General features: G+C 41.3%; 2 protein-coding genes and 1 long non-coding RNA gene across 5 annotated transcripts; 2 read left to right on the top strand and 1 right to left on the bottom strand.

Annotated features, from left to right (window-relative positions):
- The first annotated feature begins 74557 nt into the window (after positions 1 to 74557).
- LOC149310453 (DNA mismatch repair protein Msh6-like) lies at positions 74558 to 103184 on the top strand. 2 transcript variants are annotated; one of them, XM_089528974.1, is made up of 10 exons: positions 74558 to 75083; positions 85089 to 85291; positions 88585 to 88760; positions 90123 to 92661; positions 94205 to 94476; positions 96019 to 96136; positions 97913 to 98002; positions 101054 to 101208; positions 102595 to 102794; positions 103025 to 103184. In XM_089528974.1, the coding sequence occupies exons 1-10, from the start codon at positions 74911 to 74913 to the stop codon at positions 103095 to 103097; spliced, it is 3999 nt and encodes a 1332-aa protein (XP_089385100.1). In that variant the 5' UTR covers positions 74558 to 74910; the 3' UTR covers positions 103098 to 103184. The 2 variants fall into 2 exon arrangements, with proteins under 2 accessions (XP_089385100.1, XP_089385099.1); XM_089528973.1 differs by having other exon boundaries at positions 74560 to 75083; positions 90120 to 92661.
- Positions 103178 to 225136, bottom strand: LOC149310452 (F-box only protein 11-like). Of its 2 annotated transcripts, none has more exons than XM_089528975.1 (23): positions 224597 to 225136; positions 159481 to 159608; positions 159219 to 159300; positions 145932 to 146076; positions 139503 to 139632; positions 135298 to 135381; positions 135081 to 135213; positions 128430 to 128536; positions 128224 to 128335; positions 127194 to 127300; positions 126948 to 127085; positions 120682 to 120899; positions 120178 to 120263; positions 119997 to 120091; positions 112024 to 112146; positions 111861 to 111946; positions 110566 to 110642; positions 110330 to 110473; positions 109704 to 109814; positions 107668 to 107775; positions 104732 to 104840; positions 104537 to 104635; positions 103178 to 104453 (listed from the first exon to the last, which is right to left on the bottom strand). In XM_089528975.1, the coding sequence occupies exons 1-23, from the start codon at positions 224868 to 224870 to the stop codon at positions 104324 to 104326; spliced, it is 2826 nt and encodes a 941-aa protein (XP_089385101.1). In that variant the 5' UTR covers positions 224871 to 225136; the 3' UTR covers positions 103178 to 104323. The 2 variants fall into 2 exon arrangements, with proteins under 2 accessions (XP_089385101.1, XP_089385102.1); XM_089528976.1 differs by having other exon boundaries at positions 145932 to 146073.
- Positions 225137 to 228453: 3317 nt separating this feature from the next.
- LOC149310451 (uncharacterized) lies at positions 228454 to 248507 on the top strand. Its single transcript, XR_016281578.1, has 5 exons — positions 228454 to 229160; positions 229613 to 229686; positions 234869 to 234918; positions 236903 to 237018; positions 248037 to 248507. It is a non-coding gene; the product is annotated as an uncharacterized LOC149310451 (long non-coding RNA).
- The last annotated feature ends 39851 nt before the right edge of the window (positions 248508 to 288358 follow it).

Here is a 288358-nt window from a genome sequence, read left to right as displayed (position 1 = left end):
TTTATTTGCTGTGGCCCATCTGTACAACTCCAACTGATGTTCAGAATAGTTCAGAGCCTCTTAGCACCAAATGTGAAGGAAATCCTGCTCTGGATAAGCTTTATGAATATAATTTTCAACCATGCAATACTTGTGAGCAGTTGAATTCAGGCATAATAACCCCTGTATGTCATCTAGAGCTTCATGCCATCTGCTTGCCTTAATATTACTCTTTTCTTGCTGCATTGTCAGACTAACCCATATAGGAAATGAACAGGTAATTACAAGTGAAATCAATTCTCTCTCTTGAGTTACAAGCCATCAAGAATTAGAAATGGAGGTTTATACTATATTGAACTGAAATCATTAACATTGTATTAATCTCAAACTAGTGAACCATTATCATTGTCATTATCCCAGAGCCCAGCTGCGATTTGAAGATTGACACAGAAGTTAAGGAACAAGTAGCACCAATGGAGGAGATGTCTCCCCTGAGCAATATTGCTGAACCGGAAACCCCATGCACTGGAGGCCATTGCTGAACCTAAGATGAACCAGAGATCTGCAGGTATCAGATCTTTGGGCATGAGCAAACAACTTCTAAATGCTGAGCTCCACCAATGAATCAGCACACCCATCTCCATGGCAATGGCAATGGCAAACCCTCTGAACAAGTCTTGTCAAGAAACCCTCATGATTGGTTTGCCATAGGGTCACCATAAGTCAAAGACAACTTCAAGGCACACATGACAGTAATAACTGTATATCAGTACAGAAATCATATCTGGTATGAGCCCTTGGAGAAATGGCAGAGTGCTGAGTTCCAGGTCAGAGTATGTTCTTCCATTTTGCAAGAAAAAATAAAAGTGCTCTCTCATCTTGTTGGAGCAAGTTACTCACTTGGAGTTGTCATTGATCCTTTGTGCCACTCTTGGTGCCTCAAGCCTTTTGGGCCTCACCTTAAGTCCAGGACATGTTATTCATTTGCAGAACTTGGAAAAGTTATTTTCTTTTACTTTATTTTAGAATGTAATGTTCAAAAAGGCAGAACTAATGGTTTTTTTTAATTCTTTACTGAAATTTTTTTAAAAAAATAAACAAGACAAATTGAAGTATACACTTAATACATCATAAAACCATCAATACTCTTAAAATTGTTCTCAGTTCTTTGTCATATTACTTCCATAAGCATGAGTTCTTACATTAACTATTTCTTTACTGAACTCTAAACATCTATTTCAACTATACCCTTAACTTCCTACAACCTGTGTCAACAATATATTAACCTTAAACATAAAGTTAATCTTCTATCGGAAAATAAATACTCCACCACTTTTCCTCATACCATACAAACATTATATTAACCAAATTGTCTTTAACTATATACTCGTTTTACTTATTTACTAACACATTTATTATCTGGGCCAACTAAAACAAAGGAGAAAGAAAAAAAACCAATCAAAAGCTTATCACTTATTCTTTCTCCAGAGCTAAATGTATTCCTCCTCCTCTCTCTTTTTTAATGTATTCTTTCCACGGATCCCAATTATCATAAAAATTGTCCATAGATCTTCCTCTAACTAGATGTGTTAATTTTTCCATTTCATAATAATCCATCATTTTCATTTGCCATTCTACTACTGTAGGATAATCTTCTTTCTTCCAGTACTTGGCAAATACCGTCCTTGCTGCAACTAGTGTATAACTTATTATTTTTTCATTCTTCCTTTCCATTTTTGTGTCATCTGTCATATTCAGGAGATACATCTTTGGCTGTGGTCTTTCTTCAATTCTCAAAACTTTTTTTAATTCCATATGAATATTTTTCCAGAATTTTTTAGCTTTTTCACAGTTCCACCACATATGTAAATAGGTCCCTGCTTCTTTTTTGCATTTCCAACAAGTATTTTTATTTTTGTTAAACATCTTAGCTATTTTATATGGCGTCATATACCACCTATACATGGATTTGTATATGTTTTCTTTAATTTCTGTACTACTAATTTGTCTGATTTTTCTCTTCCATAGTTTCTCCCATTCCTCTAATTGTATGTTTTCTTTTAGATCTTTTGCCCATTTGATCATAAAGTCTTTAACTACCTCCTCTTCTAATTCATATTTAATTATTGGTTTATATAAATTTGAAATTTGCTTCTTACGTTGGTTTATAACTTTTTCTATTTCAGATCCCCCTTTTTCAATTCCACTTTCTTTCATATCCATCCTAAATCTCTCTCTTATCTGTCTGTATGCAAACCAATTGCAGGCATAACCTTCCAAAATTAGTTCTTCCTGAGTTTTCATCCTTCTTTTCCCTTTATCCATCTTCGTAATGTCATTATATGTCACATATCTGCCCTTATAAAATCCCTCCCTTCTGTATAGTGCTTCATTCGTAGAGGCCCATAACGGAATACTGCCAAACCATTTCCTTTTGTATTTTAACCAAATTCTCATCAGGGACTTTCTAATCATGTGATTATTGAAGTTGGAGTCACTTTTAATCTTATCATAAAACATGTATCCATGCAGGCCAAATTTTAAGTCTACTCTTTCTAAGTTTAGAATTCTTTCGTTTTCTAATCTCATCCAATCTAACATCCAGTCCAATCCACAAGCATAATATGAACTAATGGTTTTAAGTTACAGAAGAGTAGATTTTGACTGAACATTAGAAGGAACTTCTTGACAGTATGAGCAATGGTTCAGCTATGGAATCACTTGCCTAGAGAAGCAGCGGAATCTTCTCCTCTGGATGTCTTCAGAAAGAGACTGGACAATTACCTGCTGGAGATACTTTATTTGGACATCCTCCATTTAGTAGTGGGCTGAACTCAACATCCCATGAGGCTCCTTCCAGGTCTATGGTTCTATAATTCTATGAATGCATGTTGGCCTCCACAGAATATGATTATGTTTGAGATGATATGAGGAAACAGGAAAGCTCTAGGCAAGTTTTGTTTTTAACTTGCATTGGCAGATTCATATATGCAAACCATTGCTAAATTGTGTTTTTGTTGAATGGTAAACAGGCATGTGTATGTTCATACTCATTGAGGCTTCATGACCCATTGCTTCAACCAAGATGGAGTATATTGGTACATGGTATAGCCCAGAAAAGAAACTGAACAGTAAGTTCATAGGAGAAGACTACTGTCTGAGACCTATGATGCTTAAAAAAAACTGGGACTCAAGGTAGCTAACAGTTTGACTGAAAATCAAATACAGTTACAGTGAAGGCTAATTGAAAAGTTAAAAACAGTTAACAAACACATTCAAAACACTAATTAAAACAGTTTTAAAAAAGCAATTGAAGTATACAAATAATGATAAAAATACAAATTACAAATCCAACACAACACAGATTAAAAGATCTTCTGCACAAGTTATCTATATATGACAATGTATATACATCTATGAAATATGTGTCTGATACAAAACATTTGTGAGCTATTTTTACTAGGAATACAACTTACATTCCTCTTTGCTGTGGTCCAAGTGGTCTTTAATCTTTCAGGCAGCTCCAAAAATCTACAGCAAATACTTTCCAATTTTTCAGCTTCCTTCCCTTATTATATAAGTTGTCTTCTCTGAGGCAACTTGCATGACCATTTCTTTGATCTACCTCTCAAAGTTTGCTGTGGATGTCTGTTTCCATTGCTTGGGGACGATATGTTTAACTACTGAGCTTGATTTCACTAGCCATTGTCCTAGACTATGGACTATCACATGAGGCTAGAAAACAGGTTAAAAACAGGTTAAAAGTGTCTTTGGCTGGTACTTATCACATGATGTTATGTCCTTTAAAAAAAAGTCCCAAACTGGAGTTCAAGCTTTGTTTTGATTTGATGATAATAGAGAATTCATCTGTTTTTTCTGGTTTTGCTATTTTCTATTGTTTGCAATAGTTTTATTAAACTGATTATTGATTATGTTAGTTTAAAAATATCTTCGTAAATCATCATGGAGAACTGGAGTAAGAAGATCAATAAATGATTGTCTTGATAACTGATCTAGGACCTGATTAAAACAGAGCTGGGTGATCCTATCTATTGATAGTCTGACTTACCTTTGAGGTGCTACATGATCAAAATGCCAGCCATGGGCCTCTTTTTGTTGTTTCTTTGTTAAAATTGGCATTATGTTTGTGTCATATACCCTTCATAAATCCTCGACAGGAGACAGCATATGGCAACGCTGTTCTGCTTGCCTCTTATAAAATGTCAGGATGTATTTTCTCGTCTTGCTTTTCAAATTAATTAGCAGATAGTGTTTTCAGAGGTGTGTAGGGTTTTTTTTTTCTCTTTTTATAAAGCACTACCTTGTACTCTCCTTGATGGGACAGCTTTTTCTGAAGATTAAGCCAAGTTTGGCAGAAATCTGGCTGCTTTCAAGAGCTGTCTAGAGCCAGAGGATTTGTGCAGAGGACTGCAAACTGTAAAATGCTTTCAACAAAACCTTCTAGAATACTATAGCATAGTCTATGGGGCTGGTTTCCATGACCAAAAGCTACCATTTTGGTAGCTCTTGAAAGTATTCAAGTCTCACCCTTTTTATGTGCTCACAATTAGGTCCCTACCAGCTTCTGGATTGTAAAATAAAAGAGTTAGAAGGACTCCAAGTGATACCCTCTAACTGTCCCAATTTGGCATGGCTAGTCCTGATTAATCCTCAGCCATTCCACTTTTTTGGTTGCTTTTAAAATGTACTGGTTTCTCTCTCCTTCTCCCACCTTCCCCCATCATCTTCAGTTTACTTCAATTGCTGAGCAGACAGACAAGATATCAAAGGCCAAGCCAATGATATCTTGACTCAAATGAGTCCCTGGGCTGGTGCAACAACATGGCCACCTGCTACTGCACCATGGAGCTTCAGCCATTATGCACCACTTACCTGTCACCATAATCATCATGTCTTCTCATGAACCCCCATCCAATGTTATAGGCTGCAATGGGGGGCCTACAAAGAAGATGTGGCACCGGCTGCAGGTCAGGGGCACACAGGGCTTTGTGGTGTGCCAGCTGTTGCTGCAGATTTTCCATGAAACTCCATGGTAAATAGCCATCCTTTTTGCCCTTCATGAAGTCCCCTTTGGCCCAGGATCAGTCCAGGTTCACCAGATCGGCATCCAGACTGGCCAATCCCAACCCAGGGCTATTGGCCTGCATCGTCCATATAGGACAATGTAAAAAGTAACTCCTTTAGGTTCTATCAAGTAAACAAGGCAGTATCCTTTCCCGTATAGCTTACAATGTAGTTTACACTGGGCCAGCCTCCAACAAAGTCATTAAAGTTCCATGACCAAACACAACATCCATTGCTTTTCTGCTCTTCCTCATCATTATCTGACAGAGACGTCCTCAGATGACCTCTTCTTAGCTAAATTGCAATTTTACTGCCCACTAAATGCTGTGGGGATTTGTTTTTATTGCCTCCATTTCACATTTAGGGGGAACCATTTCCTACTCCTGTTCAATTCACCAGGAAATTGAGGTTGGTTTTAGTTCTTCCTGTGGCCAGATGTCCATCTCCTTCAGACTCCATGCAGCAGACAGGTGTTTCAAAAGCAGACCTGTGAAGGTACTCTATGCTTTATATGTGAATGTTCACACCAGACAATAAATAAATAAATAAATAAAGATGTCAACACCACCTTTCCTGGATGATGATACAAACAAGGGAGCTCCCCTTCTGTGTTGGGAATGATCAACCTGGCCCAAGTGACCACCTACCAACCTAGCGCTGCCTCCAGCCACCTCACAACCCAATTCCACCCTAATCCAGATTTGGGAACAAGCCATATATTTCCAAAAAGTGGTTCTCTCCAAATACAGTGGAGTCAAAAGGGTGTTGTTGTGTTTTTTTAATGCATTAAAGCCCTCAAGCATCTAAAAGAAGTATTTTCACTTCAAAACCAGAGGAACATGGAGTGCTCCAAGAGGATCAGGACTGAGGTAAGGTCACATTACTTTGCCTGTGTACATTCAGCCTAAGATGGGGCAAGACTAGAAAGAATTCCCTTTCACAGTGGTGGTCAGTGGTTTCCATGTCGCTGGAGTGGTGAATCTATTCTGGATCAGTATGAACTTCAAGGGAGCTATCCAAGGTGCTGTACCTTTTTTAGGTACAGGGTATAGCCACTTGGGTAGCTCCTTGAAGTCCAAACTGGAGTAGATTCATCACCCCAGTGAACATGGAAGCCACTAAACATCACTCCTCTTCCATGGTGATTCCACCTAAACATTAGGAAGAAATTCCTGAGGGTAAGAGCTTTCTGACAGTGCAACATGCTGCCTTGGAGAGTGCTGGAGTCTCTTCTTTGGTTTGTTGTTTTTTTAAGAAGAGGCCGGATGGCCATTGCTTGGGAGTGCTTTGATTGTATCTTCCTGCATGGCAGGCCCCTGGGCTCTCTTCTGACTCTATGATTTTATGATTCTATGAAATGTTGGTAAAGGAGAAGAAGACGGTTTACTAAGTGAAGACCATCTTTATTTGGGCAGCTCTGAATCTACTGCTAATCAGACTTCTCATATTATGGGAGAAAGAAAATTGCAAAGCTGCAGTAGGAAATATTGCAGAAAAAAGCACAACAGTCTTTCCTGATTAGTCACTATTCTGTCTGGGTCTGCACCTACATTTGTAGAATTAATGCAGTTTGATACCTCTTTAACTGCCATGATTCAGTGCTATGGAATTCTGGGATTTGTATTTTTGTGAGATATTTAAATTTCTCTTTCAATGAGTTCTGGTGCCACAACTCACTACAAATCCCAGGATTTCATAGGATGGAGCCATGACAGTCAAACTGCATTAATTCTACAGATGTAGGTGCAGACCCAGCTAGGGTTGCTTTCTTAGAACATCCTCAGAAGTTTGAATTTCAAGCCAGTAATAGCCAAAGTGTGCTACTGGAATGATTTGCTATGATTCAATAAACTCTTGGAGTCATTTTGAGAGATAGGTAAGCACCATCCGCTGTCATTTAATGTTCTCTCTTGTCACTTCTCTTTCCAAATGCTGCTACATTTTCCTCCTGAGGTTTATTTTCCCCCAAGAAATCTGACTAGTATGCTTCATAAAGGCAACTCATTTTGTTTCAATAGCGGGTGTCTGGTGGTGATAAAAAGCTGCGCTGCTCGCTGTGGTTGGATGAAGGGCTTTTTCATACTACACAACTATAGCACTATGATTCACTTGCTAGACTGAACACTGGAGACTGTTCCTGTACTTGTATTGTATTGTGCTGTATTTATACAATTTATATACCCTGCCTTTCTCCCAGAGTGGGATATTTTAGTGGTTATGTAGAAGATTAAGAATGGGGAGGGTGGCTATGAAAGAACTAGAAAAGATTCTAGAATGCAAAGATATACAACTGAGCACAAAAGTTAGAATCATACAAGCCATTGTATTCCCTATTACCATGTATGGGTGTGACAGCTGGACAGTTAAGAAAGAAGATAGGAAGAAAATCCATTCATTTGAGATGTGGTGCTGGAGAAGAGTGCTGAGGATCCCATAGACAGCCAAAAGGACAAACGAATGGGTCCTAGAGCAGATCAAGCCGGAAACCTCTCTCAAGGCCAAGATGACCAAACTGAGGCTGTCATACTTCAGACACATCATGAGAAGGAAGGATTCAATGGAAAAAACAATAATACTGGGAAAGGTGGAGGGAAGTAGGAAGGCCAGATGCCTGGTGGATGGACTCTATTAAGAGGCCATGGGTTTTATGAAGTTGCAGGAATTAAGCAGAGCAGTGAAGGACAGAGGTCTTGGAGATGTCTCATCCATAGGTTGAGATTGACTCCAGAGCAGTTAACAACAACAACAACAACAACATAGAAGAGGCAATTTTAACAAGTGATGCTTGTTACCTGGTTGCATGTCAAACAACACATGTTGTAATTTCGCTTCTGATCAACCATTAACAGTACAGCAGCAATCTCCAGTTTTCAGTCTAACAACCCTAAGCTATGGTTACATCTTGTAGAATCCTAGGGTTTGCAGTAGTGGTTTGAACATTGGACTATGACTCTGGAGACCAGGATTCGAATCCCCTCTCAGCCGTGGAAATCCACTGGGTGACTTTGGGCAAGTTATACTCTCTCAGCCTCAGAGAGAGGCAGAGGCAACCCCCCCCCCAATGAACAAATATTGCTGTGAAAATTCTGTGATAGGGTTGCCTTGCCTTAGGGTCACCATAACTCAAAAACAACTTGAAGGCACACAACACCAACAACAATTTCTCAATAACCCTCCCTAAACTGCAACTCCCAGGATTCCATTGGATGTTGCCATGACAGTTAGAGTGGAATCATAAGTCTATAATTGTATTTCCAGTGTGCAAATCTAACATTTTTCTTCTCCTGCAAAGACTCTAAACATTAAACTCTCTGCGCTGTTCGTCCTAAGACAGCAAGCCAAAATTATCTTGTAGCAAATACCAGAGAATCTTGATGAAAGATTGAGGATGACAACATTTTACCAAAAAAACCTGAGTCCTATTGCTCTATGGCATCAGCATTCTGCACCAGATATCAAATTCAGGATTCATCACATACAAGATCATAGGATGTAATATACTCTGGCGTTTGAGGTCTTGGAGGGAGTGGGAGTCATGCTGAATAAAGAAAGTCCAAAGCAGCCAGGGTTTTCTCTGTTTGGAAAGAGACAATTTCTTAGGCTAGAGAACTCTGTAAAGTCACGAACAGTTTGGGGGCAATGAATGGACTAAATTCCACTGGCCTTTCTCCCTCTATGTGATATTAAAATTCAGAGTATTGCACAGAAATCGATTGACAGTGGATCCAGGACTGAATAAACAAGCAAACAGGAAAGTACTACCACACAAAAGCCATGCAGCCAGTCAGTTAGATTTATTGTGTTGTGGAGTTTTTTGTTTGTTTGTTTATGTTTTGCCAAAGGCCAGCACAAACCATTGAAGATTTATTTTTTAAGAGATAAAGTATAGGGAACTGCTTTCCCATGCAAGTTCTTTGGAGATATGTGCACATAGCATAATTATAGTAGTTTGGTTCCACTTTAACTGCCATGGCTCCATCCAATACTATCCCAGGATCTGTAGTTTAGTGAAAGGCTTAGAATATTCTAGAATTCAAAGTTATACCCATGTTAGTTTGTAAAATCAGTACGTAGAGAGATCTTGTAGCACCTTTGAGACTAAATGAAAGTAACTGGCAGTATGAACTTTCGTAGACTAAAGTCTGCTTCCCAAATGCATCTGAGGAAGTAGACTTAAGTCTACAAAAGCTCATGGTACCAGTTTCTTTCTTTCAGTTAGTCTCAAAGGTGCTACAAATCTCTCTGCACACTCTAGATGTAATATTCTAGTTTGCTGCCATGAACTACAGTGTTAGAGCTCTCTAGCAGAGAATTTCTCTTTTAAAAATAAAAGAGTAGGAGCAAGTATTTTCTCCTTGAGCTCTGCACAAAATTGTCTGTTCTTATATACTTTTCTTCTCTTGCTGCTTCTTGAGTGGCGGCGGGGAATTTTTTCAACACAATAGCAACAAATAAAAGACACGCAGACATGTGCAGACACAATATTTACTGATGAATAGTGGGATCACAGTTGTTGTGAGAACAAAAAAATGAAAGGATGAACAAAGCAATCTTGTGTATCAGTGGGAAAATAACTACCTGGCATTTTGCTGCATTTGTCTTCACAACCTGCTTGGCCTATGCTTTTTAAGAAGAAAATCATAATTGTCTTCCTCAATTCTTCTAACTGTTCACTGCCAATTATTAAAGGCTGCAAGCTAATTATGCTAATCAGGTGGTACCAAGGGGCATACCAAATAGTCAGCCATCCGTTTGGTTGGACAATGGAGGCCTTATCTCCTATGGATCTCTGATCAGTTTCAGGAAAGTAATCACATTTGCCATAAAACACAGGTCAGCAACTAAGAGGCAACCTGACATTTCCAGTTCCCTGCATTCTCTTTTTCCCTTACTGCTGTTCTAAGATCCTTTCACACCACACAGTCCTTTCACACTAAGCAATTATAGCAGTATGGTTTCACTTTAATTGCTGTGGAAGCTTGGAATTTACATTTTAGGGCAGAGTACTTAGAGTTCTATGCCAGAGAGGTTTAGTACCTCACCAAACTACAGACACCAGGATTCCATATTATGCAACAAAATAGAATCATGGTACTATAATTGTATAATGTAAAACAGCCTGTAGTCACTGTGGGAATGCTGAACTAGAGAGGCCATCAGACTGATCCAGCAAAGCTCTTATGTTCTTAGGCAACTCAAAGAAAATTTGAAACAGGGACATGCACAGCACTCAGCTCTGCCTTTCAGGGTTTCCCTTTTTTCCACATCCAGATCACGCCTGTTTCAGTCATTAAAAAAATAATTAGCTAAAAACCATTATTTGACAGGGAGGATTTTTCTTAATGTGTGCATTCTTATGGTACACGTTACTTGCACAGATTTTGCCACACTGTCTCAAGTGTGCTTACATCATTTCTTTTTGCAAACATTTGAAATGTGTGATTTTATCAAATTTATCAAATTGGTTATACCGCCAATCATACATTCATACATGAACTCCAGAATGCAAAGTGCCTGTTCCATATCCAATCTGCATACTATAAATCAGAGCTGTACCCACTCTTTAATGCCTCTTTAGTGGCTACAACTGTGTTGTGAAATTCTCAGACATGTCATTTCATGAGATACTTAAAATTATCTGCCAGAGAACTCTAGTGCTTTACTTCAAAAGCGTGCACCAGAAAAGCCTATGTATCTCATGAAAATACAAATATCAAAACTCAGTAGGATGACACTATGGCTGTTAAAGCAGTATCAAACTGCTATAATTGTGCAGTGTGAATACAATAGGAAAAACCCACAAATAAAAAATTCACTGGAGCAGACTCCTTGCAAATCCTTAATTTTGAATTTTGTATTTTTAATTCAGTATGTTACCCAATGTGTTGCACCTCTTTTGACACATCTGTCAGGAGAATCAGAAACCCAGTAATATATACACAGGGTTTCATGTTCATCTATCTGTATTACAGCTAGAGATTGCCTCCAAATAAGAAAAAAAGGTTTTATTTCTGTGCAAGTGAATTTTATTTTGGAGAGCCACATGGTTTCCTCATCCTGTAGTATTTCTGGGAGTTCTCAGCATTACCAAGGACTTTTCATTCCCACTCCACTGATCAATTTAAATTAATCCAGTACTTCCTAAAATAAAATGTATCTGTACTTTCCTGAGTGTGTTGACTGAGAAGCAGTAAAGAGGGCAGCTATCAGGCAACACAGCTATTCTGTTTCCAAAACAGAGATTCAACAAAAATCAAGCAAAAGAAAGTGGAATGTTAGCACTGTAATAATAATAATAATAATAATAATAATAATAATAAATTTTATTTGTATACCGCTTTTCCATAGATCAAAGTGGTTTACAGACCATATAAAAACCATTAAAAACATCTCATAAAATAGATAAAATCCACTAATACAAATTATACAAAATCTGAACACAATCATTCAACAGAGTAAGGCAGAGAATTGATGGGAACGGGAATACACAGCTTCATTTTACAGGGGGGAAGGCTGTAAACAAAATGATCCTAATACTTAACTAGTGTAATATTGCTAAAGCACTTTAGTTCTTTGATTATGGTTGCATCGTCAACGCAGGAAAAAATCCAGTTTGACACTACGTTAACTGTCATGACTCAGTGCTATGGAATTCTAGGAGTTGTAGTTTGTTGTGGTGCCAGAACAGAGCAGGAGGGAGGGAAAACCAGCATATCTCAAGAAAGAAATGGGATGCAAATTTGTGAATACAATACAGGAACAATCAAAACAAAAAGAGCTGAAAATTCTTGATACTTCAAGAGAACTTTTCCCCATCTAGAGGTGCCCCCCCAAAAGCTATAAAAGTGCAAGGTAAAGAATACTATTCTTTAAAAGAATGGTGATGACAAACATATGTTAAATAACTGAAATGAACAAGGAGCATATAAGAGGACATGGTTGAAAAGGACAGCAAAGAGGGAGCCAAGCATGATGCTGCATCCCACTGTCATGCCAGCTGCCACAAATCAATACTGACAAAAGAATAAATCTCTGCAGTGTGCAGAGAGCTTGTGGTAAATGTGAGCATCATGGGAGGCTTTTCATGGAATAGTGTATTTAAGCACAACAAGGATTTAAGTACCACATCAGCTGTTTATAGCTTCTCTGCATTCACTATAGTGAGCAACAGTCCTGTCGCTGACATTTGGAAAAAGTGGTGGAGTCTACAAACATGCTGTAAGTCTGGCTTTGATGCTGTCCACTGGGTGGGTAGAGCTAGATTAGTAAAAATATCACAAGCTCAAGAAGGTAACAGAGATCCCTGGGTCCCATATGCAAGAAGGTCTGTGTCCATGTGCCAGAAGGTTTCTTGGTAGGTGTCCTCTCAAAGGAGCAACACAGATGCTATGTTTAGAACATTATGCAGTCATGGTGCCACATCCAAACCTCAAAGCTAATAGGGGCCTTTTTACCTGTTCCACGTTCCGCTGAGGTTATTGCATCTGCACTGCAGAAATAATCCAGGTTGACACCATTTTAACTGCTGTAGCTCAGTACCATGGAATTCTGGAACTGTAGTTTGTTGTGGCACCAGAGTTCTCTGACACAGAAGGCTAAATGTCTCACAAAACTACAGTTCCCAGAATTCCATAGCATTGAGCCACGGCAGTTAAAGTGGTGTTTATCTACATTATTTCTGCAGTGTGGATGCAGCCAGACTATCTGTTTTAGGGGCAGTGGATTCCCATATCTAGAAATCCACAGGAATGGTAATTCATCTTCTAAATAAGTCACAGGGGACACTTGCATTGGTTAATATCATATCTTCCAACTGTCCTATTTGACAGGTATCCAAATAAATCCTTTGTTGTTGTTATCTGCTCTCAGGTCAACTTCGATTCATGGCCATCCTGTGGACAAGTAACCTCCAAAAACCCCTATCTTCAACTTCTCTACTAAGTTTCTGAAAGCCCATGCCCATGCCCCCCACCACCACCACCACCACCACTACCACTACCACTACCACTGAGTCCATCCATCTGGCCTCTCTTTCTTCTCTCCTGTCTCTGCGTATGGTTGGATTCTGTGTTGCAGTATTTTGAGTATAATTTTGCATGCATGTGAGATGCAATGCTATAGTCCTACAACTGATGCATTCTTTTGTTTCTTGTATATTGGAATATATATTGATTATTTCCAGTCTGCTGGCCACCTCTTTGTTTTCCATATTTGTTAGCATATTTTAGTTAACGCTAGAGTTGTTTCTGTCTGTAAGCACTGTAGCAGCTCAATGGGGATTTCATCCATCCCTGGGGATTTTTTTTTTCTTTTTCCTCTTATTGCATTTTCCATTTCACTTTTTAGAATTTGGCCACATCACACTGCCGCATCTGATTAATACTCTGCCATACCACTTTTTCAGCTGCTTTTAAAATGTCCCAGTTTCTCTCTCCTCTTCTTGTACTCCCCCTTTTTACTTCAGCTTGCTTCAGTTGCTACAAATTGAGTTCAAAGTGCAAAGTAGTTTGCATCATATCAACCTTGCAAGAGAGGTTGAATCTTGTCCTTCCAATAGACTGAGGCAAAACCAAACTGCTACAGCCTTTCCTTGTTCATGTGTTCTTCCTCATAAATAATTTTTGCCATCTTGCCCTAGTTTTCATCTGTGAAGTGTTGGAGAGTATGTAGTATTTAATAAAAGCCCCCCAACCTCCTGTTTTTCAAAACCAGAAGTGAATTTCTGTCCCCTTCTTGGTTTTTGTGGCATTTTTGGCAGGCCATACAACCCCAACAGAAAATTATGCACAAACACCACCCTAGCACTGCCACAGTTGCTCACTCCTGGTTTGGAGCTTAGGGAATGTACTTTGTGGGACCACAGCTCCTTTGTGTTGTGTGTCTTCTCCTTCCTCTTCTTATGCCATGCTAATAAAGTGATAACAGTAAAGGGTAACTGGCCATGATCCAATAGCGCCACTACACTCGTTCAACCCCCAGCTGTGGAAGTAAGTGCAGCCTTTAAAACTTGCACAAAGAGGCATCCAGTAGTTCTTTGGACAAACATTCTCCATTCACTGTTCCAGGAGATCACATATCACAAATGATGATTGATTGGTACAGGGGAGGGGGGCATCATAAGTTCCCAGGTGGCTCTATTGGTGTCCAAACTGGCTGTCTTTGTTCCAGCCATTTCTGCCTGCTTCTGTCCTCCCTCCCCTGTGAGCCCAAGATCCAGCATGAGTGAACTGGTGGGGATTTTTGATCCATCAGTATTTAGGTCATACACCTTGCAGCAGTAGGGTGCAGGTGCACAACAGTTAATAACCATATGATGAACAACCAGTACTACTACCAGGAGCAGAGAATCCTAATTTCTTCCCCACCAGACTACAGACCCCAGGATTCTATAGAAAAAGTCAGATCAAACTGATATAGCCATGTGGATAAGAAATGTACTAGGTGTTAAGAGAAGAGGTAAGATAGAAGAGAGTCAGCATGGTGTAGGGGTTTGGATATTGAACTATGATTCTGGGAGAGCAAGGTTTGAATGCCTGTTCAGCCATGGAAACCCACTGGGTGACCATGGCCAAGCCACACCCTCTCAGTTTAAAGTGAAGGCAAAAGCCAGATTTTTCTGAATCTGCCATATGTCAGTGTCAATTTGAAGTCAGCCTCCTGCTACTCCCAGCCATACAGGTGCTGAAGAGGAGATCACTGTAAATGTAAGCACTGCATCTTTCTCCCTTCCAGCCACATGTTCAGATGAAGCATGGGGGCAAAGACTACTTCAGATGAAAACTACATTTCAAATACTAGAATGGGGTGAGCAACTGCACAGCAGGAGTTTTTCCACCAGGCGCTAGCCCAATCGATCACACTGGCACATTTCAGTGCACCCAATGTGACTCAGTGTCACTTCCTGGCCTATTTTCATCAATTCTTTAGATATATTTTGTGTTTGGTAGAGGTTAGGGAGCTTTGGGCGGTCAGGGGAAGGAAACTGGTGTGGACACATTTTGTGCCATTTGAGGGCACCCCCTGAATTTTATTTTTAATCTGGAAGGGGTTAGGGGGGGTTCTTTGGCCACACTCAGGGGTCTCCAAGGGTTGCATGCAACCCTGAGGACGCATTTTGCCCATCCCTATGCCAAAGAGTAAGAAATAGGTTTGTTGTTGTTGTGTGTCTTCAAGTCATTTCTGACATGGGATTTCTTGGCAAGTTTCTTCAGAGGGTTTGCCATTGACATCTTCTGAGGCTGAGAGAGCCCAAGGTCACCCAGTCGGTTTCCTTGACCAAGCTGGGATTCGAACCCGCATCTCCAGAGTCAAATTCCAATGCTCAAAAGGATATTGTCTCCTGATTAAATCTTACAGAGGAAACACAGAGTAACAAGCCATTAAGCTAAGCTATCACAGATTCCCAGCATGTGTAACAATATATTTACTTGTACAATTCCCCTTTGAAGGCATTTTCCTGCAAAGAACTGAAATTTATTGGGAACTAGGAGATTAAGGAATAAGATGCTCTTAAAAATGTGGAAGGTATTCTGTCCAAAAAGGAACCATTCTTTGTACTTGACCTTTAATTACAGAAGCAAAAAGAAAAGGAAGAAAAAAAGAGAGAGTTCAATCTCTTTTTGTTTTAAATACCATCTTTACACTTTAGTTTTTCTATATTTACTATTAAAACAGTCCTAGCTACTTCCTTCTCCTGGCAAGGTCTAAGAACAAATTCACATTTGCAGCTTTTAAAATACCCTCCACAAGCAGCAAAATCAAACCAAGGTCTGCTCTCTTGTTAAAATGGTATTCAGCTTTATTTCTATGTAATCTCTGATATTTCTCAAATGCTACTTGGACATCTGAACTTTGGGAGGTAATAAAAGAAAACCATCAGCTGGTGGGGGGAATCAGGAAGGGGCGCCGACATTTCAGCAAAAGGTAGCAGGAACATCACGTTGCAGGCAGTGTGGAAAAATAATGAAGAGATGGTTGAAAAATTATAGTTGTACGTTGCACCTGCACGTACAATTTTTCACCGTGGCACACAGTTAAATTAGTAGGATGCCATTGGAGAGGCTGATTAATGGACAGCAAGTTTAGAAATATATATATTTAATGATATTGTACAACTTTTCCAGCTTTGCAGAGAAAGCGGAAGAGGAAAAGGCAAAACATAAGATAACAGGGGAATCTGTACTATCATGCAGATAGAATCATAGACTCATAGGCACAAAACAACAACTGCAATTTTGTGAGACATTTAGCCTTCTGTCAGAGAGCTCTGGTGCCACAATAAACTACAATTCCCAGGATTCCCAAGTACTGAACCATGATAGTTAAAGTGGTCTCAAACTGGATTATTTCTGTGGCATGTTTTGTTTATTGTGGCACCAGAGCTGTCACAGAGAAGACTAAATATCCCACAAAACTACAAACCTCAGAACTCCTTAGCATTGAACCATGGCAGTTAAAGCAGTGTCGAACTGCATTATTTCTGCAGTGAAGAGGCAGCCATGGGTCCATCCTACAGACTTATGGGGTTTGTAGTAGTTGTTGTTGTTTTAAATGTATTTTCACAAATAAAATGAATAAAACATTTCTTTGGGTCTTCTTAAACATCTCTCTGTCACACATTTTAAGTGTTATTCACACTCTAACTTCCTTTTCTCTCTCCTTTCATGGGGAAATTTTTATTCTATATGCCTTTTCCTCAGACTTTAGCAATTACACTTCTAATCCCAAAATTATTGACTTGGAAACTCATTCCTCTGCTTATTTCTTTCCTCATTACATTTTTTATACTGTACATCAAATGAAAAGTGTATTTGGCTTTGTGATCTTTAATTGTTATCTCTCTCTTTCTCTCTCTCCTGTTATTCCTTTAATCTATTAGCCTCTTTCACAGTAGCTGTTTGCAAACTCTCCATTTGCTGCTTGATCATACCCAATATTAGACATTCCATAGGCTAGTTATTGCATTTCTAATATTCTAGTTTAGGCTCGTTCCGCACGGGGGTAAAGAACGTCCCCAGGACGTACTAGGGTTAGGAAAGGGTGTGCTTTATGCACTCCCCTAACCCTAGTACGTCCTGGGCATGTACAAAATGGCGGCGCCCGTCCTACACGGGCGCCACCATCTTGACGCAGCGGACGCTTAGCATCTGCACGTCGCGTAGTGCTAATGATGTCACGAGTGCACCATTGGTGCCTTGCAGCATCATTAGTGCATTGCAACAAGAAGCGCCATTTTGGCACTTCTTTTTTGTGGCACCGGGGAGCCTCGCAGTTTGGCCGCTGGGGCTCCTCGATGCTGCTAATGGCAGCGGCAGCAGACCGCCGCTTTCAGGTGGTCTGTAACGCACTTTAGTTTCTACTGTGTCTTCTAATTTGGTCATACTTTAACAGTTCATTTTTATTCCTTATTCAATCTTCAAATACTTTATTATCGGTTGCCACTCTTCTTCTACAAGTTTTATGATTTCGTTCATCCTTTATCATATGTGTCTGTCTGCTTCTTTCACTTCTTGTATTTTGCAAATCCATTCTTCAATGTTAGCATTTCTTCCTGTTTCCATTTCCTTGCCAAAATTATTCTAGCAGCTATCACCAAATATATTATTATCCTCCAAGACTTTTTTTCCTCTTGCCTCTGCAGACTTGATGTTATATTTAATAGATTTATAGTTTTCTCTGGCAGGAAAGGCTAAAGACCTTGTAAAACTGCAAAACTACAGCTATCCATAGGATAGAGCTACAGCACTTAATGGTATCGAACTGCATTATTTCTACAGTGTAAATGCACTCATGTTTTTTATTAAAAGGTGCTTTGGCTCCTATAAGCTGAAAAGCATTATGCAGAGATAGGGATGCAGAAAGGATTTCTTGAAAGCAAAAAGTATGGTTCATTTTTACTTTACCATTCCATTTCACTGTGCAATCGAATTGAAGCCTTAAATTTCATGTCCTCTTATGCCAAGGTTAAAATATTATTGGGAAAAAGAAGATGCACACAAAGAATGATCAAAGTTGCACAGCACCATGACTGAAACTGCTGCAATGCGGCCCCTGCGTGTGACAGGTCTGTTTTGATCCATTGCGGAAATTCTCTCCAAGTCCTCTGTATCTATTTGGCTCTTGGTGCGATCTGACCATTTGCTGGGTTATATATTAATTCTCAAGTGTTCCCAGAACTTCAAAATCCACTTGAACTGAAATATCTTTCCACAGTGCCTCAGGGCTAAGTAGCGATGGGCTCAGATAAAACATTTTAGATTCAGATGGGATTAATCTTGAAGGCTGAATTCCAAAGAGGAAAGAGGAGTTTCTTTTCACTGGCAAGTCCTCTGTAGTCCCAAGACCCAAATGACATCTGACAATGCCTGGCACATGTCTTTCAGTATGGCTTTGCTGCATTCAAGCCTTAAGCAAGGTGAAGGGTATCATCTAAAACATCAAAAAGAGGAAGAGAAGGAGCATGCCAAATCCCCCCCTCTAGTTGCTACATATCCGTCTCTCCAAACACACACACACACAACCTTTATCCTGTTAGGAAGAACGTCTGAATGACAGAATCCAAACTACTTCCACACTACACAATTATAGCACTTTGATACCACTTTAACTACCATGAGTTCATCCTAGGGACTCCTGGGATGTGTAGTCTTGTGAGGTATTTAGAATTCTCTGCCAAAGAGCTGTGTTGCTGTTGCTGCTGTGTGCCTTCAAGTAATTTCCAACTTGTGGCAACCCTAAGGCAAACCTATCATGGAGTGTGAAGTCGAAGGCTTTCACGGTTTGTGTCCATAATTTTCTGTGGGTTTTCTGGGGAATGTAATTGTGTTCTGGAAGAGTTTATTCCTGGTGTTTTGCCTCTGAAGATGCCAGCCACAGATGCAGGCGAAACATCAAGAATAAACTCTTCCATAATGTGGCCACATAGCTCAGAAAACCCACAGAAAACTATAATGGGGTTTTCTTGGCAAATTTGTTCAGAGGGGGTTTGCCATTGCCATCCTCCGAGAATGAGGGAGTGTGCCATGCCCGACATCGCCCAGTGGGTTTATATGGCTCAGGTGGGATTCGAACTATGCCCAGGGGAATAGTTCAGTGCTCAAAATACTACACCATACTGGCTCCCAGAGCACTCTAGTGGCTCATAAACTCATAGATTTGTAAAAGACCATAAGGACCATCTAGTTCAGTGGTTCCAAAATTTTGGTTTTCCAGATGTTTTTCAGATCGCAGAATATCTGACTGTTAGTATAACTGGCTGGGGTTTCTGGGAGTTGAAGTCCAAAACACTTGGCAGACCAAAATTTCAGAATCACTGATTCTAGTCCAACCCCATGCCATGTGGGAATACACAACTAAAGCATTCCCGAAGGAAGGTCATCCAACTTCTTCTGCAGAGAAGGAGAGTCTACTACCATCTGTTGCAGTCTATTACAGTGCTGAACAGCTCTTACAGTCAAAAAGTTCTTCCTAATGTTTAGCTGGAATCTTGTTTCTCATAACTTGAATCCCCTGGTTTGTGTCAAGGGGTCTTACATGTCACATTTATGTGCTATGGTCCCACTTTAACTGCTATGTTTCCATCCTATAGAATCCTAGAAGCGGCAATTTAGAGAATTCTCAGTCAGAGAGCTCTAACGCTTCCCAAACTACAAACCACTACACCGCACTGGCTCTCCCTCAGCTTTATAGAAAGGCAATGCCAAACCATCTCTGATTAAATCCTGCCAAGAAAACTCCAGAATATGGCCATCCATAAGTCAGAGTCAGCTTGAAGGCACATAACAAAAATAACCACCGCCACCCTGATTTTTTTTTTAAATATTGAGCAGGCTATAAATATATTAATAAGACAAACAAATAAATAAGATGGTAAGCCTTCTCCTCACTTATTTGTATGGAAGCCAAAAGGGCTGGCAGTTAACTCTGAATGACTTGGGGCGCAACTACATGGTAGAAATAATATGTGGTTTGATACCACTTTAACTGGCATGGCTACATTCTACAGAAGTGTGAGATTTGTAGTTTTCTGAGGCACCAGCATGCTTTGGTAGAGATGACTAAAGACCTTATAAACTACAAATCCTAGGATTCCATAGGTTGAACCTACAGCACTTAAAGTGATACCAACCTGCATTATTTCTACAGTGTAGATGCACCCAAATCATTCAGTGGTAGTCAATCAGTTAAGCATCCTCCATTGTAAGTAAGAGCAACAGACCCTCTCAGACCCCTTGTAAATTCTGTGCTTGAAGCCAGGATATTGAACTATAAAAGCATTACCTATGTTTCAATACGCTGCATACCTCACATTATTTTGGGATACAAATATTTTGTTATAATAACAGTTCCACAGAGGCCAAAAAGTTTGAACCTTTAAGGTCCCAAATGATACTGCAGAAATAATGCAGTCTGAGACTGTTGTAACTGCCCTGGCTCAGTGCTAGGGAATCCTGGAAACTGTTGCCCATTGTGATCCTTTAATTTGTTATCCGCTACCACCTTTTATATCTTAGTTTGTATGTATATGTGTGTTGATTCTCCTTTTATAAACAAACTAAACTAATTTGGAACCTCCCTCTGTAGTTCTTCGGGTTCGGAACTGATGAACATAGGCTAGCGTCCTGGCTAAGTCACCTCGCTCTCTTGCTGCTCCCTATTGAGCTATATTAATTTCCTCATTGAATAAAATGTGTGGGTCCTAGGAGACTTTTGGTTTTTGGGTAACACCTGACAAAAACACCAGGACTCAGTGAAATGAAATATGAGAAATAAAGGCTATGAGGTCTTCAAGTGCCTGGTATGCATTGTTTATATTTACAACAACCATATTTGTTGAGGAGGTTTCTCTTGGAAACTCTGGCAGAGAGACTTCTTTTTCCCTAAGGAGGTTACTGAAAGGTCACTAAGAAAACATCCCCTTCATCGTTTTTCCCTTGCTACATGTAGTCTCACATTTGGGGCTTTTTTTTTTTTTTTTTGGCCTCTTATCACCTTTTGCAAACTGAATAGAGAGCGAGAGATTGAAACTATTTTTAGCAAAGCCTCTGTTCCACTAAGAAGCTGGTTTTAATATTGAATAAAGCAGGTTTCTTCCCAAATACAGGCTATGGGTGAGGTGCTCAGTATTTTTACAATCCACGCAGTTGCACTGAATAAGCAAAACTGACACCGGACAAAGATGTTCAAAGGAATATTTTGCCCCTGGCCTTGCTTCTGATCGGCTTTTTCACACCAGGACAAGACCCACTGCTGCTTATAGTTCCACTGAGACCAGTTTTTTTTTTAAAGTAAATCTAACAACTATAACTCTAACCCACTCATAACTGTCTTCTTAAACAAAGTAAGAACATTGCCTTTTTAAAAATTAATGCACTGGGACTTGGATTACTCTCTGTTGGATACACTCATTCTCTCTCTCTTTCTCTCTCTCTCTTATACACAGAAAAAGAGAAAAAGAGAAAGTCTTTCTAAGCCCACATGAAGCATCAGAGCCGGATTGATATACAAGCTAAGGACTTTATCACACACAGTTTTTATACCATCATAAAAGTTGGAAAACAGCACCTTCGGCCATACCTATCGCACAATGCCATCTCCCCCTGCTGTAGATTTCTTTCAATATTAAGAAATCTTGCTTTTTATTCTCACCAACAACTGACAAATTGACAAGTCAGGAGGCCCCAGAGAAGTGAAATTCAACATATATTTATTAGCCGGCTTTGCTTCAGGGGAATCAATTCTCAAAGCCTGAAGATCCCTTCAACATGTGCACCACCTTTTTATGTGGATTCAAACAAAGAGATTCCTTTCTACCTCATACATTGGTTACAAAAGGTTAAATATGTATATGATTCTTACATTAATTGGATAACATATGCACACATTAAAATCCATGTGGGACCCTTGTGGCCACATTCCTATCAGTTTCATTTTAAACTCTCTGTACCATGATGTTCTAAGTGCATTCCACACTTATTTTATGTTCTGTTCAATGCCAATCTTCAGGCGCCTGAAATGTTATCCTGACCCCAGTTATCTAAATATTTCTCAGCCTGGACTTTGTCTCTGAATCTCTCTCTCATTTTAACTTTTTGCAACAAATGCATTGATTAATATTGAATATTTTGAATATAGCTATCATACCCCTAGTGTAAACAGCCTGAGTGCAGATAACAAAATGGTGCTGTACTGTATAAGTGAAAAGCACTGTAATAAGAAAGCATCTTAAACTGAGGTACACTTGTACTAAGAACACCTTCCCTTTTGGGGCTTTTGCACCCACTGGACAATCCAACAATTCACGGGGTTACACGTTGACACCATGGTGAGTGATATGGCTCCATCCTATGGAATCCTTGGATTTATAGTTTTGTCCAGTGTTTAGGATTATCTGCCAGATCACTCTAGTCTAGTGCCTCGCTAAACTACACATTCCAAGTTTCTGCTGGACACAGCCATGGCAGTTGACATGCTATCAAACTTCTATAATTGTGGAGAGTGAAATAAACTGCAAAGTTAACTTCCTGTTTCCAGATTTCTGCTTCTGTTTCATGTCTTGGGGAAGTATATCTCACTCAGTCTAAACTTAGCATGGTAACTGTGAATTTTGGACTTTTTTGGTATTGGGGGTAGTGGGGCCAAGAGCTGCACAGCCTGCAAGTGGCCCCATTTCTACATGCAGTTGATGTTATCAGAATATGTTCAGCCTCTAAGGTTAAAATTTATTAGAATAATACATGCTTTGGCAGACTGCTATTGAAAGAAGTAATATTTGGATTAGTAGCACACATTTATGTATGGTTAGTAAAATATATATAGAAGGTTAGTTAGTAGAAGTAGAAAGATTTGCGGTTCGATATGAACCTCAGGGATAGAAAGCTGGGCACATTTTTACTCCACACAAAGAGAATTGCTCATTAAGATGTGGAATAGAGAAAACGGAAGTACTGGTGATAGATCCCCTAGGCCTTAGAAAGGAAATTTATCCACCTGTCCTGAACGGGGTCACACTTCCTCTGAAGGATGAAGTTCGCAGTTTAGGAGTACTTCTGGACTCGTCTCTGCAGTTGACATCTCAAGTAGATGCGACGGTCAGAAGTGCTTGCTATCAACTTCGGTTGATATGCCAACTGCGGCCCTTTCTGTGCCAAAGGGACCTTGAAACTGTGGTACATGCTCTGGTAACCTCTTGATTAGATTTCTGTAATGCGCTCTACATGGGGCTACCCTTGTATCAAGTCCGGAAGCTTCAATTAGTACAAAATATGGCAGCCAGATTGGTCACTGGTGCGTCCAGGTTTGACCATATAACACCTATCTTGAAAGATCTTCACTGGCTGCCCATTCGCTTCTGAGTGCAATACAAGGTGTTGGTCACTACCTATAAAGCCCTACATGGCTTGGGCCCGAGTTACTTGAGGGACCACATCTCCCCATATGATCCGCCCCGCACACTCAGAACATCTGGGAAGAACTTACTGGTAATTCCACCTTCCAAATATGTTGCCACATCCCAGATGGCCTTTTCAGTGGTGGCCCCACGGATGTGGAATGATCTACCTGAGGAGCTCCGTCTGACAACCCCCCTAGAAACATTCAAAAAGAGGCTTAAAACTTTTCTTTTTTGTCAAGCCTTCCCCCTGAAGAATGAAGTTATCTACCCTGTTGCCATCAATTCCCTGCTTACCCTTGAAGGCAAATGATTGTGCTTAGAGTTCTGTAATGGTATGGTTTTAATTGTCTGTACACCGTTTTGATCTGTGGAATAGCGGTATATAAATAAAAATTATTATTATTATTATTATTATTATTATTATTATTATATCCTGATCTTGCTCTCTCAAACATTAAAATTACCAACATCAGCCCAAGATATTTTGGGGTCTGAGATGGAACAACAGATACCAGCCCACATCACCTAAGTCACAGTGTGTAATATCCAAAGCCAGCCAAGGTACTATGGCACATATGGCAGAAAATCCCAATGTCATTTGCAATGACAAATGGCAAATTAAATAAAAATACAGCAAGGACACATAAAATACAGCAATGACAAAATAAAACAACAACAACAATGCTGTATAAAAATACAATGCTGTATACAAATACAGCAATGGCAAATTAAATGCCTAAAATGTGCCCTTTCATGGCCCCAAATCTGCTTCTTGAGGCAGAAGCTTTATTCTGTTTAATAGCAGAGTGAGCCGTATGAATCATACCTTCCATTGTCCCAAATATAACTTTTCCAAACTTCTGGCAAAGCTAGGACACCCCTGTCTACTCTCCTTCAGCATTTCATAAATTTTGAATAGGTATATAGTCTCCTTTGCACTAAGTTTTAGTAGCGTCAGCTTCTTTTGTTGTTTCCAATAAATCAATGACAATAGCAGAGGCTGCTGAGCTTCTGCTGGAATTAAAAGTAATGTGTTATTTTTAGATCTAAAAGGGGGCAAACATACTCTGGTTTCTTCCCTGGTCTAATCAATGATAAAAACATGAGGGACAGAATTAATTCTTCAATGTTTGGAAATTAATTTAAATTTGCAGGATTAAGCTCATATTGAGCCTGCTGTTGTGGTGTGCCTTCAGTTTCTGACTTATGGCAACCCTAAGGCAAACCTATCATGGGGTTTTCTTGGCAAGGTTTGTTCAAAAGAGGTTTCCTTTTGCCTTCCTCTGAAGCTTAGAGAATGTGACTTGCCCACAGTCACCTAGTGGGCAAGTTCCATAGCTGAGTTGGGATTTGAACCCTGGTTTCTAGAGTCTTCACCCATCACTTAAACCACTACACTATTCTGGCTCTCAGTTCCTCAAGTCTATTACATCCTTGAAAGAAAAGCTATCTCTCATCTCAGGCTAAGTCTGCACTGAAAAAATAATGCAGTCTGAAACCATTTTAACTGCCTTGGCTCAGTGCTATGAAATTCTGGAATTTGTAGCTTTGTGAGATATTTAGCCTTTTCTGTCAAAGGTTTGGTGCCAGGATTCCATGTCATTGAACCATGGCAGTTAAAGTGGTGTCAAACTGCATTACTTCTGCAGTGAAGATGCAGCCTGAGACCCATAATCCCCCAACCAGCATGGTCAACTCCTGCCTAAAAAGCAACGGTTCCATACTCTAGCAGGGAGAGAGGGTCTTCTTAGTGGCTGCTTCCAGTCTCTGAAACTGCTTACCAAGGGCAGCCTACCTAGTCTTGTCTTTGGAGACCTTTCACCTCATCTGAGGTGATGAAGCTTCCTTCTCCTCAAGCTGTACAATCTTGAGTCCCCAGTTTCTTGAGTTGGGAGGGCTTGAGTCAAATGGAAGAAACTCCTGGTCATTTATCTTGGGGGTTATTCAGACAGTGAAAATAATCCTGATAGAATGTGGATTGAATCTTGGTTATTCACTTGCATTTCGAATGCACCAGAGTTAGTTTTAGGGGAGGGGGCTGGCAAAAATCCCACTTAACCCAGGATAATTGATCTTCGGTTTCCTCCCCAACGTTTCCTAAAAGATTAGTATTGTCAACTGTGTGAATAACTGAGGTGAATAGACCCAGGGTAAGACGGAATAAAACTCTTCATACCTTGAACATGTTTCAAATACACCAGCATCATTGACTCCATCTTTTTTCAGTTGGTGGCTCAGAGATGTGCAGATATGCAGTGCCAATAAATAAAACTGTGTGAACAACAAAACTGGAATGTGTGAGTGAGATTATTCAAAAGGTTGCACTTAAAAACAACAACATCTGAATAACCCCCTAGTCCAAAGGTTATATTTGTTCTTTTACGTTAATTTCTTATTGGCATTGTCTTAAATGAATCATTAGAAAAGACAACAATGCTAGGAAAGGTGGAATGCAGTAGAAAGAGAGGAAGACCACATGCCAGATGGATAGACACGATCAGGGAAGACATAGGCCTGGGCTCTGTTCTCCTTCCTGTATTCCCGGCGCCATTTTCACCTGTTCACGTAGCCTTTCCTCCAGTGAAGCGGGAAGTAAGGGCAAGGCGCTCGCATGTGTAAACATTTAAAAAAAAAATTACTGTAAGCTTTCGATCGCCCAGGCGCTATGTTGGGTGCAAATTGCTCCACTGGCCTCCAAATGCGGTAAGCGCATGATGCCCCCCTGCCAATCCCCCCCCCAATCCACATAGATCAATGTGTGAGGAGACCCATTGAACACCCTTTTTATAACTATTAATTCTTCTTTTCGCTTTTTCTGTTTTTGCTGAGCGCCTAAGTGCCTCTGTGCTCCACCATCTGGGCGGCAATCACAATGATGCTTAGCCGCCCAAGTGCTCAGGAGCTTCAGCAATCCATTGACCACAACCCTACCCCCCCCCCCCCCCAGAAAAACAGGTTTGAAAGATGCAAATGGGAACAGGGAACAAAAATAGCTCACGTCAAAATGCATCGAAGCAACTGACGTCACTGTGATGCCTAAGCACTTAAAAAAGGAAAATCCAGTTCCAGACAGGCAATGGGAACAGGGAACAAAAAAGTCCACATCAAAATACAACAGAGAAATATCAATGGGAATGAGAACATGGGTCAAGAAAAACTGAGTCCATTTGCTTCTTTTGTAATGGGAATGATGGACGTGATTTGAATACGACTCGGGAACTCACTCTGAGTCTTACTCACAGCAAGATTCGTCGCTTTATCCACCAGTGGGAATGGGACCTTAGTTAGGGTTGCCATAATTGTCCACTAAAACCCAGGACAAAATGTGGAACAAAATCTAGACCAAACTGTAGGACAACTGCAGGACAAAACTCAGCCCAAAATGTAGGACATTTAAGAAAAATGGAGGACCTTAAATTCCTACATTTTAGGCTGAGTTTTGAGCTGTGCCACTGCAATGCAAAATAAGAAGATTCTCTTGAAGCAGAAAGCATCCTCCACCTTTTACAACAGCTGAGCACATTTTACTTAATATAAATGACCTTATCTTGAAATGGAAGAGTTCATAGTGTCGCTGATAATATAAGCAGTTCCTGAGCAACTTTTGCTGAACACGTCATTAAATTGCCCAGGACCTGCATTTGACAAGTTGAATGCACTTGCTTCTATGAAGGAAATAAATGGGAAGTGAAGTCATCCATCCTTCAGACAAACTTAGTATGACAGGAGACACATGTTTAGCTGATAGTGCAAAGGGGCAAATATTGCAAGAAACGAACCAACTTGGCATATTGCATTAACTGAGAGCCACAAACCACATTGGTCATTAAGATAAATAAGAGTTGGCACAAATGGAAGTTTCATAGCAATAGAGCACTGAAAATTTTAAGTAGCATTTCTTGTTGGAACAAAGAAGCTATGCTAGAAAATGTGCAATTCACTTCCATACTTTGAAGCCATAAAAAATGAATAAATGAATGGAAACAGGAACATACCTGAAGATATGTTGTGAAGTGATCTACATGTCACTTCAAAACTCCAAAAAGTGCAGTGAACACATTGATCTCATCATAGTAAGAATCAGTGTGGTGCTCTGGATCTGCTGCCAAACTGCAGAATTAATGCACTTTGACACCTCTGTAACTCCATCTTTGGAGGTTTTTAAATAGAGGTTGGATGATCATCTGTCAGGAGTACTTTGTGTATTCCTGCATGGCAGGGGGTTGGATTTGATGGTCCTTGTGGTCTCTTCCACCTTTATGATTCCATAATTCCATGGTTCAATGCTATGGAATACTGGGATTTGCAATTTGTTGTGGCACCAGAGCTCTCTGTCAGATAAGGCGAAATTGCTCACAAAACTACAAATCTCAGAATTCCATAGCAATGAGCCATGGCAGTTAAAGCAATGTCAAACTGCATTGATTCTGCAATGTAGACGCAGCTGGGACTCAGGAAATCCAGGTTCAAGTCCCCTCTGAGCCCTGAAAATCCCTGGATGACTTTGGGCTCACTCTCTTTTTGCCTGACCTAGCTAACAAGTGTATTGTGAAGTCAGGAGAGCTAAATGCACAATTTTGAGCCCATTGGAGGAAAATCAGGATATAAAAGTAACCAATAAATAGAACAAACAAATGATGAAACTATGCAAAAACAAAAGAACAGTTGGCCTCACTATGGGGAATAATTTCTATTCTTGTCCCTAAAATCCAGGTTACTCCATGGATTGTGGCCATCACAGTGATTTTTTGCTGTGCGTTTGTAGGGCATTTACTGATCATAGTGAAATAGAGAATGATGCCAATAAGCCATACAGTTATTAGGCATAGATTAGCAGGACATTTTATGTATGTCCTGCTTTAAGGATTTATGTGACTCCAGACAAAATTAACTTGAATGAGCAGCAGAAAAAAAGCTTGTTCCATCCTCAATATGACATTCTTTCAAATATTTAAACATGACTATCATGTCACCTCTTAACCTTCACTTCTCCAGGCTAAATATACCCAGTTTCCTCATAGGGAATGATTTCCAGACCTTTCATCATTTTGGTCACCCTCTTCTGAACATGCTGCAGCTTGTCAACATCCTATAATCCTAGAATCATAGGATCATAGAGTTCGACAAGACCTCAAGCGCCACCCAGTCCAACCCCCTGCTATATAAGAATACACAGTCAAAGCACTCCCAACAGATGGCCGTCCAGCCTCTACTTAAAAACCTCCAAAGGAGAGTTCACCATTCTCCAAGAGAGTGTGTTCCACTGTTGAACAGCTCTTACTGTCAGGAAATTCTTTCTAATGTTTTGGTGGAAAGTCTTTTCCTGTAATTTGCATCCATTGCTCCATGTCCTAGTCTCTGGAACAGCAGAAAATAAACTTGCTTCCTCATCATCAACATGACATCCTTTCAAATATTTAAACAGATGATGTATGATTAAGGAGCTTATCACATTAACAAATAAGCCATCTTATATCTTCCAACTTGAATTCAGGATCCAGGATGCCCCCAGATGTTATCATACCTAAATCACCACCAATCTAGCTGGGATGCTGCCATCTGGAAGCATCCCCGGTCAAAGTCTCGTTCAGCTGTCCAATTTTTGAAGTCAAAAGCTCCCTGACTTCAAAAAAAAGTGCTGCTAAGGAAGGCTTCAACCCGGGATGCATCAGGGCAGTGGCATCCTGGCTAGATCAGTGGTGATTTAGGTATGATAACATCTGGGGGCATACCAGATCCTGAATTCAAGCCGGAAGAGGTAAGCTGGCTTATTTGTTAATGTGATAAGATCCTAAGGAAGAATAGAGTGGTACTTTTATTTCCTTTGATCTATAATATATAAAATAATTAATTTCCTATACTCCTATTGATACAGCTTAGAATTGCTTTGGCTTTTTTAGCTGCTGCATCACACTGTTGACTCATGTTCTGCTTGTGGCCTACTAGGACTCCTAGATCCCTTTCACATGCACTGCTGCCCAGCCAGATGTCACCCATGCTATATCTGTGCATTTCATTTTTACTGCCAAAGTATAATACCTTACATTTCTCCCTGTTGCAATTCATTTAGGGGCAAAACAGACCGGCAGACAGTGCTGAATTGGAGGGGCGGTATCTGAGCCCGATGTTTAGATGCTGCATGTTCTGACGGTGCCTACATGCTGCCGGAGGCCACCAGGCTGACAGCATGTGCTGCGGCTTCACAGCATTTCAGCAGCCTGGCTTTTACACGCACCACACCACCAAAACGCTGAAAAGGGGAGAAAAAGAAATACTGACACTGCATGACTTCCAATTTTACAACTGCCCCAGTGGTGACATTTCGAATCTGGGGACAAGTGCAATTGTGAGCTCATTGACAGGCCTCTGTCAATGGTGGGTATTTTTTTTAACCTTCTTCGGTATTTTTATTTCATTTTCAAATTTCCATAACAGCTTTACTGTAGCAGCTTTTGGGGTTACGTGGAGGCTGTGGAATAAAAGAGATTACTCTCCTCACCTTTGGACTCCCAATCCTAGGTGGAATCCTACGCTTATATCTTGATTTCAGTAAGGCCTTTGACAAGGTTTCTCATGACATTCTTGCAAACAAGCTTGTAAAATGTGGGGTAGACAAAGTAACTGTTACATGGATTTGTAATTGGTTGACCAGACGAACCCAAAGGGTGCTCAACAATGGCACTTTTTCATCCTGGAGAGAAGTGACCAGTGGGGTCCCACAGGGCTCTGTCCTGGGCCCAGTACTGTTCAACATCTTTATCAATGACTTGGAGGAAAAAATTGGGGGAATACTTATCAAATTTGCAGATGACACCAAATTAGGAGGAATAGCTAATACTCCAGAGGACAGGATCAAAATTCAAAATGACCTTAATAGACTAGAAAGCTGGGCCACAGCTAACAAAATGAAATTCAACAGTACTGCACTTAGGGCGGAAAAATGAAATGCTCAGATATAGGATGGGGGACACCTGGCTTAAGGAGACAACATGTGAAAGGGATCTAGGAGTCCAAGTAGACCACAAGTTGAACATGAGTCAACAGTGCGATGCGGCAGCTAACAAGGCCAATGCGATTTTAGGCTGCATCAATAAAAGTATAGTGTCTAGATCAAGGGAAGTAATAGTGCCACTGTATTCTGCTCTGGTCAGGCCCCACCTGGAATATTGTGTCCAGTTCTGGGCGCCACAATTCAAAAAGGACATTGAGAAACTGGAGCGTGTCCAAAGGAGGGCGACTAAAATGTTGATGGGTCTGGAAACCATGCCCTATGAGGAACGCCTTAGGGAGCTGGGTATGTTTAGCCTGGAGAAAAGAAGGTTAAGAGGTGATATGATAGCCCTGTTTAAATATTGGAAGGGATGTCACATTGAGGAGGAAGCAAGCTTGTTTTCTGCTGCTCTAGAGAACAGGACCCGGAGCAATGGATGCAAGCTGAAGGAAAAGAGATTCCACCTCAACATTAGGAGGAACTTCCTGACAGTAAGGGCTGTTCGACAGTGGAACACACACTTTCAGAGTGTAGTGGAGTCTCCCTCCTTAGAGGTCTTCAAACGGAGGCTGGATGGCCATCTGTCGGGGATGCTTTGATTTGGATTTCCTGCATGGCAGGGGGTTGGACTGGATGGCCTTGCGGTCTTTTCCAACTCTATGATTCTATGATTCTATGATTCTTAAGAAAGTTTTTGGTAAAAGGTTCAGGGATGGTACAGCACTTTACTGGGTGCCAAGATGACCCTTCCTTTTAAGTAAAAGCAATACCTTAGCATTTCCCTAATGTGGAAGCAACTTACATTTCAATGGATGCTGTTACCCTATAAATGTGTTACTATGCCTTGTACAAGCAGCTATAAATTGTTACTTCATTTATTTAAATATATTCCTCTTGTGATTATTAGCAGGTTGTCTATGACAAATTAATCTTGGCCTCAGAGGGAGCCATCAGGCAGACCCAGCAACATCAGGGACTGCCTGAAGGAAGAGGCCCCTCCCTCCTCAACTGTCATCTTGGCCTCAGAGGGAGCCATCAGGCAGACCCAGCAACATCAGGGACTGCCTGAAGGAAGAGGCCCCTCCCTCCTCAACTGTCATCTCGGCCTCAGAGGGAGTCATCAGGCAGACCCAGCAACATCAGGGACTGCCTGAAGGAAGAGGCCCCTCCCTCCTCAACTGTCATCTTGGCCTCAGAGGGAGCCATCAGGCAGACCCAGCAACATCAGGGACTGCCTGAAGGAAGAGGCCCCTCCCTCCTCAACTGTCATCTTGGCCTCAGAGGGAGCCATCAGGCAGACCCAGCAACATCAGGGACTGCCTGAAGGAAGAGGCCCCTCCCTCCTCAACTGTCATCTCGGCCTCAGAGGGAGTCATCAGGCAGACCCAGCAACATCTTGGACTGCCTGAAGGATGAGACTTCTCCCTCCTTTAACTGTATTTTTATTGTATTAACGATTTTACTGTACACTATGATCATCGCGGAATAGCGGTCTATAAATAAAACATATTATTATTATTATTAACAGTGCTTCATTTTGGTTATACTGTGTACTAAATAAGGCATGTTTGCACAAAAGTGTTTTCAGCTACAGGCATCCAGAGGAACAAGAATCAATTTATTTTAAGAATCAACCAGGCTTGCCTGATGAAATATGAAACACATGTTCAGGTAAATACCTTGGGGAATATATGTCTGTATACAGACATGCACACAAAACAACAAATCGGTACTATTTTCAAGGAGAACCTGGATCCTAGAAGAATACTACAGAATTCAAATAGATTTAAATTGGAAACAGATATTTATATCATCAGACTTTTCAGCTTTCCTTTCTCTTGGTGATGTCCATTGGAGTGGGTGTATGCTTATATTTCTTACAACCCTATTGCTATTTTTCATTTTTACTGCCAAAGTATAATACCTTACATTTTACCTTACAAAGTATAATACCTATACATTTATTTTATTTTTATTTTATTTTTGCTAAATGAAATTTTCAGGTTTTTTAATAGTATGGGTTATCTGATTACCAATTCAGTAGCATCCTGTTCTCTGAGATTCTGGGGACAAAAGGTGAGCCAGGCAGTGGGCTTTTGTGTTGTCACAGTGGTAAGGCAGGGCAAGGAACTGCTTTAGGGCTAACTGTTAATATGTTACCAAGGAGAATCTAGCTAAATTGGTCCAAAGTCTGGTAAAAATTGTCTAACCAAGTAATACCGCAACCCAGGCTGCTGCCACACTGCAGAATTAAGAGCTCCAATGGAATCCTGGGATTTGTAGTTTGTTGTCCTATCAGAGCACTCTGATAGAGAAGGCTAAATATCTCACAAAACTACAAATCCCAGGATTCCAGATCATTGAGCCATGACAGTTAATGCAGTGTCGAACTGCATCAAAAATCTGCAGATGCAGCTTTAGAGCAGGGATTGGGGTGTTATGGGTGGAGATCTGGGAAGCAAAAGGCACCCAGCAGCTGGTGCACTTGCTTTATTTGTGCTAGGACTCACATCCCATATAGGTTTACTCCACAGCATGCATGACACAAGGAGAATTTTTGCAGCACTTATACTGTTTCTAGGGCTTTGGGACAGATCAGCACCAGCCCAATGTTTAGCCAGCCACTGCATCGCTGTTGCCATTGTGCTGTAAGAAGGGCCACAAATCATGATACTGGCCCTCCACGGTTTGTCTTGGTGGACTCACAAACAGTAGCAGGGTAGACCCAAAAACATGCACTCACCATCCCCCTCCCTTGCTCTCTCCCTTGCTGTTTGGTGCACTGATGTTGCACAAACACAGTATATGTACAAAAACACCTCCATGATGAGCCAGGGAGTCCTGGCACAAATTGTGGTGATGAATGCCTAGGTTTTAAAACCACTGTGTGTGTTGTTTGCCTTCATTCCATTTTCAAGTTAGGTAACCCTAAGGCCATCCTATCACAGGGTGTTCTTGGCAGGTTTCTTCAGAGGGGGTTTCCCATTACTATCCTCTGAGACTGAGAGAATGTGATTTGCTCAAGGTCACCCAGTGGGTTTTCATGGCCACTTGGGAATTTGAACCCTGCTCTCCAGAGTCACAGTCCAATGTTCGGAGCATCACAGACCACTGCAGGGATCAAAATCAAGCTTTCTCCTCTTCCTGTACAACCTGCACTGAGATTAGTGACCTGGAGAAACACAGCAAATCCCTGAGACTATAGTTGATGGTACAGAGTCTTTCCAATTTTTTTTAACAACAGCACTACTCAAGATTACCAGTAAATGTGAGCCTTAAGCTGCCTCATACAGCCACTGAGTATTGGAAGATGTATACATCCTGATCCAACTTGGCACTAAGGTGGGATTTCATGTTCCTGTGAGTCAAGAACCTATATACTAATATAGCATTGCTACTGATGGGGTCTCCCAAGTCACGATGATGTTTGCTGAGAAGCCATTTTATTGAGGAGTCATTTAAAATGACTAAATTGATATGTACTTTGAATATATCATGGGAAAACATGACTCATTTAGACAGTAGGAAATGAAGACCACATTACAGATGGAATGGCCTAACTGAAGGAAGCCATAGGTCTAAGGTTGCACCATCTAAACATTGATCTACATATGCACAACCTGAGCAGACCTGTTGATGACTAACAGTTTTTACACACTGCAGAAATAAAGCAGTTTGACATCACTTTTACCTATTATGGTTCCATCCTGATGAATGATGGGATTTTGTAGTTTGGAGAAGTATTCAGCTTGGTCCGTCAGAAAGGTCTGGTGCCTCATCAAACTATAAATCCCACGATTACACAGAACAGAATCATGGCAGTACAAGTGGTGTCAAACTGCTTTTTTTCTGCAGTGTGGATGCACCCCAGGGCCCATGGAGATCTCTTATTCATGGGGTTGCCATAAGCCTAAGCCAACTTGACCGCAAATAACAACACATCCTGAGGAGTCCACAAACTGAAAAAAACATTTCAGTGACAACATTAAGGAGCGTATCTCTCTCTTGACAGTTAGTAGAATGCTTTTATTTACCATTTCTTCTTCCTCACTTTACGGAAATATCTGTGACAACAGGGAAAAGGGGTTTCTGCAGTGATACTTGCATTTGGTGCCTTTTTCCTCAGGGGATCCATCAGGCTACTCCATTGCTCTGCTATCATCAGACAAAAATGTTTTTTAGGAAGGTGTTTCTCGAGGTTACTGAGGGTTTTCATTTAATTCCCCTGCTGATGCTTATTTATATAGATTTGTTTTTGTGTTCCGTGTGGCTTCTGTTGGCAAATTGGATTTAATATCTATTGATTTGAACTGGACTGGGCTGTTGCTATTACCTTGGTTTTTTGCTTGTTATTTAATTGCCTTTTTAAAAAATTTAAGTTGTTTGCTGTACACTTCACTGTGCATTACATCAAGTGCTCCTTTAGCAGATAAAACAAGCTTTTAAAAATGAATAAATTAATTAAGGAGGAAACAATGCTACTTAATATTTTACTTCTTTATGTAAGCTGTAGTCCAGCCATGCTGAAAAATGAAGGAAGCCACCCAACATTAGCTTTGCTATCCACTTGTGTTGTTGTTTTATTCCTTCAACTCAGCTCCAACTTACAGTGACCCTAAGGGAAACTTATCATGCAGTTTTCCTGGCAAGTTTTATATTGTCTTCCTCTGAAGCTGTGAGACAGTGACTTCCTCAAGGTCCCAGTAGGTTTCCATGACAAAGCAGGACTTTGAACCTCTTAAACTCTTAGAGTCTCTTAGAGTCCTAATCCAACACTCCAACTTCCCATCCCTTTTGTTGTTAAATGCCGTGAAGTCAGCTTCAACTCATGGTGAACTTACAAATGAGAGACCTCTAAGTCACCCTATCATCAACAACCCTGCTCCAGGTCTTGCAGACTCAGGGATGTTGCTTCCTTGATTGATGGCTGTTTTCTGCTGCTTTCTGCCTTATCAAGCATTGTCATCTTTTCTTCTCATGATATGTCCAAAGTACAACAGTTTCAGTTTAGTCATCTTGGCTTCAAGGGAGAATTCAGGCTTGATTTGCTGTGCAACTCGTTTATTTGCCTCTTTAGCAGCCTGCAGTATTAGCAGAACTCTTCTCCAGCACGACATTTCAAATTAGTTGATTTTCTTCCTATCCACTTTTCTCACTGTCCAGCTTTCACAACCATACATAGAAATTGAAAATATGATAGCATGGACAATCCTAACTTTAGTATTCAGTGATATATCTTGACACTTCAGGATCTTGTTTAGTTCCTTTATAGCTGCCCTTCCAAATCCCAGTCTTCTTCATTCAGTACCTTTTGTACCGAATTGTAATTTGGATTAAAAATTGGAAGTTCCCATTGGTACTGGTTTAAACACATCAGAATTAGGGTTTTGCACACCCGATCCGGGGCAATTCCCCCTTAGAGCAGTTTTTCTGAAAGTGGATTATTTCCCGTGTCTTTTAGGAAAACCCGTTTCTTCCCTGCTGCCGGCAAATTCCCCTGCTGGCCCCGGTCATGATTGGGTCAAGTTCAGGGGAGGGATTTAGGTCAGAGGGAGGGCAGACGGTAGAACATGCCTCCCCTCTCGTGGGCAGCGCTCTCTCGCTCTCTCTTGGTAATTTTATTTTGACAGATTATGCGAATGCTTTGGGCTGGAAGGGAAGGGAAGAGGCTGGCGTCCGGGGGGGAGGCAAGGGCTTCAGAGGTGGCATTGGGCTGGAAGCGAAGGGAAGGAAAGAGGTTACAAAGAGGAGAAAATACTGGGCTGGAAGTGAAGGGGAAGCTGGAGGATGGCATTCAGAGGGAAGACTGTGGAAATGCATGACTTTGGGAGAGTCACACTCTCTCAGCCTCAGGGGAAAGGCAATGGCAAATCTCCTCGGAACCAATCTTGCTAAGAAAACCCCAAATACACACAACACACACACACACACACACACACACACCTCTGGAGGTTTTTAAATTTGACAAGTTGACAGAATATGCGCACACTGCCACCAGTTTTTTTTTAAAAAGGAGGGGGGAAAGCACCCACTGAGTTGGCCAATGGCTGTAGGATATGTCACCTTTGATGAAAGCAGAAGTGAATTTGATTGACAACAAAGGAGGCTCCATTTTAAAGCAGTACTGCAAATGTGAACTTCAGAGGGGCAAATTGCCCCAATCAAGGTGAAGGTAGTGGGCACTTGTAACTGGGTTGATTCGGTATGAGGGCAGCCGGATCTACCCAGTTCTATCCAGAGCAAATGGGCAAGTGAAAATGGGGCCATCCAGAGCTTCTCCATCTTCTGCTTCCAATTATGTAGTCTATTTGATTTATGTAATTCCCATCAGATGACGTCCATATATGCAATCACCTCTTTGGTTGCTTGAAGAATGTGCAATGAACAAACTGTTGGCCTTGCAAAATTCAATCAGTTTCTCTCCTGCTTCATGTCTTGATCCTAAGCCAAATTTCACTACATTCTTTGATTCTGCTCTGTTTCATAGAATCATAGAACAGAATCATAGAATCATAGAGAGAATCAAGAGACCACAAGGGCCATCCAGTCCAACCCCCTGTCATGCAGGAAATCTCAAAGTTTCCTACTTTTGCATTCCAGTCACCTACTTGTAGTTGTCCTCTGCTGTGCCCCAGAAATTTGTTGAGTGCCATCTGAACTGGGAGTCACATCTTCTTGTTTCATTTTGGATTCTCTCATCAAAGGTTTTCATGTTTAAAAAAAAAATTCAAAATTCAACCATGTCTCCTTCTGTGCAGTAGTGTTAGCTATGGTGCCACTGCCATTGTCTCTGAGAGATCCCCCATCAGTGTTGCCCCACCACCACTGCTGCTGCCCAGTAGCTGTTTGGCACATTTAGCAAAAGCCTGCCATCAGCATAGACTATTGCCTTACAGGAGCATGCAGGCGGGTTACACACCGCCATGAAAATACGTGCGGAGCGCGTACTAGGGTTAGGGAGGTGCGGTGCTTCCGCACCTCCCTAACCCTAATACGCGCTCTGTGCGTAAAAAATGACGGCGGCCGTTCCAGACGGCCGCCACCATGAGGACGTCACGGCCACGCCGCCTCTATATGGGGCGGCGCGGACGTGACGTCCTCGCTCCGCGCCAGGGCGCCTACGGCGCCCTTAGCGCAAACCAGGAAGGAACTCCGTTTTGGAGCTCCTTCCTGGTTTGCGGCGCCGCTTTTCTTCGCTGGGCGCAGCCTTCAAACAGCTGTGCCCAGCGAAGCAAGGGAGAAAGGGGCCAAGCGGCCCCTTTCTTCCCCTCCCCACCGCCGCGGGGTGTCCTTGGGGCTTGAAGCCCCAAGGACACCCCTTTTCAGGCTGCGGGGAAGCGGCGTTTTGCCGCTTCCCCGCAGCCTGGAAAGCGGTGGATCGGGGCCTCAGCGGCTGCCGTTCTAGCCACTGAAGCCCCGATACACTGGGGAAAGGGGCGGGTACAGCCTGCCCCAAATAGGCGGTCTGTAACCCGCTGCAGTCTCACCACTGCAGAAAGGTAGTGCCATTAGTGTGATCATCCACTTGAAAGTTATGTGAATCATCTGGTCTTTATTTTTGTTTTTATAATGCTCCACTATAAACTTGCCTTTGCACTTTCTTCTTTGCCTTTCTACAGTAATTGTTCTAAGTCTTTGCTATTTTCTGCTAATACAGGTTGAGTCTCCCATATCTGGAATTTTGAAATCCAAATTACTCCAAAAACCCAAAACTTCTTTCATGGGTGGCTGAGATAGTGACATTTTTGCTTTCTGATGGTACAATGCACACAAACTTTATTTCATGCAGAACATTAGTAAAAATATTGTATGAACTTACCTTCAGGCTATGTGTATAAGGTGTATATGAAACATAAATGAATTTTGTGTTTAGACTTGGGCCTCATCTCCAAGATATCTCATTATGTTGTTGTTGTTTTGTGTCTTCAAGTCATTTCTGACTTGGGGTTTTCTTGACAAGTTTCTTAAGAGGGGGTTTATCATTGCCATCCTCTAAGGCTGAATGTAATTTCCCAAGGTCAACCAGTAAGGTACTGTGGCCAAGCCAGGATTTGAATCCTGGTCTCCAGAGTCCACATTCAACTCTTAAACCACTACCCCATCCTTGTTCTCTGTATGTATGTGCAAATACAATTATTCTAAAATCCACTTCTGGATGAGGAAGACTCAACCAGTAATATGGTGTCATCTGCATATCTCAAATTGCTGGTATTCCTTCTTCCAATTTTCATGCCTCCTGTCTCTAAGACTAATCCTGCTTTACATATAACATGTTCAGCATACATCCCTCCATCATCTTAAAAAGCTGCTTAAAAACTAGCTATAAGAGAGGAAGGGAAATCTAAAGGAAAGAAGTACACTTGAGTTCTGTCATTTTCAGCTTTACTATATATAATTGAACCAGGTTGCTAGCTGTTTTTTCATCAAGGATATTCCCCCCCCCCCTTGCCATTCATGCTGCTCAGTGCTCTGAATCAGATAAAGCAATGGATGGGTCTTTTAGAATGTAATACTAAAGTTGATGTCACCAATTGCAGGGCTGAGCAACTGCGTGGGGTTTGGGGGGGCAGGGAGATGAACCCTCCATGGGGGTTACATAAATCTGCACACCAAACCTCTGGAAAAATTTTAAACCCCCCTTTAAAAAAATTGTGGCAATGCCATACACACACCCATACACATTCATTTGATTTCTTGCTTCAAAAAAGGACTCTCTTGGTCCCACACAAACAAACACAAAACCCTGGGAAAAGTACCCCTATGCCCTCTAGAATATGTTAGGGCCATTGGGGGAAATTTTTTAAAAAATGTTTTTGAGGTACTGGGAGGCATCAGGGACCTTGAAAATGGGCTTACTGTGTCACATGCAACCCATGGGCTGCACTTTTTTCACCCCTGTCCTAGTGTTTAATAAATAATGCAAATCCGTCAGATACCATCTCAGCAGTGACTAGATGGGTAAAGGGCCAAATGGTTACTGTAAGAAGATGAAGAAGATCGTAAATGTAATTGTTATTAGTGAGTTTGAACACGGATGGAATATATGTATGTATAAACAAAGATGTCCTGACAAATATGTGTTATACTGATATATATTTTTATATTGGATTGTGTCATATGTGTAGCGTATATGTGTTTTATATTTAATAAAATTATTTTAAAAAATAAAAAGATCTCATCAGAAATTCCAGCCATGAGATGTCACTTCCTGCTCTTGATAAGGCTTTTATTTCAAAAATTAAAGTAAATAAAATAAACTTACGGTAAATCCCATGGAGTAGAGCTTACTCCCAGGACAATGGATCTAGAAAAGGAAGCCTTAGTGAGCACAGTGAGATTTACTTCTGAACAAACATGCAGAGGAATGCCCTGAGAAAACTAAAATTATTCTTTTTTTATGTCTCTCCTGTTGGTTTGTATTGCTGTTTTCCATGGGTAGGCAGCTGGGTAAGTGGGGCAACAGTAGGAGAGGGGGGTAGGGCAAGGTAGACCACTGCCATCACCATCCTGGCAGATACCTTTCCAGGTACCTGTACCAGGTGACACCCATCCTAGTCATGTCACTGGTTCCCACTGAGCCAAGAAGCGTCTATGGATAACCTAGAGGCAATCACTCTCAGCCTGATCTCATACTATCCAACTGTCCTAATTTGGCAGGTACAGAGTCAATTAATCCTTGGTCATCTTGCTTTTGCAGCTGTTATTAAAATATCTCAGATCTCTCTCCTTCTCCTACTTTCCCCCTCTGTCCTTAGCTTACTTGAATTTCTGCTGCAAACTGAATACAAAAGTAATTTGCACTGAATTAACTCAATGGTATGAAGTGGAGTTGTGGTTTGAGTGTTGGACTGCAACTTTGGAGATGAGGGTTCGATTCCCTGCTTGGCCATGAAACCCACTTGGGTAAGTCACATGCTCTCAGCCTCAGGGAAAGGCAATGGCAAACTTCCTCTGAACAAGTCTTTCCAAGATAATCCCATGATAGGTTCACCTTGGGATCATCATAAGTTGGAAATGACTTGAAAGCACACAACAACAACAGAAGGAGGGGAGAGGAACCTTATTCTTCCCAGTAGGCTCAGGCAAAAACAATTCTGCAACCTCTCCGAGCTCATCACTTCTTCCTCTTCAATAACGTTGGATGCTTTGACCACACTCTGAGATTGTTTGGCCACATGCCTTGGTTTTCATCTGTGAAATGTTGAAAGTTACATGATCTATCTCACAGACTTGTTATAATAGTAAAGAAGGAGGGATGGGTATGGTGGCTTGAGCTTACTGGCACTCACTGGAGGAAAAGGGGGACATAGAATAGATGTTATAAAAGATGTGTGCATATGTAACTAAATGAGATAGCTGTGGATATGAGAGCAAACGTATCTAGAGGGGAAATAGCAAAGGAGGTAGCAAATTAGATGTAATTTACCTATGGTAACTTTTCCTCCACCCCATTAGCCACCACTATGCATCAAGGCTCATAGCTATCTTCATTGAAATCTCACTTGCCTGAACCAAATGCACAAACTGCTGTTGAATCTCTAGAATGTTATTATTTGTAGCAGTAGGATACCAGTCTGCCTTTGAAATACTATTAGCTGTCTGGTGTTTATCCACGTGTGATAATTTATATCATGTTACATTGTTCTTGAGTCCCATTGAGTTCTTTCTCCAGGCTGTAAATTGATAGACGAATGGGCGCTCAGCATCCTTCAAACAGTAGTTTGGATTTTGAACTTATCTTAAAGCACTGTGAGTGCAATGAATTAACAATGGGAAAGAAGGAATACGTTGCAAGAAATGTTAAAAATGTACAAAAATAAAACTGGATCTTTTTACATGTATGAGCTCTCTTAAATTACTCTAAGTACCCAAAGAGATGCCAAGCTTACAGTTGCATCATTATTTTTCTTTCATCACATTTGAACTTAATATGTTAATTTATCATAAATGCTGTATCCCAGACTTGAGACAATCACTTGAACAGGGCTGTAGCTCACTGGGAGACGACATGCTCTGGATGTTAAAAGTTACTAGGTTCAGTTCTTAGCATCTTCACATAAGGCTGGAAAGATTCCTGCCTCAAACCTAGAGAGGGGCTGACAGCCAGTGGGAGTAACCTTTCATATCCCTCCAAATGTGCTGGACTACAACTTCCAGCAATCACAGATAGCATGACTGTTGTTGTTCAATGATTCTGAAGGACATTAATTTGAAATAGAATGCTGTAGGTCAGGGCTGAACAAGCTCTGGTAATCATGGGATCAAGAACAGGAGAAGTCCCAGCAGACTGGAGGAGGGCAAACGTTGTCCCCATCTACAAAAAGGGGAAGAAAGAGGATCCCAACAATTATCGTCCAGTTAGTCTGACATCAATACCAAGAAAGATTCTAGAGCAGATCATTAAACAGAGAATCTGTGAACATCTAGAAGGCAATGCCATAATCACAAAAAGTCAACATGGGTTTCAGAGAAAGAAGTCATGCCAGACAAATCTAATCTCTTTCTTTGATAAAATTACCAGCTTGGTAGATGAAGGGAATGCTGTGAATATAGTATATCTTGATTTCAGTAAGGCCTTTGACAAAGTTCCCCATGACATTTTTGCAAACAAGCTTGTAAAATGTGGGCTAGACAAGGCAACTGTTAAGTGGATTTGTAACTGGTTGACCGGCCGAACCCAAAGGGTGCTCAACAATGGCTCCTTTTCATCCTGGAGAGAAGTGACCAGTGGAGTCCCACAGGGCTCTGTCATGGGCCCAGTACTGTTCAACATCATTATCAATGACTTGGAGGACAAAATTGGGGGAATACTTATCAAATTTGCAGATGACACCAAATTAGGAGGAATAGCTAATACTCCAGAGGACAGGATCAAAATTCAAAATGACCTGAATAGACTAGAAAGCTGGGCCACAGCTAACAGAATGAACTTCAACAGGGAGAAATGTAAGGTACTGCATTTAGGGCGAAAAAATGAAATGCTCAGATATAGGATGGGGGACACCTGGCTTAAGGAGACAACATGTGAAAGGGATCTAGGAGTCCAAGTAGACCACAAGTTGAACATGAGTCAACAGTGCGATGCGGCAGCTAACAAGGCCAATGTGATTTTAGGCTGCATCAATAGAAGTATAATGTCTAGATCAAGGGAAGTAATAGTGCCACTATATTCTGCTCTGGTCAGGCCCCACCTGGAATACTGTGTCCAGTTCTGGGCGCCACAATTCAAAAAGGACATTGAGAAACTGGAGCGTGTCCAAAGGAGGGCGACTAAAATGGTGATGGGTCTGGAAATTTTAGAAAGCGCAGAGATCAGACATGTGCTGGGATCTGAACAGAAGTCAAGCATTCACAATATTTCGTGGTTGAGCCTTGAAATTAAACCATAGTCTCCCGTGTAGTAGTCCACCATTCAAACCACTACACCACACTGGCTCTTGCCAAAACATCTGCCTTTTTAATGTGTAGCAAATGAATTGTGTTTATACTGCAAGTTACGTGCATTCAAAAAGGTAGGGGAAGGAATGAGAGGAACACTAGAGTGAAAATAAATTGGTAAGAGAGAGAAAACATGCCTATGGGACGAAGGGTTGAATAGAAATTGGAACTAGACAGATGTGCCACCTACAGAAAGCAAATAGAGTGTTCTGTTTTTATCATGGGAGATGAATGGGACACACTACTTTAATTAAAACAAATTAAAAACCCAGTAACTGGAAACACTGTTTATTCAAAGCTGCAGAGCACAACCCTGGAAATTTTAGAAAGCGCAGAGATCAGACATGTGCTGGGATCTGAACAGAAGTCAAGCATTCACATGCAAACTTTTATCATAAGAATATATTTAACACCCTGAGTGAACATCTGGAAACACAGATGAAGAAGAACATTTGGTCTGCAAGCTTAGAAGCATAGACGTCATAGAGTTGGAAGGAACCACAAGGGCTGTCCACTCCATCCAGTCCCCTGCTCCATGCAGGAATACCCAACTAAAACACCAATGAAGTCTTCTGTTTAAAGACCTCCAAAATGGAGAGTCCAGCACCTTCCAAGGCAATCTATTCTACTGTCAAACATTTTGACAGTGTTTATGCACTTAGGAACATGAGATGTGCTGGATAAGACTAAGGATCTTTCTAATCAGTTTTCTTTTTTCACAACAGCTTACCAGATTTCTATGAGTAAACCAGAGGATAAAGCAGGACATAAATTCAATAGCACCCATCACTCATCTCATCTCCCAATTGGTATTCAGAGGCATGTTAACTCTGATACAGAGATTAGCAGCCATTGATAGACTTTTTATCCAACATGAATCTCATTATGATATTCCCATTCCATCACTAAGCCCATTACAGAGGTTGGAAATATTACATTTTGGACTATGACTCCCAGAAAACCTCACCTGGGAGAATCTAGCAGCTCTGGCCCAAATGTTTCCAGCCACTTATTTAATGTCAGCACTCTGTAGGGAACAATAGTCTCAGGCTGTTCTTGGTGGCAGACAGTTTGCATGGAAGGATGTTGAATAGCTCCTTTAAAGTTCAGACTCGACCTCAGGGTGAATTCACTGCCCCACTGACATAGAAGCCACCAGCTGCCACTGAACCTTACCCATCCTCTTGTTGCTCTGTGGCATAATTGAAGATGTAGGAGTCTTAGTGGGCCACAGATTGAACATGGCTCAGCATCTAGAAAAGCCAATGTATTTCTAGGTTGCATTAATAGGAGTATAGTGTCTAGAGAGAGGGAACTAATAGTGGCGGGATACAAACCACCAAAATTTAGCGTGGCGATTCTAGGGTTAGGGAGCGCGCATCATTCAGACGCTCGCCAACCCTAGTATGTCCTCCATACGTCAAAATGGCAGCGCCCTGTCTGCATGGGCAGTGCCATTTTGACGTGATGGCCACACCGCATCCAAATGGCATGGCGTGACCGTGACGTGCTGGTGCTGCTACAGGGCACTTGTGTCACCCTTTTGGCGTGCGTATCGCTGGCATGACCGTTACACAGCCGCGTGACCTTTACACAGCCGCATGACCTTTATACAGCCGCCCTTTCCCTTTCCAGGCTGTGGGGAAACGGCGTTTTGCCACTTCCCTGAGGCCTGGAAAAGTGGCAGATTGGGGCCTATACGGAGCAATAGATTCAAACTACGAGGGGGGGGATTCCACTTACTTATTAGGAAGAACTTCCTGACGATGAGAGCTGTTTAATAGTAGAACACGCTGCCTCTGAGTGTGGTGGAGTCTCCTTCATTGGAAGTATTTAAACAGAGGCTGGATGTCTATCTGTTTGGAGCACTTTGACTGTGGAGTTTATCACATGGGAGGAATTTCTCTTAATTTCGAATGAAAAGAAAGTGGGGCCAGAACACATTCACGTGAATTCACTAGTTCAGCAAATTTACCTGAATTCAAATTGCATTTGAACTGATTTCCCATTGTCTGAAAATAGCTTGCCATTGCCTGAAATTGTGTGTGGTAGTCTATCACACAATAACGTGGAACCCCATGATTGCGTTCAGATTGCCACTGGATTATACTTCCAATTTCCGTTGTCTGATAGACTCCAGTGTGTTCCTTCATGGGTTGGATGGCCTTTGAAGTTTCTTCCAACTCTATAAATCAATGTGAACAAGGACAACAGTGGTGGGATGGGGAAACAAGAGAGATTTCAGTGGAGAAATCTTAAAGTGGAGTTTGAAAAGTTACTTTTTGAACTAGTTTTGATAATCTCTCAGTCCTCATGAGAGGTTGTAGTCCAAACTTTCTGAACATCCTTGAGTACACAGCCTGGCAACTCTAGTACTTTACCATATGCTTTCATCTATGGCTACCAGAAAACAAATCAAATGGACTGGAAGTAAAGATATCAGCTGAATGCAGGGCATCACTTTAGTGTCTTTTGAGACATCTCAGCTGCTCTCCATTCTTAACTACTGTCAAAGTAATAAGATGTTCCTATTGTGCTATCACTCAGTCATGCTGAAATCACCAGTAATAAACCAATTTATTGAGGATAAGGCTATCACAAGATACGAGTGATGTGATTGTGGAAACAATGTGTCTCTCAGTGCCAATTGCTTGGCTCGCAAATACAATATGGAGGGTACTGTTACAGCTATATCCTGCTCTTGGGCATGTGGATGATAATTGTGGGCACAGAATACAGGATTAGAGAAGCCTTATGTCTGATCTAGCACAGTCCTTCTTTTGCCCTTAAATGAATGGTCTGCCAGAACTTTCAGCAACTTCCAACTCCCCTCTCATCTATGACTGTAATTCACCTAGTGCATGCTGGGATGCCTTTCAGGACCAGGTTTGGCAACTTGGCAGATGGGAGGAAGAGCTCAGCATGACCTGTAAAACTTTCCATGATCAGCCTTGGAAGATGACCTTCTTGTTCTTGCTTCCAGTGTAACTGCACCTCATTCCAGTTATTTGCAACTACATTTGAAGAAGCTTTCTGAGCCATCATCTGAGCACTTTCCAGAATTTATACTGCAATTGGCTGCCACTCTGGGTTGGAAGGCATTCAGATAACAGAGCATCTTCTGAAATGTCTTCATTTTTACTGCCAAAGAAAATACTGATGGAAAGTGCAACATCTAGAAACATGTTAAAAAGATGGGCTCTGTGCTAAACTGTTAGAATGGCTTCAGAATGTGTCCTTTGCAAATTCAATTGAAAACGTACATGAAAGAGAAAAATATTCCCTTTTAATAAACAAAATAATAACTGCTACTGAAAGATTAATGGCTTGGGGCCAGGGTACCTAAAAGATCATCTTCTTGCATAAGAGCTTACCTGAAATTTGAGATTCTCAATAGATGGTGTGTCCAATCATCATTTAAAAATGCTTTATTAACAAATAATTTTAATAATATTAAGAGTATATCACATGGAGCTTTTTGGGTGGTTTTCTGGGTCAGTTCAGGGTCACTTCCGAAGTGACTGCACTTCCAACTATGCAGTTTCAGGTCGTAAAATGACTGTGTTATCAGACACCATTGGTTTCTATGGGAGCTCATTGCGAGGTGCTTCAGCAGTGATTCCAAAGTGACCCCTGATTTTGGTAAAACCAGTAAAAAAGTGACTTCACAGAATTTGCTTCCAGGCTCCCTTCGATTGCACTGTGGATTGGTCTGGTCTGGAATGCAGCTTTGCTACTGCTCTGGTACTCCACTGCAAGCGCCCTGGGAGGGGGAGGAGGAGGAGGAGGAGGAGGCAGCCCCCTTCCCTTCCTTCCCGTGGGTGCCTGGCACCCATGGGAAGGGAGGGACGAGGAGGAGGCAGCCCCCCAGTCCCTTCCTTCCTGGGGATGATGCCCATCATCCCTGTGAAGGGAGGGAGCTGGAGGAGGAGGCAGCCCCCCAGGCCCTTCCTTCCCAGGGGTCCGTGTCACTCGCGGGAAAGGAGGGAGGAGGAGGGAGCCCCGCCCCCAACCCCTTCTCCTCATGGGGGCGATTCGAATCGTTGAACCCTCTGGTGTGGTAATACAATGTGCTCTCACTCCCCTTTGCTTGAATCCGCATCATGTGACTTGCTTGGAATCGAACTGACTTCACTTGCCTCTCACTTCGGAAGGACAACAGAAAGGCAGCTATGTATGGCAAAACATCACGTTTTTACCTCAATTCGCATTGCTAGATAGGAGTGACTCTGGATCTGGTGTGAAAAAATATCACAGTTTGCATTACTACAACAGGAGTGACTGTGGATCTCAGCTGAAAACCCCACCACGTGTGATAAAGTCCTTTAAAACATACAAGCCTAAACTAGAAACAGCAAACAGACCTACAATACATATTAACGCTAACTGACAAACTACATCAAATAACAGACTAAAAAAGACAAAGCCAAAGGGAATCTATTTGACTTCCATCTTGTCAGTTAATGGTTATAGTTATCTAATAATTCAACTTCTTGTAGTTCAAGTAAAGTATACTTTAACTTGTTAATAGAATACATGCAACTAAAATATACTTCCACTTATTCTTCTATTCTACTGTTCATCAAATTCTGAATCTTTTAATTTCCCTACTCTTGTATATGTAATAAATGAATCCCATTCTTCTTTTAAAATATCTACTATCTTTCCCCGGATAACAGAGCATATTCTTTATCAGTTTTAACAGAATCCTATAATTATAATGTATCTTCCTATAAAAACACAGCCATAACACATTTGTCTTGCCATTATTCTTCCCTTTTTACGTTCCATCAGCATCACATCATCCAACTGCATAAAATCTGTAGATAGCTGGGCCAATGGTTCTCTTGCATCTTTCAATTCCCAATCCTTTTTTCAACACTTCTACCAAATCTTCCTTCACAGCTTATATCAAAACTCAGCTGGTTCATTTCTTCTCTTAGCTGTTCTCTCATGTGTTTTATTTCTTCCAGAATCAACTGATTTGAGTCTGTCATCTTAACTGGATAATCCACTGGAACCCTTTTTGTAGAACTCTTGCCTAAGTGATTTTATTTATTTATTCATTCATTCATTCATTCATTCATTCATTCATTTATTTTTATCCCGCCTTTCTCCTAAAGTGGGATCCAAGGCGGCTAACAATGTATATGAAACACATTAAAACAACAATTAAAATCATACAATTAAAATTGAGCAAATATTTAAAAATTACAAATATAAAATTTAAAACTTACAAAGTTAAAAATAATAATCTAAAACCAACCTCCTCATCCCCCAATAAAACCAACCCTGCAAGATCTTAAAAGGTCTGTTTAAATAAAAATGTCTTCATCAAGCTAACCTCATCCATGATGTCCACAAAAACTGGATTAATCCATATGACCTTGGTTTTTAAAATTGGCTCTCAGATTTTAAAATTGGCTTTTGTTGTTTTGTGCCTTCAAGTCATTTCTGACTTACGGAAACCCCAAAGGGAACCTATTGCTTTCCTCTGAAACTGAAAGAGTATGACTTGCCCAAGATCATCTATAGATTTCCATGGCTGAGTGTGGATTCAAACCCTGGTCTCAGGACTCAAACCACTGCACCATGTTGGCTCTCAGTTCCTTGAGCCTACTACATCCTTGAAAGAAAAGCCATCTCATCTCCTACTGAGTCACCCCAAGAGAGTTGGAAAGCAGAGTGTGGAAAGGTTACTTTTTTGGATTATAGCTCTCAGAATCCCCTAACCACTATGGCCTGCTTTTATCTGAAAAGTATCTGTTCCACACTCTGGCAGGACCTTCTTAGCAGCTGCTTCCAGTTTCTGGAACTGCTTGCCAAAAGAAGCCTGCTTAGTCCTGCCTAGATCTGCTTCTGGAGACCTTTCACCTCACATGTGGATTTACTTATCTCAGTTTACAGGGAACATATATAGTTGGCCCTCTGTTTCCACAGATTATTTTATCCATGGATTCAACTTTCTATGGCTTGAAATATATCAAAAAATAACACAGATTCCAAAAAGAAACCATGATTTTGCCATGTTATATAATGCCACTGTATTTCATTATGCCACTGTATTTAATGGGACTTGAGCATCCACAAATTTTGGTATCTATAGGGGATCCTGGAACCCAGCCAATACCAAGAGCCCACTGTAATTCCACCCAGATATACTATGGACCCAAGTGTTTTATCTCTCAAGAGGGTTCCATATGGTAGGAGTCACTAAAGAAGGGGTCCTGTCTTTAGTGCTTGCCAATGTTATTGATTTTGGTAGCAAGCTATTAAACAGTGCCTCTGAAGATGATCTTAAGACCATTCATATTAAGACCGTGATACATTAATAGTTTTCAGCAAAATTTACAAATAATCTCTCTCTCTCTCTCTCTCTCTCTCTCTCTCTCTCTCTCTCTCTCTCTCTCTGTGGCTAAATGACTTCATTGCCAGAGGCCCCACTTGTTCTATGTGCACATTGCTAATGAATGATTATGATTTCTGTATTCTGTATTCTGCTCTGGTCAGGCCCCACCTGGAATATTGTGTCCAGTCCTGGGCACCACAATTCAAAAAGGACATTGAGAAACTGGAGCGTGTCCAGAGGAGGGCGACTAAAATGGTGAAAGGTCTGAAAACCTTGCCCTATGAGGAATGACTCAGGGAGCTGGGGATGTTTAGCCTGGAGAAGAGAAGGTTAAGAGGTGATATGATAGCCCTGTTTAAATATTTGAAAGGATGTCACATTGAGGAGGGAGCAAGCTTGTTTTCTGCTGCTCCAGAGAACAGGACCCGGAACAATGGATGCAAGCTACAGGAAAAGAGATTCCATCTCAACATTAGGAAGAACTTCCTGACAGTAAGGGCTGTTCGACAGTGGAACAAACTCCCTCGGAGTGTAGTGGAGTCTCCCTCCTTGGAGGTCTTTAAGCAGAGGCTGGATGGCCATCTGTCGGGGATGCTTTGATTTGGATTTCCTGCATGGCAGGGGGTTGGACTGGATGGCCCTTGTGATCTCTTCCAACTCTATGATTCTATGATTCTATGATTCTATGATTTCTTATCATGTCCCCAAATGAATATGACTGAATCCAAGATCATGGATTAAGCCTTGTCCCAACATGTTAACAATGAAGATATTTCACAAAAAATTGAAAACTATACAGATGGAATTTTAATACATTTTCAGCGTGTACAGTGTAGTTGGCAAATACACTTTTAAGTGTCAGCAACGAAGATAAATTACACAAGGAACATGACCTCTCCCTAGACTGAAAATGTCTCTCAGTATCTGCCATTTTTAAGAGTAGAAGCTGTTCATATAATTAGGCTTCCAAACCTATTAGCAGACTATTCCATGAAATCCCTTTCATCAGTTTTGGATATGTCATTCATTTTTTCTTGCAAATCCACAGGATGCTTCTCTTAAATTATTGAGGTCTTTTTTTTTCTCAGATGACATCCTAGTGTTGCAACTTTTTGAGCACAAATACAGAAGAATCATCTGAATTTCAAACTGCTACAATTGAGATTATCACTTGGGATATGGAGGAATTGCTCCCCTCCTTTCCCCATCCTGAAATCGTTCTTATCATTTCCACACTTATCCCATCCTTCTCCCATCAGTGGCACTTGTCATTGTATAAATGGGAGTTTCCATTAATACAAAGTGATGGGGCCATGCCACTTCAGTGATGGAAGAAGGATGAGATAAGTGCGACATTGTCTGAAAATCTTATTGTGATCACACGAGAAGGATGACTTCAGGATGGGATAATCACAGACATCAACTGTAAATCTTAGTGCGATCGCACCATAAAGATAGGGTAAGGAAGGGAGCGTTCTGTCTTTTACCCCGTGTGATAATCTCAAATGCTATTTTTTCATCTGGTTTCAAGATGTGATTTGTTATATGGTTATAACCCAACCTCTCACCATTATTTGCCCAAGATTATTCTATCAATTGTTCTCCAATATAGTCTTTCATTCAGTACCTGGAGCTAGAACTATAGGGCACAGATGAGTAATGTACGGCTCATCAATTTTTGCCTTTGCAACTCCCATCATCCATAATCAGGATTATGGATCTGTGGTCCATCTAATTAGAAACAGAAGTGGAGAACATAAGAAAAGGCCTACCTAGTTCTGTGTTATGGTCTCACAGAGGCCAACCAGATGACTATAGAAACCCATAAGCAAGACATGAAGGCAATAGCATCCTGCCAGTCATTGCCCAAGAACTTGTTCGGAGACATATTGCCTCTGAAACTGGGGGCAACATAAAGTCATGGTAACTAGTTATCTTCCATGAACTGGCCCAATTCCATTTCAGATCCATTCAAACAGTGACTGCCACAATACTTTGTAGCAGCAGAATTCATAGATTATTACATGCATTGTATGAGAGCCCAGCATGGTGTGGTGGTTTGAGTGTTGGACCAAGACTTTGATAGACCAGGGTCCAAATCCCTGCTCAGAATCTGAGCAAGGTTCAAATCCCTGGTCATGGAAACCTCTGGGCAACTATGGGCAAGTCACACACTCTCAGCCTGAGAGGAAAGCAATGTCAAAGCTCCTCTGAATAAATCTTGCCAAGAAAATCCCATGATAAGGTCACCATAACAACACAACAACAAGTAATGTAGAAATATCTTCTTTTGTTCTAGTTCTTCCATAATATATCTTTATTGTGTGATACTGGGTTCTAGGAATACAAGATAGAGAGATTTTTATCTGCTTTCTCTGCACTGTGTGTAAATTTATAAACCTGAATCATTCCCCTCACTTACTATTTCTGCAAACTGAAAAGCCCCAAATATTGTAACTTTCCTGATTCACATGTTGTTCCAGCCCACTTACTTAATTCATATCCTGCCTTTTCCCCAGTATGGGCCTGAGGCCATCCCCTTCTATTCTTTCTTCTTCTTCTTCTTCTATTCTTTATTCATTTCTTTGGTCACTCAACACTACCTTAGACCCCACACATGTCAGTGTGTATGTGGGAGCAATTTTTGTCCCAGTGTGCACCACTTCACATTTATACTTTTGTAATCCAAGACTGACACCTAGACAGGAGGGATTCTAGGGGGTTGCAAACTGCAGTAGGTAACACCTCAGAGGTGGGTGTTACTTGGTGCACTGGAAGGAAGAGTTTGCTTTCTGGTGTGTACGTACTGTCATGCCTCTTCATGAGTGGACTGGACCTCCCGGAGACTAAAGGTCCTGGGAAGGAACCAGCCCATCCACCTGGAGGTGGCAAAGAAACTAGCCAAGATGCTGTTAATATGCCACAGTGAACTCCTAGACGCCACTCCCATCACTGTATGCTGACTGGATCCCTTCAGGAGTTGTGAACATGGTGGGCAGACCAAAATGGGCCTGGGACACAGATGTGCTGGCCCACCTTCCAATTGACCGCAAGGTGGTCAACCTCTCTTCCTCAGCAACCTTATGTAATCATAACTGATTATTGGCATGGCAGTGCAAGGGATCCAAATGCCCAAGGGATCTAAGCTGCGCAATTTTCAAAATGTCCAAGCTTTCCCCAGCGAGGGTGCCAAGAGGCCGCCCAAGAATTCCATATTGCCTCTCTGCTGCTGTGCAGCTGGACTGGCCTTCCACTCACATTGTTCAGTTGCCTATCAGCATTTTAAACCCCAGCGGGGGCACCCAAAGAGTATGCATGCCTGTGCATGCTCATGGGATGTATTTCAGGCAGCCTTCTCTCTGGCAGCCTTGAACACACATACTCCTAAAGGCCTCTCCCTTCATTTCAATGACACTTCAACCCTCTTTGAGAAGCTGATAGGTAGGCCAAGGGCCCCAGGGTGTGGACACTCATTCGTGTACCCCAGTTCATCAGCCATTGGTGGGAAGGAAGCTGGCTCCCCCCCCCACACACACACACACACACAGCAGCCCAATCTATTCCAGCAACTCTGCAACTCTCAGTCTCTCCCAGTAGCATACTGGTTGTCGGATTTTGGGAGTTGCCATTCAAAAAGTAACTTTGATAAGCCCTGAAACAGACAGCAAGAGTTCTATCAGTATATCAATAGTTAAGATTACATTTACTGTATTGATCTTGGTCCCCACACAGATGTAACCAATCTGCATATTTAGCAAGTTGTTGAATTTATGATGAGGGGAAATGGATGGATGGATGGATGTATGGATGGATGGATGGATGGATGAGAGGGAGGGAGGGAGGTGGACAAACAGACAGAAAAACAACCCAGCTTTGTGGGAAATTGAGAAAATAAGTCTCTGCAAATGAGTGCTAAACTGTAGGTTATCTCCCTTATATCATGAAGGGATGCAGAAATTAAAAACCTAAACAAGAATGTGTTAGCTGCAATTCCATCCCAGGCTGGTGTCTAAAGTATCCCCACTGGGGTCTAAAACAGTGGTAGCATTTTACCCTTTGGGTCCCAGGAGTTTGGAAGAGGCTGTTCTGGTACATGTTGTCATTCAGAAATTTAATGACAAAATATTCACTATGTCCCAGACATATGCTTTCAGAGGCAAATAAAAATTGCAGTACCATCATGATAGATTAATGAGACAGCTTGATCTTAAATGCTATTACACTGAAAAAGGGGTGGAGAGGATGAAATAATAGGTTTTGGTACCCACAAAAAGACTCAAGGGTTGCTTGCCAGTGTTATGATGAGACCAATTCAGTCAATTCTGGCCCTACACTGACCCCCATAAATGTACAAATGAAGCCACTGCTTTCTGCAACTGTGGTGCTTCAGGAGACTTGTATGAAAAATAATTAGGACAAAATTGCCTCTCTGAAATGGCATTAGATAAGCAAAATGGGACAGAGGCTGAAAACAACAACACCAGCAAACTCTGAAGAGATTGTCATTTTCCAGTAGCACATCCCACTGGGGAGAAAACAACAGTCTTGCTTATAATTTTGCATTAAATCTATTAGCCACCATCAAGAACAGAGCAAGTCATGCAAAACTAACACAAGTCAGTGTTTGAGCTGCAATGTGAATACAACCTTGTTGGCGTAGAGTGCATGGAAATGGTTCATACATTCATATCTCTTACTGATTAGCACTCAGAGGAGTAGACCTGTACCTGTCTTGGGGTGCTTCTACACTGTAGGAATAACCAAGTTTGACACCATTTGATGTTCTGTAGCTCCATGTTATGGAATCCTGCAATTTGTAGTTTTACAAGGTCTTTAGCCTTCTCCACCAAAGAGTACTGGTGCCTCACAAAACTACAAATCCCAGGATTTTGTAGGCTGGAGCTATAACAGTTAAAGTGGTGTCAAACTGCATTATTTCTACAATGCACATGCATCTTCAGGTTTCTGGCTGAAAAGAAGATATTGCTAGCATGGTGAGCAAGACCACAGAGCTCTACAAGCTGTTCATCAGTACTCCAGTCACTGCTCCATGGACCTTTGGTGGAAGAGGGAAAGAACTAAGTCCTAGGAGAGCAAGGACAGATAAAAGGAAATGTTATCTTCACACAGCACAAAAGTTAAGACTATGGAATTTGCAAGAATAACCATAAAAGTTTTTGTTGCTGTGTGCCTTCAAGTCGTTTCAGACTTATGGTGACTCTAAAGCAAACCTATCATGGGATTTTCTTGGCAAATTTCTTCAGAGGGGGTTTGCCATTGTCAACCTCTGAGGCTGAGAGTGTGTGACTTGACCGGCAACAACCCCTCTGAACAAATCTTGCCAAGAAAAATCTGTGATAGGCATACCTTAGGGAACCATAGGTTGGAAATTACTTGAAGGCACAAAACAACAAACCATAATTTTATGTTTAGAATCAAGCAAAATACGACATGATTGTGAGCAGGTTTTTGAGATCTCCAGAGCTCTTCTGAAGGTTGGATATTAAAACAAACAGAGGCCTGTTACAGACAGCCAAAATAAAGCTGCTTCGAGTCACAGTGGAGGTATGGTGCTTCAATGATGCATGCATCCTAAGAGTCCAGACGCCACACCAAAGCCATGCTCCAGTCCTTAGGGCTGGAGCGTGGCTTTGGTGCGACTTCTGGACTCTTGAGGCGCATGCATCATTGAAACACCATACCTCCACTGTGACTTGAAGCAGCTTTATTTTGGCTGTCTGTAACAGGCCACAGGTTGGGCAGAAGATGTGATATTAAAGCCACAAAATCTTCAGGATGTAATAGTTTCAAAACTGAGTCCGGGGGAATCATGCAGATCTAGTTTAGTCTTTGCTAAAACAATGTTCAGGTTGCACAACAAAAAAGAAGTAATATCAGGAGAAAGAAGCAATAATGACTACCAGTATTCTTTTTGCAGCTATAAGGTCTAGCTATTATTCTCAAGAACTCAATATCCAGTCTGCAGGAGGAAGGCACTGTTTTCAGGTGAAAATATCCAGTTGTTTCAACTGAAAGTCTTCTATCTCCCTCTACTGGAATAAAATCAAATTACCTCCAGCTCACAATCTATTCAAGCCGCAGTGCTCAAAGCTAAAAAAATTGGGCACCTGTTGTGTGCACTGCAGTTGCATGGAAGTTTACATGCACACAGCTGAATATTCATGTTAAATATCACAATGGTTTTCCTCTATCATTTTGAAAGTGTTATATGTGATTTAGTATATTTTCTTAATACATTAGGAAAAACAGCTTGGAAGAACTAGTAGTTTTGGATGAAAAGTCAATATCAACAGAATAAGACAATTTAAAACAATAAAAAGGGTTTAAACAGAGTAAAACATACTCAAAATGCAGCAGCCAGATTGGTCACCAGAACATCTAGGTTTGATCATATAACACCAATACTGAAATCTCTTCACTGGCTGCCAATTAGCTTCCGGGTGCAATACAAGGTGTTGGTTATTACCTTTAAAGCTCTATATGGCTCGGGCCTGAGTTACTTGCGGGAGTGCTTCTCCCTACATAATCCACCCTGCACTCTCAGAACATCTGAGAAGTTCTTACTAGAATATTATAATACCAGGCTAATGACAACTTCACATAAGGCATTCACTGCCGCGGCCCCAAGATTATGGCATGACCTACCGGAAGAGATCCGTCTCATTATTACCTTAGAGGCCTTTAAGAAGGCATTCAAAACGGATCTCTTCTGGTGGGCTTATCCACTGAATTCCATATAAAAAGGTTATGACGACTGCTCTTCCTTGACTCTGATTGTTGGCTAATGGACGAATTGTAATTTTTAGAGAACTAATAGGAATTCTTGGTAAATTCAGTGTTAGTATCTTATTGTTGTATTGAGTGTAAATTGTACTAAGTGTCTTTTAAGGTTGTAATCCTGCCTTGATCCGTGGGAGAGGCGGGAGGTATAAATAAACTATATTATTATTATTATTATTATTATTATTATTATTATTAGACAAGCTGACAAGTTAAAAGCAGTTTAAGAAAGTTAAACCAATTTTAAAACCATGTCAACAAATAATTTGGAGTCATAATAATAATAATTACAACAACAGCAACAGGAGCAGCACAACAACAACATTTATTTCTTAACCAACTTCCCTATGGATTGAGATCAATATATAACACATAACATCTGTCAAAAACATTACATTGGTTAAAAACACATAAACAAGTTAAATCACATAACATCTGTTTAAAAGAAAAAATAAGACCAGCACATATCAAAATTATTAATCCACAGTTTCAAATTCACAATTTTAAATCCACATTTTAAAAATCATCTGGATAGGCCTGCCAGAAGAAACTGGTCTTTAATGCTGTTTTATATTCAAACAGTGTGTAGAGAAATCTTGTAGCATCTTTGAGACTAACTGAAGAAAAGAAGTTGGCAGCATGAGCGTTCACAGACTTCAGTCAACTTTCTCAGATGCATTTAACTGTCTAATATCTTCTGGTAGGTTGTTCCACAGTCTAGGAGTGTCAAAAGAAAATGTCATCTGGGTGACAGGTGCCAATCTAGTCTTGGGTGACTGGAGCAAATGTTTCCTACAGGATATGAGTGTATGAGGCAGGTTATATGGGAGGAGGCAATCCCATAGGTAACCTGGACCCAAACCATGTAGGGCTTTAAAAGTAATAACCTAGCAACCAAGATTTTATACCTTGCTCAGAAACTAACTGGCAGCCATTGGAGTGATTGTAATATTGGTGTAATGTGATCACTCTTAGACGTACCAGTAGTCAGTCTGGCTGTCATGTTTTGAACTAATGGAAGTTTTTAAACTTGATACAGAAGTAACCCAATGTATGGCACATTGCAGAAATCGAGCCTTGAGATTACCAGCATGTGCACTACTACTTTTAAATCCTACAGGTGTAGGAAGGAGCACAGCTGGTGTAACAGCCAAAGCTGATAATAGGCACTACTGGCCCTCACATCTATCTGAGTTGTCATTTGGAGTAATGGATCCAGAAGCACTACTCCCAGGCTAGGAATGTAATCTTTCAGGGGGAGTGTAATCCCATCCAGGACTGGTTGACATATCTCCAAACCCAGATTAGATTTAGGACCTTTAACTGTAAGCATCTCCTGGATTCAGCTTGGATTTTCTCATCCAGCCTATTACCTTCTCCAGGCATTCATTCAGATAAGACACACTGTCTTTAGCTGAGGCTGTTTTTTTTTAATGCTTGGAGAAATATTTATTTATTTATTTATTTATTTATTTATTTGCGGTATTTATACCCCGCCCTTCAGCCCTAAAGGCTCTCGGGGTGGCTTACAATTATTATTATTTTTAATTAGACGGTTCCCTGCCCTCAGGGGAAAATATATTTGGGTGTCATCAGAATACCAATAGCATCCTGCCCCATGCTTTCAAATGATCCCTCCCAGCAGTTTCACGTAGATGAAAGTCAACATGGGTTTCTCAAGAAAAAAAGTCATAACAGACTAATGTTATCTCTTTTTCTGACACTGTTACAAGCTTGGTAGATGAAGGGAATGCTGCAGATCTAACATATCTTGATTTCAGTATGGACTTTGACAAGGTCCCCCATGATATTCTTGCAACAACAGCAAAAGCAAGTAAAATGTAGACTAGACAATTCTACTGTTGTGTGAATCTGTAGATGGTTGGTTGACAGACCAAATTCAGAGGGTGCTCTCCAATGGCTCATTTTTATCCTGGACAGAAGTGACTAGCAGGGTGCCGCAGGGTTATATCCTGATCCCAGTACTATTCAACATCCTTATTAATTACATGGATGATGGAACAGAGGGCATGCTCATCAAATTTGCAGATAATACTAAATTAGGAGGGGTAGTCAATACCTCAGAGGAGAGGATGAGAATTCAAAATGACCTTAACAGATTAGAAACATGAATTTCAAGAGGGAGAAATGTAAGGTATGTAGGCAGGAAAAAAATTGAAAGGCTGTGACATAACATGGGTGGCACCTGGTTTGACTACAGTATATGCGAAAGGGATCTAGGAATCTTAGTAGGCTACAAGCTGAATATGAGTAGGGATGCCATATCCCGCCTGTAGGCGGGGCAATCCCGCTTTGGGTGGTGCCGTCCCGGTCCCGGTCTGGTTGGCGCCAAGACCGGGATGGCACCACCTGCGGCCACCTCCGCCCCCTGTGCACCGCGGGGTCCTCCAAGGCCTCGCTGAGGCCTGGGAGTGCTCTCCGCGGTCAGAGCTCCGGCCGCGGAGACGCTCCCTCCCAGACCACAGCAAGGCCTTGGAGGCGGCTTCGCAATCGCAGGGTCCTCCAAGGCCTCCGCGAGGCCGGGGAGGAGGAGGAGGCCGCTTGGCACCGCGGCGATCGCCACGATGCCAAGCAGCCCCCGCGCCCCTTCCTGGCCTGGGAGCAGGCCTAGGCTTCCTCCCAAGCCGGGAGGAGGAGAAGGCCGCTTGGCACCGCGGCGATCGCCGCAATGCCAAGCGGCCCCCGCGCCCCTTCTCGGCCTGGGAGCAGGCCTAGGCTTCCTCCCAAGCCAGGAGGAGGAGAAGGAGGACAAGGTTTTAAAATGTAGGACCTTTTTTAAAAAAATTTCCTGGCCAGGAAATTAAAAAAAAAGTCCTACATTTTCAAACCTTGTCCTACATTTGTCCCGGTTTGGAGGTCCTCAGGTACGGCAACCCTAAATATGAGTCATCAGTGTGATGCAGCAGCTTAAAAAGCCACTATGATAGTAGGTTGCATCAATAGGAGTGTAGTGTCTAGATCAAGGGAAGTAATAGTGCTACTCTATTCTACTTTGGTTGGGCCTCACCTGGAACACTATGTACAGTTCTGGGCATCACAATTGAAGAGGGATATTTACAAGCTAGAACATGTTCAGAGAAGATAAATCAAAATGGTAAAGGGTCTGGAAACCATACTGTATGAGGAATAGTTTAGGGAGCTGGACATGTTTAGCCTGGAGAAGAGATTAAGATTAAGAATTTACATGATAGCCCTGCTGAAATATTTGAAAGGGTGCCATACAGAAGAAGGAACAAGCTTCTTTTCTGCTGCTCCAGAGACTAGTTTATCCCATGGGGAAATAAACTGGCTTACCCCTTCTGGCTTCATTTCTGGATCTGGGATGCCCCTGGATGTTCTCATACTGAAATCGTCACAGAGCTAGCCACGGCACCACCACCCAGATGCATCCCAGATCGAAGCCTCACTCAGCCCTCACTTTTTCAAAACTGAGGAACTTCCGACACCAAAAAAAGGCCAGCTGAGTGAGGCTTTGACCAAGGATGCATCCGGGTGGTGGAGGCGTGGCTAGGTCGGTGGTGATTTAGGTATGATAACATCTGGGGGCATCCTGGATATACAACTGAAACCAGAAGAGGTAAGCTGGTTTATTTCTCCATGGGATAAGCTCCTAGGACCACAGAGCAATGGATTCAAAATACAGGAAAAGAGATTCCACCTAGGCTTGCCATTAGTCCCAGAAAACTGGAAAAATCACAAATTAACATGACTAAAAAATATCCCAGCCAGCCAATCCCAGATTCCTCCTTCAGTGCAGAGTATTGCTGGGAGGGAAGCCAAGCTCACTCACAAGCTGTCACTTAAGTAGTTGGAGGAGGTAAAAGTACAGGAAAAATCCCACCTCTTCATTTTTGTTTGGGTTTGCCTATCTGCCAGTTGTTAAAAGTTCTGTGTGAGGGAAAGGGATGAAAAGGTTGGCGATGTCAAAACTGTCATTAATTAGAAAATCAATGTCTTGATTCAGAATAATTTCTGGTTTCTTTCTATGTGCTGATTTGAGTTAGAATCCTGCTTCTAAAAGATGAAGAAAATATCCCCCATGTAACATTGCCAGTTGAGTGGAAGTGTAAATAAATATCATGCGACTTTAACAGCTGTATGGATCAATAGAAAGACTGGGAACATGCAGCTGTTAAGAGCAGAGGACCTCTGTAAGAAATAAAAAGTGTGGTGATGGTACTATTCATCTGGCAGATGTTGGTCATGGACTTGCATCAAAAGACTTAGAGGCCCGTTCCGCACGGGTGTAAAGTACATCCTCAGGACATACTAGGGTTAGGAAAGGAAGTGCTTTACACATGCCCCTAACCCTACTATGTCCTGAGGACTTACAAAATGTTCTACACGGGCGCCACCATCTTGACATCGCAGACGCCTAGCGTCCGCACATCGTGCAGTGCTAATGATGTTGTGAGTGTGCCATTGGCACCTTGCGGCGTCATTAGCATGCCGCAATAAGAAGCGCCATTTTGTGGCTTCTTTTTTGCGGTGCGGAGGAGCCACGCTGTTTGGCCACTGGGGCTCCTCCGCGTCTCAAATGACGGCGCCGGCAAACCATCGATTTCAGGTGGTCTGTAACGCGTCAGAGATTCCTAGAAAGATCTTCTCTCAAGTTAAAAAAAGTGATTGTTATTTGTGGTTTTCCCCACTTTCACAAGTCTCCTGTGCCCCTAAGTTTAGTGAATATGGTGGCCAACTGTACTGGCCAGCTTAAAATATACTGTCAGGATCATAGGTCATGCCATGTGTGCTAGCCATGTTTAGTACAGTATATGCTTTGTAATACTGGATTATATTTATGCTGCACTAGTGGTGATGCTGCGTGAAAAGACTGTATTTGGCTAATGAAAGAAGGGAAAATGTGCCTTGAACTGTCAAGTTCGATAAAGTGGTAACACTTGGTAGGGGAAAGATAGCAGTGGCAATCCTGGGAACAGGAATGATTTGGTTAGAAGACAAAATGTGGGGAACCAGCACAAGAAAACTTTTGAATTGCTATGTGCTTTTAATATAATCTGTAACCAAAGCTGCTGTAGTCCGGAAAATATCATTTATGCTGTGAGCATCTTTAGTTTCTGGAATAAAGCTTTAAAAATTTGCTGCAGCTGTGTTTCTGAACTGAAGTTCGCCAGTACATGTTACATACCCCTGTGTAATCTTCCTGAGGAGGAAGGTGCTGCTCACATATCCTCCCTTCTAAGCAGGTGAATTGGGAACATGACAGAATTGTTCTTCATTGGCTGGGGGTGCAAGTGTTGCATCCACTACATCTTCCTTGTTTGGGGGCAGTTGGACGGGGGACCCAGGTGGACAATAACAGGTGCCTAGGTGGATCATGTAATTCAACATTTGGCTCTGTCACATCCTCCTCTTCCTATAGCTGAGTGTATTTGCTGCTTTCAATATGTTATTTACCTTCACAAATAAGACAGATTATACACCAAAGAGGGGAGAATACATAGTTTTATTCGCTGCTACAAATAGGTGCCAGTGGTCTTGCTGTTGTTGCTGTTTGATGGCCCTAAGGCGGACCTATCATGGGGTTTTCTTGGCAACATTTGTTCAGAGGAGGTTTACCATTCCTTTCTCCTAAGGCTGAGAGCAAGCGCTTTGCCCAAGGCCACCCAGTGAGTTTCATGGCTGAGCTGGGAATTGAACCCTGGTCTCCAGAGTCATAGTCCAACACTCAAACCACTACCCCACACTGGCACTTAGTGACCAAAAAAGAGTGACACAAAGGAAAACAACAGACATCCAAGCATATATACATGCATGTGCAGTATTGTTTGGTGAAAACGGTGTTATAAACATTATTATTATTATTATTATTATTATTATTACAATTACAGTTGGCCCTCTATATTTGTGGCTTTGACTTTTGTGGCTTTGATTATTTGCGGTTGTGATGATTGATCCCTGCAGACCAAACAGCCCAAACGGTGGCCCTGTCTTGGTACTTAGTCCCAGCAGATCCTTTATTTTCCCCCTGAATCTCCTATTCTCGGTTCACACTCCCTGCGAAGTTGAATGAGACTCTTGGAGAACTTCGAATCACGCTACCACCACCCAGTAAATTTATAATAACCTTTCCTTAACACACATTGGGACTTGTTAAGGGTTTATAGTTCCCTTCCCTTTCTAAACTAAGCAAGTGATAACTGAACTAAGGCACATGTAAAGAAGTGTATGAATAGTAGATACTTTTTAAAGAAAATATTTATTCTATTAACAAAAATAATATAAATCATACAAGGTCTTTTTACCTTGCAGGTACAATATATTTAGTTATCAGATGTTCATTTAAAGCAAGCCAACAGGAAAAAAAATTAATAAGGCCTAATTGTTGTGTTACCCAGGCTGTTTTATATAAATTTTGGAATCAACGATAACCCTTGGATGACCCCTGACCAGACTCCAAGCCTGTCCGCCATTACTGGCAAAGCGAGAGGACATGTACACCTCCCCTAAGGGAGTTCCCATATTAACATCTCAGAAGGTCTGGGAAGTCGCATGAAGGGATTATCTTAAGCAAGGAAGAGTAAAAAGGTTGGCCTTCCCTGAAGCTATCACCCCTTCCTCAAGTCTGTTGTCCGAACAACTTAAGTCATTGATACTATCAGATCCAGACATCCAGGTGAAAAGAAAATCTTTAGAACACCTTTGTTTTGGCCAAGCCAGCCTCTTTGCCTCAGGCCAGATTTGGCCTATAAAAAGTCCCCACTTTGGCTGCTCAGCGCGCCATTTACAAGGTCTACTTACTCCACGTCAGTTGGACCTCTGTTTTGGTAGCCGGCATTTCTGCTCAAACCCAGGTTGCGGAGCAGGCTTGTCTCACTGTCCATCACCCCATTCGCTTCCCGGAGGGAATCTACATTCTGGTAAGCATCTCCATTAGTAACGCCTGAAATCTGTTCCCATTTTCCAACCCTAATTTTCCTGAGTCCTGAGTGTGTGTGTGAGAGTATGCGCAACGCATGTGTTTTTCCCCTATTTCAATAAATTAGACATCTAGTTATTAATATCCGTCTCAGCTTTATTTATTGGGATCCCCTGGTCTACTCCGTATACATATCGGGAGGGTGATTTCGGTGGATTCTTGTAGCCAGCCCCTCTTGCAATATTTGAGCTAATAACAACATAATAAAATTCCCCTACGGACCCTTGGCTACAGTTGTAGCTGACACATTCCTAAGTAACTGATATGGAGATGGAATCTTCCAGCCTAGATGGGTTTGAGATGTACTTGCTGGCCTTAGCCTACCACAAATTACCTTCCTGAAGTATGCTTTCTTGACAAAGGCTCAACACTGCAGTTTTTCCCAACCAGAAAGACCCACATTTAGCAATCCCGGAAATGACACGGAAAAACTTTAAAAATCCCAATTTCCAGGGGAAAATCCCGAAATTGGCAACACTGTTGCAGAAGCTCCTCCCAGAGGCCTTTTATATCCCTCTTTTGGAAGCTTCCAGAAGAAACTCTTGCTCTTGCTCATTGATTGGCCAAAGTGGGCCTTCCATCAGCTGTGATGTAATTACTTATTTGCATGTACCTCCCTCCCAGCTTAACTCTTTATTGCCTAACAGAAGTCTTCAAATGACTGGAGGCCTCATCATTACAGAAGTTTTGGTTAATATGTTCTCTCTAGGAATCTCTAGGTACTCCTGCGCAATTCTGCCAGAAGTTACCTATAGAGCTGTGCTGAAGAACCTAGAAGTTTCTAGAGAAAACACTTCTCTAGGCATTTGTAGGTCCTCCCGCATGATTCCATTATCAACTTCTGGCCAGGGTTGCCATAACTGTCTACCTCCAAACCGGGACAAATGTAAAAAAATGTAGGACAAAATTTGTAAGTGGAGGACACGAACAAATAAAAAACAAAAAATTAATAAATTCAAAAAGCATTAATATAAATGCATGCTTCTTAGGCATGCTCAAAATGGAGGACATTTTGACATTCTTCCTGGTCTTGGATAGAAGTTTGGGATGTAGCTTTGTATGGAGGACTAAGACTCTGGAGATCAGGGTTCATTTCCCTGCCTATTGGGTGACCTCAAGCTCAAGCAAGTCACACTCTCTCAGCCTCTCAGGGGTAGGGTTGCCATTCATCAGGACCTCCAAACCAGGACAAATGTAGGACAAAATTTTCAAATGTAGGACACATTTTTTTGTGTCCTACATTTGAATAGGAGCCTCGGAGGCTTTCCCTCTCAGCCTGGGCCCCGCCCTCGACAGGGGCGGAGCCCAAGCGGGGGGGACTCCTCCCCTTCAGGGAGGCTTTCCCTCTCGGTCTGGGCCCCGCCCTTGGCGGGGGCGGAGCCCAAACAGGGAGGGACTCCTCCCCTTCAGGGAGGCTTTCCCTGCAGGCCTTGGCCCAAGCTGTGAGGGAAAGCCTCCCTTAGCTTGCCATATCTCACCCGGGGGCGGGGGCAATCCCGGGGGCGGCGCCAAATCGGGGCGGGACCGTGCGGACCCGCCCCAAACCGGGAAAGTCCCGCCCCCAGGCGGGAAATGGCAAGCCTACTCAGGGGAAGGTAAAGACAATCCCCCCCTGAAGAAACTTGCCAAGGAAACTGCTTAGGGTCGCCATAAGTTGGAAAGGAGGTGAAGGCAGACAGCAACAACAATAGCAGAGGAGGAAGAAGGGGGGAGAAGAAAAATGAAGGAGAAGGAGAAAGAAGGAGGAGAAAGGAGAAGGATAGGAAAAAGAAGATAAAAATAAGAGGAGAAGGAAGAGGAGGAAGAGGAAGAAGAGGAGGAGGAAGAAGAAGAGGAGAAGGAAGAGAAGGAGGAGGAAGAAGACGAGGAGGAAAAAGACGAGGAGAAGGAAGAAGAGGAAGAGAAGAGGAAGAGGAGGAGGAGGAGGAAGAAGAGGAGAAGGAAGAGGAAGAAGAGGAGGAGGAGGAAAAAGCGGAGAAGGAAGAAGAGGAGAAGGAAGAAGAAGAAGAGGAGGAAGAGGGGAAGAAGAGGAGGAGGAGGTGAAGGAAAGCCCCCAACCCCCACCCCCTGCCATCCTTGCTCCATGGCTCCAAATTTGGGCCCACGCGAGGGACAAATGAGGAGAAGCTCCTCCTCTTGAGGCGGGCTGGCCAATAGGGGAGAGTGGAGCTCGAACATCCCTGCCCCCTGCTAGCAGTCACAGGCTCCTGCAGCAGGGGGCCTGGGCGGGCTGTCCAGCCATTGGCCAGGCAGCCTGAAGAGGAAGAGCTCCTGCTCAGCCCTGCACGTGGCCGGGCAAGAGCGCGCAGGGCAGCCCCTTGAAGAGGGCACAATGGGGAAGCGCCGGTGGGGCTGGGCAGCACGCACCAGGAGGAGGAGGTAGGTGGGCCGCGTGGCCACACAGAGGAGGAGGTGGAGGAGGTGGGTGGCCGCCAGAGCATGCAAAGGGGAAGTGCACGGAGGCGGAAGTGGAGGAGGAGGTGGCCGGCGATGGCCACAAAACCGTGACTTGGCTTGAATTGGCGGTAACTGGGCTGGGACCAGGCCGAGACCACCAAAACGTGACTGTCCCGCCTGCAGGTGGGATATGGCATCCCTACTTCTGGCAGATGTTGACCACAGAGTTGCACTGGAGGACCTGGAGATTCCTAAAGAGGTGTCCTCTCAGGTTAAAAAATAGTGAGTTCTTTTTTAAATCTCTGATTTTTCCACATTCATGGGGGTCCTTTACTTCTAACCCCAGTAAATGTGGAGGGATCACTGTATTATCATCATAAATCACTACATTTCCGTATGATAAGAAAACACTCTCTATCTGTGCATAGATACTTTACCCACTTGATAAAGGAGGGGTTGATAAAGGAAATTGGAAGCCTATACTGCTTAGTTTTTCTGAAGTGAACATTAAGAAATATATTCAGGGGAAGAGGGAAAATAGGAGAGAGCAGCTTCTTTGGGTGGGAAGGTATAAAAAGCTTAATCTCTTGTAACTGTTTGCGCAGTTTCCTGGAATGATTCGGGAGCTGCGTCTTGCATGCAATAAATCCTTGTTTCCTGAAAATAACCTGCTTCTGAATGTTTCCTGGCTTTAAATTTTCCTGTTTCACACTGGTATCACTGGGGAGGTGGGGAGGGGTCCAGACTGCATCAGGTGATACTCAGAAGAGGGATAGCACCCGGTTGTGCCCTCCTCCACCTTTGCTGCAGGAGGGGTGCATATGTGCTGCTCTGGCCCTCCCTCCCAGGTAGAAAGCCCAGGGCTGGAGGAGTAAGAGAGGTGCATGCTGCAGTGAAGCATACTAGACAGGTCATGTACTGCTATCTCATAATGACCTCATTCCCATGGTAACACTAAAAGAGAGCATTGGCAAAGAGGTTTTGGTCCTGTGATGTCAACAGGGTACCAAAGGTTTAGAAACTTTCTAAGACCTTGTGGCAGTAGCATCACTGGAGAGGGCAGGGTGTGCACCAGGTGACACCTTTTGGCAGAAACAGGCTATGGCATTCATCTGCTTCCCTTTAAAATACTTTAGGAGATGGTGGGAGTTGAGAGAAGCTGAGTGGGAGGAGAAAGGAGAGACCCTAGGATTTTTTAAAATTAAAATTTCAAAATTTTAAATTTATTTTTAATTGAAATTTTTAAATTCTTTATAAATTTTCTTTAAAAGCATCACATTTTAACCACATCTTCACTATGTATATGTAAATAAATTTAGATTGTGCATATGATATTGTAATTTGAAGGTATAATTTTAATTTTGCTAGTTGTTTATTTCACAAGTACTAGCGATACAGTGATATATGGAATTACGATTTACGAGTAACATTCGTGCAAAAAACATTACTAAGGATTCTGGATGGTGTGAAATGGGAGGGCTGACACCATGAGTTCCCGCACCAGGTGACACCAACCCTAGGGATGCCACTGCCTTGTTGGGCTATCAAATGGTGCTAAGCATCTCTTATGTCCTGGCATTGGTTGTCCATTCCCCTTCCATTAGGCCTTGCAGTTTGCCATTCTCAGCCACATTCACCATTCCATTCCCTGCCTCTCTGTCAGGCTGACACTATCCAGGGTCACTAACCACATTCTTTCAGAAACACAAACTATAGGAAGAAGGGAATACATATACATTTTTCTATTCATGTAGTAGTTTTTCATTTTCTCCCAGTTTGCCTTGTCAGTGTGATGAGGGGTGATATTTTGATGTGTGCATCAGGAGAGCTTGTGCCACCCTGTATCTGCAAGTCTGGAACATGAGTGATTGTTGTGGGAGTTTTCTCTCCTGGTGTGACAGAAAGCAAACTTTAAGAGCAAGGAAGTTTATTTAAAACAACAGCTGTTGGGTACACCAAAAACAAAAAGAGGGTAAACCCTGGGTAACAAACAAACAAAGCTTTTATGTATTTAGGAACTTTATCCTGTCCACAATTGACTGGCTTAATGATACATAGGCCGAATAAGAAAACAGTGAAGCATCTGCCTCATTTTCTCACCACCCCTAAGCTAGTCTTCTGCTGAATAAGTTCTCACAGAAAGCTTCAGAATATAACTTCTTATCTCTGTAAGCACATTCCAAAACACTCCATGGCAGAGTTCCCAGAATAGACAATACAGAGCATTCAGGCATCCAAGAAACTAAAGCATAGCTTCCACTGATTTTGCCCCTGGGGAACTATATTTGACAGTGCCCACTGAAAATGCCCATGACTCAAAGCCCCATAGAACTGGAGGTTTTGCCACAAAATCCTGAGATGCCATTCTGTGTCTCAGAATGCTTTGGAAAGAGAGAGGCTTTATGACATCCAGTGGTTCAAAGACTGTCAGTGAACCACAGATTTTTGGCACTTAACAGATGATAGTATGCTCCTGACTTACATTCAGCTGTTGAAAGAATTCAGAATTCAGAAATACAGACGTGTTAGTTTGTAAAATCAGTATGGAAAGAGATATTGTAGCACCTTTGAGATTAACTAAGCTGGTGAAAAAGTATGTCAAGCAGGGTCAGGAAAAAAACAGTTTTAAAAAGAAAACAACCCCAAAAACTCAGTTTTTTTTAAAAAAAATTAAACTTGGGGTTTTGGGGGGAGTTAAACCAGTTTTTTTGCATTCATATTTTAATGAAAAATGAATCCTGTTTATGATAGTAATACTATGAAACATGATTTTAAGTATTAGAAAGTTTGATCAAACTTGTTTTAATGCTTTCTAACATTAACAATCCAAAGTTATTAGGCTTTGATATGATTTACACCTTTCAATAAAACGCCGTTTTTACTGCTTCTTATTCCTACTAAATGTGAATACAGTGGGCCCTTGGTATCCACTGGTGTTTGGTTCAGGGCTTCACATGGATACCAAAATTTATGGATGTTCAAGTCCTATTATATTAATAGCATCGAAAATGGTGTCCCATATATAAAATGGCAAAGTCAAGTTTTGCGTTTTGGATTGTGTGCGTGTGTGTGTGTGTGTGTGTGAATATTTTCACGTTGTGGATGGTTGAATCCATAGGTGCAGAATCCATAGGTACAGAGTACCAACTGTATATGTAGACCAGTGGTTCCCAAACTTTCATCTTCCAAATGTTTTGAAGTTCAGCTCTCAGAATTCCTGACTGTTGGCCAAGCTGGCTAAGGTTTCTGGGAATTGAAGTCCAAAACTCCTGGAGGATCAAAGTTTAGGAATTGCTGATGTATACTATACATAATAAAACATATACAAAATTCTCAGAGATACATGAAAATAAGAATAAGTGAAACACTGGTTCTACTTATTATTTATAATAATTATAAGACTACACCAATATAGGACTAAATCAGAAAATTAAGTAGCAAAATGCAGTTCAGACATTATTGGCACTAACTAAAATAATAATTGTTCTTCAAAAGTGCCCTTTTAAAGCAAGTTGTTTTGGTTGAATGTATGTTAATGGAAGGATTTGTTTCCAAATGGCATTTCTTGCACTATAAGCAACTGACACTGGAAACTGGTCAACTGGCAATAAATTGTATGCAAAAGGATCTTGCAGCACCTTTGAGGCTAACTGAAAGAAAGAAGTTAGTAGCATGAGCTTTTGTAGACTTAAGTCTATTTCCTCAGATGCATTTGGTCAGGAAGCAGGTTCAAGTCTTTGAAAGCTCCTATTAATCAGCTTTTTTCTTTCAGTTAGTCTCAAATATGCTACAAGATCTCTTGTATGCATTTAGCTCGACTTCTGTCCCTTCCCAATCTGATTTGAAAGCCTGTTCTTCCCATCAAAGAAACACCTCATTTAGCTCCATTTCTGTCCCTTCCCAGGTCTCATTCCCACTTATAGTAAATTCAGTTGCTGATCTGAATCGGTGAATCAGTTCAGCAGCAGAGCATGGTTCACACTACATTTGCGCCAACTGAAGCAGCTCCTTTACCCCCAGTCAAACGCTGACTCTCCCACTTCAGGGCAAGGGGCCAGAGAAGGAGCAAAAGGCTGCAGCGGTGGAGGTTCCCTCCCCACCCCTGATCCTCCATGACGTGGGTGAGACATGCGGCTGCGGAAGGCGGCCATGCAGTGGCCCAGCAAAGGGGGACCACAGGCCTTCTCCAGGAGAAGATTCTATGTGTCTTACAGTTCTATGTCATAGATTCTATGTGTCTTCCATTTCTCTGTCATATTATTATTATTATTATTATTATTATTATTAACCTTTATTTATAAAGCGCTGTAAATTTACACAGCGCTCTACATACAATCTTTTTAATTAGACGGTTCCCTGCCCTCGGGCTTACAATCTAAAAAGACATGACATAAACGGAGAAGGGAAAGGTGGTGGGGCTAGTAGGCTAATACATATAAAGTACAATCGGCCCTTCTTATACACGGATTTTTTATACACGGATTCAAGCATACACGGTTTGAAAATGTTCCAAAAAAGTATAAATTTACCTTGATTTTCCATTTTTTATAAGGGACACCATTTTGCTATGTCATTATATTTAATGGGACTTGAGCATACACGGATTTTGTTATACACGGGGGATCTTGGAACCAAACCCCAGCATATAACAAGGGTCCACTGTACATAGCAATACAGGAAATGGTTCGATAAAACAGGCTTCAAAAGAACATCAAATAGCAAGCGACAATTATGTGATGCCTGGGAACGCTTCTCTGAACAGGATGGTCTTCAACTCTGTTTTGAAGCTGGTTAAAGAAGTGATGGCCCTTGCTCGCGGGGGAAGAAGGTTCCAGGAGTGAGGGGCAGCAAGTGAAAAGGGGCGAATCCGAGATGGGGCAGAGGAAATCCTGGGCTGGGACAGCCGACTTTGACTACCAGAACGGAGGGCCCTAGTGGGAAGGTGAGGAGAAAGAAGGTCTGATAAGTAAGGAGGGGCCAGCCCATGGAGGGCTTTAAACGTCGACAGCAGGAGCTTGTACTGAATACGGAAAGGGCGGGGGAGCCAGTGAAGAGATGCCAGCAAAGGAGAGATGTGGTCAGAGCGGTGGGCGGATGTGATAATGCGTGCAGCTGAATACTGGACAGAGATTAAAGGACGGAGGTGAGAAACAGGAAGCCCAGCCAGGAGGACGTTACAGTAATCAAGTCGTGAGATCACTAGGACATGGACCAGGATCTTGGCAGTAGAGGCGGAGAGATATGGTCGGATTTTAGCAATACTGTACAAAAAGAATCGACAAGCCTTGGCTGTGGTCTGGATCTGAGGGATACATGACAGAGAAGAATCAAAGATGAAACCAAGACTGCGGGCTTGCTGGACTGGTTGAATAGAAATGTTGTCCACAGAGACAGAAAAGGAGTGTTGAAAGGCGGACTTAGGAAGAAAGACAAGAAGCTCTGTCTTGGACATGTTGAGCTTCAAACGCCAATGGCGCATCCACTGCGAGACAGCTGTGAGACATGATGAAACTTGCTGTTCAAGCCTTGGAGAAGGGTCAGGGGTGGAAAGATACAACTGGGTGTCATCGGCATACAGATGGTAGGAAAAACCAAAAGAGCTAATGAGTTTACCTAAGGACAGTGTGTAGAGAGAAAACAGAAGGGGACCCAGAACAGAGCCCTGGGGAACTCCAACAGATAAGGGAACAGGAGAAGAAGTCTGACCACCTGCAACTACTGCAAAAGATCTGCCAGACAAGTAAGATCTAAACCAGTCGAGAACAGAGTCTGAGAACCCAAGGTCAGAGAGTATGTCAACTAGGAGACAGTGATCAACAGTGTCAAAGGCTGCAGACAGATCAAGAAGGATGACAACAGAGTAAAGGTCATTTGCCTTGGCCAGTAAAAGATCGTTTGAGATCTTGGTGAGGGCTGTCTCTGTAGAATGCCGTGGGCGGAAGCCAGACTGAAAGGGATCGAGAATGGAGTTGGCTTCAAGAAACTCAAGACAGCAAGAATAAACAACCCGTTCCAAAACCTTAGAAAGAAAGGGAAGAAGAGAAATCGGACGATAGCTAGACAAAGAGGAGGGGTCAAGAGAAGGTTTTTGCATAGAGAGAGAGATTGAAGATATGGAGAAGCGAGGGCAGAAAAGAAGGAGCTATAGAGATTAGAAGACGAGTAGGAATTGGGTCAAGAGAACAAGCTGCAGGTTTGCAAGAGTTAAGAAGTGTAGAGAGTTCATCCAAAGAAGCAGGAGGAAACGCAGAAAATTTGTTAGATTCTGTGTGTCTTCCAGTTCTATGTCATAGATTCTATGTGTCTTCCCGTTCTATGTCATAGATTCTATGTGTCTTCCATTTCTCTGTCATAGATTCTATGTGTCTTCCATTTCTCTGTCATAGATTCTATGTGTCTTCCATTTCTCTGTCATAGATTCTATGTGTCTTCCATTTCTGTCATAGATTCTATGTGTCTTCCATTTCTGTCATAGATTCTATGTCTTCCATTTCTCTGTCATAGATTCTATGTGTCTTCCATTTCTCTGTCATAGATTCTATGTCTCTTCCATTTCTCTGTCATAGATTCTATGTGTCTTCCATTTCTCTCATAGATTCTATGTGTCTTCCATTTCTCTGTCATAGATTCTATGTGTCTTCCATTTCTCTCATAGATTCTATGTGTCTTCCAGTTCTATGTCATAAATTCTATGTGTCTTCCATTTCTGTCATAGATTCTATGTCTTCCATTTCTCTGTCATAGATTCTATGTGTGTTCCATTTCTCTGTCATAGATTCTTTGTGTCTTCCATTTCTATGTCATAGATTCTATGTGTCTTCCATTTCTCTGTCATAGATTCTATGTGTCTTCCATTTCTATGTCATTGATTCTATGTGTCTTCCAGTTCTCTGTCACAGATTCTATGGCCTGTTACAGACAGGCCAAAATAAAGCTGCTTCGAGTCACTTTGGAGGTATGGTATTTCAATGATACATGTGTCCTACGAGTCTGGAAGCTGCACCAAAGATGCACTCCAGTCCTTAGGACTGGAGTGTGGCTTTGGTGTGGCTTTTGGACTCTTAGGACGCATGCATCATTGAAATACCATACCTCCAGTGACTCGAAGCAGCTTTATTTTGGCCTGTCTGTAACAGGCCTATGTGTCTTCCAGTTCTCTGTCATATATTCTATGTGTCTTCCATTTCTATGTCATAGATTCTATGTTTCCTCCATTTCTATGTCATAGATCAGGGGTAGGCAACATTTTTGAGCCGGGGGCCGGGTTGCTGTCCCTCAAACAACTGGAGGGCCGAAGCCAAAAAATAAATAATTAAATAATTTTTTTAAAAAATTAATTAAATAAATAAACCGGGACAAATGTAGAACAAAATTTTCAAATGGAGGACACACAAAAAAATTGCTGCTTTTTAAAAAAATGTTAATATAAATGCATGTTTCTGAGGCTTCTATAGACAGTCGCCCCCCTTGCCTGCTGCTTGCCCCCCTTGTCCGCCTCCTCCTGATAGGCCAAAGGCTCCATGCCCTCACGCAAGAGGCCAAAGACTCTGGCGGCAATCGGCGGCAGGACCGGGCTGGGGCCAGTCCCAAGGCCTTGCCGGGCTGCATCCGGCCTGCAGGCCGCAGGTTGCCTACCCCTGTCATAGATTCTATGTACTCCATTTCTAGGAGGTTCCATGTCCTCCATTTCAGCCTTCTGTCCTAGATGAATTCCAAAATGCCTTCCATTTAGAGCAGGACTATGAAGAATGAATTTACACTTCTAGGAGTGTTTTTGAGCTTTTATTTTAGCTGTGTCCACCATTTCTAGGACTCGGAGACTCTATGTCATACATCCGATGTCCTCCATTTCAGCCTTCAGTCGAAGAGGAATTTCCAAAACGTCCTCCATTTTGAGGAGGACTATGAAGCATGAATTTACATTTCTAGGAATGTTCCTGAGCTTTTGCTTTGGCCACGTCCTCCATTTCTAATCATAGATTCAATTGGTAAGGGAAAACAGGACATCTAGGACACCTACATATATTGCCTAGTTAAGTTAGCTGAATTAGAAGCCATGATTTTGGGTTGATATAAAGTAATGAACCTGTAGCGGGGACTCTAACCCCATGAGACCGGGAGGGGTCCTTGAGCTATCCGGCACAAAGAAGAAGTCAGGAGTCCGAGATGGTCCAGGTTAAAAACGCTTTATTACTGCGCAGGGCGACAGCACGCCTGAATGGCGATACCAAGACTGCCGCAACCCCCCTTGTTTGAGTTACATACTTATACATTTTCTCTGTCTATCTGTGCCTTAGCATAAGCCAATTACAGAAGCAGAATAGCCAATTCCTAATTTGGGTTATACTTCCTACCTAGTCATGGGGTGATCAAGAATTGTTAAAAAAAGATTCAAAGGTTCATGAGCAGGTTTCAAAATTTGCTAGCGAGATAACCAGGTGTCTCTGCAGAAACTGCTAACTGTCAAAAATAGCTTTGTGGTTAAGCTACATGAAACTGATAGGGGAGGGGGAAAGCAAAGAGCAGAATTGCCAATGGTCTTGCTGTTCAAGTGAAACATTGCTGTTTAAGCAGAGCTTGTCTACGTGGCATTTCTAGCCTCTGTTCCTATTTCTTAGCATGAGTGTAGCCATTTTATATTTATAAACTTCAAACCTCTCAAACCGATTTCTACAGAAGGTGAGACGAAAGGACAGACATGAGTTTCTGCAGAAGTTTTGCAGGCTTGCAGAAACCCCTGAGGCGGAAGGGCTGCTCTTTTCTCTTGTCTGGGACATTTCCTGATGATAGGCATCTTTGTCTGAGTTGGACATTAGATTCTGAGGATGGGGCTCATGGGAGGCTCATGGGAGGAGGGAACTCTCTTCTCTTTGTGTAATGGAGATAGAAAAAGCTTGTTCCCTGTAACTCTTTGCACAGATCTCTGAAAGCATCCTGGAGCTGTGACTTGCACATGCAATAAAACCCGTGTGTCCTGAGACTCTTGACAAGTGTTTCCTGGCCTTTAAATGGTCCTGTTTCACCATGTCCTCCATTTCAACCTTCCTACCCGGATGAATTCCCAAAACGTCCTTAATTTTGAGTAGGACTAAGAAGCATGGATTTGCATTTCTAGGCGTGTTTTTGAACTTTTGTTTTGGCCACGTCCTCCATTTCTAGGGGATTCTGTGTCATAGATTGTATGCGTCCTCCATTTCTCTGCCATAGAGCTTCTGTGTCCTCCATTTCCAGGGGCTTCCCTGCCTTCTCTCCTGGGTGAACTCCTCCTCCTCCTCCTCCAGGAGGGGCTTGGGCCTTGGCGTCTGGGTCTGGAGGAGGAGGAGGAGGAGGAGGCGGCCTGCCTGCCTTCCTGCCTTCCTTGCCCTCCATCCCTCCCCTTCCCCGGGGCCCGCCTCCCTCTCCCTCTCCCTCCGCCTCCGCCATCTCTGGGCGGGAACGGCCTCATTTCTCCCGCCACCAGCCTGAGGAGGGGAGGGCAGCCAGGGCCAGGCCTCTCCTCCTTCCCCCTTGAAGCCGCCGCCATGTCGCGCCAGAGCAGCCTCCTCAACTTCTTCCCTCCTTCGCGGGGCAGGAAGAGAGGCGGCAGCGACGCCGAGGAGGAGGAGGACATGGAGGACTTGGAGGACGCCCGCCGCCGCTCCGGAAAGGCCCCCCGCAGCAAGCGGGGCAGCAACAGGGCCCCGCCGGCCGACTGGTAAGGAAGGCCCAAGCCGGGGCCTCGAGTGAGGCAGGGCGCCGGGGGAGGGCTTCCGCGTGGCGCCTCAGACCAGGAGGCCTTCCTTCCTTCCTTCGGAGGCCGAGGGGCTTCGCGGGGGGCTTAGGCCTCGCGCGGCTTCCGCGGGAACAGGCCCCTCGGGAGGCGGGGGAAGGGAAACATTAATGCCTCCTTATCATTGTTATTGTTATTGTTGTGACATGGTGGCCGCCTGGAGCCTTGAGGAGCAGAGAGGCGGCCAAGAAATGACTCTTTCCCTCAGGGTTTTAACAGGATTCCTTCCTTGCTTTCCCTCAAGGTTTGAACACGCCGCTGTCGCCCGCCTCGAGCCCTCAGCAGAGGCGGGAAAGGGCTGCGGTTACTTATGAGACTGCTGCTATTTACTGTGGTTATTGCTGGATTTTAGCATGGTGGCCCGCCTCGAGCCTTGAGGAGAGGCGGAAAGGCTAGCATTACTGTTACTGTTCTTGTGATTAGGACTTAATTTTTAACATGGTGGCTTGACTTGAACCTTCTTCTTCTTTATTATTATTATTATTATTTGTTGTTATTATTATGTTTATTAATGCCCCAGCTTCCTCCCAGTACAGGGATTCAAGCCTTGAGGAGAGGCAGGCAAAAGATGATGATGATGATGATGATGATGACGACAGTAATATTTTCCCCCTTCCTTCAGGGTTTTAACATGATTTCTTCCTTCCCTCAAGGTTTATTTCCCAATTCCCTGTTTCTCTTCAACGTGGGCTACATGTTAAAATCTTAAATTATTATTATTATTATTATTATTATTATTTCATTCTCGCCTCTCACAGCTTGAGGCAGGCCACAACATGTTAAAACCATGATGATGATGTGGGGCAGAGGGGAGGTAAGGCGAGCCAGCATGTTCTTGGACTACTACTCCAGAGACCAGAGTTCGAATCCCAGCTCAACCATGATGAAACCCACTTCAGCTAGTCACACTCTCTCAGCCTCAGAGGATGGCAAGGGCAAGCCCCCTCTGAACAAATCTTGCCAAGGAAGCCCCCAAGATAGTTTTGCCTTAGAGTTGCCATAAGTCAGAAACAACTTGAAGGCACACAACAACAACAACAACATATCTGTATATATATTGTACACATATATGCAAAACTGCAATTCCCAGTATTCCACAGCATTGAGCCATGGCAGTTAAGGTGGTGTCAACCTGGATTATTTCTGCAGTGTGGCTGCAGCCTCCAAATACACACACATGTGTGTGTGTATATATATATGTGTGTGTGTGTTTATAGATACACACATATACACACACAATTGCCCCTTCATTTTTGCAGACTTGGAGTCTGCGTCCCTCGCCTGGTAAACAGGGAGACAAAATGCTGTGGGTGCCCCTGTGGGTGTCCCTGGGTGCGCGCTGCCATTCAAGACAATGGGGCTTGAATATTGGCAGTTTTTCGGAGGGAGTCCAGAACGGATCCCCTGTGAAAACGGAGGGGCAACTATATTAAAAATACAATGTATGTGAGCCAGTATGGTGTGGTTTGACTGTTGTTGGACTATGACTGTACAGTCACCACTCCAAGTCCATGGACTTGAAATGTGCAGACTTGAAAATCTGAAGAGGGATGACCGCTATTAATCTGAATGGGGCACACGCCCATGGCGCACACCCCATATGCACATGCCCCATTCAAGCCTATGGGGCTTGAATATGCACAAGATTTTGAACTTGTCTGGAACAGATCCTCCGCAAGTTCAAAAGGGGTGACTGGATATACATATACAGTTGGCCTTTCTTATACACTGATTTTTTATACACGGATTCAAGCATCCGCAGTTTGAAAACTTTGATTTTCCATTTTTTAATAAGGGACACCATTTTGCTATGTCATTATATTTAATGGGACTTGAGCATCCACGGATTTTGTTATCCACTTGGGATCTTGGAACCAAACCCCAGTGTATAACAAGGGTCCATTGTACACATACTGATTTTACATGTATATACACACATATCATCCCTTCCAATTTGCGGGGGATCCATTCTGGACCCACCCCCCGCGAATTGGGACAATCACCAATATTGATTGGAGCCCCGTTGATTACACTGGAGGGTGCTTCCACACTGCAGAAATAATCCAGGTTGATACCACTTTAACTGCCACAGCTCAATGCTGTGGAATTCTGGGAATTGTAGTTTTGTGTGCCTTCTTTCTCTGTCAGAATGGTCTGGTGCCACAACAATCTACAGTTTCCAGAATTCCATAGCATGGAGCCATAATGTTAAAGTGGTGTGAACCTGGCTTATTTCTGCAATGTGGACACAGCTGTAGTTTTACAAGCTCTCTAGCCTTCTCTGCTAAAGATTGCTGGTACATCACAAAACTATAAATCCCAGGATTCTGTAGGATGGAGCGGTGGCAGTTAAAGTGGTGTCTAACTGAATTATTCCTACAGTGCAGAGGGACCTAAAACTGCAGTGAATGAAGTGAGTTTTGAAGATAACGGAAACAGTTTCTGAACTAACCTTTTGAGGAATCAGTTTTCAAGTTAGCAGGTGTTTGGCTTCATTTTAAACCACTGAAACCTCATAGCAGTGATTCCTAAAGAGATGTAAGGAGGAGTACTGGCACTGCACAGTTTGAAAAAAGAAATACATCTTATATTATTTTATAATAACTGTTAAACCCTACTTTTCACATATTTCAGATATCACTTTTGCATAGAAAAATGCTTGCAAGAACCATTACATATAAATCTTGTAGGCACTATTTTTTGCTGCAGTTAGATGCAAAAATTTATAGAACAGAAATTGGGATATAAATAGAATGAAGAAATAAGTCATAAGGCGGTGGTGGGGAAACCTGTGTGCATATATTACATTAATGATTTCATAATACTCTTTTTTCCCTTAGTAACTTTTATTCTTTCCTTTACACTTCCCTTGTAATCTAGTATGCAAAATAAAACATTTCTAACTTTCTGTTTATGACTTCAAACTCCCTATACCCAAAGATTTCTCCCTTTTTTTGCCTCTCAGATTATAATTTATACATTTCTGGATTTTGACCACACACACATATATATATAACCATTCTTTTTTAAAAAAAAGACCTCCATGGCCATTTCCTTTTGCATTGATTCTCACTGAATTTCCCTTTTAGGTCTGTTTAACCAGTTAATGTGTCTAATTCTCGCATGTCCATCAATTTCATGGAAATGATTTCATGATATTCATGGATCACAGGGCAGCTGGTGGTTGAGGATGTGATTTCACTCCAGACTTTTGGGAGACAAACAACTTTCCTACCTTTTGTCATTTTATTTCAGGCACTCAAGCAACAATATATAGAAAATTTGAAAGCTTTTCTGGCAGTAAGGTTTTCAGAAACAAGCTCTTCCAAGATTTTTCTGGAAGAAGCTGTAAACAAATAATTTTGTCCCTTATGGGTGGGTGAAACTTTCGTCTGATTGGAGGAAAATGGTCAGTTTGAGGTTGGGTGACGTGAATCTCAGAAAATAAACATAAATGTGGACTGACAAGTTAATGGACCTGAACAGACAGGCCAAAATAGCCTTGGCTGAAGAGCGGGGTATTAATAATAATAATAATAATAATAATTATTATTATTATTATTATTAAGCTGCTTCGGGTCACTTTGGAGGTATGCTGTTTAAATGATGCATGTGTCCTAAGAGATTGGAAGCCGTGTCAAAGGCAGTTTCTGGACTCTTAAGATGTTTTCATCATTTAAACAGCATACCTCCAAAGTGACCCGAAGCAGCTTTATTTTGGCCTGTCTGTTCGGGCCCAGTAAGAGTTATTTTCAACTTTTCTTATGTGAACTGGTCTGGCCTGGGGGGAAAAATGTTACTTCACACTTCAATTTCATTTCTGTTTCTGATCTGTTGCTAGTGGGACCTGTGGTAGCTCATATTAGACTTTCCCCAAAGAGCCACAAAACATAAGGACACCAGAAAATCTTTTCTACACCACATCCAAAATTGCCTTAAGCATGGACCCTGGTTTCTTTTAGCACGTCTTATTTTTCTTTCTCATTGAATTTCTCAATTGTGCTTTTGTTATCTCATTTCAAAGGTCCAAAACACAATGTAGAAATAATCCAGTTTGACACCACTTTAACTGCCCTGGCTCAGTGCTAGGGAATCCTGGGAATTGTAGTTTGTTGTGGCACTAGAACTCTGTGGTAGAGAGGACTAAATGTCTAACAAAACTATAGTTTACAGGATTCCCTAGCACTGAGCCAGGGCAGTTAAAACAGTGTGAAACCGGATTATTTCTGCAGTGTGTTTTGAACCAAAGAAATTCTAATCTATTATGAACTGCCTTTCTTGAAGTATTTGTTACTTTGAGATATCACTCATTAGTTCCTTAATTTTATTGATAAGGGCTTTCTTAAAGTCAAAAGTGCATGTAAAACTGTGGCTTGCTTTCCGTTTCCTTTGTAAAATGAATCCAAGGAAAGAAATGTAAAAAGACTAAAAATATATTGAATCATTGATCAAGTTTTAAAAAACAGAAAACTTACAACAGGTTAAAACTATTTCAAATAGTGTGACAGTAGCATATGTGTAACCTGGATAAAATCAGTTAGGCCTGAAACTTGGTACTGAAATAATACCAACATTAGCATCTGTTGGGAATAGAAAGCTGAGGTATTATTCTTCCACAAATGAACATGGCCACTTCCACCTGAGCTTCCCACTGTTTCCACATTGTTGACCAGTTCTCCCCTCTTGAGGAGGACTGGGTCCAATATATAAAATTGGTGCCCTTGTTGCTTCTTGTAAGTATGGTTGTCTCTCCATATTCGCAGGGGCTAGGGGCAAAGGACTCCCACGGATATGAAAAAATCACGAATAGCCTCTCCCCATGAGGGGCCCCGTATGGGTCTCCTCCAAGCCCCTGCCATCCCTGGATCAGGTGATCCAAGTATGGCAGGGGTCCGGAGAGGACCTGCAGGGCTCTTTCTCCACCCCTGCAATGCCTGGATCACCTGATCCGGGCATTGGAGGGGAAGCAGAAGGAGCTGTGCAAGTCTCTCCTGACCCTCTGATGCCCGGATCAACTGTTCCAGGCATGGCAGGGGTCAGGAGAGACCTCACGAATAACCAAATTCGTGAATTCCAAGTTTGTGAATTGGGGGGGGGGGGGCAAGTGTGCTTAAAAGGAGTGCCAGGGATAGTTTCTGACATTAGGTGGTCTATTGGAGTCACATCTGGAAGCATATATGATATTCCAAATCCCAGAGACATATTTTATAAATGAAATTAATCCAGTGGCTTCAGATCAGTTTTTTTAAAGGACCCTTGTTTCAATCTCCAGCAGCCTTAATTCATGTTAATCATGCTAAAATCTAAATAATGCTGGAATCTAAATGATCAATTCATGAAGGTAAGACTTCAAGATGGACCATACATCCCCTCTCTGGTTGGTCATTACAAGGTTTACAATATTTTTGCAAAGTTGTGGTTATTACTTTTGAAGAGATAGTGGTTTCGTGTTGACACCACAATTTAGGCTCCCAGACATCTTTCTGTTTTCTAGTCCTGGCTAACATGAATTTTGGCATGATTTTTCTGTTATAAACAAATAAAAAATAGAGAATTCGTAGACTTTGTAAATCATCATGTCAGGAGGTGAGACTTTTGTCCTATGTAGACTGTATGTGTTTACAGAACAGAAGTTGATTAGGATTTACATGCAACCAGGGGTACTAATTGGAAAGGGAATACAACAATATTTACCTCTAAAAATTCTGAAAATATATAATACAAACCTGGGAACAGTTTGGCTACTTCTCAGGTGAAGCCTTAATAGTGATGAGTACCAATGCTGATCACAGATTTCCTTATATATTTTTTCTCCTTTATTATATAAAGTGAGTGATTCCTCCCTCCCCTCAAAAGTTTAGCTAAGCAGAACTTGGAATGCTTAAGATAAAATAGTAATCATGACTTTGTTCTTAGTGTGAAGTTTTCTTTGCCAGACATCAAGCATTTTCTTCTTGCTTGCGTAGTATGCTTTTCTTGCTTGCATAGTATGGCTATCCTTTGACCTAATTCTTTACTGCAGCCATACTTCATATTTGGAGATAACATCTATGTTTGAGAATACTTGCAGATGCCATTGTGTATAAATCTTGCAGGTGCTTAATTTTTATACAGTTAATTGCAGAATTTGTAACAGTCAACATTCCTTAAAGAAAAGATTATTCAGAATCCTGCATGCAAACTACCATAATTATTTGTATAAAAGTAATCCTTTTGTATATATAAGTTGACAGCAGGTTTTGGAGTCAGAATTAGGATATTGATATGACCCGTCGATAAGTTGAGGGTAAAATTTAAGTGCATGTAACAAAGGATGTAAATGACAAAGCAAAAGAAAACAATCCCAAAGAACTTACAAAATTCCGCCAAGCATAACTGTTTGTGCTCACCTCAACAATTGGATGGATGGAAGGGAACTATGGTAAATGGTGGCTGTTCAGTGTGTAGAGGAGGTGATCAGGCTGACAGTGGGGAGCTAAGAAAATGTGCATCTGTCATTCAGGCCAGGAGGGAGGGCTCATCACTGGTTTCCTCAGATCCATTCCATGGAGAGGTGAAAACCCCAGCGCTGGCTCAGGACCAGCCATCCCTGGCCATCACCACCATTTTCCTGCTCAGGTATTCAAAAGGCCTTTTGCTACTCTACTCAGAAGAGGAGATGGTCCTTTTATTGATAAATGATAAGTAGTAACTTATCAAAAAAAGAACCATCCTCTCCTCTGAGTAGAATGTCGAAAGATGAGAACTCAGTTTGTTCTGAGAGAACCTAAAAGAAGCAGAGACCCCCATCTACACTCTCACTACTGCTTTGAATGGAAATGCCAGAGACCTACTGCTACTACAATTTTCCTGCTCAGGCATTCAAAAAGGCCAGAAGTGGCACTGCTGTAGAGAGAGTAGAGGGAGTTGGTGCTTTTTCTTAGTTTCTCCCAGGATATACTAAGCTCTTACCTTTTGCAACTCAAAAAAGGGCTTGGTTCCTTTTTTGATAAGAGTTAAGATACATCATAGTCCACAAAAAAGGAGACACAAAAGGTGGCAGCAACTGTAGGACTATAACATTAATGTGCCATGCAAGCACACTTATTCTCAATAATAATAATTAAAAATTATGCAGTAGACATTCCAATAATATATGGAGAGAGAAATCTCAGAGGTGCAAGCAAGGTTCAGGAAAGGAAGAGACAGTAGGGATCACATTGTAAACATACGATGACTAGTGGAGCGTGCCAAGGAATTTGAGAAGAAAATCAGCTTTATAGACTATAGCAAAACCTCTGCCTGCGTCGATCACAAAAACCATAAACACTCTTAAAGACATGGAAGTACATTTGATAGTCCTGATGAGAAATCTGTATTTTTCATCAGGACTATCAAATGGCTGTTATGGACAAGAGGCTGTTATAGAGGAACAGATGGTTTCCAGTTGGCAAGGGGGTCGGACAAGGATGCATTCTGTAACCCTACTTGATCAACGTGTGCAGAAAATATCATATGAAGAGCAGACGTAGACTTGGAAGGAGGAGGAGTGAAGATAGGAGGAAGGAACATAAACAATGTGGATGACACCATACTATGAGCGGAAAACATTACAGACTTACAAGAATTACTAAGCAAGGTAAAAGAAGAGAGTGCAAAGGTAGGCTTAATGCTGAACACAAAACAAAAATAATGACCACAGAGGGTCTACATAAGTTCAATCTAAATAATAAGGAAATTTAAATAGTTGAAGAGTTACTTTACCTTGAATTAAACATTGATGTGAGTGATGACTACTGCAATCAAGAAATAAGAAGACTAGGAATGGGGGGATCATCTGTGATGAAAGTAGCCAAGATGCTAAAGTGTAAAGATAAAGAACACTAAAGTTAGAATCGTCCAAGCCATGGTATTCCCCATCTCCATGTACAGAAGTGAGAGCTGGACAGTGCAAAAAGCAGATAAGAAGAAAATCAGCTCATTTAAGATGTGGAGCTGGAGAAGAGTGCTGAGGATAATGTGGACAACCAAAAAGACAAATAAATGGGTCCTAGAGCAGATCAAACATGAAATCTCTCTGGAAGCTAAGATAATTAAACTGAGGCTGTTGTACTTTGGCCACATCACGGAAGGCATGACTCATTAGAAAAGGCATTAATGCTAGGAAAGGGGGAGAGAAGTAGAAAGATGAAGACCGCATGCTAGATGGACTCAAGGAGGCCACAGGTATGAATTTACAGCAGAGCAGTGGGGGGGCTTAGAGATATCTCATTCATAGGGTCGCCCTGAATTGAGATTGACTCAAAGGTGGTTAACAGCAACAGCAAATATGCTTATGAAGTAGGGAAGCCATTCCCTTAATCATCATATTTGACATCGATACATTCAAACTGGGTGAGTGACTGTGGAGACCCGTGGTGCCTGACCAGGGTGACTAGATGTCATAACTGCAAAGGGGGATAAGGCACCACAAAATGTAGGACATTCAAGAAGAATATAGAACATTACAAAAGAAAAGCTAAAATCACTAATATAAATATAAATTCTTGCTTCTTAGTGATGCTCAAAATTTAGGACAATAATTGTAACTATGGTGCGTTACAGACGGCCCGTTTGGGGCGGTCTGTATCCGGCCCTTTCCCTGCCGTATCAGGGCCTCAGCTGCCACAGCGGCAGCCTCTGAGGCCCCGATCCGCCGCTTTCCAGGCTGCGGGGGAGCGGCAAAAGGCTGCTTCCCCACGGCCTGGAAAGGGGTTCCTTAGGGCTTCATGCCCCAAGGACACCCGACAGCGGCAGGGAGGAGGAGAAAGGGGCCGCTTGGCCCCTTTCTGCCTTGCATCGCTGGCGCAGCCATATAAAAGCTGCGCCAGCAATGCAAATCCTAGAAGGAGCTCCGATTTGGAGCTCCTTCCAGGACTGCAAAAAAGGTGTCCCAGCCACTCTCACGTGGCGCGAGGATGTCACGTCTGCGCTGCCCTGTTTGGAGGCGGCGCATTCGTGACGTCCTAATGGCAGCACCCATCTAGAATGGGCGCTGCCATTTTGTACGTACTGTGTATGTACTAGGGTAGGGACGCCCCCGGGCAACCCTAGTACGTACATGGTATGTATTTTAGGCGAGTGTGTAACGCCTTAGATAATTTCAAATCTTTTATTTTTAATATGAAAATGCATGGGAACATCACTATTAAATTGGTCCCTAATTGTCCAAAAAATAGATTTCCTGAGAGCCCTAGCTTGTATATGTGTAAAATTATGTGGGAATAGGGAATGGGTAGGGTATGGTTGTATAAAAGATGGTTTGCTTATCAAGTACTTTGCCCATTGTTGCCAAACAGCTATACTTTATTTTAGGAGGGGATTCCATATTCTGCTCAGGTGTGTCTTATTTGGCTTTTGGAAGAAAATAATGATGTTCAAGCATCTTGAATTTTAGTTTTTTTAACCATTAACTGATAATTTGACTGGCTCTACCAAGGTTGTTCTCCCTAGAGGAAATTCCTCAAAGGTCTGTACCTTTCCTGCCTATGGGCGGAGAGGAAGAAGTAACCTATCCCAACATGTTCATGTTTCACTGCTGGAAATGAACATACCACAGATAAAATCAGTTTCCTTTTCTCCCTCTCTAGTAGATAGAGGGGATGCTGTACTGCTGATTCATTTCTACACTGTATTTTTTTCTGAGTAATGTATTGAAACACCTGAAAGAGTTTGACGCTATAGAACAAGAATTTAATTATAACCTGGGATGGCTTTCCTTGTTTGCAGTTATGCAAACAGTGTTAAGTAGGTAGGATGAAAAAAGATGATTTTCTTTATCAGTACAGTTCTTTCTTTATTTTTGTTTTTTTAGGGTCATTTAGGAGAAAATTAAATTACCTGTTTCACTCTATTACAGGCATGTGGTTCAGCAGTTAAGACGCTGACTCTAATTTTTTTCTCCTCTTACAGTGACTTCTGTGAATTTACACCTGGTGATTTAGTTTGGGCCAAGCTTGAAGGATATCCATGGTGGCCATCTCTTGTGTACAAGCATCCAACAGAAGGAATACTTTTCCGGGGCAGAGGAAGAGCATCTCGCATCCATGTACAATTTTTTGATGATGACCCATCGAGGGGCTGGGTTAGCATTAGATACATAAGACCCTATGCAGGTAAGAAGTATGATTGTACATATGACAGGGGGGTGTTCCTGCATCAAATTGTACTACTGTCATTCTGCGAGCTGATGCCATTTTTCACTTCTCTAGACTTCTGGAGGCTTTACTGTTAGAACAAAACAAAACTGGGAAAGACAGATCAACTCAAGGGTGATTAACAACAAAGTCCTTAACAGTTATACAATTTATTTCCTCCATGAAGCATGGGATCCCTGAATCTTTAGTGAAACACGTAATGGTTTTAGTTCCAGTCTTCCTGCTGGTGTGGGGAACTCTTAGGGCACTGAAAGAGACACTATTTAAATGCAGCAGAGCCTCCCAAAAGATTGGAGGTCTGTACTGATAATGCAGTGAGTGCAGGAGGGGAAGAAAACATCTGGTCTCAGAGGTAGTGTGAGTGTATTGGGAGCAGGTTGCAAAGAAACACCTTGTTTGGCAGGAAGATCTTAAAGGCCAGGACCAGAGCACATATTCTGTGGGAGAATGGGGAATCCATTCGCAGCCACAGAGAAGGAACCATCCAAGAAAGGGATGATTAATTAAAGTCAAGAGAAAGCTGAGCAACCTGGGAGGACCTGGGAATCCAATAAGAAATATTTAAAAATAAATTTAAACAAATTCTTTCTTCAATGGCTTCTTCTTGACTAGAATGGACCTTCACAGTAATCTCTCCAGTGTGCCATTTGAGACTAGACTCACTAACTTCAGGTTAAAAATGCAGAGGAAATTATCACTTTGCACCTTCTCAAGATGTTTGATGCCAATGGCTTCATGATTGAATCTAGGCTAATCAAACATGACAAAAGCTTTCTCAGAAGATGCCAGCCATAGCTGCTGGTGAAACCTCAGGAATAAACTCTTCTAGAGCATGGCCTCATAACCCCAAAAAACCCACTAAAAACTATGACAAAAACTATCGGTTCAGTGGAACAATAGAGAGCAGGGTTGGGGAGCTTAAAATGTCAATGAATTTTTGTTCCCGTTATCATTCATCACTAGGTAATCTGCCTGGGGCTGATGGGAATTACAATAAATGTCTGGAAGGCCACAAGTTCCTGAGCCCTGAGGTAGAGCTTCCCGGAACAAAGACAAGAAGGGATATGTGGTGAAGCTTTGACCTGTTGCTCTGTCTAGAAGTGAGAGCTCTTTGGTATTGGACCGTGTTCCCCATTATGGCTTTAGATCAGGAATCTTGCCACTCATACCTCAGAGAGCCCTTTCCTGTTTCTCCACCCTTTTTTGAACCTCACAAATATTAGCTATAGTGCCACAGTATTCTACTTTTCCCCCATCTTTATCACTGCCTCAGGAATTTTAACAGCAGTCTCTCAGAGGTTCTTTTTTCTGTTTTTGTTTTCTCACCCTTGCTTTTGCTTGTATTAAGCTCCTGTTTAGAATTTTGACTTGTTATTCATACTCAGCACTAAAGCATGTATAACGATAAATACTTGAACTGTGAGATTAAGGTTACAGACATTCTTATTATAGAGAACAGCAGCTGTATTATTTCTGTATTATAACTGAAGTATGTATCAGTTAATAAAGTAGATGTGCTCCTGGAGGTATTACTTCTTTAACAGAAAATTTGGTACCTGAGGTAGAAATAACGTGGAAAGAATAGGGATGGGTTCCTGCACCACAAGAAAAAAGAGGATTTCAACAGTTTTTTTTAAAATTTAGAACCGACAGTATGCCTGTGTGAGATGAAACAACCAGGTGAGTTAAGTCTTGCATAATTAAGACATATTGGCACTTTACAGACAGCCCAAAAGTGTGGTCTGCAAAGTGCCCTCATTTGTTGCACGGAGGAGCCTCTGTGGCCAAACCGCGCGACTCCTTCGCGCAGCAAAAAGAAGCCACAAAAAGCGGCTTCTTTTTGCAGCACGGTAATGACGCAGCAAGGCGCCAATGGCGTACTTGCAGCGTCATTGCTGCAACGTGCAGACGCTAAGCATCCGCTACGTCAAAATGGCAGCACCCATGTAGAATGGGCACCGCCATTTTGTACGCGCTTGGCGTGTACTAGGGTTAGGGGCGTCCATACTAGGGTGCCCGTGCGGAATGGGCCTTTGATTCTTTTTTAGAGACCAGGCTTATCGTATATACTCAACTGTAAATCGAAAAATATATGCCCAAAAATTAATCTTAAAATCTGGGGTCGATTTACATACAGGTCAAAAGTCTTTTAAAAAGCTGCCCCGATGTCCCACTCTCCCCGTCTGGCTGTGATTTCTGAAAGCGCTTCCCAGGCTGGAGTGTGTGAAAGGTGATTTCCTTCTCAATCTGATATGAAAACCTAATCTCCCCATCCTCCTTTTTTTCTAGGATTTCCTCTGACCATCAGATACCCCATTTCCCTCCACTTCCCAATCCAATGTTAAAACCTTCTTTCCCCACCCTTCTCCTCATTTGGATTTCCCCTGACCACCAAACAGCCCATTTCCCTCCACTTCCCAATCCGCTTAGAGTCATCTCATTTACAGGGTCGCCATGAGTCAAGGTAGACTCAAAGGCAGCTAGCCACAACAGTGTGGCATAGTGGTTTGAGTGTCCAACGATGACTCAGGAGGCTAGGGTTTGAATCCCCACTCAGCCATAGAAACCCACTGGGCAAGTCAGTCTCAGAAGAATATATAAGCAAACCCATTGTGATCAAATCTTACCAATAAAACCCTGTGATACGGTTGCCATAAGTCAGAACTGACTTGAAGGTACACAGTACTACCAGCATCAGCAATTATGGTTACTGTATATATTCATATATAAGTCTAGAAATTTAGGTCAAAAATTGACTCAAAAAATCTGAGTTGACTTATCCACAGGTCAGTGTACTGTATCTTAACTCTTGTTTAAAATAAGGAACCACCCCCTGGTGAAAAGCAGGAGTATAATCTTTCTTTGAAGCACCGAGTACTCTCTCATCTATCTAGCCTTAGGACTGATCACAAAAAGCTATGTCTGGTGGAATTTTGCAAGTTCTTTGACATTGCTTTGCTTTGCTTCATCCTTTAAATACTTTGCTATATGCCCCTAAGTTTTACCCTTGACTTATCCATGGGTCATATTAAAATCCATAATTTCAGCCCCAAAACTTGCCCTCGACTTATGCATGAGGTCGACTTGTAATTGAGTGTATACATTTACTAATCTTAGAAGATGGTGGAATAAATGTATTTATTTGGTTTGAATTGCAAAGTTTCTTGGATGTTAGATCATTAAGAACAGAAACTTTTACCAAAGTTGGTCTTGTTTTGATTTCTTGATTAGTTTTTTCCTTTGTCTTGCAGGTTCTACAGGCAGAGATACCCAGAGGGGAGGTGTGTTTTACAGTTCAAAGCCTGAGATTAGAAGAGCAATGGAACTGGCGGATGCAGCTATGAAAAAAGATAAAAGTGAGCGACTTGATCTGGCAGTGTGTGACAAACCTTCAGAAAGTGAGGAGGAAGAAGAGGAAGATATGGAGGTAACTTTTAAAACTATTTCCTGAAATAAAGAATAGAAGAAAGAGCTAATCTTGTTATGGCACTACGTTTCATAGGTATCTCAAAAGAAAGTGCTTCAGAAACTGCTGAAAGATAAGCCTAGTTAGAAACCATATTTCTCATCACAGAATGTGAGACTTGGTAAGGAGAGCTTTTGAGAAAAAAATCATGGTGGGTAGATGTAGAATGGATTAGAGTACTGTAACACTATGAGGAGCATTCAGAAGCTGTAGCTAATAATGCCTTAAATAAATAAAACTGTGTGGCATGTTCTCCAAAAGGCAAAGCTGTACTGTTTCTGCTGGTAAAGCATTTGGCTGACCAGTAGATGAAAAATTAGTTGCTACTTTTCCCCAGAGAAACTGTTGGATTGCACTATTCAGAACAAGGGTAGATGTCCTAGGGACCTCCAGATGCTTTGTACCACAAGTCGTGTAACCTTCAATCATAACATATTGACTGTGTCTGATGGAAAGCATGGTCTGAAACATCTGGAAGTTACTTGGTTGGTTGAGATGACCAAGCTGCTTGCAAAGGCAGCTAACTTGTCTGTTTAAACTTGATGTAGTCATTTATCTGCCTGAATTTCCCTCACTGTTTTTGCTAAAAGCATTACAGTACATGTTTTCTTTCATAACATCAACTAACTCTCTTGTTAATAATAATAATAATAATAATAATAATAATAATATGTTTTATTTATAGACCGCTATTCCGCGATGATCATAGCGGTGTACAGTAAAATCGTAATACAATACAAAATACAGTTAAAGGAGGGAGAAGTCTCGTCCTTCAGGCAGTCCAAGATGTTGCTGGGTCTGCCTGATGGCTCCCTCTGAGGCCGAGATGACAATTGAGGAGGGAGGGGCCTCTTCCTTCAGGCAGTCCAAGATGTTGCTGGGTCTGCCTGATGGCTCCCTCTGAGGCCGAGATGACAGTTGAGGAGGGAGGGGCCTCTTCCTTCAGGCAGTCCCTGATGTTGCTGGGTCTGCCTGATGGCTCCCTCTGAGGCCGAGATGACAGTTGAGGAGGGACAGTTAAGACTTTGGGAGGTACATCTTGCTGGCAGATGTGCAACAGTACTGGAACAAAATAGAATATCAGAGACAATATAATCTACTGTTTGCCATGGTTGAATCTAGCTTCAGCTGTGCCATAAAGTCCTGAATATGGATGTTGAAGGCTAATAAGACCAGAACTTGATTTTTTATTAATGTGTCATTTATATGGGCAGCTAGGGACAATTTTTGCCCATGTGTGATGCACAGCATGAGTCTGTTCAGTTACAGTGAGTTTTTCAATCATCCAATTTTTATGCTTCTCCCCTCCCCCTTTCTTAGCAGGTGAGCGATGAGGGTGATGAATTTTCTGCAACAAAGGAAGTGAAACATAAAAATAAAAGGACAGCTGGACGACAGCGACATCATGGAAAAACCAAGAAGAGAAAGATTATGGATTCAGACAGTGATAATGAAGGTTCAGACATGGAGTTTAAGCCTGATGAAGCCAGCAGTGATGAAAATAGTGTTGGAATAGGTGACAGTGAAACTTCTGAATCTGAGATAAACTCAGAAAAGAAAGTAAAACGTCCCATTAAAGTCCCACCTAAACAAACCATTAAACCAACACAGGAAAAGGAATACAGACTTCCCCAGAAGGAATATCTTAAAAATGATGTTCCTGAAACTCCCATCAGAGAAATTAATCTTTCCTCTGAGATTCTGTATAAGTTAGCATCTTATGCAGCTCCTGAATGCTATGATTATCGAGCAAACATTAATGGAGGAGGAGATACTCCAGCTGTGTGGGAACATGATAAAATTGAGTGGCTCCAAGATGGTAAGCGGAAAGATGGTCGTAGGAGACGGCAGAATGATCCAGAATATGACCCATGTACTCTTTTTGTGCCAGAGGACTACCTTAGAAACTGTACGCCAGGAATGCGGAAGTGGTGGGAGCTGAAGAGCCAGAACTTTGACTGTGTTATCTTCTATAAGGTTGGAAAATTCTACGAGTTGTACCACATGGATGCTGTTGTTGGGGTTAACAAGCTTGGATTGGTGTTCATGAAAGGCACTTGGGCTCACTCAGGTTTCCCAGAAATCGCCTTTGACAGGTTCTCAAATATCCTAGTCCAGAAAGGTCACAAAGTTGTCCGTGTTGAGCAGATGGAGACTCCAGAGATGATGGAGGCACGCTGTAAATCCATGTCTCACCCAACAAAATTTGATAGAGTTGTGCACCGAGAAGTATGCAGGATAATTTCCAAAGGGACACAAACCTACAGTATTCTGGATGGTGACTTTTCCGAAACTCATAACAAGTACCTTCTTTGTGTGAAAGAAAAATGTGATGATTCTGCTGGCACCCATCGTACCTATGGGGTGTGCTTTGTCGATACAACGGTTGGAAAGTTCTACTTAGGGCAGTTCCTGGATGACCGCCATAGTTCAAGGTTTAGAACTCTTTTGGCTCATAATACTCCTGTTCAGATTCTCTTTGAGCGGGGGAACCCCTCTGCAGAAACACAGAAGATAATGAAAAGCTTACTTCCTTCTACTGTGCAAGAAGGTTTGACTGCTGGCTCTCAGTTCTGGAATGCATCCAAAACGCTAAAAACTCTCATCGAGGAAGGCTACTTCCAGGACAAGGAAAATTCAAATAGTGGAGCAGTTCTTCCTCCAGTAATCCGATCCATGACTGCAGAAAGTGACTCATTAGGACTTACTCCTGGGGAAAACAGTGAGCTTGCTCTATCAGCTCTTGGTTGTTGTGTTTTCTACCTTAAAAAATGCATTATTGACAAGGAAATTTTATCAATGGCAAAATTTGAAGAATATGTTCCTGTGGACATTGATATTGGAAAAGGAACAAAATCAAGTAGTATCTTTGCTAAAACAAATCAGAGGATGGTGCTGGATGGCGTGACTCTAGCAAACCTGGAAATACTGGAGAATGCCACTGGTTCAGCAGAAGGCACATTACTAGAAAGGATTGACACATGTTGTACACCTTTTGGGAGGAGACTTCTGAAACAGTGGATCTGTGCACCATTGTGTAATCCTTGTGCTATCAGTGACCGCCTCGATGCAATCGAAGACCTCGTGGCAGAAGCTGCCAAAATGTCTGAAATCCGGGACCTTCTTAAAAAACTCCCGGACCTTGAGAGGCTTCTGAGCAAAATTCACAGTATTGGATCTTCACTTAAGGACCAGAACCATCCAGACAACAGGGCTGTTATGTATGAGGAAGCCAGGTACAGCAAGAAGAAGATAGTAGACTTCTTGTCTGCATTAGAAGGATTTAAAGTGGTTGTTGAAGTTATCTCAATTTTGGAGGATATTGTTGGTGGTTTTGCATCCAAAACATTACGACAGACAGTGACAGTCAAATCTAAAAACCCAGAAGGCTTTTTCCCAGACTTAAAAGCAGAACTTGCAAAGTGGGATGCTGCCTTTGATCATACTACTGCACGTAAAACTGGTGTGGTTAATCCACAACCTGGATTTGACTCTGACTATGATAAAGCTTTAGAGGATATAAGTGATGTTGAGGAACGCCTTCGCCAGTATTTGGAAGAGCAGCGCAAACGACTTGGGATCAGAGCCATGATGTATTGGGGAGCAGGCAAGAATCGTTATCAAATGGAAATTGCAGAAACTGCAGTGCCTCGAGACTTACCAGATGAATATGTGTTGAAGTCTAGCAGAAAAGGCTATAAGCGTTACTGGACCAAAGATATAGAGCAGATGCTGACTGATATTGTCAATGCAGAAGATCGAAGAGATGCTGCACAGAAAGCTTGTATGAAAAGGTTGTTCTATGACTTTGATAAAAACAGCAGAGACTGGCAAACGGCAGTAGAATGCATTGCAGTTCTAGGTATGCATTCTTCCATTGTAGCACATCATAAGTTCACTCTTCACTGTTGATTCGTTTTAGTGTCTTGTTTATATGTTTAAAAGCTTTATAGTAAGAGTGGTCAACTGATGACCAGTAGATTAAATCATTTAGAGTTGGAAGGGACTACAAGGGCCATGTAGACTAACCCCTGGCATGCTGGAAATGTGACCCCCAGAACCAGTTTTATCCAACTCAAATTTTAATCAGTCAAGTGCTGTTTAAAAATGTCTGCAACAATATTTGTAAGGGAAATTACTCATATTTTGTATTGCATCTCCTTGTGGTTTTGTGTAACGTATATGTGTACTGTAACTGAGAAATCTTTACCAGTAGTTCTATGTACTGTTAGAAAGCCTGACCACTTATAAAGAAGTTAGACTATGCAATTTTAGCATTTTGCATCCTAAAGCTCCTGCCTGAAATACAAATTGCCACCTTAGGAAAAAAAGATTTGTCCAAAATCTCTGAGATGGTATATGCCCATCTATAGCTGTTGCATGCACAACCCAACTGTATGTATTGTGAATGTAGGAAGATTTGGAGAGGGGTCTGTATGTTGGACAGAGAGGGATTTTCCAAGAGTGACACTTTACAAAGACAATAAATAGATCTTGGTTGTGCTGCAGTCAACATGATGATATGGAATATTGCATCAGATATATGGTCATATAAAAGCAGTGCTTTGTATACAGGCTCTGAACTCTGTAGTTGAGACTAGAAGCAAGATGAGATTCTTCTCCCTTCAAACACAAGTGTAGTAATTCAGCATGTTCACATAGACTGCCACCTGTCTTTACACACACACACACACACACACAGAACCGTAGCCATATGCATGTGTCATGGCTAAAGTGATGAATGTTCAAAGTGACAAAAGACATGTACACGTATACATACATAAAAACACATACATACTCACACACATAGGTAAATGTATATATAGTTGTGTGTGTGTGTAAAAGAGAGAAAAAAATACATATTCTTATGCACCTACTTCTTTCTCATGGATTGCTTAATTTTAGGGCAGCTATTTTTCTACTTTGTATTTATAAGTAGGGTATCATCCTCATGATATGCCCTATTTAAGCACTAACATGAAAACCCAATCTGCATGTAGGCCCTAAGATAATCGTTCTGATTTCTGAAGATACTTATAGCCCGTATAGCACTACTAAGTTTTAGTTTTCTTCAGAATTGTTAGAATTCTTTTATTTTGAGGATAATGGGACTTTAAGTTTCAACTCTCCATTTCAATTTAATTAAACAAGAATATTGGGAATTACATGAAATTAAATATATTTCTGGCTTTAATCTCACTTGTGATTTATTAATACTGCTACTGAACAAGTAGAGTTAGGTGGAGCAGTATTCAGTGCCGTAAAATCTTTGAATTCCTCTTGCTGCTTGGAGGGCAGAACAACAGTAAATATCTTGAGTTTTATGTGCTTGATGTATTTGGCTTTATGGCCACCTCCACACAATCAGAAAAGTTAGCTTACTGATTTTTATTTTGCTTTCATAGATGTCCTATTGTGCCTCGCTCATCACAGTCAGGGATGTGATGGACCACTGTCTCGACCTGTAATACTGCTGCCAGAAGACAACACCCCACCATTTTTGGAGCTCAAACATTCACGCCACCCTTGCATCACGAAAACATTCTTTGGAGATGACTTCATTCCTAATGATATCTTGATAGGTGTAGAGGATGAAAAGGGAAACTCTGAAAACAAGGCCCCCTGCGTTCTAGTGACTGGGCCGAACATGGGAGGAAAGTCTACACTCATGAGACAGGTGATTATAGAATAAGTCAATATAGACAACATGTTTTACATTCTTAACAAATTTTATTCCTTGAACTATATGAACTGCTAAGTTTGGGTTGGTTAAGATTTTCCTCTCCAAGTTCGTATATTGTAGTGGCTTTGGGACATGTATATATCACTTACTCTATTATCCTGATGACAGCTGCCATCAGCGGAGAAGAGAGACAAACAAGGATACACCTTGCCAAGGATGCTTTGGAAACCACTTGAGTTTCTGAAATCTGGATTGCCCAAGTAAATCAGTTAGGTTTCCCACAGAAGTAGTATTTCTCTTCCTAGCATTCTGAGAGTTCAGATGTACCTCTTTGAGAAGAATGAGGATGATCACATAGAGCACTGTATGTTGTATGATTGCTAAGATCAGTTCTATATGAAACAGCAAAATGCTTCAAATATTTTAGCTTTCTGTCCTGGAATCATGAGGACTAGTTTTGCATGCATTTCTCTTTAACTTAGTCTTCTAAAAGTTAGTTGATCTCCATTTCTGCAGCATTGTTTTGGCAGGAGTATTAACATAAGAAACATCAGGATCTGCCATAATCAGGCCATTGGTTGCTTAGCATTTTAGTACAGGCAGGCAGCAGCTCTCCATGGGATGAGACCAAAGAGATTTTTCAGCCATACCATAAGATGTTAGGAATTATACTTGGGACCCTCTGCACGCAAGCCACATGTACTACATTTGTGTTGTTTTTGTACAACTTGTTAGAGCCCCTAAACTAAGATGGAATAATTTAATATAGAATGTAAGGGTTTTACATTTAGAATGCTCCTAATCATGCTGCTCATCATTCATGCCTGAATTGATAGAGATTACATTGGGTTTGTTGCAGAGGACTGCCAAGATGATTGTTCAAGGGAAGCTGAGCTAGGTTCATTGGCTCTGGGGTGTCTTAGGACTGGATGCATACCACAACAGCAATGGGATTTTTTCCAATATGTATCTCATGAGACACTCTGATGTATTTTTTTTTTATTTAGGCACGATAACTCAAGAAAATTCTGGGGTATTTTCCTGTTACTATGGGCATGGAGGCTGCAAAAAAGGACTTAAGAGCCATACACATCCCATGAGTTGTACTTTCCCCTCGCTTTTAAGACTCTTTTGTTTAGCTGCTGGTTTTACTTTGCTTTTTATGTGTTTCAGTTTTTCTCTTCTTTCTGGCAGGTTTTATTGTGCGTTGTTTTTAATTCATTTTTAAAATATATTTTATATTTTTAATCAGTTGCACTAAATTAAATAAGAATGAGAGTTGGAATGGAGAGTGCTGATATTCACACTTTTTTTTGGTGAAGAACTTTTGGGAAGTTTTCACTCCCGATAGTAACAAAAAAGCAAGGGCATCTCTGAAAGGTCCAGTTATGACTGCTAGTCCAAGCAGAAACAACTTGCTTTTGATAGAAGTGCAGCTGGAGGAGGAAGCAAAGTGTTTCTTCCTTGTATTTGTTAGTTCCAGAACAATCAAGTGAAGAGAACTCTCTAATGGCTGTTGGGTTTGTTGCTTTGCAGGCTGGCCTGTTGGTAATAATGGCCCAGTTGGGATGTTTTGTACCTGCTGAGTCTTGCAGGCTCACTCCTGTCGACAGAGTGTTCACCAGATTAGGAGCTTCAGACAGAATTATGTCAGGTGAGTTTGGGGTATTTTTTTAAATTAATGTTAAAGTAGAGCTGGTTGTAAAAGCACTCTCTACCAGTACAATATATATATAGCTTGATACTTGAATTTCATTATCCTTTGCTTCCAGACTGGATCAACTTTAAAAATACTCATTCTGAACCTAGAGCGAGCTAATCATTTTTAATTATTGTTAGAGAATAGTGAGAATTATCTTTATAGCTGTCTAGCAGTTTAAAATACTGTATTTTCTGGTGTATAAGGCGGGTTACAGACCGCCAAAAATACGTAGTGACTACGTATTAGGGTTAGGAAGGTGCGGTGCTTCCGCACCCCCCTAACCCTAATACGTAGTCACTACGTATTTTTTGGTGACGGCCGTTCCAGACGGCCACCACCATGTTTACGTCTTGGACGCATAGCGTCCAGATGTGTCGCGGCGCCTATGATGTTGCGAGTGCGCCAGCGGCGCCTCACGGCGTCATAGCTGCGCCGCGAAAAGAAGCTCCATTTTGGAGCTTCTTTTTTGCTCCGTAAGGGAGCCGCGCGGTTTGGCTGCAGCAGCTCCCTCACGGAGCAAACAGCGGTGGCAGCGGACGGCAGTTTATAACCCGCCTAAGACTACTTTTTAACCCAGGAAAATCTTCTCAAAAGTTGGGGGTCATCTTACAGGACAGGTGCTGAAATTTCTGAGCTGGACTGGAGAATCTGCAGTCACTGCATATGGTGGGGGAGCTCAAAAACGGCTGCAGCCGAATCCCCGCCGTATGCGGCGACCATGTGAAAGCAGCAAGGGCAGCGCTATACAAGTATGGTAGAAGAAAATCCACTCACCAGGATTCATGGAAAGAAGTGACTTAACGCGGTCCTGATGATGAGGTGAAGGGGCACCTCACCGGGAAGGTGTAAGTGAAGGGCAGAACAAGCTGCAGGCGTCTGGAACACCCGGGGAATGGAAAAAAGAGTTGTGTTTGTGCTGCCGCTCTGATAGTCTTGGAGACAGGGAGGGCTGAGCAGGCAGGGAAAGCTGATCAATCCAATGCAGGCTTTGTATACAAGTTTTCCTGCTACGTACCTGCATTTCATGAGCATTTGAATTAAAATTACCATATTGAAATAAAATCTGATGTATTTAATTTTTATTTGGTGTGCGTTGGAAGAAGGGTAGTCTTATACGGCGAGTATATCCCAAACTATATTTTAACTGGAAAAGTTGGGGGTCATCTTATGCACCGGAAAATACGGTACATTGTTCCATGGTACTAGTGGCTGGAGGGCTAGGTAAAATACCACAGTTGTAACTATAACAAGAGCACACTAAATTTAAAGGACTGAGCACTGCCTGAAAACAGATCTGAATTGAATTCATTTTGTACCTAGATTCAGCTCCCCACATGACTGAAGAGTTCACTAAGCCATCTTGGGCCTTCCACTGCTACTTCATCGTAGCCTGAAATGGCCTTTTCAATGCCAAAATTTTAGAAGTAGATGTAGCACAAAATGAAGTCAGCTTCTGTTTAGGAGTATCAATGACTGGAACTATCCTGTTGGCAATCCCAACTACAGTAGACCTGTTGAATGGCAAGTCAATGTGTAGGTACTTCCAACTGGGCTCTGCTCTAGTTGGAACTAAAACAGGATTTAGGCCAGTATGTCATGAGGTTGGTATAAAAATAAACATAATTTCAATTTAATCTCTCATTGGTTGGTATTCCTGCAAAACCTTAAGTGTCTTTGGAAGGATTGTGTTCATTACCCAATGTTGACAGCATGTGTTTCATTCACTAGGGGAAAGTACATTCTTTGTGGAGCTGAGTGAGACTTCCAGTCTGCTACAGCATGCAACAGAACATTCCTTTGTTCTCATGGATGAACTTGGTATGTAGGCTAATGATACAGAAATAATTTTATGATCTGGCTGTAACATTGACAAGCTCTGCATTCACTCCCTCCTGACATCACTTTTTGTCTGCTTATATTATACTTAATGATGGGGCATTATATGTGCCATATCTCATTTAAATTACCTGGTACATGTGCATTGATGATACTGGGACAGCACCAGTGTGGCCTATGCAGCATGCAGAACAATTGGGAAAGTTTAAAACTACAGTGGGCCCTTCACATTTGCTGGGATTAAGGGTATAGTGCCCCCACGGAAGTGGGAAAGTCGCAAATAAAAACTAGTTTTTTTCACCTGAGAGAACACCTCTAGGAATCTACATCCTCCAGCACAACTCTGTGGTCCACACCTGTCAGATGCTGTACGTAGATTTAGTCGGGACAATCTACAAATGCCTAGAGATGTGTTCTCTTTTAAGAATCTCTCCTCCAGCAAGACTTTTGGTGGGCATCGACCATAGAGTTGCATTAGAGGGCCTAAAGATTCCTAGAAAGACAATACTAATTGGTGAATAATCAACTCCACAAAGGCAAAGCTGCAAATGTGGAGGGCTGACTATATGCTGCCATGGTGATTGGACACGGCAGGACAGCTTAATTAGTTGTAATTCAGCTGTGTCAGAGCCAAGTGCATAAAATGGCCATCCTGTTTTGCTGTTAGCATCTTGAATGCAGAGAAGGTTCCATTTAGTATCACAGGTGATGTACTAATATACCATTAGTTAGCATGCCTTCATCAAACCAGTCTATAGAGCTATAGGAAAAAGTTCCCTGGTGCAATTATTATTCAGTAACTTACTAAGGAGAGTCTCTGCACTTGTGCAATAACCCAATTGTGTGAGGCTATGAGTATGTAGAACCCAGGCTGCTAGTATGCCATAAGTATAAGTATAAAACAAGAGTGTGGAGTTAATAACTAAGTATGTTGTCTCACTTCCAGAATTTTGTGTTGACTCAAAGAACAGAGCATGCACATCTGTAACATTTTATCAGGGAATGAAATATTTGCAGTATGGATTTTTTTTTCTAGCAGAGAGGAAAGAAATGGTGCATTTTACACATGAATGCACTTGTGGGGTTAAGGTGAATTCCAAGGATAGTGAGTAAATCACCAATGGAACTAAATCAAAACATTCTAGTGTTGTAGCAAGCTTCAGCTTCTCCAATATGCACTTGATCAGAAGGATGTAAACAGAGGCAGGATTGGTGGATTTGCTCACACGTTTCATTTTAGACTAAATGGTTTGACTTCTTGTGTATTGATTGTGCTTCCTTCTCCCTGTGCTATCTCTCTAGTAAGGATGTATCCAGGACTGATTCAAAATACAAAAAGGTTATTACTTGTGTGTAATAGGACTCAAACAAAAATGTTAATGCATGTGCCATTTTCAAATGGAAGCAAGCATGCTGGGGATTAAAGGTTCAATCTTTAGAAATCTCTTTACATGGAGAATCCAAAAGAGTAATTGGCTTCTCTGAGTCTTTTTCCTCCCTATTTAGGATTTGCACCTCCAGTTGCTTCTCTAACATTCCTATTACAGAATACAGTAGCCCTTCCCAATTCACGGAGAATCCGTTCCAGACCCCTTCATGAAAATGGTGACTCGCACATATTCAAATCCCATAGAAAATAATGGGGTGTTCACTTGTGGGAATGCGTCGTTATTTTAATGGGCTTTTGTCCCTCCCGCGAAGAGCAAAACTGTAGATTCAAAGTCTGCGAAAAGGGAGGGACAACTGTAGTGATAAGAAATACAGTGGGACCTCCGCATTCACTGGGGCTAAGGACACAGGACCCCAGTGAAAGTGGAAAAATTACAAATAAAATACCTTTTTTTTTAACCTGAGAACATCTCTCTAGGAATATCTAGGTCCTTCCCAGCAACTCTGTGGTTAACATCTGCTGGAAGCTGGCCACAAAATTGTATCAGAGAGCCTTCAAATGCCTAGAGAAGTTTCCTATCTAGGAATGTCTAGGTCCTCCTGCATGACCTCTGGTGGAAGTTGGCCATAGAGTCATGCTGAAGAACCCAGCAGTTCCTAGAGAGAACATATTAGTGAAATCCGCAAAAGTCAAAGCCATAAATGTAGGGGGCCAGCTGTACAAATTGTGATATTCAAGTTAGTTATGTCCCTTCCAACCTCTAGAACAGCAGTGCTCAACCTGTAGGTCGTGACCCCTTTGGGGGTTGAAGGACCTTTTCACAGGGGTTACCCAAGACCATCGGAAATCATATTTCCAATGGTCTTAGGAACCGATCTTATGGTTGAGGGTCACCACAACGTGAGGAACTGTATTAAAGGGTCACGGCATTAGGGAGGTTGAGAACCACTCACTGCTCTAGAAAGTTATTCTTAACAATACAGAATTTAATGTTGTAATGTATTTGGAAGAAACTCAGATGAGATCCCAAGCTGATAATTAGGTAAACCAGTTACCCCCTGGTTTACCTACAAAGCTCCTTGTATTCTAAAGTGGAGGAAGAAATCATTTGGTCTCCCTATGTCCTGGCAGCACAGCCATTGGTGAGGAATGCTGGGAGTTGCACTCCAGCATTCCCAGCCCTGCTGTTCTCTCCATCTTTTCATTTCATATTCCAGGTTGTTTTTGTGTATGTTTATTAGGATCATCCTGGGACATATCAATGGAAATTACGCTTTCTTGCACATATGAGAACCTTTTATTCTGCTTTGTTAGTAAAAGTGAGCTTTTAAATATTAAACCATAAATATTAAACCATAATGGGAACATGGAATGTTTAGAAGTGGTTTGAAATACCTCCATTGTAATTGTTCATACTACCTATAACACTAAAGGATTTGCTTGAACTATACTGTAGGCAATGTAGAGGTTTTTTCTAAAACTGCCTTTTAAATCTTTAGTAATATTGATTTACAAACTTCGCTGTTTAGGTGACTTTAGGGAAGATAATCAGAGGTTTTTAAAGGTCAAGTTACAGCAAGTGTTGAATTATCACTTGCAGTTCTGATCTTTTTGAATTGACCCAGTTCTCTCTTAATTTTCAGGCAGAGGTACAGCAACATTTGATGGAACTGCCATCGCAAGTGCAGTTGTCAAAGAACTTTCAGAGAGTATTAAATGCCGCACAATGTTTTCAACACACTACCATTCTTTAGTAGAGGATTATTCTCTCAGTCCCTCTGTGCAATTGGGACACATGGTACATACTGTCTTTTTCTTGCTCTGTGGTGTTGCTTACTGGTTATAACTTTCATGTGTTCTGTAAAACCAGCAAAGCTTTAGGAACTAGCGTCTCTTTACCTTCTAAGTGCCAAGTCCCCTTTCCCCAGAGTATATTGATTTAATTTCTGAGCACATTGTGCAAATGTACAAGGAAAGTTAATTGAATATTCTTTTAAACCAGATCATGCATCTGTCATACTGTAGATACTTTATGATCATCTCTCCCATTGACATCAAAGGGACTCCCACTGGAGGCTTTTCTCTCATTTTTGTTCAGGCATTTTTGCAGTCGTCAGTCTAATCAATTGCTTCCTAAAATGGTGAAATAATTTTGTTGCATGTTTTAACAAACTAATTGGTGAATTCTAGAATAAAAGCAGTACAGAACTGTCCTAATAATGAATATCCACATTTATTATTACTTTTAATAAAAATGCTGGCCAAGAGCTTACATCACTTAGTCATGAAAGTGTAACTAATACATCCCGTCCCGACTATCTTAATAGCTAGCACTGAACAATGGAAGTCTGTTTTGCTGGTGATCACAGCGCAGTAGGATGACATTTCCAGGCCCTTTCTGCTCTGAGAAGAATTGTGTTAGATCTTCCTCCTGACTGTCACAGCATTGCTCCCTGGCATGAGAGATCTGGAAAGTGCCACTACTGCACTCTGATCACCAGCAGAATGTCATCCATAGCTTGCAGTGACTTTGTAGAATTTGGAGAGGTGGCAGTTATAATTATGTCTGACTGACTGGAGAGCCAGCATGCTATAGCAGTTTGAGCATTGGACTACAACTCTGGAGACCAGGGTTTGAATCTCAGTTTGTTCATGTAAACCCACTGGGTAACCTTGGGCAAGTCACACTCTCCCAGCCTCAGAGGATGGCAATGTCTATTCCTCTCTGAAGAAACTTGGCAAGAAAACCCTGCGATAGGTTCACCTTAGGGTTGCCATAAGTCAGAAACAACTTGAAGACACACAACAATAACTGGCTACAGAAGAGTTACGAATGTGCAATTACAATACAGTTGGCCCTTAGTATCTGCAGGAGTTCTGTTCTGGACTCATTTGCCCTCCCCCAATTCCAAAAACCATTGGTCCTAAATTCTCATGGTTTTTAATGGTGCCACGTGTGCACTGCCATTAGGGTGGGAAGTCCACAGTTGGGCAGGGAGGCTGTACAGGATGTACAGTTGCTATTTATAATTAAGCTGATGGTAATCAAAATCCAATTTAAATTCTTTAAATTGCTTTTTTCTCATCATAGTTCTATTACTTTGTAGCCAGTCTAAAGATTTATAGTTCTTGTGCAGGATCCAAGGAAGGAAGCCCTCTGAACTAATAGATGTCTTTTTTTTAGGCATGTATGGTGGAAAATGAGAGCGAAGATCCTAGTCAAGAAACAATCACTTTCCTCTATAAGTTTGTTAAAGGAGCTTGCCCTAAAAGCTATGGTTTTAATGCTGCAAAGCTTGCTGACATTCCAGAAGAAGTTATTCAGAAGGGTCACAAAAAAGCAAAGGAATTTGAGAGAAGTACTGTCTCGCTGAAACTGTTTAGGTAAGATCTTTTTTAAAAATGTATGCCATTGTTGACCTTTTCCTTGTTAGAGAGGATCTTGGTTTTCTTCAAACCACTTTAATTCATTAGATAAAAGGGCTGCATGGATGGTGGATAACACATTTTAAGCTGCTGTTGTGCTTTAATGTTAAAAAGATGCTGATATAAATGATACCTTTACCCATGGTTCTTCATGTGTTTCTTGAACAAGTGTATGGTTCTTTTCCCAGGGACCTTTGCCAGATGGCTGATACCACACCACCATCCCGAGATGGTCTTAAGAAAATTCTGCTTCAGGTTTGAGAAACCCTGTATAGTTTCTACAGCAGTTTTGAAAGGCAGTATGCTTGACAACACAATGATCTAATAAACTTTATTTTTTAAAAATGACCATTTTCCATTGTCTTTCCTAGGAAATTAAACCCTTTTAATTCTTAGCTACCCTCTACATAATGGTTATTGAATACTCCACAATATATTAAGTCTAGATGTTATGGTACATGCATACACTTTCAGGCTGTTGATTACCCACTGTCACCAATACACATAAATGGAAAAAAGCTATGAAACTGTATAGGGCCATCTATATACTTTCTCATCTTCATTAGAGCAGGAAATTGCAATTTTCAGCAGTTCATAAGAGTAATGTTGAAACTGTTCAATAAAACTGTGAACAGAGTAAAATACAAGATTGTTTGGGGAGACTCTTTCAGTGTACTTTAAAACATAGTAAAACTTCCATTTGCAAACTGCTGCCTGTGTACTTTGTTTTATAGTGCATTATCTCCCAAGAAGTCTCATTAAAACATTGTTGGTTTTTAAAGATGATGTAAAGATCATGAGGGAAGGGAGGGGCAGGGGAAGTCCTAACTGCAAAAGGATACCAGAAAAATTGCTGGATATAATTTAAGATTAGTGTTCTCTTTCATAGAAAGAACGTACATACTGGGACATGAGTACAGTTACAGCAAGTCTAGGTGTGCTAACAAAACAGGACACATTCAAGTACAATAAGATTTGCTTGAAATTAAAAACTACATGAGATTAAAGCATTAAAATCATCTCAATCTGAATAAATGTTAAAAAAAAATCAAAATAAATGCAGAAGTGCTAGCTCACATTTTTACCATATTACAAAAAGCAATTGGTACCCATGTCCATAAAGGCAGCAACAAAGACTGCTGCTCGTCTACAGAATAGTACTACTGCAAATGGGACTGAGTTTCAATGCTACTTGTAGAAACACCAGCCTTTGGGAAGATGGTATCTGTACAAAGATGCAGCTCATTTTCTTCACATCTGTCCCTTAGTCTTTGTTTACACAGTAATGCTGAAACGCCCAGTTCTGTTATCCTGAGTCAACATATTGCCACTTTCTTTTTGGTAGGTTGAGCTCCATAGTGTCACCACTTTACACATCCATTTTTTAAAGTCTCTCTCTGCAGAAATGGGCAAGTATAACTTCCTCAAAAAACAAAATTAACAGTTAATGATAGAATGGCAGGACTTCTTTTTCTTCCCAAAGTAATTCAGTTGTGCTGCAGTGTATTAGATTCTATAGGAGGAGCAGAGTCATATAGTGTATCTGTATCGTGTGTTGGTTCTCCAGCTAGTGTACAAGGATTGGACAGTGTTCCAGCACCACAGTCGCAGAAAAACCTGGAAGAGAGACATCTTTGAAATTCATACTTACAAAACCATCACACTCAAGCTTTCCACCAAATGCACTTGTTCCAACATACCTATCATGTCTAATAAATTCCACATCATGTCCTTGATGGCACTTCTTAATACAGTTTACGCATATAGCATTGCGGTCTGTGGTATTACAAGTGTGACATCTAGAATACAATGTTAATTTGTTAAGACCAAATCATTTCTTCAGCATTTGAAAAGTCATAATGTAAAAAACAAAATCCTATGCTCAAGTTACTTACCTATAGAAATCATGCATGGGGTAGCTGGTATAACTTGATATTTTATATAAACACTGGCCTCTACTAACAGCTTTCTCTATGGCATCTTGATTGTTCATTATTTTGTTATCTGTAAAAAGATGGAAGATTTCACAGTTTCACTTTATTCTTCCATGCTGAAACATAGCATAATAGAAAAGCCAACACCTGAATCTGTAAACCTTGATATTCCAGCAGGTACTCTGATGTAAAGGTTATACGACATCTCTTTTAAGAGATCTGGGTCTACGGTTGAGAAAAATGTTGAAGTAAAACATCAGCATATGCACTTTTGTGCAGCATGGCTCCCCAAACTGAAGTGGTAATAGAGACCAATGCTGTAATCTTGCTGAAGCTAAACATAATTAAGCCTGACTGAAAGGATGGGAGTCTATGGCCCAGTACATACCTTGGATTCTGTCTAGGCTGGTGGCGGCCCTTTTTTCCGCCGGAGGGAAGCCGCAGCTGCCAAACCGTGCGGCTTCCCAGCAGTGGAAAAAGAACCCACAAAAAGCGGGTTCTTCTAACGCCGCAGCGGTGGCATAACAAGTGTGCCATTGGCACACATTATGTAAGCACTGCATGGATGCCGCACAGCACTTACATAACAATGGCAGCACCGTGTATACAGGGTGCCACCATTGTTATGCCCTCGTCACGTACTAGGGTTGCGGCACATGTGGGCACTCTGCCCCGAGGCAACCCTAGCATGTGATGAGGGCATCACTGAGGGCCCATGTGAACCAGGCCTACATTTAATGAACACAGAAAAATCTGGAAAATTTAGAATCTGAAAGGCATTTTCCAACGCACAAAGTATCTGAGCTAGAATTAATAAAACAAAATAAAACATGTCTACTTTGAGGTATGTTTCTGTGGGGTGTATTCCCCATTTAGGATTGCAGTCTTACTATGTTTTAATATTATACTCAAATGGGAGTTTTTACTTGGATGGCTCAATAGCACACACTGTCCTCAGTGCTTATACAAGGGGCACCAAGCAATCAGTATGTGTGCGACATTTCAATGAGTAAAAGTTACTCTCCAAAAGTCTAACTTGGAAGCTGCCTCATTTGACTAGGATTCTATCTACTCATCAGTTTCATCAAAATGCATTTTTAGAGAGAGATTGGCATGGTCTGCAAGTAAATTATAAGTTAAGGTGACCTACATCTGAGTAAACATGCATAGGATTTTGCCCTTCCTAAGCTGGAACAACTAGCAGGCATCCTTCTTTCACTTGCCTCTGAACAGCCACAAAAGCTAATGTTTCTTCCCAGGTGTCGTTTCTGCTCTGTTCTGAAAGGTATAATAGCATGGCCAAGGGAAAATGACCAGCACTACAGATGAGCCAAGTAGTAATAGCCAGGGTGGGTTTGCTTTTATGAGGAAACAAACGCCAACAGGCTTTTCCTCTTAGTTCTTTGCCTTCATGATCCTTCTCACCATTTTCCAGTACCCCTAATATAGCTAACTATATAGCACATTGCTGTTTTTGTTACCACTTTGGATCATGCTCAGTATCCTGAAGTCCTCAGTCCTTTAGAGGACTCCCTTTAACAAAGATTTCATTGTTGCTGTAGTACAGGGGTAGGCAACCTTTTTGAGCCGGGGGCTGGGTTGCTGTCCCTCAGACAACTGGGGGGCTGAAGCCAAAAAATAAATAATTAAATAATATAGGACAACATTTTCAAATGTAGGACACATTTTTTAAAATGGAGGACATGCGAAAAAAATGATGATTTGTTTAAAAATGTTAATATAAATGCATGTTTCTTAGGCATAATCAAAATGGAGGACATTTGGGTCTCAGAAGCTGGATGATATCAATATCACCATCATCATCACCACTATCATTGTTAAAGCAGACCTTTTAGCATTAAAAGCACCGAAAATACACAGAAATGCACTTTGGAAAGTCACACTGTCTCACCTTCAGAAAGAGAGTGCATGTCTCAACTGACTGATATCATCATCATCATCATCACCACTATCATTGTTAAAACAAAGCAGACCTATACAAATGGAATGGAAATCCTCCTCCTCTTCCTCCTCCTCCTGCTCCTTCCTTCCTCCCTCCTCCCCCTCTTCCTCCTCCTACCTTCCTTCCCTCCTCCTTCCTTCCTCCCTCCCTCCTCCTCCTCTTCCCCCGCCTCCTTCCTGCCCTGCCCCACGGGCCTGGTGTCAGCGGTTGCCGGCCCCTGCTGTAGTAGATGCAATTAAGATCCTGAGTTTATTTTAAACTGGAGAGTTATTTTGGATACAACTAAAAAACGTACCTTGTCAAGGCAAAAGTCACATTTCATTAAGCTTTCTACAATACATAATATATTAAAAGTATTTAAGTAATACATAGCTTTACAGTGGAAGTTCTTGCTAATACTTTCTTCAAAAGCAACAATAATGCTTCAACTGTTATTTGGGTAAAAGAAATATTCATCCATAAAAAATGCAAGTGTACAATTCCTGGCAGTCCAACAGTGATGAGAATTTTAATTTTGTATTGAAGATGTTTGTTTAGACTGATATAACAATGGTTGCAATAGTAGAAATACCAATGCAAGTCAGTAAATATGAGGTTGCTGTTTTAGGTGGAGTGCTTTTTATGGACAAAACGTCTTTGCCAAAGATAGCTTACTTAGGTTCCCAGAGTCATATGTGCAGCTGTGCAAAAGTAATAAATACCAACAGCTTTACTAAGGCTGCATCTGCATTGGAGAAATAATGCAGTTTGACACCACTTCTAATTGCCTGGGATTTGTAGCTTTGTGAGATATAGTGTGAGCTCTGATTCCACTACAAACTACAAATCCCATGATTCCACAACATTGAGTCATGACAGTTAAAGCAGTGTCAAAGTGCATTATTCCTCCCATGCAAATGCAGCCTGAGTTTCAAGTAAGCATAATTAAACATACCTTTCATTGTCACATTGACACCAGAGGCTAGAAATAAACCTCCAAACCGGTTATTGAAAATCTGATTGCCTTCTAAAGTTGCAGTTGCATGATTTGTTATTTCAATACCTTAAAAAGAGAAGAAAATTAGTCCAGCAAAATGAATACAGTAGATAAATTTAGCTTTTTAACAACTAGAATCATTTAGCTGCTCAAACAAGAAAAAAAAAATGCTAACCTGCACTCATAGTAAATCCACACTCTTACAAAAGCTGACTGCAGACATAAAAAGGCTATCTTCCTCAGCAGCATGATAATATTTCATAAGGTTTATTATTAAGTGATAGCACATCAGAGCATTGCCTTTTCAGGGAAAGTGGCAAAAATATAAACCAGGGTGGTGCTAAGAGAAATATACTAAATGTACTCCATATATGAAGTTAAAATGCCATGGCTAAACTGAAACACCTGTGATTCTTAAATGCCAATGGCTATCGCATCCTATAATACAGTGAGCCCGCACCATACCCAGGCTCCTTATAGGCAGCTTTCAGCATACACTGAAGCCGCCTGGGAAATGCACACATGCCCCACATGCATGCAATGCCACGCAGCAAGCATGAGACCCATTATATCCAATGGGGTTTGCGAATTGCACACGTGCCGATGGGGCGCACATGCGGCCACATAGCAAGCATAAGTCCTATTGGTTATAATGGGGCTCAAGCTTACATGTTATTTGCTTTACGGGGGTGGGGGTGGTCCAGAACGGATCCCCTGTGTAAAGCAAGGGCTCACTGTATGAATTTCCATAAGTTAATTATGCATTGTGTGAAGCACTGCAAAGTAATGCAGCCCGATTCTTGCGTGACTGCTTCCAGGATTTGGAAATGCCAGGGTAGAAATCATGTAATCTTTCACATGTTGTTGGCCTGCAGTTCCTATCACCCATAGCCCATACAGGGATTACTGAGGAATGCTGGGAGCTGGACTCCAACAACATCCGGCTGACTTTTTAGAGGGGCTTTGGCTTTTGAGCTGATTTGTCTGCTAAGTAAGGTTTTAACTGGTGAGTGCTGTTCTTAATATATTTCAATTTAGTTTTTATTTGATTTGCATTATCACTATCATTCTAATTCTCTATTCTAGCTGCCCTGAATATTACTTTGCTGAAATGCAGCACATACATTTAATTAATATACCATGTATGGTATCGGACCCATCCACTCCCAGAGCAACATGGTATTTTCACCCTGGGTAATATATATCCAGTAGAAGCAGAAAGTTGTTTCAAATGTTGACATGGCTGGAGGAAAGCTTTACTATCATCTGTCCAACTTCCAAGGGCCAGGGCTCATTCCTGAACAATCACCAAAGCATACACTATGAAGGGCTGTGCAATATGACTGTGGTTGATGACCCAATGTTACTGATGGAAAGTGGAGAACAAAAATCTCAGCCTGGTCCAGTAACACTGGACAGATACTATAATTCTATGAAAAATTACACACCACCGTAATCTGATGACTAAACTATTTCTTGTAAGTCTTTTTTCCCTATGAGGCTAGATTCTTGCTTATAAGTACAAATTTTGAAATACATGTTTATTTTTATCTTTGTAAGCCGCCCCGATTGCATCTTGTAGAGGGGCAGGATATAAATAAATTTTATTATTTTTAATATTATTAAATCTTCCAATTCTCCTATCTGAAACTGGTACAAGCAGGTATGGAACAGAACATTTAGCTCAACCTGCATACAGAGTACAGGCTGAAGGAGGATACATGATAGATTTACAATAAAAAGGAGCTTATTCATCTTTGGAATGCAAATTGCCATGATGATATGCATTTTATGTTCTCTTACATGGTTTTGTTGTTGATATTTTGGAAATGAGTAACAGCATATCAGAACAGTAAAAAATACTTAGCACAGCCTATACTGAGAAGGGCAGTAAAATTAAAACAAATCTCAACCTTTTTTTCTTTTTCTACCTGGCTGACAAGGCCTAAATACTGTAAATTGGTTGTGGTAACCAATAGAAATCAACTACAAACCTGCAGCAAATCCATCAAATATTCGATTTTTACGTAACACAGGATGACTGTTTGTGCTGATAAGGACTCCAGCTTGTGCATTCCTAAAGATATCGTTCTCTTCAAGGAGGCCTAACACAGAACAAAGTACAGGGTCAAGTCTCAGATTTGTTTATGAGCACAGGAAAAAATATATACTCATCCACAATGACAGTTGGGTGTGTTTTCTTTACCTTAAAATGCAAGGGTATCTAAATGTAAACACAGCACAGGTTTTCCATAGTAGGTGGGGAAACTGAACTCCTGTGGTCTTTTCAATTTGAAAAACTTCAAGCAAGTTTTCCATATGTTCTTTCTTTAACCATAATTTCATAACTGCTCAGAAAAGGCTGAGTATGAGTCAGCAGAATTTTGACACACCAATGTGTGTACTGCAGAGTACTGCATGTTTTATTTACAGTAAATATGACTAAACAACTTATCATAGGACTAGTACAGTAAAAAAATAGAATGTGATGGGACTTCTGTGTGTTTTTAGAGAGTGATAGTGGAAAAACAAGTGCATGTGAACTACAAAATTTTCAGGATTTTTTTTAAAGGTACCTATCTTGCTATTAGTAAATGTGATAAAAGTGAAAATACACTACCTCTGCCACCATTGAATATACAGATACCACCATCTCTTCCATCATGGATTTTGTTTCTTCTTAATGTGGGATTACTGTCTGTCTTAATCCATACTCCAGCCATTGCATTATCAAAAATTTCATTATCTTCTATAAAGCCAAGCCCTTTAAACATTAAAAGAAAAAGGCAATGTTTTTGGAGCCATGGATCAGTTTTGTATTTTAAATTTTGAAAATTAAACAAAATGGAAACTTACCAGAGTTATAAACGAGAATCCCACCATTTTGTCCTCCCCAAATTTTGTTGCGCCTAATTTTGGGGTTGCTTCCAGTTCTGTGCAGAAGAAAACAACAAGAAGTTCGAATTTAATATTTCTTATAGTTAATTAAAATATTCCTAAAATAGAAAAGCATTACTAGCACTGCATAATCTGGGGCATAATTCAGGCCTAGCTATTCTAGGAGGTTCTAAATATGCTCTCTGCAGGCGCAATAAAACTCATGTGTGTGATTAACAGAGACCATGAAGAAGAAAATAACTGGGTACATGCGTGGTAAACTTGAGAGTACTTTTGCTCCTCCACTTCTTAGACTCTCCTTTTTAATATGTATAAATAATGCTTGAAACAGTCACACCCCATGTTCATCTCAATTCATTATCATCGATATTGCTATCTAAACTCACGGAAGTGTTCAGGTACATAAAGTATCTGGAAGTTAAGTAGAAAGCTGCACTGACTGGTCCCATTTTCAGCTGCTGTTGTTGTGTGTCTTCAAGTAGTTTCCAATTTATGGTGACCTTAAGGCTACCTGATCATAGAGAGGACAGTTCTTTCTCTCTGCTACTACAGGTTTGGAAATGTTTTCACCCTGTGGTTTGAAATCCTTCCCCTTTAGAATAAGCCTAGCTAAATCAGGGATCATGTAGCAAATGTGAATCTCATTATGGGAGAAAGGCAGGATATAAATCCTGGAAATAAAACAAAATAAAATATAAATTATGTCATGACACTGCAAAACCAATCAAGATGTATTGATCCTGTACCTGCTGATTTCAGAGAAGAAACAAAGCCCATTCAGAAAGTGAAAATATTTCCTCCTGAATAGGAAAGCATTTAATTTTCTTTTGAAGTGACCAATAAAAAGCACAGAAAAGGATAGAGCACTTCCCCACCTCCCAAAGAAATATTTTATGTAATACAAATGTCTTACAAAACAGATTTTATTTTACTGTTCTCAGTGGAAAAGGGAGGTGTGGGAAGACAGTGACTTGCCTCAGACCACCCACTGCAACCCTGATCAAGTTTAGGCCAGAATCTATCACACTGGGTATAACTCTGTCTAATGATTGAACAGGCCCTTCTTTATCATCGGTTTCACACCCAGGATAAAATCTACTACTGTGTAATAGTTTCCCCATGAGACAGGAAAGGAAAGCAGGTGGACTGAATGGGCATAAACAAAGCAATTGTTCAGGAGGAATATTATCTCAATGGGGAAATTTGGTTAATGTATTAACCACTTTAAGTAAGTCAAGAAAATTATATTTTACCTGATTTGAACCCCTGAGTACATATGGTTATAGATATCATTGTCCTCCAGCACTCCATGCCCGTTGTCATAGAAATAAACACCAACCTGAAGAATTAAAAAGATATTTGTTAACAAGTTTCAAAGCATCATTAATGTAACTAACACTGTAATTAGCAACATACCTGTTTACCACTGTGTATTCTGTTTCTTCTCAGCACTGGAGTGCTTCCTGTTGTTACCCAGACTCCAGCCAATGTATTACTGTAAACCTCATTTTCTTCAATTACACCTTGGCCTTTTTCATGCTAAAAACAGAACAAAAACATATAAATGTAAGTGGGACTGAGACTGCAGTGTGGCAAGCAATTATGTTCCCTCTCAAAGAAGAGTGCTTCAGTTCAGGTCCCAGTCAGCCACTCCATGCAAGACATTTGGTTCCTCTTCCAAGCCTGCTCCATTTCTCTTCTCCCTCCCCTCCTTGCAACTGTCACTTGACATTCTGTAATTAATCAGCATCAATGGGTCCTTTTGGTGAGGAGCATTCACTTTAGGTTTGCTGCTGCTGCTACTGTTCTATGCAATCACTCCTATGCTGTGGAGGTTGTGAGCATATGCCTACTTTGAACTTCTTTCTGCTGAACCACCCTTTGGGGAGTTCTGCAGCTCAGCACACATACTCAAAAATGACCAAAAATGGCCCAAATGCCTGTATGAGGAAAAAAGGAAGGAAAGGACTGGTGAAATTGGGAAGAAAGACTCATGAGCACTGCTTTCACTCCACTGTATGTAAGTGCCTGCTTGTGAGGGGCACGGGGGTGGCTCAAAACCTGCCTTGGGTGAAAATGCGAGTTTGGTATTTATTGTGAGCGTTCGTTCTCGGATAGCTTGGATAAGCAATCCACAAATTTTTTAATTTGCCTGTAATGTTCACTGGCACGAGAGGGATATCCGAACTTTGTGGGTTGCTTATCCATGCCGTCCTGAGAATACTATGGAGTTAGCTAGCTGGGGGAATGAGGGTAGGGGAACCTTGGTGATGTTGGGGATTCGAGCTTCTTAAGGGTTCAGCCTTTGTTAAGGAAGGACAGGTTGCTTACCTGTAACTTCGAGTGGTCATCTGCAAATTCACACATATGGGTTTATTCTGCACCTGCGCAGGAATACTCGGAAACTTCTAGAATCTCTGGGCAGAATAAGATGTATCTTTCTGCAACTTTTTGACGGTAGCTCCGCCCACCCCTATATAAGGCCCCTGGTGGCCCGCTCTTGTTCAGTTCCGAATGAGCCGCAACAGCGCGACAGCAAGCATTATTAATGAGTGAGACACTGAGGGGAAGGATGGGCGGGTTTGTGTGAATTCGCAGATGACCACTCGAAAAAACACAGTTACAGGTAAGCAACCTGTCCTTCTTCTTCGTGGTCTCTGTGAATCACACAAATGGGTTTAGACTAGCAAGCTAAAGTCAGAGGAGGGAGTGTCGCAGTATCTAAGCCACCAAATTAACATCCACAAGAAACACTCTAATAAAGAATGTAAAGTGAACAACCTGGTGTCTTTTATTAACACAACAACCAACTCAATGTATGGCAGAAAGTAACACTGCCCTCCTGAAGGCTGCTTCCTGTCTGGCTGGCTCTGGCGTCCAGTCTGTAGTGCCTAATGAAAGTTAGTGGTTGAGACCAGACTGCAGCCTTACAGACATCCTCTAGCGGGACCCCAGTCAAGAAGGCAGAGGATGTTGCTACCGCCCGTGTTGCATGGGCACGAACCCAACTAGGGAGAGGCTTGCCTGCCAGCTCATAACACAGGCGGATGGTGTTAACCACCCATTTAGAAAATCTTTGAGCCGATACAGGCAACCCTTTTTTAGCTTCAGAATAGCAAACAAAAAGTCTCTCTGCGCGCCTTGTCCCAGATGTCCTATCCAGGTAGAAAGCCAATGCCCTGTGGACATCCAAAGCATGAATTTGGCGTTCAGTCAGTAGTCGGGTTCGGGGCCAACGTAGGCAAAACAATGTCCTGGTTCATGTGGAAGGCAGACACCACTTTTGGTAAGAAGGTAATGTCTGTACGGAGAACCACTTTGTCCTTATGAAAGCGTAGAAAAGGCTGGTCAGCTCGAAGGGCACACAACTCACCAGCCCGACGAGCTGAAGTGATGGCTACCAAAAAGGCTGTCTTCCATGTCAAGAGTCTTAAATCCGTGGTAGCCATGGGCTCAAATGGTCTGGAAGTTAGTTGCGCCAGGACTGTATCTAGGCTCCATGCCGGCGTCGGGATAGAAACTGGGGGATGGAGGTTGTTGAAACCTTATGAATCCAACCTTATGGATACAAATGGGTTTATTCTGCACCTGCGCAGGAATACTCGGAAACTTCTAGAATCTCTGGGCAGAATAAGATGTATCTTTCTGCAACTTTTTGGCAGTAGCTCCGCCCACCCCTATATAAGGCCCCTGGTGGCCCGCTCTTGTTCAGTTCCGAATGAGCCGCAACAGCGCGACAGCAAGCGTTATTAATGAGCGAGACACTGAGGGGAAGGATGGGCGGGTTTGTGATTGTCATAGTGAGTGCGAGGAATCGTGCCTTTGGGAGGAATGCCCGCTGCATCACGGAGTCCAGTGTTGTACCTATGAAATCTATACGTCTGGTGGGGACTAGGTTTGACTTCTCGAAGTTGACCTGGAGACCCAAGGCCGCGAGAAGAGAGAGGGAGAACTGGACGTCTCTGAGAAGTGCCTCCTGGGAAGGCGCGGTGAAAAGCCAATCGTCCAGGTACGGGAAGACCGTTATCCCTTTCCGGCGCAGGTATGCCACCATGGGTGCCATGCACTTCGTGAAGACTCGCGGGGCTGTGGAGAGACCGAAGGGGAGGACCCTGTATTGAAAGATCTTGGGTCCAACAGTGAATGCGAGGAACCTGCGATGATCTTCCCTTATGGAAATATGGAAGTACGCGTCTTTCAAGTCCAGCGTCACAAACCAGGCGTCCTTCTGCAAAAGTGGCAAAACAGAGGCATCCAGAAATGCTTGCAGACAATAAAAAGAGTTAAGGCCTCGCAAGTCCATTATAGGCCTAAGGCCAAAGTCCTTCTTTGGAACAGTGAAATATCTGGAGAAAAAACAATATCGGGTCCGAGAGGGGGGCACGGGCTCGATGGCGCCCTTGTGCAATAACGTGCGCACTTCGTCGAGAAGGGTGTCTGAGGGGACGGTGGAAATAAGAGCCCCAGTAGGAGGGAGCTCTGAAAACTCAAGGGCATAGCCCCAGCGGACGATGTTTAGTGCCCAAGAGTCAGATGTGATAGATGCCCAGGTGTTAAAGAAGGGTCTTAGTCTATCACCAAAGATGGGGACGGAGTGCGCAGGAGAACTTCAATATCTCCTCTTGCCATGGGAGTCCTTTTTCTTATAGCCCTGTTGGAACTTGGGCTGAGAGGACTGGCGACGATCAGGCGGAGCAGAAGGAGAATGGGAAGGAGGAGGACGAGATGAACTATCTGGGGCCTGAAAGGGCCGGTCTTGAGGCTGAAAGCGGTACTGAGATGGGGGTACCATGGTCGGTGCGTACCGTATCTCTGACGTGGTGACTTTGAAGAGGATGTCGAGATGCCGTGCTTTCTAGCTGCTGTCTTCATCCGGTACTGCAAGTTTAGCTTTTCATCTGTCTCCCTGTTGAACAGCCCTGAATTATCAAAGGGCATGTCCTCTATAGCCGCTCTGGCATGAGGGGTAAGCTCCGAAGAGCGAAGCCAGGCATAGCGGTGGAGAGCTATTGATCCGGACAGTACCTTGGATGCACAGTCCATAGAGTGTCTGGCAGAGATGATTTGCTGTCCTGCCATGAGATGAATCTCGTTCCGAAGGGCGATCATCATCCGCTTTCTGTCCTCTGGAAGTTCCAGGATGGTGGGATCCATTTTTTCTGTCAACAACTGGATATAAGCTCCCATGCATGCTGCATAGTTGGCTATTTTCATATCCAGTGCAGCAGAAGCATAAAACTTCTTGGCAAGTCCATCAAGCTTCCTACTGTCCTTGTCCATGGGAGAGGAGGATGGGCGAGGGGCAAAGGTAGTTTGAGCCCCTTCAACAATAGCCGAATTGGGCTTGAGATGGTTGGAGAGCCAAAAAGGTGCTGATGGCGTCACCCTATACAGGTTTTCTATTTTGCGAGAGGTGGACGCTATGGTGGCAGGGGTGTCCCAAGACCTCTTCGCTATCTTTTCCAGTGATGGAAGGTAAGCCAAAGCAGGTGGTGCCGGCGCCGAACCATGGATCCTCCTCTCCACGGGGTCGAGAGCATCTTCATCAGGATGGGTGACCTCTAGTTTCAGGGCATCAGCCATCCTGATGATGCGATCGGCGAAAACTCTGACGTCATCAGTGGGAGAGGGCACCACCGGTTCCACAAAAGAGAAAGGAGTCTCCGTATCCGACATGGGAGACCCCAAACGGGTTGGAGATCGGGACCGTGAACGGCTCAGACAGCCAGCAGCGGGTGAATCTTCTCTCCTGGGAGTCAAGGGACGGTCATCGGTATCGAAGGCCATGTCCAGTTGGTGGGGAGCCATCTTGGTTCTGGTGGGCCCAGGGAGATTCTGGCGAAGATGAGATGGGGCCACGGGAAGCAAGTATTTGTTAGAAAAAACTCTTTGTTATGGGTGATGTCTCGTGCTGCCGGTGGTTTGAACTGGTACCAACTGGAACAGATGCAGTCTTCTCAGCTACTCAGGATCAAAGTAACTTCCACACAGATTTTCACTCAAATGAGGGTTTATTGACTTTGTTGCTATTTACACTTTCACAGCAGGCTACTATACATCTATACTCTTTCAGAGTCCATGCTAGAAGCTCGAATGTGACATCAGTCTTTGTTCTCACACAAGATCAACTTTCCCACCAAATGGACACACCTCTTTCTCATGAAGTCACCATACTACACGAGCATAACAATAATACATTTGTTTATATTATGTCTCAGCAAATGTCCTTGAAGACTTGTTCTTCCAGGCCTAGGCTTTCTGGCCTGCAACAGGAACCATTTTAAACCTTAGTTAACCATTGACACATCTGAACATTTTCAATACAAATTAGAAATATATTTTAACAGTATTGACCAGTGTGGTGGTCATAAACAAGGTCCGGGTAGGACTCAAAGAGATCCCGATCAGGCAGGCCTCTGTCAATCACATCTTAGGCGGAAGCCTCATCTGCCTCTGTACCGAGCGCCGCCCGATCTTTATGGCGTGGAGAGCGGTCCTGGGGTCTAGCTTGTGATGGTGAGCGGGAGTGGGCTCATCGTCTGTCCCGGGAATGAGAGCGGGATCTGGGCCTGGCCCTTTGAGGGGAAGGCAGAGCATCGGAGTCTGGAATTTCCCCTTCTGATTTAGAGGAACAATCCAGGTTAACAATCTGGAGATCCTCCGTTGGCACAGAGAAGTGACTGGAGATCAGCACCTGTGGCTCCAGTGGGACCGAGGTCAATGTCGACTGTACCGAGGCAGGCGGAATCGGAGTTGCCATTGGTCTGGTCTCAGGCGACGGGACGGTCAAGGGTCTGGAGTCTGGTGGAGGCACCGAGACCGTGCTCGGGGGTCCCTTGTGATGGACCTTAGGTGGGGGAGACGCCGAGCGAGCCCGCTTGGCGCCGTGGTCAGTGGCGGTAGATTTGGGGGCCTTTTGCTTATCCCCTTGCCTCTTCTTGGGGGCCTTGGAGGATTTCGCATCTCCTTCCCCAGAAGCCGTCGAAGCTGAAGGTTGGCTTAGAACTTTGTCGTAAAGGGCTGCCTTCAAGGTCCGGTCCCGGTTCTTGAGGGCTTGGGTGGACATTGCCTTGCAATGGGGGCAAGCGCTCGTTATGTGGGTCTCCCCCAGACAAAGTACACATTTGTCGTGGCAGTCAGCCATGGGAATCTTCACCTCACAATTGGTGCACCTCTTAAAAGAGGCCATAACATTAACAGGGAGATCCGTTAAGAGTGGTCAAACAAGCCGGGGTCAGTCCTTAACTGTAAGCCGAAATCGTCAGAGTTCAAGGGAAAGTCCATAGGAATGGTCAGTACCGTTCCGAAGGTCAGATTAAGCCAGAGATCCTTTAATAGCAGAAGCGAATGCTAGCGAAGTTCCTCGAGCTGCTCAGCGCGGCGGAATGAAGGAACTGAACAAGAGTGGGCCACTAGGGGCCTTATATAGGGGTGAGCGGAGCTACCGCCAAAAAGTTGCAGAAAGATACATCTTATTCTGCCCAGAGATTCTAGAAGTTTCCAAGTATCCCTGCGCAGGCGCAGAATAAACCCATTTGTGTGATTCGCAGAGACCACGAAGAAGAAACAAAAATATCAAAGCCAAGCCTGGTATGGTCTAGCTTTAAATCAGCAGAATAGCAGAAACGTGTCCTTGCCTAACTATGGTCCTCTAAGAATTGACAACACAAATAGTTTGCACTTTAATATAAGTCTACTAAAGGCTTGACTCTACATATGCATAGAGGCTACATCCTAACCTAGCTAATGAAACAACAAAATGCAGACATCTTGCTAACATCTCTATTTTTTCTCCTGTTTGGTATGTAACATCTTACTTGAAGAAGCCAGTGGAGCTTTGAAAGTGTGCAACAAGTATATTGTGCATCTTAGTTGGCCAATAAAGGTATCACTGTTTGGTGGATTTTTGTTTGAATTTACTAAATGGTCAACACAGCTACCCCCTGCATGTTTTCTGGATTGTGAGATACTGCATTGTAGCTGAAACAGGGGAACCCTGTTGAGTGAGCCAGCGGACTGGGATCGTCAACCAAGGTAAAACATTTTTTTCTTCTCAAATACGGAGCAGATTGGCATGTTTTATCTCAACGCCTTCCAAAATGTTCCTGATGCAAAAACACAGAGACTTCTTGAGGAATCCATTGTCCTCTGTCTACAAAGAGGCCTATGGCCTCATAGGAATGGAAACATTGGATTGCAAAAGAGGAGCCCTTGTTGATATGCAAATGGACTTTAATTTCCTGGACTTTGCCCAATTGCTACATGGCCAGAGGAGGAGGGGCTAACCTGCTAAAGATACCCTCCCCATACCATCTTAACTAAGGACAGAAACAACAAAATGCAGGAATCTTACTAACATCTCTAATTTTTCACCTGCTTGGTATGTAACATCTTGTCTGATGAAGAAGCCAGTGGAGCTTTGAAAGCTTGCAACAAGTATATTGTGCATTTCGGTTGGCTAATAAAGTTATCACTGTTTGGTGGATTTTTGTTTGAATGTACTAAATGGCAACCAAAGCTCCCCTTGCATGTTAGCAAATGAATAATTCAGGTAAAACAGGAAATCTTTATCTCACCATCTTTCAGAAGAAAGTTGAGAGAGTAGGGAGATGGGAAAAGCTGAGAAAGTCTCACATGTAGGATGGGGGGGGGGGGGGGAGAGTCTAGAAGGCCACAGATTCCTTATCACAGATATGTTGGATTTTGAAGCAAGTGTAGGATATACTAAATAGTTTATGCATCTCACAGATTGTCCTTTGCTGCTGCAAGACATTTTTAAAAAAAATGTTAATTGGGTAAAAAAAAGTCTGTAAAATTTCATGTTTTATTTTTTATTATAGTAACTGCATGGAAGGGTACTGGGTGACAGTTGCCAACTTAGTCCTGGGTGATGAGTAAATGTCCGCAGAGGACCTAAGCGTACAAGACCAATTATACAGGAGGAGGCAATCCCTTAGGTAACCTGGATCTAAACCACGTAGGGCTTTAAAGGTAACAACCAACATGTTGTACCTTCCCAGGAAACTAACTAGCAGCTAATGGCGTGATAAGATCAATCCTAGATGTGCTAGTAACCAATCTGTCTGCCATGTTTTGAACAAATGAACTTAGGAGAGAGGTAGCCCAATGTACAATTCACTGCAGATGTCCAGCCTTGAGGTTATCAGTGTGTGAACTACCAGTTCAGTGGAAGTGCCCATTATTTCCACTGGCTTCTCTAGAGAGGCCTGGAAGAGCGCCCTCCTGAAACCCTACAGAGGCACTGCCAGTCACCACAGACAACAATGATTTTATTAATTTTAAAGGAAGAAAAAGGGAGCATAATTTTATTTAAACTCTGAAAATAACAAATTAAAAAGTTCATCACAAAACCACATTGAGATGCTCACCACATAAATGCCACCATGTTGGCCATCATGGATCTTATTGTGTCGAACAATGGGACAGCTGTTTGTTCGAATTTGTATCCCTGCTAATGCATTCCCTGTTGAAAGATGTAAATAATGAAATAGTGTGGCCCATGGACACAAAGAATATCATGTGCAATGGAGAAACTATTCAGTTGTTTACCATAGATGTCATTTCCTTCAATAAGGCCTCTGCCATCACCAAAGATGTAGACTCCACCTTGATTCCCATTAAAAATTGCATTACCCCTAAGGAACAAAAGCCAGATAAAATAAAGCTACATATGTCATATGATCTAAGCAGACACATATAACCTAAATATTTTAGTAATAAAAGAAATACTAAACACATAAAAGATGAACCTTTAATTCAGATGCCACAGAAATTTATTCTGAATACAAGAATAAAGTCTGGTACTTTAAAACAGAATAAAATACTTTAACATGTGTGTGTCTGTGTGTATTTGTTGCAGCCAACAGCAAATGTGAATTATTTCGTGTTTGCATGGTTACTGAGTGCTAGTTTTCATACAGTCTCCCTCCACTCCTCCAATAGCTTATATGATCCTAAGTCCCAAATGATGAAAACCAACTACAAACATATTACATTTGGTCAACACACACAATGATCTAGCCAATGTCTCCAAGCCAAAATAAAAATTGGTACCTTATTGTTGGGTCACTATTTGAAGTAATCCATACACCTGCAAAATTGTTTGCATAGATCTTATTTTCTATAAATTGTCCTCTTCCTTTTTCGTGAACATAAATTCCTCCAGTTTGACCATGGTGAATTTCACAACGAACTACGGTGGGGTTGGCATAAGCTTTTACTTCAAAACCTGCTATTCTATTTCTGTGTATGTTGCAGCTTTCAAAATAGCCCTGATGCAAAGAAGAAGAGAGGGGAGGTGGGTTAGTAAGGGGGGGACGGGAATTAATTATGAAATACTTTCTTATCCATCCTTTTTGATATAATAAAGATATCAGTGGACAGACACGTGTAAAAATCATTTATGTTATTTCTGTAACACTATGAAGTACACACAACAGCCAGCATGGTGTAGTGGGCTGAGTGTTGGACTACAATTCCGGAGACCAGGGTTTGAATCCCTGCTTGGCCATGGAAACTCACTAGGTTTCTCTCAACCTCAGAGGCAAAAGCAAACCTCCTCTGAAAAAATCTTGCCAAGAAAACTCCATGATAGGGTCGCCATATGTTGGCAACGACTTGAAGGCATACAACAACAAAAATCAGTATATACGGTCTTTTAAATATATATAGTACTTAAGAAGACAGACTCATGATTTCTTACTCTAGCATGGTATTTCTTAAGCACTTCAAGAACTAGAGCAGAAATCTAGTTCTTCTTCTACAGAAAACGACTGTGTACAAGCCAGAAGGTGCTGGGTCCTGTTGGGCTATCAGTCCTATTAACCTCAGATACGGGATTCAGAAGTTGTATTTACACCGAAAGTCAAATAATCTGGGAAAGAATGCACTTCAGACTTAGCTATAACATCCAAATTTCCAAGAACCCCAATGTTTTCTCCTCTCAAGCCTACCATAATTTTTGCTGTTGTTAACTGCCCTTGAGTCAACCTTGACCCATGGCAACCCTGTTGATGAGACATCTCCAAAATTCCGTCTTCCACTGCTCTGCTTAGGTCCTGCAAGCCCATACCCATGACCTCCGTAATAGAATCCGTCCATCTAGCATGCAACCTTCCTCTCTTTCTGCTTCCCTCCACCTTTCCTAGCGTTAGTGTCTTTTCTAATGAGTTGTGCCTTCTCATGATGTGTCCGAAGTATGACAGCCTAAGTTTTGTCATCTTGGCTTCCAGAGAGATTTCTGGCTTGATTTGCACTAGGACCCATTTGCTTGTACTTTTGGCTGTTCATGGGATCCTCAGCACTCTTCTCTAGCACCATATCTCAAATGAATTGATTTTCTTCCTAGCTTGTTTCTTAGCTGTCCAGCTCTCACATCCATACATGATAATGGGGAATACAATGGCTTCTATGATTCAAACTTTTGCACTCAGTTGCATATCTTTGCATTTTAGTAATGTTTCTAGTTCTATCATAGCTGGCCTCTCCATTCTTAATCTTCTTCTGATTTCCTGGCTGCTGTCCCCATTTCTATCTATATTTGATCCTAGATATGAGAACACTTTTACTATTTCTATTTCCTCATTGTCTAGTTTGAATTTATGAAAGTTCCCCGTGGTCATTATTTTTGTTTTCTTTATATTCAACAGTAAGCTTGCCTTTGCACTTTCTTGTTTGATCTTCCTTAGTAGTTGTTCAAGGTCTTTCAGATTTTCTGCTTCCCTTATGTGCGCCCTTCTTTTACACAGGGGATCCGTTCCGGACCTCCCTGCGTAAAGAAAAGGCGCATATGCTCGAGCCCCATTACATGTAATGGGGCTTGTGATTGCGGCGGCATGCATGCAGCGCCGAAATAAACAATGCAGCGTATAATGCACCCACAAATGATGCAGGCGCACTGTATTATAGTGTCATCAGCATTTCTCTGTTGATATTCCTTCCTCCTATTTTCACTTCTCCTTCTTTTGTGTCCAAACCTGCTTTCCTTACAATAAATTCTACATATAAGTTGAACAGGTAGGATGGTAATATGCAGGTTGAACAGGTAGGGTGATAAGATGCAGCCTTGCCTGACTACTTTGCCAACTGGGAACCATTCTGTTTCTCCGTGTTCTGTTCTGATAGTAGCCTCTTGTCCCGAGTATAGATTCCTCATCTGGACTATCAGATGTGTTGGCACTCCCATGTCTTTAAGGGCATTCTATAGCTTTTCATGATCTATGCAGCCAAAGGCTTTGCTATAGTCTATAAAGCACATATGATTTTCTTTTGGAATTCCCCCGTGCACTCCATTAGCCATCGTATGTTTGCAATTTGGTCCCTGGGATCTCTTCCTTTCCTGAACATCTCTTGGACCTCTGGGATTTTTCACTCCATGTATAGTTGGAGTCTATCTTGCAGATTTTTGAGCATGATCTTGCTTGCATGGGTGATATGGTCCTATAGTTATTGCATTCTTTTGTGTCTCTTTTTTGGATGCGGATGTATATTGATCCAATCTGGCCATTGTTTTGTTTTCTGTAGTTGACTCTGTTAGATTGGATTGCAGCAGTTTGACTGGGATATCATCTATACCTGGTGATTTGTTTTTCACCATTTCCCTTATTGCAGCTTCCATCTCACTTTTTAGAATACGGGGTTCATCTTCATATGGCTCTTTGTTCCATATGATTATTTGATTCTTATCAAAGGGTGCTTAAAAGGAATTAAATATTTGAGATCCCTGTTCTTGGCCAATAATGATTTTACTTCAGAAGAGCAGTAGGGTTAGTGTATCCCAGGCTATCCATTTGGAACAAACATTTTATTTGGACTCTGATGTCAATCACTTCAAAGCACATAACTGTAGATGACGTTTCTTGCTATGGTGCTTGCCTCCTCCCCCTAAAGTAAAGTAAACATTCATTATAGGTGCATCAAACTGCAAAAATGGTGTCAGTACTGCCCAAGGCTTTACAAATGCATCACTGTAGGAAATGAATGTTTTTTTGGCTTTTGTGGAATATACTAGGAATGATTTATGGCAGACACAAAGAAGCACAAAGCAGCCGCTTGACAACAATGCCCAGTACATGAAATGCAAGGGTCAACATGGCAAGCCATTTTTACTGACAAACTCTTCAATCCAGGCAACCGCAAAACAGCTTCACCAAACATTAATGCAAATACTGGGAAAACGGCATCCTGTAACCAGCAAGCTCCATAACTACTAGAGCGCTCAGAAGCAGAACAACACTCTGGAAATAGCAACAAGAATCTTCCCAAAGGTGGAATTCTCTGACAGTAGAGAACAAAAAAATCTTAGGAAATAAGTGTGCAGACATGTACACAGAGGAGAATATGATGTTCCCCATTTTTAAAACGCACTGAAGACAGGGTCTGTGTGTAAAGCAGAGACTAAGGAATACCAGTTGCCTTATGCTCATAGCCCCATTTTGGAATATAGGCGGGATATATATCCAATAATAAATAAATACAGTGAGCCCACGCCATATGTAGGCTTCACTTCTGTGGGTTTCAGTATATGTTGAAGCCACAGCACAATCTAGTGAATGGCACACGTGCCCCATTATTTTTAATGGGGTGCAAGCATACGCGATTTTCCCCTTATGCAGGGAGGATCCGGAATGGATCCCTCACGTAAGGGAAGGGACGACTATATTATAAATCTATCGAGGAGCAGTAATAGGCTTTCTAATGGGAGGTTTCCCATTTCCAGTTCGAAATTTGTAAAAAAAACCAGAAAGAAAAACGTTTACACTGATATCAATGTTAATCTTAGCCTTCCCCTATTGACTATGATGTATATACACCCTTGATTTTAATATTTTTGAATTGTATGTTTTTAGATAATGATATTGGATTGTAAACCGTATTAATGTGTGTTAATTAGTTTTAATGTGCTATTTTTATCTCTTATTGTATCCATTTTACCAATTGTACACCGCTTTGATCTATAGGAAAAGCGATCTATAAATAAACAATTTATTATTATTTATTATTAATCTACGTTGATGTTGCTGGACACCATGCTTTACCCTACCTTTTCCTCTCTTCCTTGTATATTCATCTAATTCTGTATAAAGTAATGGATAGAGAAAGTGCAGCCTCTGAAGGACCCAGATCCAGATTGTTGTTTGGCAGTTTTTCATACCAAAACAGCAAAAAGTGACTAGAAACCTGTACAAAGCCTTGCAACGTTGCCCTCAGGGCTAAGAAGAACAAAAAGCTACAAAAACTTTGCACCAAAACCGGTGATGACAAAATCTATCAGAAAGGTGCCAGGACTCAAAATTCACAACCATTTTTAGCATGTAACAACCCTCCCTCTACCATCTTATAAAGTAATAAGGTTTTTGGTGGTAGCATCAAGCTAGAATATCTATGCTTTCAGCAAAATGCTTTTCTAAAATGTGAGCCATACATACATATATGCAGCAGACTACAAAACGATAGTGGTTAGTTGTTATGAACCGCTTCCATCTCTGCAATCAGTTCCATTTTTGACCAATAAAAGCACTTGTGACATTTGAACATGTTTCCCCTTACCACACAGCTTTCAATTTGTGGTTATGGCTGGAAGCATTAATGAAATGTATTTAAATAAATAAATGAAATTTCCAATGTAAAATGAAGGCAACTGTGAACATATCTAAACTACAAGAATGATATGAAAACTGGCAGCATCTATGAAAAGGTATCTACTTTTTTTAATCCTACGGTATGTACTTTTTTGATGCTATATGTTGATTCTCAGGTAGGAATAGAATTTTCACACATTCTTATCTCACTGTATGCCTATCAGACTGTGGTCACTCACAACTACTGCAGAGTCAGGCTTTGTTACTATCTTTTAGATATAAAAATGGAATATATGACCGATTTAAAGGAGGCTAATTTTCCCAGATAGCTGCAGTGACACCATAGGTGGCAAACACTTGAATCAGCCATGAAATCTGACTGAGTTGCCAGCAGCCAGAAAACTGCAGTTTTAATTTGAGATGAAAGGGCTCCAATCTTTTGGCTGACTTTGGCTGCCATGCCAAAACTTACACTGCGCCTGTCCATGAGATCACAGACAATCAAGCCTGCAGCTGCATACTGTTTGGGGGGGGGGGGGGGTTAAATTGTTCCACAGTTGCTGAAGCCAAGGTGCTCAAATGGGCTTCAAGAAATCAAGAAGAGGACTTATTTTGTTGCAGAGAGGCATGGGAAAGAGCACAACAGTCTCATTCTGGAAATGTTATGGGCAAAAGGCTGATGCTTGTTTCAATGTTAGACAAGCAGTTTGATCAGATCTTTCTGCCAGCCAGCCAGCTGCAAAGCTGAGGATTTTGGCCTGGATTTTGGGTTCCATTAGGAGCCTATTACACATTTTTCTGCACTGTTTATGATCAAGAGATGCAAAGATCAGCAGATGCAAAGTAAACTAATGAAACACCAGCATCAAAACTGGTTTGAAACTGGTTTAAAAAGCTAACCACAGAATGATAGAGAAGACATGATACTATACTGTAATTGATATCAAACCGGGCAAGAGAGGAAGGCCAGAGATTGGAACTATGTGGCCCTACAAATGTTGCCTGACTACAATTGCCACCAATCCCCACATGGGGATTGGTAGCAATTGCCAAACATGAGGAAAACTGGGAAGTGCAGAACAACAACATCTCACCTCAATGCAGATACAAAAATCCAATGCACATATCCAATGACCTAATCTAAGGCGCATTACAGACACGCCGAAGGGGCGTGCTAGGGTTAGGAAGGGGCGTATTAGGGTTGAGAAGGGGCATCCCTTCCGGACACCCCTCAACCCTAGTACGGACCGAGTCCATACAAAATGGCGGCACCTGTCCACACGGAGGCCACCATTTTGGTGTCGCGGGCGTGTAGCATCGCGCGGCAGAAGTGACGCCACAAGTGCGCGACTAGCGCCTCGCGGCACCACTTCTAGGGCGCAGAAAGAAGCGCCATTTCGGCACTTCTTTCTTGCTACGTCTGGGAACCGCGCGGTTTGGCCACTGCGGTTCCCGGATGCAGCAACCGACAGCAGACCGCCGCTTTTAGGCGGTCTGTAACGGGCCTAAGATATCAACGTTATATCTGCATTGGATCTTATCCTCCATAGTCTTATACATACATTATATATACTCATACTCTATAAATACAAAATAAACCCTCATACAGAGCTGGAAGAATGAACTAAGCCAGTTTTAATGTTCACCTTTTTCACAAGTATATATATAAAACACAAGTGGCACCAGTGATCCAAGTGACACACAGAGTAATCACTTCTGAAAAACAAAAATGTGCATTACCATGCCATGATCAAATGTAAAAACACCAACGTCACGCCCGTGATGAATGTGATTCCGTCTGATTATAGGGTTTCCGTGGTTTTTAACCCAAATCCCAGCTAATGCATTATTAGAAATCTCATTGTCCTCGTATATCCCCTAAAAGATCAGAAAAGATTGTAGGTTTAGGATGGGTTAGAAATCCTTATTTTTGCAATGAAAAAAAATTAACGTAAAGAAATGGAGAAAAAAAATGGGAAAGGTTACCTGTGCATGATCTGTAATATAGAGTCCAACATTTTCACAGTCACTGATGTTACAGTGCTTGATAGTGGGACAGGCTCCCTGGCCACTAACACAAACTGCAGAACCAACTGAAAAAAGAAATTTTTACACATGAGAAACTGAGATAAATGTACATCTGCTTTTAGGAGACATTTACTACTTATGTCACCAGTTAAAATTGAAAACTGAAGTAATCTGACTAGGTATAGGGGGAAAACAGATGGCCTTGAAAGGGCAGCTTGAAGCCATTTCTTCCAAAGACAGATTGGGGCTGCAGCAAACACACAGTATGGTCCCAATCTTCCTTGAACCTGGCCAAAAAAGGAGTAGCAAAGATCTGCTCCTTTTTTGGCCATCAAAAAGCCGGCTTTTCCTGCCCCACCATGGTTTGAAGCTGGCTGCAAGATCTCCAGCAGTATGCCACATATAAACACTATGCCACCTGAGTGTCTTGAAGCTGCCCATGTCTGGGTGGCCTCCTGGCTTCCAGGTGGCTTCAGGGTGTCATCACAGCATGTGGTGTGTAAACGTCATGCTCTGATGACACCTTGAAGCCATCTTTTATGGACTGTCTGTTCTGACCCAGAACATATTACAAAACCAAGTAATTTATTGATTTTAGTTTTCTGTTCTCTACATGGGCAAACTGTGAGTGAGGTGACATACTGCATGCATAGCACAAAAAGAAAGCACTTTACCAAAGAACATTGTGAGGAAAAACTGTATGGAAAAAAGTTACAGGAGAGCAGTCTACAACTGTAAGTCAGCAGTTAGAGCAAAAGGCGGGAGCACAATATTCTACTCAAGAAAGTCACATCATAAAAGATCTCAACTTTCATCACTTTCCTAACACTTGAATAGGAGGTGATATAAGTCCTGCAAAGGTCATGACATTCTAACAAAGCACTTGTTAAGAAGAAAAATAATCTCATACAGACTTTATGTATTTGAAAATAATCTCAGTCTATTTCACATGTGCTGCTTCATGATTTGTAGCAGAAAAAGTACCAACCTGTACAAGTACTTCGAATAATACAGTGGTCTATTATTGGACTACAGTTGACTGTAATCTCTAAGCAATGGTGGGCATTGTGATGTTGCGCAGATTTGTCATCAGGGTTAAACTGAAAGTACACACAATAAAAGTATTTACAAGCTGTTCATTTATTTTCATTTAACATCAATTTCAATGTACGTGCTTGGCCCATGTATTCTTACCCTGATTGTCATATAACCAACATAAGCATCCTCAGACCCCTCCATGAAGACGAAGGTGGAATCTCTTGTATTTTCTATAATGACTTTATCTGCCACTTTCCCAGGAGCTGCATGAAAGATATATTTTAAATTAAAAGTTAGTTAAAACAAACTGAAAATGCACATTATATTTCTAGCCTGTTTTAAAACACAGCATTTATTATCGGACTTTTACAACAAAAAGCTTAGATGATTCAAGACAACAGCTCAGGTCCCTTAAGCATATTAAAATAATTAATCTCAGATACAATAAACCTCAACTGATAAGAAAACTAAACTTGTTCCTCTTAGTTCAACATTCACAGGTAACAGGTTTAGCGTCCAGGTTTTAGCAGAGGAAATATTCCTTTTTCCAGTTAAAAGCAACAGAAATATAGAGTCCTATATATAGAGAGTCCTATATAGGACACTTGTGAGTCCTAGAAAAATCTTTAATTATCTCCTCAAAAAATTGCTATGGTTTTATATTTTATATAGGAAGTACTGAATATGTGATGTCATGATTGTACAGTAAATATGAAGGGGTTGTTTATAATATGGAGAAATAATAGCGAAAGGGTTTATGGGGTTTTTTTTCACCCTAACCTTATTAATATCTGAAACAAATGCTAGAGTTATGTATGAAATTACCCACGGCACAATGTGCTATTTCAGGGTTACTTAGCATGCTATTCATGGCAGGGTTTAGTAAAAAAATATCTGACTGGTGAAAAGCAAACCCAAGTGTTATGTTCTTGGGAAGCCAGCAGGGGGAGCACAATGCCGCAGTTCTACAGCCTCACTCTGATCTCAGCAGCATATATGTGCAATCTAGGTAGCAGTCAGAATGAATCACAATAGAAAGAACCCACAAGATTCAGTATAGATTCCATACAGAAATACAGTATATATTCTGTGCTACTTCAGAAGGAATACTGCCCCCCCCCCCAAACAAAAGGAGCTATCTTTTTGACTCATGACTTCTGTAAACAAGAAAAACGGGCCCTTTGTTCTTTTGGACATTTTCTCCTATGATCCAGACTCCAATTGCCATGGATTCTAATCTCCTTAAGCACATATGAATGTAAATGTACACACATTTATACACCAAATGTTTACATACATGTTTATATACACGAATGTAAATGTACACACATTAACATAAGCTGGAGTATATGGAATGATGAGTTACAGCAGTGATTCTCAAACTTTTTACCTTTTGCATCTACAGTTGGCCCTCCAAATCTATGGTTTTGATTTTTGCAGATTTGATTATTTGTGGTTTGGATGAATACGTTCTCTCTAGGAATCTCTAGGTCGTCCAGTGCAACTCTGCCATAGAATTGTTCTCTAGAACCTAGAAGTTCCCACAGAGTTGCACTGGAGTACTTGCAGATTCCTAGAGAGGTAGTCTCTCTGGTAAAGAGCAGTGTTTTTTTTTATTTGCGGTTTTTTCACGGGGGTCCTTCTCCCCTAACTCCATCGACTGTGGAGGGACCACTGTACATGTAGATGTTGCATCCCCCTCAACATAGTATATGAACAAAAATATTTTGTTTCTTTGTTTAGTGTACATATTTTATTTGCACATTCATGTATATTCGTATTTTAATATTTTACAAGGAGGTAACATCGTTCAAATTGCAACAGGTTTATTTAAATAAATTCAATACTTAACATATGTGTAAATTTTACACATAAAATAAGTTTTGGAAGAGGAGGAGGAGGAGCAATCAGGGCCTGGAAATCTTGTGCTCCCTTGAGCAACTCCTGCTCCCATTTGAGAACCACTGAGCAAAAGACACTGCATTTCTTTATTACTTCACATAGCACACGAAGCTGCCTTATAGTGAATGAGACCATTGGTCCATCTAGATCAGTATTGTCATATCTAACTGGCAGTGGCTCTCCTGGATTACAAGCAGGTTTGTTTCTTAAAGCTCCCTGGAGACCCCTGGTTGTCAGACAGGATTTGGCCTGCTTAGTATGTGGAGATTGGGTATTTTCTACATATTGTAGTAGGTATGTTCAAGATGGTAGCCACATGGTAATACTCTCTCATTAACCCCCTTATACTAGACCTGAGCTGAGTAAAATGTCAAGAACATATGGACATAAAACAGAATATCCATATGAATAGCACTTCAACTTTAAATGACCTGTTTTTATAGTTTCCATGTACCATTCTTCAAGGAAAATTAGGAGATAGATTCACTTGCGAGAAAACAATCCTTGAGACATCCACATCCCAAGCCATAGAGGACTTTAAAATTAAGTACAAGCTCTTCAGTTTGTACTCAGAAAAGAATTAGAAAGGAGTGTGGTTCTTCAGGTAAAAAAAGGGCTTGTTTTTTTTTAAATAAACTGATCCTAGCTATTTTCAAGAAGGCAGCTGTCTTAATCTGTTTCAATATTAAGAAGAAAAAAAACAGTCTTGTGGCATTAGCTTAGTATGCCCCTGTTGAAACAGCTTCAATGGCTGCCAGTTTGTTTCTGGGCACAATTCAAGATGCTGGTTATTACCTACAAAGCCCTACATGGCTCAGGTCCACACTATTTGGCAGGTTGTTTCTCCTGGTATGAACCAGCCTGGACTCTGAGATCCTCTGGAGAGGCCCTTCTGTCCATCCCAACACCATCACAAACAGGGTTGGTGGGGATGCGAGAGAGGGCCTTCTCGGTGGCTGCCCCTAAACTCTGGAACTCCCTGCCCAGAGAGATCAGAGCGGCTCCCTCCTTGATGGCCTTCCGTTGGCAGGTGAAGACCACCTACCTGTTCAAACAGGCATTTAAGGAATTGCTATAAGGACAGGCTGGGATGTTGGACCAATTTAAAAATTCTTTTTAATGTACGTTTTTAAAAAATGTTTTTAATTATACTTTTTTTAATGCTGTGAAGCTGCTCTGAGTCTCAGTCCTGGGAAAAGAGCGGGATAGAAATAAATAAATAAATAAATAAATAAATTTTGGTCTTCTAAAGAAGAAATACTGTTGATATCTAGAAAACATACAGTAGAAAGAAAATCAGAGAGAACTCTCAAATGTGCACTGAGGACAGGAAGATTTATATTTCATTATGAAATTTGTCTCTCTCTTCCTAAGAACATCTTTAATAGTATGAGCCATATACTTGACATAAAATGGTTTATGCTGAGCTGGAATGCACATGAGACTGCCTGAAAAGAGAGTATTCTGTAGAGTGAGCTTCGGATAAAGAACAAATTAAAAAGGAGCAATAAAGAGACATCCACTTATTAAATGTTTGTAAGTTATCCTGTCTAAAGTTTCTTTTCTTTTTAAGTAGTGCCAACATATAAACTGAATTATGAAATCCACTAAGAAACAAATATAAAAGGTAAATATTCTGCATGATTCAGAATGGCCACGTTAGTCTGTAACTATTAATTACAGTTACAGTTACATGTTTCTGACATGTAAGGAAGGAAACTCACTATGCACTTTCACCCAGGCCATTCCAGTAAGTGCTTTCACTCAAAGAGGCCACAACCTTCAGGCCAATAACTGCAGTGGTGGATATTTGGTAACATGGCCAAGGAACTGAATTCTTGAACTATAGTAGATTTTTTTAAAAAGAGAATTTTTCAGTCTATAATACTTTAAACAACAGCAGTAACACTTCTTTCCAATCATCACAAACAATACAAGTTGTGGGATTCCTTTCCAGCAATTATACCACATTCAGAGTTGAATCTGACAGTCACAATGGGGTCCAACAGCAATGATCTACTGCAAACAACTCATTCAGTGCCTGAGGATTACTTTGGGTAAATAAAAGTGCCATAAATAGTAAGAGTTTTTGGATTTCCTGCCGAAGGACCAAGAAAAAGATACAAAAGCAGAGGTGAGCAATCTGTGCTCCTAGAACCACATGCAGCCCTCAGAATAGTTTCAAAGGCCATCTGCAAGCAATCATTTCAGGCTTCTGCAAGAGGGATCTACCTTTTCTCCAAAACAGCAATGGGAAGAGGGAGAGGAAGAAAAAGAAGATGGGAAAGAAAAGAGGGTTAAAGATAGTCTGAGGAAAGGAAGGTTTGTCTACTTTTGGTTCTGGTCCTCTCCACCAGTGGTTTCAATGTCACCCCCTAAAATGTTACACAAAAGACTTACGATTGTATCTCTTCACCTAAAAATAATGAAGATTACCAAAAGAAGGGTGTTGAAGAACCAGGACTACCTTTTCTCTGATACTGTTTTCCCACTTACAATCACACTCTTGACAATTACTATCTAGTTATATTAGGAAATATACTGTTCACATCTTTCTCCTACAGGGAAAACAGGAGATTAGGATAAATGGTGATGAAGAAGGGGTGATACAGTAACTCCTCCAGTTTCACTTCTTCAAATTATCAGACTACTTAAACTGCTCTGAAGTTAAGAAAAATTCCCTTGTGATCTGTTCAAAAACTCCCTCATGATGTCTAGACCCAGACACCAGTTAAATGAATTCAGTTTTATGTTATGTGCAGTATAAACAGGTCTCTAGTGCCATAACTATCATAGGACTCAGCATAGGGCTGCCTTTGAATGTGAAACCTTTAAACTTTCTTCAAAGGCTAGTCATGCCATATATGTTTTGGCTCAATTATGAAAAAAGGTATGGTAAATGCACTGCATTGTTAGTTTTCATTCTACTGATTGAACGTTTGTCACAGCAGAAAACAAAGCCCCAACATCTGAACTTTAGGAAAAATGTTCCAAATATCTTTCTACTACTGAAAACCCTATAATCTAAGAGGAAACATATTAATACTATCAGGATTTAAAAGAGGACTAGAACAAGAACCAAAAATGCCATAAAGAAATCATAAACGAAGACATATCCAAAGTGAAGTTCTAAACCAAAAGTTCTAAATACAGGATTTATATCATCCTAAGAAAATAGGAGGTGAATAATGAAAACAGAAGAAATCTGAAGTGTATGTCAGTGCACAAGCCAAATATTACAAATGTACTCCATATGGAGACAGAATGGTGAAAGAAGTTAAATGCTCTGGGTTTTTTTTTTTTCTTTTTAATCTAGGAAAGAGTTCATTGACTGAGGATGTTAGCAGGAGGTCTCAAATACCTTTCCCTTATTTTGGGATACACACATGACCTCTAAACACTTGGGGGCTTGTGGAAGAGTAATTTAAACCCAAATGACATTGATGTTTCTTTATACCCACTATCCTGGATAAATCTAATAAAATATTTTTTTTTAAAAAAAACAGATAATATTGCCTAGCCACATGAAACTGCTCAAGTATTATATACTTTGCCATCAAAGTAGATACACATCAAATGTATTTTTACTGTCACATAAAAGAACAAATACATTAGCTGTAGTCTGACATTCATCCTGTTTGAGAAAATGTTATGTACTTTATGTGACCTTTATGCAGGCAAAAACAATTTAGCTGCAGTCTTCATGCTAAGATTAAGTTTCTGCTAAGATTCTTATAGCTAAACAAGTGGTCTGTCTATGAACAAGAACACAATATTTAAGAAACTTCTACAGGATAATACACAAACAGCTGGACAGCTCATTTTTGCCAAAATCATGGATGGGGAAATACTATGCATGAGAGACATTCTATGCTGAACACTATTTTTTCTACAAACAAAAATAAGGACATGGATATCTATTTCCGGTCTTACTGACCTTCTGTAAAACTAGCGGAAATGCAAAATTACACAAAGCATAGGGAACTGTCAAGGGTGGGGGAGACTGATTGACCTGCTGTACCCTGACCCTTGAAATTTGGAGAAGAAACAACATCGCCTCCTCATACTCCAGAATGAAATTATGCAATGTTTTTTGCTCTCCACTCAACTGTTTTAAGTCCAGTACTGTCTTTTCAAACCAGGAAGTAAACTTGAAATAAATTGGATGTTTGCTTTCTGGGCCTTTGAAAGGGCCTTTCCTACGGTCCTCTCTCAGAAGGCCTCCAGGACCAACTCCAAATTGCAAAATTGCCTCCAGGATCATGAGGGGCATTTGTAGTAATTAAATAAACACATAATCATTTTTCTGGTGCTCAAGACCACAGGCACCTCAAAGAGCTTCCATTTGGCATATGGAACTACCCTGAGTTCCTCGTAATATTTTCTGAATCAAAGAACTACTTTTAAAATAATGTACAGCGTCCCTCCAGATTCTCAGGGGATTGTTCGCCCCTTCCCCGAATCTAGGAAAACGCAAATATTGCCATTGGTTATAATAGCTGCACACTCCCGTGCATGCGCCATTTTATCCCTCCCCGCTTGCTGTCCGCGAAAGACCAAGACCACAGATTCCAAGTCCGCAAATCGGGAGGGGTGAGTGTATTATAACCCTAACACAAATCTTGAAGCATATAGCCACTGCTAGCTTCACTTCTCATTAATTATGATTATTATCTTATATCCCACCTTTCTCCCAATATAGGAACACAAGATGGCGTTCAAACTTCCGCATTCTATAAAAACTTTTCCACTCCTAAAAAGTGCTCTGTGGAACCCATTATTACAAACTTATCAGTTCTATTCTTCATTTTTTGATATCCTGAACACGGCTACAAACCTACACATCAAGGCAATATAAATCCAAGAAAATTTAAGCCACTGAGACTAAGATGTTTTCCCATATACCTGCACCAATCATGGTGATAGGAGATTCAATATATATCCATTCGTCTGTGTATATGCCAGAATGAACAAAGATAAGTCCATCAAAATGAGCTTCTTGAACTCCGCCTAATGCATCTTCAATGGTGTCATAATACTAAAAGAAAACAAAGGGAAGTTAAATGTTTAACAGCCATGGAAAAGGTATGCCAATATTTAATTAATATAATTTGGAACATACCAGCATGTTTTCTCTTCCTTTATATCTTGCTGGGTTACTGTAGAAGTGTTCAGCAAATCCTGGCTTTACATGGGCCCCTTTATACTAAAAAATGGAGGGAAAAACAGTATAAATATATATGAGATGCGCAAAGAGAGAGAGAGAGAGAGAGCAAACAAATGTAGCATTGCAAAGCTTCTGAAAATAGTGCATAGCACTCTTACATGAACCAAACTCTGTAGGTGGAACTGGAATCCAAGCTCTGCTGCTTAGTTCAAATACAAATGTAAAAGCTGTACTAGAAGATGGGAAATGACCCCTATTTAAGGCTGCTTTTCACTCTTATCTGCAGTTCTGAGCACTGAACACCTCCTGAGTTTATTCCCTTTGTTACTATGCAATGAATCTTATTCACAAGAAAACAGTTAATGTATCTGGTATTTATGAAGAAGAATGAAAAATGTAGATCCATATTTTGCTGATTATAAACTTTTCAAGTTTCATGCATTTTTTTCAAAGCTTAGTAATAATAGTGATTCATCAAATTACTAGCTTGCTAGATATTTTTTCAGAATATCCCCTTATGTGGGGAACCCGTTCCAGACCACTCCCTACATACAAGAAATTCCATGCATGCAGCAAAGTGGCGCATGCGTGCCCATGGGCGCGTGCACCATTACCCCTTCTGGCGTGCATCAGCCCTTCGTCCGGAGCGGCTTTCAGCTTATGCTGAAAGCTATGTAAGGTGTGCCCGTGTATAACTGTATTATTGTAATATATTGTTCACACTGAGGTAGGTACTTAAATAATTGAGTGAACTTTTTTTTCCCTCAACCCCATCCTCATCTCATCTCTTTTTTGGCTTCTCCTCCCCATACTTTCATTCTGGTCTCCATTCACCCTCTGATTTTTAGGAATTTGTTGAGGTTGGAGCTACAAACTCAGAGCTGAAGATTCAGTTATATAAACTCTTATCTTCACCAGGTCTAATCAGAAGTAAATCTCAGGGAGCCCCTTTGTAATCCTTCAGTGGATTTATTATTGTTCACACAGGACTGGGCACTTGGACAATTAAGTGCAAGCTTAGAAAAGGCAACACACTGTATAACCTTTTAAAAGCAAAATACAACTAAAAAACTAAAAAGGTAAAACACAATTAAATGTATAAAATTCTATTTTAAAAACACAAATTAAAAATGCAATATAATTTTTTAAAAAGCAAAGCAAAATAGAAACAGCGCCCCAATTAAAATCACCAACTGCTACCACATATTAAAAACCAAATGGTAATAAGTTAATAGCACTAAAAAAGAGGATAATCAAAAAGTGACCCATCAAAAAGAAGGAGAAGCCTGTGTAGCTATAGCTGCTCCAGCTGTGGGGTGTTGGGAATTTCTGTGTTGGTTCTCTGTATCCATGGATTCTTCTTCCATAGATTCAAGCATCCACGGCTTGAAAATGTTTTTTAAAAAATATCAATTCCAAAAAGCAAAACTTGATTTTGCCATTTTATATAAGGGACACAATTTTACTATCCATAGTATTTAATGGGACTTTAGTAATCATGGATTTTGATATCCATGGAGGGTCTTGAAACGAAACTCCAGGGCAACCCTAATCCAAAACTATCACAGGTTTTTCTTGGCAAATTTCTTGGCAGATAATGTTTATTTTGCCTATTGTAGGCAGACACACACAAGAACAGAAGGATTGGCTACATAGAATCATGCTCTTTCCCAGCTCAGAGTTTATTGCTTTGTTTACTGCAGACATAATGCTCCAAACTAGCATCAAATGTGTTTCTCCAGCCCTCCTTCACAATCATGCCAAACATTCTAAGTTTAAAAAAGAAAAAAGAAAGAAAAAAGAAAATAAGAAAGAAAAAAAGAAAAATAGATTTTGGAGTATTTTTATAGAATGTATTAATAAAATGTTTAAGATAAGATGGTTATATGTTTGTTTCCTCAAAATAATTTCTAAAAGCTATGCCATAGGAATATTTCTATGTAATACAGTGGCAACTGATGGTTGATAGTACAATATTGTTGGGGGGGTTGCCTATTTTTTTTCTTTGCATATTCTTAATAAATCATTATAACCAGTAAAATCAAACAGGTTCCTTACAGTTTAGGGCCTTGTAACTCCATTTGTGACAAAAGATAATAATATGAAAAAATAAATTCAATTTTGAAATACCAAACACAACAGTTTTATGTCAAACAAAATTATACATAATAGATTTGCTCATAAAGTTACAACGTGACTTTTAATCTGTAAAGAATGCTACCAATCACATTTCTTTCACTTCCCCCCCAAAAAAATTTCTTTCACTTCCCCCCCCCCCAAAAAAATCCCTCCCAAGAAAGAAATTGATTTTTTTTCTCTATGGCTTCATCATTTCCAGCCATTTACATCTCTAGTCCTACACTTTAGAATAGGCTTTCCCAACCTAACAGTTCCAGATGATGTGGACTACCACCATCCACAGACAACAATTTCATTATGGGCTTTATAGTCCATGGACAGTGGGATCTAGGTTGGGGAAAGGACAAAGAAAGCAATTCTAAAAGTGCCAATTACCAAATGTGCTCTTAAGGTGAAGGGTGAGAATTTCCAAGCCACTGGCTATAAATCCTCCAGTCTGTTGCAGAGAATAACATTTTAAATAATGAATTAACCAATGGTAGATAACTCATCTAATTAAACTATTTCTAACAGTATTCGTGATAATGAATTAATTTTCCAATTTCTTATATTTAACATTATTGAATTACATTTCAAACTTAACATTCCTAGCTCTGTTCTACCTCTTTTGTTCAAATTTGTAATCTAAATTATATCCATCTCCTAAGTATCTTGGAAGTAACTTTCTGTCCCAGAGATTTTACTTTTCCCTTAATCCCCATTACAAACTGACTTTGTCATAGTTTGTACTCTTGTCCCATCACCACACAATGGATCTGTAAAATTGTGACAAGATTTTATACCAAACACCAGTCATTCTTGATGTTGATTCATTGTTAAAAGCCAACATTAAATTAAACATTAACATTAAACAAATAATATTGTTACCGTCCCTCCCAGAGGGTTATAATCTATGTTGGATAGACCTAACCGATGCATTAAAGGCAAAGCAATGTTAAAGAAGTAGAGATAATACAAAATATGGATGTTATGGTGGGTTTATAAAGGCTAAATTCTCCAAATTGTATGAAATGCTAAAGTGAGACATTTACACTATTAAGCAACTGTTTTACTTGCTTGTTTTTTCTGATTTGCTAGGCAAACGAAGAGATAATTATTGATGCAGAGGATAGCAGCTTGTTCAGTGCATGACCCAATTCATTTTAAACAGCCAGGAAGGCTAGAAACACTTTAATTTTATTTGACTTTATTTTTTTAAAATAATACTTTGCTCCTCCTAATCTGTTCTTATTCCCCCATTCAAATTCATCTTCCATCACTCGCCTTTTACCTCTGTTTATTCTTCGCCTTTTTTTCTCCTTATACCTAGAAAGATACCTCACTTCTTAGAAAGCATTCTCCTCATATAACTGAAGAGTTGTGTATCCCTGCTAAGCGCAATCAGAGTATTTTATACTAGATGCATCATTCAGAATTGCAAGAATTAGGTTTCATCTGTATATAGAGAGAGGATTCTTTAATGTAATAACCTGGATAGTTAATGTTCAGTAGATATGTGAGAAGAGAAAATATCAGCCAAGAAGTGAAGGGGGTGGGCAACTGTGGTATGTACTGAGCAAATTATCTGTTACTGAAACCCTGCAGAGGCTGCCCATACTGTCAAAAAGAAAGAAAGAAAAAAAGAAAGAAAGAAAGAAAGGAGGAAATAAAAATTCCAGAAATGGCCAGACATTCAAATACCTTTTCCAGTTTTAAAAAAATCATATTTTTTAATGTTAAATGGTACAGGACTTCAATCTATTTAAAATCTGAGTTTCTCCTAAAGTCTTCCAACAGAAACAATTCACATTTTGATAAGCCAGAAAAGGGGTGGTTTGGGGAGGCAGCGCTTGGAAGAGGCCTGCAAAACAGCCTTGGTGACTACAGCTGGCACCTGCCCAAACCTGACTGAGGTGAGAAAAGATGGGAAATGAGACAAAAATGACCAGCTGAGGGGGGAAAAAACTAACCACAAACTTCATTCAATATTTAAAGCATTCTAAACATGAAATAGTAAGGAAAACTGTAAAAGACATTTATACCAGTTGCTGAAAGCTTTCCTTCCAGGGATTTGGATGTTCATACTCTTCTGGGTTAATCTGATAAAATTTACCAGGTTCAGGATGCATCATTGGACGTGTATACTCAAATACTTCCATATAGAGCCGTTTCCTAAACAAAGACACCCAGGATTTAAAATTGTGAGCATACTTTTAGGCAAACAAAGTTATAAACCATATGGATCAAAAATTATCTGCAATTTTGAAAAAGTGCTACTTTCCATAACACTCAAGATATCTCTAACTATTCTCGTTTCCCATCCATCACAATAGATAAAATTGCGTACTCTAAACTGAATGTCTATGGATTATCACTTAGGCTAAAAATCAAACCATTAAGACTAACAATGCTTCCAGGTGTGCATTTGTTAAGTGGGCAAGAACCTAGCTATGAGGAAAGGATTAAGCATGTGCTTAACATTAGACATAGTCTTAAGAAGCATGTCACAGAACAGAACTGGAGAGAAGTGACCGGTCCCACAGGGTTCTGTCCTGGGCCCAGTGCTATTCAACAACTTTTTTAAAGACTTGGATGACAGAATTGGGGGCATACTTATCAAATTTGCAGATGATATCAGGATACTCTATTGAAACTAAAGTTAAATACCTGGGAATTTACTTTACAAAGAGAAACATTGAATTATTCAAGAATAATTATATAAAAATATGGACGGAAATTAAAAAAGATCTAACAAAATGGACTAAATATAATTTGTCTTTTTTGGGGAGGATTGCCGTAATTAAAATGAATATTTTACCACGAATGTTATACCTATTTAGTAATATCCCAATTATCTCAAATGATAAATACTTTGTTTTATGGCAGAAAGATTTGTCTAGTTTTGTCTGGGAGGGCAAAAAAGCGCGTATAAAATGGAAACTTCTAACAGAGGAAAAATTAATGGGAGGTTGTAATCTACCAAATTTTAAGTTATACTACTACTTTGCATGTCTTAACTGGCTAGAAGAATGGATTAGTTTGAGGGATGAAAATTTATTGAATCTAGAAAGTTCTGATTTGTGCTTAGGAATCCATGCATATATGTGGTATATAAAACCTAAAGCTAACAATATATTTAATCATCATGTGATAAGAAGATCCCTCCTTAAAGTGTAGTACAAGGTGAAACATCAATTTTATAGACATATTCCACCATGGGTATCTATACAGGAAACATATTATAGAAGAACAAAAGGTAAAGATCGACAATGGTTAAGATACAGTGACTTAATAAACAAAACACCAGAAGGGAAATATACTATGAAAGAAATGGAAGAAATCAATGAGAAAGGGGAGATGCAAGATTGGTTCTTATATAATCAAATAAAAAGTTGATTCAAGATAAATAAGGAAACAACTGGTGTGACTTTAGATAAAAATGAAATTGATAAAATAATGATGGATCAGCAAGGAAAACATATAGCTAAATATTATAAGTTACTAAAAGCAAGAGATCTTGAAAATGAAGCCATTAAACACAGCATAAGATGGGCACAGGACATCAATAAGACCATTACTATAGAAGAATGGGAAAAATCATGGAAAGGAACCAACAAATTTACGTTGTGCCAAAACTATAAAGAAAACTACTTGAAAATGTTGTATAGGTGGTATTTAACCCCTCAAAAAATCCACCAAATATATAAAACAGGCAGTATTAAATGCTGGAAATGTAGTAAGCCTGAGGGTAATTTTTATCATATGTGGTGGTCATGCTCCAAAGCTAAAGGTTATTGGCAAATGATCCATGCAGCAATGGAAAGTATTCTTGAAATATGTATTCCTTTTGAACCACACTTATTTTTACTGAATATGACTCATAACGTAAAAAATGTAAAATTGAATAGAATCATTCTATATATGGTTACGTGCGCAAGAATATTGTTTGCACAATATTGGAAAATACCAGATAACCCATCTATCGAAGAATGGCTGATTAGAATTTATGAATCCAGAAGTATGGATATATTGTCTGCTTTATTAAAGGGAAAATCTAAAGAAAGTTTTGAAAAAGAATGGAGTGTTCTAAAAACATTTGAGGAAAAGGGTAAAATATACAATTGAATAATAGTTACGGTTGATTCTAAACTGTAATTTGTATATCACCATGAGAATGCACTATTACTATAGGTTGTATATATGGAGTAAATAAGTAATTTACAATATGCGGTGAATATCCAAATGTAAAGGAAGTATAACTAGAAGGACAGTGATATCGATAATCTTATGTAAATATATGTATGTATGTTATAATGTCGATATGTATTTCTATTGTTTAGTGTAGATATATGTTGTTTTAGGGCTTCTATCCTTCTTTCTTTTCCTTATTCTTTATTCTTTATAGATTGTTATACTTTATTCTTAATAAAAATTAAAAAAAAAAACAAATTTGCAGATGACACCAAATTAGGAGGTGGAGCTAATACCGCAGAGGACAGATCAAAATTCAAAATGACCTTAACTGATTAGAAAGCTGGGCCAAAGCTAACAAAATGAATTTCAACACGGAGAAATGTAAGGTACTGCACTTAGGGCGGAAAAATGAAATGCACAGATATAGGATGGGGGGACACCTTGCTGAACGAGACTATGTGTGAAAGGGATATAGGAGTCCAACTAGACCACAAGTTGAACATGAGTCAACAGTGCAATGCAGCAGCTAACAAGGCCAATGCAATTTTAGGTTGCATCGATAGAAGTATAGTGTCTAGATCAAGGGAAGTAAGAGTGCCACTCTATTCTGCTCTGGTCAGGCCCCACCTGGAATATTGTGTCTAGTTCTGGGCACCAGAATTCAAAAAGGACATTGAGAAACTGGAGCATGTCTAAAGGAGGGCAACTGAAATGGTGAAGGGTCTGGAAACCATGTCCTATGAGGAACAACTTAGGGAGCTGGGGATGTTTAGCCTGGAGAAGAGAAGGTTTAGAGGTGATATGATAGCCCTGTTTAAATACTTGAAGGGATGGCATATTGAGGAAGGAGCCAACTTGTTTTCTGCTGCTCTGGAGACTAGGACCCAGAGCAATGGATGAAAGCTACAGGGAAAGAGATTCCACCTCAACATTAGGAAGAACTTCCTGAGAGTAAGGGCTGTTCGACAGTGGAACAAACTCCCTCAGAGTGTAGTGGAGTCTCCTCCTTTTGAGGTCTTTAAACAGAGGCTGGATGGCCATCTGTCAGGGATGCTTTGATTAAGATTTCCTGCATGGCAGGGTGTTGGATACCTCTCTTATCGATTCTGTTGTAATGCCGGCATCAAGATCAGCCCTTATCTCAGAGATTTTATTCGCGAAGAAGTCGTTAAAAGCGTCACAAGAGTCCTTAGTTGGTTCTAATAAAGGGTTCAGGGTGGGAAGCAGCTGGGTTAACTCTTTAACCACCCTGAACAGCTCTGCTGGACGAGACTCTGCTGATGCAATCCGTGTAGCATAGAAAGAGTTCTTTGCTACATTGACTGCCACTCCATAAGAATCCAATGAGTGCTTATGGCGTGTCTTGTCAGATAATAATAATAATAATAATAATAATAACTTATTTATATATATCCTGCCTCCCCCTACGGATCGATGCGGGAGAACAACACAAGTATAAAATTACAATTAGTTAAAATACATTCTCAAAATAAAAAGAAAAAATTAACACATCAAAAACCTATACATGTGCAATATCAATATCAATATCTGATTCCCCATACATGTTCCGAGTGGAGTGTCATCTTAAAGTTTAAAGCAGGTCTGGGGGCTAGGCTTGCTGGAAGATAAGCACTGATGTTTCCGCCAGTGGTGCTCTAGTCGTTGCACAGTCCACTTCATTTGCCTAATATCTTCCGTATACCAAGGCCTCAGTTGGGCAGGGCTATGGTTGGGGGAAGGTTGGGATCTCCGCCACCATTTGCCATGCTTTCAGCGCGGAGGCAGAAGGCCTCTGTCTCTGCTGGTGGGGGGGAGCGGGGGGAAGGTTGGGGCCTCTGCCGCCATTTGTCGCACTTTCGGTGAGCCAGTAGGAGGCCTCTCTCTCTGCTGGCGGGGGGGAGGTTGGGGCCTCTGCTGCCATTTGCTGCGCTTTTGGCGCAGCGGCAGGAGGCCTAAGCCTTCAAGGCCTCTCTCTGCTGGCAGGGGGGGGCTGGGGAAAGTTTGGGGCCTTCGCCGCCACTGCTTGCTGTGCTTTCAGCAAAATATTGGGCAATCTAGGTGTGACTCAGTTTTCTTGGAAGGTTTGTCAGTGTTTGTGTACAGAGAGGGTTGACTTTGCCTTTCTCCGAGCTTGCGAGAGTGCGACTTGCTCAAGTGTTTTCTTCTTTTGGTTTGTTTGTTCGCCTTCCCTTGAAGCTGAGAGAGTGTGACTAGCCCAATAAGTTTTTTGATGCCCAAGGAAGGGATTGAACCCTGGTCCTTCTCCACTGCTGCCTGCTGCTGCACTTCCTCAGATGCACTTAATCTCAGAGGTAAGGCAAAATCTCTGTGTCTTTGAATTCTATTATTATTATTATTATTATTATTATTATTAACCGAAAGAAAGAAGTTGGCAGCATGAGCTTTCCTAAAGTCTGCTTCCTCAAATGTATTTAGTCTCAGAGGTGCAACAACATTATATTAATTTTTTTAACAAAATATTGATGCTTTTGGCTTCTAGTTGGTTGTGTCCTCCATTTTTCCTGAATGTCCTACATTTTGGCCTAATTTTTGGCCTACATTTTTCTACATTTTGTCCTGGTTTGGTGGTAGCAAATTATGGCAACCCTACTTGAAGGCATGCAATAACAGTAATCCATGCCCAAGATAGCTCATCATGTACATGCACGTATTCCAAAACTTGAAAAAATCTGAAATCCAAAACACTTCTGGTCCCAAGCAGTTTGAATAAGGAATACTCAATCTGTATATCAAGTACTGGTTATCCAACAAATCAAGTTTTAAAGATTGCAGAACTTCTATAATTCATCACTCTGTCCTAGATGTGGTTTGGCTTACTCTGTACTGGAATTCCCTAGGAACAGATGCCTGTCATCTTTATTATTAATCCCTTAGCTGCCTGGCTGAGACCACCCTCTTATCTCAGGCCTTTAATTACATCTGCTCAGTCTTTCTGTGGCATAACTATCTGTGTGCTTTGTTTTAATGGCTCCTGTTCTCTTACTTTTTTTATTATGTTTTTCCCCCTGTAGAGGGCCCCACCATTTTGATAGTTTCTGCTTCTTACAACTGTGAAGATGCCCTGAAATGTTCATAAAAAGCAGTATTTAAATTCTAAAATAAAAGTTTAAAATCTTAATTACTACACCTCTATTATAAAGTAAACAAGAATTGGTTGTTAAATGGAGCAGTACCCCATTTTCAGACTTTAAAATATTCATCCTATCTTTAACTACCTGTGTATTAAATGTATTTTTGGTTGACCCTCAAGGAACTTAAACCTCTTGGTTTCCCCAAATTACAGACCTACACACACTGTAACTTCCGTTGAAAAATTTCCATTTCCATTTTAATGCACTTGTAAACTAGTTAGAATATAAAAGATTGAAGGCACTCTCTCCGCTCCAAGATTTTACTTTATATGTAATCAATCCCATTCCAAATGACTATTTACATGAGCACTGTCACTGACTGTGTACCAAAGCCAGCAAGATCTAAAAGTAAAATGGCAGCAATTTCAAGTGACTATTTAAATATCTTTACATAGTAACATAAACAGTGATCCCTGCCCTGAGGATCTAACAGTCCAGATTTTGAAACTTGGAAACACACTAAAAAGGGGGTGAGGAGATCCAAAGTTTAAAGAGATAGGAGAGTCAAAGAAAAATAGAGTTATGGTAAGTATTCATACTCTCTACCACAAATATCAAATTAAGCAAATCAATGTATGGCTGCAATTTACACACTTGTTTCTGAAGTCAATATTTAAAGATTTGGGGGTGGGGGGGAGACAAGGGGAGTGAGTGTCAAGTGCCAGCACAGTGACAGGAGGGTGAATTCAGATTAAATATTGATAGTACTGCTTACAATCATCTAAAGCAAACTAGAGGCAGAGAAATAAAGTCAGAAATACAGAATACAAAAAATTCCACATTATGAATACTAAAATATCTGGCACTATTTCTTTCAGTGTATTTCAACAATGATAAGGACACAATTATAATTCTACAATTATTTCATTTTTAGTGTAGTGCTACTATTATAAGTGCAAAAAAAATCAGCTTCTATGAAGAACAGCATATTCCATACTAAAATATGTAGACAGAATGAGACCTATAGTGTGCTCTACAGACAAGCAGTTTAAGGGATGTGCAAGACAAAACCTTTATGCAATCCAAGTACCTGTTTTCATTCAAACACAGGAAAAGGATTTTTTTTCTATTGTGTTTATCATAACTAATATACTTCAGGATAATCAAGGATATCTTTTCACTTACCACAAAATTGGATCATTAGCCAACTCACTAAACCGTTTACACACACAAGCTGCTCTACAAAGATCTTGTTCCAGCAAGTATGAAAAGATTTTCAGAACCACTTCATCAGGCAACTTTTCTTGAAGGTATTGTTCTGCAGGTGCTGCTATTAAAATACAAAATATGAAAAATATGATCCATGTCCTTAATTGTCTAGAACATCCAACAAAGAAAGTTCTGTATCTTCGGCATCTTTCCCATAAATCATATTAATTTTGTGGAACAAAATTAATTAAATGGAAGTTCTTTGCAAAACCCAGTTTTATTCATTTTCCACTTATATGTACATGTGTCCTTTTATTTTCTGAAGGAAGTTTATGAATACAAGCTTTAACCATTTTATTTGGTAGAATAATCAATTAAAAGCTTAACAGCACAATTCTATGCCCCTCTGGTTACTGCAACTTAATAAGGATAAACATTACACGGGTATAGAAAGTTTACAACAGTGTGATAGTGCTGTAAAGCAGAATGCTCTACCAATATACACTTGATAGTGATACTTTCCTAGTGTAAAATGAAAACATGTAATTGAGAGGGAGAGGAAGAACAGCTTAAAAACTGGTTCAATTCTATGTATAATGTTCTGTCTGCAAATGAGGTGGATGGTGTAAATAACACTCCTATTAGAGTTCAATGGAAAACCCTTAACTAATTGTTCTCTGTCCTCGCCCTCCCACCCACATACTGTTAACTCACATAAATGGGGTTATCTGTGCCTGCACAGTGCATCATTCAGAACCCTACAGCTATTACATAAGCCTTTGGGCAATAATCCTGCCCACACTCTAGGTGCCTTAGCAGCATGCTTTCCAAAGCCCCAGTTCCACAGATGCTAAACAGCAGCATCCAGGGATCCAAAGAGAGGCAGGGCATGATGAGGGGAGAATAGGTGGGGGGTGTGTGTGTGTGAATCCGTGGGTAACAACTTGAAGAATTGCAGTTACAAGAATGCAACTGTTCTTCTTTGTGTCTCTGTGATTCACATAAATGGGAGACTGACAAGGGGCAGGAGTATCATGCAACAAAGGAATGGTATAGGCCTCCCAGGTGTTATATCACACAGAAAAACAACACAGTTCTCTCAAAAATGGCATCTGGCCTTGATCTTGCAGCACCAACACTCATCCCTCCACATCTGTTGGGATTAGGGGCACAGGACCCCCGTGAATGTGGAAAAAATGCAAATAACAAAAACACTATGTTTTTACCTGAGAGAACACTCTTCCTATATCCCCCAATGCAACTCTGTGGTCTGCCAGACATTGACCATAGAATTGTGCTGGAGGAGATACAAATGCCTAGTGGAGTGTTCACTCTAGAAATCTCCAGGTCCTTCAGTGTGACTTCTGGTTAAAAGTTGACCATAGAGTTGTGCTGGAGGACCTAGATATTCCTAGAGATGACATATTATTAAAATCTGTATATAATCAAATCCACAAAAGTCAAAGGCGCAAATGTGGAGGATAAAGTGTAGTCTATAGTGAGAGAAAAAAGTCAAATGGTATGAGCATGCAGCCATTCTATACACATCCTGCCAAGCAAAAAGGCAGATGATACGTACTGTATAGTCATAGCCCTAGTAGAATGGCTATTAACACGAACCAAGGAATCCTTCTTGGCCAGTTCATAAGCCAGGTGAATGGTGGAAACCATGCTCTTCTGCTCTATTGGCAGATGTAACAACCATCAAGAATGCTGTCTTCCAGGTAAATGGACAAAGATCACAATGGACTCAAAAGGCTTCCTGAAAAGATACAGTAACACTTGTTCAAGACCCCATATTGAGGAGCTGGTCCCAAGACTGGAGGATGGAGATTCCTGTAACCCTTAAGGAATTTCTTCATCAAAGGGCTCTAGAGGTAGGAAGATTTCTTGATGAACTGGAAGTTAGCCAATATGGCAAACAGGTAGGGAAAGGTCTCTGTCAGAAAGAGACAGAAGACATTTGAGGACATGTGAACTTGCTTGAGATGGTTGCTTCAAGACAGATGGAGAAGAGGTGCAAACTACAGCTGCCTGGGCCACCAGGGAATGAACAGGATACTTCTTGTCTTATCTCTTTGTCTTATCACTCTGGTGATGAGGAGAAATGGAAGCAAAATGTACATGATGGGAGCCTCCCCAGTGAAACAGGAAGGCATTGCCATATGACGTCCCTTGATGAGTTCTGGGAAAATGTCTTGCAATGGTTGTATCCACCTCCAGGATACTCAACTCTCGGAAGACCAGTTATAGCACATCAGGATGGAATACCCATTTGTGGCATGAATCCAACATTTTGTTCAGAGCATGTGCAAAGTCTTTTTTTTCTCGCAAAGATGGATTAGGGAAATGTCTCTGCTGATGCTCCAGTTTCACAGGCTGAGTATAAACTGGAGTAGGGTTCTGGGCTTTGTTCCAGCTTATTTGTTCAGGTAATGTGGTGTTGTCGGTAACCACTGAACCACCCTGCCTTGTGCCAAAATGCTTTCTTCACCACCAGCATCTTTAGAGGATTGATGTGGAGTTCAGTTCGTTCTCCTTGTGAATTCATTGTCCTTTTACTGAGAGGCCTGTCGTATGTGCTTCCCAACCCTCCACACATGCATCAGTTATGACTGTAATTTCAAGCGGCAGAGTAAGGAAAGGCCTAGATGTTGTTGGGATTGAACCACCATGCTAGGAATTAATGAACACTCTTCAGTATGGTGAAGGGTGTTCTTCAACTCTTGATGATTTGTGCCAATGGCACAACTCATCAAGAGTTGATGAGAGTTGATGAAATACTTGAAACCATAAATGGTTTTTGCGCACATTGTGGGATTGTTTCAACGTTTTAAGGTGACACTTAAGAGGGACTGGTACCATTTATCTAGAAGATAGGCTGCACAAGCCTGTGAATCTAAAATATACTAAATCTGGAATATAATAAACTTCAATGAATCTAGAATATACTGTATATACTCATGTACAGGTTGACCTAATATATAAGCTGAGGGTAGTTTTGGGGCCAAAAATCTGGATTTTAATATGACTCATGGATAAGTTGAGGACAAAACTGAAGGGCATATAACCAATGATAAAAAGGAAGTCCGGCTTGCTCTCCTTGCGTCTTCCCAGCCCAGCTGCCCCCTTCGGAGGTAACGGAGCTGGGAAGAGGCTTGAGGAGCAAACGCTCCCTTGTCCTGCCATCTTATTACCGTATTGACTCATGCATAAATTTTTGGGGTCAACTTTGTAGTATAAATTTTTCAACAAGTATATACGGTAATAAACTTCCCTGTCTGAGGGGGAATCAGATGAGATTGCTCAAAATTGACAATGTGCTCCAATGAGTCTAGAAGTCAAACCACATAATCAATATCATTGAGAAGCTTGTCCTGTAAATTCAAAACAAGGAGCTGGTCAGTGACCCAAGAGAACACAACACCCTCTGATCCACAACCACTACCATGTATTTTGTAAAGAAAGACCTAAGGGGCAGTGGACAGTCTGAAAGGGAGGATGCAAAATAATAGCCCCTTCTTCCCACAGCAAAACAAAGGAAAGACCTGTATGAGTCAAATTTCAACATAGTAGTACTTGTCTTTCAAATCCATCACCACACAAAAAAATCCCCCTCTTGTGACAGGGGGAGTCTGTCTATCCTGAACCATCTGAGCTAGATATTGGAATTGATGTCGAGAAGGTCCAGAACTGGACTGAGTCTTTTGTCTTTTGTGGACGTGATGAAGCAGGAGAAAAACCCCTATGAAATTAATGGTACCAGGATGGATTCAATAGTGCCTTTCTCAAGCTGAATGGCAATTTCTTTGAGAGGAACACTGACGGGGGGGGGGGGGGGGGCAATAATGATCACCCCTGCAGAAGAGTAGCCTGAGAATTCTATAGCAATGTTGAGGAGCCAGGTGTCTGATGTAACAGCAGCCCAGATTTGGTGGTAGTAAGGTAAGTCTGTTGCCAAACTGTAGGGAGGATGTGGGGAAGAGAGCGTCCAAGCAGTCAAATCCTCTGTTTGCCCTGTTTCTGAGACCTTTTCTTGTAGGACTGATTGTACTTTGTAGATACAGAAGCCTTTCAGGAGAACATGGGTGGAAAAACCTGTGTGCAAGACTGTCAGTATGTTGTTGTGCTAAGCAATCTCCTGGGAGCTGATGTTTGTCTGGTCGAGCTGTAACAGGATCTGGACAAATATTGGTTTTGAGATGGTAAGCCAAACATATGGTCCATGGTGTGCATCTTCTGAGTAAGTTCCAGCTTGCTGTCCATCTCCACACTAAACAAGCTCTTCTAGTTGAAGAGCAAACTTAAACTGTGGTCCTTGCTCAATTTGACAAACTTGACAATCTCAACCACATGTGCCTCCATAAGGCAATCACACCTGCCAAAGTCTCAGCAGTGCAGCTGGCTACATGACAGGCAGAGTTTATCTGCTGGGTGGCTAAAGAATGGGCTTCAAGATTGTATAGCAGTAGCTAGCCATTTGCCCTCATCATGAACCCTGGTCAGAGAGGGAGTCATCTGCTTCCACTGGTGCTGCTAGTAAGCCCCCATACAAGCCTCATAATTAGCAAACTTGAAGCAGAAAGTTGATGAAGAATAGAACTTTTTGGCCATGCCAAGCTTCCTGCTTTCCATACCAGAGGGAGTGGTGTGTTTCTTCTGTAAGATTTAGATTGAGCTGCCTCTACCACAATGGACTTTGGGTTCATAAACTAATCCGAATCAGAGTCTGACACCCAATACAATCCATCCATCTTTTTTGACGTGCATGGAATTGTGAATGTGGTAGCCCAGCACCTGCAAACAATTGGAGGAATAGAATGAGTGGAATCAAAGCAGATGTTGGCACTTTACTTTTGATTCAGCTATAGACTGGGTCAGTTGGCTCAACTTCTTTGTGTTTGAATTGCAGGTCCAGAGCTTGTGCTGTACAGAGCATTTGCTCTTCAAAGGAATTGATATCTCCTATGGCATATCTGACAAAAGCAATGATGAAACCAACTTATCTTCAGACGTAGAAAAGGGAGAAACAACCCAAGCAGGAAGGGTGGGCTTTTTGGACTGGCGGCTGGGCCCAAGAAGGAACGGGTGGAAGTATTACACAGGCTGGTTGCCCTATCTGAACAGCAGGCGCTGGCTGAGAAAGTGTGCCCTCTCTGCCACGATCAACCAAGCAGAAGGAGGGTCAACTATATCTTCCCCTGAAGCAGAACCAACCTGCACTCACATAATAGACAATGAATGAAGCATGAAAGGTCTTGCCTGTTTCTCAGGCTCTGGAGAAGACTACAGAGAATCCACTGAGATCAGCACTAAGTTTTCTACATTCAGTGCTGTCTGAGGCCAAATGGGCAGTGGAACCTGTTCTGAGACAGCTAGAATAGAAGATTGTAGATGGGAATAATCATCAGCCTGCTTTGACCTCTTTCTCTTCTTGTGCCATTTTGACTGCCATCTCAAATTTGAGGGAATATCCAGCAGTAGCAAGAAGTCAGAATTGTTTAAAATTCACTAACGAAAGCAAAAAAGAATAGCTCTGAACAGTTCCTTTGATACTAACACAGTGGACAAAAAGGAACAGAAGGCAGGAAATGTGCTGCTAGGGCACCTAGAGGATGGACAGGGTTATAGCCAAAAAGCTGATGTAATAGCTCTAGAAAGTTCCAAATTGTGTACTGAATCACAGAGACCATGAAGAAGAATAGTAAGTTCAGCTCATGAACCTCTTTCATCTCCTCTATACCCTAACATGTCCACAGCATTCCAACTCCCATAACCTATGGGTGTGTTCTTCATATCTCTGCAGCTTGAGAAAATGATGCATTGGCTTAACAACTCTCCTTATTCACTTTGCTCAATATACTATGACAATAGTTGTCTACATGTAGGGGATTCCTGTTGCACAAAAGCTAAAGTTGGCAATGGACAAGGTGACAGTCACCTGTATTAGTGAAGACCAAGTATTCAAATGTGATTGCTTCCAGTGCCAACTGAACACCCAAAACACTCTTACTTGATCAAATATGCTACACATGACAGCACAACACACTGTGGCTGAAACAAAGAGTTCCCATGGAAGTTCCTTAACTGGAGTGGTCACAGTATCATTTCTCACAACAGAAAATCCTCAAATGAAGAAAATCAGGTTTTGAGAGAGAGGGAGAATATATATACAGTTGGCCCTCTGTATCCAGGGATGGCCCTGGCTTCTTCTTCTTCTTCTTTTCATTGTTTTAAAATAGGAACAAGTTTGTCATTTCTACTTGACATTATGGAGGACTAGTCAAAAAGTAGACAAAACAAAAAGCAACTCCATCACTGTTAACCCACTGTATCGTGGGCATAGGTTTGTCATGGAAAAAGGCTGCCAGGGCCATCCCACAGAGTTCAATTGCTTCCCAGCTTCCCCCACCCCATCCGATTATTACTTGTGAGGCAGAGTAAACTGGGGTGTTGTCATGAGGACATAAAAATTTTTTTTTGCTGGGGTGGGAAAAAAGACTGACAGATTATGTTGAACAAATATAACTACAGAAAACAGCAATTAATAAAAAAATAAAGAAATCACAGTTTAGTGGGAAATTGAGGACCATGAAAAATGCTGAGGGACATCTGAGCAACATTTACTCCAACTGCAGTCACTCCAACTGAGTGATTCACTGCCATGTCTCAGATGTGAACATTTGGCTGTTTCCGGGGGCTTGCTAGTAAGAGTTGACAGCAAAGGACAGGACATAGGCCCCTTTTCTAGGCCAATCCTGAACTGTTTTGCTAAGTTATAGACTATTTTATCACTACTAAGGGGTCATTCCCACTGGCGGAATAAACCACATTCCGATCCACTTTGCTCCGCTGTGTGAAGCAATTCCAAAAGGTCCCTCGTTCTCACTATGAGAAGGGACCTTTTGTAGAATCGCTTCTTTTGCTGGGGATGCTTGTCATTCCCATTACATGAGCCGGTTGCCCCCCCCCCCTCCGGAACCCCTTCAAAGGTCTGTTGCTACTGTTCTCTCTCTCTCTCTCTCTCTTTCTCTCACTCTCTCTCTCTCTCTCCCTCTTCTCCCCCCTCTGCTCTTCCTTTCTTCCTTAGTTCCTTCTCCCTCTCCCCCTTCTTTTCCTTCCTTCTTTCCTTCCCTTGTCCCTCCTTCCCCCATGGAAGAGACAACTCCACCCGTTGTGGCATCCAGCAGTAAGGGGCCCTGGCCAGGCACCGGTGGCACAGTAGCAGGCACAGCCGCAGTACTGGAAGCCTGGCAAGCACTGGGCAAATGGCGGCAGCACAGCAGGCACAGTAGCAGTGCCAGAAGCCCAGCAAGAACCAGGCATATGGTGGCAGTGGCAGCAAGGCAAGCTTGGGAGACCTGGAAGGAAGAGAGCGGGATTGGGAAGAAGGTGTGTGCCTGTTGTACCTGAGTGGGTGCCAAGGAACAAGCATGAATAGGGGGTCTTTTTTTTTAAAATAGATTAATCAATTTAATGTTTTTGCAACTACTTGCAAAGACAAGTAGCTGCAAAATCATTCAATCGATGAATCTATCTTTAAAAAAAGTACAAAGGCAGCACTGACGGGGAGGGGAATGGTGGAGCTGTCAAAAATGGATAAGGGATGGTAAACACCCCTCTGCCATTTTTCCCTCTTCTCAGAAAGAATCGATTCTGAACTGGCGTTCCCACTTATTTGCCTTGCTTCACAACCGAGTCTTCTAAAAAGTACTGCAAAAAATGTACTACCAAGTGACCCAGGTTATTTGTGTTTGACCCGCTTCTTTCCTCCTGGAATCGATCCAATGAGGATCAGAAGTGGTTTCAAATGGGAAAGAGAATCCTGCTTCGGAGCAAACTGCAGTGGGAACGAGCCCAGTATAAACCTAGAATTCTGAGTTTTCTATATCTGGAGCAGATTAAACGTCACTGGATCCTGGGAACATATAGGTTTGCAACTATGATATGCTGGTGCAGGCATAAATGGCAACATGGGAAACAGCGGTCATCAATTAACAAGTGAGGTCAGTTTTAAAATCCATACAGCTGTGAATTACTGGAACACAGATTTTTATGCTATTTCAGTTCTGGTGTATTCCAACACAGGCAATCAGAAAGAAAGAAAGATTCTTAGAACAAATTGTGTTTATTCAATTGTAAGTGCTTACACTTTACCTATTATAAAACATACATACTGGAGATTTAGTAACCTAAAAATGCATTTATATTTAACCCTCATGCTCCATGGGACATTTTAGTCAGCTAGTGTTATATTTTGCTGCAGAATTCACAAAGCACTATATATACAATATAGGTATTCTGCTGCATTATCACTTGAACAGCTGCAAACAATTGCCTCCAATCTCAGCTTGCCATATACAGTTGTTTCTTTTGCAAACACAAAACAAAATATGTCTCAACAAATCTAATGCTTTTTGCCAGTGTCTAATGCTTTTTGACACTTGTCCCTCTCTTTTGCAGACTTGGGAATCCGCGGTCTCGCTCTTTGCATAATGGACAGGGAGGGAGGGATAAAATGGTAGCACACACCCACCCGCGCCATTACTTTCTTTTAAAAAAAATTTATTTTTAATATTAAAACAAAATTTAACACAATGTTTTGACGATGGATTGTACAAAATCCACACTTAAATAGTGAATTACCATCACAGTTACATTCCAGTTCTTCTTCTTCTGAACTTTGTTAAACTTCCTTGATTACTGAAACCTTCCTGTATAAACTTACTTTAATATACTGAACTCTTAACTACTGGTAACCTTTTTATACTACCATTGGATTCATAATCTTAAACACTATGCTTTTGTGCCAACATATGATTGTTAATAATTATCTGCCCACATTGGTACTATTTGTAGTGTGTTTTATAGATATCTTCTCAGATCTGATATATTTACTTAATAGTTCCTAAATAGTTCTAAATGACTACTATGTTATTTAATTCGGACTTGCTTCCTTATTTAATTTTACTGTTTCTACCTTTTTCTACCTTTTCTACCATCTAATTTGACCTATAATTGTTTTTAAGCATTTAAGAGTCCCAGTCCCTAAGCGGTTCTCCCTTTTTTTCTCGTTGCATATATTCCTGCCATATTTTCCATTCATTATAGAGTTCTTCTTGTGATCCATTTTTCTCCAGATATGATAATTTGTCAATTTCGTACAGATCCATCATCTTTAATCACCATTCCTCTATTGTGGGACATTCTTCTTTCTTCTAGTAGCTGGCGAACACTGTTCCTGCCCCTATTAATGTTAATTAATAAAATCTTTTCTTTTTTTCTTTTCCAGCTTTAGGTTGTCTGTCATATTCTAAAGGTACATCTTGGCACTAGGTCTTTAATTAAATTTAAATATTTTCTTTAATTCTTCATGGATACTTTTCCAGAATTTTATAGATTTAGGACAATTCCACCACATATGTAAGTATGTTCCTACTTTCCTTGTGACATTTCTAGCAAGTATTCTTATTCTGTTTAAACATTTTTGACAAATTAAATGGGGTTAGGTACCACCTATACATTGATTTGTATATGTTTTCCCTTAGTTCAACACTTGTAAGTTGTTTGATTTCTTCTTTCCAAAGTCTCTCCCATTCCTCTAATTGAATCATTTCTTTAAATCTTTTGCCCATTTCAACATAAATTCTTTTACAATTTCATCTTCCAATTCAAACCTGGCTATTAATCTATTTAATTTTGATATCTGTTTATTTCGATCCTTGATTACCTTTTCTAACTCATCTTCTACTAATCCGATTCCTTCTTCTTTCATATCCATTATAAATTTCTCTCTTATTTGTCTGTACGCAAACCAATTACATGAGTATCCTTCCATCAATAATTGCTCATGTGTTTTTATAACCCTTTTTTCTTTTTCAAGTTTTGTTATTTCCGCATATGTCACCCATATGTTTTTCCCAAATTCTTCCCTTGAAAATATAGCTTCATTAGTAGATACCCATAATGGGATTTTCATACACCACTTCTTCTTATACCTTAACCAAATTCTCATCAAAGATTTTCTCAGCAGATGGTTGCTGAATTTACTATCTAATTTAGTTTTCTCATAAAATGCCATTACTTTCAATGTGACTCAAATATTTGTGAGTCACTGTTTTCATGGGGGGGGGGGGGTGTCCGGAAAGGATCACCCACAAATTGGGAGGGGCGACTGTACTTCTCTGTTGCAGCCAATTCAATTTTACTGGGACAAGAAACAACCCACCTCATTTACGATGTAGCAAACTGGAAGTTGTTATGTGCTGGTTGCAACTGGTTGACCCAATGGGAGTATGGAGTACTGGAATTCTCATGGAGTCAGGAAATACATGAAGTGTACATTACATTCTAACCCCAAACACTATTCTAATCCTTATTTAAGTGGAATCCCCAATATGATCAGAATATGTTCTATACCACCCACGCACACACTGGTGGAGGAGAACTTACCAATCAATTATAATATGGCTGCTTGACAAATTTTCAATGTACATAAAACCATTTTTAAAAATTAATTTCATTTTAGAAAGCCATTATACTACTTTTTAAACTATATTACACGCATAACCCATCTTGGATAAATGTGTTGAAATTTGTACCTGTACTTTTTTAGAAAAGAATAATACATGCAGTTAAAATCTGTTTTGATTTGTAAGAGAGACAGAGAGAGAGAGAGAGAGAGAGACAGGGAAAGTAAATTTGAAAAATTGTATTTACAGTGCAATCCTATACATGTCTACTAAAGTCCCACAGATTTGAATGGGATTTACTTCCACATGAGAGAGTATAGTGTATCCTTTGAATGTAAATTCTAGACCAGCTGGCTGAACTGTAATTCCCACTGAATTCAACAGGACTTTCTTCTGAGTAGACTTGTATCCAACTGCACTCACATTCTATCACTACATTAACAGGCTAAAGGAGCAACAAGTGAGGCAATCAATATTTTTAGTTTGCACTCCTTGGTCTATTAAGCTCTGTTTAACTGTTTAATTACAAACCAGTATGTTTTATTTATTATAACAAAAAGTTACTATGCATACACGTTCAGGAAATGGATGGATTTCAAAACAAGGAATCTGATTATGTTATCCTCTTTTTTGGTGATAATATAGATAAAATTATAATTAATTGAAAGTAGCAAATATTGACTCTTCTGTGAGAGTGTCCCATGAAAAGATATCTGCTGAGATTTCAGATTCAAGTGATAATTTTACACAGTTTTTGTGGGTTTTTCAGGCTTTTTATATCTCTGAATTAAAATCAACAGAATATGTTATTACATCTAAAATGCATGTACAACATTTTTATTATCCTTTCAAGGAAAAATCATCTTAAGTTTGATGTTATCAGTTTTAATTTATATACAAAAAATATCTTACAGTGGCTTCCTATACATGTCTCTCAGAAATAAGACTACTAATTACAAAGGCACTTATTTACAACTGTAGATTAAAAATATGAATATAAAAACCTTCTAACATCAATTTAAATTTTTGATGTTAGAGTGTTTTTATATTTATATTTTAAATTTACAGTTGTAAAAAGTTCCATTGTAACAGTAGTCTTATTTCTGAGAGACATGTATAGAAAGGCACTGTAAGACATTTTTTTGTATATAAATTAAAACTGATAACACCAAACTGAAGATGATTTTTCCTTGAAAGGACAATAAAAACTGTATATAAACTTCCACTCAATGAGCCAAAAAAGAGTATCAAAAGCTGAAATTTAAGGGGATCAAGTCTGACAATTTTGTGTGTTCAATTTTAAATTTGTACAAGATTCAGGGGGAAAAAAGTACTAAGATACAAAATGTAAGTTACAGAACACTATAGTGCAGCTTAGACATTATACTTCCTCCCCATAGTATAGCATATAAAAGTATCTCAGCTGTGATCTTTTCTTTTTAAAAAAAACATGTTAGTATGTTTCTTGTCTCTAATGTTTTTTGTCTCTATAGCAACCAAAGACAGACGGGATCTACAGCTCAAAGAGCAAGCTGAGGGAGCTGGCCCTTAGAAAAATTTCAGTTATTTAATTGAAATGGCAGGGAAAGCTAACATCATAAGAAAAAATAGTATAGACACATGAAGGATTGCTTCCAGATATAATGAACTCATTTAACAAAACGAAGTAGAAAGTTTCACTGAAGGATTGTTTATTCCAATTTATCACCACAGTTAGCAAGATATTTCAGGGGACATCTGACATAGCTACTAGGAGAAATATTAATTTTTTAATACAATACTTATTAAATAAGGAAAGAACCTGAGTGTTACTGAGCAGTATTTATTATAGGTGTGTGATCAACTGAATTCAGATGTTGGAGAATGTCTCAAAGTTATACTTTTTAAAAAAAGCACTCCACTTAGCTTTCTGAAGAACATAAAAGACATTGGCAAACCTCAATGTGAGATTCTTCGAACCTCAAGAACCACAGGCCTTCCCCTGCTCCTTATTGCTCTAGCTTACAGCACAGAGCAATAACTGAGGCCAGCTCACTCAGAATACCTCAGCAAAGTTCAGATTCATCAGGCTGAGTCTTTGACAGACACACAGCACAAGCCATTAAAATTTTTTGAAAGTTACAACCAACAGCGTGAAGTTGTGCAGAATATTACCTTTAGAAACACAGGAGAATGAGGGGCAGCTGCTAAGCAGCCGCTTTACCAGCCTTTACTTTACCAGGCCTTACATCTGCTCCTCCTGCAGCTGTTTCAAGTTGAATGAGAGCAATCCCTATCATTTCAGATGTTCAATTCAACTTGCAGCAGTTGTGTGAGGAACAGTGGTAAAATGAAGACTAGGTTTACCATCTCTGAAAAAGGCAGGACTGTAATGTACTGGATACCATTAATTTTTTGATTTGTCTTAGTCATATTGTATATTAAAGGTCAACAGCTGGTATTCCTTATCCATTGCCCATTCCAAGCATTGGCTCCTCCCGAGTAAATGAAAAATCTAATTCTTCTCTTTTTCCGTATGATGGATTAGAAGCTTTTCTCTCTCTCTCTCTCTCTCTCTCTCTCTCTCTCTCTCTCTCTCTCCCACACACATCATCACCATCACCTCAAGCAAACTGCTAACACACTTTGCTATTCAAGTAACCTTCTTTGACAGAAGAAAAGTAAAGATGCTTGCTTATCATTACCACCCTAACATTTTTCTGATTTTTTAAAAAAAATGTTGACATGATTTAAAAGAAGCATTTGCAGAAGAAACATTTTTATCCTTCCAGTTACCACAAAAGGCAATTACCTGATAAATCCTGTGATTTTCCAGATACTCTAGCACGTTTTGCACGATGGCCAAAGTTCTCTGTGGCTGAAGTAGAAGCACCCTGGCAAATTTTTAGGAAAATACAGTAAACTTTCAAAGACACACATTAGGAATGGTCAAGTTTATAAAAAAAAATTTCCCAGCAGCCTTTTTCTTAAAGATCAAACATTGCCCAATGTGTTATGCACCCATTTTAAGAGACTTAAAAGTATAATTGAAAGTATAATTAATTTTAAGTTACCTCCATGCTGCTCTTTGCAGGGCAAGCTGTTCTTTTAGGTAAAAGAGTTTTTCTGCGAAGTTGGTATGGACTATTTTGTGCACCAGGACCTGATTCTTCTGCAACCATATCTGCAGGTACATCATCATCTGTGAAGAAACAAAAGAAAAGAAAAAAGTTATAAGACTATAACTTTCATATCAAAATAATTAACCCTGTTTATCTTAAAGCATACTAAAGTTGACAGTATTATTTTTAAAAAAATAACAAGAATTATTATACTCAAACTTACAGTACAGATTACCCACAATGCAAAAAAAACCCTCTAGAATTCATAAAAGTAGTTAACTATAAGTAATAAATGACATAATTATTTCTTCAATCTCAAACACTTGCTGCTGTAAATTATAGAAAATTTATACATCTGAATGTTAAAGATTTGAAGGCCCAAGAAAATGGATAAAGTTGTACTGCAAAAAGAACACAATATTCAAGAATAACAGTGGGAAGAGACACAAAAGAGAAAGGAGGAATAAAATAGCAAAATAAAAATCAAATATGAGGGCAGAACTAACTAAATTCCATCTCAAATAGAAACCTTCCCATAGGCATTCAGCTGACTACTTCAAATACAAAATGCTAGATTAAACATGCTCTAAGTCTTGTCTAAAATGGTTCTTCATATGTTCTAAACTACAAACTCCCCCACATGCTTCACCAAGGAAGAGGGTAAAAGTCAGAAATTGTTGTTTTTCTCTACCGTATGATACAGCCCTCTATATTTAGCTCCTATACTAAAAAGTCAATTTGTACAATGGGTTAAACTGACTTAATTTCAATTACATGACCATCTTTGATGACAAAAGCTAAAAAAATATTGTTTTCAGTAGTTTTATCAGTTTTCTGCTGCCTGTTTAATCATCTTTAGTAGTCTATTACTGAGCCATTCACTCTTCTGACTAAGCCCCATACATACTCACTGCCCTACTGATCAGCAAATTATTGTACATCACCACACATGTGGAAGAGAATAGCAGACAATCTTAGGGCCATGGCAGAGGTACCAGGAACAGCTTGCATTTCCAAACATAAATTGGCTGCATTCATATTTGTATGTGTGCAGCTGTGCACATATTTTGTGATTTTAAAATATACAAAGAATTTTACATAAATATATAATATACAACAAATGTTTAATTTTATTCAAAATGCAAAATTCTTTCCAAAATGCAGGGTTGGATCCAGAGTCAGAAATGTATACTGATATTGACTGAAGTGTATTTCCTGCCTCTTCCCTTTTTATGACAGCCCCCCCCCAAATGCTACCCGTAGAGTCAGGGACCTGCTAAATGGATTAGAATGTGCCAGATTATGGGTGGAAAAGGGAAATCCCCAACTCATCCTTCCTGAGAGAGCTCTCTGCTTGCTGTGTTTCTTTTCTACCCAATTAAGAATGACTTCCCTTTTCTCCCTCAGCATACATTGCTTTTCATAGCATTCAGTAGGATCTCCAACTCCTATGTACAATTTTTAAATGCAAGGGTCATAGGAAAGACCATATCCACCACCCTTGTTATACATACATAAGGTATGCATGACTTTTTTTCCCTACTATAATATATTTCCACTGTAAGAACTTTAAAAAAAAATAATCAGTAATCAAATGTACAGGCCATGCTTTTGTCATTTCCCCCATTTCTTTCTCACAGGCCCAAAACAGATAGGCCAAAAGGAGTGCCTTCCGGCTGCTTCAGGAGTGTGGCATGCAGATGACGCTCAATCCTGGAGTGACCCGAAGCCACTCTGAGGCCTAAATCTGCCAGCAAAAGGAGTGGCAAAAATTTGCTTCTTGCCAACAGCCCATATGGGACCAGAGTGGCAACCCATTTTGAGAATGGGCCATGTGGTCGCCATGGTCACCAGTCGATCACGTGACAATGGCAAGTGGTGCGGCCACAGGCCGTTCCTTCATGCCCATCTGCTTTGCTTATATGTGAAAATACTCTTTCTTGCCGCTTAAGACTGCTGAGGGTATTTAAGACTCTGCTTTGATCATATGATTCTTCTATACTGGTAAGAAAGCTGAGGATGGCCTCCTCTGTTGTCAATAATGGAACACAACATATGGCACTCTCAGATTTTGTAGTTAATTTAGGGGGTATTTATGTTTGTTCATATACTATGTTGTAAGTTTGTAATCATTGTTTTCATTTTTTGCTCTCATATATTTTGCCATTTGTGGATACAATGCCAACTGATCAATCAGTTTGAAAAATCCTGAAAGAGTAGCATTAAGTCCTTTTACGTAACTCGCCAAATTATACATCATTTGACCCACCACCATGCTCTTACAATATCCTGTCTGCTGTCTACCGTGACATCAGATCTGTACCAGGAAACTGAGGAGCTAGTATTTTAAAAGTAATGATACAGTCAACTCCACTATACACTCTACGATCTCAGATGTGGAGAAAAATAGCCCGGGATGGGACAAAATGTGGTGAGAATGACCCCAGAGTGCCAGGGTGGTGGTGGTGGTGGTGCAAAACCATTTTTTAACATAGTTTTTTGGGCTATGTGGCCATGTTCTAGAAGAGTTTCTTCCTGACATTTCGCCAGCATCTGTGGCTGGCATTTTCAGAGAAGATTCTCTGAAGATGCCAGCCACAGATGCTGGCGAAACGTCTGGACGAAACTCTTCTAGAACATGTCCACATAGCCCAAAAAACCCACAAAAAACTATGAATGCCGGCCATGAAAGCCTTCAACTTCACACTTTTTTGACCTTAGCTGTCTGTGTGTGGGTAGAACAGGGAAATACCCACACCATCTTTCCTGAACGAGAGCTCTGCTTGCTGTGTTCCTACCCAGTTTAAAAGGACCTCCCGATTCTCCCTCAGTATACAATGCTTTTTCATGCCATTCAGTAGGATCTTCAACTCCAAATGTGGTGAAAATGCCTCCAGAGGGAATTGGGGTTAAAACCACTTTTTTGACCTTCACGGGCCCTGACAGACTGCATGCAGCCTGCACACACTTTACTCACGCTGCTTTAGATTTTAAATGCTATTTTTAGCAGATTAAAAGTAGTATTTATTCAATGAATTTCAAAGTATAAATGTATACTTCATTGAAATTATAACTACAAATACACTCATGATTAAAGACAGCACTGTAAGCTGCTTCATCCTAGGAGGTCAACAAATATATCTTAATAATAATAAATTTTTATTTATATACCGCCCTGTGGCAAACCAATCCGGGCGGTTTACAACATTAAAATAACATACAGCATAAAAACAATATATTCCCTTACCCCTTAAAAAGTTATTAAACTGCATATCTAAATTAAAACCACAATAACTAGTTAAAACAACAATAAATTAAACAAAATAATACCAACCGATAAACCACTGCAACGTCAGTTCTAAAGAAAAGAAAAGGGGGCTTTGGAGACATTACTGAGGAGGGGGGAGATCCTGAGGCTGGGATATTTTAGTCTGGGAAGGCCTGCCTGAAGAGATCTGTCTTGACAGCCTTTTTGAAGCTGTCCAAAGATGTTAATTGACGGATCTCGTCCAGCAGGGACCTCATAGATAAGATCTTTAGCCCACACTTTGGCCCTTGAGAATATTCATATAGTTGAAGCAGCCCTAATTGCCAAGGAAGATGCTGTTTATGGTCTTTTAAGCACCACATCTGTTTTTTCAACAGTATATGTATATATCCATGTATATATGTTTATGTGTGAAAGAGAGAGGGAGTGTGTGTCTTCTCCACCTTGAGTATAAATGGGAGAAAATCAGGGCTTACATTGAATCATCTATCTTTTAGATTTGTAATTTTGCCATTACCTGTCAAGGTAAATGATACAGCTTATTAATAGACAGAATTTAGGTGCATTGTGGCAGGTTTAACCCACACTTTCCTGACACCTTCATGAGGTCAGCTCTGAACAGTGTCTCTAGTATTGAAGACCCTGGTCTAAGAAACCTTTGCCTTGTGGCAAATCAAGACAGTTTCTTCTAGACTCAATGGAGTGGAGGGGTGGCCTCGAGAATATTATTTCAAGATCTTAACTGAATTGTGTAGTAACACTGCATAATGCTCAATCAGAAGAAGCCTGTCCTTGCATCAGAGCTATTTTTTACTCTAAAGGCTACCCATTGTCATATTTAGATAATACAGGAAAGTTGGGGCCCTGTTCTCATTCTTCATTTGAGGAATGTACTGTTGAAAAGACACTTTTTCCCCCCTTGAAGACTCTTCCTGAAAGCCTCTGTGCTTTCTTTCTTTCTTTCTTAAATAAAAGATAGTAAGGCCTTCTTCTCATCCTTAGTCTCAGCCAAGAGACTTTCTTCCAAACAATTTGCCCCCAGAAAGAGGTGGAAATGTCAGCTTTTGTTTGGAATGGGCATCTATGTTTAGATGTTGTTTAGTCAAATCTGCCCTTGTACTGGAACTAAACCAGTTGTGCTCCTGGGTTCTATAGAATCACATTTAAGCTAGTGTCTCCTGAAATAGCCACTATCTTCAACCACCTTTTGTTAATGCCATGGCAGAATTTTATTTTGCCCTATATTGTTTTTCATTTGCTAATTCCCTGGCAAAACTTTATTTTGCCCTTCAGTGTTTTTAACAAGAGCTCTAGCCCACACAAGTGCAGCTCTCGAAAAAATGGAAATAGCAGAGACAACTTTAATTGAGCATAAACTCTGGCAACCACAATTGGGATCTGTTGATTCCCATGACAAAGTGAGGTGAGATATAACATAAACAGCTATTGGATTTGGTCTCACAATAACAAGCTATAGAGGCTTTATGACCTTCATAAAATCTGCATGAAATGGAGAATTTGGTGTTGAAGGCCTGGTCTTGGAGGGGGGAGGAAATCCTTGCCTTGAGGAAGATCATGTATTGGGTTGCAACCTCTAGTCCTGGACGGGGTCACACTCTCCTTTATGGACTGTGTTCGCAGTCTGGGGGTGCTCCTAGACCGCCACATAGCTAGTGGCTAAATCAGGTGAATGCAACAGTCAGGAGCGCCTGTTATCAGCTCCGGCTGATATGCCAGCTGCGCCCTTTCCTAGAAACTGTAATGCATGCACTAGTAATCTCACAACTCAATTTCTGCAATATACTCTACATAGGGCTACCCTTGTACCTAGTCCGGAAACTACAGTTAGTACAAAACATGGCAGCCAGGCTGATCACTGCTAAAACTAGAAGTGATAATACTACACCTATTTTGAAATCTCTTCACTGGTTGCCTATTGCTTTCTGGGCACAGTACAAAGTGTTGGTGGTTACCTTTAAAGCCCTACATGGCTTGGATCCAACCTATATAAGGGATTGCCTACTTCCGTACAATCCGCCCTACACCCTCAGGTCCTCTGGGAGCAATTCACTGCAACCCATAAAAACAGATGTTCTCCGCTGCCGCTCCCAGATTATGGAACACCTTGCCAGAGGACATCTGTCCAATAACCAACCTAGACAGCTTCAAAAAAGCTGTCAAGACGGATCTCTTAAAGCAGACCTTCCCAGAATAGTTCAGTCTAATTTCTGTTCTCTCCTTACTTTATGTAACCACTGCCTCTACGAGAAAATTGCTGTCATTTTAACCGGTTGAATATTTAAACTGTATTGTATTTAATCCTGTTTTAGGGGGGGGGGCAATTTGTTTATGTATTATTCCAATATATTCTAGTCATGTAACCGCCTTGATTGCTGCAGCAGAAAGGTGGGGTGTAAGAATAAAGTTTATTTATTATTTATTTAAAAGAGCATTCTGGATTCAAAGAACTGTTTGCCTGATTCTGCACACTCAAAGACTCTTGGCTTATGTTAACTGAACAGCCCTCTTGCTTCAAAGAGGGGAATTTACAAGCAGTTTGTTTATGTACTGGGGAATGCTTTTCAAAGGAAAAAATCCACAAAACATGCTTGAGCCCGTTATAACAGAATCATAGAATCGTAGAGTTGGAAGAAACCGCAAGGGCCATCCAGTCCAACCCCTGCCATGCAGGAAATCTAAATCAAAGCATCCCCAACAGATGGCCATCTATAGCCTCTGTTTAAAGACCTCTAAGGAAGGAGACTCCACTACACTCCGTGGGAGTTTGTTCCACTGTCGAACAGCCCTTACTGTCAGGAAGTTCCTCCTAATGTTGAGGTGGAATCTCTTTTCCTGGAGCTTGCATCCATTGCTCCGGGTCCTGGATGCAAGCTCCAGGAAAAGAGATTCCACCTCAACAGCAAGATACTAAGGTTGCCTTCCTTCCCTAAGTCTGAGACCTTACCCTGACAGAATTTTAGTAATCAGTGATTACAGTGAAACTTAACTATCTCAAGTGAATTAAGTTCACACTATTGATCTATGTGGTCCTGGAGACTACAACTCCCACGGCATCTTGTACCTATACAACATCTGCCCCCAGCTGCTTTTCATCAGTCTAGTTCTGAAGCAGGACATCCTGGAAAGGAAGGTAAGCGTTGGCAAAATGTATTGTAGATACACAAGAACTAAGCATCTCTGGCATGCATGGCAATTTTTTATGAGCCTAGATGTACACTTTTAGCTTCATGGACTTTAAAACCTAGAAGGTTTACAAGAATTGATAAAACTTCTCAACTACATGTATTTTTAGACAATTGTTGGTTTATTTCATTTCAGAAATAACACAGGCACATCCAGGGAAACTGATAAGTAGCTTTTGTCACATTTCAGGAAAAAAATGCTCTGCAGGCTGCACTCCGAGAAAAAAAATGTTCTGGTATCCATAACACTTGGAAGTATTTCTTCAACATTACGTCCTTGCTTGCTGAGTAGTCTAGACAAATATGGTAGTTAATGCTATCATCACTAAGATGACTGCCTTTAAATCTTTGATTTAAGACAACTGCTGCCGAGTAAATTGGCTGTAACAATATTGTTTTGGAACATCATTTCAAAATTATTTCACATCACTCTATAAGAAAGAGCATTTCTTAACATTATCTTTGTTCTGTCATTCTGTCCTACAATTTCTATCTAGAAGTAGCCTTGGCGAGAAAATGGGCATTCATACTGCTATAGTAAACTTCCATTACATCACCCCAAACTGGACATTGTACAAAGCCCAAAAAATGCTTTGGTAAAATGAGAAGGGTGGAGAAAGAAAGTACATATCTGTTACATTTTTCCAGATTTGGCACAAGCCTGACATGGAACACAAGCTAAATTGAATGCTTATTTAAATTCTACTGAAAGCAACATTGTGTGTGTGTGTGTGTGCGCGCGTGCAGGCCACACCAAGTGACACCCCAAAAGGTGACCGGAAGCCACCCCCTGTCCCCCACAGGTGTTCCTTGGGCCTATGTGTGTCCCCTTAGGGTCATGCAGGTGCCGTTCTGGGTCTCGGGGGTCTCTAGCCCAGGCAAGCGATGGGTGGCACTTTTTGCAGCCCATGAAGCCATTTCTCCCACACATGCAGTACTTCCCCGGCCCCGGAAGTCCTGCCCCCCCCCCACACCAGGTGACACCCTGTGTGGGATCCCCACTGTATACAAATAAGAAAAACCCTGCCTCAGTACCAGGCTGGGAGAAAAGCAAATAGGATGAGGGTCTACAGGTGGAAAGCAGCAGACAGAATGGGTTAAAACCACCACCACTCCTCCAATCTCTCTTCTGCAAATGCCTAAGCAGTCAGAGATTGGAGATCCCATTACTGGCATACTGTTGGTGATTTGCTGACTACCTCCTATTCGACAGAGAGCAGAGGAAGCAGCAGACATGCTTACACCTCTTTTCCTAAAGCTGGATGCAGAGCAAAGAAATCATCTGCAGGGAAGTGCTACAGAATTCTTGATTCATTCCTGTCACTCTGTTTCCACTACAGGAAGAGCTGCATGCTTGTCTGCTACTCTCCCCACTGTCCATCAACTAGGAAATGAAGCAGGAGGGTGCTCCTGAGAAAAGGTGGGTGAGACAGACAGAAGACATTCATAGCTACAGGGCCTTGTTAGTTCTCTGAATGCAGGATCTCACCTCATGTTTACATGCAAACACCTTATTTCCATTTACAGTGGGCCCTTGGCATCTGCTGGGGTTGATACCAAAATTTGTGGATGCTTAAGTCCAATTAAATACAATGACACAATAAAACGGCGTCCCTCATGTAACATGGTAAAATCAACTTTTGCTTTTGGGAATTATAATTTTAAAAAATATTTTCAAGCCATAGGTGGTTGACTACATGGATAAGGAGGGCCGACTGTATGTATCTCTTAAGGGGGTCACACTTCCCCTAAAGGACTGTGTTTGTAGCTTGAGGGTACTCCAGGACTCGTCGCTTCAGCTGTCATTTCAGGTAGATGCAATGGCCAGGAGCACCTGTTATCAGCTAATACGCCAGCTACGATCGTTCCTGGAACGTGAAAACCTAGAAACGGTTGTACATTCACTGGTTACCTCTCGTCTCGATTTCTGCAATGCACTCTACATGGGGCAATCCTCTTGCCTCGTTTGGAAGCTGCAACTGGTCCAAAATATGGCAGCCAGATTGGTTACAGGGAGTTCTAAATTTGATCCTATTACACCTATCTTAAAATCCCTACACTGGCTGCCTATTGGCTTCCAGGCACAGTATAAGGTGTTGGTCATTACCTTTAAAGCCCTACATGGCTTGGGTCCAGCTTACCTGAGGGAACGCCTCCTCCCATGCAATCCTTCCCAGACTCTCAGGTCCTCTGGGAAGACTCTCTTGCAGTCTAAGAAAACCAGACTGGTAACGACTTCCCAGAGGATGTTTTCTGTTGCTACTCCAAAAATCTGGAATGACCTGCTGGGGGAGATCTGCCTTATAACATCTTTGGAGGTCTTTAAAAAGGCAATAAAATGGATCTCTTCCAGCAGGCCTTCCCAAACTGACCTCCTCAGAATGTTTACTCTCCAGTTGCACAGCTGTTCCCACCGGACTGTGATTGTGACTGATTTTATTGACTATTTTATTGGGAGAATTTTATTGGGAATTGTTGTTTTAACACTATTTTAGGGTGGGAGGGAGATAGGGAATTAGGATTTGATATGTTCTAGCTTCTAGCTCACTCTTTCAAGGAGGAAAGCTGGTTTTCTTTCTCCAAGTGCTTTGGTGAGATCTGACCTTTTTAAACTTGGGATATTGCTGTGGATCTTGGTGGGAGTGGACAGAAGCTTAATTCTGTTTAAGTGCTGGGGAGGCATTCTAGCTCACTCTTTCAAGGAGGAAAGCTGGTTTTCTTTCTCCATGTGCTTTGGTGAGATCTGACCTTTTTAAACTTGGGATATTGCTGTGGATCTTGGTGGGAGTGGACAGAAGCCTAATTCTGTTTAAGTGCTGGGGGAGGCGCACGCCTAACGGCGCGCAAATTGTTTATTTTTATTTTAAAAAATTGTTATATAGTCAAGGAGGGTTTGGAGTACATAGGAGAAGCTGGCCTGGGAACATTGTTAGAGGGGGCCCTTTAATTTCCCACATTTTCTTTTCCCTTTTCCTTAAAGGTCTTGTGGGTACTTCTGCTCAGAGGAAGTGAGTCAGAGACTTGCTCTGAAAGGAGCTAGTCTACATAACTAAAAGGCCAGTGAATTGAACTCAAGGACAGAGTTTGGGGACAAAGGCCAATCCATCAGGGGTTCTTTACACTGGTGTTTAGCAGAGGAAACCCACAGTTTTGTTTCAGAGCCTCCTTAAGACTTCTTAATATTTACAGTGCTTTATAAATAAAGGTTAATAATAATAATAATAATAATAATAATAATAATAATAGACACTGAAGGCCCTGCTGCAGTCACCTGCAACACCTGTGGGATGTTTGTCTTCTTGCCTAGGGATATGGGGAACTTCACCTGCCCAAGTGCAAGTTGGTAGCCCTCTTAGAAGAGAAAGTACAGCAGCTGCAGGCGCAGGTAGCTATGCTTCAGCATCATAGGGAGCAAGAGGTTTTCCTAACCAGAACAGACCAGATGGTCCTAGACAGGAAGCACACAGAGGAAGTTGCTGGGGAGGAGGAGGTCACTTCACACACAACAGACGTAGATAGTTGGAGGAGTGTCACACACAGAAGTAGGGAAACCAGGGAACATTCTGTAAGCTTACAGCTACTTAATCAATTTCAATCTCTCTCTACTATCAGGGATGATGAGGAACAGCAGCAGGGACAGACCTCAGGGACAGAGCAGGGGATCCAGAGAGCTCCACCAAAGGGAACGGCCGCTGCTAAGCCTCGGAGGAGGTGAGTGGTGGTCGCGGGGGACTCCTTGCTGAGAGGCACTGAACCAGTGGTTTGTGGGCCTGACAAGATGTCTCAGGAGGTGTGCTGTCTCCCTGGAGCAAAGATCCGTGATGTGACAGAGAGGCTGACAAGACTTGTCAAGCCTACTGACCATTACCCCTTTCTTTTGGTTCATGTGGGAACCAATGATACTGCAAGGCACAGCCTTCAGAATATCATAAGGGATTATGAGGCTTTGGGTAGGAAGTTGAAAGAGATGGATGCACAGGTTGTCATCTCCTCTCTTCTCCCAGTCGAAGGGCATGGGCCAGGAAGGGAGAAGAAAATAGCGGATGTAAACAACTGGCTCCGTAGATGGTGCCACCAAGAATGGTTTGGATTCTTGGACCATGGGCTGCGGTTCCATGAGGAAGGACTTCTGGCAAGGGATTGGTTGCATCTCACGCCAGTTGGCAGAAACGTTTTTGCCAATAGTCTCAAGAATTTGATCAGGAGGGCTTTAAACTGAGATATGTAGAGGAGGGAGACAGTATTCTGGAAGGCAAAAAGGCTGGAAAAAATAGTCAAATTGTCAGAGGGAACAAGGCAAACAGGGCAAGGACCCAAAAGTGGGAGGCAAAAAAACTTGCAAAGGCAGCAAGTAAAGGGAACAAATGGTCTTAAATGTCTCTACACTAATGCACAGAGCATGGGAAATAAGCAAGATGAACTTGAAATCCTAGTACAACAAAGCAAATATGATATAATTGGCCTCACTGAAACCTGGTGGGATGAGTCTCATAATTGGAATGTAGAAATAGAAGGCTATAACCTTTTTAAGGCCTGTTACAGACTGCCAAAATAAAGCTGCTTCGGGTCTCTTTGGAGGTATGCTGTTTAAATGATGCATGCATCCTAAGAATCCGGAAGCTGCACCAAAGCTGCACTCCAGTGCTTAGGAATGGAGTGTGGCTTTGGCGCGACCTCCGGACTCTTAGGACCCATGCATCATTTAAATGGCATACCTCCAAAGAGACCCGAAGCAGCTTTATTTTGGCAGTCTGTAACAGGCCCATGAGAAACAGGCCAAAAAAAGAAAGGAGGAGGAATAGCCCTATATGTCAGGGACATTTACACCAGTGAAGAGATCCAGGACATCAATCCTGGAAGCCAGGTGGAGAGCATCTGGATAAAAATTAAAGGGGAGGGAAACAACAAGGACGTTATGGTGGGAGTCTACTACAGACCCCCAAGTCAGACTGAGGAATTGGATGATGCCTTTCTAGAACAGATGACCACACACTCAGAAAGGAGAGATGTAGTAGTGATGGGTGACTTCAACTACCCTGATATTTGTTGGAAGTCAAACTCAGCAAAATCCTCAAGGTCTAGTAAATTCCTCACTTGCCTCGAAGACAATTTCATTGTCCAAAAGGTGGAAGAGGCAACAAGGGGGTCAGCTATTTTAGATCTGATCCTAACCAACAAGGATGATTTGGTTAATGGGGTGCAAGTGGTGGGATCCTTAGGTGGAAGTGACCATGTTCTCCTGGAGTTTGTTATACAGTGGAAAGGAGAAGCCAGGCATAGTCAGACATGCATTCTAGACTTTAGGAGAGCGGATTTCAGTAAACTTAGAGAAATACTGGGGATGATCTCATGGTCAGGAATACTAAAAGTGAAGGGAGTTCAAGATGGATGGGAGTTTCTCAAAAGGGAGATACTGAAGGCACAAATTAAAACAGTTCCAGTGAAAATGAAAAATGGGAGGTGTCGCAAGAACCCAGGATGGATGACCAAGGAACTTTCAGCGCAGCTAAATTTTAAATGGAACATGTATAAAAAATGGAAAAAGGGGGAAATCACCAAAGAGGAATTCAAACAAATAGCTAGCAAGTGTAGAGATACGGTCAGAAAAGCTAAAGCACAGAATGAACTCAGACTTGCTAGAAAGGGTAAGAACAACAAACAGGGCTTTTATGGATATGTCCGCAACAAAAGGAAGAAGGAAACAGTAGGACCACTGCGTGGAGAAGATGGCAAAATGCTAACAGGAGATAGAGAAAAGGCAGAATTACTCAACACCTTCTTTGCCTCAGTCTTCTCAAAAAAGGAAAAGGGTGCTCAACCTGAGGATAATGGAGCAGAGGACAGAATAGGGGAATTTCAGCACAGAATAAGTAAAGAGATAGTAGAGGAACACCTTGTTAATCTAAATGAATTTAATTCTCTGGGACCAGATGAACTCCATCCAAGGATATTAAAAGAACTGGCAAATGTAATATCGGAGCCATTGGCAATAATCTTTGAAAACTCCTGGAAAACAGGAGAAATCTCAGCAGACTGGAGGAGGGCAAACGTTGTCCCCATCTTCAAAACGGGGAAAAAAGAGGATCCCAACAATTATTGTCCAGTTAGTCTGACATCAATACCAGGAAAGATTCTGGAGCAGATCATTAAACAAAGAGTCTGTGAACATCTAGATGGCAATTCCATAATCACAAAAACTCAACATGGGTTTCAGAGAAAGAAGTCATTCCAGACAAATCTGATCTCTTTCTTTGATAAAATTACCAGCTTGGTAGATTAAGCGAATGCTGTGGATATAGTATATCTTGATTTCAGTAAGGCCTTTGACAAGGTTTCCCATGACATTCTTGCAAACAAGCTTGTAAAATGTGGACTAGACAAGGTAACTGTTACATGGATTTGTAACTGGTTGACCGGCCGAACCCAAAGGGTGCTCAACAGTGGCTCTTTTTCAGCCTGGAGAGAAGTGACCAGTGGAGTCCCACAGGGCTCTGTCCTGGGCCCAGTGCTATTCAACATCTTTATTAATGACTTGGAGGACAAAATTGGGGGAATACTTATCAAATTTGCAGATGACACCAAATTAGGAGCAATAGCTAATACAGTGCTACCTTGGGTTACGAATTTAATTCGTTCCGCGGCGCCGTTCGTAACCCGATATATTTCGCAACCCGAAAAGGCGCTGGAAAGCCGCTAGCCGCGGCTTCCGATTTGAATTTCGCGCCGGAATTAATTTCGTAACCCGAAAAATCCTTCGTAACCCGGAACAGTTTTTTCCAATGTAACTTTTTCGTACCCCGGAAATTTCGTAACGCGGTAAATTCGTATCCCGGGGTACCACTGTACTCCAGAGGACAGGATCAAAATTCAAAATGACCTGAATAGACTAGAAAGCTGGGCCACAGCTAACAAAATGAACTTCAACAGAGAGAAATGTAAGGTACTGCACTTAGGGCGAAAAAATGAAATGCACAGATATAGGATGGGGGACACCTGGCTTAAGGAGACAACATGTGAAAGGGATCTAGGAGTCCAAGGCCCCATTCATACTGGCCTAAAAGACCTGGAAGGAACTGGGTTCATCCAGATGCCCCTCCCCCGAATTGCTCCGTTAGCAAGTGCCCACTACAAATTTGAAATCGAATGCATTTTGTGTCTGCAAATTAGAAATCGAATGCATTCTGTGTTTGCTGGCGAGGTGGCCGCTGCCAATCAAGCTATCGTCATGGTGACGTTTGCAGGGCATCGGGGAAAGTGTCCTCCTTTTTTAAAGAGCCAGGCACAGGGGTTTCAGCGGCTGAAGCAGGGAGAGAGATGCCTCTCTCTCTTTCTCTTTTTTATAAACCTGTGGGCTTTTGGGTCAGATCTGCCCCTGTCCCAGGCAAAGGATGGGATTGCCATGCTTTTTTTTTTTTTTTTTTTGCTTTTAAAAGCAACATTTTAGCTTTCCTTTTCCTCACCAAACAAATTGTTTAAAATGTAACATTGATTGTGAGGTCTTTTGCAACATTATTGTAGCTTCTTCCTCTGCTGAACTCTTTCCTCCTGCTTACACTTTGCCATTGCCTTCCACTGAGGCTGAGAGAGAGTGACCTCATGGGATCAATTGGGAATTTCCCTACATCCCAGACATGTCACCTCCCCCCAAAAAATAATGTGCATAAATTGTCAAAAGAGGCTGCTTCTCCTGCATCCATTTCCCTACATCCCAGGCATGTCACCCCGAAAATCATGCGCATAGATTGTCAAAAGAAGCTGCTTCTCCTGCATCCATTTCCCTACATCCCAGGCATGTCACCCCGAAAATCATGCGCATAGATTGTCAAAAGAAGCTGCTTCTCCTGCATCCATTTCCCTACATCCCAGGCATGTCACCCCGAAAATCATGCGCATAGATTGTCAAAAGAGGCTGCTTCTCCTGCATCCATTTCCCTACATCCCAGGCATGTCACCCCGAAAATCATGCGCATAGATTGTCAAAAGAGGCTGCTTGAAAAGGGGGGGGGGGGTTGTTGCTTTGATTGGGGGTTGACTGGATGTCCCTTGGGGATCCCTTCCAGCCTTGGGATCGTGAGGGAGAAGAGCAATGGGGAGGCTGCGGGAGCTGGAAGTAGACCACCACCCCTTTTCCCTCTGACACAGAGAGAGAGAGAGAGAGAGAGAGAGAGAGAGAGAGAGAGAGGCATCTCTCTCCCTGCTTCAGCTGCTGGAGGCCTGCTGCTGCCTGGCCAGCGACCCTCCTCCTCCTCCTCCTCCTCCCGCCATCCCCTGGCTGCCAGGCTGGCTCTCGGGGGAGCCCCTTTCTGGGTGCCAGGCTCTAGGCTGGAAGCGGCTGCCTCCGTGGGCATGCAATGTGCCCTCCTGGGGTTGGCCAAGTCCCCCAGCAAGAGAGGCGGCCTTGAATGGCCCCGGAGGGAGCAGGGGGCAGCAGGAGGAGGAGGAGAGCATCCCATTCCTCCCGGCGCCAGGAGCCCTGCCTGCTCCTTGCCCAGCAGCAGCCCTTCTTCCCAGGGCTCTTTCCTCTTCCCCCTCCCCTCCGATGAGGGGAGGAAATGCCTTGCCCTTTGCCCACCCTCTGACCTAAATCCCTCCCTCAATTTGCCTCAATCGTGATCGAGGCCAAAGTTCTCATTCCCAGGACCCGGGGTTTTTCAAAAGAAACGGTATTTGCGCCAGTTTCAAAAAAACCGCGCTAGGGGCCATTTACCACGGAACGGGTGTGCAAGCCTCAGATTCGCTTGTGTGAGATTCGGGGTGAGTATGAACTTCACGTGATTGAATCGGTTTGGGAACCGATTTTTTTTGTAGTGTGAATGGGCCCCAAGTAGACCACAAGTTGAACACGAGTCAACAGTGCGATGTGGCAGCTAACAAGGCCAATGTGATTTTAGGCTGCATCAATAGAAGTATAGTGTCTAGATCAAGGGAAGTAATAGTGCCACTATATTCTGCTCTGGTCAGGCCCCACCTGGAATATTGTGTCCAGTTCTGGGCGCCACAATTCATAAAGAACATTGAGAAACTGGAGCGTGTCCAAAGGAGGGCGACTAAAATGGTGAAGGGTCTGGAAAGCTTGCCCTATGAGGAACGCCTTAGGGAGCTGGGGATGTTTAGCCTGGAGAAAAGAAGGTTAAGAGGTGATATGATAGCTCTGTTTAAATACTTAAAGGGATGTCATATTGAGGAGGGAGCAAGCTTGTTTTCTGCTGCTCCAGAGAACAGGACCTGGAACAATGGATGCAAGCTGCAGGAAAAGAGATTCCACTTCAACATTAGGAGGAACTTCCTGACAGTAAGGGCTGTTCGACAGTGGAACAAACTCCCTCGGAGTGTAGTGGAGTCTCCCTCCTTGGAGGTCTTCAAACGGAGGCTGGATGGCCATCTGTCGGGGATGCTTTGATTGTGATTTCCTGCATGGCAGGGGGTTGGACTGGATGGCCCTTGTGGTCTCTTCCAACTCTGATTTTATGATTCTATGATTCTATGTTTTGCTATGTTTTTACTTGTAGCTTGTTGTGTTGTATTTTCATTGTTCTTTTGTTTGTTGTTACCCGCCTCGATCCAATACAGGGAGAGGTGGGATACAAATAAATATTATTATTATTATTATTATTATTATTATTATTATTATTAAATATTATTATTACAATCAGGCAATACAGGAAATAGCAGAAATGCATTCTACTGTAGTTAATAAAATACATGATAGATGAAAAACTGCAAATTCTGCACATGTATTAGACTAAATCAGATAAGCATAGAGATGATTGAGACAGACACTACTGAACAGTGGCACACAGGCTGACATCTTGCAGATTTTAGTCTAAACAGATATCACAAGTAGAAAGATGAACTATAGAAATACTTTGAAATGAGGTTTTGCACTTAATTTAAAATACTAGTTTTTTAAACTGCAATTTTTATTGTATCAATACTATTTTATTAATTGTTTATGCTGAAGAAAAACAGTATAGCTTTACTGAATCACTTGCCCTCAACTTAGCTAGCTTGAGTATCCGTAGGTCTGGATGCCTCACCTTGCCCTGGTGCACTGTGAGAAGGTCTGGCTTGAGAAATTCCCCCCGAGAGGTGGAGGAGAGGAGAAGAGAAAACCAAGGTTTTCTGGGCCACCAAGGAGAGATTAGAATGTAACTCGTCTTGTCTGATCTTGGCTATCACCTTAGTGATAAGTAGGATGGGAAGGAAAGTGTACACAACAGAACAACATATCCACCCCTCCCCCCCCCAGCCAGTGGAAGAGAAACATGTTGCCTAGCAAGCCTTCCATCATCAAACAGAAAGTCCAGCATTGGGCAAAAGCAGTCTACAACTGGCATGCCTCAGCACCTGAATACTGTGCAGAGTGCCAGGATGGCGCTTCCATTCATGACAGGTCTTGTTTAGTGTCTGTTTAGATTGTTCTGGCCCCTAGGAAGGTGAATCGGGATAATGGTTATCACCTCCAACTGTACCAAAGCCTTTTGTAAATGGTCACAACATTTCCATCCTTTTTATGCTGAATGTGCTCTGATATGGGATATTGCATAGCAGGCTGCATGCAGCAGGAATGCAAATCAAGTGGGACCTTGCATGATAAGGTAAAGCACTCTATAAGCCCCTACCCTCAAGTTACCGCAAGTAAAGAAAGGGTACAAGTGGTCTTCAGGGCACAAGGTGGTTGCCAATTAATGAGGCCTAGAAAAAGGCAAGAAATTGGTCAGAGGGGGTTGCCCTGTCTTTCCTTCTGGGGGTGAGAGAGTGTGCACTGATCAAAGTCACACAGTGAGTTTCTGTGCCCAAGCAATGACTGAAACCCTGGTCTCCAGAATCATAGACCAACGCTCAAAATACAATACCACACCAACTCCAAAAACCAGAGTGCCTTAAAAGTACCAAGAGAATATTTTAAAAAGGATATGTGGTGATGATATCTTCCCTGGTAATTTCTAACTGATACACGGTATGTGAAATCAGCTGGATGACATCAAGAGAAGAAGCCAGCTTCTATCCCAAATGTCAGTCCAAAGAAAAGAAAATTTAAAGCAATGAATTAGTCAGCTGTGTGAGAACTGGGATAATCACTGACACAGTTATCTCTGTGTTCTTCTGACTCTCATCAAACCATTGGATTTTGCTCCTCCCAATGACAGCACAGACACACCCTAAAACTCTGGAATTATTTAGGGATGTGGGAGGTTCAATGCAAGTTCTAATTCTTGCTTCATTCAGCCAATCAATGCAAGGTACAGGGCATTTTCCCATAATTTTGTTGTATGCCAAAGTATTCCTAGGACTAACTCAAGATTAAACACTAGAATGTTGCAACAGACAACTTACACTGTACACTGTACCAAAGTTAAATCAGGTGTGGGATTCAACAATGTTTTAATTCAAGACCTTTGAATCAAAATTGCTTACTCTTTTGTGCTTCACTCTGAATTTCAGGTAATTTGAAAATCTAACCTGTTTCTAAACAAGAAAACACAATCACCGCATATTAAATTTGCTAACATAAACCTCTGAAAATATGGTCACTACATAAAAATTTGTTAACTGCTACTTAAAATAACTTTTGAAGTAGATTTATTTAGCCCAATGCAACTTTTCTGGCAGTTGCACCTGAATTTTAACTCACTTTTTCTGCATCCACAATATTAAGCACTCCTTCAGAGCAGATGTTACAAGACATACTGTATATATTTATTTATCAGTCTATAAATGTTAGTTAAAAAAATTGACCTCCAAAAACTGAGTCAACCTATCCACAGGTCAATGTAAGTATTGTACTTTAACTCTTATTTTAAAGAGGTATCATCACCTGGCGAAAGGCAAGAGCATAATCGCTCCTGGAATCACTGACCCCCCTTCTATTCTCTCATCCTTAGTTTAGTATGAGCACAAACATGCCTGCTGGAATTTTGTTAAGTTTTTTGACATGGTTTCTGTTGCTTCATCCTTTAGATCGTTTGTTCATGCTTCTAAGCTTTAGCCTGAACTTATCCATGGATCATGTCAAAATCCATAATTTTGGTCCCAAAACTTGCCCTCAACTTATACACGAAATCAAGTTATAGTGTAGTATATATGGTATGTCTTACAGCAGCCATAAGGTATTTTAAAAGGTGTGTGGATATGGTACAAAGTAACAAAAAGAAACAATTTTAATCTGAGGTACAAAGTTTACTATAGCCAAGAGACCAAATTGTAAGACTATGGCAGAATACCAAACCAGTTTAATCTGAGGGCAGCCATATATCCCTCCTGTACCTTTTAAAGTACAAAAACATTTCTGTATGAGGTGACAAGCTTACATCTGTACCTTAAAATGTAATGTTTAGCCCATGTGAAAAATGGCCATCTATGAGAGCTAGAATTTTACTTTTAGGTTAGTATAAATTGACACTGGGATCTGCAGTAGATCAAAAAGTCCAGAACAAATGGAACCTCATTTACTTTTTGATGAGTTTGTATACTTTTGGAGGATTTTGTATTTCAGAATTTTGGAAATAGGGATATTCAACCTGTAGTATATCTGCGATGAAAACCATCACTACAGTATTAAAAGAAAAAACAAGTGAACTCTCAAACTTGCATGATTCAAGATATTACAAAGTGTTTTCCAGTAGTTGGGCAGAAGAACAAATGATGTAAATTATTCCACTTGATGGAATTTGCACTGTATTACATAAATATCTTGAATGTTGTCTCTATTAACTATACTGATCTGGGTTGAACAGTCAGATGAAAATGAATTTGACCAGGAATGAGCAAACACAGTAGGTCTGATAGCGAATTTTCTCTCCCATCAGTCAAGGGACCCACAGGCAGCTGCTGCTACTGCCACCGCCACTGCCACCACCCAGAAGTGGCTGGGAATCTACTTTTGGTTTTTAAAAACTTATTTTTATGTTAAACAGTGCATGTTTTGTTTTGTTTTGTTTTTATTTATATACCGCTATTCCAAAGATCATAGCAGTGAACAGCAAGTAAGCTAATTAGCATGTCCCCGCTTGCCTATTTGAAAAGTGATTGTACCACTTCTAGAGGCTTCGAAGGGAGGCAATTGAGCCTTTTTAGGTCAGAAAAAGAATGGTTCAGGGCTGTATACTTTGCCTAGAACCCAACTAGATAGTGTAAATTATGGAATAAGAACCTTTTTACTTAGAAATACTTAATGTCCAAGATTTTTTTTTAAATACTCTGAGTCCTGATTCAAGATGCCAACATGAAAGCTATATATTATCTGATCCTCTGTATACGTCAATAACTTGAATTTGTAAATCCAGTGTATATGGGAATGTACAATTTAAAACAGTCTGTACTACACCTGAGTACATCAGTACTGTGTGAGAAATGGTATAAACCAGAGGTTCTTCACCTGGTGTCTGTGGACCCATAAGAGGTTGCAATGTCCTCACAGGGGGCAGCAAATTGGGGGGGGGGGGGGGGTCCTTAAAATCTAGGGAACTGCAGACTGAAAAAAGAGACAGCAGGCCCCAAAGCACTCTCTTGGCTTTGCTGTGTGGCATCAGTGGCCCTTGTTCGCTCCCTCAGCTGCTACAAGGCAAGCCAATGGACAGTGACATCAAGAGACAGCCTGCCTCCCAGTGACCTCACAACACTCCTCTGTTGGTCCCTAGCTCCAGTCTTGGGGATGGCATCCAATCAAGGGCAGGCAGGCAGGGAGACAGTGCCTGTGCCTCTGCCCGCTATGATGTCATGGCCCAGAACCCTGACTACTCTGAGGCGCTTGGCAGTGGACAATGAGACAGGTGACAGAGCCCACTTTCGTAGCCCTTCTTTCTCAGTGGCTGGTATAGGCACACTGCATTCACTCTTCCTTTCTCCTGCCATTTGCCTCATGTGGTTTCTTCTCAACTCCCTGGTAACATGGAAAGTGCAGAAGTGGAAGCCAGCTTCAACAATAAATAATAATAAATAAAATTTTTATTTATATCCCGCCCTTCTAGAAATCAGGGCGGCTTACAGCATGGATTAAAATACAATCAATATACACATTAAGAGTTAAAATGCAATACAATAATTATACAGAAAAATAACCAACAAAAGCCCCATAGCCCAACCTCTTGGCCACGGAAGAGGAGGGAGGCCCACAGGATTTTATTCGGGGAATGCCTGTTGGAACAGGAAGGTCTTTAAATCCTTCCTGAATTGGGCCAGGGTGGTAGACGAGCGGAGCTCGGTGGGCAGCGTATTCCAAAGGGCTGGGGCAGCTGTGGAGAATGACCTCCGTGTAGTGGAGGCCAACCTAGCCCCAGGCACCTTCAGTAATTGCTGCCCAGACGTTCTGAGGGTGCGAGGCGGAATGTATGGGGAGAGGTGGTTCTTCAGGTATCCCGGGCCCAAGCCATTTAGGGCTTTATAGGTAATTATCAACGCCTTATATTGGGCTCGGAAGCGAATGGGCAGCCAGTGGAGGTCTTTCAAAACCGGTGTTATATGGCTGGTCCTGGAAGCACCAGTGACCAGCCGGGCTGCCATATTCTGCACCATTTGCAGCTTCCGAGTTTGGTATAAGGGTTGCCCCATGTAGAGTACATTGCAGAAATCCAGTCTCGAAGTTACCAGAGCATGTACAACAGTTTCTAGGTCCCTCTGGGCCAGGTATGGGCGCAGCTGGCGAATCAGCCGAAGCTGATAACAGGTGCTCTTGACCGTGGCATTCACCTGAGCAGTCAGGTGAAGCGACGAGTCAAGAAGCACCCCCAGACTGCGCACGGAGTCCTTCACAGGGAGCGTGACCCCGTTCAGGACAGGTGGAACCACCGCCATTCCTGGACCAGGGGAGCCTATCACTAGTACCTCCGTTTTCTCTGGATTCAATTTGAGTCGGTTTTCCCTCATCCAGCAAGAGAAAGGAAAGGTGGGGGTCTGGATTTGAGAGAGGAAAGCAGGGAGGAAAGTACCAGCTTCAGCAGATAGAACAACAGTCATCCCTTCCCCCAATTTCCCAGCCTCTCACAACCTTTCGGGGGTTGGCTGGCTGGGCAGGTGGTGGGCGCTGCCTTGATGCATGTGCTATCGAGCTCTCTGCCTTCTCTCCTAATTCTATGTCTGCCATTTCCTTTGCTACTGTCACAGACAATATATGTTATGCCACTAAAACAAACAGTTTACAGTCACAGTTTACACTGTGAATAAGATCTGATTAAATGCTTAAGTAAAAATACTTCCAATGCTGTCCCCTTTAAAAAAACTCACACTAAAATAATTTTAAAAGCCCTTTTAAAAGTAAAAGGAACTCTGATTTCAATGTAAGCCAACATCTCCTAAAAGCAAATGAAGATCCTCTATCCAAATTAAAGGAAGATTGACCATGGAAAATCTCCAACATTTCAATCTAAGCACTATAAATGACACTGGATATTTATTATTACATGTTACTATTGGACATGAGCCAGTGTGGTATAGTGGTTTGAATGTTGGACTGTGACTCTGGGTGAGTCACACACTCTCAGTCCCAGAAAACCTGTAACAGGTTCACCTAAGGGTTGCCTGAAATCAGAAACATCTTAAAGGCACACAACAACAACAACAGGACATAGTGAGTAGCAAATTTCAAAAGGCAGTAAAATTGAATGACATCCTGTATCACACAACAATAATTCACAAAGTCCATATGGGTAATTTCAAAACTCTTATATGTTTTCTAACTGCTTATGTAATGCACTTTGTTTAGTTTCTAACCATGAATGCTTTCCAACTACCATATTTGAGTAATGCAGTGTGTTTTAGTTTCTAATTGTGAATATATATAAATTCAATAAAGAACTCAGACATTTATTTTCCATCTCAAGCAAAAAACACAATTTTATTTGTAAACTCTGGACATTCAGACCCCAATCAGATGGTTCTTGAGAATCAATTCCCACTTTGTTCAGTGAGACTTGCTTTTAAATAAAGTATAGCCATAATACAGTACAGAAAGAGCCACTAAAAATGCACTCTGCAATACAATGTATACTGTGTATTGGCTCAATTTAGTCACAAGCCAATGTTTAGTCACAACCCAATGTTAGCCATTAAAACAGTAATTTGCTATGTTAAGTTAGCAAAATTACAAAATGGAAAAACTTATTTAGTTCATTTATAAAATAGAAAACCTTATGGCATTTGTTAGAAATCAAAGAATTGAGTTTTCAATTACAAAAGTATTTTTAGATTTCAGGATAAAGAAGATAATTTGAAAACATCTAGAAAAACACCAGTTGATAAACCATTATAATATGCTGTATCTGAAATAGCATGTTTACTAAATGTATATCAATGATACATGAAGAACCAGATTTCAGTTTTGAACAGCCTAGCCATCTTATATAAATGGTATTCAAAGCAGATACAGCCCTTTATCACACTATGCATTAGCTCCCATTCCACCCCCACCCTCCCACCCCAAAAAAGAATAATTCATAAGAAACTGACTTTTTTTTCAACAGGTAAGTTAATAGATACATTATCCCAGTTTCACATATGGACATGCACAACAGAATATACAGATGCTTTTATTCCACCAAAGTTTCTTTATAAGTGGGGTAGAAAACCATTTAGGGTAGGGGGGGCAATTTTCTACTTCTGTGAGCTGCATTTTCCTCAGTGCACTAAAAACACACTGTTTCCCCTCCAAAAGAACAACTAGAAATGACATCCCATATCACTTTTATTTGCCAATTTGGAAGAAAAACAGAAGGAAAACAAGGTACTTGAAGCAATGTGAGTTCTAAAGAGGTTCTGGTGGCTGGGAGGAGCTTTGCTGTTTGCATATGCTGGGGGCCTTTGGGCACAATTCTGTTCAATTTTCTCTCAAAAATAGCATAGTATTTCTAATTTATATATATGATTGTGCAAGCTGGACAGTGAAGAAAACTGGCAGGAAGAAAATCAACTTATTACAAATGTGGGGCTAGAGAAGCTTGAGCTGCCAAAAAGTGAAACAAATGGGACCTTGGCATAACAAGCCTAAACTATCCCTAAATGCCAAAATGATTAAACTAAGGCTATCATATTTTTGACAAATCATAGGATGGCATGACTCTTTAGAAAAGATGATATTGCTCTGCAAAATGGAAGGCAGCAGGAAAAGAGGAAGACTGCATTATAGATGGACTGGCTCAATCAAGAAAGCCATAGCCCTATTTCTGCAAGATGAGCAGGACTGCTAAAAACAGGGTGTCTTGGAGGTCTCTTACAGAATCACAGAACTGTAGAAAGGAATGGACCACAAAGGCCTGTTACAGACTGCCAAAATAAAGCTGCTTCAGGTCTCTTTGGAGTTATGCTGTTTAAATGATACATGGGTCCTAAGAGTCCGGAGGTCGCGCCAAAGCCACACTCCATTCCTAAGCACTGGAGTGCAGCTTTGGTGCAGCTTCCGGATTCTTAGGATGCATGCATCATTTAAATAGCATACCTCCAAAGAGACCCGAAGCAGCTTTATCTTGGCAATCTGTAACAGGCCAAAGATAATCTAATCCAGGTTTGCACAACATATGGCCTGGAGGCCGCATGTGGCCCACCAAAGGATTTTGGGTGACCCGCAAGGATGTGGAACAACTTCAAGGCTCCTCCGCAGTTCAGCTTTCTTGCGAGGTGAGGACTGGCCAGAGGAGGAGGAGGAAGGGTGAAAGCTCACTCCTGAAGGCTTCTCCACCACTGGGCTTTCTCCCAAAGAGAAGGCTAGATGGCAGAGAAGGAAGAGAGACAAATGCTCACCCCCTCAAAGCTTCGCTGCTGCTGGGCTTTCCTCAAAGAAGAAGGCTGGGCAGTGGAGGAGGGAGAGGGGCAAACACTTGCCCTGCAAGGCTCCTCCACCACTCAGTTTTCTCCCAAGGAGAGGAGATAGATAGATTAGATAGATTAGATAGATAGATGATAGATAGATAGATAGATAGATAGATAGATAGATAGATAGATAGATAGAATCTATATGCCACCCGAAGAAGTTTTAAGTATTTTAATTTTGGCCCCTACCTACTGCCAAATTGTACAGGTGTGATTTAATCCCAACTCCTGCCACTGCAATAATCCACAGCTAAACCATCTCTAACAAATGGCCACTAAACCTCTGCTTAAAAAATCTTCAGAGAGGCAAGTCCATCACCTTCTGAAGTAATTTCTTCCATTCATTCACAGGGTCACCATAAGCAGAAGCTGACAAAGACAATCAACAACTCAAATGTGACAATAGGCAGAAGATAAATTCGTATCAAAACACACCAAAAGTGGCAGCAGCTATTTCCAGCTTGCACATACTCTTTATCTGAGCTGAAAAGAGCATGTTGGAAAGTACACTAAAATACATTCCAGTATTTTGAGAATTATTTTTATACAGTTCATAATTTATCAATCTTTACTAAGCCTATATGTAATTCTCAAGCTAGAAAGCTCCAATATCTTCAGCATTTCTTCAAAAGGAAACATTTTCACTAAGAATCTAGAGTGATTTCTACTTTGCCGTGCTTCCAGGCCTATGGTACCCTTCCTGTGGTGAGATGGGAGTTTCAACATGTAAAAATGGACTCAATGATGCTGGTAAGAAATCATGTGCAAATTGTAATGAAAAGTAAAGAGGAAGATCCTGGTGGCTTCAACCATCTCAAATTCTCTCATTAGGTGAAACCTATTTTATCCATTGACAATTTAGGTTGTACTGAGATGTTTGAAGTTAGGATTTTTGCATGAATCACAGTGTACTTATACTGTACTCTGCATTTCTAGCAAATAGAATGGCAGGTTTCATTTGGTTGTTGAATGCCATTAAGTAATTTCTAACCCATTGCGACCATAAGGCAACCCTATCATGGGGTTTTCTTGGCATTTGTTCAGAGGTTTGTCTTTGCCTTCTCCTGAGGCTGAGACCATGTGACTTGCCCAAGGTCGTCCAGTAGGTTTCATGGCCAATAGGGGAATTGAACTCTGGACTCCAGAGTCATGGGTCAACACTCAAACTACTACATCACACATTAATTTTTTGAAGCTTTTTACAGAAATAGTTCAAACAGTATATTCTCTCACAATGGAAGGAGAAATGCTATCTTTTTGCTGTTTATGCTTTAAGTAGGTCACCTAATCAACTATAAATTTGGCTGAGTTCAAGCTCCATAATAGCAATAGCCGAGGAAAGCATAAAACCCATCACAAAAACTACTGCTTGTTCTATCAGTGATCAACTGTTGCATACAAATTTTCTATCCAAATGGATGAGGAAATTAAGAAGTGCTCAGAACAAGACACACGGGATACAATGTGGCATTTAAAAGTTCTATTAATTTCTGCAATCCAAGTGTATAAAACGTAACATTTCCTGCATCTCAATATTGCCATTCAGAGTGGAAAAAATCTAATTCCTAATCCTGAAGGCTCTGAAAAGGAAATACAGATTGATAGTGTTCATCTACTGTACCCATAATGTTTGAACCAGCCAATATCTACTTCAAGGGACCTTACCAATCTGAATAGTTTGGTATATTCTGAAAAAAATTGACTAACTTGCTCCTCTTTTCTGTCCTATTATTTTATCATTTTAACATCACAAGCAATTTAATGAACCACCACTTAAAATGGAACTACTTTAAGAAAAGCAGAAAATCCAAAGTAACAGTTAGTCACATTCTTTCCTACATAATTAAACATACAGACATTTTACAGCACTGGTACAAACTGATTAGAACAACTTCAAACAAATGATATTTTCTATGCTCTTTTCGTCTTCCTGCGTTGACTACAAAAAAGTGTGCCAGAGTTCACCTGTGAATTATGTTTTTAGCCACTTCTGCTACTTCATCTAATCAATTCTGCAGTTTAAGACTTCAACTATATATTACCTCCCACCCCCACAAGCTGATTTCTTCACTCAGCAGTTCTTTACATGACATATATTGCTAAAGCACTGCCAACATATTTATTCCTAGGTAAATCTAGGCACCACCCAATTCTGAGATGAATTCCTACAGGCAGGATTACTCATTCTCACCTGGAATGGTTCACCACCTGTATTTGTTGCGCAATATATCAATTATTTTCTTCTAAATAAATCACTTTCAAGCTATGCTACTGTAGAGTCAAAGATGGGACTATACGTGGTTCTCTAGATGCTGCTGGACTGCAAACCTCTCACTATTGCCGCCTATGCTGGCTAGGAGTGATAGAAGCTGTAGGCCAATGATGTCTGAAAGGCCACATGTTCCCCACCTCTGCTGTACCAACAATTACTACTAGAACAGCATGAACTGTATTGTGACAATGGCATTTGTCAGGCAAGCCCACAGTATCCTTCATTGAATAACATAAGCTTCTGGTCTCACCCACCATATCTATGTTCCTCTCCTTGAGTGTTCAGTATTGGGCATAAGACTTCTATCTGCTATCAAGGCATAGCTGAAAACTCAAGATTCACCTTTGCCTTGATCAGCATTGCTGTACCACAAGTTCCATTTAAGGATGGGCATGTGCAGAAAGCTTCTTTATTTGTAGTCCTAGACCTTATAGCCCCGAGCCTCACTTTTTAACCACAACACTTTAGTACGGTGTGCCCTTGACTTATGCGGGGGATCTGTTCCGGACCCCTGAAAATAATGGGGCTTGTGTATGACGCGTGCACGTGCACCATTCCAACCCCATTATGCAGCTTTCAAGCATAAGGTGAGAACCACATAAAAGGCACCTGCGTATGACGCAGGCGCACTGTACAGCGCGCCCACGCCATACACGGGCGCACCATACGCGGCTTGAGCATACCAAATTATAGTGACCCTAAGGTGAGCCTGTCATGAGGTTTTCTTGGCAAAATCTGTTCAGAGGGAATTTGCCTTTGCCTTCCTCTGAGGCTGAGAGAATGTGACTTACCCAAGTGGGTTTCCATGGCTGAGTGGGGATTCGAACCCTGTTCTCCAGAGTCCTAGTCCAATGTTCAAACCACTACATCACGCTATTAGCTACCATAGCTTTATATTACATCCACCACAGCGAGCAACATGCCTCCATATATGAAAATTCACTAAATTGACCATCAACACTGATGACTGGCAACCTAAATAGTTTTAATTCATGTAGTTTAGAATCATCAATGGCTATGTATCATCTTCAGTACCAAAAGCTATATGCCTCTGTATACCAGTTGCGAGGGAACATAAGCAAGAGGATACTACAGTGGGCCCTCGCCTTACGCGGAGATCCGTTCCGGATCCCGCCGCGTAAGGCGAATTGCACCTATGCTCAAGCCCCATTGTAAACAATGGGGCTCGTGCACGGCGGCGCAGCGGCGCGCAGGCCGCACGTGCCCATTCAATTGAATGGGATGCGCCGCCCCTTCCGCCCCGCGTGCACCACGCGGCTTGAGTGCGTATGCTCAAGCCGCATAAGGCGCGCCCGTGTATGACGCGGGCACGCTGTATTGTACTTGTGCTCTGCTTATGGGCTTTGCTACAGACAGTTTTTCAGTCACTTAAGGTAACTGATCCTAAAGGAAAACCAACATGTTTAAGACAAATCTAAATTTTTAAAATCAAAATCTTAATTTTAGTTAAGTAGCACAAAAATTCTATATAGACAACTTTGAAGATTTTCAAGTTTGTAAAGCACCAGTTCCTTAGTCACAACTAAAAAGCAATGGGACTATATGTTTTACTACCAGTATCTTAAATGATTGTTAATTAGTATGTCTGAGTTGTTCAATCAGCACAACAACTGTTTTCATAGCACTGGTAATTTAAATGTTTTACCATTATTTTGCAGTGAGAATAGGGACAAAGAAAATAATTATCAACATGTTTTATGTTTTGATAATTATGCTAATCTAAAAAAAAATCAGAGCACTATTATTGTGACACAATAACAAACATTAATGTTGTTAACACTATAGTGGCTATTTATTATGTTACATTTTCATTCTACCTTTCAAAGGACTGAAGGCTGCCACACAGATACCTCTCACAACAATCTGGTCAGGGTCTTTCATCATCTGGAAACTTTCTGCCAAGTGAATGCACACAGTGACCCTTCCACATTTCTACTGATTATGTAGCCAAAAGGCTGTCAGGAGGGATGCTCCCACTTCCCTGCAATCATTCACTCAAAAGTATGAATAGTGTTCACATAAAGAAATACACCAGAACAAACTGAAAAGCACGATAACCCCACTTCTGTCTGTACTAACATTAGCCATTAGCCACATGTACGCCTAATCTGGAATGTATAACCTGCTTCAGGCAGTATTCAGGAGGATGATAAAAACCTTATTCAGACACACTTCTGCTACTTTCACCTGATTTCACAAACATTTCTGGGTGGCTTTGTCCCTATTTAACTGATTTATTTATCTATTTAACTATTGACTGTTTTATGTTCTGCTAGTTTGTGTTATAGCTTCCCTAGGGCATTCCTTAGAGAATTTACATGTGGATCTTAGGGCCCAAACAGACAGGTCAAAATAAAACTGCTTCGAGCCACTTTGGAGGCATGCTGTTTAAATGACACACACATCTTAAGAGGCCAGAAGCTGCACCAAAGTTGTGCTTAGGACTGGAGTGTGGCTTTGGCACAGCTTCTAGCCTCTTAAGATGTGTGTGTCATTTAAACAGCATGCCTCCAAAGTCACTTGAAGTAGCTTTATTTTGCCCAAAGAGACACTGACCACTAAGCCAAGATGGTTTCATTTAATAGTATTAGCAGTATCATGTGAATTCACAACATTCTCTTCACAGACCAAATGAGAACTATTTTTATAATATACTCTTATTTTCCATCAAAATGATTGAATATGGCCTGGACTACACGCCACTTTAAACAACCATCCTAGGTGGACCTTTAGCAGCAATAAAGAAACAAACTCAGTTTTATTAAAGCCTCACAGCAGATAAATTTACCAGAATTCGGTTATCAGCTTCTGTTACTGTCACAATTATGGCAATAGTATCACACTAATGACTAAAGAGCCATCAAGAATATGGAACAGTTATTTAGATATCGGTCTGAAGCAGATCAGCAAGTTAAACCGCCTTCTGGGCAACTTGGGAGCCCGGCATTCACATGCCGCTCTCAACACACCCAGAAGCTGCCTGGAAGCCACCCAACCAATCACACAGGGCTTCAGGACATGCTGGGGGTGTGGCATTTATATGCTTTGTGCCATTTGAGCATTCAGAAGCCACCCTGGGGTTGCCAATCACACAGCGGCGGCTTCAGGACATGCTGGGGGTGTGGCATTTATATGCTTTGTGCCATTTGAGCATTCAGAAGCCACCCTGGGGTTGCCAATCACACAGCAGCGGCTTCAGGACATGCTGGGGGTGTGGCATTTCTATGCTTCGTGCCACTTGAGCACTCAGAAGCCACCCTGGGGTTGTCAATCACACAGCGGCGGCTTCAGGACACGCCAGGGGTGTGGCATTTATATGCCTCATGCCACTGGAGCACCCAGAAGCCACTCTGAGGTTGTGGGGATGCTGCCTAAGGTGGCTTTTTACTAATCCAAATAGGAGTGGATTTTTTCCACTGCTATTTTGGCTGGCTCCAGGGCAGATTAGAACTGTGGTGTGTGGTTGCTGTGACTCTGAATCAACTGGTTCCCGAGCTTTGATCCTCCAGATGCTTTGGACTTCAGCTCCCAGGATTCCTGTTCACCAAGCTGGCTGGGGCTCCTGGGACTTGAAGTCCAAAACATCTGGAGGACCAAAGTTTGGCAACCAATGAAGTAGATGATATAAAATTCTGGCCATTATAAGTAAGATATTAGTCCTATAAAATTCATGATGTCACCATAACTCAACAGGCAACTTGAAGCGACATACAGACACATATTAGTTTAATGCACATTAATTGAGTAATAAAAATATGTTCTTCTTTTTGGACAATTAGGCAACACAAAGGTCTTCAGCACTTACATTCAATACCATGTTAGCAAATCAAATTTCTAGCTGCTGCAGCCTATACACACAAAATTGTAAGGACTACTAAAAAGTGAGATATTTTGTTCATGTTATTGGGCTTCCAAGCATACAATGTACGAGCGACATCTATTTTTTGCTTGTTTTGGAAATTCAATAAATCAGAAAACTTAAATAAAATTTGATTCTTCAGTATTAAAACACTAACAAAAACAGTTCATAGTCCTGCCTTACCTTTAACATAAACTCTGAAGTCTGATATCAAAATTGTATCAAGTGTTCTAATACAAATTAAGATAAAAAAGTCAAAGGAGTGAAAGTGGGGAAAATACCACTGTAAAAATGACAACAGAATCTCTAAGATGCATTAAAATAATTTGTTCAACCCAACACATTTCACATATATGCTTCAATTGGGGCACTGGTAAACAAAGCAACACTCTGAAAACTTGAAGTGATTCCTGAGGATGAATGGAACAGATTGGCTGGGCTGAATAAATTATATTTAAATACACCTTAGAGGTTCTCTGTTGTTGTTTCAGATAGTAGCACAGACAAGTATCTGATTAAATTTTCACCCCATGCCAAGGAAGGTATTGTGGCTAAGTGGTTTATTCAAAAGTACACTGTACACGGAAACATATTAATTCCTTGTTCTAATTTCTGTAACTAGTATGCCATGCTCTCCAATCCCAATACACAAAATTGGATGCCTTCCAGTGATGAATTACATCTGATGAAACAGCAGTCTCTGCTGATAACTCCCATACAAATGTTTAGTCCAAACAGACACATGACAGCTGATTATCAAATAGATTGGATGGGCTATACAGGCATACTAGAGTTAACAAAGCCTGTGACAAAGAAGCTTCATTTTACAAAATAATGTTATGCCCTCAGCCCCCTTTCCTCCCTATCCTCTGCCTAGCTGGAGAGGTTTTTTTAGCAGCATCTGCTCTGGCAGGAGGACTGAAAAAACAGACTTTTGGCATCAGGTTACAGCAGTGTGTCTGCAGTAAACAATGCAATAAAGCTTGACCTGGGAAAGAACAGGATTCTGTACCAGCCAATCTCACTGTGGCTGCATGTGCCTGCCTAGAACAAGCAAGATAAACAGCTGCTGTCTCCAGAAGCCCTTTCTGAGCATGCGTGAACAGCAAAACAAAGAGAACAGGGGAAAGGAGCAAGCATTCCTCAACAGCTACTCCACAGCATGTTAAAAAAAAAAAAGCTGACCTGAGATTGACCACCAAAATGGAAATCATAAGAAAAGTGGAGGATGGTGAAAGGAAAAAAGCATAGAATCAAAGACCACAAAGGCCATCCACTCCAATCCCCAGCCATGCAGGAAGACAAATTCAACCACTCTAGACACATGGACATTCAGCCTCTGTTTAAAAAGGAGACTCCACTGTCCCACAGTTCCTACCATCAGGAAGTTGTTTAAATGAAATCTCTTTTCCCATAGCTTGAATCCATTGCACGGGTCTTATTCTCTAGAGCAGCAGAAAACAAGCTTGCTCCATCCTCAATATGACATCTCTTCAAATTTTTAAACATGGCTATTGTGTCACCCTTTAGCCTTCTCTTCTCCACGCTTAAACATACCCAGCTCCTTAAGCTGCTCCTTATGAGGCATGATTTCCAGAGCTTTTACAATTTTAGTCAACCTCCTCTGTACATGTTCCAGTTTGTCAATATCCTTCTTGAATTGTGTTGCCCAGAACTGGACACACGTGACTAAAGCAGAATAGAGTGGTCTTATTACTTCCTTATATTGATGCAGCTTAGAATCACATTGGCTTTTTTAGCTGACACATCACACTATTGACTCGTTTTCAACTTGTGATCTACTAGGACCCCTAGATCCCTTTCACATTTACTGTTGTCAAGCCAGGTATCACCCATCCTATATTATGTGTGCATTTCATTTTTTCTGCGTAAGTTTAGTATCTTACATTTTTCCCTGTTAAAATTCAATTTGTTAGTTTTGGCCCAGCTTTCTAATTTATTCAGCTCATTTTGAATTCTGATCTTGTCCTCTGCAGTCTTTATTATCTACCCCTCCTAATTTGGTGTCAGCTGCAAATTTCACAAGCATGCTCTCTTTCCCATCATCCAAGTCATTGATAAAGATGTTGAATAGCACTGGGCCCAGCACAGAAGCCTGTGGCACTCTGCTAGTCACTCCTCTCCTGGATGAAGATGAGCCATTGATGAGCACCCTTTGAGTCCGATTAGTCACCACTTACAAATCCACCTAATAGTTGCATTGTCTAGCCCACATTTTACTAGCTTTTTGCAAGAATATCACAGGGGATCTTGTCAAAGGCCACACTGAAATCAAGATATGCTACGTCCACAGTATTCTCTTCATCTACCAAACTTATAATTCTATTTTAAAAGAGAGAGGTAAGATTAGCCTGGCATGATTTGTTTTTTGGGGAAAAAAACATGTTGATTTTAAGTAATCGTGGCATTCCTTTCCAAGTGCTTACAGAATGTTTAACTATCTGCTCTAGAATCATCCCTGATTAAATTTTCTCCCCCCCCCCCTTTCTTTTGAGGAAAATGGGGACAACATTTTCCCTCTTCCAGTCTGTTGGGACTTCTGTTCTCCAGGAATTTCCAAAGATTATTCTTTCCTGAATGCTTTTTTGAAGAACTTTCATATGGTCTCTAGGAGGTTCAAAATGATTTTTTTTGGTTCGTTTGTTTATGCAAGGGTTACCTGATCAAGTTGTTTTATTTCACATGTGCATACTGTTAATTTTGGCAAAAAAATTACTGAAATATGTTGTTCTTTTTTTATAGTGCAGTAACTGATTCCTCTCCTCCCCCCCCCCCCCCCCCAATATTATTACTGCCTCTGGTACCAACTTTTCTGTTAAAGAAGTAATGCCTAGGAAACTTTGTTAACTGTGGTATACCTTTATTTTCAGATTTTAAAAAGCATGGTTATTTTCTTGTACTCTACTGTTCTTATGCCTTGACTCTTCCACTGAAAAAGCAGTGAACTGTGGGGAAGAATGGAAGAGGCAAGGATGCACTCCCATTCTGTTGCATCCTTTTAGTAAAGTTAACCTTGTCTCTCCACTTTATCTCAAAATGACATGTGTTTAACACAAAAATATGCATCTGGTTTGGTAAAAATTTCAGCTCAAAAGAGGCTGCAGGCATCTGGTCAGCAACAGTAGAAGAACAATCAGCACTTGGAACATGTGAATTATTAATCTGTTTGCAATATTAACTTTAAGCCTAACAAGGGCTAAATGAAATTTCAATTAGTGTCAAATTTAATGCAGACCAAAAATGTTGCACATGGACTATCAATTTAAATGAATACTTAGAAATAGTTTAAGTTGCTTTGTTTGCTCTGGAAAGGATGGAGGAAGGCCTCCATTGGTCCTAAGTCTTTGTTTCTATGACTGAGCAAGCTGGGCTATGTTTGCCTCCAGGAACTGCTGATCCTCTCTAGGCCTCTGTATACCACAAGAAAAGAGACAGAATGAGTTGAGGTGGAGTGCCACATTGGGAGCCCTTTTGGTTGAAGGGCAGGGTAGGGGCATCAATACTCTATAAATAAGTAAATAAATAATAGAGGAGTTTTGCTGTAGAGCAGCCTAATAGGTTTTGGTCTGGAAAAAAGGAAAGAGTGGGTAGAAGATAAAAGATCAACATGGGAGGGCCAGGACAGCATTTCAGATCTCCAACCTGTGTATCTACTGAATTAGTCTCTTTTAAAGGTACATTGAAGCAGATTAACTAAGAAAGAAGATCAAGGAGGAAAGACTGCAGATTAGTTTCAAGCCCGTTGTCCCATGGATCAGACTCTTTTAAAGACATGTTTCTGGGATAGGTTTTAATGTAGCTTTAGCTGACCTCATTTTAGAGATTTATTTTACTATTTTATTATTCTTGCAGCTCCAGGATCGGCAGTTGCCCTTTCCAAATTATACAGTCACCCCTCCATATCCATGGTTTGTGCATCCATGCCTTCAACTATCCAAAACTTGCTTGTGTGTGTGTATGTGTGTGTAAATCAAAAAAGCAAAGCTTGATTTTGCCATTTTATATAAGGGACACCATTTTATTTCCCTGTTGTATATAAAGTACAGTAACACCCCAATCCACAAAACAGTGATACCTTTATCTGATCAATCAAATGCTCAAAATGCATGATGCAAGCTTTGAAAACTGCATTGGCTTCTTCATCAGGAAAAGGTGTTGAAATCATACAAGGGGAAAAAATTAAAAATGGCAATGTAACTCAAAGAATGGCATTTTGCTAAGGTGTTGTTGGTGTGTTGTTCTGTGTTGAGATAATGTGGAGGGATATCTATGCAGGTAGGCCCCTCCCTCTTCTGGCCATGTGGCACTGGGAACAAAGCATTCCAAAGTCTAGCAGATAAAATTTGAATTCGGTTGGCAATACAAAAAGGTATTTCCTCTGAGATCGGAGATTTCTCCATCCTTTGTGAGATCACAGCTCCTTTGTTAGACAGAAAACATTAAATCCCAGTTTTACATGGCCAGAAGGAGGAGGGGTCTGCCTGCAATAGATATCCCTCCATACTATTTCAACACAGAACAGCACTCTAACAACACTTTGACAAAATGCAGACCTGTGACTAATTAATCATTTTTCCCTCCTGTATGATTTTTAACACCTTTGCCTGATGAAGAAGGTAGTGGAGCATGGAAAGCTTGCATTCTGTATTTTGTGCATTTTGACTGACTGCATAAAGGTTTTATTGTTTTGTGGACTTTGGATATTATTGTACTTTGCTATATGGCCAGCTCAGCTATCCCTGAATGTGTTTCCTCATTGTATATAATGGGACTTCAGCATCCACAGCTTTTGGTGTGGAACCAAACTCCAGTGGACACCAAGGGACCAATGCAATAGAAACAAGGTGATTTATATTTTCTTATGGCAGATATATTAAAGACGGTAATAAAATAGATGCAGCTTTATAAAATCAAACATTATCCCACAATATATTAAGAGATTTTTCAAAAACTATTTTAAGATTTATTAAGTATCAATCTTTTTCTCCTGTTAAAAATAATCAAAATGTTGCAACTGGGCAGCTTTACTTTCTCCTTACTTTCAGTCTCCCCACCAAGTCCTGACAAAGCCTTCCAAGCCTAGTCTTCACAAAACCTAGTTTGCCCAATGCAGAGGAGATACCTTTTCTACTAGTATCTTCCACAGATTCTTCCATAGCAACTGAATATGAGTTCAACCGAGTATGAGTTCATTCATACATAAGAAATGCTTCACTACAAAAACAGACTCGTTTTATGTAGCAATCCAACAGAGCATGGAACATCTCAATTCTGTGATACATGACTGTTCTGTAACTGAAGTAAAAAAACAGGCTAAATTCAATTGCTAACCCCAACTAGAGCAGACCTATCAAAGCAATGGGATATACAGTGGACCCTTGTTATACGCTGGGGTTTGGTTCCAAGATCCCCCGTGTGTAACAAAATCTGTGTATGCTCAAGTCCCATTAAATATAATGACATAGCAAAATGTTGTCCCTTATAAAAAAATGGAAAATCAAGATTTGATATTTGAAATTTGTACTTTTTTGAACATTTTCAAACCGTGTATGCTTGAATCCATGTATAAGGGCCGACTGTATAACACTGCTCTCCATTGCTGGAAAAATCCTTGCAAGGATACTGCTGAACAGATTAGTTCCTGCTATTGCAGAAGAACTTCTCCCTGAAAGCCAATGCGGCTTTAGAGCTAATAGGAGCATTACAGACATGGTATTTGCCCTTAGACAACTGCAAGAGAAATGTAGAGAGCAGAACAAAGGACTCTATGTAACATTTGTTGATCTCACCAAAGCCTTCGACACTGTGAGTAGAAAAGGTCTGTGGCAGATCCTGGAACGACTAGGATGCCCCCCCCCCAAATTCCTCAAAATGATCATCCTGCTACATGAGGCCAGCAAGGTCAAGTCAGATATGGCGACGCTCTCTCAAAGCCCTTTCTAATAACTAATGGTGTGAAACAAGGTTGTGTTCTCTCTCCAACTCTATTTACAATCTTCTTCAGCATGATGCTCCAAAGGGCTACAGCAGATCTCAAAGAAGAAGACAGTATTTATATACGCTACCGTACTGATGGTAGCCTGTTTAACTTAAGCTGCCTGAGGGCCCGCACTAAGACTCTAAACTATCTAGTTCGTGAGCTGCTTTTTGCTGACGATGCTGCCCTTGTTGCCCATACAGAAACACCTCTGCAGCGCCTAACATCTTGTTTTGCAGCAGCTGCAGAACTCTTTGGACTGGAAGTCAGTCTGAAGAAAATGGAAGTTCTCTACCAGCCGGCACCATAGGAAGAACACTACCATCCTCACATCACTTTAGGCACATCTGTGCTTAAGTCCGTCCAGCAGTTCACCTACCTGGGAAGCATCATCTCCTCAGATACCAAGATTGATAAAGAGATCGATCACAGACTAGCAAAGGCATAGAGTGCATTCAGAAGGCTTCACAAAAGAGTCTGGAGTAACAAACACTTGAGGCGAAGCACAAAAATCAGTGTGTATAGAGTCATTGTACTGTCTATTCTCTTCTATGGGTCTGAAACATGGGTCACCTATCGCCAACACCTACAACTCCTTGAACGCTTTCATCAGCGCTGTTTACGCACAATTCTAAATATACATTGGACTGACTATGTGTCAAATGTTGCTGTCCTTGAGCAAGCAGGGATCACCAGCATTGAGGCCATGCTATTGAGGACGCAGCTGCGCTGGGCAGGACACGTTTCTAGGATGAAAGACCATCGCCTCCCAAAAATAGTATTCTACGGTGAACTCGCCACGGGTCAGCATAAGAGGGGCACCTCAAAGAAGAGATACAAGGACTCCCTAAAACAACATCTCAGGCTTGGCCAGATAGATCACCAACAATGGTCTGCCCTGGCCTCGCATCGGGAGGCATGGAGACGCACTAGCCACAATGCTGCAGCCTTTTTCAAAAGCTCACACCGAATGAGTCTCGAAGAGAAATGACAATGCAGAAAGAACCGCAACCCGGAAACATCACCCAAGGAGACTTTCCGCTGTGCTTTCTGCAACCGGACCTGTTTATCCCAGATTGGCCTTTTTAGTCATCAACACGCTTGTACAAAGTGCAGGATGAGTCCTTCCTGAATCTTCATTCGTGAAGCAAAGCCAGAGAGAGAGATTCTGGATGTAACAGAATCCCTTTTATAAAAGGGCAAAATCAATGTTTGCCTATGGGAATTTGTATATTTTTAAAGTATTTTCAAGTCATGCATGCTTGAATGCATGGATAAAAAATCTGTGGATAAGGAGGGCTGACTGTACCTATAAAGCAAACACCCTGAAAGAAAACTATTTTAAAATTATGCATAGATGGTATTTGACTCCTTCCAGACTCTCAAAAATGAAAAAGAATGTAGACGGGAAATGTTGGAAGTGTAAAGCGAAGCTGGGAACGACGTATCATGTATGGTGGCAGTGTGAGGAGATTCAAAAATTTTGGAAACAAATACATAAAGAGATACAAGAAATAATGGAAATAAAAATACCCCTATCTCCAGAAATATTTCTACTTAACATGATAGAAATTCCACAGAAAAAACTAGATAAAATACAGATAAGTATATTATTATATTTAATAACGGCTGCGCCCATGGTATTCGCAAGACACTGGAAACAAAAAATAATCCCAGACTTAATAGAGTGGAAATTAAAAAGTTTTGGAGTTAAAAGAAATGGACAAATTGTCCATGTACATTGCGGGGAAAACAAAGCAAGAATTTGAAAAAAAATGGGGGAAATTGATAAAGAAATGGTGATAAGAATAAGGAAAACTAACAAGAACTAAATGGAAATATTAGGAAAGAAAACCCAATCCAGTTATGGTACAATGGGAAAAAAGGACAAGTGGTATTATAATTTCTTAAGTATAGAAAACATTGTAGACAGATTATTATGGAAAAACACAAATAATACCTCCGTATCTTCACATCAGAAATGACAAAAGAAATGTGTCATTTTGATTAAACTTGAACGTGCTTTTCTTTCTTTTTTTTTTCTTTTTCTTTCTTTCTTTCCTATTGTATTTAATTTAAGAAAATCAAATAAAGATTAATAATAATAAAAAAAGCAGTGGGAAGGGAAACCTGAGGTACTATTGTAAGAAAATTTAAGAGCCAATTAATTTTGTATTTCAGAAGAACCAGTACTTTTTTGTGCACACAAACACAAAACAGCCAATTTGAAAGTGAAAGATGAAACTATTACAGATCAATTTACATGTTTTTTCCAGATTAATTACACTTGGAGCAAAGATTCAAGTCTCATTCAATAGAATGCATTAGCATGCAGAGGCCTAGTCCAGTTATCATATGGCTCACTCAATGGTGACTGTAGACAACATGAGAGTTCAGTACACTTAATTTGCCTCTTTTCTTCTGGTGTGCTATTTCACCCTACCATTTCCTGGACTGCTCTAATCACAGTTTGCCATGATGTCCCAACTACATAAATAAGATTAGAACTAACTGATGTTTACCTTCAAAGCATGATTTCAAAAACAGTTTAAAACTTTGGCCCGTTCTGCATGGGCCAAAAGTACGTGCGCGGCACATACTAGGGTTAGAAAGGGGCATCCTTTCTGGACGCCCCCAACCCTAGTACATGCCGAGCATGTACAAAATGGTGGCGTCCATTCTACATGGGCACCGCCATCTTGATGTAGCGGACACTAAGTGTCCGCATGCCGTGGCGCGGTAATGACACCGCAAGTATGCCATTGGCGCCTTCCGATGTCATTATCGCGCCGCAAAAGGAAGCCACTTTTTGTGGCTTCTTTTTGCGGCACGGAGGAGTCGCACGGTTTGGCCGCTGAGGCTTCTCCACGCATGAGGGCACTTTACAGACCGCCCTTTTGGGCGGTCTGGAAAGCGCCTATGATTTTCAGAATAGTTGCAAACTACAGTTTTGCGACTGAGCAGAGTAATGTCTGAAAAGGTGAACAGATGCTGAAGTGATTATTGTAACTGTACTTGATTGGATGATAAGTTCTAACTTCTCCATGATGCTGTAATACAATCCTCTGTCTTTACACTGAACAAGGCTTTTTTTAAAAATGGAGGGGGGGAGACAAGTGGAGGTAGAAAAATCTCAAACATATGCTTAAAGCTAAATTTACTGGTTCATACAGACTATTCGGCATTGGAGGGGGAAGTCTTCTTTAGAGATTACCATTATATTTGCTGTTTCAAACTGTACATCTTCTAAGTTACTGTTAAGAGTTTTTCTTAATTAAACTAATCAAAGTGAAAGTACCTAAGACAGACATATTTTTGAATTTTAATAAACTTGAATAATAAGAATGTACAGCTCACTCTAACACAAATACTAGCTCAAGTTTAATATTACCAGAAAGTCAGTGACATGTGGTTTGAGCATCAAACTATGACCCTGGAGACCAGGGCTCAAATCGCTTCTCAGCTATGGAAATCCACCAGGTGACTTTGGACAAACAAGAAGTGCCAAGAAAACCCCATGTTAGGTCTGCTTTGGGGTTGCCATAAGTCAAAAACTATTTGAAGGCACACAACAACATTGTTCCAAGAGAAAACTCAGCCAGAAGAGGCAGACGCCTCCTTCCAGTACATTGGACTACTAGTCTCAACACCCTTAGTAGTGAGAAGAGCAAAGAAAATGGTGGGTTAATTCATAAATGTCAGGTTTCTTTCCAAAGCTACTGCAAAATTTACAGGAGATCAGCGTGAAAGAAAGTCCTTATCAGGAGATAGCAACCTGCATCTGGTCCAATGCTACCAGTAATTCTTATGAGGCACAAAGTGGAGAAGATGTTCAAGGCAGAGATTTTAACCCATTTAATTTATAGATTAAAATATACACCAACTTAAATTCATCCAACCATTTGTGAAACTATGGCGGTATCCAGACTGGCGCAAAGTGCCGGCCTGGATACGTACTAGGGTTGCCTCGGGGCGCCCTTTCCAGACGCCCCGCAATCCTAGTACGTTTCTACATGGGCGCCGCCATTACAATGTCACGGCCACACCACAGCAAAACGGTGTGGACGTGACATCCTGGCACCGCTGGACGGCGCTTGTGGCACCCTTTCAGCGGCGCCAGAAGGAGCTCCATTTCAGAGCTCCTTCGGCCATGTGTATCGCTGGCGCGGCCTTTAAACAGCCACGCCAGCAATACAGAAAGAAAGTGCCCAAGCGGCCCCTTTCTCCCTTTCCCCTCCGCTGTCGGGGTGTCCTTGGGGTATGACGCCCCAAGGACACCCCTTTCCAGGCCGCGGAGAAGTGGTATTTGCCGCTTCCCCAAGGCCAGGAAAAGCGGTGGTTTGGGGCCTCTTTGGCTGCCGCTGTGGCATCTGAGGCCCCGATCCATCAAGGAAAGGGCAGGTGCAGGACACCCCAAAGGGACGGTTTGTATCCCGCCTATCTGCCCAGTGGAGTACTACTGTTACAAGTATGCTATCTCCCATGAAGAAACACAGGCTTGAGCTGCAAGCTTCAAAGACTATTTGCGCTCTTTGATTAAGAGGAAGGGACAACACCTGTCCTTCTCCTATAGGATTAATCCCATCTACTGAAAGCTACTCAAAGAAAGATTTTTTCAATGCTTCTGCACAATTCTTAAGTTCAGCATTTACCTACTGAGCTGAGCAGCTCCACAAGACCTCTCTATACGGGTATTTTATTTTAGGGTTAAATCAACATGTGAGTAGGGGGTCCATGGTAATCCTGTCCCTTCCTTCAACACTCTCCTCATGTAACAAATGGCCATATGCTCCGTGCATTTAAAAAAAAGGGGGGGGATTACTCTGGATTTTTATTTTATCAACAAACTCATTTTCTTAATTAATATATGGTATTTAAATTCAGTTGTTAGCACAAAAGCCAAAGCCAAATCTTAACTGCCAAAACATTAGTCCAATACCATTTGCCTTAAAATGCTATTGCTTTTTATGTTAGCATATCAACAATAAGGGAGACATTTGAGAAGTATTCCCTACCTGTGTTCATGGAAAGTAATTTGAATGCTTGAATGGGTTTAATATTCATATGGACTAGGTATGTTATCCTTAAAAAGATAATTTCAGCTAATCTTAAAGGTCAGGGGTCGGCAACCTCTGGCCCGCAGGCAGGATGCAGCCCGCGGAGGCCTTTCGGCCGGCCCCTGCCGCCGCCACAGCCGATTGTGGCTTTTCGCCGCTCCCGGGCGCCACCATTTTATTTCTCAAAATGGCGGCGAAGTCTCACGCGACCTTCCCCGTGGTTGCATGAGACTTCGCCGCCATTCTGAAAAACAAAATGGTGGCGGCCGAGAGGCGAAGTCTCGCGCGACCACAAAAAAGGCCGCACAAGACTTTGCCACCACCTCGGGGAGGCCCGCTGCGGCCGCCGGAGCCCTCAAACAGAGCTCCGACGGTGGCAGCGGGCCTCTGGGAGGCCCGTTGCCTTCGCTGGGGCCCTCCAAGAGGCCCGTTGCCATCACTGGGGACCTGCAAGAGGGCTCCGGCGGCCCTCTGGGAGGCCCGTTGCCTTCACTGGGGTCCTCCAAGAGGCCCGTTGCCATCGCTGGGGCCCTCCAAGAGGGCTCTGGCAGCGGCCCTCTGGGAGGCCCATTGTCATCGCCGGAGCCCTCTTGGAGGGCCCCTGCAACGGCAAAAGGGCCGGCAAAGAGGAGGAGGCCTCCAGTGCTGGCAGCCCCCGCCGGCTCTTTCCCGGCCTCTGACAGGGCCTGGGGCCCCGTCAGGGGCCGGCAAAGAGGGGGAGGCCTCCAGCACTGGCGGCCCCCGCTGGCTCTTTCCCGGCCTCTGACGGGGCCTGGGGCCCCGTCAGGGGCTGGCAAAGAGGAGGAGGCCTGGCCCCCGGAGGGTGGAAGCTCCGCCCCCTGGAAGGTGGAAGCTCCACCCCCGGCATGCGGCCCTGCCCCCGGAGGGTGGAAGCTCCACCCCCGGCTTCGGCCCCCCAGTTGTCTGAGGGACAGCAACCCGGCCCCCGGCTCAAAAAGGTTGCCTACCCCTGGTAAAGGTCATAATGGAGCACACGGAAGTGGCAATTACTGTGTTAAACAGAACAAAAGCTCTTCAGAATCATCGCTGTGGTGGAGTTTCCTTCCCTGGAGGTCTTTAAACAGAGGCTTGATGGCCATCTGTCAGGGATGCTTTGATTCAGAGTTCCTGCATGGCAGGGGGTTGGACTGGATGACCCTTGTGGTCTCTTCCAACTCTACAATTCCATGAGCATGTACATCCACCAGTACCTTGAACTACAGGAAACAAACTACACTTGGCCAGAAATGTCAATACTTTGCCAGTATCTTTGTAGCCCTTTTATGTTTGAGGACACTATCCAAATACACTGGGCTAGAGAAAGCAGGTAGACACACACACACACCTAATTTATTTCATGAAACCCATCCTCTTTCCTCCCAATCAAAATACTCTTGGACACTAGCTGTAGCTTTTCCATCTTATAAAAAATATCAAGAATCATATGGATTCTCTAGAAAGCTGTGTTCCAATGTTTTTCCCGTTTTTCCCTCTTTTAAATTATTTCACTTACAAGTTACAAAAGGTAATCATACATGGTATTTTCCACAGTAGAATACACTGGCAGATTGTGCTCCCTGTACCATTTATTAATTTTCTTTGAATTGTTGTATGTTAACATGCCATTAAAGTTATTGTAATATCAATGATACAGCAAGATGATATGGGATGGAAATGCATCTCTGCTAGCCATATGAATATTGTTCTAAGTAACTAGATAAGTGCATAGAATTTCATATACAAGGAGTATTTAACACTATTTAGAAGAGGGTCTAGCAACAGTGGAGGGTCACATCAGCTTCATTTTCTCTCCTGGACCTCCAGAGGAGGTCTCCTCTGTACCTAGTCATGTTTGACCAACTGAAAGTAGCATTCCAGTCACTTTAAACTGTCTGGGGAAGGTTACACTGTTAGGGGCTTTTCTGAATGGGGAGGAGACAATGGATACATGGAGAATTGTACCTTATGGAGACCTCTAGACTATGAATGAATGAATGAATGAATCTTTATTTGTATACTGCTATTCCCATGATCACAGCAGTTTACAACAGTAATAAAAACATACCGAAACTACAAAATCCAATAGAAAGAAATCCCCTCCACATTAAACAATACAGTACAGCAATAAAAATATCCATCATTCAATCACAGTTAAAAACAGTTAAAAACCAAAGCACCAATTACATCCAATACAATACAGCAACACAAGGGGAGAAGAATGGAATCAGGGAACATGGGGGAAAGCTTGACGAAAGAGGTGAGTCTTTAGATTTTTCCTGAAAGACTCCAGGGAGGGGGCTGAGCGGAGCTCGTCAGGCAGAGTGTTCCAGGTCTGCGGGGCCGAAGCAGAAAAAGCCCTATGTGCAGACGCCACATATCTCGTATCAGGGACTCTCAAAAGTTGTTTCCCGCCCGACCTGAGAGTGCAGGGCGGATTATATGGAGAGAGGCGGTCCTCCAAGTACCCTGGGCCCAAGCCATTTAGGGCTTTATAGGTAAAAACCAACACCTTGTATTGCACCCGGAAGCGGATTGGCAGCCAATGAAGATCTTTCAATACCGGTGTTATATGGCTGGCTCTGGAGTTGCCAGTGACCAGCCTAGCTGCCATATTCTGGACCAATTGTAGCTTCCGAGTTTGGTACAAGGGTTGCCCCATGTAGAGTGCATTACAGAAGTCGAGTCGAGAGGTCACCAGTGCATGTACCACTGTTTCAAGGTCCCCCCGGCCCAGGAAGGGTCGCAGCTGGCGTATCAGCCGAAGCTGATAACAGGCACTTCTAACTGTCGCATCCACCTGAGAGGTTAGGTGGAGCGACGAGTCCAGAAGCACACCCACACTGCGAACTGTGTCCTTCACGGGAAGCGTGATCCCATTCAGAACAGGTGGAACCACCGCCATCCCCGGGCCAGGGGAACCTATCACGAGTACTTCCGTTTTCTCTGTATTCAGGCTGAGTCTGTTTTCCCTCATCCAGCCCATTACCAACTCCAGACAGGCACTGAGCGGAGAGATGCCATCCCTACTCACTGCATCAGTCGGAGACACAGAGAAGACTATTTGGGTGTCATCAGCGTACTGATAACACCGCGCCCCGTGTCTCCTAGAGGAATAAGTCTATGATGTATTGTTTTCTGTGGGTTTTTCGGGAGTTTCTCTGAAGATGCCAGCCACAGATGCTGGCAAAACATCAGGAATAAATTCTTCTAGAACATGGCCACAGAATATACCCACAGAAAACTATGGATGCCAGCCATGAAAGCCTTTGACTTCACAAGTCTACGTATTAACTCACTGGGTGACCTTGAACAAGTCACACTCTCTCAGCCTCAGAGGATGGCAGTGGCAAACCTCCTCTGAAGAAACTTGCCAAGAAAGCCTTGTGACAGGTTTGCCTTAGGATTTCCGTAAGTCAGAAATGATTTGAAGGCACACAACAACAACACACTATCTGCCACCTCTCTGTCTTTCTTGGGAGAAACTGACAATAAGATGGAGGACTGAAGGTGCTGAAGAAATCAAAAGCCCCCTGTGTGAGGAATGTGGTATGAAAACGGCTTAATTTCCACTCCTAGTCCAAAGATTCTAGTTTCAGCAGAGAACAAGCACTTCCTTCCACAGTATCAGTCCAATTCTTCAGACTGTACTAGTTAGCTAGGGTCCAAAACACATTTGAGAAATAATCCAGTCTGACCCAGCTTTAACTGCCCTGGCTATGGAATTGAATGCTAGGGAATTCTGGGAATGGTAGTTTTGTGAGGTATTTAGCCTTCTCTGTTAGAGAACTATGGTGCTACAATAAACTACAATTACCAGGATTCCCTAGCACTGAGCCTGGGTAGTTAAATCAGTCTCAAACTGGATTATTTCTGCAGCGTTTTGGGCCTGGGTTAACTTTTTTTTAATAATCTGAATTATTCCTCTTTATGCTTGCTGTAAAAGCTGAAACTCCCAAAGATTCTAATTATAGTGTTTTAAAGATTTTATTGTGTTCAGAAATAGATTTCAGATTTCTAAATGAATACCATGATTTTAAGGGATTATAATTTTCAATTCCTACTACCAGCAATACCAGGGCCCTAGAGGGCACTAAAGGTAGTGAGAATATTCAGCACAATATATATAGTTTCTCAAGTTCTGAAATACTAGCAACTATATTGTTTAATGAAAAGTATTGTTCTGCTTCTTATTATTCCTCAAACACAAAGGCTTAGATTTGTGACTTAAACCTTAGATTACAACTCAAATTAGTGATCCGTGGACCAATTCCAGGCTATTAGATTTTGGCCACTAGTCAACAGAAAGAAAGAACTTGTTGTAGTCAATGGACACAAATATGGTCCTGGTCCCTGACAAAATGAAAGGGGAACCATTTTAGTGACCCATATTAGATAGCTTTAAAAGCACTGGTTTACAATACAAGGTCTTTCAGCTCCCAGAAAAATAAATTAAGATTTTAAATACTCAGAATGTTTTTAGTAACACAAAGCTGAAGAAAACCAAGCTGGGAAAAAAATAACACAACCCCTTTATGTTCTTACTCATTGTACCTACTCCTCCACCTCTCAACAGCGCATGGTATCTATCCCTTCCAAAATCAGCTCTTCCAAACCCATTAACATCTTTATTATTTACAAGAAGGTTAGTAATCTCCTGAAACCAGGCAGGCCCTTCCTAAAATAATTTTAGCAATTTTTTTCCTTCTACAAATGATGATTAAAAAAAAAAAACCCAGAACTCTCAAAAATGTTATACTCATGACCACAACATGTCACTCGGGAAGTACTTTTTATTCCTAGAGTTGCTAAACGGGACATTTTATTAGATACTTTTGTTTAAGCTTTACAAGAAATGGTAGAGGAATGATGAGACTTCTTTATTTTCTCTAATTTCTAAATCTAATTTTTACAATCAAGTAAGTAATTCAGTTTGACACGCCCTAGGAAATGTACTAAAGAGTCCACAACACATGACTGAGTAACTGAATTGAAAGATTTTTTTATTTTAATAATGACAATTTCAGCAAGAGCCATTTTCAACCTATGTAGCTTGGAATCTCACAATGTATTTGTTAATCCAGTACAGTCATACACTGATCCCTGTATCCAAATTCCACAACAATTCTAGATGCCTGTTTGGGGAATGATACTGGAGGCATACTACTCAAATAAGCATCTCACATTAAGGTATCTCTTTCTTAGGACAATACATTAAGGCTGCAGTCCTAAAACCACTCCCAGAGGAATACTGTATTTTCTGGTGTATAAGACTACTTTTTAACCCAGGAAAATCTTCTCAAAAGTCAGGGGTTGTCTTATACACCGGGTGTCTTCTTATAGGGCAGGTGCTGAAACATACGTGCTGGAATGGAGAATCTGCGGTCAGTGTATATGATGGGGGGAGCTCAAAAACGGCCAGGGCCACATCCCCAAAATATGCGGCGACTGTATGAAAGCAGCAAGGGCAGCGCTGTACAAGTATGGTAGAAGAAAATCCACTCACCATGATTCATGGAAAGAAGTGACTTAATGCGGTCCAGATGATGAGGTGAGGGGGGTGTAAGTGAAGGGCGGAGCAAGCTGCAGGCGTCTGGGACACCTGGGGTATGGAAAAAAGAGCAGTGTTTGCGCTACCGCTCTGATAGTTTTGGAGACAGGGAGGGCTGGGCAGGCAGGGAGAGCTGACCAATCCAAGCAGACTTTGTACACAACAAATTTTCCTGCTAAGTACCTGCATGTCATATGTATTTGAATTAAAATTACTATATTGAAATCAAATCTGATTTTTAAATTTTTTTAATTTGGTGTATGTTGGAAGAAGGGTAGTTTTATACGGTAAGTATATCCCAAACTCTATATTTTAACTGGAAATGTTGAGGGTCGTCTTATATGCCCAGTCGTCTTATACACCGGAAAATACGGAATGCTCTATTATAATATAGTGAAGATGAGCCAGCATGGCATTGTGGTTTGAATGTTGAACTACAAACGCCTGCTCAGCCATGTAAACCCACTGGGCAAGTTACACTCTTTCGGCCTCAGAGGAAAGCAAAGGCAACCCCCTTCTGAACAAATCTTGCCAAGAAAACCACAGGTTAGGTTCGCCATTGGTCAAAAACACCTTGAAGGCACAGAACAACAACACGAATATAGTGTTTCCCTACTTCTAAATAGTCCTTCATGAGAATGCGAAGTAAAACATTTTAACCAAACAGAATCTCTTACCCATGTGCCATGTGATTAAGGCAGCTGCAATCAAATTATTTAAGGAATTAAACCGATACCTTTTCCAATTTTTGTCAAGTATACAGTCCACGTAGCAAATGATATTACTGCTTAAACTGTCAGAAGCAAACACTGTAAAGAATTGGGTGGGTCTGGGTTTTTCCATGAACTGGAGAGTACATTTCCATGACAGCTATACCTATCATTAAAAAGCTGAGCATAGTAGATCTCTGGGAAAGAAGATGTGTATATACCATTTTTACTTTTAGAACCTGTGTTTTAGGGAAGTGTTGGTGCTGGCTAATAAGCAATTAGCTGCCAGGCTGCCACTTCCTTGGCCAGGAAGGACAGAAGCACAGGACCTAAATACAGCATCAGTCCCTGGCACACTGGGGGAAGGGGGACCCTCTTGGCTCCCTACATCAGATAGCTTGAAAGGCATTGCTTTAGAACGTGATTTCCCCCCAGAAAGTGCTAGGAAAGCATTTGATTTCCCAATAAACCTCACTAGCCTCACCATCACAACAAGCGTGCTGTAACAGATTGTGTGTTCAGCTATGACTTTTGGAGATCAGGGTTCAAATCCCTGCTAGGCATGGAAACCCACTGGGTGACCTTGGACCACTCACACTTTTTCAGCTTTAGAGGAAGGCAAAGGCAAACACCCTCTGAACCAGTGGTTCCCAACCTTCCTAATGCCGTGACCCTTTAATACAGTTCCTCTTATTGTGGTGGCCCCCAACCATACAATTGTTTTTCATCGCTACATGCAAATATGTGTTTTCCGATGGTCTGTGAAAGGGTCGTTCGACCCCCAAAGGGGTCCTGACCCACAGGTTGGGAACCACTGCTCTGAACAAATCTTGCCAAGAAAAGGTTTCCCCTTTGACAAGATTGTCTAATTGTGTCCGAATATAGGGGGCAGTGCTCATTTCTGTTACTAAGCCGAAGGAGCCAGCATTGTCAAAGACAACTCCATGGTCATGAGACGGAACACTGTTATCTTCCCAGCAAAGCGGTACCTATTTATCTACTTGCACTTTTACATGCTTTCGAACTGCTAAGTTGGCAGAAGATGAGACTAGTGATAGGAGCTCACTCCATCACACAGAGCTTGAGTCTCAAACTGCCATCTTGCAATTGTCAGAGTCTTAACCACTAAGCCACTGTGTCCCTGAAAACCCTAAAGGTTATCAGGTTCACCTTAAAGGTAGGGTTGCCATAAGTAAGAAACAACTTTAAGGCACACAACAACAAACCACATCATTCCCACAACCAGTCCTTTCAACTGGCCTAAAAGCTAATTGCAAAATAGGCATTTCACGGCAGGAAAAAATAAAAGTACAGAAACGTTGGTTTCATAATATAAGCATTTATTCACCAAACTAGATTAAAAACATACACATGCTGCAGGTTAAACCACAGACACAATTCAGTGAGGAACTATGGACATGGCATCACCAACAAAAATATTTTTTTTCATCACACAGATATTTTTAAAACTGCAATGTTCAAGTTATTTTACAGTTCATATTTTAAAAATAAATTCAGAGAGAATTTTTCTAACCCTGGAACTCTCATTAACTAGCAGCTTTTAGTAATGTACTATACAGTTGTATCATCTGTATAATCTTTTTATTTTAATATTTTAAGTTTTACAAATTGTTTAGCTGCTTTTTAATTAACCTTTATATGTATATTTTATTAGTTTTTTTATAGTTTTATATCTGTATTGTTTTTAAAATGTTGTTAGCTACCCTGAGTTCCATTATTGGGAGGAGGCAGGATATAAATTAGTATGATGATGACGATGACCATCATCATCCAATGAAGAGCAATAAAAATATTCATATACTCAGATGTCCCTAAAATAAACTTAAAATACTATATATTTAAATCCAATACAAGTTGAGAAAACAAAATGGTTCAAAGCTGTTCAATAACATGACTTTTAAAGACATAATTTTGTGTGATCAAGCAGCTTCAGCCACACTTTTGAACCCACTCCTTACCAGCACTTCCAAATTGAAAGGCTTAGTACTGTGCATCACTCACTACCCCATTAAGAAAACACCTTTAAGCTGGAACACCCATCTGCTCCCTTTACAAGCAGGAGAGGAAGACCAGGTGGGTTAGGGCAGTCTGTATATGTTTTCTAAAGGTATACAGAGCACTTATGAACAACAGAAACTCTTCTTCCTATCCACTTGCCTGCTCTAAAAACAGAACAGCCAGCACTGTGGTAGTAATTCTTGCCATTCTGATTCCTTGTGGCTAAGATTCTTTGGATGCCTTCACCATATAGCCAGGATGAAGACTAAACTCTTGTTACATTTACCAAAGACAGCAGCTACGATTCCCATGACACAATATTTGAGGAAGGCTTTCAAATGAACAAGCTATGAACTCACAATTCAATGTTGCTATCTACTGAAGAGTAGAACTAGAAGCTGATGACATTTGTTCCAAGGATGAAATGCAGATTTTCTGATGCCTCTTCACACTACAGACCACCCTGTTCCCTAGCAAGCTCTTCTTGAAGATCAATCTCTCCCACCAAAACAAATACTCAAAGTACTAAATAGAAAGTAAGTAGAAAAGTAAACCTGAGCCCCTTATTTTAAAGTCTTTCTTGTACAGAGTGATTAAAGTCTACTTAACCAAGTAGAAACAAGCCACTTCATATACCAACTATGACTGGAACTAGTCCAAGACATTTTGGTGCCTAAGGCAGAAAATATGGAACCAGTCTCCACCCTTTAACATGAGAGCTAATCCACCAACAATTTCCCTTAGCTTGGCTTTCATGCAAATCCAGTAAATTTTCAAGTGGATTATTGCTCAACGAGATCTGCTGCCCTTACCAGCATCTAAATTCGGCACATCAAAGTGATGATTAGATGGCCACCTATGAATATAAGAGGGACTCATAATCTCCATTCTCTATTATTGTAGGAACAGATATTGTAATCATTCAAAATTAAAATTATCCCAGGTAGTCCAGAACAAGAATTAAAATGTATCTTATTTATAAGAAAACCTATGCCTTCCTTTTCATTTTATCATATTTTTATGATGTCATCATTAATGAAATGTTGTGTAACTAGATTTTGCATATTTCTCCATGATTATTATCAGTTCATATCAACAGTCCCCAGAGGAAGAACATATCCATTATAAACAGAATACTGCTGCTACAACCACACTTTCATTCCAACCCTATTCAGGCTTGGGGGTACTATCTCCTGCCAAAGTGTGTGTTGTGTTGGCATGTATAAACAAATTCACTACATACAAGGTATGTGTGCAGAATGTGCTTTCCATTATCACTCACTGTTAAAAATACAGTTGTACCTTCAGATCCATGGAGCTCCAGATCTGCAAATTCAATTATTTGCTGATTGTCAGACCCCATATTATTAAATGGCAGCAACATGGACATAGACACAGTGAACCATGCACATTCAATCCACTGTCATTTAATAATAATAATAATAAGGTCCAACTGTACAGCCTTATTTAAACTCTAAACAGGGTCTCAAGTATAGGAAAGCTGCCAACATTGACTCTAACATATAAAATACCCCATTTTTCTTCTCTGGGATCAAGATACGATGTTGCACAGGTAACAAACCGGAGTCTGGCAAAAACAAATACAAAGCTATACAATATTTAAAAACAAGCAGCACTAAAACTTTCCTGACAAGGGAAACTATTATAAGCCATCTCCGTCCATAAATAAACTGAGGATGACAAAATAAATCTAACCTCTATCTAGGCCAGTACCTGTACTTACAAAAAAAGCATATGTTTGCTCAGAAGATCCAATGAGAACAAAATGTGTTTAGGACTGTAGGCAAGATCTAACAAGGTGCAGCAGAAATAACAAAATGCACACAAAGGTCAGATTTCAAGTATGGCATGTGATTGACTGAATTAACATAAGTTAACATGCAGGAGAAAAGTACTACTACTGCAGGAGGTGAAACAGATTTACAGAATGGGCACTTTTTAAAAACTAATGGAATGAAAAGTTAACTGTCACATATTATCCATATAGCTTAATGGTTGAATGGTTGCGACTTCCCAGAGGACCTTCTCAACTGCCGCTCCAAAATTTTGGAATGACCTGCTGGAGGAGATCCATCTTATTACATCTCCTGAAGCCTTTAAAAAGGCCATCAAGGCGGATCACTTCCGGCAGGCCTTCCGAGACTAACCTCCCGCCAAAGCTGAACTGTCTCACCTGCCCAAATTCAATTCGTTTCCATGTTGTTTTACCCACTTCCACTATTGTAGGGTTTCAGCATTGTTTATTTGTAGGGGAGGTAGAGGGTTGGGGGGACTGGAGGATTGTTTTGGTTTTATGGTTGTATTTTACTCTGTTGTTACCCGCCTCAATCAACAAGGAGAGGCAGGGTATAAATAAATTATTATTATTATTATTATTATTATTATTATTACTATTACAACACAAGATCTACCTCTTCTCCACATACTCTTCAAGATTTACCTTTCCCTCCTTTTTTCTTTAGCCGTAATATTTTTTTTCTTTTAAAAAGAAAGGCTTAAAAAGACTTTGGAGCAAAAAAAAAGGTTCACCACTTTCAAAATAGACTTTAGAAGACTCCTAGATATTTTGGTGGAGCAACTGGCTGGCGCGGGAAATAAATACTATAAATACATTTATTTTTCAGCGGGTGTGCATTAGGATTTAAAATGGGAGGACATGAACTGATGAGTTATTCTGGAGGAAGGTGAATATGGCTCCTGCCCCTATCAAATATGCCCATCACTGCCTTATGGGAACACATCACCCTTAGAATGTTGCCTAGACATTTGTTTTAACAGCTCAGAGAACATTTCTTTATCATATATTTGATTGTAATAAGGGTAGTTAAACTCATCATTACTCTAATATTGGTTTTATATTCATTTGTATCAGAATTTTAGCAAAAAAATTTTAAATAAGTCTGAAATGTCCATATATATATATATATATTTTGGGGGGGACAATAAAAGTTGCTTCAAGACAAAAACAAAAACAAAATCCCCACCAAAAACGGGGGGAGTAAAGGGAAGTAAGAGAGAAAAAGCAGATCAATACAGGAAAGGTTATTCCTGGCTGAAAACAGGCCAGGGGGTGAAAGCATGACTGGCCTTTTTTTACAACAGATATATAGCAGGAGTGCATTTGGAGGCCACATTGGGGACCTTGGAGGACTGTACTTTCTCTACTCTTGCTATAAAGTCTGTACTTACTTTCCACACTGAAATCTCCCATTAAATACTGAATCCTTATATGTATAAGCTTTTTTAAAGAATTACTAGATTGGGTAATTTCAAAAGCACCACTCAAGATCTCAGCGTAACAGGCCACAACCATTAAACTCATTCATGAGATTCTAGGATTGTTTCTTAACACTCAGTTTCTTGTTCTCTAGAAAAATGAAAATGGTAAAAACCTTTATTTTTAAATAAAACTTCTTCAGAAAAATCTCTTTCCTTAATAGGGAATCTCCTCAGTTGATTTAATAAATTAAACCAACTACATCAACTAAACATTTCAATAAAACAGAACAAATGGTTTATATATTTTTATTGCTATGTGCCTTCAAAGTCAACTCTGGGAACCTTATCTTAGGATGTTCTTGACCAGATTTATTCAGAGGACCTTTGCCATTGCCATCCCCTAAGGCTGAGACATTGCAACTTGCCAAAGTCACTCAGTGGATTTCCATGGCAGAGGAAGAATTCAAATCTTGGTCTCCCAAAGTTTTAATTCAACTGAACCACACCACCACTCTGTCTCTCAGAATTAGTGGTTTCTCCCCCAAAAATCTATTCTTCCCTTTTTTGTTTGCTTTCAAGTTGTTTCTGATTTATGGCAACCCTAAGGCTTAACGATGAGTTTTCTTGGCAAGACCTGTTCAAGCAGGGGCCTTCCTCTGAGGCTGAGAGGGTATGACTTTCCCAAGGTCACCCAGTAAGCTTCCGTGGCCAAGCAGAGATCTGAACCCTGATCGTCAGAGTCCAACATTCAAACTTTTACACTATGCTGACTCTCAAATTCTATGTAATCTGTTCAGAGGATCCATAATAATAATAATAATAATCTACTAACAGCAAACTAGTTTTCATGCAAGATAACTATTTCTCTCTCTACATGATGTAGCTGCTTAGGAACTATTTGGTGTACACACTCATTGTAGGTGGGACTATACTGAGGAACAGACAAGGTTCTTGACTTAAATCCAAAACACACAACAGAGATAATCCAGTTTGAGACCTCTTTAACTGCCCTGGATCAATGCTAGGGAATTCTGGGAACTGTAGTTTTGTGAGACATTTAGCCTTCTCTGTCAGAGTGCTCTGATGTCACAATAAACTAGTTCCCAGGAAATCACAAAATCATAGACTCCTAGAGCTGGAATAGCCCACATGGGCCATCTAATTCTGCCAGGCAGGAATGAACAACTATTGTCAAGGAGGTCCCTGAAACTAGAAAGTCAGAAATAGAAATTGAAGATTGTCACCCTAGAATCATAGCAGTTAATTCAATGACACCACATCCTAAGAACTGCAGACCATCACACCAATAAACCCTAACAAGTAGTGCTATGGTATTGCCTTACAATTCCGATACATGTTTTTATTAGGAATTCAGCCTGCAATGGATTGCGTCATATGATCCTCAAGACATAGGTCCACAGCTTGGGTATGCTCCTGGATTCCACCCAGAGTTTGGAAAGCCCAGGTTTCAATGGTAGCCAGAAGTGCATCTGCACAGTCTGCTCCAGCTGTACCAGTTCCCTGCAACATGAGACCTGGCTACACTGACACATGCCTTAATTATATCCTGTTTGGAATCATTAATGTAACATGCTCTATGTGGAGCTGCCTTTGAAGAACGTTCAGAAACTTCAGCTGGTCCAAACAGTTAAAAAATTGTTAACTGGAGTGACCTACAAGGAGCTCTTTCGTAACCACCTCAGCCAAATGAGCAAGTCCAAAATCTGAGGAGGCACTGTTACTCGTACACATGAGCTTGCTTGTGTAGCAGTATTCCAGCTGTGGATCTCCCCACCTAAGGAATTCAGTCAGGATGGTTCCATATCTTTGGAGCTTCTGCTGGGCAACTAAAACAGAGCAGCTCCACATGGCCTTTAATATTTGAATTTGCTCTATTTTAAGTGCTTTAAAATTTTAGGATTGTTTCTAACATGATTTTAAGTTTTCAAGGAGTATTTAAATGTGTTTTTAGAATGTTTTATCTTTGTACTGTTTTACTTGCTTTTATTTGTTCATCACATCAGAAGCCCTTGATGGACTGTAAGGCAAGATAAAAATGAAAATAAATACTTGAAAGAGCCCTGCTGGCTGCCAGTTTGTTTCCAAGCAGAATTCAAAGTGCTGGTCATAGCCTATAAAGCTCTAGACAGCTTACTGTAGATCCAGGTTATTTGAAGCACTGTATTTTCTCATATGACACAGCCTGCGTTTAGAGATCTTCTAGGAAGGCCTTTCTCCCTGTCCCACCACTGTCCCAAAGGTACACTTGGTAGGAACAGAGAAGAGGACCTTCTGCATGGCTGTTCTCAAGCTCTTGAAACTCCTTCTCAGAGGGGTTAGGCTGGCACTCTCTCTATTATTTTTCTGCAGGGAAGGGAAGATCTTCTTGTTCCACCGACCTGAGGTTTCTTTGGGAGAGGCCTTGTATAACATGCTGAATTTTTTGTTTTTCTTTAATGGTTCGTGTTTTTAATCTTTTGTCTATTTGTAAATGTTCTGTTTAAAAGCATATAAAAATAAAAAATAATTGTTTTTAATATTTTGCAAGTTTAATTACTTTTTATCTATGTTTGTTTTAATTGTTGCATGCCTCTTTCAGTCCTAAACCAGGGGGGAAAGCATTACATGTATCTATACAATGGCATTTAGGAACCTTATTTTGAAAGATTTATCTTTCAAAGAACTATATTTAATAATGGTGCTACTAAAAATACTGGAAACATTTTACCAGGAACAAGAATTCACCTTTGACCAGTAACTGCCCCGACACATTCTTTTCATCAGTCCACATTTTATTCTCTACCCTTATCTTTACTCTTTAACATGGAACATACACAGACAGATATTTACAACATCAACAATAACTTCTGAAATGAAGTATGAGTGCAATGGAATTTTGTCTTTTTAATATATAAAAATAGCTTATACACATGTGATTCATAAAGCATTAAAAACTGAACACAAATAATATGATCGGGGTGGTAGATTGAAAACATACCATATATACTTGACTATAACTCAATCTCATTTATAAGTCGAGGGCAGGTTTGGGGGGGGGGGTGTCAAAATTATGGATTTTGATATGACCCGTGGATAAGTCGAGGATAAAACATAAGAGCATGTAAGAAAGGATCTAAAGGATGAAGGAAAACAATGCCAAAGAACTTACAAAAATCCAGAAGGCATAAATGTTTTCTGCTTACACTAAAGGCTGGATGGGTGAAAGAGTGGAGGGGGGAGTCACTGCACTCTTGTCTTTCATCAGGGAATGGTTCCGTGTTTTATAAGAGTTAAAGTACAGTACTTACATTGACCTGTGGTTAAGTCGACTCAGGTTTTCTGGGTCAATTTTTGAACTAAAATTTCTTGACTTATGCATGAGTATATACAGTACTTCCTAAAAACAACAGAAAATGCCACTATATTCACAATAAAATTCCTACTATCAGGTACACATACCGTCAACTACTACTTCCCAACTTCTCCTCTATGAAGCTATGGCTTAATCTATGTAGGCCTGTCTATGACAGATGCCAGGTCATCTCATTTAATGAGATGACACAATGTCACACATCAGTTATTAATCTATCATATAAAACTGGCAGGGACAGGAGATAAAAGTCTCTGTAAAACAGCACATATCACATAGACAGTAAAGTAAACTGATCTATTATACATAATTATGAGGATGCCTGTGGCATCTAGAACCAGTCAACATTTTAATCAAGAAGAGGTCAAAGTCACCCATTCAATAAGTAGAAGGCACACCCACCAGCACAGGGCAGGGAATTACCATATCTACTAATTAGAACCCAAGGGCCGGTTCCCACTCTGTATCATGCACCACTTTAGACTGCTTTGAAATTCAGTTTTTGAGTGGGCACAAGGAGATGCAACAGGAAAGGTAGGAAAGACCCATTATCAAAGTGTGACTCCATTTATAATTCTTTGGATCCAAACTTAAATGAATGCAGTTTTATTAATTTCAGCTTCCAAAAGGAATAGGAAAACTCAGCACTGCTCTAGGAATAGTTGACTAATTCATCTTTTATCTTATTTTCCTAAGTAATTTCCAAATGAAAAAGACATAATTTCCCCTAATTATTGCATGCTTATATACACTTACAATTTTCTACAAAAAACAGGGGTACTTGGGCACACTGTCAAGGTGGTCCCTGAAATCAGAAAGTCTTAAGATTGTCTTCGCAGAATCACAGTAGTTACACAATCACACAATGATACCACATCTTAAGAAACCTCTTAAAAACATACCATGCGCAAAAGTGGCATTAAATTTGTTACACATTACCAGTTTCTCAAAGCATATAGCACAGACCCATGTGTGCGCCTCTCAAATGAACCAATTTTATATCATTCAAGTTGAGTATCTCATCTGAATGAGGCTTACACACCTGGAGTTTTAATTTACATCTTTTATTGTTTGCTTTTTTAGTACCCAGTCATATGTTACACCGTCCTTCATGAAGCCTGCTTGCTATAAACACTGTTGAAAAGTAGTTTAGTTACAGCTTCCCCTAGTTCTAAATGAAATATGTATTCAGTAATTTTGTTGTGCATGATATGATGAAAACAGATTACACAATCTAACATGACCAAGAGATTTACAGAAGCAGATTTCTATGCATAAATCTCATGCTGCTGGGTGGTTTGTTTGTTTGTTTTGGGGAGGGGAGGAGAGTAAAGTTTGCCTCGCCTGAAATATCTGGTGGTATTTCTATTTCTAAGGCCTAAGGTTTGCATGATGGTGGCTATTGGACATCTGGATTCTTGAACACCTGTGTCCAAACAAATGCTGTGGGTGTAGCCTCATGCAGCTGAATCACATCAACAAAGGTTTCCTCAGCCACATACTTTACTCTGAAATTAAGACAATTAATACATTAATTGACTTACTAAAAGCCAGTAGTGTTTTTTTCAAAGTGATAAACTTGGCTTATTTACAACATCAATAATATTATATAATGTCACCATTGTACAAGTGCTTTTCTATACTGACAATCTGTAAAACTCATAAATATATTCCATGTCCAGTTCCTTCTACAGGTTGAGTCTTCCTTAGCCAGGATTCTGAAATATTCCAAAACTTTTTTCATGGGTGGTTAAGACAGCAACACCTTTGCTTTCTGATTAATCAATGTACACAAACTATGTTTCATGTACAAAACTATTATAAAAAATTATCTTTAGGTTATGTGTATAAGGTGTATATGAAACATAAATGAATTTCATGTTTAGTGCCAGGTCCCATCTCCAAGATACTTCATTATGTATGTACATGCCAACACAAGTATTCCAAAATCCAAAAAAAATCCAACATGCCTCTGGTCCCAAATATTTCAGATAAGGAAGACACAACCTGTAGTAAAGTGTGTTTATCAGTGATGCAGACAACTACAAAAAAGCGCCCTAAATGCAATCTAAAAACAACACCTGCAGGTTAGAGACTGGAAACTGCTCTCCCCAAACCTCCCCACAACAAGCAAAACATACATTCTTAAGTAGGCTTCAGTTGCAGGTACATTATTAATATTATAGCTAAAAATCTATGGTAATTCAACTAAAACTGACCCAATGAATCAAGGGGATTTGCATAATTGTTGACTCACTATTCAACAACCCATTTAATTCTAGCTATTGTTGCTGCATGCCTCCAAGTCTCTCCAACTTGTGGTGACCCTATCACAAGGTTTTCTTAAGATTTGTAGAGAGGGAGTTTGCCTTTGCCTTCTGTGGCCCAAGGGTGACTTGCCCAGTGGGTTTCCATGGCTGAACAGGAATTCAAAGCCTGGTTTCCAGACTCCTAGTCCAGTCCTCAAACCACTGCACGATGCTGGCTCATTTCATTCTAGCTAGCAAGGGCCAAAATAAAAATCTTGTCTTAATTTTGAGTATATGAATGTCTATCTAGAAATTAAATTTGGTTTTACATCTGATCTGTGACAAGCATAATATGTACAAAATATAAGCATGAACATTTCTCACTTGCATCGAAGTCCACCATGGTTCTTCACAAATTCTCTACACATTAGTCAATAGTACAGATTAGAATCATATATTTTTGGACTACAATTTCCAGTATTTGTCACCCCCAGTTATGCTGGATAAGGGGAAGCCCCCATGAGTCCCATCTCTGGCCTAAGTACACCTGGTTATTATAGAGCATAAACAAAACCTGTTCATCAGATCCAAGTATCCCATATCCGACTATAAAAAGCAAAGAAATGTTTAGATTGAGATATGCAATGCATATAATGGTGTTTGTATATTACTAGGATATTTGATTACTCAGCCGAAGGCAATTCTTAAAATGTCACTCATAAATACCATGGCTGATAATTATTTGCGTAAGAATAACTTTTAGGAAATTAAATGGAAAAGCCAGATCACACAATTGCTTAAACATTAATGGTAAAAGATACAATTTAAAGATCAACCTAGATTTTATTTCTAGTTCTACTAAAGAGACTGATGTATGTATGTATGTATGTATGTATGTTTATGTATGTATGTTTATGTATGGAAGCATATCTGGAAAACATGCTGCTTGCCACGTCATAAGTTAAATGAACATCAGAATGCATTCTGGAACATGAATCTGTGTTCTTACATACCACTATTGCTTTCAATGGGCCATGCACAATTGACATTATGATGTGACCAAATGTAGATCAGGCCCAATTACCAACATGCAAGTGCCATTTAAATAAGAGGTAGAAAAAGTATAGCCCCCCTAGCACTTTTGAACGCTCCCCCCCAAAAAAAAAATTCAAAGAAATTTCCAATCTTACACCCCCAAATGTATCCTAAAAACTATCGACTGCCATAGTTTAGCTTTTTCAGCATCCAAATTCCTGCTTTCAGCTGAAAATGGTAACTAATAACAATGTGCCAGCACAACCCATGGAGGCCAAAATTGTCCCCCACAAACACACACATGCTCCCTCTGTTTAAGCCAGGGGGATGTTCATCGTTCAGCTTAATGGCTAGATTTAATTATAAAAACGTTCTAGGGGGCTGCAATCCAACGATAGATGGTCAAAGACAAAAGGGTAAGAACAACAAAACCCTTTCTTTTTTTAACTCAAAACCTTTACTGCCAATAACTAAATTCTGACAGAGGCATTTCAGCCTTTCAGAATAGGAAAAACCCAAGCCACCAAATGATAATGTCATGAGGCAGGGGTTTTAGGAATCTCGGAAAGCCCAGAGGATTAGACTGGAACCCTGGGATGGCAGCTTTCAGTCTCAACTCCTTAGGTACCCTACCTCTAATTTAAAGGGCAGCTAAATCAGGATTAGATAGGATATGCAGAAGGAGTCTTCAAATATTGCTATGATTACACTAGCACTATATGTCTCTAAGAATTCTTCAATATACTACTCAATACATTTGTTTACTTTCTACTCAGTTTTATTTCCAAGGGATACCATATTTATCTACCATTCAGCTCACAGTCCATATTTCTGTAGCAACACTGGAAGGTGCCATAAAATACCAACACAGAGACACAAGTGACGGCTTAAAAACTAAGCCTGGACACTTCTATTTGAGTTATTGCAGGGGTCCAGAGATAATCTTTCCCTGTATCTATACCCTAACATTTACAAAAACTATTGCCCATGGTAACTCTAAAAAAGTACAAAGCTTTAAATATTTAGTTACCTAAAAGAGGTTAAGCTCTGCTTTAACTTGGCATATGACAGTATGCTCAAAAAAAATCATAAACAACTAAATAGTAATAAACTTTACTGATCATATCAAATTGGAAGCTGTGGGCAAACAAAAAGATTTGGTACAGATGCTAAAAAGATAGCAATATTGGTGCCAGTCACATCATGAAGACCATATTTCACAACTGAGGCATATAACACAAAAGGCTCTCTTCCTTGCTGTTACACAATGTATTCAAGATAGCTGAGAGCAGCAAGAGCTTGAACCTTTTTAACAATATCATTAATTCCAGAATATTTTATTGGAAGTGAACACCACAGATAAGGATTTCAATACTGTACAGCTCATTTCCTGCTTTGCACAACCCAGAAGACCGATACACACTACTACAATTTTCCTCAATACTCACAGACTATTTAACACTCACACCAGCCCCAAACACCAGCATTTTCCTTCAGTGAACTGCATGTGTTTGGACACAAACAATTCATCACAGTGAGGCCAGCAAACATTTTGGTGAAGAAATCCACATTACCATTTGCACATTCAGACCAAACTGGCAAGAAATTCAAACAAATTTAAAACAAGTCCAAATCTGCAGTCATGTGACTCAGCGCAGAGTCAGCATTTTAATCTATCATGTTGCTTTTACATCAGTTGAGCTTTCTAAGGAAATTCCATCCATGTAACAAAAAATGTTATTTATTTTGTCATTCATTTCATTAGTTTTATAAATCACCCTATTACTGCAGAGAAAAGATTGCATTTGTTATCAAATCTTTTATTCATTTAACTGCCCTGCCCTTGCCTAAGTACTGACTAAAGGAAGGCTGAGAACATGAGCATCTCTATCTTAAACATTTCAAATAAATCCTCTATTATCAATTTAATTTACTTCTGAATAGCTGTGCCTGTGATCAGAGCCTCAGATATACTTCAGCAGTTCAGAATAGTGGTTCTCAACCTTTGGCCCTTCAGATTTTTTGGACTTCAAGTCCCAGAATCCCTGACCACTGGTCATACTAGCTGGGTCTTCTGGGAGTCGAAGTCCAAAAGGCTGAGAACACTTGTTTAAATAATAAAAAAGATGAGAAATTAGGGAGGAGAGGGTGAATACGGCCGAAGCCCAACGGTTAGTTTCTACTAGAGTAGGCTCACTGAGTCAATGGAATTTATGTAAGCACTGGTTTATCAAACACTCATTGATTTAATTGGTCTATTCTGGTTAGGAATATCATCTGAAATTATGGCTATGTTAGTACATTTAGTTGATGTCCAACAGATTAAAATCAGATAGATGAACATTTTTACTACTGATGTTCAAAATTATGAGTAAAACATCTCAAAATATTGCTCTTACAGCTTTCTGTGAATTAAAAATAGAAAAATGTATTGTGCCCCAAAATCTGTAAGCAGCCATAAGGAGTTATTTTGTATGTAAACACAGGGGAACTCATTGATCTAGCTGCAGAATAATCCCTTCAGTAGCAAAAATTGAATGTATATGGTGCTTTTACTTATACTGATATTATACACATATGCCTGGGGTGTTACCAAACTTGAAGTCCTGTATTAAAGGGGAAATCATTTCCAAACCATCCTATCTGAGTAATGTATTCTAGTCGTTGAGGTGGAACATTCAAAGCACATATGCTATGAAAGTGAACTCAATAAGCAACAATTTTTGCTTATTGCCTCTGCCACGTTTTATCCACTCTTCACAAAATCTTGCACAAGTATCTGAAGCTGTCAATGACCAACTCGTACATTTAAAAAACTACTCTATACCGATTGAACCCATGAGGGGAAAAGCGGGCAATACTTGGCATACAAAAGAAGGCAGGGATTCCCCATATTTTAAACAGCATATTATTATGTCAGTAATTATGTAACTCTTTTGAAAATGGTTTTAAACAATAGGTATAATTGGGCATCAGGGCATCACATCCTCAGGAAATACATCATTATTAGGTCTGGGCAACATTGCCTGCATTGACACTGGATAAATAACCTGGTTTGGCAGTGCTTTAACTCTTTTCTGGCTCAAGGCTGTGGAATTCTGGGAGTTGAAGCATGTTGTGGGGTCCAGAGCTCCGCTCTAGGCCCACAATAAACTCCAACTCCCAGAATTCCACAGCCTAGAGCCAGAAAAGAGTTGAAGCGCTGCCAAACCAGGTTATTTCTCCAGTGCTGATGCAGCCTTTGTTAATCTAAAACCGAGAAAGGGAAAAATTATAAGCATCTCAACATGTTACATGTCCTTTGTTCCTGAGTGGATATTTTGGTTGCACCTTCAGAAAGCCCCTCTTGGTGAATCACAGCCTGGAACGCCTTCATCTCTAATGTGTTCTCCCCACTCTCTCAGACAAAAGACATTCCTCTGACAAGGGCTAGGGGTCTTTTTGCTTAAACGGGTCTTAAACCACACAGCACCCACAGGTCACTCCTCTTTCGTTGTGCGATAGGTGCGGCACCCGGAGCATAAAATAATAAAAAATAATACATTACATTAAAATAGAAACCCAGCCCAGCAGATCAAGCATGCAAAATGTCTCCTTCGATCCCTGTCCCTCGCCTTTGGAAAATAGCCCTGCAAAGGCAACACAGCAACCCAGGGAGGGGAGAAACCCAGCCAATGAATACGGCAACAGTTATGCAGCCTAGGAAGGCAGCAAACGATCCCCCTTCTTCTCCTCCTCTCCCCAGCAGTGAAAGAAAAGCCCCGCTCTTTGCTTTTATTTATTGCCACAAATCCTGATTTTAAGTGACTCTGCTTCGGAATAAAAGAGGAGGAGGAGGAGGGGGTGCAGAGGGCTCTCTACCACGATTGCATAGCCTTCCCCAGACAATGGTGCTTCCCTGCCAGGCTCCCAAGGAAGCCACAGGGGTTGGTTGGTTTAGTTATTTATTTCTTTATGCACTAGGCCCCGGCCAGAGGCTGGGAAGCGAAACCTTCAGAGGCTCCAGCAAGGGCGAGGGCTTCTCGGTTTCCCCAGCCATGGCAGACTGACACCAGCCAGCAGGGAATGTTTTTTTTTTTTTTGGGGGGGGGGGGTTCATTTAGGAAGGCGAAGGTGGTGAGCGAGGAAGGAAGCAAAATGGGGGCTGGGAAGAGGAGAGAGAGAGAAAGGGAAGGGGAGGCATAAATGGCCGATGATCCCTCGCCTGCGCCTGTAGGGCAGGTCTGCCATTGCTACCCCTCCCGAGCTTTCTCTCCTCCTCCTCCTCCTCTGGGGCCGGGTAACCACAGCCACCCTGAATGCAAACTGCGCAGCAAAAACACTGGGGCTGGGCCAGGGAGGAGAGCAGAGAGGGGGCAGCTGTTCTGGTCTCTAAGAGACACCATTAGACACAAAAAGAGAGAGGCAAGAAGGAAGGAAGGAAGGAAGGAAGGAAGGAAGGAAGGAAGGAAGAAAGGAAGGGGGCTGATAGGAAGAGAAGTGGGGGAGAGGAGAGGGAGGAGGAGGAGGGCGGTGGACGGAGAGGAGAGAAGGGAAGGGAAGAGAAGGGAAGGAAGGTGTCAAGACGAGTGCCTGGGAGCCCCAGCGTGTCCCGGGCCCAAGGGCAGCCCAAAGGCCCCGAAGGAGAGCGCGCCTGGGCCTCCCTGCTCTCTCTCGCAAGGGGCAGCGCCTGCCTTCGCCCCCAGCAAGGAAGGGCAAAGACCGGGCCTCCCCTCCTCTTCCTCCCGCCCCAGAAACCGAGGGGCGCTGCGTTCTTAACCCCCCCCCCTGGAAAAATAAACAAAGTGCCTGAACCCCTCCGCAGCCCAGCCCCGGAGCCCCCGCGGGGCCTCAGCCGAACAAAGCAAGGCCTGGGGAGGGAGGGAGAAAAGGGTAAAATGTGGGGGGAATCTTAGGGAGGAAATGGGAGAGGGGCAAAGGGGAAACATGAAGGGGAAATGCGAGAGAGAGGTGGGGAATGTGAGGGGGGATATTGGGGGAACATTGGGGAGAAGGTGAGGGGGAAATATGGGGGGAACCGAGGGGAAATGTGAGGGGCAAGTGGCAGGGGAACTGTGGGGGTATGAAGGGAGAATCCTGGGGTGAATGTGAGCGAGGGAACTCTTGGGGGCAATGTTAGGAGGAGATGTGAGAGGGGCAAAGATGGAGGGGGTGGCGGGGGCATTTTTAGGGGGCGTGAGAGAGCGAGAGGAATGCCAGGGGGCCTTGGGGGGGGGAGGCGGAGGGGAGAACTTTTGGGGGAGACGGGGCAGAGGGAAATGTCGGGGGCCGTGAGAAGGGGAATGCGAGGGAAACATTGGGGAGGGGGCAATGTTGGGGGAACTGGGGCACATCAGCGGAGAGAGAACGTGTGCCCCTCCTCCTCCTCCTCCCTCCCTCGGCCTCCATTTTCTCCTCCTCCTCTCGGCTGCTCTTCTTACCCCGTTCCCCGGCGGCGACGGCGGCGGCAGCGGCGGCTGCGTTGTTGTTGTTCCTCTCCGGCGGCGGCGGCGGAGGAGGCGGAGGCGGCGGCGGAGGAGGCAGTTGCAGGGGCTGCTGCTGCTGCTGTTGCTGCTGCTGCTGAGGCGGCTGAGCCGGGGGCGGCGGAGGAGGCGGCGGCGGGGGCGGCGGAGGCTGCTGCTGCTGCTGCTGCTGGACCGGGCGCGGCCTGGACACTCGCCTGGGTCTCCTGTTGGCGGCTCGCACCGAGTTCATTTGCCGGTTCGGTCGGGGGGAGGAGAGGGGGTGGCTCCTCCGGCAGCGGTACCTTCGGGGAAGGAAGGATGGAAGGAAGGAAGGAAGGGGGAAGGAAGGAAGGAAGGGGAAAGGAAGGAAGAGAAGGGCCCCCTCCTCGGCTTGGAAGGGAAACCGAGGCGCCTCCTCTTCCTCCTCCTCTCCTTCTTCGCTTCCTCCGCCTCCTCTTTTCTCCTCAGCGACGGTTAACGAAAAGGAGATGCTCGCGCCCTCTCTCTCTCTGGAACGAGCGCGCGCGCATGCGCCTCACCCCGACCGCCCCCTCCCTCCCTCCCTAAATGTCCTCCTCCCCCCCTTCCTCCCTCCTTGGTACGGCCCTAATCCCGTCTGCACTCAATGGCAGGAGGAGCCATTGGCAACGCAGGAGAGGGGGAGGCAGCGAGCGGAGAGAGGGAGATAAAGCGCTTCCCCCACTTCACCTCCCTCAGGCCCTTCCTCCCTCCTCCGTCGTTTCGACGTCGTCCCCGCCGCACGCACCGCGACGTCACCCGCCGCAGACCAATCGGCGCGCTCCTTACGGAAAGGGGTGACGCCGCCCGGCCAATGGCGGCTGCGCTTGCATGTGGTTGGAAAGGGGCGGGGCGTTCCGTGAGGTGGAGAGAAAATGGTGGTGGGAGGAAGGAAGGAAGAGAGAGAGAGAAAGGAGGAGGAAGAGGAAGAGGCGGGAGGGCTGCCTCCTGTGAGGGGAGGCTGTGGGGCGAGGTGGCCTGAGAAGGCCGCATAAAGGAGGGGAAGATATACTTATATACATATCTATTCAATAGATATTGATGTATATATATGTGTGTGTTTGTGTGTGTGTGTATATATATATATATATATATACACACACACACTCACATCTATATCTGTTTAATAGATACGCATATATATGTGTGTGTGTGTGTGTGTGTGTGTATATATATATATATATATATATGTGACAGAACGCTAAATGCCTCACAAAACGACAGTTCCCAGGATCCCCTGGCACTGAGCCAGGGTAATTTAAAGCGCGCTCAAACTGGATTATTTCTGCAGTGTGTTTTGGAGCCCTGTGACAGGGTCGCCATAAGTAAAAAAAATGACATGAAGGCACACAATAACACCTCTGTGGATGCACATATATATATATATATATATATATGCACATATATATAATATATACAGTATACACACAGACATACATATATACACGCACACACATATATATACAAATGTATACACACATTTACACATAAATATGCACACATGTATACACAAACATACATGCAGATATATACACACACACATATAGATACATATACACATACATACATGCATACATACACATTTTTCTTTCCTTCCGTTCACTTGTCAAGTGAAATTATCTCAGATCTAATAAAACCTGACTATCAATCTCTCTGTGTCTATATATATATATATATATACAAACACACACATACTTTTAGTATATTATATATATACACACACACACACACACACACACTACGGTATATATATATATATATATTCAGTATATATAGAGTATGTGTGTGTGTATTATAATACATACACACACACACACACACACATATATATATATATTTATAAACTAAAGTGTGTGGTCACTCCTACCTTAAAAAAAAAAAAAGGAATCCTTTTTTCAAAAAATAAAAAACAGCCAGCCAAAAATTCCTCTGGAAGAGTGACCCCTAAGCCATATATATATATATATATATATATATGCTGCTTTAAGCCCCATATATATATATATATATGGCTTAAAGGTCACTCTTCCAGAGGAATTTTTGATTGGGTGTTTTTGTTTGTTTGACAAAGGGATTCTCCCCCCCCCCCCCCCCAATTTTTAGGTAGGAGTGACCAGACTAAAGTAGAAGTAGAAGAGGAATGTGGGGCAGGAGTAATATCAGCATGAAATTGTTGTAACTGTAATGATGTCATGGAGAGAAACAATGAATCCGGTCCTGGCTTAGTGAGGGAGAGACACAGAAAGAGAAGGATGGAGAGAGAAGGCTGGTACATGCCTCACATCAGAAGAGGCAGCAACCCAGGTCTTCTGAAAAACAGTTTATCACACGGGTGGAATTTCTCTGTAATTTCGAATGGAAAGAAAGTGGGGCCAGAACGCATTAATGTGAATTCACTAGTTCAGCGAATTTACGTGAATTCAAATTGCATTAAAACTGACTTCCCATTGCCCAAAAGTAGGTTGCCATTGCCTGAAATTGTGTGTGGTAGTCTACCATGCAATAACATTAAACCCCATGATTACAGTACTTCCAATTTCCCTTGTCTGCCTTTCATTCCTGTGGCATCTGGGATCTGAAGTCTCTGGTTTAGGTCCAAAACACACTGCAGAAATAATCCAGTTTGAGACTGCTTTAGCTGCCCTGGCTCAATGCTAGGGGATTTGGGGAACGGTATATTTGTGAGACATTTAGCCTTCTCTGTCAGAGAGCTCTGGTGCCATAAATAAACTACAATTCCCAGGATTCCATAGCTCTGAGCCAGAGCTGTTAAAGCTGTCTCAAGCTGGATTATTTCTGCAGTGTGTTTTGGACCTTAGACAAACTAGAGAATGGAATAGAATCACAGAACTGTTACTTTTTCACAGATATTCACTAGTCACAGTTTGGAACTGTGACTGGCTTGAAGGCCAAACTGTGATTTTCAGTGACTGTGATTCATTCTGTTACTGAGCTCCAAACTGTGATTTTCACAGAACTGCTACTTTTTTTGTGTGACTGTGGTTCATTCTGCTACTGAGCCTCCAAACTGTGAACTGCTACTTTTTCTGTGACTGTGATTCATTCTGTTACTGAGCTCCAAACTGTGATTTTCACAGAACTGCTACTTTTTCAGTGACTGTGATTCATTCTGCTACTGAGCTCCAAACTGTGATTTTCACAGAACTGCTACTTTTTCAGTGACTGTGGCTGCATCCACACTGCAGAAATAATCCAGTTTGGCACCACTTTAAATGCCATGGCTCAGTGCTATGGAATTATGGAAACTGTAGTTTTGTGAGTGAGACATTAGGCTTCCCTGTCAACAAGCTCTGGTGCCACAACAAACTACAAATCCCAGGAATCCGTGGGATGGAGCCATGGCACTGAAAGTGATTGAAACTGGATTATTTCTGCAGTGTGGATGCAGCCACACATTCTGCTCTTGAGCTCCAAACTGTGATTTTCACAGAACTGCTACTTTTTCTGTGACTGTGATTCATTCTGCTACTGAGCCTCCAAACTGTGAACTGCTACTTTTTCAGTGACTGTGATTCATTCTGCTACTGAGCCTCCAAACTGTGAACTGCTACTTTTTCAGTGACTGTGATTCATTCTGCTACTGAGCCTCCAAACTGTGAACTGCTACTTTTTCTGTGACTGTGATTCATTCTGCTACTGAGCCTCCAAACTGTGAACTGCTACTTTTTCAGTGACTGTGATTCATTCTGCTACTGAGCCTCCAAACTGTGAACTGCTACTTTTTCTGTGACTGTGATTCATTCTGCTACTGAGCCTCCAAACTGTGAACTGCTACTTTTTCTGTGACTGTGATTCATTCTGCTACTGAGCCTCCAAACTGTGAACTGCTACTTTTTCTGTGACTGTGATTCATTCTGTTACTGAGCTCCAACATAGTGTACAGATCACAGAAATCACAGAAAATCACAGAAATCACAGAAAATCACAGTTTTGAATCACAGGTATTTTAAAATCACAGTAACAGTTTTCACTGATATCTGTAAATCACAGTTATTCCATTCTCTGAGACAAACCCACTGGGGAAACAACTGCCAAAATAGGGGGGGGGGGGACCTTGGTGGAAAAAGCTGAAGGAAACAGGCCAACAAATGTAGAGTATAGAAGGGAAGATGTCGGAACAGATATTGTGTGTTTCTGTTGTGTTTCTTGATACAAATGTTCCTACTGTTGGTCCTCCCCAACCAGTATTTCTTGCTGTATTATGTATGATTTCTTCGTCCTTTCCTCTATTGCCTTTTCTGCTGCTTCTGAGTAGATTGATGGGAAATTCTTGCCATCTAAGTGAGGTGAAAGCTGACTTTTCAGTTTATTTATGTTATTATTTTATTTATTTTATTTGTATGCCACCTTTCTCGAGTAAGGAATAAGTAAGGACTAGTAAGGAGTAAGAAAGAAGTAGAAATGGAGTAGAGGAAGAAGATGGAAATGAGGGGAAAGGGAAAAGAGAAAGAGAGTGGAAGGGGAAATGGAGAGAAAGGAATAAAAGGAAATACAGAATGCTGTAAGTTACAGAATGTGAATTTGTTGTATGTAAAATGCAATATCAGTTTTAAAACTATGAGGATTTTTGTAGCATATTAGTATATTATTTTAGTATTTAATATTTTAACATTTTATGCTGTTTGTTTTTTATTGTATATGTTCTGAAGTACTGCCCTTTGGTGGAAAGGGTGTTAGAAATAAACATCATTATCATCATCATCATCATCATCATCATCATAATTTAAAAACACCACATTAAAGTACTATAAAACTGCTTTAAAAATTTACAAAAGTTAAAAATAGATGAAATATCTGTCTATATCAAAAACCTTCTTGGACATGGACCATAGCCTTGCATGCATAAATTCCCATGTTCAGTGCCTGTTCAAAAATATCAGTGTAGAATATTATTATTATTATTATTATTATTATTATTATTTCTTATCCACCTTTCCTCATGGCTCGAGGCAGGAAAAAACAACAGGCCAACAAATACACAACATTGGCTGAAAATACACATCAGTTTAAAGGAACAAACAAGACAAGTACGTATTAAAACAATCCACATTTAAAATTTACAGTTTGAAATTATATACAATGTACACAGTGAGGTGGATCAATAGTGCCTATCCAGACATTAAAAATGGACTAAAGCTCAGAGTGACCAGATGTTCTCACCAGGAGGACAAGGGACCACAAAATGTAGGACATTCAAGAACAATGTAGGCCATTGCAAGGTAAATGTTAAAAACCCTAATATAAATATAAATTCATGTTTCTTGATCATGCTCAAAATGGAGAACATTTTGGAATTCTTCCTGGACAGAAAGCTAAAATGTAGGACATGTCCTGGAAAATGATGACATCTGGTCATCCATCTTAAGATGCAGATTTAGTTCTGCTTAGTTACAAGTATAACTGATGTTGTTTACTGTATATACAGAGGACCCTTGTTATACGCTTGGGTTTGGTTCCAAGATCCCCCGTGGATAACAAAATCCATGTATGCTGAAGTCCCATTGAATATAATTGCATAGCAAAATGGTGTCACTTATAAAAAATGGAAAATCAAGAGAAATTTACACTTTTTTTAACATTTTCAAACCGTGGAGGCTTGAATCCGTGTATAAAAAATCCATGTATAAGAAGGGCCGACTGTATTCATGTATAAGACTAGAAATTTTAGTCAAAAATTGACCCAAAAAACCTGAGATGATTTATCCACATGTCAGTGTAAATACTGTACTTTAACTCTTCTTATATATATTAAAAGAGAGCCATCTCATTTCTCTGAATAGTGTGGTAAAAGGCAAGAGCTTAGTCCATCCTGGGAGCACCAAAAAGAAGCATGGATCCCCTCTACTCTCTCATCCATCCAACCTTTAGGGTGCACACAGTTATGCCTGCCAGAATTTTCTAAATTATTTGTCATCATTTTGCTTTGTATCATCCTTTACATCTTTTGTTACATGCCCCTAAGTTTTACCCTTGACTTATCCATGGGTCATATCAAAATCCATACTTTTGGCCCCCAAACTGCCCTTGAGTTATACATGAAGTTATAGTCAAGTATATACAGTACTTTTTAGTGGTTCTTGCCGTCTGAAATATAGAGTCTACACAAAGCCTACTTGGTGATGGCACTTGCACTGAGTAATGCTGTCTCCAGACATATTTATCTTATCTCTGTTGATGTCCCATACCAGGAGAAAAGTGGGATATAAAATCAATATGTTTAATATTGCTACTGAATACAATAGCTTTGTATTTTTTCTCAGCTTTAAAAAAAAATCTGTTGCTTAAACAGTAGTCCCTCCACATTCACTGGGGTTAGGGGTAAAGGACCCCGTGAATGTGAAAAACCCTAAATTATTATTTTTACCTAAGAAAACACCTCTATAGGAATTTCCAGGTCCTGCTGTGCATCTTGATGGTCAACATCTGTTGATCATAGAACTATGCTGGAGGACCTACAAATGCTTAGAAACTTCTAGGTTCTCCAGCACAACTCTGTGGTCAACTTCTGGCAGAGTGGCATTGGAAGACCTAGAGATTCCTGGAGAGAGCATATTAGTAAAAACCACAAATAGTCATATCCACAAAAGTCAAATCCGTAAATGTGGAGGGCCAACTGTAGTGTTTTTAATTTTGCTTATTGTTTTCACTCTTCTGTATGTCAGTGTTTGAGTCAGTGTGGCATAGTGGTTTGAATGCTAGACTATGACTCTAGAGAACAGGGGTCGAATCCCAGCTCAGCCATGTAAAAAGCCACTGAGTGACCTGAGGCAAATAACACAATCTCAGCCTCAGAGGATGGCAATGGCAAACTCCCTCTGAAGAAACTTGCCACAAAAACCCTGTGATAGGTTCGCTTTAGGGTCACCATAAGTTGGAAGCAACTTGAAGGGACACAACAACAACAATGTCAATGTTTGTGTTTTACTGTAACATTTGTTTCTTTGCATTACACTTGTTGAAAAACAGAGTATAATCAAATAACAAAATAATTTATGTAGATCTTTATGTAGATCGGCCTCAGAGGGAGCCATCAGGCAGACCAGCAACATCTTGGACTGCCTGAAGGAAGAGGCCCCTCCCTCCTCAACTGTCATCTCGGCCTCAGAGGGAGCCATCAGGCAGACCAGCAACATCAGGGACTGCCTGAAGGAAGAGGCCCCTCCCTCCTCAACTGTCATCTTGGCCTCAGAGGGAGCCATCAGGCAGACCCAGCAACATCGGGGACTGCCTGAAGGAAGAGGCCCCTCCCTCCTCAACTGTCATCTCGGCCTCAGAGGGAGCCATCAGGCAGACCCAGCAACATCGGGGACTGCCTGAAGGAAGAGGCCCCTCCCTCCTCAACTGTCATCTCGGCCTCAGAGGGAGCCATCAGGCAGACCAGCAACATCAGGGACTGCCTGAAGGAAGAGGCCCCTCCCTCCTCAACTGTCATCTCGGCCTCAGAGGGAGCCATCAGGCAGACCCAGCAACATCTTGGACTGCCTGAAGGAAGAGGCCCCTCCCTCCTCAACTGCCATCTCGGCCTCAGAGGGAGAGATCAGGCAGACCAGCAACATCTTGGACTGCCTGAAGGAAGAGGCCCCTCCCTCCTCAACTGTCATCTCGGCCTCAGAGGGAGCCATCAGGCAGACCAGCAACATCTTGGACTGCCTGAAGGAAGAGGCCCCTCCCTCCTCAACTGTCATCTCGGCCTCAGAGGGAGCCATCAGGCAGACCAGCAACATCTTGGACTGCCTGAAGGAAGAGGCCCCTCCCTCCTCAACTGTCATCTCGGCCTCAGAGGGAGCCATCAGGCAGACCCAGCAACATCTTGGACTGCCTGAAGGAAGAGGCCCCTCCCTCCTCAACTGCCATCTCGGCCTCAGAGGGAGCCATCAGGCAGACCCAGCAACATCTTGGACTGCCTGAAGGATGAGACTTCTCCCTCCTTTAACTGTATTTTTATTGTATTAACGATTTTACTGTACACCGCTATGATCATCGCGGAATAGCGGTCTATAAATAAAACATATTATTATTATTATTATTATCTTGTATTTCGTCTCCGGCCTTCTTCCAGGGAGCTAAGCATTGTTTTATGTATGTCTCTATATAATTTTGTCCTTAGAAAAGTGGTGTGGCACATTAGGTTAAGTGATATTATCTTTCCCAATGCCTGTCAGTGAGCTTTGTGGCAGATATCGGAGTTGACCTGTATAGTGAATTTCCACGCAGTAGCTTTTGCATTGATTTCTCATTCCAATAGCATGTTTTTCTGTATGCATCTTTAGCACACTAAATTGAAGACCACACTATTTTGAAGATAGGGACTCCATGCTTGTAGTAAATCAGGTAACGCCAAATGTAGGCACACCCAGTGGCATCACTAGGGTTGGTGTCACCTGGTGCAGTAACTCATGGTGTCACACCCCCTCCATTGACCTCCTCCCATACTGCACCATACAGAATCCTTAGGAGTGTTTTTGTACTAATGTTACTCATAAATCATAATTCCCATATATCACTGAATGTAATGGCAATAGTTGTGACATAACCAACTAGCAAAATTAAAATTATACCTGTAAATTACAGTATCATATGTACAGCTTAAATGTATTTACATGTACATAGTTTCATGTGGTTAAAGTGAAAATTTGGTAAGATATGATGTTTTTAAAGAAAATTTTAAAATATTTTAAATTAAATGTTTAATTTTAATTAAAAAAAATAAAACCCTGAGACCTCTCTCTCCTCCCACTGAGCCTCACCTCAGTCACCCCATGTGTTCCAGCATTATAAAGGGATGTAGGCAAATGCCACAGCCTGTTTCTATAAAAAGGCAGATGTTTGAGGAGCAGTGGTGTCACACACACCCTCAGAGTGTCACCTAATGTGGCCCACAGGCTCCTACTAATGCCTCTTTTGCTACCCCCTTTGCCCCCACAGTCCAGTAAGGCACTGGACAGATCACTCTGATTGGAGTTTGAACTGATCACTTGAAGAGCACTTTTGAAATCCGGCTGAGGGCTCCAATTTTTCTTCTCCCAGTAAATGTATTTTTATTTGAAATTGTAGCTAATGACAAAATGTAGAAACACTGGATTAATTAAGGATAATAATAATGTATCTTGACAAAGAAAAACAAAAGGGTAATAATATGAACATAGGAAAAAGTATATGTAGGCCAAGGCAACAAAACAGTTGTTTGAATTTGGTCTTGAGTAGTTAATTTTTAAAAAATAATGTAATGACCAGAGTGTAAAGATATACAGCTGAACACTAAAGTCAGAATCGTGCAAGCAATTGTATTCCCTATTACCATGTACAGCTGTGACAGGTAGACAGTGAAGAAAGCAGATAGAAAGAAAATTAATTCATTTGAGATGTGGTGCTGGAAAAGAGTGCCCAGCAAATGGGTCCTTCAACAGATCAAGCCAGAACTCTCCCTGGAAGCCAAGATGACTAAATTGAGGTTGTCATACTTCAGCCACATAATGAGAAGGAATGACTCATTAGAAAAGACAATGATGCTAGGAAAGGTAGAGAGAAGTAAAAAGAAAGGAAGACTGCATGCCAGATGGATAGACAACCAGGGAGACCATGGGCCTGAGCTTGTAGGACCTGTTGGGCAGGAAGGTAGAGGATAGGGGGGCTTGGAGATGTCTCATTCACAGGGTCGCCATGAGCTGAGATCAACTCAATAGCAGCTAACAACAATGACCAGAGGAAGGCAAGAGCAAACCAACAAGTTCTCCAAAGAAAACCCCTTAGGGCAGTGGTTCTCAATCTTCCTAATGCCAGGACCCTTTAATACAGTTCCTCATGTTGTAGTGACTCCCAACCATACAATTATTTTCATTGCTACATGCAAATATGTGTTTTCCAATGGTCTTAGGCGATCCCTGTGAAAGGGTCATTCGACCCCCCCCCAAAGGGGTCCTGACCCACAGATTGGGAACCACTGCCTTAGGGTCACCATAAGTCAGAAATTACTTGAAGGGACACAATAACCACAATGTTTAAAACAAGCATTTAAAGAAAATGGGCAATGGGGAGAAGAGTCTTTGTAAACAAATGAAATAAAAGGCCACCAAATTTGCCTGAAATATGTCTTACTTTTTTTCTGTCTGCATGCATTTATAAGTTAGGAAGTCATTTTTAATAGCAGAGGATAATTCCAAATTCTGACCATTCTGACAGATAGGGCTTTTGTATCTTTCCATCTTCTAGTGACTTCCAATCAACAGTCGCTGAGGACCTGAATTTGCCCATCTTGTAAAGTATGTAGGAATTGACTGCAATGGGCTTTTAATGATGTGCTGTCTTGTTGATTTTTATCTTCTGTTCTGAATGGATTTTTAATGGTTTGTCTTCTGTAGATTGCTTAATAGTATTTTAAATTAGCTTTTATTATGTATTACTGATCTTTTGTATGCATTTTAATATGTTTTAAAAAATATTATTTGAGCTGCCTTGAATCCAACTATTGGGATAAAGGCAGGATGTAAATGAATCCAATAGAGGCCTTGAGCAGATGGGGCGAAAGAAGCAACCAGAGACCACTCCCGCCCTGATGGCTGTGGGACCATGGTGACCAGGTGCTGCAGTTCTAAGACTGGCCACTTCCACAGTCCCAAACAGTCGGGTTTGGGCCTCCTTAGGTGACCTAAGTGCAGCTTTGGTGCAGATGCTGGCCTCTTAAGATGTGTGTGTCATTTAATAGCATACTCCAAAGTGATCTGAAGCAGCTTTATTTTGGCCTGTCTGTATGGGCCCATACACACTGTGAAACGTTGGACCCTGACTCACACTGTGGAAAGGAAAAGTGGGTGATTCCAAAACTGTTCCAAACAACACCCTCTGGTTTGGGGCTGTTCAATCTATCCTTGTTAATAACATATTTATTTACTGTTCATTTCTAAATATTTGTCTTTAATCCCACTGCCTTAACTTTCCTGGCCACCATAATGTTGGGAAGTGGGAATGTTTTTTATTTGTTCCATTTTTCTTTTCTTTTTATTGGGCATTTGGACAGATATATCTTTCTTTATACATCTATAAATGGAAAGGAATGAAGATGTCCTTTTTTAATAATAATAAGATTATTTTTCAAGAAGTCTCATTCTGATTGCTATAGCCTTGCTCACTACTATGTAGCCTTTATAAGTTTTTTTTTAAAAAAAACAATACTTAGTTTTTCAGGAAGTGAAATATTCCTTCCCACTCCTCCCTGGTCATTAAGATGATCCATCTGTAGGTCACCGTTTTCTCTTAAATTAAGTGTTTCCAACATTAGTTGTCTCTTCGCTGGAGAAGACCTACATCTGGAATTAAGATTTCTTTTCTTCCTTTCTTGAAAAGATAAAATGGAAAGAATATAGAATAAATAAAAGGACATTGTCTTAATGTACAGTAGTTTATTTGGGTCTCTCATCTACAGAAGGTGTTTTATGGTTTGTTACTCTGTTACTTCCTTGTCCCTATATCCTTGCATTTTAGCTGTTAGCAAATTTTTGTGTAAATTGTATAGGGATGTGCAATGTCCCTGACCCTGATCCACTTCCAATTTAGTTCTGAATGATTCCAAGTTGATCTGGGTCTCATTGGAGATTTGAAAATCTGTTTTTGTGCCTCTCTTTGACTTGTGTTAAGAAATAAAAATAACCATAACTTTTTTAAAAAATTAACAGAAACACATAAAACTTGGACGCAAAAAGCACCTTCAGATGGAAGAAACCATGCCAAATTACACACATACTGGTACAAGGGTTAAATCTTATACCAAAAGTGAACTGCAGAAATTATGCAGTTTGAAACGGCTTTAACAGCCATGGCTCAATGCTATGGAATTCTGGGGTTTGTATTTTTGTGAGATTTAGCCTGCTAGGTCAAAAAGTGCTGGTGTTATAAACTACAAATCCCAGGATTCCATAGCATTGAGCCATGTGTTAGTGTGTTAAAGTGATGTCAAACTGCATTATTTCTGCAGTGCAATGCAGCATTAGCCTTCTTTAAAGTGTGCATTAGTGTGTTAAAATTTGCTAATATGTGTGCTGCTTCTCTCCACTGCATTAGTAGCAGTTATTTAGGTATGCTGTTTTTGCTGTGTGTGTGTGTGTGTAAAAATGATATAGGATCAAATGAGAAATCATATTTTTACTAATATTGCAGAGGTGTTTCCTCAAGTGTTGAAAACATCTGTTTCTTTTAGCATATAATTTCCTTCACTTATGTATCTTATGCTTAACATGCTTTGTTTTGCAGTTCCTTGCTGGAAGATAAAACCTGAATTGGCAAGCTTCATTCTGAGGAAATCTGCTTGTGAGAAGGATAACAGGTTAATGGCAGGAATATAGGTTCCTTTAACATTCAGTTTAGAGGTAGGTGATTTCTGAGGATCCAGCAGCCATTTTTGTCTTCTCTAGACCTTTGTAATCTTTGGACCTCCTCCTGATCCCCACATACTTTGCCATTTTCGGACTTCATTTTTTTAAACTGTGACTTGCAGAAGCCTTGGAGGGCACATTTTGCTCTCAAAACGTAATTGACTCTATGCTTTTTTTGTTTGTTGTTCCTAAGTTTGGGTCAACAGAGATTTATGGGGGAATTACATTTAGAGGGCCAATCATACTTCCCAGAGGCATTGCCAGTTTTGGAACTTAATTTGGGAAGAAGTGCTGAGGAGGGCACATGGGGCTCTGTGGGACCTTCAGATTCCACCCTCAATTCTAATTTGACACAGAATACATAAGATCAGAGAGACAAAAAAGAGAAAGGAGAATGAACACACTAAACGCACAGCATAAATGGAAATGAAATTGAAAATGAAAATGAAAGGCAACTTAAACTAGGAAGAAAGGTGAGGGAGAGGGTAAGGGGGAAAGTGAAATGCCACTACTTTAAAAACGAAGACACTCAGATTCAAATAATGAACAACAAATATTATAAAGAGTAAATCAAGACGGGGCTGGTTTGGGAAAGGATGAGAAAATGAGAATTGGAGGCTGGGTATACGTATAATGAAAAAAACTAAACCCACTGAAGGCACCAGATCCCATCTGTTCTTGGAAGCTACCGTAAGTAGAGTCAGCCCTGGTTAGTACTTGTTTGGGAAACCACAAAGAAATACCAGATGCTGTAGGCTAAAGTTCAGAGGAAGGCAATGGCAAACTGCTATGAAATTCATGGGCTCCCCCAAAGGCAATAGGTGACTTGACGTCACATAGACACACACTAGTATGATGAAGGAAAGAAAAACACTAGCTGCAGTAAACATGATGTTCGTTAGTAGTTATGATGCGTTTTGGAGCTGGGAGTTTCACTTTAAATTTTAGTCTGCTGGTTTGGTACTTATTTAGACTTGGATGCTTTTCATTCCTTCACTAAAAGGTCTGATTAGATTACAAAACATTTAATACTTGAGTAACCAGATTAATATTAAACTACATGTAAATACTGAAATATTGCCCCATGTCTTGTATGACCTTTTCACCAAATGTCTTCCAAATAAGAGACATGCAATCCTGTCAAACGATGCTTGCTTTCTGATTTTGCGTGTTTGGCTTGTGAAAGATATTTGGCACCTAGCAATAAAGGCCACTTGGGCAAGCCATTTTGTCTGTGCCCATGTGTGTAGCAGTGGTTGAGCTGACCCAATAATTGGGCAATGTAAGCTCAATATGTCCAGGTGACCAAGATGTTAAAAAGCCTGGAAAACAAGGCATATGAGGAACTAACTGCTCAGGGAGCTGGGTATATTTATCTGGGACAAAAAGAGAGGTGCTACAGCAGGCAAGGGATGTCAAGTAGAAGATTGAGCAAGCTTATTTTCTGCTACTCTAGAGATGAGAACACAGAACAGTGCATTCAAATTACAAGAAAAGATATTCCACCTAAGTATTAGGAGGTACCTCTGTAGAAAGGTTTCACAGTGGAATGGATCACCCGAGATGATGGTAGACTTACTTTCCTTAGATATCTTTAAACAGGGGTTGGATGGCCATTTCTCAGGAGTGCTGCAGTTATGTAGTCCTACATGGCAGGGGTTGAGTTAGATGGCCCTTGCAGTCCCTTCCAACTCTGTGATACTGATTGGATGGAAACTACAGATGTTCATTGTCCTGTATTCCCAGAGTTAGACTGTTTCTCTCAGATGCAGTGGAAGTCAATTTTGTCAGTCAGTTTTTTGTTTTGACCAGCAAAAGGTACTTGGCAGTGCTGTACAGAGTGTGATGCTAATTGACCAGAAAGGAACCCATCAATGCACTTACTACAGTCTTATCTGTTTGAGTAGCCTTCTTCATTCTGGAAAGTATCCCCTCCATGCTCTGTCTGGAGTGAATGAGTTAATGACATGATCCAGGTAAACTTTAAAACTGTCTTACTGTTTGTAGTAAATACTCGATTTCTAAAGGTTTAGAGATAAAGGAAGCTGAGCAAGTTGCTCTGTTGGAGAATCCTTGTCCAGTGTATCTAGTCTAAATAACTAAGAACTAGGAATTCTATACTTAAAGACTACACTTAAAATAATTGGGAGAAAGACAGAATATAAATAAACATAAACATGATAATACAAAAGAGCACTGCCAGTCATCTGAGTTAATAGCCAGTTATCATTAAAAAATCAGTTGACCCAGGCTAGTTTTTTCAAGGAGAGAAGTTGGATGCTCTTGCTTAGAAAAACTGTATCTGAATATTTCCAGGGCAGTATTTATTAGTCTGTTGCAGCAAAAGACAAGATGCATGTTTATATTTAATTTTTATTGTGTTTATTTTAATGGTTTTCATTATTACGATATCTCATTGCCTGATTTACTTGTAATTTAATCATGTTTCTTCACCTTGACCACAATTCTTTAGTGGAAAAGCTAGATAGCATGTAATGTTTTTAAAAACTTTCACGGACTGCAGCACACTTCATTATGGCAGATAATTAACCCATGTAGACTTATGCATCACCAAAATGATAACTTTAAGTGCCACAAGCCCTGGAAGGGACAAGTAATTCATTTCTTTTTGGCAGTTGTTTTGGTAGAAGAAACCTAAAAAAACAACATACCAAAAATTGCTTTCTCCAACATTTGGTAACTTGTACACTAAATGTATGCAACATGTAATCATAGAATCTTAGAGCTGGAAGGGGCCACAAGGTCCCTTCACCATGCAGAAATCCACCTTTACAGTACTCCTTAAAAATGCCCATCCCACTTCTGTTTAAATGTAAACATTTAGCTAAGTGTGAAGTCGAAGGCTTTCATGGCTGGCATCCATGGTTTTGGGGGGTTTTTCGGGCTATGTGGCCATGTTCTGGAAGAGTTTCTTTCTGACATTTCACCAGCATCTGTGGCTGGCATCTTCAGAGATCTCTGAAGATGCCAGCCACAGATGCTGACAAAACATCAGGAAGAATCTCTTCTAGAACATGGCCACATAGCCTGAAAAACCCACAAAAAACTATTTAGCTAAGTTTTCATGATACATGGGGAGAAGCAGGAACAGTTGCCTTAAATATTAAAGTGCATTGTCAAAAGCAAAAGTGATCACAGAATGAAAGATTTTTTTAAAAAATAGTTTTATGTGTTTATTGATATGGACAGAGCCTGAGCTTACATAACTTAACCTGATTTCATCAGATTATTTGCATTGATAATGGTATATCATACTGTGGCATTATCATGGTGGAACTGGACTTAACAGCTAGCTAAAAGGGAATAACAACTGGTTATCAAAAATGGCCACAATTTTTGACACACACACCCATATTGAAATGAGCTAGTGTGGTGTAGTAGTTTTGAGTGTTTAACTACAACTCTGGAAATGAGGGTTCAATTCTCCACTTGACCATGAAACCCACTGGGTTACTTGGGCAAGTCACATGCTCTCAACCTCAGGGGAAGGCAAAGGCAACCTCCTCTGAACAAATATTACCAAGAAAACCCTATGATAGGGTTGCCTTGGGGTTGCCAGAAACAGCTTGAAGGCACACAACAATCATAATATTGAAGTACCTTACCAAGTGATTGTTGAGATTACCATATTTATGTTTATGAAGTACTTTAAAAATGCTGTATAAATACAGAAAAATAACCTCCATGATTAATCTGTCAACTTGTAAAAGAAAGAACACATTCTAACATTCAAATAGAACAGATGACCACACACTCAGAAAGGAGAGATGTAGTAGTGATGGGCGACTTCAACTACCCTGATATTTGCTGGAAGTCAAACTCAGCAAAATCCTCAAGGTCTAGCAAATTCCTCACTTGCCTGGAAGACAATTTCATGGTCCAAAAGGTGGAAGAGGCAACAAGGGGGACAGCTATTTTAGATCTGATCCTAACCAACAAGGATGACTTGGTTAATGGGGTGCAAGTGGTGGGATCATTAGGTGGAAGTGACCATGTTCTCCTGGAGTTTGTAATACAGTGGAAAGGAGAAGCCAGGCAGAGTCAGACACGCATCCTAGACTTTAGGAGAGCGAATTTCAGTAAACTTAGAGAAGTATTGAGGGCGATTCCATGGTCAGAAATACTAAAAGATAAAGGAGTTCAGGATGGATGGGAGTTTCTCAAAAGAGAGATACTGAAGGCACAACTTCAAACAGTTCCAGTGAGAAAGAAAAACGGGAGGTGTCTCAAGAAACCAGGATGGATGACTAAGGAACTTTCAACTGAGCTAAGTTTGAAATGGAACATGTATAAGAAATGGAAAAAGGGGGAAATCACAAAAAAGGAATTCAAAGAAATAGCAGGCATGTGTAGGGGTAAAGTCAGAAAAGCTAAAGCGCAGAATGAACTCAGGCTTGCTAGAGAGGTTAAGAACAATAAAAAGGGCTTTTTTGGATATGTCCGCAGCAAAAGGAAGAAGAAGGAAACGGTAGGGTCACTGCGTGGAGAAGATGGCAAAATGCTAACAGAAGACAGAGAAAAGGCAGAATTACTCAACACCTTCTTTGCCTCAGTCTTCTCAGAAAAGGCAAAGGGTGCTCAACCTGAGGATAATGGAGCAGAGGACAGAATAGGGGAATTTCAGCACAGAATAAGTAAAGAGATAGTAGAGGAACACCTTATTAATCTAAATGAATTTAAGTCTCCGGGACCAGATGAACTCCATCCAAGGGTATTAAAAGAACTGGCAAATGTAATATCGGAGCCATTGGCAATAATCTTTGAAAACTCCTGGAGAACAGGAGAGATCCCAGCTGACTGGAGGAGGGCAAACGTTGTCCCCATCTTCAAAAAGGGGAAAAAAGAGGATCCCAACAATTATCGTCCAGTTAGTCTGACATCAATACCAGGAAAGATTCTGGAGCAGATCATTAAACAGAGAGTCTGTGAACATCTAGAAGGCAATGCCATAATCACAAAAAGTCAACATGGGTTTCAGAGAAACAAGTCATGCCAGACAAACCTAATCTCTTTCTTTGATAAAATTACCAGCTTGGTAGATGAAGGGAATGCTGTGGATATAGTATATCTTGATTTCAGTAAGGCCTTTGACAAGGTTTCCCATGACATTCTTGCAAACAAGCTTGTAAAATGTGGGCTAGACAAAGGAACTGTTAAATGGATCTGTAATTGGTTGACCGGCCGAACCCAAAGGGTGCTCAACAATGGCTCCTTTTCATCCTGGAGAGAAGTGACCAGTGGGGTCCCACAGGGCTCTGTCCTGGGCCCAGTGCTATTCAACATCTTTATCAATGACCTGGATGACAGAATTGGGAGCATACTTATCAAATTTGCAGATGACACCAAATTAGGAGGAATAGCTAATACCCCAGAGGACAGGATCAAGATTCAAAATGACCTGAATAGACTAGAAAGTTGGGCGAAAGCTAACAAAATGAAATTCAACACAGAGAAATGTAAGGTATTGCACTTAGGGCGGAAAAATAAAATGCACAGATATAGGATGGGTGACACCTGGCTGAATGAAACTACGTGTGAAAGGGATCTAGGAGTCCAAGTAGACCACAAGTTGAACATGAGTGAACAGTGTGATGCGGCAGCTAAAAAGGCCAATGCTATTTTAGGCTGCATCAATAGAAGTATAGTGTCTAGATCAAGAGAAGTAATAGTGCCACTGTATTCTGCTCTGGTCAGGCCCCACCTAGAATATTGTGTCCAGTTCTGGGCACCACAATTCAGAAAGGACATTGAGAAACTGGAGCGTGTCCAAAGGAGGGCGACAAAAATGGTGAAGGGTCTGGAAACCATGCCCTATGAGAAACGACTTAGGGAGCTGGGGATGTTTAGCCTGGAGAAAAGAAGGTTAAGAGGTGATATGATAGCCCTGTTTAAATATTTGAAAGGATGTCATATTGAGGAGGGAGCAAGCTTGTTCTCTGCTGCTCCAGAGAACAGGACCCGGAACAATGGATGCAAGCTACAGGAAAAGAGATTCCACCTGAACATTAGGAGGAACTTCCTGACAGTAAGGGCTGTTCGACAGTGGAATGCACTCCCTCGGAGGGTGATAGAGTCTCCTTCCTTGGAGGTCTTTAAACAGAGGCTGGATGGCCATCTGTCAGGGATGCTTTGAATTGGATTTCCTGCATGGCAGGGGGTTGGACTGGATGGCCCTAGTGGTCTCTTCCAACTCTATGATTCTATGATTCTATGATTCTATGAAATTCATGTTGCTACTTCTTAATAATAAAATAATACCCACTTCTGACACATTAGTTGAAACCTGTCTTCCAAAAAGACAGGAAGGCAGAAATGAGGCATTGTCCTAATAACCCAGAATGACTCCTCTACCCCTTTAAAAAATCGTTCGTGCCTGTTCTTTTATCTTGTTCATTCAAGATACTCAAAAAATTAATTCAGCTGGTCTTTTAAAGTTCAAATTCAGTGGAGGGTGATCATCTTCATAGTATTCTGCTTGTGCAGCAACCCATAATTGTCCAACTTTGCAGTTCTGTTTCTGTGACCTCAAGGCCTACCTCTTTCAAAGCCCCTTCTTCACTTGCTATGAGTCATCTCCAGTACTTGTAATTGCTTATAGTTCATGTTATTCCCCATTCTCTTTGGCCTAACATTCCTGTCATTGCCTCCCCCACGACTGAACTTTGCTTTGTAAGCCCTTGGGGCAGAGTTCTATACTTTTGCTTACATTGCTTTGTGAAATTCTTTATACATTGATGGCACATACAAATTAAGTGATGAAATATTAAGTTCTCAGTATCTCTGTCCAATAACATTTGCCTTTTCAACCTAAAGAATAAAACAGAAATCTTCAGCATAATCGACCCACAGAAACCACAGTGAGATGCCTAAACACTGTTGTGATGGATGTGTGCAAGTGCCATATCTACTTAGTTGTAACTAGAGAGGAAATCCTCGAGCAAATAGACCACAGATCTTCCTGAAATTTGAAGTCATTTGAGCTGGAGCTTGAGAGCTTCTTACATGGGAATATATCAATTATACAATTAGAGGTGGAATAACATGTTGCTTTAACTGACACTTGTTCCAAAGTCTATATTTACCAATGGGATTCATACAGGGGCTGGGGGGATGGATGGATAGATGGACAGACGGAAGAAGGGCTCAAAATTGGGCAGGGAGATGCAGGTCCTTTTCAGCCTGCTGATTTTGTTTCCTATAAAAGCAACATTAACTCATTTCATTCAAAGCTGAGCTTGCTTGAAATCCTGAAGTCCATTTGAGAAAAAAAATAATAAAACTATTGAGTGGTTGGAGAGCATTGCCAGTACATGACCTCCAACTGTCCAGTTTTGGCAAAGACAGTCCCAATTACACACTTTCCCAGTGACATTAAATTATTATTATTATTATTATTATTATTATTATTAACCTTTATTTATAAAGCGCTGTAAATTTACACAGCGCTGTACATACAGTCTTTTTAATTAGACGGTTCCCTGCCCTCAGGCTTACAATCTAAAAAGACACCACACAAAAGGAGAAGGGAGCAGTGGTGGGGAAGGGGATGAGGTCCAGCAGTTCCTCTCTACCTCCAAGGCCTGGACCAAGGCAGATGGACTGGAGGGAGGGCTTAGCTTCATAATGGATGGTTAATCTTCATCCAGGGAGGCAAGCAACAATTATGCAAGGCCTGGGAACGCTTCTCTGAACAGGACGGTCTTCAACTCTGTTTTGAAGCTGGTTAAAGAAGTGATGGCTCTTGTTCGTGGGGGAAGAAGGTTCCAGGAGTGAGGGGCAGCGAGTGAAAAGGGGCGAATCCGAGATGGGGCAGAGGAAATCCTGGGCTGGGACAGCAGGCCTTGACTACCAGAACGGAGAGCCTGAGTGGGAAGGTGAGGAGAAAGAAGGTCTGCTAAGTAAGGAGGGGCCAGCCCATGGAGGGCTTTAAATGTGGACAGCAGAAGCTTATACTGAATGCGGAAAGGCAGGGGGAGCCAGTGATGGGATGCCAGCAAAGGAGAGATATGGTCAGAGCGGTGGGCGGATGTGATAATGTGTGCAGCTGAATGCTGGACAGAAATTAAAGGACGGAGGTGAGAAAGAGGAAGCCCTGCCAGAAGGATGTTACAGTAATCAAGTCGTGAGACCACTAGGGCATGGACCAGGATCTTGGCGGTAGAGTCGAAGAGAAATGGTCGGATTTTGGCAATATTGTACAAAAGGAATCTACAAGCCTTGGCTGTGGTCTGGATCTGAGGGATACACGACAGAGAAGAGTCAAAGATGAAACCAAGACTGCGGGCTTGCTGGACTGGTTGAATAGAAATGTTGTCCACAGAGACAGAAAAGGAGTGTTGAAGGGCGGACTTAGGAGGAAAGACAAGAAGCTCTGTCTTGGACATGTTGAGCTTCAAACGCCGATGGCGCATCCACTGCGAAACAGCTGTGAGACAAGACGAAACTTGCTGTTCAAGCCTTGGAGAAAGGTCAGGGGTGGAAAGATACAACTGGGTGTCATCGGCGTACAGCTGGTAGGAAAAACCAAAAGAGCTAAGGAGTTTACCTAAGGACAGTGTGTAGAGAGAAAACAGAAGGGGACCCAGAGCTGAGCCCTGGGGAACTCCAACAGATAAGGGAACAGGAGATGAAGTCTGACCACCAGTGACCACTGCAAAAGATCGTCCTGACAAATAAGATCTAAACCAGTCAAGAACAGAGTCTGAGAACCCAAGGTCAGAAAGTATATCAACTAGAAGACAGTGTTCAACGGTGTCAAAGGCTGCAGACAGATCAAGAAGGATGAGAACAGAATAAAGGCCATTAGCCTTGGCCCGTAAAAAGTCATTCGAGATCTTAGTGAGAGCTGTCTCTGTGGAATGCCTTGGGCAGAAACCAGACTGAAAGGGATCAAGAATGGAGTTGGCTTCAAGAAACTCTAGACAGCGAGAATAAACAACCTGTTCCAAAACCTTAGAAAGAAAGGGAAGAAGAGAAATCGGACAATAGCTAGACAAAGAGGAGGGGTCAAGGGAAGTTTTTTTCAGAATAGGGTAAATGAGAGCACGTTTGAAGACCGACGGGAAGAAGCCTGTAGAGAGAGAGAGATTGAAGATATGGAGAAGAGAGGGCAGAAAAGAAGGAGCGATAGAGATTAGAAGAGGAGTAGGAATTGGGTCAAGAAAGCAGGTTGCAGGTTTGGATGAGTTCAGAAGTGAAGAGAGTTCATGCAGAGGCAGGAGGAAACAGAAATTTTTTTAGGCGAGGGCGATAGAAGATTATGAGCAGAAGAAGAATCGGGGGGAACTATCTCAGAGCGAATAGTGGTGATCTTAGAGATGAAATAATTAGCAAAGTCATTAGGAGAGAATGATGAAGAGACAGGAGGAGAGGGAAGTTTAAGCAAAGTGTTGAAGGTGGAGAACAATTGCCGCGGGCGCCTCTCATTGGCAGAGATCAATTATTTGTAATAATTTTGTTTTGCCATAGAGAGGGCACGTGAGAAGGACGAAAGAACAAATTTGAAGTGGATAAAGTCAGCCCACTGTTTGGACTTTCTCCAAAGACATTCAGCCGCTCTAAAGCAGGACCGGAGAAACTTAATGATGGGGGTAAGCCAGGGCTGAGGCCTAGTCTTAGAGGAAGAAGTGCGTACAGAGACAGGGGCAAAATGGTCAAGAGTCGAGGAAAGAGTGGAGTTAAATAAAGACATTGCTGAATCAGCAGAATCCCCAGGATTTAGGGAAGAGAGAGATGAATCCAGGGTCTGACCAAGATGGTTAGAGTCAACAGACTGAAGGTTACAAAAATGCCGTTGAACAGTATGACGAGGAGGTGGAGTATAAGTGAGAGCAAAGGAGATTAAATGATGATCAGATAGTGGAAAGTCAAGTGTCAGGTAGTCAGAAATGGCACAGTTTGCAGCAAGAACTAGGTCAAGACAGTGACCAAGAGAATGAGTTGAAGAGTTGGAATGTGGTTGGAGGCCAAAAGAAGCTAGGAGAGAGTTGAAGTGAGACTTTGTAGGGTTATTGGACTCATCAATGTGGATATTAAAGTCACCTAGGATCAAAGTGGGGGCGGAATCTGAAAGAAAGAATGTCAGCCATGAATTGAAGTCTGAGAGGAACTGAGTGGCAGGACCAGGAGGGCGATAGATAACTGCAACCCGGAGCTGTAGAGGAGAAAAGAGTCTAATAGGATAAAACTCAAAAGAAGAGAAATGATAGCTGGGGAGAAAAGATAGAACTTGAAACTGGCAGGAATTAGATAGTTCCAGTTTCTCCCTGCCCCACTTTCCCCCTTTGTCCTCAGCTTACTTCAGTTACTGCAAACTGAGTTCAAAGTGCAAAAGTAGTTTGCATGCAGTTAACTCAGCAGAGAGAAGAGGAGAGGGCAGAATCTTGACTTTCCCACTGGACTTAGGCAAAGGCGAACTGCTACAGTCTCTCCTAGCTTGTCTGTTTTCCTTCATTAATAACTTTTGTCATGCTTTGTCTCAACTGTTTTTGTCACTCTTGTTTTGTTTGGTCATGTCTGTCTCAGTTTTCACCTATGAAATGTTGGTGGAAATGCAGGTGAGGTTAGAGCAAACAGTGGAGAGCTCCGTCTTATTTGTTATTTCTCTCGTATGAGTGCTCCTGCATTTGTGTGGCTCTGAGGCAAGAAGGCCACTCAGTCGTAGTCAACTTTGCAAAGTCCAGGAGCTATATTTCTGGCCTGGGACACTCTAGAGTCACATGGACTCTCAGAAAATTGGGTGATGAGGGCCCACATCATAAGTGACCAGTAGTCCATTTGTGGTTTTGACTAATAGGTTATTATCAGCCTTAGAGCAAGGCAAAGGCAAAACCCCTCAGAACAAATCACTGAATGTGTGACTGATTATTGCCATGTCTTAAGAGTGTTTTTTAATGGCAATTCTGATCAGAAACATAGCAGATAAAGCGGGGATTATCTGCTCCTGTTCCTATTGCATTAAAATCTTCTGAATCTCTTCTTAACACTCAAAGGGAAACCTTCTGCTGGAAGCTTCTGTCCTGTACTGAACTGCAACTCTGGAGGATGCATCTGACTGGACCCTGGCATAAGGGAAAGGTTAACACACATTCCGGTTGCACTTCAGATGTCAGAAAATGGGCATTGTCATTGCAATCGCTTAATTAACATCTCATCTAATTTGGCCCTTACTTTTCTGTAGCACTGTGCCAAGTGCTGGGCTGCTGTTATATTCTTATAGGCCACAAGAAGACTTACCTACCTGGAGCATCAGAACTGGAACAGTATTGTTTTGCTCTGGATTTTCTTTATAGCCTATTATTGTCCAAATGACATCAACTGATTTTAAACTAGCTACTGGCTAACTGGCATTTTATCTCAAGTCTGAGGACTAGATTTGATGAGTTGTGCAGCTTAGTTGTGCAGTCTTACTGTATCCATGGATTCTGCATCTATGGATTCATGGTGCATATATATATATATATATATATATATATATATATATCCTTGATTTTGCCATTTTATATAAGGGACACTATTTACTACACCACTGTGTATAATGGGACATGAGCATCCACAGATTTGGTATCAATGGGGGGAGGGGTGGTGGTCCAGGAATCAACCTCAGTGGATACCATGGCCCCACTATAAAGATTTATTCAGAAGAAAATCCCATTGTATTCATTGGAACTTAGTCCAATTTTATTTTAAATCCTTTCATCCATGCAATGTTATGACTTCCAAAAAAACTAAGATGCCAACTGAGGCACCAGTGGTGTCACTAGAGTTGGTGTCACCTGGTGTAGTAACTCATGGTTTCACCCCCACCATTGACTTCCTCCCATTCCAAACCATCCAGAATCCTTAGTAATATGTTTTGTTCTAATGGGACTCTTAAATCATAATTCCCGCATATAACTGAATATAATGGTAATAGTGGTGACATCAACTACTAGAAACGTTAAAATTATGACCTTTAAATTACAATGTCATATGCACAACCTAAATGTAGTTGCATGTAGTTTCATGTGATTAAAGTGAAAATTTTGTAAGCTGTGATTTTTTAAAAATATATATTTTAAAAAGAATTTTAAAAATTATTTTTTAAAAAAAATTAAAATTGAAATATTAAATTAAAAAAACTCTGGGGCATCTCCTTTCTCTTTCCACTGAACTTCACCCCAATCACACCGTCTCTTCAGCATTACAGCCCATTTCTGCCAAAAGGCAGATATTTGGGGAGCAGTAGTGTCACCCCTCCTTAGGGTGCCACCTGGTGTGGTGTGAACCCCCTGCACCCACCTAGTGATGCCCCTGTGAGGAACCAGCAGTAATCTTAGCACTGAGGTATCATGTTACTTAGGGCTTCATAAGTAATTTCCTGAGTCACTCTCTGAATACCTCCATTTTTTATGCCTTACTTCCTCATTATGTTCAGACTGAAACATGGCTGCATTTATCTCCCCTCTTCCACTTCTGGCTGTGCAGAATAAAACCACTCTACTCCTTAGCATCATTTTTTAATTTGCCAGGAAAGCACAGGGAGCAGTGAGTAACTTCAAGATCGTTCAGCACCTTTGATCGTAATTTCCAAATCCTGTAATTTTTTAAAGTACACATACTTTCCTCCCTCTCGCCACCAAACACACAGACTTATTTGAGTGTCAAACAGGATTTTAATGAGTCCCGCAAGAGAGTGGGGAAAGCAGCTGTTCAAGTTAGTTTCTATAAATAATTCTATATGATCGTTGCTAAACTTTTAAGAGCTACTGCTGGAGCTTGCCTGTTTCCCCTCATATCCATTGGAAAGAAGGAGTCTGAAGTGAATGACTTTTCACCAAAGATCTTAACACATGTATTCATCACAAGGGAAAGAATGGGCTGCACTGTGTAACACTCTGATGCTCTTAATTTAATTCTTTTAGACAGATAACATGAAGTATGTCTTGAGTATGAATATTGCGTAGGCACAACTGCCTGGTTATTTCTTGATTGACTGCGCTGTAAAGTGCTTTCACAATAGACCAACTGTGTAACCAAGATTAACATTCCTATTCTTACCTATGAATCATCCATTCTCAGAAAGAAAATCAAATTGCAGTTATCCATGCTTTAGTAACATACAGGTGACACTACTGTAGAGGTTGAATCTCCCTTATCCAGAATTCCTAAATCTGAAATACTGAAGAAACATCTCAAAGATGTTACAAAATCCCTTTGCATAATGACAGATTAGGACAGATTCTTAGCCTGTGATTCATATTTGATGAGTTTCAGGGGGTCTATGAACAGGCAAATAGGGGTTGTTGTTGTTGTTTTCTTTCCTTCATTTTGTTTGAAAATTGTCTTCAAGGGGGGAAAAACTTCATATCAGATTTTGTTATTAAGGTATTGTTTCCTTCCAACAAGTGAAAAGTCCCATGACAACCTAATATGTATGGTCAAGTAGTGTATAATCACCATTGTAATCATATAATGATGTTTCTAATGCCATAAAAATGCCAAATGCAAAGTTTTGTGCATATGAGATTATCTGCCTTTTTTGGGGGGATCCAGAGATTTAATCACTCTGTTATCAAACAGGTACATTACACCCCAAAAGGTAAGAACCAGAATTGGATTAGAACATTATCCTCTGAGGTTTTTATTTCTGTGTTAAAGGAATTCAGCTCTAAGACTTTAAAATCATTTTATTCAATATTAGATTTAAATGTTATTCTTGTATGTTTTTGTATAATTTATGTTTTGCTATAATTTAATTTTTTTAAAAAAAAAATACACAGTAGCCAACAGACTCAGCATTGCAGCCAGTCGCCTGCACAAATCATAAGATAAACTCATTGGGCTTTTGCACTTAGGTGACTTTTGTTGAAATTTGTTTTCTGTTTGAAAAAGAAAAGGGGAAAAAAAGGACCATTGTTTTTAATCAATTGAAATGATGCATGCTAATTCTTCTTGTTACATATTGGAGTTGCAAGGGTATTTTGTCAGGAATTAACAATATCCATTTTATTTATCTGCCTGGTCCTATTTGAGATATGAATGTCCAGAAAATGTTATTCATTCATTCATTCATTCATTCATTCAATGTAAATCCCCATTTTTGTCTTACCATAATAAATAAATAAAACTTTTATTTATATACCGCTTTACTAAAAATCAAAGTGGTTAACAACATGTGCAAATACAATCTAAAACCATCAAAAACACAAAACATATAAAACATCAGAACACCAGCTACAGCAATAAAACCACATCTCGTGCCAGCTCAACAGTGCTGACAAGGGGGGGGGGGGGAGCACATCGGGAGTCAGGAGTCAGGGGTATGCCTGCTCGAAGAGGTGTGTTTTTAACCCCTTCTTAAATTGGTTCAGTGAGGTGGCCGAGCGGAGCTCATCAGGAAGCGAGTTCCAGAGATTGGGGGCAGAGATAGAGAAGGCCCTCCTGGTGGTAGTAACTAATCTGACCTCCGGAAATCTTAATAATTGCTTCCCGGTTGATCTGAGTGTGCGGGGCGGATTGTACAGAGAGAGGCGGTCCTCCAAGTACCCTGGGCCCAAGCCATTTAGGGCTTTATAGGTAATAACCAACACCTTGTATTGCGCCCGGAAGCGAATAGGCAGCCAGTGAAGGTCTTTAAGGACCGGTGTTATGTGGCTGGTCCTAGGTGTATTAGTGACCAGTCTTGCCGCCATATTCTGCACCAATTGCAGCTTCCGGGTATGGTACAAGGGTTGCCCCATGTAGAGCACATTGCAGAAATCCAATCGGGAGGTTACCAGAGCATGTACTACCATTTCAAGGTCCCCCCAGCCCAGGTAGGGTAGCAGCTGGCGTATCAGCCTAAGCTGATAACAGGTGCTCCTGACCGTCGCATCCACCTGAGATGTAAGGTGGAGCGACGAATCAAGGAGCACCCCCAGACTGCGTACTGAGTCCTTCACGGGAAGCGTGATCCCATTCAGAACAGGTGGAACCACCGCCATCCCCGGGCCAGGGGAACCTATCACGAGTACTTCCGTTTTCTCTGGATTCAGGCTGAGTCTGTTTTCCCTCATCCAGCCCATTACTGACTCCAGACAGACAACGAGAGGAGAGATGTCATCCTTGGTCACTGAATCAGTCGGAGACATAGAGAAGACTATTTGGGTGTCATCAGCGTACTGATAACCCCGCGCCCCATGCCTCCGGATGATCTCTCCCAGCGGTTTCATGTAAATGTTAAAAAGCATGGGGGACAGAATGGCTCCTTGAGGGACCCCAGATGTAAGGGCCCTCTTGTCGGAGCACACGTCCCCCAGCTGCACCATCTGGAACCTCCCAGAGAGATAGGATGGGAACCACTGGTTTTTCTTGATAGTACTTTTTTTCCTTTCTTTTCAGAAGAATCGATTCTGATGCACGTCCTACAAGTGGGAATGTCAGATCAAAATTGATTCTTTCTGAGAGGGTAGGGACAAATGGCTGTGGGGTGTGTACCATCCCTCTCCAGAGATGTCACACACACCCACCCAGTGCTGCTTTCTTGTTTTTTTTTTAAATAAAATTAATTTAAAAAAATCAATAGATTGGTCAAGCAACTACTTGCAGAGCCAAGTAGTTGCTAAATTTTTCAATTAATTTAATTTTTATTTTAAAAAAAACATTTTGTCCCCCGTCCTCCTCCTCCTCCCAGGTCCCTGTCCTCCTCTCTGTCCTCCTCCTCTCTGCTTCCTCCCCCAGCCTCCACACTCCATCTGCCTCCCCAGCCAGAGCCTCCCCCCTTCCTTCTCCTGCCAGGTCCCTGACCCTTCCTCCTTCATTCTCCTCCTGCTTTCTTCCTCTTCCTCCCCCTCACACTCTCTCAACCTCAGGTCACACTCTCTCAGCCTCAGGTCACACTCTCTCAGCCTCTAACCCCCCCATTTCCAAGCTGGGCCGCCGCTTACATCACAGATGATTTACAGGGGATTCTGAAGTGGCGCTGCCAGTGAGAACTACAATTGTGCCAAAAAAAGTGATCACACTGGGTAAGGGGGAAAAAACCTTTCATAGTGGGAACAAGGGACCTTTTTGAATCGCTTTCTAAAACGGAGCAAAGGCAAATCAGGAAGCAATTCAAACTTCCAGTGGGAATGACCCCACTATATAGATTCAGCTAGGTAAATCTGTCTTAAAGGCAGGTCCCTGGTTAGCAAGAAACAATTCCATACAAGTCTTATCTCTTCTCAGTACAAGACTCCCCTCTTATTTATTAAAGCCACATACCTTTTTTAAAAAAAGATACTAAGTGGAGCTTTTTAAACCCATCCTATGATTTCAAGGCATGTGGACCTCTTGTAATTATTTTAAATTCCCTAACTCAAAAGTCATTTGGTAAAAACATTTTCTTACATATGTCTAAATATCAGACATGCAAGACTGGGTTTTAATTTACTTTTGAGACGAAGAGAATTAGTCCTTTTTAAAGTGGGATTTATTTCGTTATCTGTTTCACGTTTTGTAAGTCCTATGGTTGGGGAAGAATAAGATAAATAAAATATTGGTGTAACCCGATGTGGGGGGCAGGATTTCCAGGGGCAGGACTTCCAGTTGGGTTTTGGGGGCAGGGTTTCTGAGGACAGCGCATACTCCCTCTCTCCAAGCTGGCCTGTCCTTTTCCTTGAGGAAAAGAACAGGAAGGTGCTTCGGGGATAGAGCACGCATGGAGGAAAGGAGCAGCATGTGCAGGGATAAAGCAATACTCACGTGCACAGAGACAGGTGCTTGCACATGCAGGGAAATGTACACATGTAAGGGGAGAGGCACACGCCCAGGGGACAGGGCAGCATGCATGGCAGACAGAGCATGGGGGATGGTGGGGGGGCTGATTGGGTGTCACCTGGTGTGGTCTGTACCCCCCTCACACACACACAGTGATGCTACTGGTCATTATTAAATTACTGAAGAGCTGTTGTGTGAAAGAAGGCGCAAACATGTTGGCTACTGATCCACAGGAGATGATGAACCAAAGGCTTAATCTTACAAGAAAGGAGATTCTGACCAGCAATAGCAAGTACATTTCTATACTAATTATCAGTGCACCTAAGCACTCCTTAAGTGGTTTACAATATGTAAGCTAATTGCCCCCAACAAGCTGGGTACTCATTTTAGCAACCTACGGAAGGATGCAAGGCTGAGTCATCCTAAATATTAGGAAAAGCCTCCTGATGGTGAGATCTGTTTGATAGTGGAATAGACTATCTTGGAAGATAGCAGATATTCATTGGGGATTTTACAAGAAGTTGGATTCTTTTAGTTGTTGATTCCTGAACTGGCAGAGGGTTGACCTAGATGTAGGGTTACCATATTCCAGTCCCTCATATCTGGGCATCTAATTTGCACATTATGCAAATTATTATAATTATGCATATTATTAATTTGCATTCTGATTATACACATTCAGCACATTACTCATTGCACTTCTTCTACCCTTATGTTTCAATCTCAGTACCAGTACTAAGCTAAGAGCTGTCTTTTCCTTCCTTCCCCCACTAGCTGGTGGGTTTCACGGTTTCCTGCTTCATTGCCACTGCCACATTTTAACCTACCATCGGCCAGTGATGAATCCAAGATTTACTGCTTCTGCCGGCCCAGTCAGCTGGGACATTTTTTAGTCTCTTCAATCTGGGGTTTTCCAGGTTTTCTAGGACAAATGGCTACTATATCTAGATTGCCTTTGATGTTCCCTCCATCTCAATTTTTTGACTAGTTATTTATAACTACAGGTTGATTCTCCTTATCCAAAATGCTTGGGATTTCTGAATTTTGGGGGGAGGATTTTTGAATATCTGTATTTACAAATATGGCTAAATAAATAATAATAATAAAATTTTTATTTATATCCCGCCCTTCTAAAAATCAGGGCGGCTTACAACATGGGTTAAAATACAATCAAAACACATCAAGACAAAAGTTAAAATACAAAACAGTAATTATACAGAAAAAAAAAACCAACAAAAGCCCCATAGCCCATCCTCTTGGCCACGGAAGAGGAGGGAGGCCCATAGGATTTTATTCGGGGAATGCCTGTTGGAACAGGAAGGTCTTTAAATCCTTCCTGAATTGGGCCAGGGTGGTAGACGAGCGGAGCTCGGTGGGCAGCGTATTCCAAAGGGCTGGGGCAGCTGTGGAGAATGACCTCCGTGTAGTGGAGGCCAACCTAGCCCCAGGCACCTTCAGTAATTGCTGCCCAGACGTTCTGAGGGTGCGAGGCGGAATGTACGGGGAGAGGCGGTCCTTCAGGTATCCTGGGCCCAAGCCATTTAGGGCTTTATAGGTGATTACCAACGCCTTATATTGGGCTCGGAAGCGAATGGGCAGCCAATGGAGGTCTTTCAGAACCGGTGTTATATGGCTGGTCCTGGGAGCACCAGTGACCAGCCGGGCTGCCATGTTCTGCACCATTTGCAGCTTCCGAGTTTGGTATAAGGGTTGCCCCATGTAGAGTACATTGCAGAAATCCAGTCTCAAAGTTACCAGAGCATGTACAACAGTTTCTAGGTCCCTCTGGGCCAGGTATGGGCGCAGCTGGCGAATCAGCCGAAGCTGATAACAGGTGCTCCTGACCGTCGCACTCACCTGAGCAGTCAGGTGAAGCGACGAGTCAAGGAGCACTCCCAGACTGCGCACGGAGTCCTTCACAGGGAGCGTGACCCCGTTCAGGACAGGTGGAACCACCGCCATTCCTGGACCAGGGGAACCTATCACTAGTACCTCCGTTTTCTCTGGATTCAATTTGAGTCGGTTTTCCCTCATCCAGCCCATTACTGACTCTAGACAGGCCACGAGAGGAGAGACGCCATCCCCGGTCACTGCATCAGTCGGAGACATAGAGAAAATAATTTGGGTGTCGTCAGCGTACTGATAACCCCGCGCCCCATGTCTCCGGATGATCTCTCCCAGCGGTTTCATGTAAATGTTAAATAGCATGGGAGACAGAATGGCTCCTTGAGGGACCCCAGTTTTAAGGGGCTATATTGAGATATCTTGGGAGATGAGACCCAAGGCTAAACACAAAATTCATTTATGCTTCATATACACCTTATACACATAGATATTTTATACAGTATTATTAAAAATTATTTCGTGCATAAAACAAAGTTTGAGTACAGTGAACCATCAGAAAGCAAACCTTTCACTCTCAATCACCCAAGAAAAAAGTTTTGGGTATTGGAGCATTTCAGATTTAGGAAGTCTGGAAAAGGGAAACTTAACCTGCATTTTCTTCCAAGCTCTGAGCAGCAGCTTGTCTTAGAAATTTGAATGGACTGTTTGAGCAACCTGCTATAGAGGCAAGTTACAACTTTTAAGACTGGGCAGGGCCTGGAAGCTTATGGCTTGTTAACATGCCTTTATCACTGGCTTTAAGCAAGCATTTGAGAGCTTCTGTTGTTGTAAAGTATACAGATAGAGACACCCAGTGGGCAAGGTTAAGCAGTGTTTGTTGAAATCCAGCAAAAAAATTAATACTGCTACTGAAAACTCTAGAGAGGGGCTCTCCTACCACTACAAATACCTGGCCCTTGGTATCCACTGGGATTTGATGTCAGGAGCCCCCATGGATAGTAAAATCAGTTATTATTGCTCAAGTCCCATTAAATACAATGACTTAGCAAAATGGTGTCTCTTTTATAAAATGGCAAAATCAAGGTTTGCTTTTTGGAATATATATATTTTTAAAATATTTTCAAGCAGTTGGTTGAATCTATACAGTGGGCCAACTGCATTACAGGTTGAGTGTCCATTATTTCATCTCCAAGGTATCTCATTATGTACAGTAAATGCAAATATTCCAAAATCCAAAAAATCCCAAACATTTATGGTCCCAGGTATTTTGGATAAGGGAGACTCAACCTGTAGTAAAAACAAAACATGGTACAGCACTTCCATTCTATGGATTTGTGTGTGTGTGTGTGATTTCTTGGGGGGAAAAGATAGAGAAAAAACAGTGGAAAGACATGGGAATTTACAGTGAAAAGTAGAGTCTGGGGAAATTATTTTTTGACAACTTCCAGAATACTCCAACCAGCATGGTGAATTGTAGTCCAATAAAATAATCTTTCCAAGCATGGGTAATATGTGTGTGTGTGTGTGTGTGTGTTTGAACCCTCCATATAATTCTGTGAACAAGGCTAGGCAATTGTATATCCCCACCACCACCCAAGCCTTCCCATAGTCGAGTTTCAGCTTTTGTCGTATAAAAAGATTTCAGGGTTGTTGTTTTTGCTAAAACATGTGTATCTATCGGCCTGTACAGACGGGCCAAAATAAAGCTGCTTCGGGTCACTTTGAAGGTATACTGTTTAAATGACACACACGTCTTAAGAGGCTAGAAGCTGCACCAAAGCTGTGTTCCAGTCCTTAGGACTGGAGCGTGGCTTTGGCACGGCTTCTGGCCTCTTAGGACACATGCATAATTTAAACAGCATATCTCCAAAGTGATCCAAACCAGCTTTATTTTGGCCTGTCTGTACAGGCTCTTTGTTAATTATATTATGAGCATGGGAGTGTTTGTGCATCTGGAAGCCTGTGGTCCCTGGTTAGAGCCACAGTTTATTTCAGGGAGTATGGTTATTCTTTATGTATGGAAAGCACTTGTATGTCTTGCTGGGAAGATTCATTTACTGTAAACTCTAGATGCTAGTCATGATTTTCTTTAAAGATGCCTTGTGTGCATTTTGTAGCTTTTCATCTGCCTCACCTGAATAGTCATAATTCAAACCCCTTGTGGTTACTGCAGTTTACAAGAGTTATTTTTGGAAGACCTAAATCTTGAAAATGCATGATTAGATAAGGAAACTCAGTGGTATGTTGAATGCTTTGCAGGGAAAGAAATTGTAACACAATCCATTGCTTCATGGAGCTGTTTTCATTGGTTGTGAGAGTTGTTTGCATGATGCGTGTGTTGTACAGAATAAGCAGCTGAACTGTTCAGTGTATTGTGGCTCTGGTTCTAAAAAGCAGGTAAGTGCGATTTTGAATGCTTCTGCCTTGTAGATAGATTTTAGTTTTTCGAGCCTTTCTCAACTGAGTAGTTACATAAAATGAAGTAGTGTGTTTTACCTCCCCCTTGCGGACTCCTTAACTATTGCCTCAGTGTAGGCTTAATAGTTTTGCTATGTGGGATTTTGATTGTGCTATTTTAACAAAACATCTAAATAAGTCCTTTTTATATAAAGTTATATGACCATCTCTGAGTCCTCTGCCTGCATTAAGCTTTTACATTTAGGGATTTAAAAATAATTAAAGACTTGTCTTTAGGGTACACTCCTACATAAGCTCTCTGCCCACTGAAGGTTGTCTCCCTTATCCAGAATTCCTAAATCTGAAATGCTGAAGAAACCAAAACTTTTTAAACGGAGAGCTGATATAGTGACACCCTTGCTTTCTAATGGTTCAATACACACAAACTTTGTGTCATGCACAAAATGATTTAAATCAGTATATAAAATTACTTTCAGGCTTTGTGTATAAGGTGTATGGGAAACATAAATTAATTTTGTGTTTAGACATGGGCTAGATCTCCAAGATATTTCATGATGTACATATATGCAAATGCAGGTTTTCCAAAGTCCAAAACAAACAAACAAACAAAAATCCAAATTCCAAAACACCTCTGGTCCCAAGCATTTTGGATGACTCAACCGGTATAGCGTTTGACATTAAAGTAACTATGCTCTCAGCAAAACAGACATTACAGCACTGTGAAGACAACTTGGAAATGTTATCCTTTTGGATTACTGTTCCCAGAATCCTCAACCTGCATGGCTAGTGCTCATGAAAACTGGGGGATACTGGATGTTGGAGAACCCTTTCCAAGATGAGATATGACAAAATGCAGCAGTGAACCAACAACCAAAACAATGGCTAAAAGCAGGTGGGATGTGAGCAATATAGGAAAGAGGCATACTTTCTCTGTAGGAAAAGACAAGAAATCTTTTGGATTTGTCTTTCCTGATGGAAACAACTAGTTGTGCTTCTGTTAGCATACACAACAGCCCCTGTGAGGTATATGGGGTTTCCATATTTTCATATCTGGAACTAGGTGTGTTCTTAAGAGGTCACAATGACCAGGAATACCAGGAAGTTTTCTCATGGGAAAGGCATATTGACTCAAAGACATGTGAAGGATCCAGGTAATATCAAGATAAAGGCTAAATGAGTTTGCAGATTGCTGCATTGTGCCTGCAGGCCATCCACATATCTTCTCACATTGGAGACAAAAGGCCAAGGCAAGTAAGACCATATTTCCTACCTACCCCCTGCCATGCTCCCAGCCAACTTCCCTTTCCATCTGTCTTGGGGTTGTTCTAAATTCAACCATTGTTGAACCAATGACCTTCAGTTGTTCCAGAATCCCATTGTTGATTCTTTTCATGATATGGCCAAAGTACAACAGTCTTCTTGCTTTCTAGGGAAAGTTCAGGCTTGATTTGCTCTAGGACACAATTATTTGTGTTTTTAGTAGTCTATGGTATCCATACAACTCTTCTCCAGCACATTTCAAATGAGTTGATTTTCTTCCCATCAACTTTCTTCACAATCCAGTTGTCACAAGCATATGCTGAAATTGGAAATACAATGGCATGGACAATTCTAACTTCAGTTTATCCTGTTCCCTCAGAGATGCCCTTCCAATAGTGTTCTGATTTCTTGACTGCAGTCTCCATTCTAATTAATAGCTGAGCCAAGGTATGGAACATCTTGAACTATTTCAATGTCTAAAGTTATGTAAATCACCTGTTTTTCTGATGTTCACCTGTAAACCTTTCTTCACTTTCTTCAGTAGTCATTCTAAGTCTTGCCATTTTCTGCTAGTAGCATGGTGTCATCTATATATCTTAAACTATTGATTTTCCTTCCTTCAATTTTCACACCTCCTTCCTCTGAATCTAACCTGGCCTTACATATGATATGTTCAGCATACAAGTTAAACAGAGATGGCAACATTGCTTACCTTATTGCATATCCTGTTCAACCATATAGATAACTATATTTTACCTTAATTTCTCTAATAAACACTACATTTTTTTTACAAAAGCCCAAAACACCACAGCGTTCTTTTGCTTTTCCACATTCAATAACAGCAACAACCGCCGTGTGGAAGGTGCACTTGATGAAGGGCTCACCCAGTCTGTTCTGTGAACCACCTGTGTGCAAATATTGCAATGCAACTGTTGTCACTGTTTTTTATTTTAAAGAAATTAAAAAGCGCCCCTTACCAACATGTCCTGATAAGAGTTTGTATATATTTGTGGTAGGGAGATCAGAGTGACCATACTGGCTGGAAAATTCCAGGAACTGAGAACAAGTGACTTCTTGAAGCTGTACATGAATGGGAGAAAGTGGAATTTAGTTGTCCTGTCCCAGTCCAGAGAGACAGAGGAGCATGGTGCAATCAAATGGTGGTTCCAGATGGGCAAAGAAGTCTCTGCAAGTCTTGAGAGTTTTCAGTTCTTTTATGTTTTCATTATACCTGTTTATTCATGAGTTGCATCCAGGCTCCTTCTTAAAACATGGTAGGTTTCCCTCCTTCCTCCTGTCCTTCTGGTTTTTCCTTTCCCCCTCTCAACAATCATGTGTCACATCCAGTCTAATGGAACATTTCAGAAATTGATTTCCACTCATTTTCACTGAGCTTTTTAAAATTATTGTTCAGAAGTTATATAATGGACCTTTTCCATCTGCAGGGGTTCAATTTTTTTGGGGGGGCGGGCTGTGGATGGGGAAAAACATTGACAGTTGCACCTCATATTATTCAATAGGTGGTGATGTGCATTTGTCTGTCTCAGTGTGGCTGCAAGCATGTGCTGCCACTGAATAATACGGCACGTGGGAAGCCATGGACACTCCAATCCGTGGATCACTAACCCACTGATAGTTCCATAGCGTGTGCATTGGGGCACAAGGAGAAAGATGTTTCCACCCCTTTTCACCAGCAGGTGAGCCAGCAACCATCACAAACAGGGCACCTATCCCCAGCATCACACTCTGGTGGGAGGGAGATGGAAATGTCATTCTTGTGCCCTAATCACCAGCTGAATGGACCTTCTTCACAACTGGCTCTTAAAGTGAGCTGCGGTGGGGAGGCCAGGAGGCATTACAGTGCAGCTGATCTAGGATTCTAGTTGCTAATGCTAATACTAATTATGATGAATATGGTGCAAACTGACCTACAAATTGTGATTGAGAACTTCTGGGAATAGGAAAAAATTACGGTTCTAGAAATGATAGGTGCCCTGGGAGAAATTCCAAATGGACTAACAAAACATCTGAATGAAATTTCCAAAGCTAGGATCACAATAACACAATTTCAAAAAGGGACACTGCTTGGACCATGCTGCATTATCTAAGGATACGTAATTGTTTCCTAGCTTCCTGGGCAGAATTTGAATCACTGGTGGTACAAAACCCCAGTCTGCAACACCTGCTAGACTCAGAAACTGATAATTATATATTCCTATTCAGGAATGGCTGTGTTGGCCATACAATAAATATAAAACAAAATCTACAAAAGAGCAAATTCTTTACTGGCCAACCAAAATGCACAAAACATATCATGCAGGCTTTTGAAGCTCTACTGATTTCTTGATCAGGTAGATATTTAAAAAAAAAAACAGAAGAAGAAGAGTGACAGTGTTAGAGTTACAGGCCTACATTTGTAACAGATGTTGTTCCTGTTGTAGTTCATTTCATTCAGAGGGATCTCAGTGCAAGCAGAAACTACACCTCTCTAGGTTATGTGGGCACTGAGACAAAAGACAGTAAAATGTAAACTCCATTAGCAGTAGTAAAGTAACTCCTAGGATCCAGGGTGTCTCTGTCTTTTGTGAAGCCACAGGCCCCTTTCTTAGACAGAGCACACTGCATTTCTCAAGCAGTCTCTGTGCTGCTACATCTGGAAAAAGCTTTAAGTGCTGTATAGGTAAAACTCAGCCAATTATAGTAAAACAACAACAACAACAAAGTTAACTTTGTTGGGGGCAGAAACCTCAAAATAGTTAAGTGTCATGGCCAGCCAAGAGCAGGACTCGGAGGAAGAGGATGTGGCTCCTCTAGTGCAGGGGGAAATGGAGGCTCCACCAGGTCCTAATCCTGCCCTGCCAGATCCCAGCCCTGACCTCCCAGCCCCAGAGGAGGAAGCTCAGCCAGGTCCTAGCACTGGGGGGATTCCTCCTGAGACTCAACAGCCTAGTGGTGACTCTGGGGAAGAGCCAAGCCTGGAGGTGCCTTCCTTTAGGCAACGGAGGGCTGAGAGTGCTTGCGTGCGTAGGTTCAGGAGAATTGCTGAGAGACAATTGGCAAACAAGCCTCAGCTGGCACCGGGGAGAGCATCTCCTATTTAACCACCTGGGAGACGCTAACTCGGTGCCAGAGTTTATTGCAGTTTCCTTCTGGGTGATTACTGTCAGCACTGGCTTGTTGCTTCCCTGAATCCCTGTTTGCCTCGGACCCTCGACTTTGGAACGGATTGGACTCTTGTTACCTTCTGGCTGCCCTGACCCTGGACCGAACTGACTTCTGTGGACTCCGGCATTCTGACCTTGGCTTTGTTTCTGGTGTGCTTCTTGTGGACTAACAGAAAGGTCTGTAGACTGTCTTGCAGCTCCTTTCCTGCTGAAACACCCTTATCAGTGTTTGTTTGGACTTGTGCTGGGCGTAGTCCAGGACAGAAAGTGCCAGTCTGCATTGTTGCTAACTGTCGTCGAGATGTTCCCAGCTCATGGCAACCCTGTGGATGAGACATCTCCAAGACTCCCTACTCTCCACTGCTCTGCTCAGGTCCTGTAGATTCAGGCCCATGACTTTCCTGACTAAGTGTGTCCATTTGGTGTGTGATCTTCCTACTGTCCTCCACGTTTCCTAGCATTATTGTGTTTTCTAGTGAATTATGCCTTCTCATGATGTGGCCAATGTACAACAGCCTCAGTTTGATCATCATGGTTTCCAGGGAGATTTATGGCTTTATCTGCTCAAAGACCTATTTGGTTGTTTTTTTTTCCTCTCAGCAGTATTCTCAAATGTGTTGATTTTCCCTTTATCTGCCTTCTTCGCTGTCCATCTGTCACATCTCTACATTATAATGGGAAATACAGTGACTTGGATGATTCTAACTTTAATGTTCAGTTCTATATCTTTACTCTTTAGGATCTTGTCTAGTTGCTTCATAGCTGCCCTTCCCATTCCTAGTCTTCTTATTTCTTGCCTGCAGTCTTCACTCTGATTTAAGTTTGATCCAAGGTATGGGAACTCTTTAACTATTTCAATTTCCTCATCTGTCTAGGTTGAATTTATGTAGTTCCTTGGTGGTCATTATTTTTGTTTCCTTTATGTTCAGCAATAAGCCTGCCTTTGCACTTTCTTCTTTTACCTTCTTTAGAATTTTTTCAAAGTCTGTTGATGTTTTCCCTGAGAAGTATGGTGTCATTGGCATATCTTAGACTGTTGATGTTCCTTCCTCCTTCTTCATTCCTGGTCCTTAGCTCCCTCTTGTTTAGGATTCCCCTGCTTTGGTTAAATTTGGTACCTTCAAATTCATGAAACATATTCAGGGGTAGCCGTGTTGCCCATATAGCAAAATAAAACAAACTTCAAAATCCAAAAAACAATTACTACTACTACTACTTATAATTATTATTATTACAGTGTGTCCATGCCATATGCAGCTTTCAGCTTATGCTGAAGCCACGCCCAGGAGGAAACAATGGCGTGCTTGACTGTGGCGTGCACACTGCACTGCACCACATGCATGAGCCTCATTGTTTTTAATGGGTGGGCCCAGAATGGATCCCCCATGTAAGGGGAGGGCCTACTGTATTATTTAACATCTTTTGCCTGATGAAGAAACCAGTGGAGCTTCAAAAGCTTGCATGGTGTCTTTTGTGCATTTTGGTTGACCAATAAAGGTATTGCTCTTTTGTGGATTGTGAAGTATTATTTCACCATTTCCCCTCCTTCATGAATTTCCCTCTGGAATCATCTGAACTGAGAACAGCCACAACTTGACAAAATGCAGACTTGGGACTAACATCATCGTAATTTTTTTTCTTCTACTGTATGATTTTAACATCTTTGCCTGATGAAGAGCCAGTGATACTTCGAAAGCTTGCACCATGTGTTTTTTGCGTTTGGTTGGCCCAATGACAGTATCACTGTTTTGTGGATTTTGGACATTACTGTATTGTATTTTATTTCACTGTCTTATGCATCTTTTGTTAATTTTACCACTAGATGGCAACCTTTCATTTGAAGATGATGCATTGCAGACTCCAGGCTCACCCCAGGGATCAGGGAACGGTGCAAATTTATAGGACAGCTGGGAGTCTAGTCAGTCACTCAGGTTACAAACTCTCAAAGGCCTGTTGCCCCTGTTCAGTCCAGCTGGTAATGACTCAGGAGGAGGCAGGCAGCTGAGAATTGTTGGAATCAGTGCCTGAAGGAAACCTTGGCAAGATCTGAAAAGCAAAGCCCATGGCAGATGCTTCTTGGCAGAAGATGGTGAGGTCATTTGATTCCCACAGAGCTAGTTGTTGCAACGCCATGCTATAGCCATGGGCCCTGTCTCTTTCCCCATCAACAATACTCTGCAAGAACAATAATCTGAACTCTTTTTTAAGAAACAGGAGGCTCTTTCAGACTGGTCTAAAGAAGTGTGAATTTTCTCTATATAGCTCCTTGGTTGTTATCACACCCACATCCACTCATTCTGTTCTTTTGTGAGGGCTGTCTATAGGGATTTCTTGGATCAGCACTAGCAGTCTTCCCAAGTATGTTTTTTTAAAAACAATCTGGGCCATGGCTTCAGGTGATTATTTGATCCTATGATTTAAAGGGTAATTTTCTACTCCCTGGAGGATAATAATGATAATAATAATAATAGTTTATGTGGGGTTTTCGGGCTATGTGTCCATGTTCTAGAAGAGTTTATTTCTGACGTTTTGCCAGCATCTGTAGCTGGCATCTTCAGAGAAAGATAATAATAATAATAATAATTTTTAAAAGGGTTATAGTGCAAAAGAACCATTTCACTGATGCACTATAACTTGTTTGTTGTTGTTTTTTAAAGGAGAAGGAAATATGTTGATCTGATACAGGATTGCTAGGTATCCCTTGATGGAGCCAGTGTGGTGTAGTGGTTTGAGCACTGGACTCTGACTCTGGAAACCAGTTCTGGATCCTGGCTTGGCTATGGAAACAATGACAAAACAAAGGTATCCCTCATATAAAATGGCAAAATTAAGGTTTACTTTTTGGATTTTAAATATACATATATTTTTTGAGGCTGTGGATAGTTGAAACCGTAGATGCAGAGTCTGTGGATATGGAGGGCTGACTGTACTTCCATTTTGTATTAAGGTAGAACACAAACTTATTAATGGCCACTTCCTGATTGTCAAGCCTGCATGTCATGAATTTTGACCGCCCCTTATTACTATTTTTAAAACCCAGCATCTCTATTCTGACATGTCTTGGAATTAAAAAGAAACCCACTAAAGGGTGGGAATAAAATGTTGCATCTGATGCTAGGAATTGCCCTAAAATACAGTTGGCCCTCTACATTTGCGGATTTCATTATTTGCATTTTTGATTCATATATTCTCTCTTGGAATCTCTAGGTCCTTCAGCACAACTCTGCCATAGAATTGTGATGGAGAAACTAGATGTTCCTAGAGAAAACACTTCTCTAGGCATTTGTAGGTGCTCCGGCATGATTCTATGATCAACATCTAGCAAATGTTGACCATAGAGTTGCATTGGAGTTGGAGAACCTGGAGACTTCTAGAGAGATGTTCTCTCAGGTAAAAAGAATATTATTATTATTTATTTGTGGATTTTTCTACATTCATGGGGGTTCTTCACCCTTAACCTAACAAATGTGGAGGGACCACTATAGTCTAGGATAACAGAAGTGTCATTTGGATATTTTAGAAACATGGCAATGACAGCAACAAATATTGCAACTTCCTAATACATTTGCCCTGTCCTGAAAACTCACTCTTTAATTCCATCAGAGTGCAGTTCTGTCTCCAAAGAACCAGGTTCTCAAGCATGTCATTGGTACCTTTGATCAATCATGACACTTCGACCTTCACCAAAGTGCACAACAACTACACTGGATGACATGCCTGTCCTGCATTTGTCTTCACCTGCACATCCTCCCTGATGCATCACATCATCAAGGACCACTTGGAGGTACTGTAGGAACTGGTCCTTATAAGAGACTTCCAATACAGGAGAGTCTACACCTACTGATGGAGTCCTTTCACTATTCACCTGTCAGCCCTTCATCCATTTTAATTCCCTGTTTGGCCATGAAACTCACTGGGTGACCTTGGGCAAGTTACATGCTCTCAGCCTCAAGAGAAGGCAATGGCAAACCTCCCGTAATCAGATCCAAACCCACCTCTTTCCCTTGGCACTTCCCGCACCTGCCGAAAGTACAAAAAACTTCTCCAGCTCTGGAGGTTGCATGCTTATTTTCCCTCCCATTAAAACCAGTAGAGGAGAAAATGAAAAGATGGCAAACTAAGTGGGAAAAGAGTGGAAGCTTGCAATTTGCTTCTTGCATATACAGATGATCAAGAAAAATAAGATGACCAGGGAATTCAGGTTAGTTTTGAAAACAAAATGCCCAGATAACATGCCAATCAATCCACCCCAATATCTAGGCATACATTCAGAATCAAGACCTTTTGGATTTTATGCCATTAAGTGTAAATTGAAACTCATATTCATGGTCTTTGTAACCCTGTTTGGAAAAGGTGATAACCTTCTTTAAACATCTACACACCCATAATTGTATATTCAAAGATGTATGGAGGGGTGGGGTGGGAAGAATCATGTTCCTAACAAGATATTTCTAAATCTATTTGTGTCAAGGTTCAGCAACAGCGGCTGGGCGGGAAGAAACCAAACCCATACATAAATAGTAGCAAACCTTCAGCATCTTGTTGCCATGACAATGTCCTACTTATAGCACATTAAGCTGATTCAGGTCTTTTACCACCACACTGTTCACAAATTATGGTCGCTGATGTCAATGAAACCAGCTAGAAGGATTTGCAACAACAAGCGGCAAATTAATTTGCCACCTAAGCCTGGCATCCTCGCAAAGTAGCAGAGTGTTTTTCTGATTCGTTTTCAGTGATGGGTGGTGCCATGGCAAGATGGCATGCCAGATTGTGTCCTTGGGCTTGCTCCTTTGGAAGCCAGTGATATCATTCATTATCAGCTTGAGTGGAGAACGGAGTTGCCACTGGGCTAAAAATATTGCATGCATTTTTAAAATAATGGACACAAAAGTTGCAACAACAAGAGCAATAATAAAATATAACGATTGTGGTAGAATCATAGAGTTGGAAGAGACCACAAAGGCCACCAAGTCCAATGTCATGCCATGCAAGAAGACGCAGTCAGACACTTCTGAGAGATGGCCATCCAGCCTCTGTTTAAAAACCTCCAAAGGCAGCGTATTCCACTGTCTAACAATTCTTACCACCAGGAAGTTCTTCCTAATGTTGAGGTGGAATCTCTTTTCCTATAGTTTGAATCCATTGCTCTGGATCCTAGTCTCTAGAGCAGCAGAAAACAAGCTTGCTCCATCTTCAATATGATATACTTCCAAATTTTTAAACATAACTATCATGTCATCTCTTAATCTTCCCTTCTCCAGGCTAAAAAATACACTATATATGTTATATGATTGTAGTAGTTCAAAATGATGATGATGATGATGATGATGACAAAAATAGCAACAACAAAAATAATAAATTGTATTTTTATATACAGGTATATCTCAGCTAAAAGTTTTTAAGAGCAGGTGAACGTCTTTCAGAAAGCCATTAGGGCTGATGGGCGGGATATAAATACCTAAATAAATAAATAAATAAATAAATAAAACCTTTTATTCAGAAATAAACAATATAGAACCTAAAGTGGTGTCAAGCTGCATTATTTTTACAATGTAGATGCACCATTTTTTCAGGATGTTTTTGTTTACTTGTGGAAGGTTCACCTAACCTTACCTGTTTGTGGTTATGTTTAGATTTGATAATTAAAAAAACCAAAACAGTGATGACATCAGAATTCCTCTTTACGTGGCTTGGGATGCAAATTTGCCCAGTTTGTAATGCTCAGCTGTGTTGCAAGCTGAACACTGCTGCAGCCCAAAGTTCCTATCCAGGATGGGTTTACCAAACTTCTGAACAGAACAAGTCATCAGCATTTCTCATTTGGTGTATATCATGATACCCCTTCCAGCACTGGAATCCTGTTGGTTCTTACACAAAAGTAAGAAACGCCGACTATGGGGATAGTAACCTTTTTTGACCAGGACAATAGCAGCAACAGTGGGCTGGTAGCAAAAGCCATCTCTATGAGAAAATAAATCTGCCCTGCTAGCTGTGGAGGGATTTGGGAGCCAGCAGTGCAATATGCTGTGCTGATGGGAACTGTTTTCCCTGCTCCTTTGGTTCTGTAGCCACACTCATCTTCTCCAACTTCTCCTTCACCATAATTATGCTGATGTGGTATAGTGTGCCTTCAAGTCATTTCTGACTTATGGCAACTGTAAGGCAAACCTATCATGAGGTTTTCTTGGCAAGCTTGTTCAGAGAGAATTTCCATTGCCATCCTTCGAAGTTGAGAGAGTGCAACTTGCCTAAAGTCACCCAGTGGATTTCCATGGCCAAGAGAGGATTTGAACCCTGTTCTCCAGAGTCATCCAATGTTCAAACCACTACACCACACTGGTTCTTATAATTATGCTAGTAAATAGAATATTAGAAGCACCTTGGAAAGTACAGGTCACGATTATAGCAGTTCGATACCACTTTCACTGGCATGGTGCCAAACTGGGATTTGTAGTTTTGTGAGAGGCCTATGATTCTCTGCTACAGGGCTCTGAACACTCTGCCAGAACATTCAGGGAAATGCATTAGAGTGTTTTTAGTCCCAAATTACAAATGCCAAGATTCTATAGGATGGTGTCATGGCAGTTCAAGTGGTATCAAATGGCTATAATAGTGCACTGTGGATGCACTGCACCTGTCTCCGTCATATCACTGGGAATTAAATGGAGGGGACAGGTCTGAAATTCAGAACTAGGTTGGGGCAAGTGAAGAAGGGATTCTGATCATTTGAAAAACAGCACATACACCCTCCAACTGTCCTGATTTGGTAGAGACAGTTCCAGTTAATCCTCTGTTGTCCCACTTTATCAGTTGCATTTAAAATGTTCCAGTTTCTCTTTCCTCCCCTCACTTTTTCCTTTGTCCTCAGCTTACTTTTATTGGTGCAAATTGAGTTCAAAGTACAAAAATAGTCTTTACTCAATTAACTCAGCAGGTAGAGAAGAGAAGAAGGCTCAGAACCTTGCCCTTCCCAGTAGGCTCAGGCAAAAGCACAGAACTTTGCAACAAAATATGGACTTAATCAATCTAAGGAGTTTATCACACTGGGGCTAATTTCGGCATTAAAGAGAGATTAAAGCACATTTAAAGCATCCTGCAAATAAAGTGAAAATGGCAAGTAATTTTGCGAATGATTATCACACGCAATTGCACAAATAAAGTGATATTGAAAATGCATTGTCGCTGAAATCCCGAAAGTAAAAAGATGTGCGTTAATGCTTTTTTGTGACCACTTTAATAGCGGGTTTTGTGTGACATCGTTTTGCGTAATTACACAATTTTTCTGGGATATTCATGGATAAACTCCCAATCTCCTTTGTGTAATAAACTCCTTAATAAAGGTAGATGTCAACTGAAAACATATTTAACCTAAGGGTTCATTATACATACTGAACTTATCACCTGAAAGTAACAAGACTAGAAATGAATATAAGGAATATGAGGACTATGAGGAACAAAACAAGTCACAGTAGTTAGTGAGAAAGAAAGAAGTTTTTTGAAAAGAGGAAAAAAAGAGACTGAGCAGATACAAGATTGACGAATATTAGAATGTAACATCAGGTATCTGTTTATTAAAATAAGTTTCATGCGAGCCCATTTTTTTCACTTTATGGCAAACAGTAATGTTCACTAGGTATCTTGATTAATTTAACTAATAGTAAAGATAAAGTTTTTAAAAAGAACCTTGCCCTTCCCAGCAGGCTCAGGCGAAAGCAAACTGCTGCAGCTTCTCCTGGCTGGTGTGTTTTTCCTAATTATAACTTTTGCTTTATTGCCTACATGCTGATGTTGCTTGGCCACATGTGTCCTGTTATCATCTGTGAAATATTTGAGGATATGAATTAAGCCCAGAGGCATCTGCCACCACTAATTATTACCACTTCATTTGTCTCAAAGCTAGGCCCTGACATTGTAAACATGTGTAACCCAAAATTTAGGTAACTGTTTTCACCAAATCCCACACCCCTTTGGGCAGCTATAACTCCACATTCTGCTTCTCTAGACTGGAAATAGCAGAATGGAGAAGCAGCAAAGACTGGATGCCGAGAAGCTGACATAAGTAGAGAAGAGATATTAGGTTGCTGATTGTTTCCTGGAAACCTGTGCCGTTTTCCTCCTCCCATTCCTCAGAGACCCCTGCCTTGGGTTTTCCTCTGCTTGATAATGTCTTTGCTTTACTCTCTCCCTCTTTCAGTAAATAGTAAATGGAAGCCATTAAAGGCAAAGCAAGGAGAGGTGGGGGGGGGGGAATCAATGCACTCTGCTGAATGGCACTTAACTCAATGATTTTGGACTTACCAGTAAAAGCTCATTTTATGGAAAGCATTTTGAAGTTCTTGTCTCCAATTGCAAGACTATTGAATTACTGTAGTTTTTGTATTAGCCTGGTAATGCCATAGTATGTTGTTGTCCACAACCCAGTGTTTCCCATTCTTCTGCAATTTTAAATTATTGGGAAATTACCTCTGCATTTCAAAACCACATCACAGACCTTGCTCCCGCCAGCACTTTATTAACTCAGCAAACCTCTGTTTATTGACTACAGGAAAAATCATGACAATTTGTTGTCATAGAAGGAACTGGATTTTTCTTTTAAGAGTACAGTGGTCCCTCCACATTTGCTGGGGTTAGTGGTGAAGGACCCCCATCAATGTGGAAAAACTGCAAATAAAAGACCCACTAGTCCTAGGAATCTCCAGGTCTTCCAGTGCAACTCTATGGTCAACATTTGTCAGAGCTTGATCATAGAATCATGTTGGAGGACCTACAAATGCCTAGAAATGTGTTTTCTCTAGGAACGTCTAAATTCTGCAGCACAACATCTGCCAGAGTTGCGCTGGAAGACCTAGAAATTCCTAGAGAGAACGTATTAATCAAACCCACAAATAATCAAAACCACAGAAGACAAAGCCGCAAATGCAGATGGGCTACTGTACTGATTTTGAAGGATGCTAAAATAAATCAATCAAAATTAAATACTAATCAGAAAATTCTGTTGAGGGATGGTAAGATAGCAACCCCAAACGAACCCCCCTGGCTTGGAACCCTGTCTTTCTGCCCTCAAGGCTTCTAGTCACAATTATTTTTTAAAATGTTTTAACATTGTTTTATTTTGTGAGCTGCCTTGGGTCCCTTTTTTGGAAGAAAGGCAGCATATAAGTGAAATAAAATAAAATAAAAGTGAGCATCAAGAAGCCAAAAGCAAAAGAACTAAAAAGGAGAGATGGAAAAGAGATGGCCAGCTTCCAGATGTCTAGGATCTACTTGTGTCCTTGTGGGAGGTTACCCAAGAAGGTGGTGGTAGGGACTTTGGGAGCTGTAGTTCAACAGGGAATGTTTCCAGAGTCTGTGCAGCATTGTTGTCATTACACACAGTACAGAAACATGGGGAGAGGGTGTTAGACAAAAGCAGTTTTGCGTAAGTATTACAAATGATGTCCAAATGATGTTTGGGATGATTGGAACCAAATCTTTTTCATTGCTTCAGGGCTTCAATCCATTGGAGGGGAAAGTGGGGATTTATCCTGATTTTGAATGGAAAGTCTGGAGCAGTTCAGAAATACATACTGTACATTTGCATATGTGAGGATTTAGGGGGGAAACACACAGAGCTGCACATAATGTGATTTATTGGACCAGAGTGTGTTTGAAAAGAAGAACTTTGTGGTGGACAGTTCTCCTGAACTCGCCTCAAGGTGTGTAGACAAGCCCATGGTTGCTGCAGATTGGGATAACTGGATTTTCCTGTCAGTGTAGATGCACCCATAATGTGCAAGAGGTTTTAATTGGTTCTTATCTGTTCTAAACCAATGCTTTAAAGAGATTTTTTTTAAAAAATGTATTACAGATTGTTTTAGATGCATCTTTTAACATACATTGTAAACTGCTTTGAGTCTCACATGGGAGAAAAGTGGGATATAAATTATATAAATTAATAAAATCAGAGGGGGAACTTTTTCTTTGAGAAAAATCTCATTTGTTTTTATGCAAACAGAACAATCTGCCAAGGAAGCCAAAATTCTTCCATCTGTTCAGGATACTAGGATGCATGCATGCCCAGAAAACTTTGCAAAATGTGATACATGGAGTATCTTTTCAAAATGGTAACTGTCCGGCTCGATTCCTGACCAGTTCCCTGATTTAGAATTAAAATCTTTTCTCCTACTGCCCTCTCTGCTCTCTCAACTTTGCAGGGCACTTCATTTTTTAAAAAAGCAAACAATGAAAGGGATCAGGCCAAATGGCCGTCCTGGACACAAAAAGAGAATTGTTTCAAAACAATGGACCTTTCAGTCCCCCTGGGAGGCGAAGAACTGTGACAGTGGCAAGACTATACAAAAGAGCTTCCTGTTAAGGCCATGGCGTTGCAGGACTCAAATTCTAACAACGTTCGTCTTCGGCTGGAGGTGCATTTCTGCAGAAAGAACATCCACAAAAGCGGATTCAGTGTCTTTATGTAAATTTTCCCACTCTCTTGACTCCTTGAAACATCTTTGGGGTGGCAACACAGAAGGTGGTGGATGAGCAAAAAAGACTTTCCCTGTGTCTTTGTGAATCTGTGTCTGTGTGTATGCTGATTTTTGGACCCATAAAAGTTGCCTGCCCTTTCTCCTTCTGGGCTGTCATGCTGTAGGGGGCTTAAGCCCTGAGCTGGAGACTTCTATTGCCTTTTTCCTCTTGGCTTTGGTGTGGAGGCCTGAAATGTGTAGGGGAAGAGTTGCAGACGTCAGTGAGCTAAAAATAAAAGTGCAACGAAACACTGCTGAACTGCAATAATAGCCCCAAGTGACTTGGAGCAGGGACATCCTGGGACAACGTAAATGTGTGTGTGTATGTACAGACACACATACATACAGTTAGCCCTTCACATTTGCTAGGGGTACAGGATGCTGACCATGAAATTGCTCTGGAGGGCCAACAAATGCCTAGAAAAGCTTTCTGTCTAGGAATCTCTAGGTCCTGCAGTGTGACTTTTGGCAGAGGTTGTCATGCTGCAGGACCTAGAAAGATCATGAATAATCAAATCCGCAAAACTCAAAGCTGCAAATGTGGAGGGCTAAGAGTACCTCAGTCGAATAGACTGTGATCCGGTCATATAAGATTCAGAAGAATTTGGGCTTTTTGCAGGGCGGGGGGGCTCCATAAACTCAGCTAGAAAAGAATTTGCAGTTTTCACTGGCATTATCTGCCAGTGGTGTCATATGGAGTGTGAGGGATGCGGACCGCACCAGTTGTCACCCGGTGTGTGTGTGTGTGTGCGCGCGCGCGCAACACCACTCCTCAAACATCTACCTTCTGGCAGAAACGCGCTGTGGCATTTATCTGCTTCCCTTTAAAATGCTTTAAGAGATGGTGGGAGTGGGATGAAGCTCTGTGAGAGGAGAAAGAAGAGGCTCTTAGTTGCACACACACACACACATTTAGGTCATGCATATGATACTGTAATTTGAAGGTATAATTTTGATTTTGCTAGGTGTTTATATCACAACTATTAGTATGAAATTCAGTGCTATATAGGAATTACTACTGACTAACATCAGTGCAAAAAAGCATTAGTAAGGATTCTGTATGGTGTGAAATGGGAGGAGGTCAACGGGGGGGTGACACCATGAGTTACCATACCAGGTAACAGCAACCCTAAGGACGCCATTGGTATCTGCAAGTATTCATGAGGCAAAGTTGTCACTGGGGTAGTGTGGGGTAGTGGGGCAGTACTCCTGGACACGGCTACTGGACGAGTGAGAAAGGATGTTGCCTCCCCTTCCAACTTGCCCAGCAGCCACACTGGACCCTAAATGGTTCCTCTGGAGGATGGAGCACCACTCCCTCTGCTGAGGTCTGGGTGGGTGGGTAGGTGGCTGGCCCGGGGGGAAGAAGATTAAGATACTTCTCTCCCCCCACCTGCATCGGGTGATACCAACCTCAGTGACGCCACTGCCATGAAGATGCACATTAAGTGAACATGCGCCATCCATTCTCCTTGTGTGGAATCATATGCCTACACATTTTCAGCAGAGGAAGGGTGAACAGATGCAAATTTGTGCAGGAAAATGAAGACAAGCATAAATGCTAATGTGCTAAAATCCACAGCAATTTGAATAATACACTTAAGCGTAGACTAGTCCATGGAGGTTTCTCATTCATAGGAGTTACCATACCATAATTCGAAGTGGATTTGATGGCAACTAACTACTACAATCAGCCTTCTATATGTACATATCCACAGGGTCAACTATACACACACATACACAGTGGGCCCTTGTTATACACTGGGGTTTGGTTCCAAGATCCCCCATGGACAACAAAATCTGTGGATGCTCCAGTCCCATTAAATATAATGACATAGCAAAATGGTGTCCCTTATAAAAAATGGAAAATCAAGGTTTGATATCTGAAATTTATACTTTTTTTGAACATTTTCAAACTGTGGATGCTTGAATCCGTGTATAAAACATCTGCGTATAAGAAGGGCCGACTATCTATCTATCTATCTATCTATCTTCATATATTCCAAAAAGCAAACCTTGACTTTGCCATTTGATATAAGGGACAGAACTATATCACTTACTAGCAGGACCTGCAACAAATCATAATGGCAGGGATGTCCACCATTCCGGCCATCCAGAAATTATTTCTCATCTTCCCAGCATTTTGTGATCACTCATCAATTTTAACTTTGCCTGGTGTGGGTTGTCCCCCAGTGTTTGTGCTGTCGCCCTTAATATTTTTCCCACAAATATGTCTTTTACTTTTGCAAACACCAGCCTTTTTACGGTACAGAGTAAAAGCTGCAGTTTCTCATATTGTGTACTTCTGAAGTATTTAATAATGCATACTAATTTCAAATATCCATAAGAAACAATTTGGCTTGCAGGAAGCATCTGCTCATCAAAAATGTGAAAAAGGACTCTTGTATCCCACTGAAAACAAAATACACAACAGCTCCAGTGGTGTTGAAATATTTTCTTTATGTTTACAGCACACTGTAAGACAGTGCTTCACAGATGAGAATAATTTTATTCAGAAAATGCTAAGCAACCTACTATATACACTCTGTGTTTGTGTGTGTGGAAGAGAATCAGAAAATATATTAAGACATAATTCCTGAAAAGCAGTCTTTTTATGAAGCAAACCATTTAATTAATTATATAATCATAGTAAAAATAAATATAGCAATGAACAGCATAACACATTTTGGCCTCCCTAATTAATAGGGCTTCTCTGTCTTCTTTATGGTTTTCCTGACTGAAAACCCTTTTTAAAAAAATGAGTAGGTGCCCACAGAACTTCATGTTACTGGGCAACAGCATACAAATGAAACTAAACAAATACATATTTGTCAGTCCTGAGTCCTGAGGTGGGTGTTGAGCAAAGGATGCAAACTGGGACTAACAGGAAATACACCAACCCCAGGAAAAGTTCCCGACAGGAAGGAACTTATACAGTTGTCCCTCCACATTTGCAGATATGACTTTTGTGGCTTTGACTATTCATGGAATGTATGAATATCTTTTCTCTAGGAATCTCTAGGTCCTCCAATGCAAATCTGCCAGAGGTTGACCATAGAGTCACACTGGAAGACCTAATAATTTTTAGACAAAACACTTCTCTAGGCATTTTTAGGTCCCACAGTCTGATTATATGGTAAATGTCTGTTGGACATTGACCATAGAGTTGTGCTGAATGACCTAGTGATTTGTAGAGAAAACACTTCTCTAGGCATTTGTAGGTCTTCCAGCATGATTCTATGATCAACCTCTATTAGATGCTGATCATAAAGTTGTATTGGAAGTCCTAGAGATTCGTAGAGAAAATACTTCTCTAGGCATTTGTAGGTCGTCTAGCATGATTCTATGGTCAACATCTGTTAGATGTTCTCTCAGGTTAAAAATATTGTGGTTTTTTTATTTGTAGTTTTCCCACTTTCATGGAGGTCCTGCACCCTTAATCCCAATGAATGTTGAAGGCTCACTGTAGTTCTTCCTGACCAGAAAGGCCCAATGGCCAACTGGGAATGTGGCCCTCTGAGAGCATACCGTCCTACTGACTTAATTTGGCAGGAAGAATCCCTATTCATCCTCTTGTCATCTAGGATTGCCAGAGAGAATTGGTGAGGGATCCTGTTCACTTGTAACTACCTTTAACAGTTGTGAAGAAGAGAGAACTGCTTGTCACTCAGCAAGGTAACAACAACACCTGCTGAAATTCACTTTTCTACACAACCGTTAAAAGTACAGCAGTTCTTTCCAACTGGCCATACAGCCTCTGTTTAAAAACCTCCAAAGAAGGATACTCCACCAGACTCCAAGGGAGCATGTTCCTCTGTCAATAAACAATAATTAAAATAGTTAGAAAATTTTTTTTTTTAAAAAAAATAAATGACAGTATTATTAAAAATATGGTTAAAACAATTTAAAAACATAAAACATATTTACAATGTACAGTAATTTCACGCTGAGGGTGGAGCAAGCTTGTTTTCTGCTGCTCCAGAAACTAGGACATGGAGTGATGGATGCAAACTACAGGAAAACAGATTCCACCTAAACATTAGAAAGAACTTCCTGACAATAAGAGCAATTTGACAGTGGAACACATTCCCTCGGAGGTTGGTGGAGTCTCCTTCTTTGGAGGTTTTTAAGCAGAGGCTAGATGGCCATCTGTCAAAAGTGCTTTGATTCTGTGTTCCCACATGGTAGGCAGTTGGACTAGTAGATGGCCCTTGAGGTCTTTTCCAAGTCTATGATTCTGTGGCCCCGTACAAATGGGCGCTTTGTTGTGTGGCAGCGGCAATTTTATGGTTCAGGAGTGCGCAGCGTATGAGTGGCGCCATCTTGATGCAGCACTGTCCATACAGCACGTGTGTCCATGACTGATGCCCAGGGCATAAATACACCTTGGCAGCGGCATGGGAAGGAGCTCCATTTCGGAGCTCCTTTTTGGGGTGGATTGTTGTTGCAGCCATGCGATTGCCACGGCAATGATCTGGAGGAGAAAGGAGCGGCCTCTACCTGTCCCTTTCTTCTAATCTGTATTGGATCTGTGATTGTATCTAAAGAGATATGTCTTTTGGATAGTCTGGACCCAAGCCATGTAGAGTTTTAAAAGTCAAAAATTGTATTTTGAATTCTGTCTGGGAATGGACCAGTAGCCAATGTAGCTATTTCAATGGTGTGTGTATGTGTGTGTGAGACATGGTCCCTGTTCCTGTTCGGAAACTTCAGCAAGTCCAAAACACTGCGGCTGGGCTGTTGACTGTAGCCCGCTGAAGTTTCTGAACAGTTTCCAAACTTTTTAAAAAAGTCTAACAAATTAGGGGAAAAAATGTATATGCACATATATTCCAAGATAGTACAGTCAGCCCTCTGTATTCATGATTCTTTATCCATGGATTCAACCATTTATTGATTTTATTCACTTATATTCTGCCTTTCTCTCAACAATGGGACTCAAGGTAAGCTAACAACATATTTAAAGCAGTACAGATTAAAACTATGCAAAGCTTTCAATAAACATAAATACGAAAGTTATTCTTCAAAAATGAATGTGTATAGTTCAAAACATTAAATATTAAAAACATTAAAATTAATTAAAAGACCACATACAAACCTAAAAACAGCACCCACACATCATTAAAAGTCCACCTTAGTTTTAAAAACTAAGATTTCATAAGAATGTTTTAACTTGCTGATGGAAGGATGACAGGGCTGGTATCTGGTAGCAGCCACCAAGAAGGCCTTCTCCCTTTTTCACTTCGAACTCAGTTTGCAGTCACTGAAGTAAGCCTAGGGCAAAGGGGAGGACAAGAGAGAAACTGGGAGATTTTAAAAACAGCTGAAAAAATGGAACAACAAAGGATTAACTGGGACTATTCCTGCCAAATTAGATGTATAAACAGCTGCCTGGCATTGCTCTGGAGAGCTTTGAATTCCCTTGGAAGATCCAGAGCAAACAATTAGTTTTTCAAAAAATGGATTAAGGTAGGGATGGTCTGCATTTAGTGTGGAACTGGCCTTTCCACATGAAGACAGTCCACACTCAAACTGGGCCTTTGACTCTGCCTTGTGTAGACAGGGCAATGCGAGGGCAGGGGGGAAATGATGCAAATGGCCCATGTAAACATGCCCTACAACTCTGGAGACCAGGGTTTGAATCCCTGCTCAGTCATGGAAACCCACTGGGTTACCTTGGGCATGTCACACACTCTCAACATCAGAGGAAGGCAAAGGTAACTCCCCTCTGAAAAATCTTGCTTTGTTTAGTAAGAACTAAGCAATATATTTATGGCAGGGTTGCTGTAGGGTCACCAAAATTCAGAAATGACTTGAAGACACACAATTGTCTATTCTCACAGGTAGCAGTTCCCAAGGACATCAGGCAAAGAGTGGTATTTCCTATGCCCTCTTACTTGATGCTTTATCACGAGATGCCAGGAAACACATCTGGAACTATCTACATGAAAAGCATGCATCTATGGGACTCAACAAATCAATTGCATCAATAAACAGGAGGTAGCGTTTGCTTAACAGAGATAGCTTGTAAAAATAGTTAGGGAATAAGTCAACATCTCACCTGAATTTCAATAACTAATGGACTGGCTGCACCGTAATCAGCAAAGTTTAGAATTTAAACTCATAACTCCCAAGGGTAATAGAGCCTCTGTTCTCCAGAAGCAAAGATAATGAGTTATTAGAGATCTTTGCTTTATGACTCACGGCACCAACATGTAACCCCCTAGTGTTTCATCCTCCAGTGTCTTCCAATGGTTTGATGTGCTAATGGATTGTTACAAGCAACCTTAATTATCTCAAATGACTAGACGATCCTCAATGCCAATCAAACAATGCATGCCTGAACATAAGCCCTATGTAAATGCCTGCTCTTCTCCTATTTTTAGCAGCATAAAACAGATTTGTGACACGCCAGCATTTGTACAAGTTGCAAGTTGTACAGGTTGCATAGCAAGTTACTCCAGTTTTAGCAGAACTTGGAAAAGTTAGTATTTTGGATGACAACGCTGAGAATCTCCCAGCTGATGGCCACGATGGCTGGGGGAAGTGAAGTCTGAAAGAGTAATGTTTTTCCTTGGTGACATGGTGGCAATCACAGCTGCTTTGCATCCATTGTGTTTAAACAAACTTGAGTATTTGAGTACATGGAAGTATTTACTAATTCCTGTGGCCTGTCTGAGAACCAACATAGTGTAGTGGTTTGAGTGTCGGACTGTTAAGCCATAGAAACTAATTGGCTGACCTTGGACAAGTCACACTCTCTCAGCTTCAGAGGAAAGCAAAGGGAAATCCCCTCTGAATGAACCTTATTCCGCTGTGGTACATCCAGGTTACAGACAACCAACTACTTACCTTTACTGGATGTGCCCGCACATATTGTTATTCCTTCTATGCTGTTACAACAGCATATCTTGACCACTGAAGAAGACCTAGTGTCGAAACGCGTTTGGTCATTTTTATCTATTTCTCATTTGTAATGGGCTTGTACTGTTATCCCTCCCATTTGTATCTTTGGAGTGGCTGAATACTTTACCTCACCTATATTTTGTATGTCAAACATCTCCTATCACTTTGCCTATTGGTTGGGATTTATAATCACTTAGCCTAGTACATATTAGCTACATTAGCATTTTTACTGTGTGGTTTGAGTATTATTTTATCCTATATTCAGGCTCTGTACACAGATCCTAGGATCTCTGTTTGCCTAATAGATTGGCAATATTTTTAACCCACTTCTTTCATTTATAACTCATTGTTTTATTTTGTTCTCAATAAAACTGAGCCATCTTTTGATGCATTTTTCCCTAGACTTTTTTGTTCTGCCACATTGTTCACCAGTTACACCAGAAGAATCCACACCACTCAATTTTAGCACTTTGATACCACTTTAACTGCCCTGGCTCCATCCTATGGAATGTCGGGATTCATAGTTTCAGGAAATATTTAGAATTCTTTGCCAGAGAGATCTAATGCTACAGTCCAGGGAAATGCACGCCAGCATTCCCAAGAATTCTCCTCAAACTACAAATCTCAGGATTCTGTAGCATGGAGTCATGGCAGCTAAAATGGTATCAAATGTCTGTGATTGCACATTGTGCCTACACACTTGGTATTCAACCTACTATAGAGAATTGTTGTTCTGTTAGATCCTGTGGGCAAAATCCCTGTTGTAAACGCAAAATTAGTATACTGTGCATCCATGGACTTTGAAGGTAACACAGTATAAGGAATGATGGCTGGTGATTCCCATCAATGGGGTGGTGAATCCACTCTGGGTTTTACTCCAAACTTTAAATGAGTAATGCAAGCTGCCAAACCCTAGCATCAAGATAGGTTCATGCACCTTGGATAGATTATTTAAAGTTCACCATCCCACTGTAATGAGTTAAATTCTCCCCCACTTTTTGAAATAAGGATGAAATGATGTTACAATTCAAAAGTAACTTCATGAGTAATCATATTGCAACATGTAACTACAATATATTACTTTTCCAACACTATAATGAGCAACAGAAACACAAGATTTCTAAAACGTTATTTCTAGCTCTGCGTGTCTGACGTCACCCTTACACCATGCAGGGAAAGGAGAAAATTCAAATAAGTAAACTGATGGAATTGTTAGTACGCAGTATTTGTTCCATGTCTTTGTTCCCATTATTGGGCCAAATGCAGAGAATTAGACCAGCTCAGATTAGCGCAGACATGTTCATTAAAGAAAGAAAGTATTAATTCTATTCTCTCCAATTACTGTGTTGCAGGGAGCAGCTGTGAGCCCTGAATAGTTTGTGTTTATACAACATATACAAAGGGAGATTATCTAAATGGGAGCTCTGCCCACATTTTACATTGGTTAAAAAGATTTACAGAGCTATATGCTTTCCCTTCTGCCTGCTTTAGCTAAGGACCAGTAGGCCTCCTATTGTACAGGAAAGACAGCATCTGAGATCTTAATGTTGGAAGTTCATTTGGATGTGTTTTTAATTGAAAAGAAAGGCCAACTCAGTGCAACATGAGCTGGGCAACTACAGCCTACAGCAATCCCTCAACAGTATTTATTGCAGATTTTTGGTCTTTCTGGCTCCCATATCAGTGGGAAGGTGAATCCATTACAGAGTTTAAAACCAAGCTTTAAAAGAGATGCCTAAGGTGTTGGGAGTCTTATCACATTAAAAACAAACCTGCCAGGCAAATGGAGACAAGAAGTCTATCTTTCAGCATGATGTCAAAGCACTTTCATTCTTTTTGAGTCATAAAAACATGAGAGAGTGTGGTAAAAACGGCCTCTTTGCCAAACAATTTTTTCCTGCTTGGCAAAAGGGACACTTTTACAACCTTCTCCCATGCTTTTAAAGCTAGAAGTGAACAAAAAAATTTTGCTGTCACGTGGAGACAGAAAGATAAATGCTCTTTGCTCTGTTTGCCTGATGGGTTTGTTTTTAATGGGATAAGCTCTGAATCTCTTTGGGGGGGGGGGGGTCAGCCCTATGGATGGCTCTTTAAAAAGTTTGTGTTGTGCTGTACCCCCAGGATTCAGATTCACACAGTGAGACAGAGGGGCAAGAAGAGGCAGAGAGGCCAGAGTGCCCTGTCAGTGAGCCAGAAAGCCAAGAAAGCATGGCAGTTTTAGAACTGCAAGACATAGAATTCATACCTACTGTGACAGTCAGAGAGAGAGAGAGAGAGAGAGAGAGAGAGAGAGGCAGGCATGCGGTAGGTTAGAGCATTTAAAGGCTAAACATTCATTAAATAGGGAACAGCTTCATGCTAACAACTGACCATAAATTCTCACACATCCTTCAGGCACCTTGTTGCTCACAACCAACCTTTCTTGATGGACACAACCTTCTGGGATCATGTACCTGATTTGTGTTGCCTGATAACCTCAGACCTTTCGCCGTTTGCAGACTATGCTTTTGGGTCTCCTTTTTGGAGTAGATTTGGATTGATTGCTTGACTGTGACTCAGACTGACCGGACTACTCAGCTGCATCATCTTTGCTAGTGAGGCACCAGAACAGGACTATTCAGACAAAAGCCTGGCAAAGAATAACCAGAGAAGAATGAAAGGAGATAAAGTCTCACATATTGTGTGATGATCCAAAAACTTTTATTTCTTTAAAAAGATCAGTGTGTTTTGGTCTTATCACCAACTGTCTTCTGTTTCTACAGAATCACCATCTCATTGGCATGGAAGCCACAACAGCCAGTGCTTTCTAGGCAAGGCAGGAGAGAAGTCCAGCCAAATTAGGTCCTTAGAAAGGATGAGCCAAGCAGTTAAAGGGCTGACAAACAGTGGTGTTGTTTAGTTGTGTGGTTGCTGTTTATTGGGTTCAATCTATCATGCTCTTCTACTAAGGTTAAAAAATCCATTACCCATGTGTATACTCAGAACAGGAATAAAGAGAGTTCATACAAGTGGTCTCAGACTATACCTGAGTATACTATACTATACACATAGACTATACCATACACGTGTCTTTCCACAAGTGTCTAACTGTGTATTCAGGTCAACCTTGTGAAGCAACAACGGTTGGAACAGAAGGCAGGGCCATGTTGGTCTGGGCACCTCGCTCAGTTACTGAACTTTTGGTAAGCCACAAGGATATGTTTGTCTGGAGCACGTTAATACACCAATGCATTTTCATGTGGCAAGCTCCTTTTATCTATCAGTGACTGCTGTTTGTAACTATTTGTAACTGGTGTGCAGCTAACATGGTAGAGTGGTTTGAGACGTGTTGGATTAGGACACTGGGACACCAGGGTCTGAATCCCCATCTGGCCATGGAAACCCACCGGGTGCTTTTGCCAAGTCACACTCTCTCAGAAGATGACATGGGCAAACCCCTCTGAACAAATTCTGCCAAGAAACTCCAGTGTTAGGTTTGGTTTAGGGTCGCCGTAAGTCAGAAATGACTTGAAGGCACACGGCCACAACAATAGGGGTTTATAGGGGTATTCTAGAGGGCAGAACTACATATAGTTTTTTGTGGGCTTCTTGTGACCTGTGGGCCACAATTCCCCTCTCCTAGGTACAGAGAGGCTGCATCCACACTGGATAAATAACCTGGTTTGGCACCACTTTAATTCCCCTAGGTCAAGGCTATGGAATTCTGGGAGTTGGAGTATGTTTTGGGGTCCAGAGTGCAGCTCTGTTCTGGGACCACAACAAACTCCAACTTGTAGAATTCCATAGCTTTGAGCCAGGACAGTTAAAGCGGTGCCAAAGCAAGTTATTCCTCTAGTGTGGATGCAACCTGAGAAGGTCATTTCAGGCAGCAATTGTGAGGTGGCAACCGTGAGCCACCCACCCTGTCTTGTTCTCTCGAAGTTTATCTTCTCTTCAAGTGTTGTGTATAGGCTTTTCAGGTCAGGATCCTCCTAGGTCCTGAGGTTTCTGGACCAAAACCTGACAGCCCCCACCCACATGAGCTATACATTAAGTACCAACCACAGTTGCTCAGAGTTTGTCATTTAAAAACACACACAAAATGTATGTTCCTGATTTTAAATTATAGGTAAGGAGCTGTTCCCCGACCAGGGTGAAACAGGGGGATTATTCCTTCTCACCCAAGATTATCACACAGGAGGCAAGCATCCTTCTCCCATCGTTAAACTGTGTTAATTGTGCAACTGGGGGGAAGATTACCATACCCCAGAGCAATTATCCCATTCTTCTAACAGAATCATGCAATTAATATGATTTAACGACAAAAGAGGGACGCTTGCCTCCTCCGTGTGATAATCTCCACTTATTTAGGGAGATGGGATAAGGAACATTTCCTCTAGCCTACTTGATTTTCACCCAAAGGTGAATGCTGAGCAGAGTAGAAGGTGAGCTCTGGCACCATGATAGCTGGAGGGGGAAAAGGAAGCTATAAGTAAATACATAAATCCCTGGATAATCTTTGCAAATTGCAGCAAGGAATCAGCTAAGCCTTGGAAATTGCAGCAACCTGCTCTTCTACAACTGAGTTGCAGATTTGTACAACTTTAATTTTTTTCCCTGGAGTTGTTTCCCCAAAACTGGAGAGTCTGCCTGGAGATAACCCACAAAAATGAGAGAGTCCAGGCCTTGAGATCTGGCAACCCTAGTTGTGGAGGATGCTGTTCCATAGTCAATGTTGAAGAAAGATGCAACTCTCTGTTAGGTTTTATATATAAAATGGGAGGGGCACTATCTTGTCCTGTGCCTCTGATTGCAAAATAGTCCAGTTTTGTCCTTGTGTGGCTCTGAAGCTGCTGTCATTTTTTGATCAGTTTATAATCCATCTTTCAACCAGTCAATACAATCTTTGGCAATTAATGTTCAAGGGAAAAAGCAAGTGCTTCTTACTGTCCATTATGCCGCTATTTTCAGACTGAACTGAAAGGTGTCTTGTGTCTTAAAACTGGCAGGACCAAAAACAGCAAAGAAGAAGAAGAAAAGCAGACAAAACAGCTCTTGTTCTCTGCTTGTTATCTGTGAATATTCTGCTAAAAGAATTCTTAATACAATCTCATCATATCACTTGCCTTTTCAAAAAGCTGCCATTGTGTGTATTTCTCCTTTGGCAGGAAGAATACTTACACCATGATGGGCTTTGAAATGGGATGCATTCCTCCCCTTTAGAAGGCAGGTATTTTGAAAAAAACAATCAAATAATTTCTCAAGGACTAAGAAACACCCAAGCATCAAGTGAAAGGATGGCTTTTAAAAAAAAAGCAACCACAAAACCCCACAAGTGCTCTTATGATCACACACACACACACACACACACACACACCTATTATAATACAAGATTAACATAACCAGAAAAACAAATATGACACGCTTTTAATGGAGTCGCTCATTATCTAACATATGCTTTAATGGAGCAAACAGGCGCTCGGTTATCTCACCGTAGACGGTTTGCACACACTGTAAAAATTGCTCTCCATTCACTGGCTGAAAAGAGCATTGTTTCTAAAAGGTGCCAAGGAGCGGAGGTCATGCTGATTTATTGGCAATTAAACCTGAAGGATCTCTATTCTGTATACCTCCCCCTTCAAAAAAAACAACAAAGCCTTATCTGAGTAATTCAGCCAGGGAGATAGCAACCCGCCTCTACTGTCATGCATGCACCTGATTCTCATGTTAGGGCTCAGCAAAATAACAACTCTCTTGGCCTTGCTGGGGGGAAAATAAAGAAATCACAACCTATGTAGGGTCTAGTTGCAGTTACTATAGAAACTGGCTTCAAGGAAATCCTTTCCACACAACGCCAGGAGCCAGAGTGTGGGAAGATGTAGAAGTCCAGAAGACTATTGTGGGTTCCTCTTGCATCTATGTGGGTTGGAATGAACAACTTAGGGGCTTGACAGACCACCCCGAAAGGGCAGGCTGGAGCTGCCCCTTTTTACTCCTGGCGGAGGCTGCACCAACCAAACTGTGTGGTCTCCATCAGGAGTAAAAAGAACCTGCTAAAAGCAAGTTCTTTTTATTGCACGTACCGGATGCCATGAGTGCGCCATTGCCACACTGACACACGTCCATGACACAAGAGCGGCACAGCGACATCTGGGCGCTGTGCGTCGCGTACATGATGGCAGCCCGTGTGGATGAGAGGCTGCCATTATGGCACCGCTGTTACGTGCTAGGGTTCAGGAGCGTGCGGTCACTGTGCACTCCCGAACCCTAGTTTCAGCCTGAGGATGGTGCTTCCCGCAGGTCTGTATCAGGCCACAGGCTGCTGCCACATTGCAGAATTAATGCAGTTTGACACCTCTTTAACTGTTAAGGCACCATCCTACCTGGGATTTGTTGTTTGTTGGGGCACCAGAACTCTCTGACAGAGAAGTCTAAATAGCGCACAAACCTAAAAATCCCAGAATTCCACTGCATTAAGCTATGGCAGTTAAGCTGCATTAATTCTGTAGTGCAGATGCAGCCTATGTTACATATCTATAGTTCAAAACACAATGCAAAATAATCCAGTTTGAGACCAATTTAACTGCCCTGAAATCCTGGGAACTGTAATTTATTGCACCACCAGAGCTCTCTGATAGAGAAGGCTCAATGTCTCACAAAACTACAGTTCCCAAAATACCCCAGCATTGAGCCAGGGCAGTTAAAGCGGTCTCAAACTGGATTATTTCATCAGTGTGTTTTGGACCTATATCAGATGGATCCCACTTTAAATGTCACAGCTCCATCCTGCAGAATCCTGGGATTTGCAGCTTGGAATTCTCTGCTATTGCCCAAGGAAGTGAACTAGAGCTCTCTAGCAGAAAATTCTAAGTCCCTCTCCAGACTGCCACTTCCATTATTCTATATGAATGCATTACTATCAAAATGGGACCAGACTTTAGAACTGTGTACAGTATGGCACAGTGGTTTGAACGTTGGACTATAATGACTCTGAAGACCAGGATTCTATTCCCAACTTGGGCTTGAAACCCACTGGGTGACCTTGGGCAAGTCACACACTCTTGGCCTCAGGGGAAGGCAATGGCAAACCTGCTCTGAACAAATCGTGCCAAGAAAACCCCACAATAGGGTTGCTTTAGGGTGGCCATAAGTCAGAAACAACTTGAAGGCACACAACAACAGCAACAAACAGTAGTCTAGATAGTTGAAGTTCATGAACTCCTCATGAACTTCAGTCCCAGATGGATCAATTGAGAAAGGCCTCAAATCTATTGGCAGAAATCCTTTTGCTTAGTCAAAACTAGAGTACATCCATTTAATCAAAACTAGAGTACATCCATTTAATCAGTTGTTGAATGGGGGAGTCAAGATTTAGGCCATTATCTTTACTACATATATTGAGACCTATTACTTGTCATCAGAAGTTCTTCTTTTTGAAGTCCAAGGGGCATGAATAAACTGGCTGCCCAGTGTATAGATGTGAAAGTCATGTTCCAAATCCTGGATCATACTGTGGCACTGTTCAGTGTAAACACACCACAGAGTACACTGAGCTGAACAAATATCAATGTTCTTGGCCAGAGGAGCTGATAAACCTGAAAGTATAATGAAACAAGATCTGTTAAAACACAGAAAAAGCAGGTGAACTTTCAGGCTTTACACACAGAAACCGTGCCATCTCTCAAGTGATTAAATAAAGGGATTTTCACTTCTACCTCGCTCATAGAAGCATTTAATGTCATTAAAATTCCAGAATGTAAAACTAGAGCAGTGCTTCTCAATTATTTTCTGTCATGCCCCCCCAGGAAGAAGAAAACATTTCGCGCCCCCCGCACGACTGTAAATAGTATCATTTGTCTATAAAATTGTTATAAGTACACCTCTGCATAACAGAGCCTCGTGCCCCCCTTTACGGAGCCTCGCGCCCCCCCGGGGGGCCCGCCCCACTATTTGAGAAAGGCTGAACTAGAGCAACATTTGGTGGTAAATAGTCACCTGTGTGGTTGCATAGGGAGAAGCATTATTGTTATTTTAAATGCATTAACTATCTTTTAAACAAACCTCTTAAAGGAAAACATTTAAAAGTCCACAAAGGATTTACATTATCTTAAAACATGCCTGTGGCATAGTGGTTTGAATGCTGGACTCCCACTCTGGAGACCAGGGTTAGATTCCCAGCTTGGTCATGAATCCCACTGGGTGACTTTAGGCAAACCACACTCTCTCAGCCTCAGGGGAAGGCAAGGGCAAAGTTCTTTTGAACAAATCTTACCAAGAAAACCCCATGATAGGTTTGCCTTAGGGCCGCCGTAAGTTCAAAATGACTTGAAGGCACACAACAACAAAGGCTTATATAACCTAGGATATACATAGTAGAGTTTACAACTTTAGATAAGTATTATTATCTGTTAGGTTTTTAAAAGATCAAGTCGTACTTTTACTCTGAATAATTGATCTATAACAGGGAAATTCTCTACTCTCACGTGCTACAGCTTCATAAATCCTAATACA

The sequence above is a fragment of the Sceloporus occidentalis genome, unplaced genomic scaffold (genome assembly GCF_023333645.1).
Source record: "Sceloporus occidentalis isolate IW3139 unplaced genomic scaffold, rSceOcc1.0.p SCAF_6, whole genome shotgun sequence".
NCBI lineage: Eukaryota > Metazoa > Chordata > Lepidosauria > Squamata > Phrynosomatidae > Sceloporus > Sceloporus occidentalis.
Note: the sequence above shows the minus strand (reverse complement) of the source record. Positions and strands in the feature narration are given on the sequence as shown.

Coding starts and splice junctions, on each gene's coding strand:
- LOC149310452 (XM_089528975.1), bottom strand. CDS start 224,870: ATGAACTCGGTGCGAGCCGCCAACAGGAGACCCAGGCGAGTGTCCAGG. Junction 110,643..111,860: donor TACTCAGGGGTTCAAATCAG/GTAAAATATAAT, acceptor TCTTCTGCACAG/AACTGGAAGCAACCCCAAAA. Junction 104,841..107,667: donor TGTCAATGTGACAATGAAAG/GTATGTTTAATT, acceptor ATCTTTTTACAG/ATAACAAAATAATGAACAAT.
- LOC149310453 (XM_089528973.1), top strand. CDS start 74,911: ATGTCGCGCCAGAGCAGCCTCCTCAACTTCTTCCCTCCTTCGCGGGGC. Junction 85,292..88,584: donor ATACATAAGACCCTATGCAG/GTAAGAAGTATG, acceptor TTTGTCTTGCAG/GTTCTACAGGCAGAGATACC. Junction 88,761..90,119: donor AAGAAGAGGAAGATATGGAG/GTAACTTTTAAA, acceptor CCCCTTTCTTAG/CAGGTGAGCGATGAGGGTGA.